The sequence below is a fragment of the Antechinus flavipes genome, chromosome 1 (genome assembly GCF_016432865.1).
Source record: "Antechinus flavipes isolate AdamAnt ecotype Samford, QLD, Australia chromosome 1, AdamAnt_v2, whole genome shotgun sequence".
In the NCBI taxonomy this organism is placed as follows: domain Eukaryota; kingdom Metazoa; phylum Chordata; class Mammalia; order Dasyuromorphia; family Dasyuridae; genus Antechinus; species Antechinus flavipes.
Window position 1 is genome coordinate 680,225,728 of NC_067398.1, and position 281,319 is coordinate 680,507,046.

The 281,319-nt window shown below is 45.0% G+C and overlaps 14 protein-coding genes and 2 long non-coding RNA genes across 30 annotated transcripts; 6 read left to right on the forward strand and 10 right to left on the reverse strand.

Moving 5' to 3' along the window:
• Positions 1–509: 509 nt before the first annotated feature.
• Positions 510–13,133, forward strand: FCER2 (Fc epsilon receptor II). Of its 3 annotated transcripts, XM_051972516.1 has the most exons (12): positions 510–1,121; positions 3,632–3,748; positions 3,941–3,997; positions 4,441–4,503; positions 5,457–5,519; positions 5,719–5,781; positions 6,487–6,549; positions 6,721–6,810; positions 7,166–7,228; positions 8,018–8,169; positions 8,491–8,597; positions 9,247–13,133. In XM_051972516.1, exons 1-12 carry the CDS (start codon positions 1,049–1,051, stop codon positions 9,386–9,388), a joined length of 1,053 nt encoding a protein of 350 aa, XP_051828476.1. In that variant the 5' UTR covers positions 510–1,048; the 3' UTR covers positions 9,389–13,133. The 3 variants fall into 3 exon arrangements, with proteins under 3 accessions (XP_051828476.1, XP_051828478.1, XP_051828477.1); XM_051972518.1 differs by lacking the exon at positions 5,457–5,519; XM_051972517.1 differs by lacking the exon at positions 7,166–7,228 and having other exon boundaries at positions 1,029–1,121.
• A 684-nt stretch (positions 13,134–13,817) lies between these two features.
• On the reverse strand, positions 13,818–17,760 carry TRAPPC5 (trafficking protein particle complex subunit 5). 2 transcript variants are annotated; one of them, XM_051972520.1, is made up of 2 exons: positions 17,645–17,760; positions 13,818–15,404 (listed from the first exon to the last, which is right to left on the reverse strand). In XM_051972520.1, exon 2 carries the CDS (start codon positions 15,379–15,381, stop codon positions 14,815–14,817), a length of 567 nt encoding a protein of 188 aa, XP_051828480.1. In that variant the 5' UTR covers positions 15,382–15,404; positions 17,645–17,760; the 3' UTR covers positions 13,818–14,814. The 2 variants fall into 2 exon arrangements, with proteins under 2 accessions (XP_051828480.1, XP_051828479.1); XM_051972519.1 differs by lacking the exon at positions 17,645–17,760 and adding an exon at positions 17,220–17,327.
• A 23,485-nt stretch (positions 17,761–41,245) lies between these two features.
• Positions 41,246–49,070, reverse strand: MCEMP1 (mast cell expressed membrane protein 1). The gene is made up of 7 exons (XM_051969772.1): positions 48,986–49,070; positions 47,754–47,861; positions 44,624–44,755; positions 44,036–44,086; positions 42,603–42,716; positions 42,270–42,344; positions 41,246–42,164 (listed from the first exon to the last, which is right to left on the reverse strand). The coding sequence occupies exons 1-7, from the start codon at positions 49,062–49,064 to the stop codon at positions 42,133–42,135; spliced, it is 591 nt and encodes a 196-aa protein (XP_051825732.1). The 5' UTR covers positions 49,065–49,070; the 3' UTR covers positions 41,246–42,132.
• A 9,646-nt stretch (positions 49,071–58,716) lies between these two features.
• On the reverse strand, positions 58,717–63,872 carry RETN (resistin). 2 transcript variants are annotated; one of them, XM_051969785.1, is made up of 4 exons: positions 63,772–63,872; positions 59,556–59,687; positions 59,131–59,208; positions 58,717–58,959 (listed from the first exon to the last, which is right to left on the reverse strand). In XM_051969785.1, exons 1-4 carry the CDS (start codon positions 63,782–63,784, stop codon positions 58,829–58,831), a joined length of 354 nt encoding a protein of 117 aa, XP_051825745.1. In that variant the 5' UTR covers positions 63,785–63,872; the 3' UTR covers positions 58,717–58,828. The 2 variants fall into 2 exon arrangements, with proteins under 2 accessions (XP_051825745.1, XP_051825755.1); XM_051969795.1 differs by having other exon boundaries at positions 58,941–59,036.
• An 11,862-nt stretch (positions 63,873–75,734) lies between these two features.
• STXBP2 (syntaxin binding protein 2) lies at positions 75,735–84,219 on the reverse strand. The gene is made up of 19 exons (XM_051972534.1): positions 84,157–84,219; positions 82,917–82,966; positions 82,343–82,424; positions 82,037–82,113; positions 81,864–81,942; positions 81,650–81,753; positions 81,388–81,536; positions 80,484–80,568; positions 80,259–80,389; positions 80,040–80,147; positions 79,661–79,718; positions 79,121–79,186; positions 78,452–78,532; positions 78,012–78,150; positions 77,771–77,880; positions 77,322–77,417; positions 76,939–77,024; positions 76,645–76,805; positions 75,735–76,495 (listed from the first exon to the last, which is right to left on the reverse strand). The coding sequence occupies exons 1-19, from the start codon at positions 84,191–84,193 to the stop codon at positions 76,410–76,412; spliced, it is 1,785 nt and encodes a 594-aa protein (XP_051828494.1). The 5' UTR covers positions 84,194–84,219; the 3' UTR covers positions 75,735–76,409.
• A 104-nt stretch (positions 84,220–84,323) lies between these two features.
• On the forward strand, positions 84,324–90,683 carry PCP2 (Purkinje cell protein 2). Of its 2 annotated transcripts, XM_051972538.1 has the most exons (6): positions 84,324–84,469; positions 86,912–87,038; positions 87,112–87,264; positions 89,124–89,238; positions 89,552–89,694; positions 90,490–90,683. In XM_051972538.1, the coding sequence occupies exons 2-6, from the start codon at positions 87,027–87,029 to the stop codon at positions 90,607–90,609; spliced, it is 543 nt and encodes a 180-aa protein (XP_051828498.1). In that variant the 5' UTR covers positions 84,324–84,469; positions 86,912–87,026; the 3' UTR covers positions 90,610–90,683. The 2 variants fall into 2 exon arrangements, with proteins under 2 accessions (XP_051828498.1, XP_051828497.1); XM_051972537.1 differs by lacking the exons at positions 84,324–84,469; positions 86,912–87,038; positions 87,112–87,264 and adding an exon at positions 88,267–88,422.
• A 1-nt stretch (position 90,684) lies between these two features.
• LOC127545334 (protein PET100 homolog, mitochondrial) lies at positions 90,685–101,518 on the reverse strand. Its single transcript, XM_051972539.1, has 4 exons — positions 101,413–101,518; positions 92,178–92,264; positions 91,577–91,609; positions 90,685–91,147 (listed from the first exon to the last, which is right to left on the reverse strand). Exons 1-4 carry the CDS (start codon positions 101,482–101,484, stop codon positions 91,070–91,072), a joined length of 270 nt encoding a protein of 89 aa, XP_051828499.1. The 5' UTR covers positions 101,485–101,518; the 3' UTR covers positions 90,685–91,069.
• On the forward strand, positions 101,497–112,355 carry XAB2 (XPA binding protein 2). The gene is made up of 19 exons (XM_051972532.1): positions 101,497–101,826; positions 104,349–104,497; positions 104,626–104,749; positions 104,836–105,033; positions 105,217–105,351; positions 105,816–105,980; positions 107,140–107,284; positions 107,906–108,057; positions 108,300–108,419; positions 108,526–108,657; positions 108,758–108,889; positions 109,424–109,537; positions 110,266–110,428; positions 110,567–110,757; positions 111,367–111,489; positions 111,592–111,763; positions 111,851–111,980; positions 112,074–112,180; positions 112,259–112,355. The coding sequence occupies exons 1-19, from the start codon at positions 101,512–101,514 to the stop codon at positions 112,318–112,320; spliced, it is 2,829 nt and encodes a 942-aa protein (XP_051828492.1). The 5' UTR covers positions 101,497–101,511; the 3' UTR covers positions 112,321–112,355.
• A 1,347-nt stretch (positions 112,356–113,702) lies between these two features.
• CAMSAP3 (calmodulin regulated spectrin associated protein family member 3) lies at positions 113,703–135,270 on the reverse strand. Of its 4 annotated transcripts, XM_051972528.1 has the most exons (19): positions 135,024–135,270; positions 126,323–126,576; positions 126,102–126,224; positions 125,903–125,989; positions 125,682–125,714; positions 125,014–125,061; positions 124,573–124,711; positions 123,877–124,016; positions 123,225–123,318; positions 122,768–122,822; positions 122,509–122,582; positions 122,326–122,395; positions 120,197–121,757; positions 119,978–120,117; positions 118,708–118,964; positions 118,514–118,613; positions 115,282–115,394; positions 114,828–114,946; positions 113,703–114,669 (listed from the first exon to the last, which is right to left on the reverse strand). In XM_051972528.1, exons 1-19 carry the CDS (start codon positions 135,169–135,171, stop codon positions 114,367–114,369), a joined length of 3,858 nt encoding a protein of 1,285 aa, XP_051828488.1. In that variant the 5' UTR covers positions 135,172–135,270; the 3' UTR covers positions 113,703–114,366. The 4 variants fall into 4 exon arrangements, with proteins under 4 accessions (XP_051828488.1, XP_051828489.1, XP_051828490.1 ...); XM_051972529.1 differs by lacking the exon at positions 125,682–125,714; XM_051972530.1 differs by lacking the exon at positions 125,014–125,061.
• A 707-nt stretch (positions 135,271–135,977) lies between these two features.
• LOC127545337 (uncharacterized) lies at positions 135,978–146,298 on the forward strand. The gene is made up of 2 exons (XR_007949638.1): positions 135,978–137,106; positions 140,453–146,298. It is a non-coding gene; the product is annotated as an uncharacterized LOC127545337 (long non-coding RNA).
• A 691-nt stretch (positions 146,299–146,989) lies between these two features.
• Positions 146,990–192,052, reverse strand: PNPLA6 (patatin like phospholipase domain containing 6). 6 transcript variants are annotated; one of them, XM_051972526.1, is made up of 37 exons: positions 191,807–192,052; positions 183,843–183,939; positions 183,660–183,728; positions 182,933–183,020; positions 182,691–182,773; positions 182,447–182,544; positions 182,213–182,353; positions 181,987–182,146; positions 181,709–181,789; positions 181,498–181,626; positions 181,326–181,406; positions 181,060–181,222; positions 180,668–180,754; positions 180,477–180,586; positions 180,149–180,316; positions 179,988–180,065; positions 171,071–171,276; positions 170,833–170,964; positions 170,414–170,537; positions 170,061–170,174; positions 169,754–169,829; positions 155,464–155,604; positions 155,287–155,350; positions 155,030–155,198; positions 154,754–154,936; positions 154,502–154,620; positions 154,256–154,412; positions 153,618–153,734; positions 150,368–150,437; positions 149,295–149,411; positions 149,083–149,199; positions 148,316–148,464; positions 148,086–148,238; positions 147,851–147,970; positions 147,645–147,741; positions 147,439–147,548; positions 146,990–147,294 (listed from the first exon to the last, which is right to left on the reverse strand). In XM_051972526.1, exons 2-37 carry the CDS (start codon positions 183,882–183,884, stop codon positions 147,223–147,225), a joined length of 4,185 nt encoding a protein of 1,394 aa, XP_051828486.1. In that variant the 5' UTR covers positions 183,885–183,939; positions 191,807–192,052; the 3' UTR covers positions 146,990–147,222. The 6 variants fall into 6 exon arrangements, with proteins under 6 accessions (XP_051828486.1, XP_051828482.1, XP_051828481.1 ...); XM_051972522.1 differs by lacking the exon at positions 191,807–192,052 and having other exon boundaries at positions 180,149–180,304; positions 183,843–184,323; XM_051972521.1 differs by lacking the exon at positions 191,807–192,052 and having other exon boundaries at positions 183,843–184,322.
• Positions 192,053–192,155: 103 nt separating this feature from the next.
• Positions 192,156–206,635, reverse strand: MCOLN1 (mucolipin TRP cation channel 1). Of its 2 annotated transcripts, none has more exons than XM_051972536.1 (14): positions 206,500–206,635; positions 198,880–199,079; positions 198,340–198,507; positions 198,045–198,210; positions 197,154–197,259; positions 196,728–196,824; positions 195,463–195,562; positions 195,212–195,318; positions 194,876–195,025; positions 193,993–194,094; positions 193,605–193,727; positions 193,087–193,293; positions 192,559–192,692; positions 192,156–192,464 (listed from the first exon to the last, which is right to left on the reverse strand). In XM_051972536.1, exons 1-14 carry the CDS (start codon positions 206,528–206,530, stop codon positions 192,428–192,430), a joined length of 1,728 nt encoding a protein of 575 aa, XP_051828496.1. In that variant the 5' UTR covers positions 206,531–206,635; the 3' UTR covers positions 192,156–192,427. The 2 variants fall into 2 exon arrangements, with proteins under 2 accessions (XP_051828496.1, XP_051828495.1); XM_051972535.1 differs by having other exon boundaries at positions 192,559–192,695; positions 206,500–206,631.
• A 1,145-nt stretch (positions 206,636–207,780) lies between these two features.
• ZNF358 (zinc finger protein 358) lies at positions 207,781–211,287 on the reverse strand. Its single transcript, XM_051972533.1, has 3 exons — positions 211,016–211,287; positions 210,418–210,547; positions 207,781–209,992 (listed from the first exon to the last, which is right to left on the reverse strand). Exons 2-3 carry the CDS (start codon positions 210,509–210,511, stop codon positions 208,020–208,022), a joined length of 2,067 nt encoding a protein of 688 aa, XP_051828493.1. The 5' UTR covers positions 210,512–210,547; positions 211,016–211,287; the 3' UTR covers positions 207,781–208,019.
• A 1,365-nt stretch (positions 211,288–212,652) lies between these two features.
• Positions 212,653–232,679, forward strand: LOC127545336 (uncharacterized). The gene is made up of 3 exons (XR_007949637.1): positions 212,653–212,874; positions 213,581–213,635; positions 232,589–232,679. It is a non-coding gene; the product is annotated as an uncharacterized LOC127545336 (long non-coding RNA).
• Positions 227,274–240,735, reverse strand: TEX45 (testis expressed 45). The gene is made up of 9 exons (XM_051972541.1): positions 240,646–240,735; positions 236,951–237,565; positions 235,840–235,943; positions 235,644–235,744; positions 232,617–232,732; positions 232,306–232,421; positions 228,252–228,441; positions 227,968–228,050; positions 227,274–227,631 (listed from the first exon to the last, which is right to left on the reverse strand). Exons 2-9 carry the CDS (start codon positions 237,495–237,497, stop codon positions 227,446–227,448), a joined length of 1,443 nt encoding a protein of 480 aa, XP_051828501.1. The 5' UTR covers positions 237,498–237,565; positions 240,646–240,735; the 3' UTR covers positions 227,274–227,445.
• A 9,051-nt stretch (positions 240,736–249,786) lies between these two features.
• Positions 249,787–266,572, forward strand: PEX11G (peroxisomal biogenesis factor 11 gamma). The gene is made up of 5 exons (XM_051972542.1): positions 249,787–249,884; positions 252,496–252,684; positions 260,435–260,613; positions 261,736–261,795; positions 265,205–266,572. The coding sequence occupies exons 1-5, from the start codon at positions 249,825–249,827 to the stop codon at positions 265,434–265,436; spliced, it is 720 nt and encodes a 239-aa protein (XP_051828502.1). The 5' UTR covers positions 249,787–249,824; the 3' UTR covers positions 265,437–266,572.
• Positions 266,573–281,319: the final 14,747 nt, after the last annotated feature.

The window sequence follows — 281,319 nt, forward strand, 5'->3', positions numbered from 1 at the left end:
AAGGTAAGAAGGGGACAGGTAATGAAGACTTTTAAAAGTCAAACAGACCGTAGCAGCTCTTTTTGTGGCAACAAAGACTTGGAAAAGGATTGGGGAATGGCTGAACAAGTTGTGGTATATGAAGGTAATAGAATATTATTGTTCTATAGAAAATGATGAACAAGTTGATTCTTAGAAAGGCCTGGAAAGATTTCCGTGAACTGAGCGAAACAAGCATAACCAGGAATACACTGTGCACAGTAACAGCAAAAATATGCAATGATCCACTATGAAAGACATGGTTCTTTTCAGTGGTTCAGTGATCCAAAACAATCCCAATAGACTTTGGACAGAAAACGTCATTTACATCCAGAAAAAGAACTAAGGAGACTGAAATCAACACGTTATGTTTGTTTTTGTTTTTTAATTTTTCCCATGGTGTTTCCCTTTTGCTCTGATTTTTCTCTCCCAACATAATTCATAAAACAATATGTATTAAAAATAAATTAAAAAATAAAAATAAGTGAAAGAGAAGATCCTGGGAATAACACAGAGCCAATGGAGTTGATTGAATTTGGGAAGAGGGGTCCATGGTCCGTCTTAACCCTTCTACTCTTAACTAAGAATCTCATTCCCCTCCAGAGAAATGGATCACTACTGCAGGCTCTTTGGCAAGTGCTAGAGGACTCCTCTTGGGGAGATTATGGAAGGGAAACTAAGCAATCTCACTACCACTTCTGCAAGATGCTAGCACTGATTAGTGTCTCTAGTACCCTTGGCCCTAACAGCAACAGACACAGGAAGAACTGGGAAGCCCAAATATTTTTAGGGATGGCTGTTCTGTGCCTGAACATGATGAGAAGGAAAGGAGCAGGAAGGTCACTCAGAGGACCTTGAGTTTTCTCCTTTTTTTTTCAAATCCTGGGGATTTCTAGGAAAGGGTGAGAGTAGGAGGAAGAGGAGAAGGAAGAAAAAAGCCTTGTGCTGGCTTTCCGAGCAAAGGCCCCGCCCTCCCTCCGCCTAGTTATCCCACCCACTACAAAACTGGGCTGAACCCTTCAGAGCTCTGATGGAGCCCGAGGCCAAGTGGAACGGCTACTCAGACCAAGTGGAAATCAGGAGGATGTCCCCAAGAAGTCAGGGTGAGGGCATGTGGAGCTGGTGGGGAGGGGATACAGGACCGGAGGGACTGGGAGGACTGGGGATGACCCAAAACTAGCTTTGCTGAACCTCCTGCCTGCCTTCTTCCCCCCAGTGAACCCCAAACTCTTGGCATTCAGGGGCTTTTGAGGGCCTGGTGGCTGCCAGAGTATGAGGTAACTGAGCCCCGGAGGATGGCATCCTTCCAAGACTCATTTTCCCTGAGCAGGCTATCTGAGCCTAAGTCAGACCTTCCCTTTCTATTCTTGGGTGACTCAGAGGACTGTATATTTAGACCTACTTCACTCTACAGATGAGTTAAACTGAGGCTCAGGAAAGTTAAGTGATTTGCCCAAAGAGAAGAGCTAGCATTTGAGCAGAATTCAAAACCAGGTCTTTCTCTATTGTAATTCTATATGTTATACTAATAGTAATCAGGAAGAGAACAAGAGAAGAGAAAAGAGAGAATCCCAGCCCTTCTCTGGAACTCATTTTATTCGCATTTAAAGTGAGAGGTTTTTATCAGAAAAATCACTAAAGCTCTAATCCCTAGGATTCTACAAGAGCAAAGGCACTCCAGACATGGAGAGTTAAGAGAAGGAGAGGAGAGTTTAGCATATGGAAAGAGAGGGAAACCTGCTTTTAATGTTTGGGTTGGGATTATGGAAAGACAGGGAAATGAGACCCTGAGATAATAGATTTGGGGACCAAAAAAACTTTAGAGATCATCTAGTCTAATAGATTCATTTTACAGATGAGTAAACTGAGACCCATAGAGACGAAGAATCTAAATGGTATACATTTATATAGCCCATTGAGATTTGAAGCCCTTGATAAATATCATCTTATTTGATTCTCACAATTCTGTGAAGTCGGTTTTATTATTATTATTCTCATTTTATAGATTAAACAGCTGAGGCAGAGAAAGAGAAAGTGACTAACCCAGGATCACACCTTGGAAAGATGCAAGGGCAGGATCTGAACCTACTGACTCCTATCACTCTAAGCCACCTAACTAGCACAAGGTCATAGGGATAATAAGTAATAGTGTAGACAGCAGAGACAGGCACACAGGCTAATGGAGAAAGAAGGACTTTAGAGGATATGGAAAGATGCAGAGTGTGAGGCTGTAGCTGAGCTTGTGTATGAGCAGAGGATGAGAAGGGTGCATGCTTGCAATTCTTGCTGGTCAGGAGGCTGAGGATGGTGAACAGCTTGAGCTTAGGAGCTCTGAGCTACGGTGGGCCGGGCTCTCAGGGGTCTAGATAGGATGAGCCCCTGGCAGCAAAGGGCCCCCAACTGCTTAAGGAGGATCAAAGAGGCTCGAGTCAGGAATCAAAGCTCCCATGATGCTCAATAATGGGGTGAGATTCATGAGTGGTCACTGCACGTCCAGCTTGGGGGAGGTGGGAAAGACCATTTCCCTTCCCTATAAAAATATATATATTTGTAAGTATGTATGTATATATGTGTGTATTTATGTGTATGTACATATAGACATGCGCATATAAACACATTTTTATCTACATGGTAGCAGAAATATGATAGGGGAACTAGATATAGATGATTAGATAGACATAAATAGTAGAGTCACTGATAGATGTAGAGAGATGAGGATGGGGAGATTCAGATATGGGAGATGGAGGCAAAGACAGATCCAGGAAATGGAGAACAGAGCTCTTCAGAACCTCCTCTGAGCCAGCACCTAAGGGAACCAACAATAAGCACCTCTCAGACTCCTACGGCCCCGCTGACAGGGTGATCCAGTAGACGCAGGGGTCCTCAAACTATGGCCCGCTGGCCAGATGCAGCAGCTGAGGACGTTTATCCCCCTCCCCAGGGGTATGAAGTTTCTTTATTTAAAGGCCCACAAAACAAAGTTTTTGTTTTTACTATAGTCCGGCCCTCCAACAGTCTGAGGGACAGTGAACTGGCCCCCTATTTTAAAAGTTTGAGGACCCCTGCAGTAGAGTATGGCATGTGAGACGGCAGCGGTGGTGGTTGTTGTTCAGTCATAACTGGGTTCTTTGAAACCCGGGACCATGGCCCAACAGGCCCTTCTAGAACAAGTTCCTTGCTTTCATGACGTGATCTATTTCTCCACCATCCCCTTTTCCTTTTGCCTTCATCCTTTCCTAACATCTGTGTCTTTTCCAATGGAGTCGGAGCATTAGCCTGACAGATTTAATACTTGTAGGAGCTAGTGACTTTCTTTGCCCAAAAACCGTATTTGTTTTTTTGTTTCTCTATCATCAAGGCCTAACCTAGTGCCTGGCCCCAGGGTAGGATGCTTGATGAATTGAATTCTGTCGTGAAGGAATCCCTCTATCGGCCCTCCCTGACCACCTGGGCTTACTCAGGGTCCCTTCACCTGCTAAGGAGCTCTGGGAGGAGAGAGGTCCCACGAAGGAGGCCCAGGGCCAGACTAAGTCGCAGGACGCAGCCAGAACCTAACTTCCCCGTCTGGCCGCTCCTTCACCTTTTCCTCTTCTCTTCTTCCTCTGGCTCCCAGGATTCACTAAGCTGCCAGGCCAGAAGACCTGTGGGAAGAGTATGCTTCTCCTTATCTTTGTGCTGCTGATCTCCATGGCCCTGTGGGGAACGCTCCTCTTCTTGTTCCTAACCCGGTGTAAGAATCGTTCCACTCCTCCTCCCTCATACAGGGCTTCTGGCCCCTGCTTCTTACTCCAGAACCTGTCTTCAAATCATTCACCTGAAAACCCAATGAAAGGACTGGGGGGCCGGGAGAGGGGGGAAAATGGGGAGCCAGGGGAAGGGGAGGTGGAAAAGATTAACACCCATATTGCCTTGATTCCTCTAGACAAAGAGATAACCCAGGATTTGGAGATGCTTCGGAAGTCCTGTGTGCCTCACAATGGTACGTAAGTCACCCAATGAGACCCTAAGATGTGTTATATCCCTCTCAGCCCTGAACCCGAAGATCCCAACTCCCCAACAGCCTCACCCCAGTGACTCTTTTGTCCCCAACACCCCCACCTCCCAGAAATGAAGCACAGAACTGATGCACTGGGCAGATGAGGAGCCTGTGGCCCCTGGGGAGGAATGTGGCTATATCACTACCTAGCGGTGACTTGAGTCTCTGACCACTTCAATTCTGGGGGCTTCTCCTGTTCCCTTACACATGATTGTAGAATCCAGAGTATCTCTGTGAGCTATTTATCCTGCAATAATTCCTGATCCCTCAAAGCCACGCCCCTATCCCGGGACCACCGAAGGACTTCTTAAATAGGTCCCCCCACCCCTTGTCTTCTGGAATGACTCCTGGCCCACCCTGTGGCCTTTTCCTCTCTCTCCTCTCAGACTCTGGGACTGTGACTATCATCAAGCAGCTACAGGTGGATCAATGGGACTTCAAAAATAATGGTGAGTCTCAGGCTGGGTGTAGCTGAGGTCATTCTGGAGGGTTTATGGAAGAACTGGGAGACAGATCCGGGTTAACATGAAGGCCAGGAGGCTAATAATATGAACACCAGGCTGAGGAGATGGCCCGTGGGAGCTGGCAGGAGAGTAACTGGGTGACCATCAGGAAATCCCTTCCCCTCATATGACAAAGACATACCAGCCGCTGGGAGACAGTGGGATACGACTCCACCACTCCATTTGCCATACTGCCAAGAAGACCTGGGAGGAGGGGCCAGAATCCCTCCCCTTCTCTACTCAAAAAAAGCCCCGTCTATGGATCAACAGTGTGATTCGACAGAAAAATAATGAATGTTCTTAAATTGCACTGAGCGAGCTCTAGTGTCCAGAGTCGGTGGTGGAGACAATGTCCCACGGTGCTCTCTTGGTCAGAGCTCACCCATGTGATGCTCTATTATGGGAACCACCATTTGGGAAAAACTCTGACTGTCCTGGAAATTGTCTCAGAGAGCAGCAAGGATAGTGAAGGGCCTGAGGATGTCAAACTAAGATCCCAACTAAGGATGGTGAAAAGAAGAGGGAATTTGAGCTGTCTTCAAACAAAGTTGTCAAATAGAGAAGAGACTTATTCTGCTTGACCCCAGAAGCTATAGTGAAAGTAGAAATTACAAAGAGGCAAATTTAGACTCAATGTGAAGAAAATCTCCTAACAAATATGGTTGTCCCAAACTTAAATGGCCTTCCCTTAGAAGCCCTCCAGAGGTCTTCCACCAGAGCTGAGATGATCACTTTTTGGAGCTGTCATAGAGCTGGCAGCTGGTTTCTGTTCAAGTAAAGAGATGGGTTGTAGGTCCCTTTCAAATCCCAGCCCTGGGTGGGAACTAGTACTGCAGACCTTCTGCTCTGGAGGTAGCATCCATGCCCAAGACCAATCTTGTTCTCCCTTTCCCTTAAAGTCTCTCAGCTCTCCAACACCCTGAACAAACTCCAAGAAGACCAGACAACCATGAAATCTAAAGGTGAGAAAGCTCCATGATGGGTGCCTGTAACTAGGGGGAAAGTATGATGAATCTCTACCTTCCTTGGTAACAAAGGCAAACAGCTCAACTTTCCCCAAGACTCCTTGATCATTCCTTTACACCTCTGGGCCCCAAAGCCTTCTGCTCTGGAGGCAGCATCCATTCCCAAGACCAATCTTGTTCTCCCTTTCCCTTGAAGCCTCTCAGCTCTCCAACACCCTGAACAAACTCCAGGAAGACCAAACAACCATGAAATCTAAAGGTGAGAAAGCTCCATGATGGGTGCCTGTAACCGGGGGGAAAGTATGATGAATCTTTACCTTCCTTGGTAACAAAGTCAAACAGCTCAACTTTCCCCAAGTCTCCTTGATCATGCTTTTATGCCTCTGGCCCCGAAGCCCGGCACCAACCTCTGAGTTGATTCAGTCTCTCAATGGGTTGGGGCAAAGGTGTAGAATGGCAGAGATCCAGAGCCGTTAACTCTGGAGAAGGGCTGACCATGAGTTAATCTAGAGAAATGTGTTTAGGAGTTCACCTGTGGTGGCCCCCAAGCTCCACAGAGGATCACAGGGCAAGGAACTGGGGACTGGGAAACTTGGAGGCCATCTGCCCAGAAGGATTAGTTTGTCCCTACAAAGTGATTCTGTTCTTCAAAAGTCAATTTTCTAAGATCTTGAAGAATAAGACAGCCTTAAAATCTCAGGGCTTAGAGACATGTGGGATGTCAACTAGGAGAAGGGATAATATGGTGGGCCAGGAGAATACAGAGGATGAAGAGCAAAGGATGTGAGAATTGAAGGCCTTAAAGAACATAAGATTGGGAGAGGGAGCCCTTAGAGATGGGGTGTGTGAGGGGAGGTCGTCTTGAGGGATATGAGGGACGGAAGTTGTAAGAAGGGTTGGTTTTGTGGGTTATGCCTTTGCCTAAGATGGACGATTCTCCCTTCTTTCCATCCCTCCACCCCAGGTACTCAGTTGTCTGACCAACTGGACAGACTTGAAAAAGACAGCACAGCCTTCAAATCGCAGGGTGAGAAGGTGGGAATAGAGGAGGAGGGTTGTGGGGTCCAGGCTTGTGGGAATATAAGGAACTGAAGAAAGGGAACTGAAAAAAGTGAGGGAGGAAGAGTGGAGACTTGGCCCCAAAAGACATCAGTCCTAAAGGCTGCTCTCCCGTCCCCAATGTCCCTAATATCCACAGTGCTGAATGAGAAGAATGATGCCAATCAAGCTCGGGAGAAACTGCAGGAAGAGATCCAGAAGCTCTGGATGGAATTCCATAAGGCGGATGGTGAGAGGGTGAGGGGCAAGGGTGGGGCCTCCTCCACTTCACCCACTCCGTCCCTCCTCTTCCTCCTTTCTTCAGAGCTGAATTCTCAGGCCCAACAGCCTCCCCTTCCCCTCTGACCTCTCTGGACTTACCTACAGATTTTCTGTGTTTTGTCTGCCTTCCTTCCTCATTTCCACATTCAGAGAGCCCAGTTTCCGCCCTGCTCCCCTTGGGCAGGACCACCTGGACAGCCCCTGCCCAAACTCCCTCACGTGTAGCGCTTAGTGTTGTCGGTAGCCATGATGGTCGCAGTTGGTGGTAGTGATGGCAATGCCTGGGACAGACAGTTCTTCCCTCTTCTCCCTCCCCCCCATAGCTTCTCAGCCTTCCCCACGACTGGACAGCCTTGAAGAAGACCCCACAGCCAGGCCAACCCAGGGTGAGGACTCAGGCTGATGGCGTTAGAGGCGTTCGTGGCCGTGACAGTTGGAGATAAGGATGGTGTGGGGTTCAGAGACATGGGGGGAGTGCTAGGGATGCTGGAGGTGCTGCTCGTGATGGCGGTCGTGGTAGAGAATGAAAGGGCTGAGAAAATGGCAGAGATGGTTGTGATGTCGGTGATGATGGCGCTGCGTGGTGGCGATGAGCACAGGGAGAGTGGCGAAGGTGCTGGACAGCGATGGTCCTGATTGTTGGTGGTGGAAAGGGAACAGGAACTAGCATTTCTATAGCAGAGACCTGATCTAAGCTCTAGATCCTCTTGGCAATCCTGGGAGTTGGGTCCTATTGCCCCATTTTACAGTTGAGGCAAACAGAGTTTGTGACTTACCCAGAGTATGAGTAAGTGTCTGAGACTGGATTGGACCTCGACCCCAGATCCAGCTCTCTCCCCACTGCCTGCAGAAGTGGCGGTGGTGGAGGTGATAGAGACAATGGCGGCGGTGGCCGTGACTGCGATGGTGGAGGTGATGTTCAGTGGCAAGGATGATGGAGATGGTGTGGGCATAAAGGTGATAGTGAGCCTGGGGATGGCAGCCGCAGGGACGCTGTTAATGGCGCTCGCCAGCGGGCTGCGAGTGACACCGGTGATGTCTTCCAAGGCCCTTTCCCATCCGACTCTGTGCTTGTCTCCTTATCTCACAAGAAAAACCCCTGCAGGCGGCCATGAGTGGCTGCTGGGCCCGTCCTAGGCCCTGACCCCTCTGCTCGCCTCTTTCTCTTCCTAAAGGCTCTGTCTGCACAAACTGCCCGGAAGGCTGGCAATTCTTCCAGAAGAAATGCTACTTTTTTGGGAAGGAGTCCAAGACGTGGTCCCAGGCCAAGTTTGCCTGCATCAACCTTCAGGGCCGGCTGGTCAGCATCAAAAGCAGAGAGGAGCAGGTGGGGCATCCCCCAAGGGGGTCTGAGCTGAGCTGAGAGTGACCGAGGTCCCTAGGTGGATTCCTCCTAGAATATAGGGAGTTTTCGTAGGGACTAAGGGCTAGCTCCAGGAAGAGGCTCTGGCTCTGGGGATGCTTTCCTCCCTTTCCAAGGAGTTGGACTGAGGGGTTAGGATGAAATGGCTCTACTTGGGGGAAAAGGCTGAGTCTGTAAAAGAGATGTCTGATGGCCCAGGTGGTGATGGAGCCTAAGGGAGACAAGGCTGGGAACCAGAGATCTTGGTCCTTGGGGGCTCTAACCAATTGCTTGACCTTCCCTCAGTCCTTCCTAACCAAGAACGCCAATAACAAAGGTTGTTGGATTGGCCTCCGAGACCTGGACATAGAGGGCGAGTTCCAATGGATGGATGGGAGTCCCCTGAACTACACGTGAGTTGGGGGAAGATCCAAGGAGATGGAATGAAGTGGGAGCCCAAAGCCAAGTTTGTAGGACAATTACAGTTCTTTCTCTCTCTCTCTCTCTCTCTCTCTCTCTCTCTCTCTCTCAATCTCTATCTCTGTCTCTCCCTCTCTCCCTCTCCCTCCCTCCTTCCTTCTCTCCCTCCCTCCACTCTTTCCCTCCTTCTCTCCTTCCCTCCTTCTCTGTCTGTCTCTCTCCATCCCTCTTTCTCCCTTCCTCCTTTTCTCTCTCTCTCTCTCTCTGTCTCTCTCTTTCTCTCTCCCTTCTCTCAATCTCTGTCTCTTTTTCTCTGTCTCTCCTTCCCTCCTTCCTTCCCTCCCCACCTTCTTCCCCCTTCTTTCCCTCCCTCTCTCCTTCCCTCCTTCTCTCTCTGTCCGTCTCTCTTCATCCCTCTCTCTCCTTTCCGCCTTTTCTCTTTCTCTCTCTTTCCCTGTTTCTCTCTGTCTCTCTCTTTCTCTCTCTCTCCCTTCTCTCAATCTCTGTCTCTTTTTCTCTGTCTCTGTCTCTCCCTCCCCCCTTTGTCCCACCCTTTTTCCCTCCCTCTCTCCTTCCCTCCTTCTCTTTTTGTCTCTGTCTCCACCTATCTATCTCTTACTCTGGAAATTACCTGCTTTTCAGAAACTGGAGCCCAGGGGAGCCCAACAACCAGGGTCAGGGGGAGGACTGCGTGGCGATGCGTCCCTTCAATGGCAAATGGAATGATGCCTACTGCCGGGGATACCAGGATAGCTGGATCTGCGAGAAGCTGGCTACATGCTGACCACTGACCATGGCCCAAAGCCTACGACCTAAGGCTAGCACTCAGCTTTAGCCCTGACATGGCAGGGTCAAAAGGTTTTTTTATTTCTCATCAAGAAGGATCAGGGAGGAATTCCCCTCCTAACCCTGGACCTAAAACTTTGTCCCTGATCCTGCATCCATCCTATCCCAGTTTCTGGCCCTCCCATTCCCATGGCTCTCTCACCCTCCTCCAGGACTCCTAATCCTGGACTAGGACCCAAACCCTCCCCCCCACTCCAGGGTCCAGACCCTTCCTGAGCTGGGAGGGAAGGACAACTCTCCTCTGAGCCCTCACTTTTCCTGAGACTAAAGGAAAGGCCAGACCTCCAGTGCCAATCTTCCCTAAACTCTCCATCCTCCATCCCAGGATGTCCAGACGCTCACACTCTTATTTGCTGCCTCACCCACCAAAGAGTCTTGGATAGAGTTTCCAAGATATGGCAGGGAAGGTTGATTTTGTCCTGGTTCCTCCCCTCCTCCCACTCTGCATCAATGAGTCAAAGAATGGAGCCAGCCTCACACTGTTTGCTCAAGAGAGGAACTGTGTTCACAGGCTAGATCAACCACAGCCCACCACTACCAGGAAAACTGGAGTTTTTCCTCAGCAACCAGAAGCCTCCTGGGTTTTCTCACTATCTCTGGTCCTGACCTGGTCCAGGATCAGTCTTAGGTCCAAAAGCAGCCACCCTATTTATAGAGAGCACTAAGGCTTCTAGCCTAGCTTATGGCACACTAAGGGTCTAGGACTGCACACTCACCTGAGCCACAGCCAGATCTAGTTCTCTGAGAGGCCACATTCCACCTTCCCTTTGCCCATCCCACCAGACCTCATTCCTCGAGTCTCCCTATCATTCCCCCTCCCTCAGTTTCATTCCTAAGCACACAAAAGGCTGAAGGTGCTCTGAGAGAATCATCAAATCCTGGTCCCTAGTGTCTCCAGAAAGCTTGAAAGAACAAAATATATAGCTAGGGCAGTCGGTTATCTGCCTCCCATAGGATCTGGAAATGAATGGGTCCTTAAAGATCATTTGGTTCAGTCTCCTCATCTTACATTTGGAGAAAATGTGGTCCAGAGATAAGGGATCTGCCTCAAGTCAGTAGTAAGTGGCAGAGCTGAGATTTGGGCCCAGTTCTTCTGACCCCAAATCCAAGGCTCTCTTCCCAGATCCCCCGCTGCTGTCTGTCCATGTCTTCCCTTCCCCAAACTCACACCTCTTTAGCTCGCTAGCCAGGGCAGCCTGCCATGGCCCACCAGAGCCTTGCTGGACAAGGCTCTTTCCTTCTCTGACTCTATTTGCTCCTGTATACAAAAGACAAGCTGGCCAGGCTTCTAAAGGCCCTTCTGGTTCTCAATCCTGTAATCCAGTGCTCACTGAAAGAATAGTGACAGCATCCCTGGGAACTTTCCCAAGACTGCTCATATAAGAACTATTTTGCCCTCCCCCGCGAGCCTTTGAACTCCCATGACCACTTTCCCAGACTTGTTTTTCCCCAAATCATGTTTCCTGACATCCTCTCTCCCCATTCCCAGTACAAGCTAGAAACTCCTATCTGCAACTGCTGGCAACAAAAGCCTCCTGCTATTTTATCCCGAATTCTCAGCTCATTTTTTACACGAATGTTCATCAAGAATATCCTTTGTGGAGAAACACTCAGGACTGGGATTTCATTAACAGGGCTTAGCTCCCTCACTCCTCAGGCCCCCAGCTGCCCAGACTCATAAGGAGAATAAGAGCTGTCAAAAAGGACCACGAACTGATTGAACTACTAATGGAGGAACTTTTCAAACTGCCCATGTTCATACTGATGCAGAGGGATCTTCCCCACAGGCACAAGAGCCAAATCCTCAGCTTGGAAGTACCATTCATTCTCCTGTTCCCCATTCCTTCTTCAAGGTGGTTCCCTGGCATGAGCCCTTGGACTCTGGGAGCAAGAGGCACCAAGGAAGGGGGAGAGGGCACTAACCATGAATGACTGCTTGGGTCATTCAACCATGCTCATGGAAATAAAGCCATTAACTATTGTCATAGTCATACTAACACTAGAAGGGGCTGAGATCAGCAAATCCAAATCTCTCATTTTGGAAAGAGAGAAAATGAGGCTTGAAAGGTCCCCAGGCCATGAAATAGCCTAGTGACAGAGCCTAGGTTAGACATCCCAGGTCTAACCACCATGTTGCCAACTGACTTGCTGTATGAGGATGTGTTCCTTCTCTAGGATTCAGTTTCCCATGTGGGAATTGGACTAGATCTCAGAGAGAAAGGTATACAAAAATATTTAATTATAGGAATAATTTTTATGGTAGCAAAAAGTTGGAAAAAAGTAGGTGTCCATTAACTAAGATATGGCTGAACAAATCATGATATGTGAATGCAACTGATTATTTTTATGCCAGAAGGAATGAAAATGAAGAATTTGGTAAAAATCTGAAAAGACTTGTATGAAATGATTCAGTGAAAAGAGAAGAGAACTAAAACAATAAAACTGTAAATAATTATGTAAAGGAAAAATGATCAAAAGCATCAGAACGCTGTATCCCAAGAATCTGTTCTCACCCTGATCACCCTCTTCTTTCTCACTACCTACTATCTAAATTATCTCATCACTTCCAATGAATCCTATTATCTACATGCACATGGCTCCCAAATCTATTAAATTCTCACTTATCTCCTGAGCTCCAATCCTAACCATCAAACCTTAATGAAGCATCACAATCTCAAACACAGTAAGTCTTAAACAGAACTCATCTTTCCCCCTAAGCCCATTCATCTCTTCTAATTCCCATCCTTCTGTCCAGGGCCCCAGAACAATTCCAAGTAGACAGTCTCACAAATGGAAGTTATTCTCAGTTCTTCTCATCCACACATTTACTCAATTACCAAGTCTTGTTGATCCTACTTAAGTAACATCCTTCACATCCGAATCCTTTTCTCCATTCAAAGCCTCACTCAGGCCCTCATTACTTTTCTCAATTACTGCAATAGCTTTCTTGGCCTCCCTGCCTCAAGTCTCTTGCTACTCTTTCAAACAGTTCATCTGCCTAATAGCAGACAAGAGAATAAACCCTAAAGCATAGATTTGATGTCACTCACTGCCTTGCTTTTACAGACCCCTTTACTTTACAGAGCCTTACAATCTACCTCCAAAATCTCTTTTCAGACTGGGTTTTCATTATGCCCTCTCACACACTACATTCCTGTAAAACTGGCCCGCTGATATCCCAACTCCATGTCCTTGCCTTTTTACAAATAGCCTAGATCTGGGATTCTTAAACTTTTCCCACTTGTCTTAAGAAATTTTTATTACTCCACTTGTAAAATTATATAATGGAAGTATACAGATCAAACATTTACTGACCATCATAATTTCACAACTACTAGTTTAAGAAGCTGTGATCTAGACCACTTTGTCCATACCTCCACCTCTTAAAATTGTTAGATCCTTTAAGGCTCTACTCCAGTGTACCACCTTTAAGAGGTCTTTCCAGATTCACCCAGTTGTTTAGGTGCTCCCCACTCAAAAAAGTTGCCTTGTATTTTCGCATGTTTTGTATTTAATTGTCTGTTTATGTTTCTTCCATTCCAACCCTCCCCACTCCATCCCAAGATGACTGTAAGCTTCTTGAAGGCAAAGGTTACTCCTTGCTTGTCTTTCTGCCACTTTTATCAGTGCCTGGCACACACACCCAAAAAACATAATAAATGTTTAATGCTTATTTAACTGAACTGAATTGAATCACCTTGTTAACCAGGAAATTTAAACTCCAAAGGACTAATAGTGAAATACCCCTCTCTTGTGGTGAACTATCGGGACAGAATGAGCCATGAATTGTCAGACATAGCCAATGTGTTGATTTGTTTTGATTACTTAAATTTCTCTGTTACATGGAAGACTTATATTGCTGGGTGGGGAAGGTTCCTTAAGAAACTAATTTTGGAGTTTACTGGTATCTTGGTATTTATTTATTAGCATTATTGTATTTCAAGTCCCTTCCAGTTCTGAGTTTTTCAAGTGACAATTGAAGTCTTTAATCCAGACCTGTCCTTTTCATTAAACATAAGCAGTTTGGAAAATTAAGCATCAACAGAATGATAATGAGTCACAGGATTTAAAGTCAGAAAGGACCTCAGAAATCATCTAATTCATTTCTTTCATTTTAATGAATAAAGTGAGGTCCAGAGAAGAAAGGGATATGTCCAAATTCATAAAGATAGAAAATGGCAGAGGGAAGATTCAAACATAGAATTCCCATCCACAGGACCCATGACCACCAGGAATCTGGGCTTGGACTCTATCCCTGAGCTTTTGGACTCGAGAACCCAGAGAAGGGCAAGAAAAGATAGGAGCCACAGAAGGTATGCTAAGCTCCACTTTGTATGAGGTGACCAAAGAAAGAAAAGGACAACAGATTATCTCCAGGAACACTTATCTTTAATGAACATCACACTGTTTCTAGCAGCAATTCACTGTCCTCAGAGCCCCAAAAGAAATTACGAGGACTAAACTATCAACCAAGACTCAGATAGGGGAGGGGGAAAGGGACAGGAACCAAGAAAGAAGAGAGGAATCCTGGGGCAAGAGAGGGATTAAACATTTGCCCATAATTCTTCTCTAGAACTGGGATGGAAATCCAAACTTTCTGCCTTGAATTGTACAATAGCTACTAAAAGGTCAGGTTTGGGACTGATTGAAGGTACTGTTCCTACTCAAGCAGGAGTAGATACCACCAGGACAGCTCAGTTTGTGGTCCCCCGCCAGTGTGTCATTGGAAAGAACTATGTGGGATCCCACTCCCACCCACCAGAAATCAGATATGGAGCCATGGGGTCCTCTAGCAGTTGTCCCCTAGCAGTTGCTTCTAAAGTAGAGATGAGGGTCTAGGCAAGAGGACTGCCTAATTTCTTCAAGGGAAATCACTTCTCCTCCTTGACTAGTCTCATTGACTTGATTTCCCCCTCAACTGACAATGTACAGAAGCCCCTACACTGAGTTCCCCAAGGAAACAGGCAGAGAAGAATTAAGGATTAAGAAAACCCAGGGTGATAGAAAGTGGACCTCCCTTCTTCCCACCCCAACTCATCCCCATACCATCCAGGAGATGACACAGAAAAAAATAAAAAAAGGTCAAACCCAGACTGGGGAGATTAGCCTGATCAAGCCTAGAGGAACCTGAGCCCCTTGTCCCTGAGCACACCAGGGAATACACTCCCTGACACCAGACACTGCAGACAAGGATTAGTGACTGAATGCAAAGTCAAGAGCCAGAAGGGATAAGGGTTCACATCGTGAGGGAGTGGGGAGACTAGGGAGGCTGTTCATCTGGCAATGCAAACAATCCAGGAGTACAAAGGACAATGGCTCAAAGGTACAAAGAAAGGCCTGGCCTTCGCATTCTCTAGTCCGTCCTCAGCGACCATCCAGGGCTCGGTCCCGGGCAATGACAGCCTCGTCGAACTTGATCATGAGGGTGGTCCCCTTGTGCCAGTGGGCAGTGACCTTGGCAGGGAAGCCACTGTGGGTGAGCACAGCTTCCACTACACCTGCTGTGAAGCTGGCACAGTTGAGAGTGCTGTTCTCTTTGGGCACAGAGATGTACGTGTTGATGAGTGGTTCGCGCTCAATGATGTAGTAGGTCTTGTCATCATCGTTGGCTTGTTCCAACTTGTCTGCCTCCTTGCCAAAGAGAGCCCGCCACACTGCCCCCTTGACAAAGAGCAGCGCACCCAGGACCCGGGTCTCCCGTCGGCCGCCCTTCTCCCGAGTGGCCAGGCCATCCAGCACTCGCGCGCCCACCTGCTGACCCAGCTCTGCCAGCCGTGCCTGCAGCTCTGCCACGGAGTACACGCGGTTCTGGCAATACTGAACCAGCTCCGAGAACAGCAGGGAGAAGGCACTCAGGCTCACCTCCGTCTTGGGCCTCACTAGGGACCGCTCCAGGATGGCCGACTTCCCCCTCGTGAATCTTGCATCCATGGCCTCAGGGTGGTAGGAACAACCTGGGGGAGAGCAATAAGGTAAGAGAGAGAGCCATGAGCTGGGAGTCAGCTGTCTGTGCTCCAGGCCCAGCTCTACTATTAACATCCTACGTGACCAGGAACAAGCCCCTTTCACAGAATCATAGACCAGAGGGCATCTAGTCCAACCCGTCCCTGAGCAAGGCTCCCCAGGATATCATGTTTGGCCAAGGTCATCTGGCTTCTACTCAAGATCTACACGTGAAGAGTTTATTAACTTCCAAAGAGAGCCAATCACTTCTGGACAGCTTTCATTATTAGGAATTTTTTTCTTACACTGACTTCAAATCCACCTGAGACTTCCACCTGAGCTCTGGGGCCAAAAAGAACATGAGACGAATGCACAGCGGACCAGTTCATCTGAGCAACATTTCCAAATTGGCTCTGCTGCCCTACCCAGCCTTGGACTGAGAAGTAAATACCAGAGAATGACATGGGGCAAGAAGTGAAATGATGACCCAAGATCACACACCTATTACTGGAGGCCAGATCTGAACAAGGCTGGTCTTCCTGGACTTAATCCTGGCTCTCCACCCCCCATCTCATGCTGCCTCCTTTTATGTTCAAAGTCAGGTATTCCACCGAGCCCAAGGCCTGTCTTTTCCAGGCCAAACGTGCCCAGCTCCTTCCTCTAGGGCACTCACTCCCTTGGTCTCCAGACATGCTCCCACTACAAGCACTTATATCAGTATGAGATCCTTAAGAGGATGAGAAATACAATCAAATAGGGTCACCTTGGGGGACTAGCCACACGGACTAGCTTTGGTCAACTTGCCAACATCTTTCCTAAAAGGTGGCCCCAAATACTGGGGATACAATATCACAGATATGGACTGACTAGAACAAAACTACCTCTTTTTTATCTTTGTATCTCTGCCCTATCAACCTATGAGAGCATAGGATGTGAAGTCAGGAAAACTTGATATCAAATCCTGCCTCAGACAATTGCTAGCAACTGAGCCGAGAGGGAACAACTTGACTTTGTCTCAATTTTCTCATCAGTCTAACAGGGGAAAACCCAGTGCCACCTCCCCAGAGTTGTATAGAGATCAAAGGATACACCATTATGTAAAGGTCCTTGTAAAATTCCATAAATCTAGCTATTAAACTTCGATCGATTTCCAAGGATTATTGTAAAGAAAGCACTTCATAAATCGCAATTCACTTTTGACCATCATGGTATGGAGATGCTTCTGAATGCTCAAAAACTTTACCCACAGAAAGCAGGAGCTCTGGCAAGTCCACAATGTCCAGCTCTAGCCCGACAGGCCTGCAGCTGGGGCTAGGGATAGGGGACTACTGTAGGTCTGCAGTCCAACCCCAAACTAGCGAAATGCCAAGAGGTTCAGAGAATGGCTTTTCTTCCAGCCTCAAAGACCTGATCTCCCTTACAAGTCAGACCAGTTCAAATTCAATCACAAATCCTTTAAGACCCAATAAAAACTATTAATAATAACTATCATTTAAGGTTTGCACGATGCTTTGCAAGGTTTTATTTCATTTGCTCTTCCCAAGAACCCTGGGAGGGAGGTATCCTCTTCCTATCCCCATTTTACAGATGAGGAAACCGAGGCACAAAAGATTTAATACATGTCTGAGACGGGATTTGAACCCTCAACTTCCTGATTCCGAATTGGAAGGTTGCTGGAAAGTCAGTGCATCCCCTGATTCTCAGAGTCTGGGAGATCCTGGCTCATTCATCTCTATCCTCCAAACCACCCCCGCTCCGCAAAGGTCCCAGATTCAAACGGTAACCCGCCACCGCCTTCCTGGGGGACCTTGGGAAAGTCCTTTCACCTTGCTGGGCCTCATTTTCTGCACCTGTAAAATAAGGGGAGGTGGGCTCCATGACGCTTCCAGCTCTGAGGCGAAGGCCCCAGGAAGGCGGACCTCTGCGGGGCCCACCCCCAACGGCCGGGCCCGGACACGGGCACGACCCCCCCCACGCGCCCAGCCCCTCCCCCGCGCCCCGTGCGCCTTCCGAGACGCCGCCGAGAACGCGATCCCGAGAGGGGCTCGGAGATCCCCGAGGGAGGAGCCTTCCGAAGGCGGAGGCCCGGAGACGGCAGCTGCTGCCCCGAGCAGCGCCGCACGGCCCGGGCGGGAGCCCCGAGGTCTCGGCCTTCCGACACCCCGGCTCCCGGCCCGAGGAAACCCCGCAGGACTTCGCAGGGAGACGGGGCCGGTGGAGACAGGCGGGCCGGGGGCTTGAGGAGACTCACCGAACCCTTCAAAGCCGCAGCCGAAGGCAGAGCCTCTTTACGGCGGCCGTAAAAGCCTGCGGAGAGCGCAAGCGCAGACAGAGCTGTCAGCTCCTGCCTAGAGCCGAGTGAAGAGGCGGGGCTCAGCAAGAATTACCCTGACAGGAGGGCGCAGGCGCAGAAAAGAGGAGCCGTCTCAGAGGGAGCTGTCCTGACTGGAGAACGCAGGCGTGAGGGGGCGGGGCGAGCATCTAGTGACGTCTCTTCCCAAGATCCTTGTTCTGTACCTAGGAGCGAGCCCCGAAGTCCTTGGAGCATCTTAAACTTTTTCCGCTCCTGACCCCTTGTGGTCCGAAAAATTTTTACATCACCCCGGATAAATAGATATAGAAAATAGATGTACAAATCAAACATTTACTGATAATAAATCATAAGTTTATATAAAACAGTCCTTAAGCAGACACATAATTTTACCACTTATTAAAGAGGAAAGCAAATGTGCATAAAGTAAAATAGACAAGAGATTTTTTAAAAGGGAAAAGGACCCACAAGTGCAAAACCGGAACCCGAGGGGAGGCCCATCGGTTGGGGAATGGCTGGATAGGTTATGGTTTATGGATGTTCTGGAACATAAGCTTCTAGGGGAGACAACAACAATTTAAGGTCCCCCGACCTTAGAGTATTCCTGTTCTAACAATGTCAATGATTCTAAATCAGGGATCCTCAAACTCCGGCCCGCGGGCCAGATGCGGCGGCTGAGGGCGCTTATCCCCCTCCCCCAGGGCTAGGAAGTTTCTTTATTTAAAGGCCCACAAAACAAAGGTTTTGTTTTTACTGTAGTCCGGCCTCCAACAGTCTGAGGAACAGTGAGCTGGCCCCCTGTTTAAAAAGTTTAGATATCTAAATCTTCTGGCTTTGGAATCTGTGATCCCCAGGTCTCCCTTTCCCCTCCCCCCAACCTTGGAGGACTATTATTCTGGCAACTTGTTCATGATTGTAAAAGTTGTCTGGCCTAGAAATATAATAATATTTAACGAAGATATATTAGTGATCCTGAGACCCTCTAACCGTGGAATAGTACGGTTCTGACAGTCGTGTCTAAAAATCGTGACAGTCTAAAATCTTCTGGCTTTGGGATAGTCCTAAATCTGCTGGTCAGTAATAGTCAAATTCCTGCGACCACTCCTCAGTCAATCTCTAGGCCATAAAATTAGCATATCTAGCATATCAATAACATGAAGAAGTAGACAAATGTGTCTCCTTGCTTCTGGCTCTTCCCTAAAAATTCCTTTTGGAATTTAGCCCCTTTCAATTGGCATTACAATTACAATACATTTTGTACCTTGACTTGGATAGGGGTTCAAGCCTGCACATTTTTTTGAGACATCTGGAGACCTCTGTCTGCAACCTCCAACCTTCTGGGGTCCCTCCCCAACCTCAACAAAAATAATGACATATTATTGTTGTGTTAAAAAAAAATCAACAGCATGATTCAGAAAGGCCTACAGACATCACTTGGAATGATGCTAAGTAAAGTGAGTAGAACCAGGAGAACAATGTACGCAGCAACAGCAAGATTATGTGATGATCAACTAAAATGTATTTGGCTCTTTTCAACCATGAGGTGATTCAGGCCAATTCCAATAGATTTGTGATGGAAAGAGCCATATCAGAGAAAGGCCTATAGGGACTGAATGGGGGCCATAACATAGAATTTTCACCTTTTTTCTTGTTGTTTGCCTGCATTTTTTTTCTCATTTTTTTAACTTTTTGATCTGATTTTTCTTGTGCAGCACGATAATTGTATAAATATGTACAGAAAAATTGCAAATGTTAACATATATTGGATTACTTACTGTCCAGGGGAGGATATGGGGAGAAGAGAGAGAGGGAGAAAAAATTGGAACACAAGGTTTTGCAAGGGTGAATGTTGAAAACTATGCATAAATTTGGAACTGGGCTCAAAAAGTTATGAAACTGTGCATATCCTTTGATCCAGCAATGTTTCTACTGGGCTTATACCCAAAAGAGATACTAAAGAAGGGAAAGGAACCCACATGTGCAAAAGTGTTTGTGGCAACCCTGTTTGTAGTGGCTAGAAACTGGAAAATGAATGGATGCCCATCAATTGGAGAATGGCTGAGTAAATTGTGGTATATGAATGTTATGGAATATTATTGTTCTATAAGAAATGACCAGCAGGATGATTTCAGAAGCACCTGGAGAGACTTAACATGAACTGATGCTGAGTGAAATGAGTAGAACCAGGAGATCATTACACATGGCAACAAGATTATATGATGATCAATTCTGATGGATGTGGGTCTCTTCAACAATGAGATGATTGAGGCCAGTTCCAATGATCTTGTGATGAAGAGAGCCATCAACACCCAGAGAGAGGACTGTGGGAATGAAGTGTGAATCACAACATAGCATTCTCACTCTTTTTGATGTTGTTCACTTATATTTTGTTTTCTTACTCATTTTCTTTCCTTTTTGATCTAATTTTTCTTGTACAGCAAGAGAATTGTATAAATATGTTTACACATATCAGATTTAACATGTATTGTAACATGTATAATATATATTGGATTGCTTGCCATCTGGGAAGGGTGTGGGGGGAAGGAGGGAAAAATCTGAAACACAAGGCTATGCAAGGATCAATGTTGTCTAATTATCCGTGCATCTGTTTTGAAAATAAAAAGTTTTATAAAAAAAAAAAAAGAAAAGAAAAAATTATCCATGCATATGTTTTGAAAATAAAAAGCTTTAAGAAAAAAAAATCAAGAAATAAAAAAGAAAACTATGCATATATTTTGAAAATAAAAAGCATTAAAATAAAAATTTAAAAAGAAACTTTATTCAAAGCCAAAATAAAATACTGCCTTAATTGTATGACTAAAAATAAATGAATAAAATAAAATAAGATGTATGTCCTTGTTTATTTTTACATAAATAATTAAATCTTGGCAGGTATTTGATGTCTTTTTTAAAGCTTAAAAAGGTTTGGTTTACGAAACTGAGGTACATAAACATAAAAGGACCATAAGATCATAGATGTAAAGCTATCTATGCTTTCTTCTGGGCCTCAGTTTTCTACTCCATAAAATCTTGACAATAAAATTGATGTTACTTACTTCCTGGAATTGTTGTGAAGAAAGCAATTTATTATCTTCAGTGCCCAGAAATGGGACTTGCACACAGTTACAACTTAATGTTTAGGGCTTTAAAAAAACAACACACACACACACACACACACACACACACACACATACACACATGTTTATGTGTGTATGTATGTATATGTATATCTTCCAGCAACTATTATTGATAACAATTATTGATAACCTGTGCAGGTATTCCCTAGTAATATATAAAATCCTTGAGAGTAGATACTATTTTTTTTTTTTGGCTGAGGCAATTGGGGTTAAATGACTTGCCTAGGGTCACATAGTTAGGAAGTGTTAGGTGTCTGAGACCAGATTTGAACTCAGATATTCCTGACCTAACTCAGTTTCAATTGATCAATGATGGACAGAAGCAGCTATACCCAAAAAAGAACACTGGGAAATGAAAGTAAACTATTTGCATTTTTGTTTTTCTTCCTGGGTTATTTTTAACCTTGTGAATCCGATTCTCCCTGTGCAACAAGAGAACTGTTCAGTTCTGCAAACATATATTGTATCTAGGATATACTGCAACATATTTAACATATATAGGACTTCTTGCCATCTAGGGGAGAGAGTGGAGGGAGGGAGGGGAAAAATTGGAACAGAAGTCAGTGCAAGGGATAATATTGTAAAAAAATTACCCTGGCATGGGTTCTGTCAATAAAAAGGTATTATAAAAAAAGAAACAGGTATGCACAAACCCATCAGTATGGGAGGTATTACACAAGCACATAGCAATAACGCAGAGGCTATTAGGGATTATTCTCCCCACAACCAGTGCAGGCTCAATGTGGTGCAACAAACATGAATTGTACATAGAAGTAATGATATAACAAACAATATAAATCAACATGATGCTGTAAAAGATTTCCAGAAGTCCTAGAAGGAGGGTATGTAAACAACAGTCACACATACGCCTTCTTTAGCAGCCAAGATATAGTCCAAAACCAATCTATTGTCCATTGCTTCACATGTTGGGGAATCCAATGATCCCCACAAGTTTTTGAAGTCCTGCAACAGTCTTTTTATGTGTTAGGAAATCCAATGATTCCAGCAGATTTTGAAGTCTTATCATTTCTCAGAAAATCCATTGATTCCTGAGGATTTTCAAGTCCTACAACAATCTTATCATGTCTCAGAGAATCCAATGATTCCTGAAGGTTTTCAAGTCCCATAACCATCTTATCATGTCTCAGAGAATCCAATGATTCCTGAGGGTTTTCAAGTCCTACAACAATCTTATCATGTCTCAGAGAATCCAATGATTCCTGAAGGTTTTCAAGTCCCATAACAATCTTATCATGTCTCAGAAAATCCAATGATTCCTGAGCATTTTGAAGTCCCACAACAATCTTATCATGTCTCAGAGAATCCAATGATTACTGAGGGTTTTGAAATCTAACAATTTTTGATGTCCATGAGTCAATCGCCATAACTGCCACACTCTTTCAGTGGTGGGCACAGTCAGCAATGGAACCATCTGATGTTTCTTGGGTCTTCTCCTTTGTTTCAAGGGTCTGCTCTGACTCTCTGCAATGGACGAATGCAAAGCGAATACAGCTTGTTGGCATCCATCTGATTCTTTCTCCACTTGTGGAGATAAAAGCAAACCCTCTCCCCCAAGCAGTTAGCCTATCTGGTCCCTTCCATTCACCACTTTCTGGATCTCTCCACATCACTATCTAAAGATAGTGGAGCTGCTCACACTGGACACTGCCCTTCTGGCTGCCAGAGCTAGTGCATCTTTGTCAAAAATCAAGAAGTTAATAGTATAAAGGGTTAGATTTAGAAGTTCTCTAGGTTACCTGTGGCTCCCCCTTTCTTTTGTTTTTGGAGGAGTGTCTTAATGTCTTTGTTTCTCCTCTCTACTATTGTCTGTCCTTGAGGATTAAAAGGTATGCCAGTGATGTGTAAAATCTTATATTGTGCACAAAAGTGTGCAAAAACTTTAGAAGTATATGCGGGTCCATTGTCTGTTTTTATGGCTTGTGGCACACCCATAACTGCAAATGCTTGTATGAGGAATTCAGTGACCACTCAGGCTGTCTCTTTTGCTGCTGGTATTGCAAAAGTGAATCCTGAAAAGGTGTCTACCACAACATGGATAAAAGACAGACGACCAAAAGATTTATAAGTCACATCCATTTGCCAGATTTCATTGAGTCTCAAAACACGAGGGTTCTTCCCTGGAGGCAGTGTAGGAGCATGGAAAGGAAAGCAAGCTGTACAGACTTTTACTATGCTCCTAGCTTCCTCTCGTGTTATTCCAAATTGTAAATGTAAAGCTCGAGCAGCCTGATGATATTTAGGCTGGGCTGCTGTTGAAGGCCTGCCTGCATTCTCATCGGTTCCTATTTAGTGGAAAACTGATACACCAGTGTGGGTAGAACAGTGGCCCTTAGGTAGCAATAAAATTCAGGCCTTAGTAGATATAGTACAGGAGCAACTTGACCAAGGACACTTACAACCTTGTCTAAGTCCTTGGACTGCCTGAAATAAAGGAGTATTAGCCAACAAAGTTAGAAGGCTATCTGACTTTGAATTACCATCAAAAATGGGACCTGGAAGTCCACTATGAGAGTGGATATGCAAAATATAAATCTTACCTGGATGCTTTCTCACTTGCTCTTGAAGTTTCTTAAAGAGCTGATATATATTAGAGGATGCAAATTTTATTTGGGCTGTGGCAATTCTTTGTACTACACCTACTGAATAGGCCGAATCAGATATTATATTTATATCTCCTGGATAATAAGAGCTAGAATAATTGCATACAATTCATTCTGCTGAGTAGATTGAAAAGAAGTTTGAACTACTCTATTTATATTTAAGTCACAAGAGTATACAGCACAAATATTATGTTTGGATACATCTGTAAAGATAGTTGGTCCTTTAAGAGGAACTTTAGAAACTTTTTCTTCAAGAATCCATTGCCAATTATATAATGATCTGGTTATCTTTAATGGAGACCCATGTGTAAAATTTGGAGCCATGGCCAATAAAATTTGCCACTCTGAGATGGTTTCACAGCACACATTAATTTGTGTATTGGTATAAAAGGTGTATATCTTGTCAGGCCTTATCCCAGATAATTGTACTGCTCATTTAAAGGCCTTTAATAAAATTCTAGCCACAAGCACTGGGTAAAGAATAAGGCTTTGTTCTAGTTGTGCTGGAAGGTTCACCCACTCTATCACACTGTCTCCTTGATGAAGGACTGCTGTGGGTGCATCTTGTGTAGCAAAAACTGATATTTCCAAGGGTTTTTGAGTGATTTTTTCAAACACATTGGATAAAGCCAGTTCCACTTCTCTCAAAGCCTCTTGAGCTTCTTTTGTAAGCTGACATGGTGAATTTAAAGTGCTGTCTCCCCTTAAAATGTCATACAATGGTTGCAATTTATAGGTAATCAAGCCTAACACTGGTCGCATCCATTGGATATCTCCTATCAATTTCTGAAAGTCATTTAAGGTGTTTAGCTTCTCTTTTCTTAAGGACAGTTTTTGTACTGTGAGCACCTTAGGATATACTTCATATCCTAAATATTGAAAAGGAGCATGTCTTTGAATTTTTTCTGGAGCTATATGCAATTTGTAGTTCCTTAGTGTTTCTATGGTCTTTTGTAGACATGCTTCTAACATTTGTTCCTCAGTGCACATCCCAATATATCATGCATGTAATGTAATAACATTACTTTTGGAAATGCTTTTCTTACTGCAGTAAGAGCAGCAGCAACATACCTTTGGCACTGTTTTTCATTTCCTGTGGCAAAATTGTCCATTCATATCTTTTATAAGGCTCAGCTAAGTTAATGCTGGGCACTGAAAAGGCAAATCTTTTCATATCCTCCTTATCTAGAGAGATAGAATAGAAACAATCCTTAATGTCTATAACCCAAAGAGGCCATTCTCTGGCAACTGAGTAGGAGATGGAAGTCCAGGTTAAAGAGTTCCCATAGTTTCCATCTGTTCATTTACCTTTCTTAAATCAGTCAACATCTTACATTTTCCAGATTTCTTTTTTACAACAAATACTGGGGAATTCCAAGGACTTAGAGAAGGTTGTAAGTGTCCTTGGTCAAGTTGCTCCTGTACTATATCTACTAAGGCCTGAATTTTATTGCTACCTAAGGGCCACTATTCTATCCACACTGGTGTATCAGTTTTCCACTAAATAGGAACTGATGAGAATGCAGGCAGGCCTTCAACAGCAGCCCTGCCTAAAAAACCAAGATACTCATTTTTAATCCTAATTGTTGTAAAATGTCTCTTCCCCACAGATTGATGGGGATTTTTTCAACCATAAAAGGAGGAAAAACTCCTATTTCACCTTCAAAAATCCATCTCAAAGGGGTAGCACTAACTTCAACTGCTATTGATCCTCCTACGCTAGATATGCAGGTGTCTGCCTTAATCTCTGGCCAGTGACTGGCCCAGCTGGCACCTCTAATGACTGTACGATCTGCACCTGTGTCTACCAATCCTTCTAATGGTATGCCATTTATATAGATAGTGAGCATAAGTCGGTCAGCTGTCACAGCTGCAGTCCAGTATATTCCTGGATTTTGTTGCTTGGAGTCAGAATCTGGGCAGCTATCACCAGATTACTTATTAGAAGTCTGTATCAGTAAACTTCTCCTGGTTGATAAGTCACACATTGTCTACCTGTATTAGTGACTGGGATATTATCTACACATTCCCCAGTTTCCCACATCAGTCCCAGGCAGGGTTGAAGCTGCCTTGTGAGAGTGAAAATCACCACGCCCTTCACCATGCCCTTCAACTTCACTTGAATCCTCATGCCCTCTGGTGATATTGCCTTTAATCTGTCCTTTGTCTTCCTCTTTTTCCTCACACTTCCTCATCTGACTGTTCTTAAAACTTTTCTTTTTTCTATAACTTGCAGGATTCTTTAAGGCCAATTGTATTATGTTGTATATATAGAATGCTTCCTTGGAAATTGAACCAGGACCTTTATCATTGTAGTATTCACATAGTTGATCTCCTACTAATTCCAATTATCTGGCCCAATATCTTCTTCCTTTAAGAACCAAGGGGACGTGCCTTCTATTGTACCCAAGAGTCTAGTGATCTGCTCCCAAGTTACAATTAAACCTTGTCCCTTGATCAACTTAAGTATGCTTTCTATAGTGCCTCCTCAGGGAGGGGATGGGGAGTGGGGCTGGGGATGGCAGAGAATTTTTTCCTAATATCTGCCCCATTTCAGCTAGAAAAGGTTACTAGTGTAGCCCTTAACAAAGTAAGTTCCCTGTTTCTCTATTAAAACACTTACCCTATTTCCTGATCACCAGAGACTTCTTCAGTGAAATTAGGGTCTTTGATTCACACGTTGGGCACCAAATGTGAAGACTGAGTTAGCATCCTGGATACCTTAGAATCAGCTGGAGTCAGGATAAGCAAAAGTCCTTAGTCTTTATTCTTGGTCTTTAGGGGTAGAAGTGAAAGGAATGGACACAGGATCTCCACGACCTCCTTCTTCCTTGTCTACTGCCAAAGTGACTCTGGCTTGTCTTACTCTACGCCTAATTCTTCCCACAATTCTCTGTATACACCAAAAGATTGAACCAGTACAGAATAGTGCTGGGAAAGGCCATTTTCCAAGCATATGCTAATAGAGTATTGTCCAATCGCTAAACAGCCTTAAATGCTCAGTTGTCCAATCTCAGTGTATCAGTTCAGAGTTTTAGCCCTTTACAACCCTTCATCCTGTTTGCTTCAGTTACCTCATCTATGAAATGAGCTGGAGAAGGAAATGACAAATCCTTCTTGTACCTTTGTCAAGGTACAATCCCAAATGGGTCACAAAGAGTTGGACATGACTAAAATGACTCAACAAAAATAGTGCTTAGTATAATGGCTAGCACATAGTAGGTGCTCAATAAATACTTATTGATTTGTTAATTTGACACAGATTGCAACCCATCTATGACATAGCAGATAATCTTTATGAGTTTCTGTGCCCCCTAAATTTATGACTTGATGGCTAATCAAATTATTTGATGGCCACTCTAAACCTAAAACTAAATCCACTTAGTTTTGGGATGCATATAGGCATCCATTCTTTTAAATCTTTCTAATTTGGTAAAAAGTCTGCCTGCAAGAACTGAAGGTTACTTCTATGTCAACACTAAGACTTAACTGAATGATTAAGAAATATATAAATATCTTTGTGTGCTTATCTGCATACATGTAACCTAAAATTTTTAACAAAGAACAAGAAATACTCACATTTCTGTCTATGATTTCATGTTTCCTTGAACCTACAATGACTTTAAATGAGTTCTTTTAGGACAGCCTAAGGATCTGAAGAAAGCTATCTCAAAGCAGGAAATGAGCAAAAGCAATATTTTTGGCATCCCAGTAGTACAGGAATGCTAATGTTGCCTCCAGCAATTATGTAAGAAAAGCATTAAGTTAAAGATTAAAATAAGTCACATGTACTCTGGAAAGATTTCAGTATGAAAAGTCTTGAATCCTTTAGTCTAGTACATTATTAATATTTGTTAAGTATTTGCTTTTTTTGCTGAGACAATTGGGAACTCTGGAAAGATTTCAGTATGAAATACTGAGTGAAATACAGTATGAAATACGCAGAAATAGTTGGTAAAATAGAAAAACTTGAATCTGCTGTGATGTCTCACCAAAAAAAACAAGACAGGACAATTGACTGGGAACAAAATGCAGAGAAGTAAAGAACAGCCTGGGAGAAAAGAAGCAAAAAGCAATAACATTGAAAGAATATAGCTCTCTATTCAAGCTAAACACTGATCTTCAAGAAAAGTGAGAAGAAACTACCTAAGGATTATAGCTCTCTCAGAAGAACATAAGGAGAAAAAATGGACATCATAAAGCAAGAAACAATACAGGAAAACTTTCCAAAACTTCTGAACATGAAAATTGAAAATTAATTGGAAGAATGAATAGATCACCTCTCCCACCTTCCCCCCCCAAAAAAAAATAAAACAAGGCTGCAAACTCCCAAAATACATAGTCGTTAAAGTTAACAATTCAATTCAGAAACAACAAATCTGTAAACAACCAAGAAAAAGACAAATATAAAGAACAGAAAATTTGAATAACACAAGACAATTCTGCACCTACCAAAAATGTAAGAAAATAGAATCATGTGTTAAGAACAATAGAACTCATGATTCAATCCAAGATGACCTACCCTGCAAATCTGAGTTTACTCTTAAATGCAAAAAGATGGATGGTAATAAAAAAAAAAGGCACTTGAAACAATCTTAGAGGGAAAAAAAGAACTAAAGAAATTTGCCTTTTGAACACCCAAGAAAACATGAAGAAAGGCAGGAAGAGCAAATTAATGAAGTAGCATGGATAGCAACAGTATCTGGGTGACAATAGAGAAAGAAGAGACTTCTTTCTAACTTTATACAAGGAGATGGAGATGAAGGCAGAAATAAGGTAGAGAGAATGATGAAGAGGCAGACCTGGGACATTATGGACAGAACCTTGCAATAGTTCACCTACAGGTGAGTCAATGTTTTTTGTGAGACTACTTTACAAAAAGGAAGAATTCATGGAAATTGGGGGGAGGGGGAGAATATGATAGAGGGGAATCTATGATATGCCTTGGGCAAATGAAGAGCTAGCAATGAGAGGAAAGTAATACCTGTCTTCTCCCATGAAGAGAAGAGCCTACAGAGCAATAAGTGAGGAAGAAGGGGAAATGATGAAATGGGGAGTTTTGATGTTGGTAGAGATTAACTGATAAATCTCTCTTGGGTGAAGAAAGACACATAAACGGAGACAGAGACCTGTCCTAGATGTTGTCTGCAGGGATTTGGTGTTTGAAGAGATCACTCATCCAGTCTCAGAAAGGAGTGGAGTTGGAACTCCTGAGGGCACATTGGAGAGCCAGGCAGGAACTCAGCAAAGAGTTATAGAGGAAAATAAGAAAGGAAGGAGATAGGGGAAGATAGGGGTAATGGTGGGCTGCATAATCAGAAATGTGGGGAGAAGGGTCCTGCCAGGGGGCAATGTCTTTTCTATCACCAGCAGAATTGCCATTTTTCTGGGAGTGAGATACAATGTAAAAGGAGAATTCAGGGAACAAACTCTATAAGTCAGTGGCAGAAACTGAATAGAGGGGAGAGCTCAGAATGGATCCCTCAGAAGTATTAATTCCATGAGGAATGTAGAGAATCAAGAAAGATTAGATGAGTATAAAGGAATCACAAACCAGTGAATGAAGGTATAGACTAGACGAAAGAGAGATTCTCCCTGGAAATGAGGGCAAAAAAAAAAAAAAAAATGAAATTGTAAAAACTAAAGAAATTGATTTAAAGGAAAAGAGAAGAAGAATGAATAGACTTGATGAAAGAATTTTTTTTAAGAGAGGAAGAATTAAATAAGCAGATAAAAGTCAGGAAAGAAAAAGAAATTAATAAGCAGGGGCAACTAGGTGGCGCAGCAGATAAGAGCACCAGTCCTGAAGTCAGAAGGACCTGAGTTCAAATCTAAACTCAGATATTTAACACATCTGTGTGATCTTGGGCAAATCACATAATCCTAATTGCCTCAGGAAAGAGAGAGAAAGAAGCGGGAAGAGGGGAGAGGAGGGAGGAGAGGCAAGGAGGAAGAGAGGGAAAGAAAAAGACTATATACATAGTAATCAAACAGACATGTTATTGGGTTTACAGATGAAGGGGAGGAAATCATAACTTTAAAAAATACCAATTAAAGATAAATATAGGAAAGTATAAACCCAACTCACAACTTTAAATGTGAATAGATTAAATAGTGCAGTAAAGTGACAGATTGGATAAGAATATAAAACTTTACAATATGTTGCTTTCAAAAAATACATTAAAAAAAAAGATGTATACAAAATAAAACTGAGGGATTGGAGAAAATTTTATTATGTATCAAGTGAATACAAAAAGACAGGAAGTGCAATCAGGCTATCTAACAAATCAAAAACAAATACTCAAAAAATAAAAAAGATAAACAAGTAAACTATTAAAGAAATCATAGACAGCAAGCCAATATTAGTAATAAGTTTATATGCTCCAAATGCCTTAGTATCCAAATTCATAAAGGAAATAGTAAAGGAGTTATAAAAAGACATAGACAGTAAATGATAGAACACTTTTTACCCTTACTCAGTTTTAAATAAGTCTAATAGAAAGAAAAATAAGTCTAACAGAAAGAAAAAAAGACAATTTAGAAATGAACAAATTAGAGAAAGTAGAACTTATGTTTTACTCTAAATGGGACTACAAAAGAATATATGTATTCTCAGCACCACATGGAACTTTTATAAAAACTGACCATGTATTAGACCACAGAAACATTGCAAACAAGTGTAAACTTGTAGAAATGGTAAATATATTTTTAATAGACTGTGACACAATATATCATTGGTTCAAAAACCACAAATAAAAGATACAAATCCAAAGGGAGACTTAACAATGAAGTTCTAAATAATGAGTGGGTCAGAGAACAAATCACAGAAATAATTAATAAGCATAATAAAGATGATAAAAATAATGTATTAAAATTTCTGGAATATAGCTAAATTAGCTCTCAGGGGCAAAATCCCCTTTTTTGTTGTAAGAAGTTTGTTTATTTTTAATACACATTGCTTTATGGATCGTGTTAGGAGAGAAAAATTAAAGCAAAGGGGAAAAACCATGGGAGAAATTAAAAAAAAAAAAAAAAACAGGAAAAAGAAATGAACATAGCATGTGTTGTTTTACATTCAGTCTTCTTAGTTTGTTTTCTGGATACAGATGGAATTTCCCATCCAAAGTCTATTGGGATTGCTTTGAATCACTTAACTATTAAAAAGAACCATGCCTTTCATAGTTGATCATCATCCATTCTTGTTGTTATTGTGTACAATGTATTTCTGGTTCTGCTTGTTTCACTCAGCATCAGTTCATACTGAGGGAGAAAGACTGGAAATAGGGAGAGTAGTCCAATTGAGAAGTGATAGTGGTCTATATTAAGGTAATGATAATGTGAGTGGAGAGAAAGGAATGGACTTGAAAATGATGGGGAGATAAATCTTCAGAATTTTGCAGCTAATTGAATGTAAGGGTTAAGGGAAGATAGAGTCAAAAATGTCTCCAAGATTGACTTTAATTCTTTTTATCGAGGTAATGTTGCACCCAAGGATGGTAGTTCTCTGTAGTTATCTGGCACTGTGTTCTACCTTTGTATTTACATGTATAAAAGTGACAGATGTTTGAAGCCATGGGGTTGAATGAAGTTGCTAAAAGAGTTTAGAAAGAGAAATGGAGAAAAACAAGTATAACTTTATAATACCAACAAAGAAATGTGTGAAGACTTTTCTAATACTACATGCCCCCCCTTACAGAACTGACCCCTGAAATTACTTTGTAACCCTTGGTTCCTTCTTTGTATCATGTGGCTAAACTGTAGCCCACGTGAAACCTACAGAAAGGTATACTGATACTGTGTTACCAAAAGGAGGAAATGTCATGTCTACGATGGCCACAAGATGGCTCTCTACTTTAGCCACCATGTCAGAATCATGTTGGGAACATGTGTGGGATTACCATCCTAAAGTACTGCATTATCTCTACTGGCCACCAGAGGACTCAACCTACAGATACCAAACTTCTCCCTTTTCACTTTAGAGCGCTGTCTTCAAGTGTTTACTATAATCTGATCACAAGGTTTATTGAACATAATAAAAGTATAAGGAAATTTCGACACACAGTCCTACATGTAACCATCTATCTCTGGGTATCATCTAAACTTCCTTCTTGCCCTCTCAGCTTTGGGGAGTTAGCATGTGAAATTCTGGGATATCTTGCAACTACAACTCATGTTAAAAAAAAAAAAAAAAAAAGGAAGGGACATATGTGTTGAGCCACATCTCTAAATTATAGGCTATAACAGGAGAAAGCAGAGAAAGGACAATGAAAAAGATTTGTCTTCTCTACCGACTCATCAATTCAAAAAGATTCACAATAGCCATGAATAAGAGAGCCTTCAAATCCCTTACTGCTAATCTCTGGAAATTTCTATCATAGATCAATAGATTTTTCCTCAAAGAGCTTATATTCTAATCAGGTAAAAGGAGTGAAAAAGGGAAGGGATGTGCACTTGTTGGCATAGTGTTGACGTGCAGAAAGTAAGAAGCAAAGTTAGGAATAAAATGAAAGTTGGCCAGCCTGGATCCCTTCACAAAATGGAGGCCCAGGATGAACTCACCAATAGGAAAAAGAAGCCTTTTGTGGTACAGGGATGTTCTTAGGTGAGAAGGCCACAAAGGTAGTCGAATGTTCCAGGGTGAGGATGCTCCAGGCAGTGAAGAATGTTCCAAGGTGAAATTGTGGCTGAGACATGATGACATAGTTTGCAAAGTCAGAAGCAGAAGGAGAAGAGAAATGAAAGCTGACCAAACTGCCTTCCCCCTTGAAGGTCCTACTCTTTGAAATAATGTTAATAATCAGATAAAAAATTACAGGAACAATACTCAGTGAGGAGTGGGGAAGAGAGATGTTTCCATTTGCATGGTCTCTTGTATTTTTCCTTTGCATTGTTATTATAGTCATTGTATATATTGTTATCCTGTTTCTGCTTTCTTAACTCTGCATCAGTTCACCTAAGTCCACAGTCTTCTCTGAATTCATCATATTCTTAATTTCTTATAGTGCAGTAATATCCCATTACATTCATATACCATAATTTGTTTAGTCAGTCCCCAACTGATCTACTTTGTTTCTACTTCTTTGTTACAATCACAAGTGCTGCTGTAAATATTTTTATTATTCTACCATTTCATTGGTCCAGGGGAGCAGGTTCACGCATTTCTATTAATAGTACCCCAGCTCTGGGAGAGGGAAGTTGAAGGAAATTTCCTAATTCCACTGATTTTGACCACCTTGGGGTATATGCCTGGAAGTGGTATCTCTGAATCATTGAGTATGAACACTTTTGTCACCTTTTTAGCATAATTCCAAATTGCTTTCCAGAATATTAGTCTATTTCACTTTTCCCAACCATACTTTGGCAGAACCTTTCCCTCTTTAAAACTTAATGCAAATTGTATTGGTGTATTCAACTTTCCAGCTTTTCAATTTTGACTAATTTTTTAACATTGGCTGTTTTAAGTCTAGACAATCAGCAAAACAATAAATCAAGCTCTGATTTGTTCTCAGGTATAAATACTCATATTTAAAAAAAATTACCAATAAGTTCTCCTGAGTCAGTTTGAATTCCTAAGGGGAAGGATCTTTGTTCTACACACACACACACACACACACACACACACACACACACACGCACACACACTACTTTTTTCTGATGCTATTGTTAATATATTCAAATGTTTAAAAACTAACATTTATGTAAGCCATTCAAATTTCTACAGCATCCTATATATGTTACTACAACTTGACCTGATTTGTCTTTACTATAATATTCCTCCCCAAAATTCTTCCTATTTTGAAGCCATCCAGGGCCATGATATATATATGTATGACTTAGGTAACCTTTATTAGTACAAATCTTTCCATTTTTTTTATAACTATGAATTCATCATTTCCTATACCAGAGCATTATTCCAAACATACTGTTTGGTTATTTTAAGTAGTCTAAAACAATATTAATATAGCTGACATATAGTGTAGTTAGGAGCTTTTATTCTAATGGAGGCGACAAGCATATTTTAAAATATATATAGCCAAAATATAAAGTGTATGTGTAAATGAAAAGTAATTAAATAGAGTGTAATTTTGGAAGAAAGGCACAAGCATTTGGGGGATAAGAAAAGGCTTTATGGAGAAGATGTTTCCCTTCAAGGAAGAAAAGTTTTTTATGAACCAGAAGTGAGGAGAGAGAGCATATCAGGCATTGACTCCGGCTCTGGGTTGGGAAAGGGAGCATTCATTGTATGTGAGGAACACAGAGAAAGCTGGTTTAGCTGGATCCCAGAATGTGGAAGAGGGAGCAATGTTCAATGAGGCAAGAAAGATAGATTGAGACAAGGTTGTAAAATGCTTTAAAGGCTAATTGGAGGCATTTTTATCACACAATAGCTTGTTGGAATACACAGGTGCCACCTGACAGTGGCTGCCGGAGCTCCAACCCAGAATGGATCTCCTCTTGTAAGAGGGTGATACAAGGAGACGAAGGCAGTGGCTGTTCTCTGACTGAGAGGCCATTGCGTTGTCTGACCTCTCTCCTCTTCCCTCTGCCTCCAATTTATCTCATTCCTAGTCTGCAACACCTATGGATCATAACATCTGAAGGAGCTGCAGGGCAACCTTTGCTGACTTCTCAGTACTCTAGGCCGAAGCTTCTTAAACTGTGTGTTGACATCTCATATGATTTCACATAACTCAATGTGGAGGTTACAAATTTGATACCCTATCTTCAAGGAGTTTACGTACTAGTTGGGGAATACATGCACACAATAACATGTATTGTTATTAATGATAGTAGTTGATATTTATATAGAGTTTTAAGATTTGCAAATCCCTAAACATCAGGTCTTCACTGAATATAAATGCTACTACTGAGCATTGTGGATACATTGAGAGAGAAATATTGTGGTGTGAGAGAAAAAAATATGACTCAAGAGTCAGAGAGCTGTGTTCAAATTCTATCTCTGCTACTTGTTAGAATAACATTTAACTTACTTAGAACTGTTTAATTATCTGCAAAATAAAGCAATAAGGTGTTGGACCAAATGGTCTCTGAGATTCACTACTATCACTGCTACTACTATTAATAATGATAATATCAGCCAGAGTTCATATTTCAAGAAGAAATGAAATTTGTAAAGCACTTCTTTCACAATTGTCTGGGAAAATAGATAGTATAAATATTTATTATATATAAATAGTATAAATTATTTTACAGAGAAGAAAACTGAAATTCAGAAAGAGGTCTGTGTCTAGATAGGTCTATATCTATGATCCTATAATCCTTTGACAGTCCTATGCCTCAATTTCCTCATCTACAAAATAAGAACGGCTATCCTGGACAACCTCCTTCTTTACATTGAATAATTATAACAAAAACTCAAAGATAAAATGCAATGTATAAAGTGTTTTCTTCCCAACAGTACTTGGAAATAGGTAAAATAAATTTTATTATCAGCATTCATGGATAAATTAAAGCCCCATCCAGTCTTTAATATAAGAAAAATGCCTTATGCTACAGCCACTGAGTCTCAATAAAGAACACCACATGCTGCAGACCGCCTTTAAAAAAAAACAAACAGGTTTTACAGAGAAGGAAACTGAGGCCCAGAAAGAAGTATATGTGTGTACACATATATGTGACATACATATACCTATATGTGTGTGTATTTATGTGTGTGTGTGGAGAGACGGGGGCGGGAAGAGGGAGAGAGGAGAGAGAGAAAAATGGAGACAGTGAGATCCACAATGTTGTGGATAATGAGCCAGAGAAAGAGAAGTTAGACAGGAAACCAGGATAAAACAGTATCAAAAAACGCCAGAAGAAGCCAATGAACAATATAGTTAAATGACACAGAAGGTTAGAAAAGTTGGGGGTGGGAGAAAAGGTCATCAGAGTCAGTTGTTAGGGATCACTGATAACATTTGGAGAGATTGGTTTCAGATGATGATGAGGTCAGAGGCTAAATTGCAAAGATTTGAGGATTGAGAGGAGAGGAAATGGAGTGTGCAGATAGCTCTTTCAGGGACTTTGGCCAAGAGGGAAAAGAGAGATATAGGATAAGAATTTGAGGGGAATGACAAAATGGGTGGAATTTGTTTTGTTTTTTAAGAAAGAGGAGAGTTGGGCATGTTTAAAGAGTAATGAATAGATAGGAAGAGGTTGAAGTTGGGGGTGATGGGAGATAGATTGAGAAAGAGCCAGAGAGGGAGAGGAGAGCAGATAGAGCAGTGGAGCTTCCCTCTTAGCCATGCAACAGTGGCCAGGGTGGTGAAATCAAGAGCACAGCCCCCCCAATACTTCTCTGCTAGTCCAAGCTTTGCCAGAATTTTCATAAGAGAAAAGTGGAAGAAGAACTAAAGTAAATAAAGCCTTTCTTGGCCCTACACCACAATGGAGGATCAAAAGGGGGCGGGGGACAGGGAGAGTTGGCAAGCCCATGAATGGAATGTTGATCTGATCAAAACAAATTAAAATCCAATTCCAGTGAGGTCAAAGAAAACTCTAGTTTGTCATCATCTCCCCCTCCTATTTCTTCAGGGTATTTGTTGAGGAAACATCTTGCTTTGAAACTTACTCAACCCACATATGATGAAAAATGCTATCAACTTCCAAAGAAGAAACTGATGATATCTAAATCTGCAGATTTAAACAGACTTTCTCTTTACATTTTTCTTTTCTTTTCTTTTCTTTCTTTTTTTTTTTTTTACTATTTTTTCCTGGGTTTTTTTGTTTTGTTTTGTTTTGTTTTTTTGGTCTGTGTTTTCTTTCATAACATGACTAATGTGGAAATATGTTTTACATGACTATACAAGTATAGCCTATAGCAATTATCTTTCCAATGAGTAGGAGAGGAAAGGAGGGAGGGAGAAAATTTGGAACTCAAAAAAATTTTTAAAGAATATTACAAGTTGTTTTTACATGTAATCAGTGGCAAAAATAAAATAAAATATAAATCACAAAAAAGAAACTTACCCAATCCTTTTCATTTCTGCTACCTCTCAGACTGACTGAAAGTAAGAATGGCAAAAAAGGGAACCAACACAAACTTCACAATACCACATATTGCAATTTACAAGTCTTGGTTTTACTCTTGGTTTTTATGATGCCTGATTATGTTAATAAATCACATGGCTGTTAGCAATGAGCTGTCAAATTGCATATAATGTCAGATTCAGGTGATGTTAAGATAAGGGGCAAATAAGTAGTGCCATGAAAAGACTACCTAGTCTGGTGTCCAGAGGCCTGGAGTTCAGAAGTTCAGGTGAGTTCACATCCTGTATAAGATACTACTCTGGGTAAATCATTTAACTTCTGTCTGACTCAGTTTCCTCATCTGTAAAATAGAGATAATAACTTATCTGGCAGGATTGTCTTAAAGATCAAACAAGGTCATATAAAGTGCTTCCCAAAGCTCAAAGTACTATACAAATATCAACAGTTATTATATATATATTGGTTAGTTTTGCTGAGTTGTATTCCCCCTCTTATTTTTTTATTCTTTGTTACAAAGGATGGTTTGCTGGGGAGGGGAGGACAGAGGGATATAGTCAGAGAAGAAAATGCTATAAAACCAAATGATATCAATAAAATTCCTTTTTTTTAAGGAAAAAACTTAATTGCTTGGTTTTATGAATGAAAAGGCATTTTAATTAATACTTGATAAGGAAGATTTTGTATGCATGATAACTATGGGGCATATTCCAGAACATAAGAGCTAGATTTCTGGTGGACCTGGTTCTGGAGAAAAAGGCAATGAGTTGGGGAGCAAGGTACAGATGGATAGCCACAGTGCCATCTGATGGAGGAACGTGTACTACACACCATTTTCCTCAACTTAACTAAATGGTATTTAATAGTGGAAAGAAAGAAAGAGAGAGAGAGAGAGAGAGAGAGAGAGAGAGAGAGAGAGAGAGAGAGAGAGAGAGAAAGAGAGAGAGAGAGAGAGAGAGAGAGAGAGAGAGAGAGAGAGAGAGAGAGAGAAAGGAATTCATTGTCTCCATCAGTCTCTCCTTATAAGCTGAAAGGGCACAGTCCTCTGGGTTTTTCCTATTAAAAAATAGGGTTTTTACCCCATGCATTCATACACACACACACACACACACACACACACACACACACACACACACACACACACAAATACATCCTTTAGAATGTCATGTACTTAAAGGCTTACCACATTTCATTCTTTTTATCTATATTGCTAATACCTACTGTAGGCCCGACACATAGTAGTTGCCTAAAAAATATTAATTGATCAATTCTTTCAAATGTCATTGTCATTTCTTTCTGGATGGCCTTAGGCAAGGACTTAAAATGCAGGAGGAATTGCCTACAGAGGGAATTGCCAAATGGCCAGTGAAGGATTAGACTGCTTTTCCAAGGGGCCTGAAGGGCACCATGCGGGAGAGGAACATTTGATTTAGACCTAGGGATAGTGCACATGAAATTCTATCACAAGGAGATTCTGGATGGGAGTCACTGCCTATTACATGGAAGCAGGAAACAGTCCCCTTGTCTCAGTGGCATCTGTGATTTGAGGCAACCAAATTTCCGGGGAAGCAAAGGCTGCCTGGACACATGGAAAACTCAAATTCCTCCCAAGATGCAATCTGAGTAGGAACTTTTCAGTGTGAATTTTTGGTGCTACAGACTTTGGGGAAAGTATGGGGATAGAGGGAGAATTTACAACATTGACCTGCACTCCCTCAAGACAATTTCCAAGCTCTAGGATTTGAACATCAGTATGGAAGTGACCCCTTAGGAGTCAAAATGAAGTTAATACTGAAAAGGTGAAACCAAACATTTTGCCAATTTATGACTATTATATTGAGAGGGAATGGCCCTTAGTCCTTCTCAGGACAGTGTTGTGAGGAATAGTTATTCCCTTGGTGAAAGTGAAATTTCAAGTTGAGTTGGGAATCCAGACAAGTGATGGGTTTCAGCTGTATCTTTTTGTTCCATTTAATACCACTTTGGGAAAGTGGTCTCATCTATCTTGAAATTCCAAATAATGCAGATCTCAAGCTATTCATCCCACGCCAACCCATTGTGGAAATTGACAAAGGTCTCTGCACCCTTTAGAAATATTAAGGAAAAATTTTTTTTCTCAATGATGATCTCTTTAGCTCCCACGACTCAACTATCATCTCTATGCAGATGAATCTCAGATTTATTTATTCAGCTTCAAACTCTTGCTGAACCCTAGTCTTTGATCTCCCACCATTTATTGGCCATCTCAAATTGTATGTCTCATAAATTAAAAAACGACTCAGTAGATACAAATCTGAACTCATCTTTCCCTCTAAACTCTCCCCCTTCTTAAATTTCCAACTATTGTAGAACTTATCGACATTCTCCCAGTCACCTGGGCTGTCAACCTAAGTATCTTCCTCAACTTTTCATTCTCTTGCCCTCCTCCATTCAATCTTTTGCAAAGGCTTGTTTATTTTGCTTTTCTAGCATCTCTTAGAAGCCCCCTTCTCTCCTCTGACATTGATGCTAGCCTGGAGTTGTTGTTTAGTCATTTCAATAGTGTCCAATCCTTCCTGACCCCATTTGGGGCTTTTTTTGCCCCCCCCCAAAAAAACAACCTGAAATAGTTTGTCATTTCCCTTTTCCAGCTCATTTTTACAGATGAGGAAACAGAGGTAGACAGGATTAAGTTAGTTGCCCAAGATCATGCAATTAGTAAGTGTCTAAGGTAAGATTTGAATTCAGAAGATGAGTTTTCCTTGACTCCAGGCCCAGTGCTCTGTGTACTCTGGGATCACCTAACTGTCCTGTTTGACTTTTAAGATCCCCAGTATTTGACTCCTTCCTGCTTTTCCAGTCTTCTCACTCATCACACCACCACCACAATTCACCACCTGCAATTCGGTGACACTGGCCTTTGTCAAGGGTTTGTTGGAGCCAGCCCACAGCTGATGGTTAAATTTTCAGTATGAATGTTTACACCTCAAAAATTAGCAAACCCCTACACATCAGGACTTGATCTATCATTTTGTTGATTGTCCAAACTTAAGAAAGTGATGGAAAAAAAGTTACTAAAACATATTAAACATAAAAATGCGCCATAGATACATTTTTTTTCAGAGAGCTGGTTGTTAAACATTTGCCAGCATCCTACTTGCTTCTCCTCGCTGCTTCTTATACCAAACATTCCATCTCCTGATTCCAGACAGATTCATGTACTATCTCCCATCCCAGAACTCTCTCCTTCCTCATTTCTTGCTCTTCCTTCTCTATCCTCAAGTCTCACATAAAATCCCAACTTTTACAAGAAACCTTTCCTGATTCCCCTTAATGTCAATGTCTTTCCTCTGTTGATTATCTCCAATTGTTCTAGCTATATTTTGTTTGTACTTAGTTGTTCACGTGTTGTCTCCCTCATTAAGCTGTAGTTCCTTGAAAGAATTATCAAAGAACTGAGATTGAGTGTAAATCAGCAAGTGCTATGTTCACTTCTTTTTCTGTTTTTTTTTTCTCTCTCCCATGCTTTTCCCCTTTTGCTCTGATTTTTCTCTCCCAATATGAATCATAAAGCAATGTGTATTAAAAATAAATTTTATAATTTTTTTTAAAAGAATGGATTGTTTTTCAGTCATGTTTGACTCTTCATGATCCTTTTGGGGAATTTTCTTGGCAAAAATAGTAGAGTGACTTGCCAATTCCTTTTCTGGTTTATTTTACAGATGAGGAAACTGAGGCAAATGAGGTATGTAACTTGCCCAGAGTCACATGGATAGTAAATGTTTGAAGCCCGAATTTGAATTCAGGCCTTCCTGATTCCACACTAGCTACTTTCTCCAATGCACCTCCTAGATGCTTAATAAGTGCTTGTTGACTGCCTGAATGACTGAAGCCTTTGGATTGATCTGAATGAGAAATACCCTCAGTCTTTCATTCCAAAATCAAGATTCAACTAAATTCCTGTTTCCTCTTACTAAAGACCTTACTAAAGACCCCACAATCTTTGAGGAAATCTCATAAAAAATTCAGGAAGGAACACTCACCTTACTTTTGATAGGGTTAGGGTGTGACAAGAAGGACAAAGGGCCCTAAATTAACCCTCTTAAAAGCCTCTTTTCCCATCCCTTAACCCAAAATAGAGCAATGATATGACAAAGAGAAGTATACCAAATGTTAAGAGAAAGGAATTGAGGGTTTATACTGTCTTTTCTCTGTGCAAACCTCTATGCTAAACCTTTAACAAATATTATCTCATTTGATTTTATCTCATTTGATTCTCACAACCCTGTGAAATAAGTGCTTTTATTATCCCCATTTTAGAACTGTGGAAACTGAGGCACAGTTGGGTAATATAATAGACAGACCATTAACCCTAGAGTCAGGAGGACTCAAGCTTCAGACATTTATATATCCTTGCTGTATATCCTTGAGCAAAAAAAAAAAAAACCTACCTCAGTTTACCCAACTGTAAAATAGGAATCACAATGGTTATTGTCTTTTCAAAGCAGACCAAAATGGCATCACTCTGTTAGAATCGAGTTACAGTGCATCTGATCAGCCATAATCAGATTATGCTGATATCATATCAGATTGTGCATCTGATTATGGCTGATCAGACCAATATGATCAGAATGTTCTGGTGGCTGAGTGGTTGAGGCAATGAACTGCTAATTCATTATGCTTTGCACATGTGTGTTCAAATCCTATCCTCCTTGGAGGAATCACAATAGCATCCATCACACAGCATAAAGCATTTAGTACAGCAACTGGAATATAGTAGGTACTCAACAAATGCTTATTATTATCTTGTTCCTTCATCAGTTCAACCAACATCTTGGAGACTTTAAAGAAGATATACCTGTGGCTATCCATCTGTCCATCCCATCTTCTCTTCTTGAGGACATCATTTAAACCTGGTCTCCTTCAGAGTTCCTCACTGGTTATATGTTACAGGTTGTTCACACCTACAAAGTGCCCCTCCATTATCCTCTATGTCATTTATCCCGTTAGCAAATAGCCCGTAATCTGTCATGTGTGTGTTGTCCATTTGCAGTAATAGAGTTTCTTCACCAAGGAATTCTCTCCACCAATGAAATCAAAAGTTCAGACCAAAAATAAAATATCATAAATTAATGATTTTACATTTTAAAATGTAAACTGTATACAGACATCTACATCAAGCTTAGCCACTGAGGGAATATTACTGGGAAGTAAAGATAGCATAAAAACGAAAGATAGAAATAAAAAAATTTTAAAGAAAAGACAATAATTCAAATTAAGTCCTTGGGAAATACTGACCCCACTGACCTCCTAGAGGCCTGGACATTGATATTCATCTTTCTATCTTTTCTTCCTCCAGTATGTACCTAACAGCTGTATCACCTTATACCTGGAGGTGTCTCTGCCCTATTCTTGTACACACTCATCCCCTTTTGTAAATCCCAGACACAGAAAGACAAGACCTGATATAATTATACACATCAAGGCATGTGCACTCATAGACCTAAACTTGGGAGAGCACACACTAAGAGAAGAGGGAGTGATATCCAGAGTGATTTTTCTTTTTCTTTGAGAACCTTAAAGCATGTTACATTCTATTCACAAATGCAGAAACACACCCAGCTCATAGGAAGGACACAAAGACCCTCCCAAAGCTTCTCCCAAAGGTGTAGTCTTCCAGATGATAAGTTGGTCTCCTTTTCTAGCCAGTTGAATTATGTTTGGGACTTGGTCCTGGGAAGGAGGGAGACACAAGATCAGAAAGGATCCCCATTATATGCCCCTGAGAATCATGTCTTGCACCTCCCTTCCCCTATAAAGGATTTCTGCCCACTGAACCTGATTTTTGAGCCTCTTCCAGTTTTTCTAGTTGCTTTTTCAAATAATTCAATGTATCCTTACTGCTCGACAGGTCTGTAAAAAAAAGAAGAAGAAGGTAATAGAGAAAAGACCCTAGATACAGCCTATAGAGTTACCGCTCCCAAAGCTGTGTATCCCAGAGATATACCTTTCCCAGAGATGTCTCCCCCAGACACCCATCACCCTAGACAAGACTCTCCTTCTCCTCTAATTTCTGGGGCTCCTTATCTCTCTCCACATCAGAACAGAGCAGTCCCACCCTCCCCCACCCTCACAGCCACCCAGCACTGGGTGCTAAGGAATAGCAGATACCTCTTAAAATTCGTCTCATTATTATGTTATAGATGTTTGTGGTGTTCTTTATTTCAGTGATCTGAGTCTTCAGTTGCTGAGCATTATCCTGCTCCTTCTGGAGCCTGCTAGAGACTGGGAGATCCAGAAAGAGATATTCATTCATTCAAAAAATATTTATTAAGTCCCTACTAAGTGGTAGGCACTAAGCTAGCCAATGAGGATATAAAGACCAAAATAAACAATCCCCACCCTCAAGGGACTTACATTCTAACTAGAGAAGGCAACATGTATAGATAATTAAATGTGAAATATATAAAGATCAAATGAGAATATAAAGACCAAAACAGACAATCCCTACCCTCAAGAAGTTTATATTCTAACTGGAGAAGGCAAATGTACACAAAGATCAGATGAGAAACTATGTAAAATATTTTGGAAATCAAATTGTTCTGGTTAAATTTCCAAATTGATAATGAACCAAATTGTTCATTAGCAATATTTATTTCACAGTTGTATACAGTAGACATCCTTGTACCTTTTTGTTACAATATACATGTTCATTTCCATATTATATAATATTTAATAAATATGGGAGTACATCCCAGGCATTTGTCTTTGAGAGTTGAGCTCTTGATCCCTATGAAGTGAGCAGGAATCTCCATCAGTATGGATTCATTTGTATTTAGCAATGACAGTATTGCACAGGGATGAGAAGTAGAAATAGGATCCTAGGCAGTTACATTAAAGTATAGCCATGTGTGTTATTAGATCAGCCTCTATGACTGGTAGTTTTAGTAAATTGGATTCAGTTTTTGAACCATCCAAAATACTTCATGTGTGCATGTAGTTGACATGACTTAATTGAATTGTGGTCATTTTAAAAAGGTAAAGTAAAGCTATTGAATGGCTTAAGCCTTCAGGCCTATCATTCTTGCCACTTTGTGGAAAGGGATTGTTTTGGGTTTTTTTTTTTTTGGGGGGGGGTATTTTTTTAAAATTGGTTTACTGCCAGAATTTTGAATGTTCTATTTGTTAAATATAAGTAAAGTTTTCAATGTTAATGGCTAGGATTTTTCCAATGGAGTGTTGTTTGGATTTGGATTTACAGAGAAATGCATTTTTTACAAAAATTTTCAAAAATCAAATGTTCCACATAAATGTTACTATTTTTATGAAGAATAAGAGAAAAAAAAAGAGAGAGGGAAACTATATATATAGAGAGAGAGACAGAGACAGAGATATAGAAAAGGAGAGACAAAAAGAAAATCTTTTTAGAAAAAGGAAAGCCAAGAGGGAAAGAGGAAAAGTGTTGAATTGACCTTTCCCCTCTCTTTCTCAGGTACCCAGAGTTTGGATCCTGACCCTCTACTCAGATCTAATTTTTTCCCCACAGTCCCTGTGCCTTTCCTAGTGGCCTCAGGAGGTCCCCCTGCTCAACTCTTCCACCTCACCATTCCACAGTTCATTCTTCATACTCCTCAGGTTCATGGAAAATTCAGAACCTGGGAAGAAGAGAAAGGAGAAGGTAAGTCTGTGATTCAGCCTGGAACTGCTTAGGGGAAGAGATAAAGGAATAAAATAGTGAGATAGGGAAATAATGATAGAGAGATAGGGATAGAAAGATAAAAGTACAGAGACAGAGAGAGAAAAAAATTAGCAACAGAATGAGAAAGACAGTGAGAGAGAGACAAAAAGAGAGAAAAAGACAAACACAGAGAGAGAGAGACAGAGACAGAGATAGAAAGGACAGTCAGAAAGAAAAGGAAGACAAGAATAAGAGAGGGTGATAATAGAAGGGCTGGAGGCTGTGGGCAGAGGCTAACACTAAGGGCAGTGGTTAGGTTCTGCGAAAAGGTATGAGATAAGATCGAGTAAGTGCCACATGAGGTCCAAATAGGATGGTGATGGTCTAGACTGGAAGAAATGATGGAACTGAGAGGGTGCCAGACCCAGGTACCCAGGCAGATATAGGGATGTGGGTCCATGACCCTCCCTCTCCACTTCCCCCTTTACCACCCTCTCCCTCATCTCACACTCACTTTTCACCACTAACAGAGACAAGGAGACAATGCACAGCAGGAAAGCCAGGCCCAGGAGGAGGTAAATTCCCAGGAGAGACTTTTGCACTGAGGAATGTCTTGAAGAATTGCTTGGAGCTGAAGCAGCAGGGGCTGAGGATGAGAGAGACCTGATTGAGTGACCCCTGGGCCCAACAGGTGAACAACAAGCCAGGAGAGAATATTCCAGCCTATCTCCTGAGCAGGAACTGCTTAGGAAAGACCAGAGGGGAAGGAAAGGAAGAAAGGATGCTTTCTTCTCATCTCCAGACTTGGAACCCCTTCCCCGCCCCCTCTTCATGCATAACAAAGGAGAAACTGGTGAAATTCTAAGGAGAAAAGGTCTGGGTCTTGCCATCCTTGTCCTCCCAGTGACCATCTAGACATCAATTGCTGGAGCTGAGAACCAGCTGGTTGATAGGATACTCAAGGCTATACAAAGAAACCAGGAAGAAAGGTACGCCATATTTTTAAAAAACATTATTAAATTTTATTTTTAATTTATGGAATAAAATAAGCATTTCTGTGATATGGTACAATTTTTAAAAAAGATGGCTAAATGAAACTACAAATCTATTATGCATAACTTGCTATTCCTTCCAAATATCCAACAAAACTGTCATGTAAATTTCTTTTTTCTTACTCCCTGCCCTAGATATGGCTACCATCAGACACAAATAGGTGCATATATGGGTATGTATTATGCGTGCATGTGTGTATATGTATATATGTATGTTTGTGTATATGTATATATATAATTATTCTATACATATTTCTATTATCAGTAGGGAACTTCTTGAAGGGGACTTCTTTAAGATGGTCTTAAGGAGTTATGAGTTATCCCTCAATAAATAAGCTCCTTAAGGACAGGAATTTTCATTTTTTTATATTTGTATCACCACTGCCTAGCAGAGTCCTGGCACATAATTATTTATTTGTTTGTTTGTTTGTTTGTTTCGCCAAGGCAATTGAGGTTAAATAACTTGCCCAGGGTCACACAGCTAGGAAATGTTAAATATCTGAGACCAGATTTGAATTCAGATCCTCCTGACTTCAGGGCTGGTGCTCTACCCACTGCACCACCTAGCTGCCCCAGGTACTTATTTATTAATAATTTTTATTTATTTTTTGTTTTATATGTGTATAAATATATAACATATATTATAAATATAATAATTGTTATTATTAATAAATACTTAATATATGCTTATTGACTACATTTATTGAGTAAATGTGCCCTCTAATTTTGGAACCACTTTCCCCTTAACTTTGTACATACAGCCTTTGAGGCAAAGATTTGTACCAATTATTTCTACCAGCAACATATAGATAGTAAAATATGGTTTCCTAAAAGACCAGTACATCTGGTTGATTAATTGATATCATGTCTGGAAGCACACTGGAGGGGCTTGTGAGCTATAACACTCGAAAAATGTATCCCCATTCCCTCAGGGCTGACCTAAAGAGGCCCAAGGGAATATAACGAGACTTTGTGACCAAGTCAATGGAAATAGGAGTTGGGATAGTTGCCTCAAAGTAATATGTTGCACACTTAAACATTCATTGAATGAATGAATGAATCTCCTAACAGTTCTACCCATGGACTCTACCCTTCAACAAACTTGGTTTTCTTGGTTTACCTGACCAGAACATACACATTATCTATTTACCTTTCATCATACTAGTCTCCAAGAGGCCCTGAATGACCTTCTCCTCCCTCTTCATCTATTGGAGTCTTACTCATTGTCTAGCCTTCAAACTCAGGAGTAACCTCCTCTTAGAAGCCTTCCCCTGACATTCCCAACCCTAGTTGGAAAGGATCTCTCCTTCCTCAGTTTCCCCCCAGCTTTTCCTGGACTTCTCGATCAGTTCAAGGAGAAGGGCCTGTCTAGCTTAGGAAAAGAGAAGATTTTGGAGGCCATGTTAGCTACATCAAAGGGTGGAAAGGACTGTGTCATGAGGGATGAGATTTACTCTGCTTGGGAGAAAGAAAGCTTGAAGCTATAAAAGGTGAATTCAGGAAAAACTCCCTAAGACAAAACACTAGATTAAACAAGGAATCATAGGAAATAAGTAGATGAGAAGGACATTCACTTGAGGTTTTGAAGCCAAATATCACTGATCTCTTGCCTAGAATGTTGCTAATGGTTATCATTTCAGCTGTGAATTGGACCAGAAAGTCCTTCCCACTCTGCGCCTCCAAGATTCCAATCCTCTGCAATCACAAGAACTTTTTCCACCCTACTTTAATGCTTAAAATGTTTTCTTCACCTAAATCCTATGAAGTTAGTGGTCCAGGTGTTACTTTCCCCACTTAAATGAAAGAGACTAAAACACAGAGAGGATAAGTGGGTGACTCGTGGTCGCGTATCTTCTGTCAAAGCCTGTGTTCAAATCCAGATTTCTCCTGACTTTGTCTAAGTGGCATTTTCCCCTATACAATCGCTACTTTCAGACGCTTTCCTTAGGTAAGTTGGATGAAATAGGCATAAAACAAACCCTCAACTTAACCTCCCTTTGAGCAAAAATCCCAGAGTATCTTAGGGCCACTGACTGTAGGGAAAAGAGAGAATCAGGGTAAGGCCAGACTAAATAGAAATTCACCAGAGGAGGAAACCATCTGATAGTTTCCTATGAGACATACTAGGCTAAAATCAGTTCTGAGCCCAAATCCTCCCACATCAGGCCTTTCCACATCATCCCTCCCCCCAGCAGCTAGTGCCCTTGATTCCAGAAATAATGTTTGTGTTATTTTCACCTGCTAATTTGTTGAGCACCTACTTACTATGTGCTATTACCTGATTTTGATCCTGGGATCGCAAAAAAAAAAAAAAAAAAAAAAATACTCCCTGACTTCAAAGAACTTACATTCTATTGGGGAAATAACATGTGTACATATTCATAAATACCAAACATATATGAAGTCTATATCTATGTTTCCTTCCCTCCAGTAAATATAAGGTCCTTGAGAGTAGGGATTATTTTATTTTTGCCTATCACCCTAACTAGTGTTGTCCCTCCCATGATGCCCCATCCCTCCTTAACTGAGCCTGAGTGTGGGACCAGCAGGGTTGTGGGAGAAGTGAGACAAGGGGCAAGGAATATTCCTTACCCCACTGGGTGGACACTGATTGTTGCTTCAGAGGATCATTATTGTTCTTTGTGGTCACCGAGATGTTTTCATATTCAGGTTCATTGTCTTCTTTAAATCTATGGGCACCTGGAGGGACCAAACAACGGTTTTAGAGGTTCAAAGAACCAAGGCATCCTGTTTCTCAGGGCCAGGCTCCCTTCCCTTGAAGAGCCTGAGCATCCCACCAAGATTCAGAAACATCATTGATGAAGCATCCTGGCTGACACAGAAGTGCCGGACTCATGTTATAGAACAACATATGTTATCAAAGTCAACAAGTGAGTTTGCTTTGCTTGACTATGTATATTTGTTGTGAGGATCTGGTTTTCTTTTTCTTTTTTCAAACTAAAGATGGTGGAGTTGGAAGGAAGGCTAGCAACAGAGTCACTAAAAAGGAAGAGGAAAAGTACTTCATTGAAACAGTTTTTTAAATGCACCAAAAAAAGAAGAAGAAGAAGAAGAAGAAAAAGAAGAAGAAGAAAGCCCAGAAGAAAATATAGACAAGCAGGACAGTTTTGAAAGTTACATGTTGATTTCATTATATATTTAAAAGAAAAAGCAAGAAGTATCTAAGGGAAGTTTTGGGTTTCATGAACAATCCTCTTTTTTTCTGTTCTATTTTTTTATATAGAAATGTTTTTTTTAAGGGACAGCTAGATGGCACAATGGTTAGAGCACCAGCCCTGAAATCAGGAGGAGCTGAGTTCAAATCTGGCCTCAGATACTTAATACTGTCTAGCTATGTGACCCTGGACAAGTTACTTAACCCCAATAGCCTCAGGGGGAAAAAAATGTCCATTTTATTTGGTGTTTTATTTAAGTTCAGAATACATAAGTAAACATTTTTTAAAGGAACACAGTCATTATGACTTATAGAACTGTCCATTCACTGTCCCCATCAACCTCAAATCTCTCCTTCTGTCCAAAATGCCTTCTTTCTGGCATTCTGGAGCCCCATGTTACTCCCAAGTCCCAGAAGAAACAAATCAGATGAAAGCAGACTAAAGAATCTCTAGGTACCTGCATGTAGCCAATAGAGGTATATGGAGAAGGTAGAGATAAATGGATACACCCTTAGCATGGCAAGGGCCCAGATTGCAGGCCTTTATTTTCCCTTGCCTCTCTCTTTAGAATCACAACCTCCAAGGAGACATTCCCTGGTCCTCACCACCACCACCACCATTACCCCTACTTTTACCCATTGGTGCTACCTGCTGGGGGATCATTCTTCTTGGCCCTCTTCTTGGGGGACAACCCTTGATTTATATAAATATCCTCAGTCCCTTCCATGGTCCTGGCAACAATTGATCTTCCTTGTTATGTGGGACTCCACTCTCCCCACCCACACACCCTCACAGGAGATGGTGTCAGAGGATGGATGGAGCAATCATTCAGGATATCTACTGGGTAGAAGTAGAAAAAGAAAGAGGAAGAGCTTAGACTCTTGGGACCAAAAAGAAGCCACAGAGGCTTCTCTACCTGAACAGGAGACCTTCTATGACATCTCTGACAATTCAGTCTGCAAACACTAATGCCCAACTTCTTAAACAATCCCTTATGGGGTCTTGTAACTGAACGTGGGAGTCACAAAATTTCAATTTATTATCAGTAAATAATAAATAAATCAGTAAATTTGATTTGTAGACCTATTTTATATACCTATATATCTGGGGTCACATAAAATTTTTTTTGGCAAAAAGGGGTCACAAGTCACTACTTTCCAAAGCATCCATTCCACTTAGCAGCAACTTTAATGGCTAGAAAGTTATTAACCCACTACCACTTTTCTCCATTGTTCCTGGATCTGCCCTCTGGGGCCAAGCACAGTAAATCCTATATTCCCAAGGCATCATATCATACAGAGCTAGAAATTCTCTAATAGTCAATCGTCTCATTTTACAGATGAGAAAACTGAGTCCTATAAGAGGAAAAAACTAATTCAAAGTACTACAAACACAAGAACCTTCAAATATTTGAAGAGAACTATCATATTCCCTTAAGTATTTCTTGTCTTAACTATACATCCTTGATATTGTCAGTAATCTACAGATAGCCTGGTCTCCAGGCCCATCATCATCCTGTAGCTTTCCTCCATTTGTCAAAGTCCTTCCTAAAACATGGCTCTCAAAAGTGAACATAATCCAACAGTCATTAACATTCATTAAGCACCTATTCTGTGTCAGATACCATACTAAGTGCTGAGGATAAAAAGAAAAGAAAGGGTAGTTCCTGTCCTTGAAGATAATAATAGCATCTGTCTTCTAGGGCCTATTCCTTCTAGCACTAATAAACTCCCACCTACTCATACCATTCTCATCTCACTGATCATGAGTTCTTGTCATGATACAAACCCCATTCCCACTCCCTTATTCCCATCCTCCTCAACTTTACAGCATCCCTGAAAGATAGATGCTATTATTACCCCCATTTCATATATGGGGAAACTAAAACAGGCAAAAGTTTTTACCCAGGGTCACATAGCTAGTAAGTTTCTGAATTGGGATTTGAAGTCATGTCTTCCTGAGTCAAGATCCACCATTCTATCCTTTGCTTTGTCTAGCTGACTCACTACCATTTCTACTACAGATGAAATAGTATGTTACCACTTATTGATAAAGAGATAATGAACTTGGTGCAGAATAAGACATATTCCTTTTGGATATGGCCAATATAAGAATTTCTTTTTCTTATCTGAGAATACCTATTTATCGTAAGGATCATTTTTTTTCTTTTTTCTTTTTTTTCAGTGGGGAGAGTGGGCAGGATAAGAAGGAGAAAAAAATAGGTCTTTGTTCATTAAGAAAAATGTTTAACTTATCTATTGAAAACTAGGGGCAAGCTAAAGCTCCTTACATGAGGGAACCAAGACCCTTTTTCTTATTAAATGGTTGATTGTTATCCTTTGTTCTTGAAGAGGACCCAAACGACATCACTACGTAAGAATCAAAGTAGTGTGTCTGATATGGCTGAGCAGACCAGGACAAGCCAGGAATGCTCTGCCACACATCAGACACAAATAGTCCCTTTGAAAATTTTGAGTGGATTCTCTAACTTTGCACATCTCATGTTTCTCTTAGCTAATTCAATTCCATTTTACTCATAGAGCACAGCATCTTCTCTGATGAGGGCACACCATGCGAGGTGGTCCTGTGCCATTGTCTCCCAAGTCACACAATCAATTCTAAAGTTCTTAAGAGAGACCTTGAGAATGTCCTTGTATTGCTTTTTCTAACCACCCTGTGAGCACTTGCCCTGTGTGAGCTCTCCATAAAATAGTCTTTTTGGCAAGCGTACATTTGGCATTCAAAAATTGGCCAGAGTTGCACTCTCCGCAGTAGAATTTGAATGCTTGGCAGTTTAGTTTGAGAAAGAATCTTATCAGCCAAGTGATCTTCGGAATTTTCCCAAGACAATTCAAATGGAAGTGATTCAGTTTCCCAGCACTGTGCTAGTATGCTGTCCAGGTTTCGCAAGCACACAACAATGAAGTCAACATAATGGCTCTGTAGACCTTCAGTTTAATAGTCAGTGGAAAATCTCTCCTCTCCCACACTTACTAAGTAAGGAAATGGATACACTCAAGATTTACAAAATAAGTAGAAGGTAACCTCACAGGAGAAAGCTCTAGCATCAAGGCAGACTGGGAAAGTCTTCCGCAGAGCAGCTGACCCTTGAAGAAAAATAGGAGCAATCCCAATGAAATTAGTCGATGCAAAGATAAGGAGGTGCAAGGTGGACATGGTCCATGTATGAATTTGTTTTACTTGCTATAACTATTTGTTATCAGGGAGGAAGACATGTATTTAGAGGGGTGACAGAATTATAGGAGAGCAGTAGTTGATTAGTGATAAGTATCAGTGACACATAAGAACATACTTTTAAAAAGGCTTAAAGTTACAAGCAGACAGACAAGGAAGGCAATGTGCTGTTATTACTGTAATTACTGTTATTACTATATTCATTAAAAAACAAAGCCGTATATAAGAGAAGCAGGTGTCATACACAACCCTTTTCTTGTTCTTTTTTTGATTTGTTTGTTTTGCTGAGGCAATTAGGATTAAGTGACTTTCATAGGGTCACACAGCTGGGAAGTGTTAATTTGAATTCAGGTCCTCCTGACTTCAAGCCTGGTGCTCTATCCACTGTGCCATCTAGCTACCTCTCTTCTTGTTCTTTATATGCAGAGATATTCATTATTTGTTGATGAAAAGAAACAAATTTAAATCATATTTGGGTAAATTCTTTGGATCTATGCTGAGAAAGACTGATATTATTAGTGGCAAATGAGCAAAAAGAGTTACAATGGAGGTGGACATGATCCCTGACCATTCCTCATAGGGAGTCTTAGAGAAAGAGACTTCTATGTCCTGCTTTCTGGAAAGAGAAGGGAAAGAACTAGGTCTATCTATCCTTTTAAAAGCTACTGAGGAAAAACTCTTCATGGCTCAGCTAAAGAAGAGAATTGCTTCACCATCTCAAAGCCCCAGGTTCTTTAAATGTTGAACCAAAATGTATGTTGTCCACCAGAAATGGGGTTAGGTTAATTGCATATCCAATTTGTTGATCTGCTCTTTCTCTCCTTTATTGATGTGGTAGAAATATGAATTTTCCTCTAGGTACTGTTTGCTTACTATAAACTTTGATATATTGTCTCATTGATGGCTTGTTAGATATCCTTTTACAAGATAGGGTTATTTAATTATTCTATTTTCTCTTCTAATCTTCTGGGCAGTTTATTTTTTGGTAAATATTCATTTAGTTAATTGTCAGATTTATTGAAATATGATTGCATAAAATAGTTCCTAACAATCCCTTAATTTCATGGGCAATGGTGGTAAATTTGCTCTTTTCATTTTTGATACTGGTGATTTGCTTTTCTTCTGTCTTTTTAAAAAATCAAATTAACTAATGGCTTAATCTAGTTTTTTAAAATAAAACCAGCTTTAATTTTATTTATTAGTTCAATGGTTTTCTTAGTTTCCGTTTTATTAAATTCTCTTTTGATCTTCAGAGTTGCCAATTTAGTGTTTAACTGGGGATTTTTTACTTGTTATTTTCTGTTTTCTTTTGGTTACATATTGATCTGTTCATTCTCTATTTTGTTTATATAAGCATTTAGAGATACAAATTCTCCCTGAAGCACTGTTTTAGCTACATCCCATGAATTTTGGTATGTTGTCTCATTGTCATTGTCTTTAATGAAAGTATTGATTGTTCTTATGATTTGGTTTTTGACCTATTTATTCTTTAGAATTACATTACTTAGTTTCCAATTAATTTTAATCTGTTTCCATGGCTCTTTATTAAATATAATTTTGTTTGTGATTTATGCATTTATTTATATTAATTATACATTATGATCTTAAAAGGATGAATTTAATATTTATGCTTTCTGCCTTTGGTTATAAAAATTGTATGTACTAATACATGATCAAATATTCTTTAGGTGCCATGTACCATCAAGAAAAAAGTATATTCCTTTCTATTCACATTCAATTTTCTATCATATTTAGCTTTTCTAAAAATCTATTCATCCCTTTAACTTCTTTCTTATTTTTTTTGGTGGGGGGGTTAAATTAATCTAGTTCTGAGGGGAAAGCTGAAGTCCATCACTAGGATAGTTTTATTGTCTATTTCCTCTTGTAACTCATTTAATCTTTCCTTTAAGAATTTGAATGCCATAGTATTTGATGTATATATTCAGTATCAATATTACCTCATTTTTATGGTACCTTTTTAACGAAATATAGTTTCCCTGTTTATCACTTTTAATTAGATCTGTTTTTGCTTTTGCTTGTCTGAGATCATGATTGCTACCCTGCTTTTTTTTTTTTAACTTGAGTCGAAACAATAGAATCTTCCTCAGTCTTTTGCCTTTACTCTGTGTGGGGGGTGGGGGTGGAGGGAGGTGTGGAAGGGGGGGTGTTTTAAATATGTTTCTTGTAAACACAATGTATGTGTTTCTGTTTTATGGGTGAGTTCAAAGCATTCATATTCACAGTTATGATTATTGTGCAGTTCCCTTCAACCTACTTTCCCCTCCACTCTATTTATCTCTCTCTCTTTTCACCTTGTTCCTTCTCAAAACTATTTTGCTTCTGACTACTACCTCCCCCAAATTTCCTTCCCTTTTCTAAATCCTCCCTTCTCTTGCCCCATTCTCCCCTATTACTTGTAGGGTAAGAAAGATTTCCATGCCCAAGCGAATATTTATCCTCTTTGAGCCAGTCCTGGTGGAAGTAAGGATCAAACATTACCCACCACCATTCTACTATTGCCCCCTCCACTGTAAAAGCTATTTTGTGCTTGTTTTTTCTTCAGCATTTTTGTGCCTCTTTTACAGAGCTATTAATCCTCTTTTAATAATTTTCTTGCATAGCATTCACTTCTTTCCTCAACTTTTCATCTACACACTCTTCTTTGACTTTTAGTAATTTTTTTCTGCTGTTTTTCAAAAATTTCTTTAGTTCTTCTAGGAATTCTTCTTGGGTTCATATACAGTTTAAGCTTTACTTATAGACATTTTCAGGTCATTGACTTCTTCTGGATAAAGGATTTATCCTGGAACTTTCCTGTCACCATAGCAACTTTTTCTGGCCAGATTGGGTTGGTTTTTTTTTTTTTTTTTGGTTCATTTTCCAGCCTATTTCTTGACTTAGACTTTATATTAAAGTTAAGCTCTGCCCACCTGGAGATTGGGGGTGGGGCAAGAGAATGGGGTATGAGTAGCCTAAGCTTCTGTGATTTGTTTGGTTTTTTGTATTTATGTTGCTTTCATAGCTTGGTCTGGGAACCTATAAGTTTTTATTTTTCCAATGCAGCATAGTCTGAGGAGAAATCTGGCTATTGCCCTCCTGGTCTGAACTCTGCTCTATACATGTTGGGACCCTGTTCCCTCATAACTTCAACCTTCCTGGAACTGTGGCCTGGAACTGGGTAACAGAGTTGCCTGATAGCACTTAATCCTGTAACCAGTGTTAATACAGGGGTCCCCTGGGATCTCTTTCTGAACAAGTGTTAATTCCTTCACCATCCCTAGGCACTTGTCTGTTCGATATCCAAAAGCCACATCAAGTCTGCAGATTTCTCTGTATCTCTCTGTGTCTCTCTGTCTCTGTCTCTCTCTCTGTCTCTGTGTCTCTCCCTCCTTCCCTCTCCCTCTCCCTCCCCCCTTCCCTCCACCCCTCTCTCTCTTTCTTTGAACTGCCCTGGGCTAGGAAAATATTCACTCTGACTTTGTCATGGCTTCCCCACTCAAATTCACTTTGACATTTTCTGTATCATGCTGCTTCCCTCTCTTTTCATTCTATCTTCTAGGACCCGATCCTTTTACTTGCCTGTTCCTATTCTGTCCTTAATTCATATGTCCTGGATCCTTCTATCCCTGGTCTCAATAAATTCAATCTTTATTTTTTGGGACCCTGCACTTCTGTTTCCCACTGACTCATACTTTATCCTTTATCCCACCTTCACCAGCTGCCCTGCCCTTAACTTCTCTCTTCCTCACTCTGTGTAGGCATTATGCCTATCCTCCCATGCTGGAGTGTTCAATGATTTAGGTTAGGGAAGTGGGATTGGAGTTGAGGGGCTGATGACTCCTGAGTTTTTATTGGTCTTGTGGGTCATGAAGGAAGAAGCCATACAAGGAGTGAAGTCAAACCTGCAGGGGCAGGAAATTGCACCCAATCCCAGATATCCAATCCCCCCTTCCATCCTCTCCCCTCTTTAACTTCAGCACCAGGGACAGCATAGAATGGGGAGGAAAGTCTAGGAAAGTATTTTAATTCTGTGTGTAGAAATGTGAAGCATATAGAAATAGGTTTCTAGTTTCTGTGCATATGAATATACACATACGTATGTGCACATGTAGAGTGAGTAATATGTAATCTGTGTGTATATGACTCTTGGCAACACAGTGTGTGCCTATTATTGTGCCTTCCCTCTGCCATCTCTTTGCCTCAGTCATCTGATTGGGTGATAACACAGAGAACAAACCAGGGAAAGTATGACTATCATCCAGAGACATGGAAGAGCCATCCAAGCTTGGACCTTGACCCAAGGTACAGATCTTTACTCAGGGCACAGATCTTTTGGTCCCCCCAATCCATCAGTGGTCCTAAGAGAACTCATCTCCCTTTGGGAAATAGGGGAAAGGGCAGAGAAATTCCATCCAAAAGGAGGGGTGAGCAGGGCCTTAACTAATTAAGTGCTGAAGATGCTGGAGGTCAGGCACTCCAAGGAAAGGAGAAAACTTTTATTGAAACTAGGGAGAGACTAATAACACCGAGACCATTCAAAACTAGGACACTAAGGCTCCTTGACATTGGACATTTGGACACCAAGGCTGGAAGATTCCCTATGATTCTGGAGAACTTTCCAGGGCTGGAGGCTTCAGGGTTAGAGTGGGAGGTCCACTTATGGAGCCCAGGATGATGGGGTACAGCAGTGTAGGAAAAGCAAAGTTGCTGAGAGAGAGAAGAATCATCATAGTCAAGAGTGAATTATCTGAAATGATTCAGGGCAATTCCAATAGACTTGTGATGGAAGAAGCCAATTACATCCAGAGGAAGAAATATGGAGACTGAACGTAGGTCAAAACATAGGATTTTTCATCTTTTTGTTGTTGTTTGCTTGGTTTTTTTTTCTTTCTCATGTTTTTTTTCTGATCGGATTTTTCTTGCACAGCATGATGAATATGGAAATATATTTAGAAGAATTGCACATGTTTAACCTATATCAGATTGTTTGTCATCTAGGGCAGGGAAAGGGGAGAGAGACAAAAATTTGGAACACATGATTTTGCAAAGGTGAATGTTGGAAACTATTTTTGCCAGTATTTAGAAAAAGAAAATACTATTTTTTTTTAAAGAGTGATTTGTCATATGGACTGAGTGGCTGAGACTAGGACTGATTCCATCAGAAGTTCTTCCTTTCCTTCATCATCTGCTCTATCTTATGCTCCTTCACAAGACCTGGATGTCCAACCCCCATCTTTCCTGTGCACACAAGCCAGGCATCCATCCTCAAGTCTGATACCTGACACAAGCTGATCAACTTACACATGAACTGTCCAATTGGACAGGAAACAAAGTGAACACAAAGTTGCAGAAACATAGCTTTGGCGATAGTCAAGTTCCCTAGTGGGTGTGAGCCAAGGGGAACAAAAGAGTTTCAAATAACCCTGAACTGAGTTCAGTTTCCATATTTTCTTCTGCATGAGTTCATAGACAGCTCCCTATCCCCACCCTCTCTGGGATCCATAACCCCAGCTAGAAAGTCCTCTTGTGAAGATGGAAGAAGGAGGAAACAATTGTTCCTGGAGTACTCCCAGACAAACTTCTACCTGTCAAGGTAGAAGACCCAGGGATCCAGGTTCAGACTTTACCTCCCAGTTCCTTCAATATCCTAGCATGGGGAAAGGGATCTGTATGTGCCAAAGTGTTTGTGGCAGCCCTGTTTGTAGTGGCTAGAAACTGGAAAATGAATGGATGCCCATCAATTGGAGAATGGTTGAGTAAATTGTGGTATATGAACGTTATGGAATATTATTGTTCTATAAGGAATGACCAGCAGGATGAATACAGAGAGGACTGGCAAGACTTACATGAACTGATGCTAAGGGAAATGAGCAGAACCAGGAGATCATTATATACCTCAACAATGATACTGTTTGAGGATGTATTCTCATGGAAGTGGAGCTCTTCGATAAAGAGAGCTAATTCTATTTCAATTGATCAAAGATGGACAGAAGCAGCTACACCCAAAGAAAGAACACTGGGAAATGAATATAAACTGCTTGCATTTTTGTTCTTCTTCCCGGGTTATTTATACCTTCTGAATTCAATTCTCCCTGTGCAACAAGAAAACTGTTCGGTTCTGCACATGTATATTGTATCTAGGATATACTGTAACCTGTTCAACATGTAAAGGACTGCTTGCCATCTGGGAGAGGGGGTGGAGGGAGGGAGGGGAAAAATCGGAACAGAAGTGAATGCAAGGATGTTTCTATTGGGCTTATACCCCAAAGAGATACTAAAAAAGGGAAAAGGACCTGTATGTGCCAAAATGTTGGTAGCAGCCCTGTTTGTAGTGGCTAGAAACTGGAAAATGAATGGATGCCCATCAATTGGAGAATGGCTGGGTAAATTGTGGTATATGAATGTTATGGAATATTATTGCTCTGTAAGGAATGACCAGCAGGATGAATACAGAGAGGCTTGGAGAGACCTACATGGACTGATGCTAAGTGAGATGAGCAGAACCAGGAGATCATTATACACTTCGACAACGATATTGTATGAGGATGTATTCTGATGGAAGTGGATTTCTCTGACAAAGAGACTTAACTGAGTTTCATTGGATAAATGATGGACAGAAACAGCTACACCCAAAGAAGGAATATTGGGAAATGAATGTGAACTATTTGATTTTTGATTTTCTTCCCAAGTTATTTTTACCTTCTGAATCCAATTCTCCCTGTGCAGCGGGAGAACTGTTCGGTTCTGCAAATATGTATTGTATCTAGGATATACTGCAACATATTTAACATATATAGGACTGCTTGCCATCTTGGGGGGGGGGGAGGAGGGAGGGAGGGGAAAAAGCGAAACATAAGTGATTGCAAGGGATAATGCTGTGTAAAAATTATCCTGGCATGGATTCTGTCAATACAAAGTTATTATTAAATAAAATTAAATTAAAAAAAAAAAAAAAAGAAGTGAATGCAAGGGATAATGCTGTAAAAAATTACCCTGGCATGGGTTCTATCAATTAAAAGTTATTTTAAAAAATATCCTAGCATGACAGATGCTCCCCATTAGCAGTGCCTGAAATTCTGGGACCTCCCTAGTTAGGGCCAACAGAAACATTAAGTTATAGAGGGAGAGGGCTGAGCAGAAATTTGGGCAGACCCCGTCCTGACCCTAAATAATCACTCTGGACACTCTGTCCACATGCCACATTTATTTAACTCTTCAGCTTTGACTCCTGGGAGCAGGTCAGACTCAAGAAGGAGTTGGTGGGAAGAAAGCAAGGGAAGAATCTGTCTTGGCTCATCAGTTCCCAAGCCTGCAGCAGCGGGCACTAGTCCAGTCCATTCCAGCACATTGACAGTGACAAGTGGTGGTCCCACGAACATCCCAGGAGCCACACGCTGAGCCACATGAACAGCCCGTGACAATGGAATCTAAGAAGAAGAGAGTCTGAAGCTTGGACTCTGGAGTCCTGGGTAGGGAGGAAAACTGAAGTTTTGATACCACGGTCCTGGAGGAGAAGGAAACTGGGTCGAGATGCCAGATGACTGGGGGTTAAAGGGGGCAGAGGGAGCTGGGGCTAGAATATTAGATTCCAAACTCACCTGAGGGGCAGGTGGCTAGAGCACCCCGAGAAGTCACACTGGAGCAGATCAGTTGAAGCTTTTGAAGGGTGGCCAGCACTGAACCATTACAAAGAAGAACAAGATTGTAAGATTCCTGTCCAGCCTTCTCCTGCACCAAGATGATTCCCCTTTGGTGCCAGCCAGGGAGCTCCCAAACCTTCCCATGTCTATGGTTAGGTCTCCTCTTCTTCCCATTGGAACCTACTCCAATGGGCTCTGAGTCCAGTGGTCAGAGGAAGAATGAGCAGGCAGATCCTGACAGGTCAGGCAAAGTGATAGGGTCTAGTTCAGCTTAGTTTGGGATTAGATTTGGGGTAAGGGGCCAGGGGCGGGTCAAGAAGGAGGTCTGGGATCTGGGATGAGGGTCAAGGTTGGAGTTTATCCACATCCAGGGGCTATGGTACCATAGGAACTGGCCTGCTCCTCGATCTTCTTGTTTAAGAGATCATCTAGGGGACATCCTAAGACCAGCTGCCCAGGAAGGATGAGGAAGATGAGGAAGAGGCAGAAGGAGGCAGTCATCATCCCACTGGCTCCTGGAGAGAAGAGAAATTTGGAATCAGCCATCCCAATGAAAACAAGGAGGTTTGGCCCTCACTAGATTTAGGACAAGGGGCTGGGACATCAGGGTTTTTTCTATAAAAGTCAACATAACAGCTTCCAGAGATGGGGCCTTGGAGTTTGGGCAGGGGAAGAGTGGAGGGCAAGAGAAGTAGAAGGAGGAATATCTCTCACCTTTGAGCAGAGTGGAGAAGGTGTTGATGATGGTCTGCCAGACTCTGAGATGACAGGCCCTCCAAGTCCCAGTGCACCCTCCTCCCCCTTCTCTTCCCCACCCTCAACCTCTCCCCACCCTTCTCCATCTCCCCAAAGAAGAAATGCTGACTGTGGTTTCCGGTCTTGGGCAAGTGAGCCTTCCAATTCTGGCTCTAGGCCTTTGGTTTCCCAATAGCACAGACCCCCGAGGCTGGGGGGAGGGCAGAGCTTGGTTGGATAGAGAGACTGGAGTAGAGTGTCTCCCTGGGGCAGGGAGTGCTTTTGGATCCCAGGAGAGCACCCAGTGCCCTAAGATCTCTCCCCCTCTGGCAAATGACTCTACCTGAAATCCTACCATCAATATGAATCATCTGGGCAAATAAGCCATCAGTCACTTAAACAACTTTCTTTCCCTTGTGGGAGGGCTGAATCTCAGTCAGTTGTTTCTTCTCTTCAATCTATATGAGGCAGGGTCAGCACCTGCCTCAGGGATGGAAGCTGAGAACTTGGAAGAGAGAGGGTGGAGGGTATGAAAGGGCTAGGGAGTTTGGGAGCAATCAGGGGCCTGAGGAAAGGAATGTGAGATTGATCTGCCCCACCTTTGGGATGCCCTAACTCTACATCTTTAGTACTCTGACACCCCCCACCCCAGCCACCTGCCCACCCACTCACACACCCTGTGATCCACACAAATCAGTATTCACACTCTTTCTGCCCTCTACACACTATTTCACTCACACACTTAATAGGACCTGGAATTACTAAAACCTCAGTTCAAATCCAATCTCAAACACTTACTAGCTGTGTGAGCCTGGGCAAGTCACTTCACCCTGTTTGCCTCAGTTTCCCCATCTGTAAAATGAGGTAGAGAAGGAAATGGCACAACACTTCAACATCTCTGCCAAGAAAATCCCATGGAAAGTACCAGCCGCAAGGTCACAAAGTCAGCCACAATTAAACAACAATCAATAACCAAACAAGCAGTTAGTAAGCCAGGCACTGTGCTACAGACAGAGGATCATGGATCAGAGCTGGAAGGACCTAAGAAGTCATCTACCCCAAGCCCCTCATTTTACAGAAGAAAAAACTGAGATAAGAGGCTTGCCCTAGATAATAAGTATCAAAAGCACAATTTGATCCCAGGTCCTCTTGGCTCCAAAGTCAACTCTTTCTACGGAACTTCACTGCCCTCAGGAAGCTTATATTCGATAGGAGGAAAGCATGGGACACATTCCCAGATCAGTAAAGGGCAGATAGATATTGGGATAGGGACTAGACCGGTGGGTCCTCCCAGATAAAGCAACTCTCTCCACCAATACAGGTCAGCGTTTCCTTGCAATTTATAATTTATAATCTTGAGCAATTCTCAAACTCGTTGGTCTCAGGCCTCCTTTACACTCTGAAATCGTTAAACACTATCTCCTGCCCCTACCAAGAACTTTTGTTAATGTGGGTTACTTCTAGCAATATTTATAGTATTAGAAATTAAAATATCGGTATTATTAATGTGAGTGGCTAAGAAGGAAAATAAGAGCTAGAAGAATCACAAGTCAGGCTGTTTGCTACTAACAAACAGGCACAAAAGTATGTGGCTCCCCTGACCTACAGCTTCAGCAGGAAACAAAAGTGCCCAGTGGTTTGGTTATGCAATGGGATGTGGACCCCAGTGGAAAGTTCAGACTTCTTGGATTTTTGCCCTTTGATCTAATTGTTGTTGCTGGACAGATTCACGGAGACTGGGAGGAAAGTCTTTTGTTTTATTTTGTTCAGTCATTTTTTAATTGTGTTCACCTCTTCATGAACCCCATTGGGATTTTCTTGATAAAGATAGTTGGAGAAATTAGCCATTTTTTTCTCCAGCGCATTTTACAGATGAGGAAACTGAGGCAAATAGGGTGACTTGCCCAAGGTCACATAGATAGTAAGTATCTGAGACAGGATTTGAATTTAAGAAGATGAGTCTTCCTGACTCCGGGGCTGGTGTTCTATGCACTGTGGCACCATCTAGCAACCCCAGGAAAATCTCAGAGGCAATCAATCCATGGGTAGTCTGCACTATCACTCCCCCTTAACAAACAAGGACACTGTGGTTGGTAAAATTCATTAATCTTAAATACCTGAGTTAGATGAAGTTTGCTAACTTTGCTCTTTTAACCTAAACAAGTCAGTTGTTGGGTACATAAAAACTTCCAGTATATTCAGAGGTCAATCAGTAATTAAACATGGAATCCTTTCTGTAGTCCTTGGACCCAAATGGCTCTGGAGGAGAGGGGCTGATGATTCTGTACAGCCTTCCCTCACTTAAATTCAACCCATTTTCAAGTCCTTACATCTCCCTGATATTATGGTCCTCTTCAAGAACAAAGGACAAACAACAAAGGAATTAATAATAGGCCATTTCTCAAAATTATGAAAATAGTTTTAAATTCATGCACCTCCAGAAATAGTCTTGGAACTCCTTAGGGGTTCCTGACCATCCTTGGAGAACTGCTGTCAAGGAGTTGCCTAGAACTATGAGAGGTCAATAATACCACTAGGGTTGCACAGCCAGCTTCACAGCAAAAGAGAGACTTGAATCCAGAGCTTCTAGGAACCATTTCTTACCTAATCTGAAATACTAATTGGTCTTTGCCTCAGTCAAACCTTAACAGATCTCCCACTGCATCCAGGCCCATCTCCAGTCATCCTGATCGACATCTGGCCTCTGAACCCAGATAGCTTTGGAGGGGAAATTGAGGCAGATAACCTTACACCGCCTTCCCTCACTTAAATCCAATCTACTTTCATTCCAGATGTCAATTTGAAAATGAAGGTCAAAAACAACAATTCCTCAGAGGTTATCACATAAGAAGGTGCTCAAGAAATGATTGTTGATTGAACAACTGATTGATTTGAATGTACTGGGGAAAGTCACAAAGGCCCTTTTAAGAAGATGGTACCTGAACTTAAAAGGTACTAGGGGTTCCAATATTTGAAGGCAAGGAGTTCATTCCAGGCAAGGGGCACAACCTGTGCAAAGATATAGAAGCAGGAGACAAAGATCGTGACAGCAAATTGGACCATTTGGCTGCAGTATAGAGTATACAAGGGGTAGTAATGTGTAACCCTCTTAGAGAAGTTGGAGTCAAATTACAGAGAGCTTTAAATACCAAACAGAAAAGTTTGCGCTTTATCCTGAAGCTACTGATGCTTCTGGAGCACCACAGTGACATGTTCAGATCTGGGCTTTTAGAATATCATTTTGTGATGTGATATATGTATGATATGTGATATGAATGTAATGGAATATTTTTGAAGTGATGAGCAGGTGGATTTCAGAAAAAACCTGGAAAGACTTCGATGAACTGATGCTGAATAAAATGAGTAGAACCAGGAGAACAGTGTGCAGAGCAACAGCAACATTGTACCTAATAAGAGCAACATAGTGTGATGATCAACTATGGTAGACTTGGCTTTTCTCAGCAATAAAATGATCCAAGAGAATTCCAAAAGATTCAAGATGGAAAATACTGACCACATCCAGAATCTGCCTGTAGATCAAAGCATACTATTTTCACTTTTTTGTTCTTGTTTTTTCTTTCTCATGGTTTTTCCCTTCTGTCCTAATTTTTCTTTTACATCCTGATTAATGTGGAAATATATATAACATGATTGCATATGTATAATAATATTTATATAATTACGTGCTGTCTTGGGGAGGAAAGAGAGAAAAAACTGAAACTCAAAATCTTATAAAAGTGAATGTTGATGGTGGAGAGGAGGCACACAGCTATGTAAGCTCCATGTTTTTCTCTCAGAATCCATTCCATTAAAAGCCTCTGAATTAATGCTTGACTGAAAAAAAAAAAACCCACAAATAGTTACCAAGAGAAGCCATCCTTGAGATTCGCCAGGAAAGGTCTGTTTTTGCTCGAGGGTGGGGACGATTTTAGATCGGGCGGCAGGCTGCAGGCAGGCAGGCAGGCAGGCAGGCAGGCAGTGAGAGCACGGAAGGCAGCTCACAACCTAGCAGAGCGGAGAGGGGGTGGGGCATGATCTCAGCCGTCTCTGCGGGGAGAGCTTTGCTACAGGATTGGATACTTTGCCCTGGCAGCAAGCCAGCAGCCCAGCAGAGAAGCTAAAAACACCTGTGGGGTGAAGAATACAACCCGGAACAACAGGTGTGGACCTGGCCACACCTCCCCCACAGTGACTCAGCATGCTCTGGGATCTCAGAGCGCAGGCGCAGTACAGTCCTGCTAGTGCCTCGCTGCTGCCCCCGCAATCTGTAGAGGAAGCCCGGTAACACCACCTAGGCCCCCTCTCCCCCCCCAAAGAAAGCAGACTCCATTCAGGGTTTTTTTCTTTTCTTTCTTTGCTAGTTTGTCTTTGATTCTTTGACAAAATGAGCAAAAAATTGAAGAGGACTTTAACCCTTGACAGCTTCTATACAGAAAGAGAGCAGACTCTAAATCCTGAGGAGACTAAAAACAAACAGTCCCCAGGTGAATCCCCAAAGGAGGAGATCATCTGTTCCTCAGCACAGATGAACCTCATAGAAGTAATTAAAAAGACTCTCACAAGAGAGCTAGAAGAAAAATGGGGAAAGGAGAGGGAGGCTTGGCAAGAGAGGCTGGAGAAGTCATCCCACTCACTTAAAGAGAGAGTGGATAAAGAAATAAAATCCTTGAAAAATAGGATTAGTGAACTGGAAACAGAAAACAGCTCTCTAAAAAACAAAATTGGCAAAATGGAAAAAAATTCCATAGAACAAAAGAACTCAATTGGACAAGTACAAAAAGATTTTTTAAAAGTGAGTGAAGAAAATACTTCATTGAAAATCAGGGTCGAACAAATGGAATTGAATGACTCGAGGAGACAAGAAGAATCAGTCAAGCAAATCCAAAAAAATCAAACAATGGAAAAGAATGTGAAATACCTTCTGGGGAAGACAACAGACCTGGAAAACAGATCCAGGAGAGACAATCTGAGAATCATTGGACTCTCAGAAAAGCATGATGAAAAAAAGAGCCTGGACACTATTTTCCAGGAAATTATCAAAGAGAACTCCCCAGAAGTTATAGAAACAGAGAGTAAAATAAACATTGAAAGAATTCATCGATCCCCTACTGAAAGGGATCCTAAAATCAAAACACCAAGGAATATAGTGGCCAAATGCCAGAACCCTCAGACGAAGGAAAAAATATTGCAAGCGGCTAGAAAAACCCAATTCAAGCATCAAGGAGCCACAATAAGGATCACCCAGGATCTAGCAGCATCCACATTAAAGGATCGAAGGGCCTGGAATATGATATTCCAAAAGGCTAAAGAACTTGGTATGCAACCAAAAATAACTTACCCAGCTAGAATGAGCATCTTTTTCCAGGGAAGAAGATGGACATTCAATGAAGTAAGCGAATTTCACCTATTTTTGATGAAAAAGCCAGAACTTAACAAAAAGTTTGATCTACAAATATAGAACTCAAGAGAAATCTAAAAAGGTAAAGATTAACTTTAAATAAATAAGGATAAAGGGAACTATATTTTGGCTATAAAGATGTATAAAGAATACATGAATACCTTGTTCTAGAAACTAGATGTGGAAAGGGCATTGTACCAGAAAAAGGGTAAAGTTGGGGTACTACATCTCATGAAGAGGCAAAGGAAACCTATTATATCTGAGACAAAGAATGGAGGGGGATGAATATAGTGGGTATCTTACTGCCTTCAGAATTGACTTTAAGAGAAAAATTTTAGACATATTCAATCTATGGTGAAACTTCTCCCACCTCATTGAAAAGTGAGAAGGGAAAAGTGAAAAGGGAAGGAATAAGCTAAGTGGAGGGGAATATGGAAACTGGGAGGGAAAGGGGTAAAATAGGGGGAGGAACTCTAAGGCGGGGGGAGGGATACTAAAAAGGGAGGGCTGTGAGAAGTAAGTGGTGCTCACAAGCTTAATACTGGGAAGGGGGGAAGGGGGAAAGGAAGGAGAAAAGCATAAACCGGGGTTAACAAGATGGCAAGTAATACAGAATTGGTCATTTTAACTATAAATGTGAACGGGGTAAACTCCCCCATAAAGAGGAAGCAGTTAGCAGAATGGATTAAAAGCCAGAATCCTACAATATGTTGTTTACAGGAAACACACTTGAAGCAGGAGGATACATGCAGGTTATAGGTAAAAGGTTGGAGCAAAATCTACTATGCTTCAGGTGAAGTCAAAAAAGCAGGGGTAGCCATCCTGATCTCAGATCAAGCTAAAGCAAAAATCGATCTAATTAAAAGAGATAAGGAAGGGCACTATATCTTGCTAAAGCGTAGCATGGATAATGAAGCAATATCTATATTAAACATATATGCACCAAGTGGTGTAGCATCTAAATTCTTAAAAGAGAAATTAAGAGAGCTGCAAGAAGAAATAGACAGCAAAACTATAATAGTGGGAGATCTCAACCTTGCCCTCTCAGAATTAGATAAATCAAACCACAAAATAAATAAGAAAGAAGTCAAAGAGGTAAATAGAATACTAGAAAAATTAGATATGATAGATCTCTGGAGAAAATGTAATGGAGACAGAAAGGAGTACACTTTCTTTTCAGCAGTTCATGGAACCTATACAAAAATTGACCATATATTAGGACATAAAAACCTCAAATTCAAATGCAGTAAGGCAGAAATAGTAAATGCATCCTTTTCAGACCACGATGCAATGAAAATTACATTCAACAAAAAACCAGGGGGAAGTAGACCAATAAATAATTGGAAACTAAATAATCTCATACTAAAGAATGATTGGGTGAAACAGCAAATCATAGACATAATTAATAACTTCACACAAGAAAACGATAATAATGAGACATCATACCAAAATATATGAGATGCAGCCAAAGCGGTAATAAGGGGAAATTTCATATCTCTAGAGGCCTATTTGTATAAAATAGAGAAAGAGAAGGTCAATGAATTGGGCTTGCAACTAAAAATGCTAGAAAAGGAACAAATTAAAAACCCCCAGTCAAACACTAAACTTGAAATTCTAAAAATAAAAGGAGAGATCTATAAAATTGAAAGTAAAAAAAAAAAACTATTGAATTAATTAATAAAACTAAGAGTTGGTTCTATGAAAAAACCAACAAAATAGACAAACCCTTAGTAAATCTGATTTAAAAAAGGAAAGAGGAAAATCAAATTGTTAGTCTTAAAAATGAAAAGGGAGAACTCGCCACTAACGAAGAGGAAATTAGAACAATAATTAGGAGTTACTTTGCCCAACTTTATGCCAATAAATTCGACAACTTAAATGAAATAGAAGAATACCTCCAAAAATATAGCTTGCCCAAACTAACAGAGGAAGAAGTAAATATCCTAAACAGTCCCATCTCAGAAAAAGAAATAGAACAAACTATCAATCAACTCCCTAAGAAAAAATCCCCAGGACCAGATGGATTTACATGTGAATTCTATCAAACATTTAAATAACAATTAACTCCAATGCTAAATAAACTATTTGAAAAAATAGGGATTGAAGGAGTGCTACCAAACTCCTTTTATGATGCAGACATGGTACTGATACCTAAACCAGGTAGGCTGAAAACAAAGAAAGAAAATTATAGACCAATCTCCCTAATGAATATTGATGCTAAAATCTTAAATAAAATATTAGCAAAAAGATTACAGAAAATCATCCCCAGAATAATACACTATGACCAAGTAGGATTTATACCAGGAATGCAGGGCTGGTTCAATATTAGGAAAACTATTAGCATAATTGAGTATATCAATAACCAAACAACCAAAAACCATATGATCATCTCAATAGATGCAGAAAAAGCATTTGATAAAATCCAACATCCATTCCTAACACTTCCTAACCAAAAAAAAAAAAAAAAAAAAAAACACTTGAGAGCATAGTAATAAATGGACTTTTCCTTAAAATAGTCAGGAGCATATATTTAAAACCTTCAGTAAGCATCATATGCAATGGGGAAAAACTGGAACTTTTCCCAGTAAGATCTGGAGTGAAGCAAGGTTGCCCATTATCACCATTATTATTCAATATTGTATTAGAAACACTAGCCTCTGCAATAAGAATCGGGAAAGAGATTAAAGGCATTAGAGTAGGCAGTGAGGAAACCAAACTATCACTCTTTGCAGATGATATGATGGTATACCTAGAGAACCCCAGAGATTCTACTAAAAAGCTATTAGAAATAATTCATAATTTTAGCAAAGTAGCAGGATACAAAATAAATCCCCATAAATCCTCAGCATTTTTATACACCACCAACAAAATCCAAGAGCAAGAGATACAAAGAGAAATTCCATTCAGAGTAACTGTTCATAACATAAAATATTTGGGAATCTACCTACCAAAGGAAAGTCAGGAATTATATGAGCAAAATTACAAAAAAGTTTCCACACAAATAAAGTCAGACTTAAATAATTGGGAAAATATTAAGTGCTCTTGGATAGGCCGAGCGAATATAATAAAGATGACAATACTCCCTAACTAATCTATTTATTTAGTGCTATACCAGTTAGACTTCCAAGAAAATATTTTAATGATCTAGAAAAAATAACAACAAAATTCATATGGAATAATAAAAAGTCGAGAATCTCAAGGGAATTAATGAAAAAAAAAATCAAATGAAGGTGGTCTAGCTGTACCTGATCTAAAATTATATTATAAAGCAGCAGTCACCAAAACCATTTGGTATTGGCTAAGAAATAGATTAGTTGATCAGTGGAAAAGGTTAGGTTCACAAGACAGAATAGTCAACTATAGCAATCTAGTGTTTGACAAACCCAAAGATCCTAACTTTTGGGATAAGAATTCATTATTTGATAAAAACTGCTGGGATAACTGGAAATTAGTATGGCAGAAATTAGGCATGGACCCACACTTAACACCATATACCAAGATAAGATCGAAATGGGTCCATGACTTAGGCATAAAGAATGAGATTATAAATAAATTAGAGGAACATAGGATAGTTTATCTCTCAGACTTGTGGAGGAAAAAGAAATTTGTGACCAAAGATGAACTAGAGACCATTACTGATCACAAAATAGAAAATTTTGATTAGATCAAATTAAAAAGTCTTTGTACAAACAAAACTAATGCAAACAAGATTAGAAGGGAAGCAACAAACTGGGAAAACATCTTTACAGTTAAAGGTTCTGATAAAGGCCTCATTTCCAAAATATATAGAGAACTGACCCTAATTTATAAGAAATCAAGCCATTCTCCAATTGATAAATGGTCAAAGGATATGAACAGACAATTTTCAGATGATGAAATTGAAACTATTACTACTCATATGAAAGAGTGTTCCAAATCACTATTGATCAGAGAAATGCAAATTAAGACAACTCTGAGATACCATTACACACCTGTCAGATTGGCTAAGATGACAGGAAAAAATAATGATGAATGTTGGAGGGGATGCGGGAAAACTGGGACACTGATGCATTGTTGGTGGAGTTGTGAACGAATCCAACCATTCTGGAGAGCAATCTGGAATTATGCCCAAAAAGTTATCAAACTGTGCATACCCTTTGATCCAGCAGTGTTACTACTGGGCTTATACCCCAAAGAGATACTAAAGAAGGGAAAGGGACCTGTATGTGCCAAAATGTTTGTGGCAGCCCTGTTTGTAGTGGCTAGAAACTGGAAAATGAATGGATGAATGCCCATCAATTGGAGAATGGCTGGGTAAATTGTGGTATATGAATTATTATGGAATATTATTGTTCTGTAAGGAATGACCAGCAGGATGAATACAGAGAGGCTTGGAGAGACTTACATGAACTGATGTTAAGTGAAATGAACAGAACCAGGAGATCATTATACACTTCAACAATGATATTGTATGAGGATGTATTCTGATGGAAATGGATTTCTTTGACAAAGAGACCTAAATGAGTTTCAATTGATCGATGATGGACAGAAGCAGCTACACCCAAAGAAAGAACACTGGGAAACGAACATGAACTGTTTGCATTTTTATTTTTCTTCCCAGGTTATTTATACCTTCTGAATCCAATTCTCCCTGTGCAATAAGAGAACTGTTCGGTTCTGCACACATATATTGGATCTAGGATATACTGTGACATATCTAACATATATAGGACTGTTTGCCATCTAGGGGAGGGGGTGGAAGGAGGGAGGAGAAAAATCGGAACAGAAGCGAGTGCAAGGGATAATGTAAAAAAAAATTACCCTGGCATGGATTCTGTCAATATAAAGTTATTATTAAATAAAATAAAATAAAATAAAAAAATTAAAAAGTGAATGTTAAAATGTCTTTATTATGTAATTGAAAAAGAAAATGAAGTAGGGGGGAAGAATGTCACTTTAGCAGCTGTATGTAGAATGAATTGAGGAAAGGAGAAACTGGAGGCAAGGAAAACAATTAGGAGGCTACTGAACAACCCAGGAGGAAAATATTAAAGATCTGGCCCAGCGTGGCAACTGTGTGAGTGGAAAGGCAGGGACAAGTCCCAGAAATGTTGAGGAGATAGAATAGACAAGACACAGAAATGGATTGGATAGAGAGGGTGAGGGAGCATGAAGATAATTCCATTTTAGTATCTCTCATTTTGTCCCATTCCTGAAATAATCTTCCCCACCCTGGTTTTCAAACATCCAGACATCCTCTCCATCTCTGAAAGTCCATTTCAGGCCATGTCTCCTTCAGGGTGGGGCCTATCCCTTCCTCCCATAGTCTCTGAGCACTATGCATCCCTCTTCTGCCATTACTGTGCTCCATTTATCATGAAAGCTGTCTAATTGGAGTTCTTCCTACCGAGCTCAAAAGGTTTTTGATATAATCCCATTGCTGGACTGTGTATCTCCTGGCTGAGGGTCACTCTCTCTTCAGAGCATGGCTTCAGGGAGGGGATTTAAATGTTTTTGGTTTTGATCTGTTTTTTTTTTCTTTGGTTTGGTTTGGCTTCTGGTCATAGCACCTCTCAGATATCAGCTACCAAACCAAAGCTTGTATTTGTTTTAATATCATATTGTACATCTATATTATATATTTCCAGCAGGTAAGTCACCCCAGTAAAAGCTGAGATCCTTGAAATTCAGGCAGCTGGTGGTAGAGAGCTGAGTACGCTCAGACAATTACTATTTGTGACCTTGTGCAAATCACTTAATCTGCCTCAGTATCCTCAACTGTAAGATAGAGATAATAATAGTGTCTACCTCGAAGGATGGTTATGAAAAGCATAATACCTATAATATAGTAGGTGCTTATTAAATGTTTATTCCCTTCCCTTCCTTTGAAAAGTTAAGAAGAATTAAAGCTTCCATTTTAATTATACTTTAATGTAAACAGTTTCCCTCAAAATGACCTCTAGAAGGTAGTAACAAGTTGTACTGGGTTTCAAGGCAATGGCTCTTCCCTGCTTTAGCCATTAATCCACAAACTAGCAGCTTTGCCCGATCTCCTGCACTGCTAGAACCTACCCTCTGAGATTACCTCCAATTTGCTCTACATAAATCCTGTTTGTACACAGCATGTAGTCTCTCTCATTAGACTGAAGGCTCTTTAAAGGAAGGGGCTTGCTTTTTTGTTAATTCCTTTGTAGCCTTACTGCTTAGCACAGTACCTGGCAAATAGCAGGGAGTTAGCAGTGCTTCTTGATCCTTTTCCTACAGATCATTTCTCAATCTTCTTTGCTAGTTCATCATTTATCTCCTACCCCTTAAGAATGGTTGTCTCCCAAAAACAGTACCTGAAACCTCTTCTTTCCTTTCTTATGAACTAAGGGTTTTGATCTCTATGTGTGAATGCATGGAGGGAATATGTAGCTCACCTGTCTAACAGGAGGGGTGCGTAGAAGGAAAACGGATGCTTTGATTGCAGGCAGTTGAGGAAGCTGTTCTTGCTTTAAGATGCAATGACTTCTCTCCACATCCCACTCCCCTCACCTTGGCCCAGATTCCTCCTCACTTAATATAGAGTTTTCAAAATATTAATGACTCACTTGTCTATAACAGATCATAAAATTATCACAACTTTGGTTACCATCTCCCTCATCCACTACTCCAATAAATTCTAACACAGTTGAGCTTCCTCCCTCATTCCATATGACTTTCCAGAAAACATAGTTTTGCTCTATTTTTGCCATATGGGACAGAAAGAATGTAAAAGAGGTTATTGAGACTCCCCAGTGACTACTTTCTGCTCAGATAAAAGGGTGAGGAATCTGTCCCCTGTAATAGTGGAGGTAACCATTCACACATTTTATCTTCCCAAGGAAATGAACTGATGCTTCCAAAAGGCTTTGGCAGAAGACAACCCTTCATCGCCCACTCCCAGTATGCCGTCACGAAGTGGTGGATCTTTCAAAAACTTGGCTGGCTCAGAGGCAATTCAGAAAGGTCACTTTCAGGAGACATCTTGATCGTCCCAGAATCCCTGCTCACTGACTGGGCAATCTGCACTTCTATGGCAAGTTAGGGCCCTGATGGCCATGCCCCCCTAAGTGACGTGGGTCAAATTGGTTGTTTAGTTGTTGTCCTTCATTCTCGGAGAAGACACATGACATTACTGTGTTAGAGCCAAGTTAGTTTGTCCAACTGCGGCTGATCTGACCAATACATGCCTGGAAGGCTCTGCCACAGGTTGGCAGTGTGATTGCAGAGGAGGGGATGGATCTATGTAGTGAAGAGGGAATCAAAAGGACTTAGCAGCTGACTGCAGCCCAGCCAGTGAAGCAGAAGTGAAAATGACCCTTCTCAAGTCCCCTGGAGGAGTTCAGTACAAGGGAATAACAATTAGTGTTTATGGAAACCGAGGTTTGCAAAGCACTTTATGTGTGTCGGTCCATTTGATCCTCATAGCAGCCTGTGGAGTAAATTATGATGCCCATTTTACTGATGAAAATAATAGTGAGACTTGCCCAGGGTCACAGTTAGCAGCTGACTGCATCTGGTTAGTGAGAGAAGTGAAAATGCCCCTGTGACATGTCCTCTCAAGTCCCCACAGTACAAGGGAATAACAATTAGCCTTTATAGAAAGCACCAAGCACTTTATGTGTGTCGGTCCATTTGATCCTTATAGCAGTCCTGTGAAGTAGATTATGATGATGCCCATTTTACAGATGAAAATAACAGTGAATATTGCCCAGGGTCACAGTTAAGTCTCGGAGGTCTTCCCGTTTTCTCTATCCATTGCCCCACAGAGGAGAGTCATAGGATTCTTCCACGCACAATGGAAGCACACGCTTTCCTAATGAGGAGTATGGGCTTTCCTCTCTTGGGCATTTCATCGGCTCATGAGTTCAACTAGCATCTCCATGTAGGTGTCTCCCAAGACCCTTGGAATCAGCTCTAAAATCTACCCCGAGAAGTCTAACATTTCTGAATGCCTACTGGACTCCTTCAGGGATTCTGAAACTCAGCTTGTGCAAAACTGATGTCATCATCTTCCCCTCAAACTAGCCCTTCTCCTCAACTTCCCTGTTCCTTCTGAGGGCACCACCCTGCCTCCAGTCCCCAGTTTCCTTCACCTCATCCCTTTCTCTACACTCACAAAGCCCCAGCCTTAGCTCAGACCCTCATCCCCTTTCCCCTGACAATTGTATTAATTTCTTAAGGGTCTTTTGCCTCCAGTCACTCCCCTACTTCAACTGATCTTTTCCCAAATGACAAAGCAATGCTCTTAAGGTGCAAAACTAAGGCAATGCCATTCCCCTGGTGGGAAGGGTTAGGAATTGGGAAAGGCTTAAAAAAAAATGGGGTGAAGGACTATGGATGTCAAATAAGTTGGACCCTGTCAGTGTGCTGGTTAGTGGTTGGTTTGGCTGAAGTAATTTTTTTTCTTGGTTATTGGCTAGATGGTAGATGAGTTCTGGGCTGGTGTGTGAGGAAAACCCGAGTTTGAAACCAGCCTCAGACACTTACCAGCTGTATGACCCTAGCCAAGTCACTTAACCTGTCTGCCTCTGCTTCCCCCACTATAAAATGGAGGTAATACTAGCCCCTCTTTCCCAGAGATGTTTGTGAGAATCAAATGAGATCATAAATCGTAAGGCACTTTGCAAACTCTTAAGATGCTACATATGCTATTATTATAATAGTTCTGGGTAGGGAAGGGGGAGAAGAATACGCAGGGGACTGAAGATTACAAAACAAAAGGTACCAATTTCTCAAGTGTTCTAGACTTGGGGTATATCTGAGTACGGGAGCACGAGGGAAAGCGCCATTCCGGATGTTTTCAGATTCTAAGGGTCCGACACCCGGGGAAGGCAGGATCACCATGGTTAGTAGGCCCTCAGAGCCGAACTTCAGCTGCCCCGGACCATTCCCCACATACCCAAGCACCAGCCCTTGCTGCTGGCCCCTCCTATCTTTGCCCCATGATTGACTTTTTCCCACTGGTCACTTCTACCTCCTTGGTGAGCCATCACCATCATTCCTAAGTCTAGGTCAAACCTTAGAAAACCTGCCAGCTCCCCTTCCTTCCCCCTAAAGAACACCTTCAGTTGACCTTCTAACACAAGCTCAATTGGGGAAGGTGGTGGTATCCGGACAGTGAGGACAGTCTGCCCCAAAGGGGAAGGAAGGTGTGGGGGAAGGGAGAAACAGCTGCAGAGAGGAAGTAAGCACCATCTGGGAGCTTCCAATTTTAACTAATAAAGTTTTGTGGTCGGTCGGTTTTGTTGTTGTCTCCAACTCCAGTTTTCTTGGCAGAGATGCTGGGGAGGTTTGACATTTCCTTCAACTCGTTTTACAGACGGGGAAACTGAGGCAAACAGGATGAAGTGACTTATCCAAAGTCACACAACTAGCGAGGGGCTGAGGCTAGATTTGAACCCAGGAGGAGGAATCTGGCTCCAGGCCTGGTGCTCTCTCCACTATAGCACCACCTAGTCGTCCGATAAACTTTGCCAATAACTAAATTCACTTATTTGCGGCAGATGACCAAGTACAGTCAATGCCTTCCAAGTCTTGGCATTCTGGGGCAAACCACCTCCATCCTTGGGCCAAAACTTCCTTGTGGGTTATCCCCATCTTCATCACCACCCCTCACTCCCTGAACGCTGGCTTCCATTCTCCCAGCAGGCAACAGTCCTCACGGCCAAACCCAGGGCCCTATTCTCAGTCTGTTCTCCCTGACCCTCCTCTAGTTTTTGTAGTTAGTTGAATTTCCTCCTACCTCTGACCTCATTGCCATCCCCCAGGCTCAATTCTGACTCTTCCCTCTCCTACGCTTCCCCCACCACTACTAGGACCCATCTCCTTTTCTCAGTCCCACTCTCCTGGTCCTTCCCATCACCTTTCACCTTTCATGGTCTCCCTCCACCAGCTCTGCCCTTCTCCACGCAGAATGAGTGCCCTCTCCTTGGAGCCAAAGGAGCCTCTCTAATGCTTAGAGAAGATGTCTTAGGACATGGTCACCCCCAGGACTACACATCCACAACTAGCCTCAGAGGGCACTCAGCCCGACCCTTTCATTGCACAGTTGAGGAAACATCACCCAAGACGGGAAAATGAAGAGGGTAAGGACCATCTTGCTCTTAATCCTTATAAGCTGGAGCAAGTTAGCAAAGACTAAGCTTAATAACTATCAGGGAGGTAGTGAGTGTATCCACTGCTTAAATTAGATTGATTGAGTACATGCCTTATCCTTGCCCCCAGTGGATGGATGGGACCAAGGGGTTGCTGTGAACCTGGGCACAAGGGAAGGGAAAGCCCGGCGGCACACGAGACTTCAGGAGTGATGTCTTTTCCATGTCCCAGGTCCCTCTGGGAGTCAGTCTGGTGAAGCTTATGAACCCTTCCCTTCTCAGAACCGGGTTTTTAAATGCATAAAACAAAATACAGAGGAGGAAACCAATTATATTGAAATAAAGATGTAATTTTTTCTTCCCACTGAAGTCCACAGAGATCCTGAAAATCTATCCACAGACCCCAGGTGAAGAGCCCCTAATCTAGGGGAAAGTCCCTTACTTTCTTTATAAGGAGCCCTCAGATGCCCAAAAGAGGGAGAGCAGTGGCCAACACCACCATTCATCCAGGAGCTCATCGCCACCCGCCCAGAGAGCCGTCTTCCACTTCCATGTCTTCCCCCTCCAATCAAACCTTCATGTCACGGCCAGTGCCATCTTCGCTATGGACATGATTAGAAAAGGAAGCGGGCCAGCCCAGCAGTAAGACTGAGGGATGGCGGAGAGACATCAGAGCGTGGGGCTGGTACCTACAGGATGTGAGAGCTCGAGGAAGGCCGTCAGGTGGACACTGCCCCCAATGGGGCGGACAGGGACAAGCGCCGCACGGGCCAAGAAGGAGCCGCCGGGCTGGGATCCATCCTCACAAGGCATCAAAGAAGGTACACATCAGTCCCCTCACTTCTGCGCTCCAATGGTGAAGGCTCCCTGAGGTCAGGGCTGCTAGGAGGGTCTGGACGCAGGAAGAAGGTGACCCAGAGAGGGGGTGAGGTGAGATCGAGGATCGATGGGATTTTATTGCCTGTTGGGTGCAGGGGAGGGGAATGCATCAAGCTGCTCCGGCCTCAAGGCATGGGGTGGTCCTCCAGCTTCTGGTCCAGATTCTTGAGGTCATCCAGGAACTGGGTGGGAGTGAGGATGTGCGAAGAGCCTATCAGGCACAGAAAGGTTAGCTGGAGTTTCCGCCTTCCAAGAGTTGGGCAGCAGTTGTCCCAGACCCCTTCCCTCAGGGGTCCAGGAGTCCTGCCCCCACCCCCACCTCCTCCAGGGCCTCTGGCCCCCAAACTAGCCCCAACTCACCAATGAGCACCTCCCACTTTCCCTCGGTGGCCCGGGTCACCTCATAGGCTGCCCGCATCTCAGACATTGCCACGCCCCCCAGTATGTAAACCAGGAGTCGAGGCCCGGCCCGGGAAGATTCCACCGAAGATTTGTTCTTGTGCCAGTGACCAAAGCGGGCGCTGAAGAGGACAGGAAGTGCACTGAATCCCGGGAGGACCAAGGCCTTGCCCTCCCCCAGCCCCAGGTGGTTCTTAAGAACTCCGAGCTGGCTGATGGCAAAGGGCAGCTCCCCCCACCCCACCCCCACCCCACCTGACGGCAGTCTGGGAGCTGGCAGCAGGGGCTGGGTCAGACACAAAGGGCCACAGTTTCCGGTCCAGCTTGTCCTCCACGGCATCCTGGGGAGGGAGCACACACAGGCTCAGTGTCCTTCATCACCCCGCCTCCTCCGGGGGGCCTCCCAGGGATCATGGATCAGATGCCAGGATAATGCCCGTAATGAGGGATTTGCCATTAAGCCTCGCTGTGGCTTAAGGGGGCGGGCGAGGGGGATGAGAGGGGTGTGGGCGTTGCGGGGGAGCTCTGGGAAAGATCAGAGAAGGGAAATAGGGAAGCAGGAGGCCAGAGCTTACGGAGACTGGGGGAGGCCGGGAGGTGACTAATGATCATCACAGGATTATTGCCCTCCCTCTCACCTCCATCACGTCCTTGATGACGGGTGTCCAGCGGGACAGCTGGTAGGTCGGCTCCAACCTCTCCTTTCGCTCCCCTCGGGTAGAGACCCCGGAGGCCTGGAGCAGGGGATGGAGGGGAGGGGGTCATGGACAGGGTGGGGGGAGGGGGGCACCTGCCCAAGCAGCAAAGCAGTCCAGGCTAGAAAGAAGAATAGACAGAAAAAGAGACACAGAAAGACAGAGGCTGAGCCCAGAGACAGAACAGAGGAAAGGGGAGAAATGGGAGAGGCTGCAGCTTCAAGAATACGGGACCAAGCCAAGAATTTGTCTTCCTCCCTGGGGACAGTGAAGCTCCCCACCACCACGTCTTCCAGGGTCTGACACCTCCTCCACAACTGCCTCACTCACGCCAAGGGCCAGCTCCATGCCAGGGGCAACAATGACTGCTACCATCCCTCCTGGCCCCATACCGTGGCGATGGTGACCGTGGTCCCTAGCAGCTCCAGGTTCCGGATGAGGTTGCTATACGCCTGCACGTTGGCATGTTGGATGAGCTTAGCCAGATTCTCCTCGGTTACTCCTGGGGATACATATGCATGGGGGTCCATGTTTAGATACACGACATGTCCCTGGGTACCCCGAGAAGAAGAGATCAGGGGATGGTGGGAAAGGGCAATGACCAAAGCTCTACCCCACCATGCATGTTCATACCATTCCGTAGCAAGATATAGAGTAGGAGGATACGGATCTTATCATACGGAGGGACCCCCGTGTCCAACAGCACAGGAACAATGAGCTTCATGGCATCTTTAATCTTCTCCCCTTCTGCATCTGTGCCCAAAGCCAGATCCTGGGGAGCCAGGGTAGAGGCAAGAGCTCAGCCACCACAATGGGGCCCACATGGCCCAGGAGCCCCAAGATCTCTCCCTCCACTGAGTCTGGTCCCACTGGAACCCTGAGCCCCTGCCCCTCTATTGAACCTGGCCCTCTCGGAGCTCTGAGCTCCTGCTCCTTCACTGAGCCCCTGCCCCTCCACTGAACCTGGCTCCCCTTGCAGCTCTGAGCTCCTGCTCCTTCACTGAGCCCAGCCCCCTGGCACCCTGAGCCCCAGGTCCTTAGGTGCCAACCCCCAAGAACTGAGGGCCCTCAACCTGCTCGACGCTGCAGAGCCTCTCCACGGTGCCCTTGAAGTGCTTCATGCAGTCATCAGCCAAGTTCAAGTGTGTTGAGTACTAGGAACCAAACATCAAGTGTCCTGGCGGGAGCTGAAATAACCCGGACCCTCCTTCCCCAGTTAGGCTGCTTCCTCTCCACGCCCTAAGATCCCACTCTGCTGCCTTCACGTTCTCCCGATGAAACGTGCCATCTTCCACCACCATCCCTTTGCAGGACCATCTCTTATGTTTAATTTGCTCTCCCTCCTCACCTTTGCCTACCCGCTTCCCACCTGGCATCCTTCAAGACTTGGTTCAAACCACCTCTGGGAGGAAGTTGGGCCAAGTTTCCCTCTCAGATTACCTCCCATCTCCTCCACAGATCTTGTCTGAATGGCGTTGTTTACAAGCTGTCTCTCCAACTATGACCTCCTTGAGAACAAGGACTATGTTTTGCCTTTCACACTACCCCTAGCACTTAGCATTCAGTAAGAGCTTAATAAATGTTTGCTGCATGACTCGGAGCCAGTAGAGCCAGTAAAAGCCTGATCCAGACCCCAGGGGGGAAGCTGGCAAGAAGGCGGGGTACCTGGCCCCTCTACTCAATTGGTGCCTCAGGACAGTCCCCAAAGTCCACCCAGCCAGTGGGCCTTGGGCTCCCCTCACCTTGTTCAGTTCCTTCTGATACTGGGGCATCTTTTTCAAGATGTGGGAGAGATCTTTGATATTGGCCTTGGAAGGAAAGGGACAAGACAACAGTGGGATTTAGGCCCTCCAATCAGCCCCTTCTCCCCAAAATGCTAAAACATCACCCCAATGTCCTAAGCCTAGTTACTCAACTCAGTCCCATTCCCCATCCCACTTCTGAGGCCCATCTCATCCAAAATGCTCCCACCTCCAACGTTCTAGATCTGGGCTCCCTCCAGCCAGTCCTAGATCCCCAACCTAGACCCCAAGGCTCGCCCACTCAAATTCACCCCAACCACCATCACTCAAAGTCCCTTCTATACCCCAAGATCTGCTCCACAATCCTGCACCCACTACTTTCGCTCCAGCAGAGCTGAACCCTTACCAACCCAAATGCTTTCCTAACACCACTACTCAAGGGATTCACCTCATCGTGGAGTCCCAAACTCACTTTTTCCTCCCCACAGGTCTGTTCTCTTCCACTCAACCTGGCCCCAGACAAACAGGAGGCCCTCTCACCTTATCTGTAGTCAGCCTCTTGCTCTCACAGAAGGTCTTCAGCAGCTCTGTGACCTTCCTACAGATGTCAAAGAGGATATTGAGGACATAATATGGGAACAAGCACAATAGGGGCTGGGCTGATTGGCTTGGCACATAGGGATTGGGAAAGGTGGGCATAAAGGGAAGGGGTTTGCAGATTTAAAGGTGGAAGGAATCGTATGAGTCCAGTCTAACCCCCTTGTTTTGCAAATGGGGAAACTGAGGCCCAGTCACATACACAATAGACTAGAGCTAGGGAAAGTATGAATGCAGCTCTTCTCCCTACCTCTTGCCACCTTCCAAATAGGGAGGTCAGCCTGGATTTGATCCAAGGCCCTCTCCCCCTAAGGGGACCTACCTGGACACATCTGCAATGTGCATGTGCCTCAATTCCACCCACAACTCATCATCCTCATCCAGCAGCACAGACTTCTCCCGGGCCTCACTCAGACCTGTGGTCTCATACCTGGAAGGACAGGACACAATGCTCCTACACACAGAATGGTCTGGAGGATGGGCCTAGTTCTCCCCTATATACCTCGCCCAAAGGTGGCCACTGCCATTCCCACATTCACACCTGTAGGTATCCTGCTGGATGTCCAGAAGGTCATAGGCCATGGCCTGGAAAGTGAGCTCATGCAGCAAAGGAGACACAGGGTCTGAGCCCCGGTCCACAATCAGGAGCTGAGAGCGCATCTTCTCAGGGCCCTGGAGACAGACACAGCAAGAGGGGGAGAGCTGAGCCCAAGAAAGGTACCACCCCTGCCCCCACCCGCATCCCCCTACTCAGGCTGGCTCTCACCTCCCCCAGACTGGGATTGTCTGCTTTGAAGGCATTGAGCTTGGCAAGGACAGCATGGGCAAGCTGGGCTGTGTCCTCAGACCCCCTGTGAAAAGGTCAAGGGTACTGGAATAAATTTATGCCATAAGAAATGACCACAAAGAGTTTACAAGGAAACTGAGGAGAACAGAAAAATCTGTAAACTGGTACAGAGTGAAAAGTACAGTCCCAGAAAACAATTTATACAATGACAGTGACATTAGAAAGACATGCAACTTTGAAAGATCTGAGAACTCTGGTCAATACCAATGACCAACCACAAGTCCTGAGGGCTGAAGATAAATGCCATTCACTTCCTGCCAGAGGAAATAGACTTAAAGTGCAGAAGAAGACATACATTTAAAAATGGCCAGTGTGGGAATTTGTGTTGCTAGACTGGGAATGTTTAGTATGAGGATTTTCTTTTTAATTGTTCATTGCGGGTGGAAGATATTAAATAATAAATGCTTGCAGAAATAAATACATTTAAAAAAAAAAGAAAATGTAGGAGATACAGGTAGGGGAGAGGGAGGAACTGGAGGCCCCCCAAACTGTTCTAACACTATAAGTTGGACTAACAAGGGCCTAAGCTTGTGGTCTGCTCTACAAAGTATGTTTGTTCTGACTGGGAAAGATGGGGGTAAGGGATCAGAGGCAGGATCAGGGACTGGGGCAGAAGGGAAAGGACTCCAGTGGGGCACCATAGTACAGGACAGTAGATGATGACAGGAGAGTGGGGGGTGAGGCAGGAAATGAAGGAAAAGGTTGAAAGGAAAAAATTAGGAGACAAGAAAAGCAGCCTAGGGACTTCCAGAAGGAGGGGAGGTCCGTGGGGCAGAGGGACAGGGAAAGGGCAGGGTCCGGGGGCAGCAAAGGGAAGTCACACCTTCGGTAGCGAATAGCAGGGTACTCGTGCAGAGTGGCGCAGAGAGTGGCGATCTGCTGGGCCAACCTCTCCAGCTGCTGGATCCTTGTGTTAGCCCGGAAGGGGCAGTACAAGTTGTAAGTACTATGGGCCGCATCCAGGGAAAACACCTAGGAGGGTGAAGGCTAAAGTTGTAGAGTCTGGGGGACATCCTGACTGAAGTAACCCTGACCTTCCTTCCCCACTCAATCCTTATCGCCATCATCCCAGGGCTGGGCCCCACCTGGGACTCGTAGGGAAGGAAAGCCAAATGAATCTCCTTCAGTGTCTTCACCGCCTTGGCCAGCCTCGATCGGCCCAATTCGAGGAAAAGGGGCTCAGGACACGCTGGGTGGGGAGGAAAGTGGACAAGGAGAGTCACAGCAGGACTCCTGCTCCGGCCCCTAGAACGCATTCCCCTGTCTCCTCCCCCCAAAGCCCGCGACCCTGTCACTCACTGTCTGTGAAGAAGATGTGGGCCGCTTTGTAGGTAAAGGTAGGGGTTCCCCGGAAGTCATTGATCAGAGCCTGGACAGACTGGGAGAAACGGCACAGTCACTCCCTCCGGCCCCAACCAGAGGCAGGAGAGAAAGTTCTCAGCCTGAGGACTTTCCAGCCCAATGGCCTTTACCTTCTCACACGGGCTCAACAGGTAAATGGCTTCCAAGCTGGGGATGGGTTCCCTGCGCTTGTTAATGTCCTCCACAACTGGACATCCATTCATGGCACCACACCGAGCGAAGTAACAGGAGAGGGAACACAACAACATGGCAGACTGTGGGGAGGTCCCGGGGACAGGCAGCTGCCCAGCACCCCCCACCCTGCCAGCAGGAGCCAGAGGAGAGCCAGGCCCCAGGCCCGCGGGGATGCAGACGGAGTCATTCCCTTGGTGAGTCACGGGACGCGCTGCCCAGCAAGGTGGGGGCCCCATACTCACTGGTGATGCCCTCCGCCAAAATGTCAGACATCTTACAGCAGGAGGACAGGATCCGCATGCTGGGGCGGTCCATGACGAGGACCTACGGTACAGAGCTGTAACTAGGATAATGTCGCCGGGGGGGCCCCCACGGGCCTCTGCCCTTTGTACCCCCCGAAGGGGTGGCAGGGGAAAGGAGGACCCAGGAGAGAGGAAGGTGCCCGGTCAGTGAAAGTTAGGGAAGCGGGGGGCAGCAGATCACCCCCGCCCTGGGGGTAGCATTCTGAGGACCACCCCGTCTGAATCTGACTGAAGTAACCCTGGCCCTGCCCTTCCTTCCTGAATCTGACCCAAGTACCAAGATTTCCAATTGTGACTGCTACCCTCAGTTCCAGGAACAGCAGCCCCTCGATGACCAGGACCTTTGACCTTTCTGCTCGCCCATCCCAAGGGGCGGAGCTCCCGCCATTCTCCCCTTGGCTCCTCTTAAGCCCCCTCTGAAGGTCCTGTCCAAGAAGTCTCCCCTAGGCGACCTAGAGCAAGAGCTTCTAAAGCTCCCCGGGGAATCCAGATATCCTGGCTCCCAGGACCCTACCTTCCATTCTCCATTCTTCTTGACACTTCGAATAACTCCGCTCAGAATCTCTGCAAGGGGAGAGGAGGGTAAGAAAGGCTGGCTGAGGACCAGCCTCTTTCCAAGAGGGCCAGGCTCAACAAGTACCGTGACCCCCAGCGCCTGGGCTGTCCTAGATCTCTTATCCTGCCGCTTGCAGCTAGAAGGCTGGGAGCCCAAGTCCGCTCCGGCTGAGCCAGGGCTCCCACCGAGTCCCTCGACATTAACCCCCCCCCCCTTCTGGAGCCCCTGTGGAAACGGGCTGAGAATCAAAAGCCCCAGATTCAAATTCCAGCCGAGGCTCCGAATTCAGTCTAACTTTGCGCAAGAACCTGCCCCTCCGCGAGCCTCAATTGGGCGAAACGGCACAATCTAGAAAGGCCACCGAGGGACGGTCACTGCCAAGGCCGGGCCAAGCCAGGGTCAGAGAGGGCCTCATCACCGCCTCCTTATCACCGCCGAAGGAAACAGCTGGGCCCAAACCATCTCGGCCAAGGGTGGGAAACCACGGGACCAAACTCCCCCTTCCCCCTCCGACTGACCAGGGGTGGGGCCCAGTTTCTGCTTCCGGCTACCACTCCCTCCATTGAGGATCCCAAAGCGCTTCCAGCTCACCCAAAGTGAAATAAGGGCGTGCGGGTTAGGGGCGGAGGACACCGAGGCGGCCCTCCGGACCTTCCCCGGGGATCCATCACCCAGGCTTCTCGCTCCCTGAAAACGCCCTGCCTAGAGACCCAGGAATCCGGAGCCCCCCACTAAGTGTCCCGAGCGTCTGGATTCCTCCCCTCCCCAAGGGTTCGGGCGTCTCTGTCTCAGCCCCGCGCCGGGCAGGCCCCCGAGCCTGGTCTCTCAAACCCCTCATTCATTCCATAAGCATTTATTAAGTGCCTATTATTTACGAGCCTCCCATCCCCCTCCCAGGAGACCCAGGCCCTCTCTCCCCCGTGGCTTTTCTGTAGCCTCCTCCCCTAGGGGCCGAAACGCCCCGACACCGAGCCCCGCCCTCCGGGGACCCGGGAATCCGAACTCGTCGGGTTTCCAAGAGCCCCCCTCTTCCAGGGGAGCCAGGGCTGGGTGCCCACCTAATTCCTCTCCCAAGTTTCCAGCCACTCTCCTTCTGGGAGCAGGTGTCCGAGCTCCCAGCCACCCCTCCCCCTTCCCAAGGACCCAGGTGTCTCGGCCCTCGGTCCCACTCCCCAATAGGATAAGGGGTACTACTCACTCTCCCCCACCACCGCCTTCAGCCCCGAGGGCGCCATCTTCCCCCTGGGGCCACCGCTTCCGGGTCTGGCCCAGGAGGGGCGGGGTCTCTACTCGCGTCAGGACAGGAGGCCACGCCCCTTTCCACCTGGCGTGGGCCCCTTCCCTCACCTGGCCACGCCCCAATCACCTGACCCAGCTCCCTAGCTCCCCACCCCGAGTCACTTTCTTCTCCCGGAGTCTGTTTCGCGAAGGTGGAAAGATGGGAAAGGTCTGTTTGGCGTCGGCAGCACTCGTGCCCGTTATAACGAACTCCCGATAATAGTTTCCCAAAGGTAATAAAATGTGGGGATGACAATAGCACCCAGCTGCGAGGGTGTGTAGTCGGAAAGCACTTTGCAAACCTCAAAGCGCTCTCTAGGACCAGTGTTGTTGTTAATGACAAAATTACACAAAAAGACGTTCGACGTGGCTCACCCGGCCACAAGTCACAAAGTCACCTAATAATATCTCCTCTATAGAGAGCGTGAAAGTTTGCGAACGCTGTTGTCGCTACTGGGTTAGAAAAGATCAGTGATCAGTTCTGACGGACGCCGCTCTTTTCAACAATGAGGTGATTCAGGCCAGTTCCCATGGTCTTGTGATGGAGAGAGCCGCCTGCCCCAGAGAGAGACTGTGGGGGCTGAGCGTGGACCACAACACAGCATTCTCCCTTCTTTTGTTGCTGTTTGCTTGCTTTTTGTTTTCTTTCTCTTTTTCCCTTTTTGATCTGATTTTTCTTGTGCAGCAAGATAGTTGTGAAAATATGTATAGAAGAATTGCACCTGTTTAACATATTGGATTACTTGCTCAAGGGGGAGGGGATGAGAGAAACGGAGGGGGGAAATTTGGAACACAAGGTTTTGCAAGGTGAATATGAGAATCATCTATGCGTGTGTTTTAAAAATAAAAAGCTTTAATAAAAAATTTTTAAAAATAAAAGATCAGAGATTTACCTATGGGTCATATAACACAAACGGTATCAATCCGATTAATTAGGTCTCTTCTTCCCCCCTCTCTGCTTCCCTTCCTTCCCTCCTTTCTTCTTCCCCCCTCTCTGCTTCCCTTCCTTCCCTCCTTTCTTCTTCCCCCCTCTCTGCTTCCCTTCCTTCCCTCTTTTCTTCTTCCCTCCTTTTTTCTTCCCTCCTTTCCTTTCTTCCTTTTCTTCCTTTCTTCCTCCTTCCTACCTTTTTTTTTCTTTCTTTCTTCCCACTCTCCTTCCTTCCTTCTTTTCTTGCTGATTTCATTGATGTATGTAGATCTGCCTCTTGAAACCCCTATGAGTACTACTTAAAAGTTCATTATTCTTATAGTCAAAGAACACGTAGTGCAATGAAAGGCGAAGGGATTTGTCCAGAGTCACACAGCCAGGATTCAGCTGAGGTAGGACTGGAATCCATATCCTCCTGCCACTAACTCTGTCTCCACTGTGCCAGTGCAACAATTACTGTGCCTGTCTCTCCCACACAGTCACACAAACCCCCTACTGCCAGACCTAATCCTACTATTGATTTAAAGACATTAGGAGACTCGCCCAAGACCATACAGTAGGTGAGCGTCAGGTGTGGAAGGCAAACCTAGCTCTTTCTAACTCTAACTCCGCTATTATAACCATTACATTACACTGCCTCTTTAAAAAAAGTTTTTTTCAATTAACAAATTGATTTCTTCTCCTTCCAACCACCACCCCTTTCCCACAGGGAAAAACAAACAAACAAAACCCTTGTAACAAATATGCAGTCAAGCACAACAAATTCCTGTATTTGCCGGGTCCAAAAACTTGTTCTCATTCTGCCCCCTGAGTCAATCACCTCTCTGTTAGGAAGCAGATAGCGTGCTTCATCAAGGCTACTGCCTCGTGAGCTGTCTCAAGGACAGACACAGTGGCACAGTTCTGCATTCACTAGTGTATGCTCACACGGCCAAAGGACACAGGGATGCATTTATCTCACACACAGATAAGCCCCCTGCCACTCTCTGGGGCTGATTCCTCCTCTCTAAAATGAGGTGATTGAACTAGATATTCAGCTTCTTCCCAACCTCTGACACACATACAGAAAAACAGCCACGCATTCTAACCCCCTTACAGGGAGGGCCCCGGAACCCCCTCTGTCCCAAGAAGGGATCAGTGTGGTCAAAACCCCAGGCACCTCCCATGGAGTCACCTGAAGAAGGGGGAGGTAGAGGGATTTGTCACCCAGGAGAATGTAGGTATTCGGGAACAATTATGTATCATTCTCCATCCCAAGACTGTGTGAAAAATGATGCAGAAAATAAAGGGCTCATGACACTGCTCTCCCCTAACATCACCTCCAACACTCTTAAGACAGCATTCACGATCTGCTTCTGCTATGGAAGGATCTGACCCAAGACCTTACACACACACACACACACACACACCCCAGTTCTGAATGGGGGATTCAGGAAATAGAATTTTGAAGACTTCAGTTTGAGGAGCTGGAAAAGCTTGGGGGGCTGGCAGTTTGGGGAAATGAGGGATGGAGATCTTGGGTACCTCCAGCTCCTGCTCCTCCCCTAGCCAGGTTGTTGTGGTAACTACTCCAAAGCTTGGACCCAAAGGCTATGCAGAGCTGGTAATAAGGCCCTTGTGGGTATATAAGGAGGTAAAGACCCCTCTAGGGAGGAGAATAATCTCATTCCCTAAGGAAGCATTACCAAGGAGACTGAGTCAACCAATACCAGTCTGACCAGAAAGGTCCCTCTGTATCTTTGGACAGGTGGACAGAAGAGAAAGGAGACATTGGTTAGGGGTGGTGAGAGTGGAAAGTCAAGGGAAGATGCCCTGATGCTCAAAGGTCTTCATACAGCAGGAAAAGGCTTTTTGTGGGAAGGATGCATTCCCAGGTAAAAGTTAGGAGGGCTGGGACTGGGACTGGAGTAAAGTGAGGAGCAAATCTCCAATTCCTCTCTCCTACAGAGAGGCTCTGAGCACCGCCCACGAGGCCACGGGCTCCGTCTTCTCCATGCCATCTCCCGCTTGGCCTCCCCCTATGCAGCCTTGCCCCCCAGGTGTCTGGGAGACCCTACCTTGAGCCTTCAGTACACCTGCTCCCAGACTCCGCTATCCCAGGTGAGAGCTGCTAGGGCAGAGTATAGATCCTATGACTCTGGGGTATATGACACAGGTGAGTTTAGGAAAAGGACTACAGGTCAAAAAATGTAGAAATCATGTGTTGAGGGAGAGAGAGCCAGGGCCCAGGGAGTGAGGTAAAGTTGGGGGGAGGAGGAGGAGGCCTAGGCATCTCACCCCCAATCAGCACCTAGTGTAGTTCCACAAAAACAATTATCTGGATGATCTTTATGGGGCTTAGTCTGGGTGGGAGCAGATGGAGAGGGGGGGACTCCCAGATGGAGTCTAGGATTTGGGGCTTGGTGGAGGATCGTGGGTGTTCCCCCACCCTTTAAAAGTCCTACTCCAGATGCCAAGAGCAACAGTGGGAGCTGGAATCAGGCATCTGCAGTGAGTCTAGGGGCAGAACTCCAGAAGAAGGGGAACACAAGAGGGGGAGCAAGGGGTCTAGTAAGGGATTACCTAGGGATCCAGACTGATGGCTGATCTGGAAGAGAAAAAGGAAGAAGAAGCAGATTCAAGTGCTCCCAGTGAGGTAATAGGGGACCCATTCTGGTCAGGAGGGTCTGGGGGATTAGTAGCAGCCCAGGAAGCGAAGACATTGGAGCAGCTCCTCCATTTTACCACCCCACCTAGTGCTCCCTTGTGATCTCCATGTCCTGCTAGGTCTCAGATCGCCCGATTGTACCAACACGACTCTAATTAGCAGGTATCTCATTAGCAAGGCCAGTGTCTCCAAAGGCTTAGAGCCAAAAAGGAGGCCAATGACCCAGTTTCCAGTTTGAGGGGGAGGGAGGAGGATGGAAAGGGATACCTGGGTGCAAGACCCTAGTTAAGGTGAGAAGGCCGCAAAGTCATGGGGAAGGGGGGGTCAGTGGCAATCCAGAAGCTAGGGGAGGGGGAGGTTGTGACTCTCCCAAGGGAGTAACTTGTTCCCAAACATCTACTTCAGCCTCTGATCTAGGCCACTGGAGTTGGCACTAACAGATGCCTCTCCCCAGAGCCAGCTGCAGCCACATGGCTGTAGCCAGAACTATCCTGATTCGGGGGTCCCTAGGGGCAGAAGTGGGAGTGGGGACAGTGCAGGAAGGCAAGCCATTTATATCATTCACATCGCATTCTTATGCCAGAGACCAGACAGTGCAGCTTCAGACCATGGTAAGATGGGCAGGGGGTCACCCATCATCGCTAGGGTAAGGAAGGGAAAGGGGTTTTCTTTTTTCTTTATGGAGGTGGGGACAAAAAGGTTATTTGTGCCCTTCCCCACAGAACTGGGAGAAAACTAGTGACCTAGGCTTGGGAAAGGAATGAAGAACAGCAATCCAGATCACGGAGAAGGGGCTCAGGGGTGGGCCAAGACTTGGGGAGCGTGGTGGGTGCGCTGGAGGTGGCCTGAGACCATCCTCACTTGGGGTGGAGGGGAGGTAGAGGAAATAAGCCAAGGGGAAGAGAAGACTCCCCTGTTCTCATGGGGAAGGGGAGGATTTACAAGAACTGTCAGCTCCATTTCTCCATTTGATCCCAGGTAATTTCGAAAGTCAAGAGGTTTGGCAAGAGTGTGTGTGTGGAAGTGGGGTGGCTGTGGGGAGAAGCCTAAAGAGGAGGGAGTATGAAATAAAAAGTCTGGATGAAGTAGGTCCATTTGCAATCAGGAAGACCTAGGATCAAATTGTGACTGACTCTACTATGACCTGAGATGTCACTTAACCCTTGAGTTTCTTTATCTGAAAAATGAGGCAGTTGAACCCAATGGTCTGTAAGATCCCTTCTAGAACTGGATCTAGGATCCCTAGTGGAGAGAGGCTCTTAGGATTAGAGGATGATAGTACTAGGGCTAACTCCAGAAATCAATAACTCAGGCAGGGACCCCGGAAGAGGATGGATTCTTCAACCTGCTAACCCATGTCCAGGGTGGTCGGATGGAGGAGCAGCGCTGCTCTCTGCAGATTGAACCAGGCCAGGGGCCTCCCAACAGTGAGTGAACCTAGAAGGGTGAATGTCTATATATATCAGGTGAACCTGGATGAATGCAGATTATCTGCGTTCATTCCGTGAATGAGTGTACATTTGTATAACTACGCCCAGAAAGCCCTCTTGTAATTAGAATCAGGTTCTTGGGTCTCCTGTTTCCTGCAGGACTAGGCTTTTGGTCATCTTCCCAGACATTCCCAGCCCACCCCCAGGAATTTATCTTCCCAGATTCCCTCCACAGCTGGCCCCAACATCCTCCAGAGTGCTCAAGCCTCCCCTCAGCATCTATTCTGTCCTTTTCATCTTCTTCCCCCAGAGAACAGTCATAGCCCCAGTCCTGCGGCTCCTCCGGAGATGGACAATCTGATAGACATGCTGGCCCACACCCAGGGACGTCGTATGGATGACCAACGTGTCAGCATCAACTACCTGCCTGGCTTCCAGTCTGGGGCCCCTAAGGTACAGGGCTACACCGTGAGATTGGGAAAGGAAAGCAGGTCCTTGAGTCAGCAGGAGTAAAGCTGGGAAACAGATTGCTCAAGTTCTAAAGAATGTGTTTAGCAATTTAGCAAAACTCTGAGAAGAAAGGATGGGAAAGGTTGTTTGGTTTTCCGGTTTGATTTTTTATTTTTGGGGGGTGGGGAAAAAGGGGCTGCTCCACTTCCTTTAATCCACCTCTTGTTAATCTCTGGTCTCCCTCCTCTTAAGCCTAAGCTTTCCAGTCTCACAAAAGTTAGATTCTCTAGGAACAGAACCCAGGTATCCTGGACATCGTATCTCCGAGACCCCAAGAATCAAGATATTCCCCCCAACCGCATTCATTAGCTTTTCCTTCAGGCCCCACATCCTTTAACCCTCCCTTCCATGAAGTCATCAGTCAATTCCCAACATGCCAAGATAACCTCATTGGCTTTGCTGGGGGGTTTTCTTGGGTTCAGAAGATCCAGAAGTGTAAGAAAAAGGCCTCAGGTAGACAAAATAGAAAAGTCCTGTTTCTAGGGAAGAAGGCTCCTGTTTATTTCTGCCTTTACTGAAAGTAGGCCAGGAGAGAAGTAGACCTGGGAGGCAGGATGTCAGGGCTCGGTCCCGATCTGAATATGTAACCTTGGATAAGTCCACATCTCTCTGAAGGCTTCAATTTCCCAAGGTGTATATTGAGGAGATCAGACTTTCTATGGCTCCCTGTCAGATCGGCCACGTCTCTGCTTTCCCGAAGAACATTTCTTAAACTGGTCCTTCTTCCTGTCCCCACAGGATGGTGTGGAGCAAGGAACAGGGAATCGAAGCCACAATCCCCTGTTGGTTCCTCAAGACCCCTCTGCCCTCAGCTTCCGAAGGAACAGCAGTCCCCATCCACAAACTACTGGCCCCTGAGGGTTTGGGACTGACTTGGTTTTCACACTCAACCAGTCCTTCGGCACCAAATAAAAGGCTTGCACATAAACTGAGTGAGGGGTCAAACTGAGTTGTTATTGTCATTAGATTAAGGAATTGGGGTAGAAGAATATAAGGTTTTCTCTCAATTCTCCTTGGATGGTTATCCTGATGACTCTTAGCTAAAGCCCTGAAAGACAAGAACCAAAGTGGGGAAGGGTACAGGGTTAATGTGTGTTTGGGTGATGATGGGCGGTGGACTATTTCTCAAGGCCACAAGCTTCTACAGGTACAGTGGAGCCAGGGACTGAGGAGGGGATAGGCACCTCCAGAGTTTCTCATCAGAAGACAGAGATGAAAGGAGCCCCCTTGTAAGAGGCCCACCTCCCAACTTCTACTGTGCAGCATCCAGACTGTGGGGGGAAGGATGGGGCACTTCGATTTCCAGATAAAGCCCAGGTCACTGCTGGGCAGTCCGGAGTAGCCTCTCCTCACGCTGTTTCCGCATTCGCTCTTTAAAATCTTCTAGCTCCCGGCGCTAACATGAGTCAGAAAAGAATGTCAGAAGAGAATGCAGTTATTATCCTGCCCCACAATCCCCAGAAGCCAGCCCCGCTCCAATGGAGAATACATGGTGGGAGGGGAAGGAAAGAGTGAGGTACATGTGAGAGAAGAACCCCCAGCCAATTCCCTCCAATCTCCATAGGCTTCCCCACTGGGCTGCGCTCCTTCCTGGGCTACGGCCTCCTACACCCAGAATCTGTCTCTCACCTATTCCTTCCTGAGGAGTCTCTAGTTTTTCCTAAGTCCACAACAGGAGTTTGAGCCAAGGAGTTCTTACCTGAAACTAGGCTTTCACCTACCCTGAGTGAGAGCTGAGAGAGACACCAAAGATACTTCCACCTGCCATCCCAACTCAACCATTCCACACACACACACATATGATGGGGAAAATTTGAGGATTCACCTGGTCTTCTCGCTCCGGAGGGAAGATCTCCCGCTGCAGAAAGAGAAGAAATCACTGAAGGAGAGGGAGAAGACCAAAACAGTCATGACATTCCCCACCTCTACCCCAGCAAGGCCAGGAGAATAGGAAGAACAGTGTCCTCTTCTAGGAAAAAGAGACCTCTCGAGACCTCTGACCTTTCTCCATATTACCTCCAGTCCTTACTGCTACTTAGAAGAATGTGGTGGAGGGTGTGAGGGTAGTTCAGTTGGTAGTATTGAAAATAGTGAAAATAAAAATGTTAGGATTTTTCCCATCCAAATAGCAGAGCTAGAAGGAACCTCAGGCACCATGAAGTCCAGCCCTCCCACTGTAAAAAGTAGCAAGAGTTGGCAGCCACACAGTAAGTCAATAGCAGAGCTAGCAAAAGAAGCTGATTGTCCAGATTCCAAGTCGAAGGGTATGTCAATGCCCCATTAGGTAAAATCATCATTTGGGAAAGCACAGCAAGCCTGACTTCTGAGGCCATAGTGTGGAAAACAGGTTATGTTCTCCTCCCAGTGGGTCCCCACTTTGTTGCCAAGAACGCATCAGGCCCCTCCATCCTGAGCCCCTCATATACCTTGCGCTGAACAACATATTCCTCAAAATAATCAGCTTGGTTGGAGACCCAGAACATGGCCACTGGGAAGGTAAGGTACAGCACCATCTATAAAGGAACAAAGAATTAAGGTCATGTCTCTCCCCCTCCCTCTACTCCCTTTCCTCCCCAACCCCCCATCCCCACTTCAAAGTCAAATTTCTTTTAAAAAGTCATCTAGAGAAGACTTTTAGTCAAACAAAAATGAAATTTTAAAAAAATAATAATCATCACCAATAGAGAATAATTGTTTTGGATTTGTCTCTAACTAGGAAGCATGCAGCTAGCTTAGATATCGTTTCTCAAGATTAATGAACAACTGCATATAAAACAATTCTCACTTTGTAGAATTTCAGATTGAAACATGGATTTTCCTATTTGGGAAAGTAAAATTTTAAGTATCCATTTTTCATTTTAGAAATCAATTTGGAAAAAGAAAAAAGAGAAATCAGTTTGCTACATTACTTTCCATATATAATTGAAAATTTCTTTAGTCTTTTAAAGCCATGTTGGACTATGATTGTGAAATCTCTTTTTCTTACTGATTTTAAAAAAATAACTTCAGCCACAAATGTATTTTGAGGAATAAAAAACATACTTTGGAATATACCCATGCTGAATTCCTCCAAGTCTTTACCATCTCTCCTTGCATCTTTTCCTGCAACTGCCAGGGCCCTTTCCCTCTCTAATTATCCTTGTATAAGCTGTATTCATACTACCACCCCACTAAGAGAAAATAAATTTGAGGGCAGGGACAGTTTTTGTCTTTCTACCCCCCAGTACTTTACTCAGAGCCAAGCAAATAACAGGTATCTCACGTTTGGTGAAGTGAACCCCAGTGCAATCCAGTGTTGAACCCTATTACCCTCCTGAATTGCTCTCTCCATCATTACCAATGAACTTCTGTTCTGACAAATCCCATGGAATTTTCTTGATCCCTTTCTTCCTTCTCAAAGTGGTGTTTCTGATATTATACACCACGGGGTCTTAACCATTCTGTATCACAATCCCTTCTGTTGTCTGGTGACACCTATGAAGCCCTTCTCAAAACAATGTATTTAAATCATTGAAGGAAATGAACATAGTGAAAATAAAAATGTTAAGATTTTTTCCATCCAAATTTACCAATCCCCTCAAGCCTACCCAGGACCCTAGTCTTGGCTGCATAGGGATCATAGGAGATCCTATCTCTAGAACTGGAAGGCTTCAGAGACCATTTGGCTCAACCTCCTTTGTTTTACAGATGGGGAAATTGAAGCCCAGCACGGATGGGTCAATTCTATACCACCTAGGTTCTCTTGCCTCTTCACTGACTATTCTTTCTCTTCACTTTTCACAAACTCTTAACATAGCTACTTCTGGGAATCTGTCCTGGGCTTTCTTCTTTTCTCCTCAGGCAATCTCATTCACCTCCAAGACTTCAACTACTTACCCTATGCATATGACCCCCAAATCTGCAACTAGCTCTCACCTTCCCAAGGCCTCCTCCTCTACAATCCATCCTCTACACAGTTACCAGATTCATATTCCTAAAACATAGGAAATGAACCCAGAGAGAGTGAATGATTTGCCTACACAGCTAGTGAGGCTAGATTTGAATCCAAATCTGCCTATGTCTGATTCTAGTTCTCTAACCATTATACCACATTGTTTCAGAATCAATAGCCACTGAAATCCCCAAACTGAAGAAGTATCAGTGGCTTCCCATTGCCTCTGAGATAAAATCTTAACTTCTGTAGAGCACTTAAAGCTCTCTCCAATTTGGCTCTACTCTCTTCTTTCAAATTTCTATATTATAATATTTTACATTATTCCCTCTTACTTTACTCTCCAGTCATAGTGACCTAGTTGATGTGAATGAAATTCTGTATCCTCCATTCACACCTCTCATGCCTGGCATGCTCTGCCTTGTCTCCTCTGCACATCAGCACCCCAATTTTCCTTTAGAGCTTGGATCAAGCACTACTACCTCCAGAACTTTCTGATTTCCTCCAATTGTTAGTGCTTCCCATTATTACTTTGTAATTCCTTACCTATCCTACCTCCCCAGGAAACTGTTATATCCTTGAGAGACAAGCACTGGATTGTTTTTCTATCCAGCACCTAGCATAGTGCCCAGCATGTACATAGTAGATATTTACTAAATGCTTATAGAATTGAATTTCTGATTCCCTTCTTTCCCTACCTCTAAACTATCCTTTACTATACTTTCAGAATAACCTTCTTTATGAACAGGTTTCTGCTCATGTCACTTGATTCAAAGATCTTCAGTACCTCTTTGGAGGCTACCAAGTTCAAACTAATGAGGTTTAGAATACGGGATTCCCGGTCAGGGAACCAAAAGATGAGATTAGGGTTCCTGGTGGTCAGGGAGTTAAATGATGAGGTTGGTGGCAGATTCGGGGGTCAGGGAACCAAATGAAGAGGTTTGGGTCCCCTGAATCCCCTTAGGATTCGGCACAAGGTAGGGAGTTGTGGGAACCACCTTTTGGCAGCGCAGAGATCCTTTGTAAAGGAATTTACGAACCAGAAAAGCTGGACTGGTAAAAAGAAGTTAATTATGGGCATTGGGAAGTCAGCCTTTGCTATGTATGAATAGAAAGACTGAATTCCTTAGTGGCAAGGTCCTGGCAGAGAAACAGAGAATTTCTAGTAAAGAAATCCCAACAGAGAGGTATAAAGTCTTGTTAAGGAAATAGGTAAGAAAGATAAAGAAAGGGTAACACTGAATGAGAACATCTTTTCAGCAGGCAGAGGCTGCTGCTATGCCAGGGTGAGGTTCCTTGGCATGTTAGGTCCTCTGCAAGGACTGAACTCCAAGTTGCTGTTTTTATGAGGAAATCTGAGACAGAAATTTCAATAGAATGAGATTCCCTCAATGCTGTCACTGCCCCCAGGCCTAGAAGAGACTACTTACTGAGAGTGATTTTGAGCCAACAATAGGGGTGGATAGAAATCTAGATGTCCAGCTAAATGAAATTACTTCAACTAGTCCCACCAAGATAAACCACTTTATCTTGGTTCCCTGGGGCGGGTCTCACAGAGGCAGGGTTCAAGGAGAATTTCTCCTTAAAGGAGTTTTCAGAGAGTTTCAGAATCCCCCCTTCAGTTTCAGGTTCCCCTCGTCAAAACTATTTTGCTTGACAAGGAAGATCCTCTCCAATCTTGGGTCACTCTGCTTTTCCAATCTTATCTTATTTACTTCCTTTCAGACAAATTGGATTATTCAAAATTAAGAATCTTGAGTTTAACAGGAATCTCAGAACAAATCCAGCTCAACTCATACCTTAACAGGACTCCTCCCTATAACATCCCCCAACAAGTTCAAAAAGACACTTTTCACCAAGAGAACAAAACCTGAAAATTTTAATTTACTAAGCAAGCACTTCAATTCTTGAGGAAATTATAAAATATAACAGTGAAAGGGTGATTAGGAAACATCCAGAAATTTCCAGGAGTGGAGCCATGATAGCAGAGTACAGTCAGGAAACTGCTCAAGCTCTCCCAGTTTCCCTCAAAAATCACATGAAATCGAATCTCTGAACAGTTTGGTGGAATGAAACCACTCTACAATTCAAGAACGATCAGTATCACTGTGGTAAAAAAAATAGATTCTGGGTAAGCCAGTGAGAGGGTCTGAATCACAGCAAATCAGCAACTAAATTCCTCATTCCTAGCTCAGTAGAGGAACAAATCAGTGAGGCAGCTTCCAGTCTCAGCTCAGAAGACAAACTCTGGGAAACCAGGATGTCTCCTGCAAACACAAGGGGTTCCTTGTGTTCAAAGACAAGACTCAGAAATGCACAAGAAGAAACTTGTGACAGCGCCCTCTTTAGCCCAGGAGCAGAGTTCAACCATAAAAGTTTAAAAAAAAAAAAAAAGGAAATACCAAAAGAAAAGGAAAGAAAATAAGCAAGAAACAGAAAAGAATCTTGACCATAGAAAGCTACAATGGGGACAGGACAGACCAAAACACAAACTCAGATGAGGGCAGAATGCCTGCTGGTGTTTTTGTTCCTTCTTTAAAATATATAATATGATGGTTCTCTCTGGGAGAGAGCAGGTTTCTCGGGGAGGTTTTCTGGAGGCAGCCTTAGTTTTGGTTAAAGAGTAATAATCACCCAAAATGCAGCCAGCTGGTAAAAATGCAAACATTTATTTTCCCCTTCCAAAACAGCCCAGTTAGTTGAGCCCTATCTCTCTGCTTGGTTCTAAGAGTTCTTGCAGCTTTGTCCTTTGCTTCTGCCTCTGCTTTCTTCAACCTCCAATTCAGCTCCAAGTTGAATCTGTCTTGCCTCCGAGAGAGGGTTTCTGGCTCTCAATCTCCCAGAGTGCTCTGTGTCTGCACCAGAGTGCTCCTCTCCAAACTAATTCAGCTGAGCTCCCTTGACAGGGTTCATATATGACTCTTCTGAGAGAATGGGATTATAGATTTTCTCCCAGAGTGCTCTCTGGCCCTAAGAGCTTCAAGGGTGGTGTGAATTCACAAAGTTTGTGTACTTTGTGAATCTCCCATACTTGTGAACTCCAATGAGTACTTAAATATTTCTTGCTTATATGAGCTCTCTAAAGGTGTGAACACAAGCATTGTATCAATTAGTTCTACTTAGTACCTTGTTTCAGGTTCTGGCCCAAAACATCTCCTTGTAAGATTAGATCAATGATACTGAACCATGCTAAATTAGATAATTATTGTCTCTATCAACTCTAATGACTTAATAATTTGTAAAGATTCCAATAAATGTCCACAGAGGAAATCTCAAAGAGTGATATGAATTGGTTTCAAGTCCAAAAAGGCTACTTAAAAGTGCTCATGAAAGACTTTAAAAGGCAATAATAAATGTAGAAGAAAAAAATGAGAAAGGAAATGAGAAGTATGCATGAGAGAGACAACAGCTTGAAAAAAAAAAAAAGAAAAAAATTGTCTGAAGAAAATAACTCCTTAAAACAATAGAATTAGCCAAATGGAAAAAGATACACAAAAGCTAATTGAAGAAAACAACATATTAAAAACTAGAACCAGGACAATGGAAGCTCATGAGTGTGAGGCATCAAGAATAAGTCAAACTAAAAAAGAATGAAAAAATGAAAGAAAATGTGAAATACTTCATTGAAAAAAATAAATCTAGAAAAGAAAATTTAAAGATTATTGGCCTATTTGAAAGCCATGACCAAAAAAAGAGCCTAGATAACATTCTACAAGAAATCATTAAGGAAAATTGCCCCAATATTCTAGAAATAGAGGGGGAAATACTGATTGAAAGAATCCCTCTATCACTTTCAGGAAAAGATCCTTCCTTGAGAAACCATGAAACATCTAGAAAAGAAACATTGAGTCAGTTTAGCTTCATCAAAGACAGGCCATGCAAGACTAACTTTATTTCCTTTTCTGAAAGGGTTACGAATAGCTTAAACTGAAGATACAGTTTCCTTGCATCTTAACAAATATTTGATGAAGTATCTTATTCTATTCTTATGGAAAACATAGGAAGGCATAGACTCCAATATAATTTATTATTATTTAGTCATTTCTGACTTCTTACAAACCCATCCAGCTCATTTTACAGAGGAGGAAACACAGGCAAATAGTTAAGTGACTTGTCTCAGCAAATTGAGTGGATGCCCATCATTTGGGAAATAGTTGAGTAAGTTGCAGTATTGGAATGTAATGGAATGTTATTGGTCTATGCGCAGGGGTCCTCAAACTACGGCCCGCGGGCCAGATGCAGCAGCTGAGGATAATTATCCCCCTCCCCCAGGGCTATGAAGTTTCTTTATTTAAAGGCCCACAAAACAAAGGTTTTGTTTTTACTATAGTCCAGCCCTCCAACAGTCTGAGGGACAGTGAACTGGCCCCCTATTTAAAAAGTTTGAGGATCCCTGGTCTATAGAAATGATGAGCAGGGTGATTTCAGAAAAGCCTGGAAAGATTTACATGAACTGATGCTGAGTGAAGTGACCAGAACCAAGAATACACTGTATAGAGTAACAACAAAATTATGTGATGATCAACTATAATAGACACAGTTCTTTTCAACAACACAGTAATTCCAGTAAACTTGTGATGGAAAGGGCCATCTACATCCAGAGAGAATACTATGGAGACTGAAGGGAATAGGAATATAATATTTTCACCTTGTTATTGTCTGTTTGCTTGTTTTTTTTTTCCTTTCTCATGGTTTCCCATTTGATCTGATTTTTTTTAATTTAAATTTTTTATTATAGCTTTTTATTTATAAGACATATGCATGGGTAATTTTTCAGCATTGACCCTTGCAAAACCTTCTATTCCAACTTTCCCCTCCTTTCCTCCACACCCTCCCCCAGATGGCAGGTAGACCAATACATGTTAAATATGTTAAAGTATATGTTAAATACAATATATGTATACATATCCATAGTTATTTTGCTGCACAAGAAAAATTGGATTTAGAAATAAGTCAAATTAACCTGAGAAGGAAAACAAAAATGCAAGCAGACAAAAACAGTGGAATTGGAAATACTATGTTGTGGTTAACACTCCTTTCTTAGAGTTCTTTTGCTAGGTGTAGCTGGTTCTCTTCACTATTAAACTAATGGAACTGATTTGGTTCATCTCATAGTTGAAGAGAGCCACGTCCATCACATCATATAGTAGTGTTGTTGAATTATATAATGATCTCCTGGTCCTGCTTATTTCACTCAGCATCAGTTCATGTAAGTCTCTCCAGGACTTTCTGAAATCATCCTGCTGGTCATTTCTTATCAAACAATAATATTTCATAACATGCATATACCACAATTTATTCAGACATTCTCCAATTGATGGGCATCCATTCAATTTCCAGTTTTTAGCCACTACAAAAAGGGCTGCCACAAACATTTTTGCACATACAGATCCCTTTCCCTTCTTTAAGATCTCTTTGGGATATAAGCCCAGTAGTAACACTGCTGTTCATCTGATTTTTCTTGCACAATATGACAAATATGGAAATATATTTTTTTAATTGCATATATTTAACTTATATCATATCACTTGTCTTGAGAGGGAGAAGAAAAAGGAGGGAGAAAAATTTGGAACACAAAGTTTCAAAAAAAAAAAAAGAAAAAAAAGAAAGAAAAACAAATGAAAATACAGATCATATATCACTTTCCAAAAAAAGAAGTAGTAGTTAATTGTCCCAGGTCACAAAGTTAGTATATGTCTGAAATCAGATTTGAACTCAAGAAAAGGAATCTTTTTGACTTTAAGCCCAATGATATATCCATTTCAACACCTAACTGTCCTGTATCACAATTACATATTTTTAAAACTAGTTGAAAGACCAAAGTCAAAGAGGAATGTCATTAGGGTTTCAGTGTCAATAAACAGGTCTTCAGTGAAGTGGCCCGAGTGGCCCAAAGATCTATGTTCCACTCTTAGCATTTTTAGTTAAATATTTGGATAAAGGCTGAATAGACAGCATGCTTATCAAGTTTGTAGATGACAAAGAATATGAATAGACAATTTTCAGATGATGACATTGAAACTATCTTCACTCATATGAAAGAGTTTTCCAAATCACTATTGATCAGAGAAATGCAAATTAAGACAACTTTGAGATACCACTACATACCTGTCAGATTGGCTAGAATGACAGCGAAAGATAATGATGAATGTTGGAGGGGATGCGGGAAAACGGGGACACTGATGCATTGTTGGTGGAGTTGTGAAAGAACCCAACCATTCTGGAGAGCAATCTGGAATTATGCCCAAAAAGTTATCAAACTGTGCACACCCTTTGATCCAGCAGTGTTTCTCCTGGGCTTATACCCCAAAGAGATACTAAAGAAGGGAAAGGGACCTGTATGTGCATGAATGTTTGTGGCAGCCCTGTTTGTAGTGGCTAGAAACTGGAAATTGAATGGATGCCCATCAAGTGGAGAATGGCTGGGTAAATTGTGGTATATGAATGTTATGGAATATTATTGTTCTATAAGGAATGACCAGCAGGATGAATACAGAGAGGCTTGGAGAGACTTACATGAACTGATGCTGAGGGAAATGAGCAGAACCAGGAGATCATTATATACCTCAACAATGATACTGTAGGAGGATGTATTCTGATGGAAGTGGATTTCTTTGACAAAGAGAAGATCTAACTCAGTTTCAATTGATGAATGATAGACAGAAGTAGCTAAACCCAAAGAAAGAACACTGGGAAATGAATGTAAACTGTTTTCATGTTTGTTTTTTTTCTTCCCAGGCTATTTTTATTTTCTGAATCCAAGTCTTCCTGTGCAACAAGAGAACTGTTCGGTTCTGCACACATATATTGTATCTAGGATATACTGTGACCTATTTAACATGTAAAGGACTGCTTGCCATCTAGGGGAGGGGGTGGAGGGAGGGAGGGGAAAAATCGGAACAGAAGCGAGTGCAAGGGATAATGTTGTAAAAAATTACCCATGCATATGTACTGTCAATAAAAAGTTATAATTATTAAAAAAAAAGTTTGTAGATGACATAGAACTAAGAATTAGATAAGAAGAATTAATATACTGTAAGAACACCGAGCTAAACCTGAAAAGATGAAATTCAATATGGACAAATGCAAAATCTTAGATTTGGGTTTAAAAAATCAACTTCAAAAGCATAGGATGAAGGGAGTCAAGGCTCAATTGAAGTTTGAGGAGGAAAAAATCTGAAAGTTTTTAGTAAACTCAATATAAGGTAGTCATTGAGTGGTAGGGGGGAAAAAAACAACTAATGGGATTCTGGGGAAAAAGTCAAGAGAATTAGGAAGGTGACAGAAAGTGTGGAACAAGGACAGAAAGTTATGTTTGGAGTTGGATTCCAGTTCAGCCTTTAATATAGGTTAGCTGAGTAACCCTGGGCAAAGCATTAAATCTGTACTTGTTTTAAGCGATCCTCTGTGAGTACAAGTTAAAGAGAAGGTTCTGACCAGCACCGAGAGGAGTCCTCCTGGGGGCTCTCTATCCCTACGAAGTCACGGATCCAGAACAATCTTCTATAGCACCCCACAATAAGGCTCTATAGCAAAAAACGCTGCCTGACCACGACGCAGAGAGGGGTAAGGGAGGGGGCGGTCAATAGCTCTCGAGACTAAAAGTCTGCGGGTAGCTGGTGAAGGGGATTCTTATTCAGCCTCTAGATTCCATTTCCAAAGCTCCTTCCCACTCCCGACACAGGCCCCGGGAAAAACAATTGCACCCGCCCCAGGCCCCAAGCACTGACCCGAAAAACCTCCAGCTTCACCCCCATCCTGTCGGGTCCGACGGCTGCTTCCGCCAGTCTCTGAAACCACATCCGCCCAAAGCCAAACTCCGCAGCAAGATGTGTGATCATTGGTTAGAACCCAAGGCTGGATGCTGGAGCCTATTGGCCCTAGAGGTCCAAAGCGGAAGCAAGAGGAGGTGGTGTCCCGCCTCTTCTCCTAGTCCAGAGCAGGCGGAAGTTGTTTTGAGGAAGGGCACGGAAGTGGGTTGCAGCTGGCCAATGAGGAACAGCGCTAGGACGGATGGAGGCGGGATCACAGTGTTAAGGCTAGTGACTACAGCCCGGGAAGAAGCGGGGATGCCCGAGATCGGGGATGCAGTCCCAGCTGAGGCAAAGCTGAAGACTAGACCTGAGAGACCCGACCTCTTCTTCGTGAGTACGAGCGGGAGGAGCGCACAGACGCTGTGTGCTCCACGAGGCGGCGGGCGGGCTCGGAAACCTAGGATGGGGAGCCAGCCCGACGGAGGCAAGGAGTGCGCAGGCGCGGCTCCGGGAGCCTAGGCGAGAGTGCGAGCGCGTGAAAAAGCCTCCGCTAACCTGGGAATGGGCGAGGTGGAGGCTTCTATCATCTGGGCGCTTTTCTCTGGTGCATTTCTTGAGACAAAGCGGAGCGGGGCTCAGGGTGAACCCTAGGAAACCACTGTAACTTCTTGAGCGAAGCCGAGAAAAAGATCAGGACCTTAAAGAGCTCCCCAGGTGCTGAGATCTGCTCAGAAATCCCCAGTAAACCGCAGACTCTTTTGCGTGGTATTCCAGGCTTGCCACAATGTAGCCTCTTTCCAAATGTGTTATTCCCCTCTTGAGACACAGGGCTGCCAACTGGATCCTGTTCTTCCTGTCTCCGGTGCCCCCTTCTTCACCTGTTGAATTTCTGGCTTACCTCTTAAAGCCCAGCCCGTCCGTCCTCTCCTCCGGGAAACGTTCCTAGATCTCCCGCTGAGTCAGTTAAACCTTTTCAGACTTCACCCAGCCTCGTGCCCCCTCTGCTGCACTTAGTCAGACTACGCGGTTTTCTGCAATGATGCCTTTTTCTTAAACTAAACTACAGAAGGGCTGGGACAAAGTCTTATCATGGCAACGTCTCTTTGGGCATGGGGAAAAATTTTAAGAAAAAAGATTCTATTGTTCCTCTGCTTGGATCCAGGAGGTAGAAGCGAGGAATGGAAATTTAATAGAAGTGGATCTAGATTTGTTGTTAGGAAAAGCATAAAGTTAGTGCTGTCCCACAAGATTCTAGATTCCTCATCATTGGACATCTTCAAGCTGAGGCAGCATTTCCACTTTGGGGGATAGAGCTGAGAGTGGAGTCAGGATGATCACTCTCAGACAATACCTCCGGGCAAGGCACTTAATTACTATTTGCCTCAGTTTCCTCATCTGTAAAAATGGGGGTGATAATAGCACCAACTTCCCAATTGTTATCAGAATGAAATGAGATAATAATTGCAAAGTACTTAGTACAGTGCCCGGCATATGTGAATGTTAGCTGTAATCGTTAAGCACTTAGTATAGTGTCTGGCACACTATAAGTAAATTATGTGAATCTTAACTATTTTAATTATTAAAGTACTTAGTACAGTATCTGACACATAGTATGTGCTATGTGAATGTTAGCTAATGTTATTAAAGCACATAACATAGTAAACTCTTTGTAAATATTATTATTATAATAAATATGTAGACTGAATGCCCTTTGAGGTCCATTCAGGTCTAAGATTCTGTAATTACTTAAGCTCTATATCAGTGCCTTGTGAAATACTTTGCTGTAAAGGTATTTACTAAATATGGAGTGAATTGAGTTGGATCAGAACTGGCTGTAGAATGCAAGCCCTTGACAGTCTGGCAGAATGATGAGGGTTGGAGAGATGGGAGCCAAAGAGAAGACTATTGCTATGATGAGTGAGGATAGAGAGAAAAGAGGATGTTTCTTTTCTTTCTTTTTTTTTTTAAACAGGGAAAAATTGTTCTTTTTTTTCTTTTTTTTAATATAACTTTTTATTGACAGTACATATGCCTGGGTAATTTTTTACAACATTATCCCTTACACTCTCTTCTGTTCCGATTTTTCCCCTCCCTCCCTTCACCCCCTCCTCCAGATGGCAAACAGTCCTATACATGTTAAATATGTTATAGTATATCCTAGATACATTATATGTGCACAGAACCATACAGTTCTCTTGTTGCACAAGAAGAGTTGAATTCAGAAGGTAAAAATAACCTAGGAAGAAAAACAAAAATATAAGTAGTCAAGAGGATGTTTCTAAGGAACTCTGAGCCAGATGCAGAGACTAGATAACATGGGGAAATAAGGTAATGGAGGATTTAGAATTGGAAGATTATTTTATTAGACCACCAAACCCGGCAGGAACCCTACAGCAACATCTGTCCCATCAAAGACATAGACGGACAGTCTCAGAATTAGAAGAGACTTCAGTGGCTAATACAACCTATACCCAAACAAGAATTCCTTCTACATCAAGCTTAATAGGTGATCACCTTGCCATTTCATGAAGGCTTCAAAAAAGGGGGAACCCACTACCTCCAGGGTATCTCATTCTGCTTTGAGATAATTCCAGGTATTAGAAAATTTTTCCTATGAAACCTAAAACTACCTAAATATGTTACTTTTGCCAGTAACCTGCAAGCTGGGTGCTTGCACAGAGAGGGGATGGGAATTTAGTGATTAAACTGAAAAGGTCCTTGGAGCGGGAAGCCCAGAAATGAAGTGATTTGCTCAGCATCACGCAGTAAGTGTAGATGATGGGATTGTCAACCTGGTCAACCTGATTCCAAACGCAGGACTTGTCTCAGTGAAATCCCTTATTGCTGGGGTGAGTATTGGAATGAAAGAGGCCTGACTTAGTAGAGATACTCTGGCCTTTTGTCTTCCTTAGGAAGAGGAAGATTTGCAGTATGAGGAGGAAATCCTTCGCAATCCTTTCTCCGTCAAGTGTTGGTTTCGGTATATCGAGTTCAAGCAGAGCGCATCGCAGGCTGTGCTCAATCTGCTCTATGAGCGAGCCCTCAAGGAGCTTCCTGGGAGGTAAGGGACCCTCCAGCTTTCCAGCCTCCCCTCCTTCCCCTTCCCCCACAGGGTACTTCAGTATAGGAAGGTGGAACTGGGGCAAGGAAAAGTGAAAGGCTCTGATGGTGTTCCCTCTCGTCACCCAGTTACAAGCTTTGGTATCACTACCTGAAAGCCCGCCGGGCCCAGGTGAAGCGTCGCTGTGTGACTGACCCTGCCTATGAGGATGTCAACAACTGCCATGAGCGGGCTTTGGTCTTCATGCACAAGGTGAGTCCTCGGGACCAGGGGGCAGAAGGAGTCTGGGCCTGGAGAGAGGGGAATGTGAGGGGACCTCTGCCTTCTCCCTGCTCCAGATGCCGCGTCTGTGGTTGGATTACTGCCAGTTCTTGATGGAGCAAGGTCGTATTACTCGGACCCGGCGCACTTTTGACCGTGCTCTGAGAGCTCTGCCCATCACTCAGCACTCGCGCATCTGGCCCCTCTATCTTCGATTTGTACGTTCCCACCCTCTGCCTGAGACTGCAGTGCGTGTGTACCGCCGCTTCCTCAAGGTGAGCCAGGCAGGGGAGTGGGTGGCCGATCATGCTGCTGTATGATTTCCTGTCCTGTGCCCTCTGACCCCCAAAACCCAATGAAATGAGCCCCGGAGAAGGAGAGGACAAGGACATCGTGAGGCAGGGGGTAGGGGCGACACAGCAAAACACTGACCATTTTCTTTTTTGGGGTGTCCCCAGCTGAGCCCCGAGAGTGCTGAGGAATATATCGAGTATCTACGATCCATTGACCGGCTGGACGAGGCAGCTCAGCGCCTGGCAACCGTGGTCAATGACGAACGATTTGTGTCCAAGGAAGGAAAGTCCAACTACCAGGTCAGGCTCCCCTGCCCAGCCCCCGGCCCCCTTCAGAGCTCCCAGGAGGCCCCGAAGACCCAAACTTGCCCTCCCCACACAGATGCTTACACGGCCACACAGGCACACACGCTCATGGCATTGCTGAGATCCAGAGCAGGCAAGGACTTGGCAGGTCATCAGTTTCAACCCCTCACTTTGCAGATGAGGAAAATGAGGCCCCCAGAAGAGAAGAGGCTGTCTGCGATCACCTAGGTAATAAGTAGCAGGACCAGGCTTCGGGTCCCGGAGCTCCTGGGACTCCAGACCTGGAGAGCTTGTAAGGACAAGCTCTTACACCTTGCCGCCTTCTTGGCTATCACAGTCCCGTACGCTGACTCATAAACCTCATGCACTCACACTCACACTCACACACACACCCCTCCCAAGCTCCACGCAAGGGCCCACGGAGCTGTGGGCTGAGCCTTTCTCCCTCTTCTCTCCAGCTGTGGCATGAACTGTGTGACCTGATCTCCCAAAATCCTGACAAAGTGCAGTCCTTAAATGTGGGCGCCATCATCCGAGGGGGTCTCACGCGCTTCACTGACCAGCTCGGCAAGCTCTGGTGCTCCCTGGCTGACTACTACATCCGAAGTGGACACTTTGAGAAGGTACCGGCCTGGGCCTGGGGTGGGACTGAGCTAGAACTCATGAACCCTGTCCAAATTATCTGAAGTCTGACCTTGTCCCTCTTCCCTCAAGAACCTTCAGTAACAATAATGATAGCTGACATTAGGTAAGCACCTACTGTGTGCCAAACACTTAGTATTATCTCAATTGATCCTCATTATCAATCCTGGCAGGAATGGGCTCTTATTATCCCCATTTTACAGGTGAAGAAACTGAGGCAAAGAGTTAATGATAGGACTTATCCAGGGTAGACATGTCAGCTAGGTAGTATCTGAGGCCAGATGTATACTAGTCCTTTTTTTGCTTGTTTCTTTTTTTTTTTCTTTTTTCTTTTTCTTTACTTATTTATTTTTATTAAAGCTTTTTGTTTTCAAAACACATACATGGACAATTCTTCAATGTTGACCCTTGCAAAACCTTGTATTCAAATGTTTCCCCTTTCCCCTCTCCTAGATGGCAAGTAGTCCAATATATGTTAAGCCCAGTGTTCTGGGCACTATAAGCGCCTGACACCAGTATCCCCTGTGATGCTGCTGTTGTCTGCCCTTGACATCCCATTTCCCATTTCTTGCCTTGCCCAGAGCTCTCTTCCCCGTGCCTGGGGTCTCCCCCCTCCTGGCTTCTTTTCAGGAGGGTTCCTGGACCACCTTCCAGGGGAGGCCTTTCCTGGCCCCATTGGTTAGTGTTCTTTCCCTTCTATGCCTCCAGTGATCATGAAGGCTCTTGTCTGTTTCTATGTTATATCTGTCTCTTCCAGTAAAATGTTAGCTTTTTGAGGACATGATTTGTTTTTTTTTTTTTTTTTTTTTTTGTGCCATGAACACTATAGGCACTTAATAAATGCTGATTAGATAGGATAGTATGTTTTAATTAATTTTTCCAGTTATCAAACATTTATTTAACTCTCAAGTTTTATGTGGTATTTCCTTCACAAAAGTCCTAGGAGTTCTATAGGAGCAAATTTTAATCCTTTTGTACAGATGTAGAAGGCGATGTTCTCAGGATAATAGAATATATCAGTATTAGAAGCAGGGCTCTTTACAGTCACTTTCTGGTTTCTAACACTGGGCACTGCCCAAGATGGACACAAGACATCCAAGGGGGAGCCAGAATATGTTCCTGATGCTCTCTGTCTCTCAGGCCCGTGACGTGTATGAGGAAGCAATCCAGACAGTGATGACCGTACGAGACTTTACCCAGGTGTTTGACAGCTATGCCCAGTTTGAGGAGAGCATGATTGCAGCCAAGATGGAGACAACTTCTGAGCTGGGGCGAGAGGAAGAAGGTGAGGGGAGGGAGGGGGTGGGATAGAGATAGAGCCAGAAGAACCAAGCCATGTGGAATGTGGTCTAGAGGGTGGACACCTCAGAGACACCAGGCCCTGCAGCATGGAGGGTGGGCACCTCAGAGGGACCAGGCCCTGCAGGCTGGAGGGTGGGCACCTCAGAGGGACCAGGCCCTGCAGGCTGGAGGGTGGGCACCTCAGAGGGACCAGACCCTGCAGCGTGGATGGTGGACACCTCAGAGGCGCTAGACCCTGCAGGCTGGAGGGTGGGCACCTCAGAGGGACCAGACCCTGCAGGCTGGAGGGTGGGCACCTCAGAGGGACCAGACCCTGCAGCGTGGATGGTGGACACCTCAGAGGCGCTAGACCCTGCAGGCTGGAGGGTGGGCACCTCAGAGGGACCAAGCCATGCAGGCTGGAGGGTGGGCATTTCAGAGGTGCCAGGCCCTGCAGGCTGGAAGGTAGGCACCTCAGAGGGACCAGGCCCTGCTGGCTGGAGGGTGAGCACCTCAGAGGGGCTGTCATGCCAGCTGAAGGGCAAATACCTCTAGAGTATTTGGAGGCCACTTGGAGGGTTCTCTTTTATCCCCTGGCCCATTGGTGCTGCTGTTTTTGCCTCAGATGACGTGGACCTGGAGCTACGTTTGGCGCGCTTTGAGCAGCTTATCAGCCGCCGGCCCCTCCTCCTCAACAGTGTCCTGCTACGCCAGAACCCACACCATGTGCATGAGTGGCACAAGCGAGTGGCCCTGCATCAGGGCCGACCCAGAGAGGTGAGGACCCTTCCAGACCCAGAGCCCCTTCCCTTCCTCCGCTCCCTCTGCCCATCCTGACCGCCGTTCCCACACAGAGATCCCTACCTTTTCCCCGCCCCCGTCCCCTGAAGCATCCTTCTGAACTCGGAGCCTCTCTCCTCCCCATCCCACCTCCTGCCCATCCTGCCCCAGCATCCCCAGCCGCCTCATTCCACACAAGCCCATGCGAGCAGCCAAGGCCTCCCTTCTGCCTCCTCCAGGTCATCAACACATACACTGAGGCCGTACAGACCGTGGATCCCTTCAAGGCCACAGGCAAACCCCACACACTGTGGGTCGCCTTTGCCAAGTTCTATGAGGATAACGGGCAGCTGGATGATGTGAGCTGGAGGGGAGGGGAACGTGGGGGAAGCCGGGAGACTGTGGGAGGTTGTTGGTGGATCTGGTTCCATCTGAAGCCCCAGGTGACTCTTCTTGCCTGCCCAGGCCCGCACCATCCTGGAGAAAGCCACCAAGGTGAACTTCAAACAGGTGGAGGATTTGGCCAGTGTCTGGTGTGAGTACGGCGAGATGGAGCTCAGGCACGACAACTATGACCAGGCCCTGCGGCTGCTGCGGGTGAGTGGCTGTCATGGGGAAGGGCCCGAGGGTAGGGCAGGCAGGAGCTCACCTTTGGGGGGTTGTGGTGACCCCAGGTGTGTTTTCTTTTCCCCTGCAGAAGGCGACTGCCCTGCCTGCCCGCCGGGCCGAGTACTTTGACGGTTCTGAGCCTGTGCAGAATCGGGTCTACAAGTCCTTGAAGGTGTGGTCTATGCTGGCTGACCTGGAGGAGAGTCTGGGCACCTTCCAGGTGAGTGCTCCCCAGGGAACCTTCAAAAACACCTTGGCACAGCTCCAAAGGCGCGCCCTTCCTCCCCCAGGTGGCTTCCCAAAGCCTTTCCTGAGTCCTGGTCAGTAACGACCTTTAGTCGCCTCGTTCACCCTTCTGGAGCACTTGTTCCCCAGAAGGGAGAGGTGATCTGGGCACCCAGGGTGCGGCACAGGGCCCCGGCCCCCAAAAGCTGGGCCATGATCTCTGTTAGCACCCTCGCTCCTGGCCCCACCCCACCTAGACTGCAAAGGCACAGGTGACACCATCCCCCAATCTCTCCCAGTTCAAGCATGGCTGTCACCCAGTGGGCTCTTAATGACCATTAGGTCATGGATTAAGCAGCCACGTGCACTGGTCCCAAGGGAGGTCAAGTCAATCCCAGACTGTCCCTGCTGGGGGCACACACCCAGAGCACCGTGTCCCCACGTGGGAAGAGCAGAGGAGGGGTCTGAGTCAGGGGAGATGGTGTCCCCCCCGCCATGTGCCCCATTTGTGTCCCATCCCTGTCCACAGTCCACCAAGGCCGTGTACGAGCGGATCCTGGATCTGCGCATTGCCACCCCCCAGATCGTCATCAATTATGCCATGTTCCTGGAGGAGCACAGTTACTTTGAAGAGAGCTTCAAGGTGAGTGAGGAGAGCTGCCATTTCTGGGCCAGTTTACAAAGGGCTTCCCTCGCAGGGAAGATGCAGGGCCAAGCAGTTCCTGCTCAAGCCGCACTAGCTTCACTTGAGGAAGCGGTTTGCTCAGGGCCTTCCCGGGGGCCAGCGCAGTGCCAGGCTCTGGGGGAGGGAAGTGTCACCATCCTGGAGAATCCCTCCAGGGACATGGTAGCGATCCACATGTGATGGCTGTCATGGGGGAGTCAGATTGTACGCTTCCCTTTGGTCCCAGAGGCAGAAGGAGGAGCGATGGGAGGCCTGAGAGAAGCACAGATTTCCTGGCAATTAGGGCTGTGTGGTAAAGGCCTCCCCAGAGGTCTTCCAGGAAAGGCAGGGGTGTAGCAGAAGGGGACGTCCTGCCTTGGGGGGGGCTTAAATGAGATGGATGCTAAGGTTTCGGAGATTGCATGAGACAGGAGAAATATTGTGCTGCCCGTTTTACAGATGAGAAAGCAGAGGCAGATTAGCACAGAATTTGGTATCAAAAGAGCCTGGGTTTGAATGGAGGCCCTCGCCGACCTTTAGTGCCTTGGAGACCCCGGACAACTTCTGGCCTCTTCCTTCAGGGTGGGATGAGCAAATAACTAGAAAACTGGGCTTGGCTCCGGCTCCGGGATCTCAGCCCCAGACTTCTGTCACGTGGATGCAGGCGCGTTCTCGGGGCAAGCTTCATGTCTCCCCTTCCTTTCCAGGCCTACGAGCGGGGTATCTCACTTTTTAAGTGGCCCAATGTGTCGGACATCTGGAGCACATACCTGACCAAGTTTATTGCTCGTTATGGAGGCCGCAAGCTGGAGCGGGCCCGGGACCTGTTCGAACAAGCGCTGGATGGCTGCCCCCCCAAATACGCCAAAAGTGAGGGGCCATGAGGGAGGGGAGGCCCCAGTGGAGATGGGCGGGCCCTGTGTGTCTGGGAAGAAAGGGATTCAGGGTAGGCTCAGCGCGTGCTTTCTGAGCAGCTCCAGGCCCTGACGTTCTTCTCCCACATCTCAGCTCTCTACCTGTTGTATGCCCGGCTGGAGGAAGAGTGGGGGCTGGCCCGCCATGCCATGGCAGTGTACGAGCGGGCCACCCGCGCCGTGGAGCCCTCCCAGCAGCACGAAATGTTCAACATCTACATCAAACGCGCCGCCGAGATCTATGGGGTCACCCACACCCGCAGCATCTACCAGAAAGCCATCGAGGTGCCAGGACGGGTGGGGCTGGGAGTCAGGGTCGGCAGTGGGATAGGGCATAGAGCCAGGAGAAAGCCACGTCAGGGCCTTGCCCTTCCACCGTCTTGGGTTTCTTTCCTCGGACGCCTCCAGCCTTCTCTGCTTTCCCAGTTTTCCCACCTTGAGCCTTGAAACACATGCTCTCTAAGATCTCATCTGGTGATTCACCAACCCTGCCTTTTCCCCGGCCCACTCCGCCCAGTGCTTGGAGCCCCCCCTCTTCTCTCTGTGCCCAGCCCCGCTGCCAAGCATTGGCCCGCTTCCTGGGGTCAGACCCCTCTCAGTCTAGCCACAAGTTAGGGGGACCTGCACACCCCCAGGAGCTGGAGATGGAAGGAGGAGTAAAAAGCAGTAGAACCCAGGGCTGGAGACTGGGCCTCTGTGCTCACTGGCGGCCCCCGCTGGGAGGTGGGCTGAGGATGAAGACGTCGTAGCCGGCATCCTCGGCAGGAAGAGATGGGGCTCTTCCGGTCATCCTGGGGGCGCTAGAGTGACTGAGGAGGCTGCCTTCGGGGTATCTGCCTGGGGGGGCACAGTGGCCCAGCCCCCTCACGCCCCACTCTCTCCTCGGGGTTTCAGGTGTTGTCGGACGAGCACGCACGAGAAATGTGTCTTCGCTTTGCTGATATGGAGTGTAAACTGGGGGAGATCGACCGGGCCCGGGCCATCTACAGCTTCTGCTCACAGATCTGCGATCCTCGGGTAGGGGGCCTGAGGCTCAGGAGGGGCGGGGGCAGGGGCAGGGGCGAGCATCCTGGGCTGGCGGGGCCCCCTGACCGCCTCCCCTGTGCTGCCCACCCGCAGACGACAGGAACGTTCTGGCAGACGTGGAAGGACTTCGAGATCCGGCACGGGAACGAGGACACCATCCGTGAGATGCTCCGGATCCGGCGCAGCGTCCAGGCCACGTACAACACACAGGTCAACTTCATGGCCTCCCAGATGCTGAAGGTGTACAGCAACGCCACAGGCACCGGTGAGCCGCAGCCCCTCAGGCCAGCCCGCGTCCCTCGGCGGCCCCTCGCCGCCAGTGCCGGGGCCTGACCCTCCTCTCTCCCCCCAGTGTCCGACCTCGCCCCTGGACAGAGCGGGATGGACGACATGAAGCTGCTGGAGCACCGGGCCGAGCAGCTGGCGGCCGAGGCGGAGCGGGACCAGCCCTCGCGCTCCCAGGGCAAGATCCTCTTTGTCAGGTGGGCCCCAGAGTCTGGGAGGCGGGCAGGGTCGGGCCTGGGACTGCGGGCCTTGGGCGGGGCCGGGACTGAGGGCCAGCTTCCTTTCCCCAGGAGTGACGCCTCCCGCTCGGAGCTGGCCGAACTGGCCCAGCAGGCCAACCCTGAGGAGATTGAGATAGGGGAGGAGGAAGAGGAAGAGGAGGACCTGCAGCCCAATGGTGAGTGGGGGGGCCCCCAGCACGCCAGCCCTGGCCCTGGTTGGGACGGCTCCTCACCTCCCCCCTTCCTTTCCCCAGAGGTGTCGCTGGAGCAGCAGAGCGTGCCGTCCACCGTCTTTGGGAGCCTCAAGGAAGACTGATGCCGATCACCCACAATAAATTCTTTATGTTTGTACTTCTCTCAGCCGCGGGTTTTATGCAAACACATGTGAACACACCCAGTTCTGGCTTTCTGGGGAGGGGTCGGTACGGCACGGTCACCTGCCCAGCTGGGGCATGCTGGGAGTCACCACCCCACGTGGCAGTGCCCGCTGGCCCAGGGCCCGGGCTCACCTCCTCCTACGTAGCAGAACGGCGGCCAAAGTACTCGGCCCAACCCCCCACCTTGTAGAGCTGGTTCCTGGCCCTGAGCCCCGGGGAGCAGGAAGCAGACCGGCACCCCCGCTCCCGACACTCCCCCTTGGGCCAGTGCCCGAGCACACTGTGTACGATAGAGCCGGGCCATCTGCCCCACGAGAAATGGGGCCTCCTTGGGGGGCCAGACCAGGAGCTTCACTTGACCATAACCACCCACTTCAGCTGCCCTGAGGGTCAACCCAGGCTGATTCGGCCCTAGCCAAGCTTCGCTCCCTCCTCTGGCCTATTGTGCTAATCTCTTTAATCTCCACTCGCGCCTTCCCAATCCTTCCTGTGTAACAGGCACCTCAGTTCTGGTCATCTAAGTGTGCCATGGCTGGTACCGGATTACGTTCTGATCCCCCTGGCATTCGGGGCTCCTTGGCCGTAACCTAGCTCCACATTCTCATATTCAGGACGTCTCCACAAGGCATTTCTTGCACAGCCGGCCCCTTCTCCTCAGAGGCTCCATCACTTATCGATGGGAATTACGTCTTACAGGGCAGACCCCCAGCTGAAGGGGAGAGGGCTGGGCGGGAGGTGTCCCGGCTCAGAGACGGCTGCCACACTGGCTGACGGCACCTGAAAGTAACTTCTGCTTAGAGGAAAATTGAGTAAGAATTATCCTCTGGGTTCAGAAAGTCAATAGCAAAAACAGGAGGGGGGGTGTGGCTCATGAGAGTCCATGTAAAGAAGATCCAGGAGCTTTAGGGGACTGCAAGGGCAACATGAATTGGGACCCGTAACGGAGGCTGGGTTAAGAGAGCTGGCATCCAGAACCAGCGAGGTGACGGGGCCACTGCCCGTCAGAAGTGAATGGTGGCCCAGGCTTAGATGGCACCATGTTGGTTCTCTTAAGCCCTGGAAGGACTGACACTTGAAGAGACTTTCTTGCCTTGATCGGCCTCGGAAGAGCCAGGAGGAGCAAGTCTGGCTCGGAAAGAGAAATAAGCCGCCACGGAAATATGAGCAGTTCCCATAACTGGAGGTCTTGGGGTGGAGGCTGGAGGGATGTCTCTTTAGGGACTGCTCGGGATGCTTCTGAACAAGGGAGCCCTGAGCCTACCTTCCTTCCCTCCCTCAGCTTCCAATCACCCCATCCTTGAGAAGGAAGAGGTCAAGAACATCTCTTTAAATTATTTTATTCAAGGTAGAGAGGACAGACAGGGGCAGGGGGTGGTTGAGCTGAGCCCTGAGTCCCTGAAGCTCCCAGCTTCCCCCTCCCCACAGCAGGACACGACACAGAGATGAAGAAGCTCCCTCCAGAATCTTCCAGGGAAGAAAAGGACCTGGAGAGATGGGGAGCAAGAAAACCACCCCCCCAATATCCCCTCCAAAAAAAAAAAAAAAAGTAGAATGCAGATCCAGGCTCCTTTGGAATCCTACCCTGGCTCAGGCCAGAATTTATAAGTTGGTTTTCCAAAGGCTTGGAGACTGGGAGCCCCACAACATTGGGGACCAAAATCTGTCCAGGCAAGAGGTGGCTGGGAGGGAGGGGGAGGAGGGAACAGAGAGACATTGCCTCCAAGAGGCACCGGGGTAGAAGAAACATGCAGTTGGGGAGAGGATTGAGGAGAGCCCAGGGCAAGAGGAATCCAAGATCCCCTTCCTGCCCACTGTCTCCTAACCAGGTAGGGGAGAAGGGGCCAGGCTGGGAGAGGGGGGTACAAAGCACCCCCCTTCTCCCCCAGCAGGGGGCCTCCCCCTCCCTCTCGGGAGCCACCCTTGGGGACAGAAGGCCCCCAGCTGGCTTGGGGCAGAGTCCAGGCCTCAGACAGGAAACGTCTGGGCTATTTAGGGGTGCTGGGCTTCTTTGGGGTACTGGGCTTCTTGGTCTGCCAGAAGTGGCCCTGGATGGTGATGGCATCCACGCTCATGGACATGGTCTTGGCGGGAATCTGCGTGAAACGTTTCCGGTCCGAGTTGTACTTGTAGATCCCCTCGACCATGGACTTGGTGATGGTGCGGGGGCCGTAGCCGGCCAGCCGGGACATCTCCTCCGTCTCCCCAGAGAAGGTGTACAGTGCTCGGAACTGGCAGCTCGAGTCCCGGAAGAGGATCAGGAAATGGTTGGCTTTGCTCTTCTCGATTTCCTGGGAGCGGATAATTGGTTAGGGCGAGGGTGACGGTGGGGGAGGCGAGGGAACAGGGGCCCAATCCCCGGGAGAACGGGGACCTTGGGGGGGGCTGGGCTTGGAGCAGAACGGAGGGGGATTTCTACCAGGATCCCAAGGGCCCAGCCCGGCCTCACCTCCAGGATACGGTTCTTGTGAGATTCGTTGACCTTGCCAGCCAGGCAGCAGTGGGCCAACGCGTTGTGGATGATGTACTTGTTGGACTTGGCACTGGGCTCCTTGTACAGCTTGGGACCTGCGGCAGGGGAGGGCAGGAAGTTAGAGCACGAGCTGCTGCTCGGTCTCACCCCAGAAAGCCTAAAAGCCTGGGAGCAGCTGGCGTAACTGCCTGACGGTGTCCGTACCCTCATTCTGCAGTGAATAAACTCAGCTCAACGGAAATATGTTCCAAGGACCGTGCTTGTACAACCTAGATTCGACCGGGAGCGGGGAGCGAAGGGGAAACCATGTGGAACTCTCAATCTTACAAAAATGGATGTCAAAAGTAAACTGAGTTCAGAGAAGGCTCCAAATCGAGATGCAAAGCCATGTATCCTGATTCTGGGGATCTGCTGCTTTTTCCCACTATACCTGTGTATTCTGGGACAGAGGCTGGTGATGAAGCAGTACTCCCATTTTCCCAATCCCGATCACGGTTACCCAACAGGCGACTGGGGGACATGAGGCCCGATGGAGAAGGAGCCCTGGAAGGAAAGGGATGTAACTGTCAGTGGGGAAGAAAGTCCTTCAGTCGCCTCTTACTCCTGGGGAGTAAGTCCCTTCTCTAGTCTCCTTGATTCCCTCAATCTCCGATTTAGAAGGAACCCTCAAGATCAGTTTGTCCAACTACCCATTTTATGGATAATCCCTAACTATCATATTTTCAACGAGTCTTCATTCAACTTTGCTTAAAGACCTTTTAATGGAAATCCCTGGATAGCTGGGAAGTTCTTAGTTACATTAAACCTAAATTTGCCTCTCAGCAACTTCCACCCTTTGCATGTAGCTTTTCCCATAAGTTTTTTCCCCCCCTCTGGGCTAAACACCCCTAGCTTTTTCAAATGATCCAATTCACCAAACAAACATTCATTAATTGCCTAGTTCATGCCAGACAATAGATGCCAAGAGTACGTGCACATCTCTCCACTTCTCGTAGGCCCTCCAAGTTGACATCAATGCATTAATCACTACCTTTTGCACCTGGAAATTCAACTGCTGTGAACAGTGTTAACTATACTATTATCCAGCACACTGTTTCCAATTGGTCCTCAAGAATGACATCAAATATTTTGCTGAAATCCAAGTTCAATGAGGCAATCACATTTTCCTATCTATCAGTATGGTCAAAGAAAATGGGCGGCCAGCCAGCATGACTTGTTCTTGACAAGCCCAAGTTGATTCCTAGTGATTGGCACTTCTGCTTCTAAATACTCATAAATCATCCCTTTAATGACATTCTAGAATTTTGCAAGTTTGCCCCAATTGTAATGGCACACAAGACTAATACAGAGAATAACTGGTTAAAAACAAACAAAAATTATATATCACTAACAAAACCCAACAGTTAGTTACACAGAGAAATTCCATTTAAAGTAACTACTGATTATATAAAATATTTAGGAATCTATCTGCCAAGGGAAAATCAGAAACTTTATGAGCAAAACTACAAAACACTTTCCACACAAATTAAGTCTGATCTAACCAACTGAAAAAATATTAAATGCTCTTGGATTGGGCGAGCAAATATAATAAAGATGACAATACTAAACTAATCTATTTATTTAGCGCTACATCAGACTCCCAAAAAACTACTTTGATGACCTAGAAAAAATAACAACAAAGTTCATATGGAAAAACAAAAGGTCAAGAATTTCAAGGGAATTAATGGAAAAAAAAAATCAAATGAAGGTGGCCTAGCTGTACCAGATCTAAAATTATATTATAAAGCAGCAGTTACTAAAACCATCTGGTATTGGCTAAGAAATAAACTAGTTGATCAATGGAATAGTTTAGGTTCAAAGGACAAAACAGCCAATAACTTTAATAATCTAGTGTTTGACAAACCCAAAGACCCCAGTTTTTGGGATAAGAACGCATAATTTGACAAAAATTGCTGGGAAAATTGGAAATTAGTATGGCAGAAACTAGGCATTGACCCACACTTAACACCGTACACCAAGATAAGGTCAAAATGGGTTCATGATCTAGGCATAAAGAATGAGTCATAAATAAATTGAAAGTGCATAGGATAGTTTACCTCTCAGACCTGTGGAAGAGGGAGGAATTTATGACCAAAGAAGAACTAGAGATCACTATTGACCACAAAATAGAAAATTTTGATTATATCAAATTGAAAAGTTTTTGTACAAACAAAACAATTGCAGACAAGATTAGAAGGGAAACAATAAACTGGGAAAACATTTTTTACAATCAAAGGTTCTGATAAAGGCCTCATTTCCAAAATATATAGAGAATTGACTCTAATTTATAAGAAATCAAACCATTCTCCAATTGATAAATGGTCAAAGGATATGAACAGACAATTCTCAGATGAAGAAATTGAAACTATTTATAGACATATGAAAATATGGTCCAAATCATTATTAATCAGAGAAATGCAAATTAAGACAACTCTGAGATACCACTACACACCTGTCAGATTGGCTAGAATGACAGGGAAAGATAATGTGGAATGTTGGAGGGGATGTGGGAAAACAGGGACACTGATACATTGTTGGTGGAATTGTGAACACATCCAGCCATTCTGGAGAACAATTTGGAATTATGCTCAAAAAGTTATCAAGCTGTGCATACCCTTTGATCCAGCAGTGTTTCTACTGGGCTTATACCCCAAAGAGATACTAAAGAAGAGAAAGGGACCTGTATGTGTCACAATGTTTGTGGCAGCCCTGTTTGTAGTGGCTAGAAGCTGGAAAATGAATGGATGCCCATCAATTGGAGAATGGCTGGGTAAATTGTGGTATATGAATGTTATGGAATATTATTGTTCTGTAAGGAATGACCAGCAGGATGAATACAGAGAGGCTTGGAGAGACTTACATGAACTGATGCTAAGTGAAATGAGCAGAACCAGGAGATCATTATATACCTCAACAACGATACTATTTGAGGATGTATTCTGATGGAAGTGGATCTCTTCGATAAAGAGAGCCTTAATTGATCAAAGATGGACAGAAACAGCTACATCCAGAGAAAGAACACTGGGAAATGAATATAAACTGCTTGCATTTTTGTTTTTCTTCCCGGGTTATTTATACCTTCTGAATTCAATTCTCCCTGTGCAACAAGAGAACTGTTCGGTTCTGCACACATATATTGTATCTAGGATATACTGTAACCTATTTAACATGTAAAGGACTGCTTGCCATCTGGGGGAGGAGGTAGAGGGAGGGAGGGGAAAAATTGGAACAGAAATGAGTGCAAGGAATAATGCTGTAAAAAATTACCCTGGCATGGGTTCTGTCAATAAAAAGTTATTTAAAAAACAAAACAAAACAAAACAAAAAACTCCAGTGTGAGTTTAGTTTGCCCAAGGTTGAACTCAAGACTGGTATAGAGAATAATTGATTAAATAAACATATAAATAAACATATTCCAATGTGAGTTTAGCTTGCCCAAGGTTGAACGTTTTATGTCCATAAGGATGGTATATTTGAGAAAGTTCTAAGCTAATCCAACCAGTGAAGAGACTACCCACCTGTACGGGAAGATACACAGTCACATTTGAAGTATACATACTGACAGACACACTGACATACAGGCTTAGATTGGGTAGGTTTTGGGGGGAGGTGTGTAAATTTACCTGGATGTGGGCCTTTTTACCCCAAGGTTGTTGGAAGAATCGTTGGCCACAGTGGAAAGGGACAGGGTGGACTGAGAGTACACTTTACTAAGTCGGGATCCTGGTAGGGAGAAATAGAAACTAAGACTTTCGGTCCTATTTTTTCTCTTGGCAACTCCCACCATCACCACCGGCTCCATCGTGCTCCTCCTTACCCAAGAGACCTCGGGGACTGCGGCCCAGGGCCGAATCATCACAGCAGCCGGATCGAGGTCGAGGGGGCCGACGGGCACCCCCTCTTCCAGGCCCACCCCCCATCCCTCGAGGTCGTAGTACTTTTTCCAGGTCATCCATCAACTTGAGTTGTGCCCGTCTCTCATATTCTTGTCGTGTAAAGTCCCCTCTCCGGGATGGGCCCTCCTCTTCCAGGCTGGCCCCGGCTCCAACTCGGGCCCTCTCTTCCTGGGCCAACCTGAGGGAAAACATAAAGAGGCCCAGAGCAGAAAGTGAGAGGTGGAGATAAAGAACAGACCTGTCTTTGGAGTGCTTTGGAAGTGACCAGAGTGTGTGTCAAATGATTTTAATTTGAAAAATTTGACACAGGAAATTTGTATCATGTCCCCTTTGAGGAGCAGCTGAGCTAATATTAGGCAAGATTGCGGGCAAAGCACTCTTAAATCCACAAAGAGGCTTCCAGATTGGCTGCATGGGATGGGCCAATGAGCTTCCTCCCAGGAAGGCCCCGCCCCAACTGATCTGACAGAGCCTGGGGATGATTAGAGGCCCATAAGATTAAAGCTGAAAGGGCCATACAGTAGGAAAGGCCCTCAGGGCCCATTTATCTAGCTCAGAGCTTCTTAAACTTTTCCCACTCTTCACCCGAGAAATTTTTATGTGACCCTGAGATATAGGTATATAAAATAAGTTTGAAAAGCAAAAACTTACTGATTGATAACCCGAGAAATAGTTATGTGACCCCTAGTATATAGGTATATCAAATATGTATACAAAACAAACATTTACTGATAACGAATCATATTCTGCAACCCCCCACATTCAGTTACAAGACTCCATAGAAGGTCGTGAACTACAGTTTAAGAAGTGGGGATCTAGGAGGCAGCTGGGTGGTGCAGTGGATAGAGCCCCAGCCCTGAAGTCAGGAGGACCTGAGTTCAAATCTGGCCTTAGACACTTAACATTTCCTGGATGTGTGACCCTCAGCAAGTCAGTTAACCCCAATTGCCTCAAAAAAAAAAAAAAAAAAAAGAAGAAGAAGAAGCGGGGATCTAGCTTATGCCAGCCAATGGTAACGAGAACAGCATTTATACAGCACCTACTCCGTGCTAAGCACTTTACATCGTCTCAGACGAGCTTCGGAGGCAGGTGCTCTCATGATCCCCATTTTATCAGCGAGGAAATCGAGGCAGACAAAGGTCTGGCCGAGGGTCACACGGACTAGGCCACAGGCCTAGGAGCCAGGCTCACCTCGCCGCCTCCTCCTTTTTCTGCTCCTTCTCCACCTCGAGCCACTGCTTCCGCCTCCGCGCCTCATCTGCCCGCCGCTGCTGCCGCTCCAGCAGGCTGGCCCGCTTCTGGGCCATCTCATCTTCTGGCTTCTCTTCGTCCTGTAGGAGACATCCGGCCCTCTTTCCATGCGCTCTTACGCGGCCCAGACATCGCCCCCCGGGGTCCCCGCCACCTCACCTTGTAGAAGAAACCCACTCCAGTCCGGGGCTCGCCGTTCACGGCCTCCTCCAGAGAGTCTTCCCCTCCGGGGGGGCTCCCGTCTCCGTCACTGTCCAGGCTCCCCAGGGGGATCTCGATGAGGCCGGGCCGGCCGGAGGGGGTGGCGGCCCCTGCCAGGGGCTCCGCAGGTGCCTCTCCCGGCTTGGGTCCGGGCTCAGGCTCCGGCTTCGAGGGGCCAGGGCCAGGCTGATCCTCGTCAAAGAGGATAGACGAACGGGTCTGGACGGGGACCTGGGACGGGGAGAACTTGCGCAGGTGGGGGAGCGTGTCCACATCGTGCGGGGGGGTCAGTACCCGAGTCAAGGGGGCCAGCCGAAGCTCTGCGGGCCGGGCGTGTTTGGGGCTCCGGGGAGCCGGGGTGGGAGCGGGGACCGAGGCTCGGCGCGGGGGAGGCTGGGGCGATCGGGGGGGTGGGGCGCGGCGGGCAGGGGCTGGGGAGGGAGCCCGCGGCCCGGCAGGGCCGGGGATGATCCAGGCAGCGGCGGGGGGCCCCGGCCCGGGGTGCTCGGGCTCCCGCAGGAGCCGCTGCTGTTGGTCCGTGAGCCGCTGCATGTCCCGCTGCAAAGAGCTCAGGGCCGCGCTCAGCTTGCTGACCGCCCGGTTATAGTCCCCCAGGCCCTCCTCCGAAAGCCGGCCGGCTCCCACCTCCGGAGAAAAGGTCACCGTCTTGGGCCTTTCGGAGGGCTCTCCTCGGCCCTCCCCGGCTGGCCTCTCCCCGGGGCCGGAGCCCGGGGTCCCTTCGGCCGCCGGCGTGCCAGAGCCACCGTCCGCATCCACGCCATCGCCGTCGTTCTCGCTGCCGGCCTCTCGCCGCTGCACCTGCAGGAAGGCGCTCTTGCCCAGCCGCTGCCGGTGCTTGGCAAAGATGGCCTCGATGCGCCGTTTCTGAGCCTCGATGGCGCGCCGTTTCTCCTCCAGCCTCGCGCCCAGCTCGCTCATCTCTGAGCTCAGGGCCTCGGGAGGGGCCTCGGGAGGGCCCCCCGCCCCAGCCTCCTCCCCGGCCCGGCCCTCCGGCTTCACCAGCTGCTTCTTCCTCTCAGCAAAGCTGGTCATGCGCACTTCGGAGTGGGTGGGAGTTGCTGGGGAGCCCTCGGGCGGGACGGGCTTAGAGGCCTCTCCAGGCGGGTAGGATGAAGCCAAGGGCGGCTTGGAGGCCTTCGAGCCCCCCTCCGGGTGAGGGTAGTAAGCAGGAGGCTTTGAGGTCTCGGAGGGGTACGATGAAGACAGAGTGGGTTTGGAGGGTCCCTCGGGGGAATGGAGATAGAAGCCGCCATCAGCAGCCCCATCCGGGAGCAGGCGGGGCTCAGCACTATGGATGATCTGCAGGGCTTCTTCTATGGTGGGGAGGTCCCCAGGCTCCGGGGCTGGCTCTGGGGGAGGCTGCGACGCTGAAACCCTTGGGGGGCCCAGGCTGTCGGAACTGGCAGAGCGTAACAGCACTGGGTCCCCCATGACCACGTCCACGTCGCTGTCCAGGCCAAAGGGAGTGCTGAAGGATACAGCCTGGGACAGGGGGCGGCTGGGGGGGCCAGACGGGGGCTAAGACTCCGGCCTTGAACCCCTGGCCCACCCCACGGCCCCCCAGTCACTCCCTCTCCAATGTTTGGCTCTGGCCCTTGGCCAGGGGACCTCCCCCCAACAGTGCTCATGGAGGCTCTCGTTTCTCTGCAGGAGGCCCGGGGCCTACCCCGGCCCTTTGAGTGCTGGGGCACCCCAGACTGACCAAGGAAAGGGCGTTAAACATTGTTTGACCCCCCGAAAAGTCAGCATAGCTCAAGCTGGGGGGAGCCCACAAGCACTATACTCGGGGGACTTCCCAAAAGGCCCGTTACTCATAAGATTAGTCTGGCCAGCGCACAGACTGCTGGGAAATGAGTCACTCCCGAGGGACCCGGCAGGCCGGCAGGAAGCTGTGGCCCGCTTCACTGACCACTCTAGAGAGCAAAGGACCAAGGGGCTAACGCACCTCAGGCACCTGCCTCTGTTCCCCCAGCCCTCGCCCTTCCGGCCCCCCCGGGCCCCCCGCAGTCTCAGCCACACCCTCGCCCCCTCCCTTGCCCCCAAGTCCCTTTGTTCTGACTGCTCACCTGAGTTGCCGGTTCCATGCCTTCCCAAAAGCTTCTATGTGGGTCATGGAGGGAGAGGACTGTAAGGAACCTGTGGGGAGTCAGAGGTCAGCTCCAGCCACCTCACTGGAGGGACAGTGCGGGAGGAACAGGGGGCCAGAAGGCAGGGGGACCCTCTCCTCCCACCCCCACCTAGCTCCTCACCTGATGACCTACGGAGAGGGGACTGTGGCCCCCCTGGAGACAGAAGTGGGTGCCGGAAATTGAAAACAGGGGAGCTGCAGGTAGGAAGGAAACACGATCAACCCACCTGCTGCCCCCTGCCCCCCGAGTCCCCAAATTCAGAGCAACAGGACCTAGGGCCTCTGTCCCAAGCCTCCAAGGAGAATCCAGTGTCTGAGGGAAGGGGGATAGAGCAGGAGGGAGACAAATCTAGGGGACCTGGGAGAGGAGGCGACCGTACCTGGCTCCGTTGCCGCTCGGTGGAGTAGAGGCTTCGCTGACCCCAGGAGAGGAACCTGAGGCAGAGAAGGAGGGAATAAGGGGCCCAGCCCCAGCCTCAATCCCGGTCCCTCTCTAGGGAATGTTCCCACACAGTTCACTTTCCCTGTTTGGATCCCTCAGCTCCCTGACCTCTCCTCGCCCAACAACAACAGCATTTACCTAGTACTCAAGGACTTGCAAAGTACCAACAATCCTGAGAAGTAGGAGCCATAATTCTCCCCATTTTACAGACGGGGAAACTGAGGCAAAGAGCTTCAATAACTTGCCCAGGCAGGGGTCATACAGCTAGGAAGTATCTGAGATAGGATTTGAATTCAGGCCTTCCCGACTCCGAATCCAATGCAGCAACATCCCAGCAGCTCTTGAGACTCGCCCCTCACACTAATCCACTATCCCCATCCCGGCTCCAGCCTCACCTCGCCCATCCGGCAGCTCCTTGGGCCTCACAAAGTCTGGCTTCAGCACCTCAAAGCACAGGAACAGCTCAGCTAGCAGCACGGCCACGTTAGTCTGGAGACAAGGGGGGCAAAGAGTTAAAATTTGGAAGGGGCCTTCGCGGCCCACCAGCCGGTCCACAACACCCCAGCAAGCCCCCAATCAGGCCTGACGGGAGAAACTCCCGCGGCGGGGAGCTCACTACCTCCCAAGGCAATCCAACCCACTGAAGGGCAGCTCTGGCTCTTGCCAAGTTTTTCCATCTGAACCTTAATGTGCCCCTCTACAATCTCCTCCCTTTCTTCCCAGTTCTGCCTCCCAGGGCCAACATAACGAGATCAAGGCCTTTCGAGCCTTCACAGCGCTTTTCCCGCTCCCACTCCCAGCAGCCACCTCTCCTCTACGACAAATAGCCCCCGTCCCATCCACGTCCTGTGACATGGTCTCCATGCGAAGTGCCTCTTGGGACGGGGCCGGGCTGAGAGGGAAAAGCCCGCTGCGAGGGGAGGGGTCCTGGTGCTGCTCCGGCCATCCCTTTGTGGATCCCCCGGGGAGCCAGAAATCCTCATCCCTCTTCCCCTGGTCCCAGCTTGGCCTTCAGGGCTCCGGTGGGGTCCCGGACACCAGGGTCACCTTGAGGAGGGGCGGCACATACAGCAAGTCCTCCAGAGCCAGGGGGCAGCCCCCCGGCAAGCGGGCAGCACAGAAGTCCTGGACTAGCTGCAAATTGTACAGACTGTCGGCCACAGACATGGTGTCCTTCAGGCACACATCTGTAGAGAGAGGGGAAGGAGCCGCTGATTTCCAGGGAGCGGGCCCTAGTTGGAGAGCTAACTTCCGCCCCCGTGCCCCGCTCCTGCCAGAGTGCCCGCGATTTGCCCACGGTTATTTCTCTCCGTCTCGAGGCCACGGATGAGCCATTTCCCTTGTCTCTCCTGCACTACGCCTGGCAGGCAGCAGGCCCTTGTTTTCTTCGTGATTTCAGTCACACCTGATCCCTCCTGACCCTGTGATTTGGGGTTTTCTTGGCAGAGATCCAGGAGCGGTCACCATTTCCTTCTCAGCTCATTTTACAGAGGGGGAAACTGAGGCAGAGTAAGTGACTTGCCCGGGATCCCACAGCCAGTAACTGAACAAATCTGTGAATTTGGAGTGTTCCTAACTCCATGCCCAACGCTCTATCCACTGTGTGCTCTAGCTGCCCCAAGGAGGTGCTTAATAAATTCTCATTGCTTGGTTAGGTGGGGACGTTGATGCCGGAAGCTGCCGAGTCCTGCCTGGACCCCCCCCCAATCCTGAGTCCAAGGTTAGGGACCCTTGCCCACTTACCCTCAAGCCTCAGCAGCTGGGGGCAGTAGCAGTGGATGATGGCAGCTAGGGCGGCTCCGCTGGCCAAGTCCTGGAGACCCGACACCACGGGGAAACAGGGGGCCCTGCGGGCCACGGCCCGGTCCTTTCGGTACCGGATCTGTGGGGCAAAAGCCAGAGGTCAGAGGGCAGCGGTCACGGAGCCACCGGAGGTGGAGAGCATGCAGCCGGTGCAGGGAGGCCGGGTGCGTGAGTCCTTGAGGCTACGGGGGAGAGGGAGCAACATGCAGCAGAAAGGGGCACCGAGCGGCCCCTGGAGCGAGAAGGAGCGAGCGCGGAGCAGGAGGGGCCCTCAAGCTCTGGACAGCTGGCGGGAGCCGGCCCAGCCCGGCCTGGTGGGGCACGAGAGCGGTGACAGGGGGAGCAGAAAGCAGGGAGGACGGAGGTTTGGAGATACGTTACCACAGGGGGTTTGCTCCCTGACTCCTTCAAACAGAAGGCAACGGCGTGCTGAGGGGGCGGAGAGGAGGGGGCGTCAGCGCGGGGGCCGCAGCGGGACACAGGCTCCAGGCCGGGGGGAGACCCTGACCTCACCCTGTCTGCAGAGGGCTCCCCCTCCCCCAGCCAGTCCCACCCCCGGGACATCCCTGGGCGCTCAGACCACCAGTCACACCCTGGAGGGAGCCCTACTCCTAGTCTGCCTTGGGGCTTTCTGGCGCCTCTCCCCCTCTTCTCTGGGGTTCCCTCAGCGCCGGCTGCGACCTCAGAGAGGTAAGAGGCTTGTCCCCCGGTCAGCCCTGAGCCGTTCGCAAGGTCTGGGCCTCAGTGAGACCTGCTGACCCCCCGGCTCTGGCACCTTGGGGTGGCCCGGAGGGAGCCCAGGAGAAGCAGGCAGGGCAGCGAGAGCATGCAGCAGGACACCTCCCCGGGGGCCCTCAGGACTGCGGAGGCCAACGTGAGCAGAGGATCTGAGACCCCCGGCTTCTTTCTGGGGGGATGAACTCCCAGCTCTCCCTGCCCGGCCCTCCCAGAGCACGTCCCCCTTCCCCTTCCCCAGGGCCGCAGATCCTCGGCTCACGGATCAGGGTGGAGGGACAGAGTGGAGCTGGGGGCCAGGAGCACCCACTTACGGGAACGAGCTTCCAGTACCAGCGGGTGGGGCACTGAGGTGCAGAGGGCAGAGAGAGGAAGAGGAGGCGGCAGCGCGGGGGGCAGAGACAGAGAGATACAGAGAAAGTCACACCCAGCTCGGCCCGGCCCAGCCCTCCCCCCGAGGAGGAGGCACGGGGACAGCCTGGCCCCGGGAGGCGGGGTTCGGTCCCCGGGGCCCACCCCACCTGCCAGGTCTCACCGAGGGCTGGGCAGCGCTGTCCGCTGGGGGCACAGGGGTTCTCTGGGCCGCCTCCCGCTCGGTCAGCTCCTGTAGTCGCCGCATGGTCTGGGGGGGGCGAGAAAGGTCACTGAGGAGGAGCCATCTCCTTTCTGGCTGGGGTCACCCCAATCATTCCAGCAGTCCCCCTGACCCAGCTCCCACGGCCTCCGCTGCCTACCGAGTCCACCCAGAGAAGGAGCTTGTGCTCCCAGCTGCCCGGAGCCGCAGGGACGGGCAGGGAGGCGGTCCACTCTGAGGCGAAGGCCGTCATGAGGGCATCGATCACAGCCAAGTGGGCACCCTACAGAAAAAAAAGCCACGGGGGCGTCAGGAAGAGCGGCCGTTGCCCCCCTCCCAGCAGCCCACGGGAGACGGCAAGGGGAGCGCTCGGAGCCTCACCATCAGAATGGGCTGATGCCGCAGGTCGGCCTCCCGCACGGGCCGATCGGGCAGGGTCGGGGTCAGACCCCGCCGGGCCAGCAGCGTCAAGAGGGCGGCGGGACCGGGCGGGGCCTCCAGCTTGGGCAGTGCCAGCCGCCAGGCCCGGCAATACAGCTCGGCCGAGAGAAGCAGCCGCGTCACCGGAGGCTTCACGTGCTCCTGGGCGTACTGGTCCGTGTAGAACGGCTCCCACAGCTCCGAAGGCACGTGCTCTGCGGGAGAGACACAATCCGTGACCGTGGCCCTGACCCAGAGCCGCCTGCCGGCCCCTCCTACACACCGGCCTCCTCCGAGGCTCCCAGAACTTCCTGAAGGAGGGAGCCCGAGGTGAGCCTTCCCAGGAAGGGGACTGGAGCTTCAAGGCCTGCCGGTCAAGTCTAGGTGTGGCCGGAGCATTCGGGGCAGGGAGCACGGACAGGTTTCCCCACACCGACCGAGGTCTCACTCCTTTGGTATCTGGGCCAAACCCAAGTCAGGCTGCTGAAGCTGCCCTGGGCTGGGAAGGGGGAAGTGGGCTGTGGCCTTGCACGGAGAAGTCAGGAAGAACAAAAGGTAGAGCCTGAGGTTAAGGGGCTGTGGCAATCATTAATAACCTGGCAGAAGTGGATGAGATCCGGATTCAAGAGGCGGCTGGGACTGGGGGGTGGGGAGGAGAGAAAGCCCTGGCACTAAAGCTCTGCTCCCTCAGAGCTTCTTCAGCTGTGAGCCCGACCCCTCATGGGATGTCCTAAGTGAATGCGGGGCCCATGCATATGTTTTGAAAATAAAAAAAGCTTTAAAAGAGAAAAAAAAAAAAGGAAATGCAGGGGTTATGAAATTATAATGTTTGATCTGTATATTTATTTTATAATCTATATACACAAGGGCATGTGAAAATTTCTCAGGTGAAAAGGAGAGCCTAAGGAAACCAGTTGCCTTCCTGGGCCCCAGTTTACCTCCCTATTATGAGAATCAAATGAGATCCCAGCTCCCTACTGTTCCTTATACACTGTTTCAAAGTCTGAATTTGAATCCGTCTTACCCACTGGACTCGGTATTAGGAGCTCTCCCCTCAGATACTCACTAACCGGGTAACCCTGAGTAAGTCACTTACCTGTGTCTACCTCAGTTTCCTCATCTGTAAAATTAATAATAGCACCTATCTCCCAGAGCTGTTGTGAGGATCAAATGTGTACTTATTCTCGCCCACTATTGTTCCTATTAATATTATTATTCCTGGCGAGAGAAAAAACCCAAACTCTTCAAAGCTTTATTTATACAGCCTCCAATCATCTTACTCTTCCCGGCTTAGCGGCTTCATTTACTCTTGCTGTCTGTCCTTATGGAAGGGAATCTCAGCTTCAACAGTCATTCACTGATAAAACCTGGATACTGGGGAGTGTTAGATTTGGAATTGGGGTGATCTGGGTTCAAATCCAGTCTGACCCTTATAAGTATCAGTTTCTTCTGTAAAAACAGGGGTAGAAATCACCTTCCTCACAAAGTTAGGCTGTGTGAACTCAAAGAAGTCCCCTGGCCTTCACTCCATCTCTGTCTGCCTCATTTGCCTCATCTATAAAATAGAGCCTCAAGAAGTTATTGGGAAGGATATGGAAGGAATGGAAAGTCCGATAAAAATTCGAATTATCATTCATAGAGCAAACGTTGATTGTACACGTGCAGGGGACTTCCCTCAGAGCTGAGGAAGACACAGGGGTTTGGATAAGAAATGGTTCCAGTCTTCATGTAGCTCCAAGGACTGGGATGGGGAGCAACTTGAGGCAGGAAGACCCTCCTGTCAGCATGAGAGGATGGGGACCTGCACCAGAACAGCGGTAGTCAGGGAGAGAGATAGAAGAGATGTGACAGAAACCAAAGGGACACAATTCGGCGAGAGATCGGATGTAGGGGGCTGGACAAAGTATGAGCCGAGGACGATGACTGAAAAGGTGTTTAGAGATCGAATATAGAGGCTGGACAAAGTATGGAGCCGAAGTGGACAAAGTACAGAGCTGAGGATGATGCTCGAAAAGATAATGTTTAGGAGGGGCTAATGAGTTCAGTTTTAGATGTCTACCGAAGACCCAGTTCAACCATGTCATCCCCATCCTCGATAAACTCCAGGAGCCCCTTAAACGGCCTCCAGGATCAAATATAAAAGCTCTGATTGGCTTTTAAAGCCCTTAATCATCTGAAGCTCCCCAATCTTTCCAGTCTTCTCATGTCTCATACCATATGCCTCCTCCCCCAGCCCCTGCCACGTTCTCTTTGATCAGTGACACTGACTTCCTTGCTCTAGTCTTACAAGATGTTCTGTCTCTCAAATCTCTGGCTATCCCCCATGCTTTGGATTCACTCCCTCCTTATCTCCACCTCCTGGGCTTCCTCCAACCCCCAGCTAAAATCCCACCTTCCACAGGAAGCCTTTCCCACCAGTACTCCTTTAAGCCTAGCGCCTTCACCCGCAGATTATCACCAATCGCAGATAGCACCAGTGCTGTCTGGAGTTTCTCTTGGTGTAACTGCTTGCATGCTGTCACTCCCCTATCTGCCTTTCTTTGTATCCTTAGGGCCCTGCACAGAGTAGGTGCTTAATAAATGTCTGTTGACTTATTCTATATTCCAGATAAACAGGACAGGATGATTCCCGCCCTGCACATACTACAATAAATAATAGTACTTTAAAATTCATAAAGCCCTTTCCATATGTTATCTCACTTGATCCTTACAACAACCCTCGGAGATAAGTGCAATTATTATTCTTATTTTCAGATGAGGAAACTGAGGCAAAGAGAGAGTAAATGACTTTTCTAGGATCACACAGCTAGTAAGTATGTGAGGCATGTTTTGAACGCAGATCTTGCTGGTTGCACATCCAATCCTGTATGGCACAACAACCCTCGGAGGTAGGTGCCATTATTATCCCCATTTTCAGATGAGGAAACTGAGGCAAAGAGAGAGTAAATGACTTTTCTAGGCTCATATAGCTAGCAAGTATCTGAAACACATTTTGAATGCAGGTCTTGCTGGCTCCACATCCAACCCTGTATCATCCTCAATGCTTTTAAGAATTCGTTCAAATTGTCTCCTTTGCCAAGGACATCGCCTCCCCTGCCCTGCTCATCTACACCTGCTGAAACCCCACTACTGGTCCTTCAAGGTCCCACTCTGATGCTATCTCTTTCCCATAACTATTCCAGATTCCCCCTAAGTCAGGAGGCCTCCCTCTTCTGACCTCAAGGCAGCTACATGGTGCAGTGGGTAGAACATTGGCCTTAGAGTCAGGAGGACTTGAGTTCAAGTCTAACCTCAGACAAGTAACCCTAGCTATGTGACCTTGGACAAGTCACTTAACCTCAAATGCCTACCCCAAATGATACCTCCTCTGACCTCAATTAAATTCAACAAACTTTTATTGTTTACTATGGACACTGAGGACAGGAAGATCAAATGAAAAAAAAAAAAAAAAAAAAAACAGGTCCTGGCTACAAGGAGCTTATGTTCTATCAAAGGGGGAAAAACAAACACAGATGTTTGAAACTTACTTTTCTTTCCCCTAAACTTTTCCGCTATCCAGGAAGTCACCATCCTCTCAGACTCCAGGCTGTTAACCCCGGTATCATCCAGGATCCCTCACTCTTCCTCACCCTCCATGGCCAATCTGTCATCTCATCTTCCCGATAACTCATACACACTCCCCTCTCTCCTCTGACACTCTCACCAGCCAGATAATGGTCTTAGGCACCTCCAAAATAAACAACTGCAGGAGCCTGCTGGCTCCTCTCCCTGCCTGGAGTATCTCTCCATTCCTGTTCTTCCTCCACTGGGCTATCAAATTGGTTTCCATCAAGCGTATGTAGATGGTATCATTCTCCACCCGCCTTCCCAATAAGGTCCGGTGGCTCCCTGTTACACCTGGGATCAAACGTAAAACCTCCTGACATTTAACATCCTTCACAACCTGACCCCTTCATAATTTTCCAATCTTCCTACATTTTCCTCTCTTCCAAGACCTTCAGAACCTTGAGTCCTCACTGCTTCTGTGGGGCAACTCCCATCTTTCTAATCTGTTCCTTTTCACTGACAATTCCCTTTGTCTGAAATACTCACCTCCCAGCTTCCTTTCAGACAGATTAAGTCCCACCTTTTGCATCACAAAAAAATCAAGCATGACTGAATGGACTGAACAACAACAGGAACAAAGCAGGGAGATTCAGGGCTCTAGGAAAATCCAAGGAGGGAGAGAACTTTTCAGCTGGGATGGGGTAGAGGTTTGAGGAAGGGGTGACCCTTAAGCTAGGTTTTCTAGGACTTCAAGAGGCAGAAATAAAGATGGAGGATATTCCAGGCACATCGGAATAAAAGGAGAATTGAGATGAGATTGAGGAACTGTAGCAGCAGTCCAATTTGGCAGAGACCCAGAATACACGTAGGGAAATAGTATGAAATACAAGAAAGGGAGATTAGAGTCAGTTGTGGAGAACATTAAATACCAGTCCTGTCCCCTTGGTCCCCCAAGTGCCTTCCCCTTTATGATACTTGCTTTTACTCTGCCATCTTGGCTCCACTCCCCTTTCTATGATACTTCCAATCTATTCTGTAGATAGCTTGCATGTCTACGGTTAGTTACATGTTATCCTCCCCATTACATTGGGAGCTCCTCGAGGGAAGGCACTGTTTTTCCCTTTCTTGAGTTTAATATGATACTGTCCCTAATACACAATAGGTACTCCTAAAATGCTTGTTGACTTGGCGTATTGACCTGATTGATTCCAGCATGAATTAGACATTCACCTGTGTCTCCTAACCCCTGTAATGATGGCTAGCTTTATATGGCCCTTTAAGGTTTGCAAACCGCTTTACAAATATTATTTCATTTGAGCCTCAACAACAATCCTGGGAAATAGGTTTTATTATCATCCCCCGTGTTACAGATGGGGAAACAGATGCAGGTTAAATGATTTGCACAGGTTCACACAGTTACTGAGTGACTGAGGCTGGATTTAAACTCTGAGAACAGGTATTGAGTTTCACCCACACGTCCCCAATATCTGGCTATGTGCTGAGCACATAGTAGGTGCTTAATATACATCTGTTGATGGAAGCAAGTACACAGAGCATTTTCATGGACACCAAAGAGCTCCCCAAATTCAATTCAAATTTTTTAAAAGCACCTATTCTGGGAGCTTTATACTTGGTGCTAGAGATACACAACCGTGGTCTCAGCCTTAAGGCTACATGCTCCTCAGGAGAATGAATTGCTGAAAGAGAGGAGTGAGCTGAAAACAGTACTGCAGTTTATATATCAAGGTCTGAACCCGGTTTCTCTAAGCCCCCATTTCCTCAAATCTAAAATGGAAGAAAATGCCTGTCATTTCTGCTTTCCAAGCTTGTTCTGAGACACATGTGAAAGTTGTTTGTCAAAGGTTTTGGAAACTTTAAGGTGTATTCTTAAGATAGAGATAGGGCAGCCAGGGGTGGAGTCAGGAAAGCTCATCTTTCTGAATTCAAATCTGGCCTCAGACACTTACTAGCTGGATAACACTAAACAAATCACTCAACTTTGCCTCAGTTTCCTCATCTGCCACATGAGCTGGAGAAGGAAATGACAAACCACTCCAGTGTCTTTGTCAAGAAAACCCCAAAGGGCATCATAAAAAGTCAGATATGACTGAATTGACCAAACAACAACAACAACAGAAACAAAGTAGGGAGATTCGAGAGAGGGCTCTAGGAAAATCAAAGGAGGGAGAGAACTTTTCAGCTGGGATGGGGTAGAGGTTTGAGAAAGGGGTGACAATTAAGTTAGGTTTTATAAGACTTCAAGAGGAAGAGATAAAGATGAAGTGTATCCCAGGCACATGGAAATAAAAAGAGAGTGAGATGAGATTAAGGAACTGCTAGCAGCAGTCCAATTTGGCAGAGACTCAGAATACACATAGGGGAAAAGTATGAAATACAAGAAAGGTAAATTGGAGCCAGATTGTGAAGAACCTTAAATATCAGGGAAAGAAATGTATGTTTTATTTGAAGGTAATAGGGAACCTATGAGGATTGGGGAGCACAAGAGTGATATGATAAGCTTTGTACTTATGGAAAGATTACTTTGGCACTTGTGTGGAGTAAAGATGGCAGAAGGGCAAGACTAGAAGCAGAAAGACCAATCAGGCTTTGATGACATTCTCTTTCCTCCCACCCCCTATCATTAATAGTAAGGAGACCCACCCATAAGCCATATTTTGGAAACTAACTGCAGGGGTAGAGGAAAGGAAAAAGTTAAGAATAATCCTAAAGTTTAGAAGATGGGTTCTGGATACATATTGCCAGCATCAGAAATAGTAAATTAAGAGAATAGTGTCCTTTGAGGCATGTTGAGACTGAGATCTCTCAACAATCTCTTGGACAATCTAGTAGGAATGGCCTGGAAGAGACTGGAAATTAGGGTTAGGAATCTCATAAGTGGGGAAAACAGCTGGAGGCGCAAATTTGGGATCACTGAAAGCAGAGAAGTGATCAATAAAGCTAATTTCAAGGACAGATTAGACAGGTGCTATCTGGAGAAGAGGGAAGTGGAAAGAGACAGGCTAAGAAAAAACCTCTAGGAATCCACAGATTATGATGCTTAGAGATAAGTAGGAGAGAGGGTACATCAGATTGAGTTAGCAGGGAGCACTAAGGTATGAGGACAAAGATTTGCAAAGCCCTTTCCATGCATTATCTCATTCAATCTTCAGACCAATTCTGGAAGGTAAGAACTAGAGGTATAATTACTCCTCCCCCTTTTACAGAGGAGGAAACTGAGGTTCAGAGAAGCTACGTGAATTGCCCAACATCACACAGTGTCAAAGGCAGGACTGAAATCCTTATTTCTCCTGGCTCAGCAGCTCCCAGGGCCGGCATAGATTCCAGTCACTGCTGTTTCTGTTTCCAAAGATCATGAGAACCCAGGTTTCCTTGCCCACCCATCTCTGACCCCCTGCCCATACAGTCTCTGGAGATAGTGCAAATTTACAAACTCAAAATGCACTATGTGTTTTCTGTCATTTGATCCTGAGAACAATGTGAACTCGAATCCAGATCTCTTGCCTCCTACCTCACTGTAGCTACTTCATAACCAGGGAGTTTCCCTTAAGTTGCTATGTCTCAGAACTCCCACAGAATCATAGATTGTCTGAGAGAAGTTCTGGAGTCTAACTCCTCATCCTACAAAGACAGAGAGGGGAGGTCAGTTAGGGACCGATCCAAGGTCACACAGCAAATTAGTGACATGAGCTGAATTAAACCCCAGACCCTCTGACTTTCATTTCTGGGCCATCTCAGATTAGGAGGTTCTCCTCATTCCTTTGAACAAAGTAGACTTGGCTAAAGGTCAGATAACCAGGAAAGAATCCAATCTAGGAGCCAAGATTCCTGGGTCCCTGTAAAGTGCTTCCTCTTCCTTTGAAAAGGACCTGGGCAGGGAAAGGGGCAAAGGGATTTATGGGTAAACAAGCTGTGGAGGGAGAACAGGATACAAGGGCTGGGATTTCATCCCTTCCCTTCGGCTGAGTGTGTCCCTCTCCCAAACACCCACAGAACAGGTTGGTCTAGCCTGGGGCAGCTCCTTGGGTAGGTGGGGGGGGAGAGATATCCCTTAGCTTTGAAGGGAAGGATGATGCATTTGATCACTGCTTCTGTCTTCCATCCATGGAGCTCTTAAAGGCCCAGTTTTAATTAACCCAGGTCACCTCCCCTCGGAGGCAGCCATGAGGAGGTGAGGATATTCGGCTCCCAACTCCACCCTCGGAGGGGAGGGTATTCCCAGGGGCAACTGAGGCCGGGGAGGAGCTAAGGCTTCAGCTAAGGAAAGCAGGCCTGCCTTTGGAGAGGCTGGGGGCAGCTAAGTGACTGAGGAAGGAGTTGGGTCCCATGTGGGTCAGTGTGGTGACATGGAAGGCTAGGCCCCCGGCTCATTAAGGAAGGGTACCAACTCCAGTCCTTGCTAGGCCACCTGACTGAGGACATTCTCATACTAGGGGCCAGTGAGCCCCCCATCAGATTTAAATAAAAGGGGGACAAGATGGGAACGGCCCACCGTAAGGCAGGAACCTTGACCTCAGTCTTGCCGGGCTATGGCCTGGATATGGCTTGGGGAAGGGTGGGGTTCGCCTGGGTGAAGTGGGAAGGGGTACTCAGACACCTAGAATACTAGGTGCTGTGGCTGGGATTCTAAGGCAGCTAGGTCCTGGGGAAGGAGGCAGGGGCTCCAATACCTGGATCTTAGGAGGGTGGATGGCCGGTCCCTTCCATCCCAACCCCTCCCTGGCCCCAGCTCTAGCAGCAGGCGGGGGAGGCAAAGTCCAAGCAGATAGAGAGCGAGCCGGGGGAGGGGACGCGGCCTGGGACAGGGAAGGGAGAGGAGAACGACGAAGAAACGGAGGAGGCCCCGAGCCCCCGGGAACCCAGGAGTCCCCTGCCCTTCCCCCCCCCGCGAGCAGAGGCGGCGGCCAGAGCGCACAAAGCGGGCGGCGGCGGCGGCTGGGAGCCCGCGGCCGCCCCGCAGCCCCCTCCCCAGGCCGGCCATTGTTCCCCGGGGGCCCCGGCCTTTCCCCGCGGGGTCCGGAACCCGAGCCCCGCCCCCCGCACCTGCCGCGCCCCGGCCCCGGCCCCGCAACCCCCCGGCCCCGGCGGCCCGCGCTACCTGCGCCCCCGAAGGCGGCCCGCAGCACCCAGGCCAGGCTGGCGGCAGTCTTGGCCCGCGGGAAGTCGTACTGATCCAGTGGCTTGATCTCGGGCACTAGAAAGGTTTTCCGCAGCGGCCCGGGGCCGGCGGGCGCCGCCTCCACCATGACGGCGCCGGGGATGCGCTGTCTGGTGTGGCCGGCCCAAGCCGGACCGGCCCTGGCTCTCCTCTGTTGGGCTAGCACCGGGCCCGGCCGCCGCTGCCACCCTAGCCGCCGCTGCTGCCGCCGCCGCCGCAGCTGCCGGGCTCCGGCTCCAGGTGCAGCAGCGTCCCCCTACAACCCTCCCCTTCTCCGCCCCGCCGCGGCCGCCGCCGCCCCGCCCCGGGGGCCGGACCTCAGGTATGCCCCGCCCCCCGCCCGCGCCCTCTCCCGGACCCGGGCGGCCGAGCCCCCTCTTTCCAGATCTCGGAGAGACCTCGGCCGCCGGATATAGGTGCCGAGCTCGGAGACCGACGCGGGGCGCGGAGGCTTCCCGGGTGTTCCAGTCGGTGTCTGATGGGGGGGCGTGTCTAAGAGGGGAATCCTCTGGGTCTCCCCTCGTCTTGGGGTGCAATGTAGCGGTGGCGGAGAGAGGGGGTGTGTATAAGGGGTGGTGCTTCCTGGACACCCCCAGAGGCACCGCCTTCCTCCCCCGTCCCTTCCCCTCCCCCCCACCCCGCGGCGGTTTAGCCCCAGACAGACAGACAGACAGGCCTCCATTGTGCAGCTTCTGGGCGCACCTGAACTCTCCACACAAAGAAGGCCTGTCTGTCCGCTGGGTCTGCGCCCGGCCGCCTGCTCGTGGGTGGGTGCGCGGCAGGCGGGCAGGTGGGGATGGGAATCGGGGTGTGTTGGGGCTTGCGTTGTTCCAGCGCGCGGATGTGTCTGTGCCGGGAGGCGGGCGTGGACACATGAGACCCGGGCGTGGGTTTATATGTGTTCACATGAGAAGGGTGTATGACTGGCTCAGTGTGCATCGGGAAGGGAGACATGTGTATGTGTGTGCATAGGAGAGGTGTGTCTATACGTAGGGGAGGGGACCTGGGTTGTAGCTCTGTGTATGGAAGATGTGTTTGTGTATCAATAGAACGCTTGATCCCAAGGGATCTGAGAGAAGTCCAGAGACCTGGTTTCTAGTCCAGCTTTGATTCTAACTTGCCCGGTGACCTTGGGCAAGTCCATTCCCGGTGCCCCGTACTTCACCTATAAAGCGAGAAATTTGGACTCCAGGATTCTGATTCGGTTTGCCAGGCAAATCCATGGTGAATTGTACTATGAGGAGCTAAATGGAGTTAAGTCTACCTGTCGGTGTATATACTGGAGCCAGGAACTTAACATGTGGCTGCCAGTAGTCACACCTATGTGCTCATTTTTCACGTGATGACCAACAATGATTCCATGACCTTTTCAGCAGCAAAGGACAAACTGGTATTAGAGCACCAGTACATGTACGGACATAGCATCTCACAGAGCTACAGATTTCTATATCCCCACGTGTGTAACATGGGGGGATACATGGACACATAGATTCAGAGGCTCCAGGCTCAAGTGTAGAGGCAGCCTAGACAGCTACTGGATTCAATCCCTTATGAGCTAGGGAGATCTCAAACTAGTTGGGAGCCCAGTGGAGACAGACTTGGGGAGGGGAGTAGAAAAGCCTGCCTTAAAGAAGGGCTTTAGGAATAGCAGAGTCCAAGGACCCATTCCCGGCCCCAGGTGGCTCTGCCTTTCTGGCTCCCAAGAACCTAGAGATGGCACTCTAGTTATCCCTAGAGGCAGTCTAATATGGTGGATAAAATGCTGGTAAAGTTCAGAATGCCAGGGTTCGAGTACCTAGAAACAGTATGACATAGTGGAAGTTGTCGGACTTTCAATCCAAAAGACCTGATTTGTATTTCAGCTCACTTGTTAACTTTGTGACTGTGAATAAATCATTTAATCTCTCTTGACCTCAGTGCCATATCTACCCAATGAAGAGATTGGACTAGATTGCCTCCAAGTCCTTCCAACTCTAGAACTGTTATGAACAAAAGAAAAGCAAGATGGCATCTTCTCTCTTAGGTGAGGGCTAGAACATCCGTGTCTGTCTCCTTGTCCCCCCAGTCTCCCTCTCTTCCTATTCAATGCTGACATTAGTGACTACAAATTGGCAGTTGGATCTTGTGAATAAAGCTGAGGGAACAGGACTGAGTGCGGGAGAGGAGAGTGTTCTTATGTGAAAGAGAAAAGGACCTAAGTGCTTACCCCCCACCCTGGAACTGCTCCCTCATCCAGGACCAAGCACTTAGCCCTCCCTCCAACCCCCACACTAACCTGACTGGTATACCCAGCCCAGAACTAGCTGCATGGCAGGGCAGCTGGGTGCCTCCTGCTGGGGTTCCACCCATGATGCCCAGTTAATTGAAGCCCCAACCCTCCCCCGGGGGCTTGTTCCCTGGGACAGGGCAGGCCCCACAGGCCTGGGCAGCTCCCCCAGACAGCCTGGCTCCCCCAGCTCCTTTGGGGTGTGGGGAGGGGGGACCCAGGGAGCTAAGCCCTAATTGACCTCCTTGTAGATATTATTTTTCTCCCTCAGGACCCAGGTCCCCAGATCGTCAGTCTTTCCAAACTTCTTTCCCTCACCAGAGTGCCTAAGGCCCCTTCCCCTTCTTGTATATCATTCTCCCCTAAATAAAACCCATGGCACCCTAGAGCCTGGGATTGACGATGGAGAATTTCCAGGTGTAATTAAATGGATGTTGATTAACCAGTCCCAGTTATTAAAGACTGAGACCCAGCTACCAGCATTTGGGAGGGCCTCTGGGGTCTCAGGAGAACTTTAGAGTTGTGGGTAGTGGTGGAAAGATCACTGCACTTAGGGGCAGAAGATCTGAGTTTAATTCTATTTCTGCCACCAACTATCCATCCTAATTATGGGCAAGTCTATCCTGTGCCTCAGTTTTTTCATCTGTAAAATGGGGACAATAAACATTTCTGCCTGCCCCAGAAGAATGCTGTCAGGATCAAATGAAATAATCTGTGAAAATGTTCTGTAATAATATGAGCATTATGCAAATTTGTAATAATACAGATTCTTAGACAATGGGAAAATAGTGAATTTGGAGTAGGGGGCACAGGCTTCTCTTCCTCAACACTACTTTAAAGGGAGAGCTTAAGAGAGAGGTTTCCATCTCCCCACTAGCAGCACTATTCCCAACAAGGATTTCAAAAGTGTTGGGGGTGGGGGTGGGGTTCCTACCTTAGCCCCCACAATCCATTTCCCAAAGGGATTTGGAGGGGAAAGCCTCTACTTCCCCCTCCCAACATCATTCCCAAGGGGGATTTGGAGGGGGCCCTCCACCTTCCCCCAAAGCCATTCCCACCATTCTGGACCACAGCCCAGTTAAGCGGATTAGTTAGTCCTCAGGATTCCAGTCTGGCCTTAGAAATTACTGCTCTGATCCATGTTCCCAGAATTCCTCTGGTCTTTAATGGGTTCTGTCCCTCCCACTGAGGCTATAGCCTTCCCTGACCTATCGAAAAGACATGGAACAGACAGGGGGGAGGGGGAGCATGGCTCAGGAGAGGGGAGAAGAGCTGGCTGGCTGTCCTTCAGCAAGTCTTTTACTTCTCAATTAATCAAATTCTCATGATGGTGGTTCTAAAATCTCTCTTTCCTGAAATCTCCAACTTTACCCTCTTTGCCCCATCAGGAAACTGAACTGCCTACAATACAAAGAAGGTTGGTCATCTGTCCTGAGTTTCTTTTCCTACACATGGAAGTCTTCCCATGTTTTTGCCATCCCTTCCTGCTTCCTTCTTGTCCCTAAGGAAAAAATATCCATCCCTTCTAATGTTGAGGACTAACTGCCATCCTTCTACTTGTGCCTATGATCCAGCATTCTCAGAGATATTTTTTCCAGCATCTTTAATCTCTCCCTCCCTTCTGGCTTCTCTTCAGCCTATCAATATGTTGGGTCTCTCCTAGCTTAAAAGAAAAATAAAATCTTCCCTCCATCACTCTACTTCCATCTGAATTAGCCTATGTCGGCTTATTTCGTGTGCTACTGGATGGCTTTCATGATCTCCTTTTTCTTTCATGATCTCCCTCCTCTACCCCTCCCCCCAAGTATATACTCATCTGTTTACATGAAGAATATAATCTCCTTGAGGGCAGGGAATGTCTTCTGAGTCTTTCTATCTCCAGTGCTTGGCACATAGTTGTCATTCAATGCCTCCCAAATTGGCTTGAATTTCCTAATTGTTAGAAAGTAGAAGTGTGTACTTCTGAAATCCTTAGAAATCTGGGATCTGTTTCCATCAAAATGGTCCCAGTAGATTTTTCAATCTTTTATCTGTCCTCACATTCCTTGACTCTACCATTATTGCCTTATTCTTCCCCCTCCCACTTTTTTTTTTTTTTTTAGAAACACTACACTGTCCTGGTTCTCTTTTCCTCACTCAAATGTGGGAATCCCCCAGTGGTCACCACTCTTGATTCCAGAATCATATTCTTGGAGGGGGACTCTTAATAGTCATCTAGGTCAGCTTTTCATCTAATTCAGGAATCCCCTCCACAATATCCAACCTCTGCTTGAACAGTGGCAGTAAAACGGGAACTTATTCCCTAGAAGAATAGCCTAGTCCATTATTAGACAGCTGTTTTTTTAATATTAATGTCTGCCCCACATAGAATTCCTGTCCATTAGTCCTTAATTTCCCTCTCCTGTCTTTCAATCTGTCACATCGTTCCTGAAATGTAGTGACAAAAACTACAGAGTGTTCCCTATGTGGTCCCACAGTGACATCGAAAAGGAATGCCTTCCCAACCTAATTGAATTGACTTTTCTTGATGTCATGTCATCAGCTCATACTATGCTTACATCCCAGTGATAGCCCCTTATCCTTTTGACATGAACTATATTTTCTCTACATCTCCTTCCCCCCTCCCAACTTGTGTGATTTCATCCTGTTATAACTGTCTCATCATTCCAGCCTGTCAATAATGATAAGAGCTCACATTATATAAAGCCTTTTAAGGTCTGCAAAGGGCTTTCCTCCTGGATCTGTGAGCTTGTCAGTATGGGTATCCTCTCACTTGATGCAGATTGAAATTCATCTATTCTCTCTAAGCTTACGGAAATCTCATACGTGACCGCCCCTAAATCTGACACAGGGCATCTGCCACCATATGAGAGGCCTCCCTTCAATTTTCCTGATACCTCAAGAGTGCCAATGTGATATGGGGGCTATCAGCTACCTTTCAGTCTTGTAGTCCCTCTTTTAAGAATGAGAGTGGAGATTGAAGGCATTAAAATATCTCTGGATCTCTGCCCATGTGAAAATCTGAAGACATCCTAGACAGAGCACTGGATTCAGAATCACAATTCATGACTTTAATTCCTAATTTTGTCTTTTATTATTATAGATCATGAGACTCTGAGCAAGCCACAACTTTGCATCATCTGAAAATCTGAAGGCATCCTGGACAAGTGCACTGGATTCAGAATCACAATTCCTGACTTTAATTCCTGACTTTGTCCTTTATTATTACAGATACAGATTATATGACTCTGGGCAAGTCATATTTTTGGGAGAGCTTCAGATATTTGTGTCTAAAATGGAAGAACTAAACAAGATCGCCTCTAAAGATTCTTTCCAAAATTTCTGATCATATGATGGAAGGGACATTAGGGGCCATCTACACTTTCCCATAAACTGAATATGAGCCTTCTCCCATTTTCCTTTTAATCTCTAAATCTGGATCCTGGATCCATAGCAAGCCTCAGACTGATACAATGCTTAAAGGAGAAACCCATCACAATGTTTAGGGATATCCAATTTTGTTCATTTCTACTTGACTCTTGGTTAAAGTCCAGATAACCTTATAAAGCAGATATTGATGTCCCTTTTGGATACAGGATTGTGGGCCAGGAATGACTTTTTTGTCTGGATGCCTTTCCCTATTTCATTTTTCCTGAACCTAGATTGTGCGGAATATCTATGGAAAGAGCTTTGAGAGTTTCTAAAGGGAGGGCTTATCCTGTCCAGGGAAAGCATCAAATCCTGAGCACTAAATTACCAGGGAAGCTACTCCATAGGTAGTTTGCCTGTCGTTAATATACATTAATGTTACAGTGGGAAAAAGTGCTGGATTTGATCAAAGTCCGTGGGTCTGATTCTTGCCTCTGCCAAATACTATTTGTATAAGCCAAGGCAAGATAGGTAAGCTCCTAGAGCCTCAGTTTCCTCATCTGTAAATTGAAAGGGATAGTTTAGGTGACCCCCAAGACCCCTGTTAGCTTTATAACTATGATTGAACATTGAAAAAAACAGAGCCACAGGAAAATAGTGGTAACATACTATCAGAGCCCTACTTCTATGAGGGTTAACACTAATTCACTAGGCAATACTCCTTGAAACCTATTCAACCCACTGATATTCTCAATAACCATGTACATCCAACTTTGATACTTTCTATTCATCCACAAGGATACTATGAAACAGCCAAATGCTTCCTAAAAAACCAAATGCTAGTCTACTTCGTTCTCCAGCTCTCCCAAGCTAGTATCTATCAAAAAAGGAAATTAGATCAGTTGCACGATGTGGTCCAAATGAATCTGTGCTGGCTCCTAATGATCATTGCTTGCCTTAACGAGGTTATCAAATGTGTACTGCACTGCCTACAATAGACAGAAGCCATCTTCTTTCCTCCTTCTGAATATCAATATGACTATGAAATGGAGGCCCATCTCTAATCTTCTGGTGATTCTCCCATTCACAATTCCAATTTTACTGGCAATGGCTCAGCAATCACATCAGCAGATTTTTGGATTTTAAAGCAGCTAAGAGCTCTCACAACCATCTCCCTTATCTAGGACTTTAATTCCTGGTTTACTGTGTTTGTCTTACTCTTCTCAGTCTGAGATAAGTCTCCTAGTTAGAAAAGATGGAAGAACAATAGAATCCTTAGCTTCCTTCCAGGTTTAATTCAAATGTCAGCTCCTACCCAGTCTTCTCTGCTTCTAAACGTTGGTGCTCTCTCCTTATGCAAAAATAATCTGTTTATTTTTTTCTATTTACAGGTTGTAAACTTCTGGAGAATGTAACCTTTTTTGAGAATAGTGATTGTTTTTCATCATTTTTGCATGAGAACATCATGAATTTAGACCTCAGAGACTCTCTAGTCCAACCTCTTCATTTTACAAACGAGTAAACTGAGGCACAGAAGTGACTTGCCCAGTCATATGGATAATAATGCACATAGTAACCATATAAATGCTTAAGTCACTTAAATGTTTGTCTCAGTTTCCTCAACTGTAAAATGGAGGGTATTGTGAGAAGTTAAAGAATTTAGCCCACTGCCTGGTACCCAGTAGATGTCTAATAAAAGCTTATTTCCTTTTTTCATCTATTGAATTCTAGATGCTGCTAAGCTGGAGGAGGTCCCTTATACTAAAGAAATCATAACTTCCCTTCTATTCCTTCAGTTCAATTCAGCTAAATAGTTGATTGTCCTCTTTCACTTGTTAACATTAGGCCATCGCTCCAAGAAGTGGCTTTTATTTCCTTATTGCTCCCACCACGATTCTTGGTGTGTTCAGCAATAAGCTTCCACCCATCTTCATGACAGTATTTGTATAGAAATGCTCCAGACTTTTGTGTTCTCCTCAGTTACCTGTGCTCACTTCTATCCCTTGTACATACTGGTTTAAAGTTAACAAGAACTCCCAGAAGAGCCCCATTAATGTCTTTAGATCATTCTCTTTTCTTTTTCGCAGAATTGTTGACACAATCCTGTGTCAACAGAATTTCATTCTTGGAGAACATCCCATCCCTCCTCTTCTGTGTGTACTCCAAAAGTGACATCACCTGTTTTCTTGAACCTCACCTGCATTCGCTCCACTGCATTTCTCCCAGTAGGTTTGTAAATTTCCACATGGGTGTCAATCCTGATATACAGTACTATTCCAAAGCACCCTCAGTTAAATGTTTCTTCCTAATAACGTACCCCCGTTTCACCATACTCCAGACTAATGAGTCCATTCCATCAAGATTTGGGGATACTGATAAAATTATTTATATTTTACAATATTTTTTATTATATTTTGTGCTAAATCTCTTTTCCATTAAAGTTCTCCCTCTGGTACCTGGTCAAGAAGTAGGAATGCCAATTCCTGAAGGCTGGGGTCATGCTCCACAAGTTTTAATAGTTCCTACCAAGATAAAAATGCCTTCAGTCTTAGCTATTCTCACCAAGACAATTCCAAGGGATTTATGATGAAAAGACGCTATCTGCCGCCAGACAAAGATCTGATGGACTATGTGAATGCAGATTGAAGCAGACTTTTTTAACCTTTTTTTTCCCCCTTTTGGTCTAGGTTCCCTTTTGCAACATGATTAATATGAAAATATTCTGCATGACTATATGCATATAGACACATACATTTATGCCATATAGATCACACACACACACACAGAGCTATCTCCATATTTCTATCTAGACATAATCAGGCAGATAATGGCATCTTTTGACCAAGGTAACCCATGAAATGATTTTCCAAGGTACAGTGGGTTATGAGAGATGGATGACGGTAGCGTTCATGCTGATTAAATCATCAATCTTTTGATATGTGGAATCTTCCTAACTAGAATCCTTAAGAAGATATACATAAGCCTTGTTCTCAACTCTCTGAATTATTTCCCCGTAAGGCGCCTTGTCCATTTCCAATTTTCTTCCCATGCCCCATCTAGTATCCTTCACAGGAATCATACTTTTACCTGAATATTGACAAGTTTCCAGCCAAACACATTCTTAGATAGGAAGAGCCCATCATTCGAGTACCCCAAGCCATATCCAGAAAATCTAATTTGCCACCACACACACATCTGCTCATTCGTTTATATGTGTGTGTATGCGCATGCATGTGTGTGTATGTATTCATACATATTATTTGCCATCACATATAGACAATATTGATATGAAGAGGTAGATAGATAATCTCCAGTGCTTCAATTCCTGTGTCTTTCTTTTCCTTCCAAAGTCCCAACTTTTACCTGGTAGAAGAGAAATTCTACAAATGTTTTTAAAAATATTTTGATTTCTTGTCTGGGACTTTAAAGTCCCTAAAGATACATTCCAGAGAAAGAACAAAGAGCCCTCTGGAGGGGCGGAACTGGGTTGGGGGGGGAGTGATTTAGCCTGAAGCAAACTCAGGGGAGAGGCCTGCTATTCCACGTCTGAAGGAACGTCATGTGAAAGAAGATAAGATTGGCTGTAGAGGGCACAGCTAGAGCACCAGGTAGAAGTCATTAGGGGGAAGGGAAAGCTCCTTAAGGTGACCGTAAGAGGCAGCGTGTTCCTCACAGGTCTTCAAAGTATGATGACCATTTGTGAGCATGCTGTAAAGAGAATTCTTGCCCAGGGATGATATGGCCCTTCCCACTTCAACTTGCTATGGGGCCCCTGGACTGTGAGGGACAAGGGCTGGCCAGCCAAGGAGGAAGGACACCTAGGTCCTAGCAGGTGGAACTGGGCTAGACCAGCCAGGCAAAACCTGCTAGATCATCCCACTCCCCTCTGACCTGGGTTTCCTGTGGCCTCTCCCTGGCTCCCCTTTCTTCGACTGTCTCTCCAGTCTTTCCTCATTCTCTCAATTCCTAAGCATTTCTGCAGGGTGCTACCCTCAGGCTTCTTTATTTCTCTCTCAACACTTTCTCCCTCAGTGATTTCATCCACTCTCATGGCTTCAACTATCACTCCTACCCAGATGCTGGCCAAATCTGTCTCACTCACCCTACTTCTCTGCCCTCTGTTCTGCCTGACAGACACGGGGGCATCCCCTGATACAACAGATGCAGCAGGTTCAAAACCACATTTACCCTCCATGATAAACGTGGTCACTTCCCTCTTTATTCTGTTTATTGCACCATCCTCTTGGCTACCCAGACCTGAAACTTCAGGGCTCGAGCCCTCCTTTCTCACTTCCCACAATCAAGCTTTTGCCAAGTCCACTGATTCTATCTCTGCAGTATCTTTTCCATCCTTCCTCTCCATTCCCACGGCCCCCACCCTAATTCAGAATCTCCTTACCTCTCCCCTGGACTATTACAATAGACTCACCTGGTCTCCCTGACTCCATTCTCCCTGCTCAGGCCCATCCTTCACACTGATGCCAGAATAATCTTCCTATTAACGCACAGGCTTAATTACGTCTTGCCTGTAATAACAGCAAGAACACACATTTCCATGGCGCTTTGTAGCTTACAAAGGGCTTTCTGCACAACAGTGCTGGAGCGTGATAATGAATCATGTTCTTCCCTCATTTTACAGGTGAGGAAACAGAGGCACAATGAGTTTGAGTAACTTGCCCAGGGTCCCACACTCACTCAAAGCCGAGTCTCTGCTTTCTAGGTCCAGCCTCTTCCAGTACTACAGAGTCTCTTGAACAAGACTCTCATTTGGGAACACTGCAGATGACCCGTGCCATTTTAAAAAATGAGCCAGGATGCATGAGTGTGGCAAGTGAGGAACTCCTTCTACCAAAGTGGGAAGGCAAGCATTTATTAAAAACCTACTCTGACCCAGGCACAGAAATTCAACATAAAGACAAGACAAGGAAGATGTACATGAAGGTCAGCACCTTGTCTACAAATTAACTGTCTTAGCTGCCTGGCATTCTCGAGGACAAGCGACCTGCAGAGCCATCATATGCCCGGGACCCCAATCTGGCCGGCTCTCTGGCTACTGTGCCAACCTGCCTCTCACCATGTGAATTAAGTTCTATTATTCTGATTTTTTTCCCTAAACGATGGAAAGCGTCTCATCGACCGCCTAACTTTCCTTGCCTGTCTTGCTCAGGGGGATGAGGGAGATAGATAGTGATTAGATTGTAGAAGAATGTGGGCAGAAAGCCCCCAAGCCAGCTGCTTCTATCAGGAGGCTTCCTGATTGGCTAAGTGGCTCCAGAGCTGGGCCTGGATGTTGCAGTTCAGGTGGGTGAATCCCCACTTGGAGTGTGGAATATCTGGGGGTGGCAAACACCGTTCTCTGAAAGGCGACCAGAGAATCCAGGTTTAGAGAAAACCAGAGATTACACTAGGCTTGGAGAACTTGAGCTAGATAGAATAGATAGGAAAGTTTCGGGCACCACCCAGGCTGGAAGTAGGTCATTTTCCTTGATGTACATTCCTCATCACCCTGTGCCAGTGTCTTCTTTCTGAATCTGTATATTGGCTAACGCCCCTTGTAAGTAAATCTTCACAAGAAACAAACATGTCCCTGGTGTACATGTGTACAGAGAAGGGTGGGTATTACAAGGGGTGGGAACTAGACTAGGACCCCCCACTGTAGGGGTAGCGGCAGGAGAAAGGGGAACGTTAACAGGTTAACTAGACAAGGAGCAGAGGGGCCCGGGCCCAAGAAGACAGGCTTGGCTCACCCACTCTGACTCCCTGAAGCTGCAGCCTCCTCCCTCTCCTCACCAAGCTTGGCGCCCCCGACCCTGCCACACCACTCCCAGCTCCTCTGCCCAGCAAAGCCTTTTTCCCTCTCTGGAGGCTTCCTCAGGCCCCGGGGGCCTGCAGGGAGCACTCTCGGTCATTCTTGTTGATGTGGCCTTCTGAATTTGGGTATTTACGACCCGCTGGCCCCCACAGGTAACCCTAGAAATGATCGGGAGAAAGGAAAGGCCCTCAGCAGGCCTTGCTGGGCTGGGGTCCCCACCCTCTCTTCCCCTGCCTCGGTCCCGTCTCCACACCCAGCCGCCGTGCTCCCCGGAACAGGATCTGGGCTCCCGTCTGTGCCCCAAACCCTAGCCTGCGAGAACAGGGGCCATGGGCAGCTCAGTGGTGAAGCGTGGCCCCCTTGTGGCCACTTGGTGAGTAGCCGCCCAGAGCCTGCCTGAAAAGGGCTTCGGGGAAGACTCCACAGTCCGGGGTCCAGGAGGCAACAACAAGCAGAGAGGAAGCTGTGAGCATTTATTTGGGGGGAGGGGGAGGACAGGGATCAATTCAGTGCAGGCCCCCCCGCCCCGCCCCAGGGCAGCTCAGTCCAGTGCCAGGTCCAGTGTAAGTGCTGAGGAGTGGGGGGTTAGGGCTATTGCTTGGGGAGCCACCCCCACCCTTCCCTCCGCTGGGGCCCAGTTGGTCCTGGAGTCACTCCCAAGATGGGAGGATGGGATCCTCCCCAGAGAGGGCTCAGGCCTCCGCGGGAGAGCCAGGGGGGTCCTGGGGGCGGCCCCTCCGGTGCCGTAGACTCTTCTCTTCATCCTGTAACAGCAACAGCCTCGTGTGGGTCTTGGCCATGGCCAGCCCATGACAGAGGCTGGGACAGGGCAGAGGGGAGACAGCGAGGGCCGGGAATCAGGAGAGCTCAAGGGGAAACAGGAGGAAAACAGCGGCCGTTTTACTCACAGTCTCAAAGGTGCTGTTGGGAGTCCCCCCTCCAGGGGAGCCCCCTTCATCTCGGGCGCCGTCAGGCCCGCCATCCTCCTCGTACTCTGTCAGACAGTCCGATTCCTCGCCTGGGATTCAGGAGAGAGTCCCGGGCTGAGTGGGTCACCTCCACCGCTAGTCCTGCCCCCAGCCCGAGGCCCCGGCCTCCGCTCCCCCTCCCTCACCGTCGGCGTAGCTGTCAGACACGTAGCTTTTGGTCGGCTCGATCCGGGACACGATCTCTGCTAAGTCAGTAAAGCCAGCGCTGGGGCAGGTCAGCACCTGAGAAGCACCAGGGGAGGCCGGGCGTCTGTGGTGGGGGGCGGGGAGCCACCACGGCCCTCAATGGGGGTGTGGGGGCGGGGGGAGTGGGGAGAGGTCGGCGACTCACGTCGGTGGTGCGCCGACTCTCGTTGAGGTCAGCCGAACGCCTGTCCCTCAGCATCTTCTCGATGATGTCCCCGCGGCTCCAGCCCCCAAACACCACTTTCCCATGCTGGTAACCCACATCCTGCGGGGCCAAGAGGCAGGGGCTCAAGCGGAGATCTCCCCCCAGCCCTTCCTCCAAGGGGACTCCACCCCCAGCCTCGACCCCCTCCTCGGTCCCATCCCCCTCCCATACTCACATAGATCTGGTCAAACTTGCCAAAGTCCATGGTTTTGAAGCAGTCTATGGGCGGGCGCAGATACTCACAGTAGGAGCTCGATTTCACTATCTCTAGCTGCCGCACACAGGACACGTAGGCCAGGCGGGACTGGATCTCGGCCATGTCCGGCACCTACAAGGGAGCGGGCAGCCCTGAGCCCCGCCCGCGAGAGCCTCTGTCCCCGCGCTCCGGGTCGGGGGCTCCCTCACCTTGACCTTCTCGGCCCAGGGGTTGAGCCGTTTCCAGAGCAGCCACCAGCCCGACAGACTGTCCCCATAGTTGCTGAGGTCAGTCTCATCCTGACTGCCCACGTCAATGGCTATCACCGTCTTAGCCCCCATGTTCCGGGCGATATCAGCTGTGGGGCAGAGAAGGGCGGTCAGCCAGGATAACGGGGCTGGAGGGAGGGCAAAGGGGCCGCCACAGCGCAGGCCTCGGGAGGAGCACGCGGCGTTTCCAAGGGCGCCCTCTGGTGCAGCCTCCGGGCCCCCCCACGGCACATCCTGCCGGTGGCCGGGCCCCTCGGTCCCCGGGAGGGGCTGCCCAAGGCCACAGGACAGGCAGGGAAGGAGCCCCTTCCCTCCCACGCCACTGGCACAGGAGGGGGAAGAGAGGCAGAGACGGAAGGGCCCCAGGGCAGCGGCTCGCCGCCCCCGGGCAGCTCTCTGGGAGGCTTTCCTGCCACTCTGTGTGCCTGTACCCAGATCTTCAGGACCCAAAAGGGGGCGAGCTGGAGCGCCTGCGCTTGAGGGGGGAAAGGGGCAGCAGGAGGCCGGTCGGGACAGGGGAAAGAGACAGTGTGGGAACAAGAGGGCCCAGCCCCAGGGGCCGGGAGGGGCAGAGGGGTCACCAAGCCTGGTCCAGAACTGCTGGAGCTGCGGACCGAAGCCAGGGGACGCACCCGTGCCCATGTCCGCACATGCTCACTTACGCCTGCCGGCGCTGCCCTGCACCCACCCCGGGCCCAGCCACTTGCCTGGCAGGTTGTTGATGTAGCCGCCGTCCATGAGCAGGTGGCCGTCCTTCGGGTCACAGAGTGGGGGCAGGTAGCCCGAGAGCGTCATGCTCGCCCGGACGTACCGCCACAGAGACCCTGCCCAGGGAGGGGGGACACCACGTCAGGCCCCCCACCCCAAGGGCCCCCCCTCACCTGAGGGGGAGCCAGGAGCAGAGCCCCCCGGTGCTGACCTGGGACATTGTTAACATAGCACCCATCCACCAGGTGGTGCCCATCCGAGGGGTCACACAGGGGGGGCAGGTACGGGGTGTAGGAAGAGCTGGCCCGGACGTACCGCCACACGCTGCCTGCGGGGGACAGAGTGGGAGGGGAATGTGAGAGGATAGGGGGACAGAGGTGGGGGAGGCGACAGAGTGGGGCAGGGTGTGGGGGAGAAAGGAGGACTGGGGAAGGGATGGAGGGCACTGGACCTAGGCACATGCGGCCTTCAGAGAAGGGCAGACCATGAGGGGCAGAGCACAAAGATGGGGACAGCAGGAAGCACTGGACTAGATGTCCCCACACACCCCTTTCAAGGGGACAGAGAGGAACAGGAGCATGGGGGGGGAAGTGGCCAGGGGCCTGGCAGGGATGCTATCAGATAAATGGAAAAGATTAGGGGAAGAAGGGCCCAGGGACCGGAGCAGAGATATAAGAATCAAGAGTAGTACTGCGCTATGGGGGGATGGGAGAAGTGAGGAAGGAGGAAGAGGAGAAGAGGGCACGCTTTTCATCCCGGGGGAATTGGGGACCTTTGGTGGGAGCCCCATGTCTGCTCCCAGCTCAGGGCCTGTGCGTCCAAACCATCCAGAGGGTCCCTGGAGGGTTAGCAGGTTATCAGGTTAGAGGTTAGAGATCAAAGGGGCTGGGGAGCCCTGGACAGGACCCCAAGGCAAACAGGCAGCTCAGCTGTTAACAATGTCCCAGATGGCTCAGCCCCGGCTTCCCCTGCACCCAAGCCCCCATCCTCCATGGCCCTTTAAAGCTGAAAATCATCACTTCCCCAACCCTCATCACCCCGATCCCCTCCCTGAGAATCCACTCCAAGAGAAGCAGTCCAGCCCTCCTCCACAAGTTATCCCAGGGGGAGGGAACGGGCCCAGGGACAGCACCAAGGTTACCGCCAAAGGGTTAGTACGTGAGTGTTCCATCTGAGCAGGACCAGGCCCCGACACCCTCCCTGCTCCCCACTTCCTCGGCGGCCAATTCCCCTGAAGGGGAGTGCGGACATGGGCCCTAGGAAAGAGGATCTGGGAGGGCCTACCGTCCTTGTGCACACGCATGGCCGAGGCTGTGATATCTGTGGTCACGTTGAAGTAGGGCAGCCACAGATCCTGGGAGGAGAGAGACAGGGATTAGTGGGCAAAGATGGTGGACAAAGCGAGGGCAACGGCAACCAGGGGTCTGATGGGAATGCCATTAAAACCTCACTTTTCTCTTGGTAGGCATTACACCTACAGATTTGAAGAAGCATTATAATGATAGCTAACTACAGAGCACATTAAGGTTCAAAGCATTATAATAGCTAACTACATAGCACATCAGGGTTCAAAAACACTTTACATATATTATCTCACATTTGATGTTCATAATAACAGTATCTTAAGAAGGAGTCTCTTCCTCTCTCTCCCTGTGTCCTCAGGAATTTAACTCCAAGGATAAAACTTACACCTTTGGAAGTACATTTAGTCTCAGAAGGGAAAAGGGAAAGAGTAATAAGGGAAAGGTACAAGAAAGGGGAAGGGACACACATAAGAACGACCGTCTTTCTACACTTGCTGTCTCCTCGGTCCTTAGAAAATAAGCTTCCTGTGGGGAGATCGATTGGTTCTTTGTACTTCTAGCCCTAGATAGAGTCTGACATATAAATGCTTATAGATTGATTGATGGATGGATGGATGGATGGGTTGATGTGGAAAAGCTATCAGTCTCCAAGGGGTCCTTAACCTCCTTTGCGTCTTGACTACTCTGAACCATCAGTTTGAAGAAGCCTGAAGATCTCTTTTCAGAATCACGTTCTCAAATGCATAAAATAAAATACACAGGATTACAAAGGAAACCAATTATATAAAAAGACAGCTATCAAAATTTTTTTTTAAAAAAAACATGTTCACAGATTCCAGGTTAAGAATCCCTATTCTAATTAATGAATTTTTGGTAGAATTTTGAACTGCTCCAGTCATTCTGGAGACCAAAGGACTAGAAAACTATACATGACCTTTGACTTAGCAATACTATCACTAGGTCTGTATCGCAAAGAGATCAAAGAAAAGGGAAAAACACCTGTCTGGACAAACATATCTATAGCAGCTTTTTTTTTTTTTTTTGTGATGGCAAAGAAGTGAAAATTGAAGGAATACTCATTAATTGGGGAATGGCTGAACAAGTTGTAATATGTGATGGTGATGGAACACTATTGTGGTATAGGAAATGACAAGCAGGATGCTTTCAGAAAAATCTGGGAAGATTTATGTAAACTAATGCAAGATGAAGTGAGCAGAATTAGGAGAGCACCAGTTCACAGTAACAGCAATAATGGAACAATGATCAACTGTGAAGGACTTTTATGTTCCGGTCAAGACAATGACGTTAGGCAATTTCAAAGGAACCAGGATGAAAAAAATGCTATCCACCTCCAGAATGACTACCTATGAAGTCTGACTGTAGACTGAAGAATACTTTTTAAAAATTGTTCTTGTTTTTGTATGTATGTGCATTTTCTTTTGAAATTTGGCTAATATGAAAATACATTTTCTTCAAATCAGTTCCAAATGATCAGTGATGAACAGAACCAGCTACACCCAGCATAAGAACACTGGGAAATGAGTGTGGACCACAACATAACATCTGCACTCTTTCTGTTGTTGTTTGCTTGCATTTTTGTTTTTCTTCCCAGGTTATTTTTTACCTTCTTTCTAAATCTGATTTTTCTTATGTATAAATATGTATACATATATTGTATTTAACATATACTTTAACATATTTAACATGTATGGAACTACCTGCCATCTGGGGGGGGGGGTGGAGGGAAGGAGAGGAAAAGTTGTAACAGAAGTTTTTGCAAGGATCAATATTTAAAAATTACCCATGCATATATTTTGTCAATAAAAAACTATAATAAAAAAAAGAAAAAGAAAATATATTTCCCATGAGTTCACACATATTGCTTGCCTTCTCACTGGATAAGGTAGAGGCAGGAGGAAGGAAGAGAATCTGGAACTCAAAATTTAAAAAAAAGTCAATGTCAAAATTTTTTTATATGTATCTGGGAAATATTTAATGAAATAAATAAAAATATATTTAAGAAAAAGAAAAAACACCACCTCTAGTCTAAGCCGAATGGGCATGACCGGGGAGAGATTGTCACCTCTGAAGCTTGGGAGGTGTTAGACAGGAAGTGGGCAAAGTGTAAGAGATGAGAGCCTCAAGACAAGAAATAGCAGAGATGCTAAAAAGGAACCTGGAGAAGAGGAAGGGAGAGGAGGGGAGGTGCAGGGGGAGACTTCCAATTTCAGGGAAGAGAGGATGTCTATTCTCCTTTATATGGGTGGGAATATTCATGGGGGAAAGGCTAAAATGGCAGTTGGGGCACAGGAACTGGTCTGGTCTGACAGGTAGGGCAGCTACAGGGCACATATGGGGAAAACTGAGTGAGAGCTCCTGCCACGAGCGAGATCACAGCATGGAGTCTGAGTGTAAAAATGAGGCTGCACTGAAGAGAATAGAGGTAACTGCCACAAACTGGAACCTGCCAGAGAAGGGGCGGCGGCGGCAGAGTGAAGCCCAGAGGGTCTGAAGCGGGAGGACTGATCCCAGGAGCCCAGGGAGGACACACCTGACATTCTCAGGAAGGCTCATGTGCCCATGCCCTCCAGGTAACCCAGACTCATCTGTGGGGGATGTGTCTGCTCCTCTGGGAATCAGGTGGGAGGCTCAGAAATCTGAGCAGCAATCCCAGGCTAATTACGGCATCACCTTCAGCCCATGCCCAAAGCCCCAGGGCATGAGGTTTGGCAGGGCGAAGGAAGCAAGGCCCGATAGGAAGGTCATGGCCACAGGGTCATGGGGGGCCCAGGAGAGCCAGACCAGACAGAACAAGGGTAGGATAGGAAGGGGACAATGGGAGCCCGGCCAGGGCCTGCCCAGGAAGACTTTTCCCATTGGGTAAAAAGGCTCCGATCCAATCCCTTGGAGCTGTGGGTCTGACAGGCAGGGCCAGGCCCCGCTCCCCTCAGGCCTCCCACAAACTCTGCTGAGCGGAGGCCATTTGCCACGGCCTCTGTCTCAGAGAGAGAAAAGCAAAAACAGGGAGTGCGGCCCTTGCGGCCGTGGTACAGTGGGACGGGAGAGCTCCAACATGGAGCCAAATGCCCGAGGCGTGGCCAAAGGAAGCAGGTGAGGAAGCCAGCAGGGCAAAGCTGTCAGAGCTGGGGAGGGCGAGAACAGGAGAGAGGTCTGGGGATCAGGAAGAGGAGCGCTGGAAGGGCAGGGTCCTGTAAGGAAGGAGGAGGCACCTCAATCTGCCTGTCCTGGAAAACGCGGTGGATGCTTCGGTTGAAAGCAGAGCCTGAGAACATGGAGGTAACAGGGTACGTGAGGTCCAGCACCGGCTCAAACACTGATGTCATGCTCTGTGGGAGACGTGGAGAGAAGGTCAGGGAGCTTCATGCTAGGGAGCATAGGAGCTACCAAGATTCACAGGGAGATGCTCAGGGGGTTTGAAGGGGTTTGAGGGGGCCACAGAGGGCCACTGAGGTTTACTGGTGGAGAGGGGAAACCGAAGGACCTGAGATACTCACAAAGGGCCACTGAGAGGTCTAAGGGGGGCACAGGGGGCCACTGAGGTTTACTGGTGGAGAGGGGAAACCGAGGGACCTGAGACATTCACAAAGGGCCACTGAGAGGTCTAAGGGGGGCACAGGGGGCCACTGAGGTTTACTGGTGGAGAGGGGAAACCGAGGGACCTGAGACATTCACAAAGGGCCACTGAGAGGTCTAAGGGGGGCACAGGGGGCCACTGAGGTTTACTGGAGAGGACCAAGGGACCTGAAGCACTCATGAGGGGCCACTGAGGTTTTTAACAGGCCTGAGGGGCTCAGAGGGATCTCAAGCCCGGGGGCAGCCGGGGCTGGGGGGAAGGGCCTGGGAGTACCTTGGCCCATTCACGAGCACGCTGCTTAGTACGACTTGCACTGCGTTCTTCCGCGTAAAGGGCCCCGATGAAGGAACCAATGGATGTGCCGCCCACCATATCCACAGGCACACCAGCCTCCTCCAGAGCTTTCAGCACCCCGATATGGGAGCAGCCCCTGGGGGCCAAGGTTGATGGTCAGCCCCCGGTCAGAAGCTGGCCTCTCCTTAGTTCCTTCCCCCCTCCCCGCTGCCTGTCATCCTTTACCTGGCCCCGCCCCCTCCCAGGACGAGGGCAATGGTGTTCCCGGTCAGCACCCGTGCCAAGCGGGAGAAGTCGCTGTGGCGGTCAGCCCGGCGGGAGAAGACCTTCTCGTAGAGCTCTCGCTGGGGAAGCAAGGGGAGAAGGCACACTTGGTGGGGGTGGCAGGGAGTCTGGGCAGCCAGAGCCCTGCTCTGGGCACCGCTCCTCCGCGCCGTGTGCTTGCCTGCCCTCCCTCCCCCCCAGCCCCAACGGTACCAGCTTGGCAGGGCTGCGACGGGAAAAGAGACGGCGTGGGCAGCGCAGGTGCAAGTGGCCTGAGCACCAGCTGCGCATGTTGAGCCACTCCACTGTGCGGGTGGGCCCGGGACCCTCCTCCCGGTGCAGCAGGACCAGCTGCTTCAGGGCCCTCACAGCCGTGCTCTCCAACCTCTGCTCCAGCTGTGCAAGGAGCAGAAAGGAGACCCAGGTCAGAACAGAGCCATGGGGCCAAAGGTCAGGGTCCTTTGGACCGGAGAGGGCAGGGGTCAGGACCTGGCCAAGTGTGGGCTCCTGGTCCCCCAGGCCCACGATGAGGATGCAGTCAGCTTGGCGCAGGCAGCGCACAGTCCAGGGGGTCAGCGAGCCATCTGTCTGGTAGAGCACGATGCGATGCGTGTCCTCCTGCTGGGCCAGCCAACCGGACAACCGGAACTCCTGGATGCTATAAGAGGCTTGAAGCATTAAGTGCCAGCGCTGGCAAAGGACCCTGCCCCTACTTCCTCCTGCCCCCTCCATCCGGGGACTCCCACCTGTCCAGGGCTGAAGCCCCAAGTCGGGCCCGGATGATGTCGCTGTTGAGGAGCAGAGTTGGGCCTGGGGGAACAAGGGAGGCATTTTAAGGGACACCCCCTGTAACCCTGCATCCCACCCGGCTTCCTTCCACAGGCCCCCTCCCCAGACCACGGCGCCCCCTCTTCCACACTGACCAATGGCTCTCAGGGCATGCTGCAGCTCCAGAGTGAAGGCCACCATGGGCACCTCTGCACAGACCGGCAGCACAGCCACTGTCGCGAGGTTACTGGCTGGGTTGGTAAGTTCCGAAGGAGGCGGCACACCAAGGCCTGAACCTGGGGAGAGACCAGGATGTATCCTGACCATCCACATCCTCTCCCAAGTAATCCCTCCACTCTCAGCCCCATCCCTACATCCCTCGCATGGCCTTGGAGCCCTCCCCGTCCTTCCAATCCTCTGCCTGGACTCGAGACTCCTCCTTCTTGAAGGCAGGACAGGTGCCCCTGTGATCCTGGCTGTGAGGCTGAAAGCACCTCAAAGTCCCAAAACCCACAACAATAAAATTCAAGATGAAAACATCAAGCCAAAGTAGATAGGAAGAGAGGGAAGACAGCAAAGGGCTCTGGATAGAAATCTAGGAAGTAGCAGTCATCTGGAGCAGATGCATGAGAAGTGGGTCCCCTATTTCCACAGTGAGAAATGGGGGGCGGGGCATCACAGTCCCAAAATGCCATAAAGAAGCCTCAAGGAGGAAACTAAAAGTTAGAGAAAGATCAGAGATTTAGAGGTAGCAGGGGCTTTGGCAGCCATCTAGCACAAATCCCACATTTTACAGATGAAGAAACAGGCCCCAAGAAGATGTCTTGCCAAGATTGCTCAGCTAATAAAGTGGCAGAGCTGAGACTGGACCTTGTGAGGATTAAAACTGTCCTACCTACAATAAAAGAGATGGGCAAAGCAATCCCTACAGCCCCATGCTCTAAATCAGTTTTTTCTTCAGCACTGCCTTTGTCCAAAGATGTCCTGGGAAAAGGGGATCCCTCTCTGTGGCCCCTTCTCTTCAGAGAGTAAAACCTGTGATCTGGAACGTTGCTTATCCAGCTGCCTGGAAAGCAGACAAGCTGCTAAAGCAGCAGCAAGTGATGTCTGGCCCAAATCCCCAGAGATGCCCAAATCCACCAGGCTGGTGGGAAGAAACAAGGAGAAATAAGGTAAGGGTCTGGGGAGTCCTGAAGAGAGATGCAAGGACTGCAGCAGCATTCACCCCCAGACCCAAGCAAGGCAAGGACTCAAACCAGAAACAGCAGGAGGGGCCAAGTCTAGTTGAAGAAAGAGCAGGCGGCCACCTTAGATGCCCAGGGACTCTTGGAGAGAGAGTAATTATCCTTTCATTCCTTCCTTTCTCTGGGCTTGTGTTTTCTCATTAACAAAATGAGAAGGTTGGACTAGGCCGGTTCCACTGACTACCCCTCTTCATGACAAGGGTGTTCCAGGAGCACAGAAAGAGAACATGGGGGATTCATTAGCAGAAGCTGTGGAACGTATGATCAGAAAGACAGTGAAACTCATGTTCATGGGAACTTGAGGCTCCCCTAAAATAGGACAAGATGGTATCTTGGGGTAGTCCTGGTGAGTGTGGGAACTAACAAACCCAGCCTTATGAGAAGGAGCTTTGTTAGGAGGGTACGGCCTTCTTTACTGCTAAGCCTTTGGTCCAAAGCTCATACAAAGGTGGTCAGGATGCTGGTGTCAAGTCCTGGGAAGACTCAGTCAGAGCCAATTGAAAGGTAATGTGCTGCACTAGAGACAGGAAGACCCGAGTTCAAAATCTCCCTGAGACTAGCAGTAAGAAAGGGACACTGGTCAGCAAAATGAGCACCCTCACAGTAGTGAGAAGGATTAACTGACATGATTTATGTAGCACTTTTAAGATTTATAAAGTGCTTCCCATCTAAATCAGTTAAACAAGTGATAAGACTGGAAAGTCACAACCATACTGACTTGGGCCAGAAGTTGCCCCTAAATCACCCATATGGTTCTATTAGAATCCCATTATCAGGAGCAACCAAAGGTAAAGAAGGGATCTTTCTAGGTCTCTTTCAGTCACCGTAAAGTGGAGATAAGAATAAATTAACAACCTAGCATATCATAAAGGGTAGAGTTATGATCCTGACAGCAGACCATGTCTACTCTGTGAAAGCCAAGTTAAGGTCTAAGTGTGCAAATGCTCAGCAATGAGGAGCTGTCCACCAGAGGTGGAATTCTTTGGCCCAGGTGACCCAAAAAAACAGAAAATCACAAAATGTTCCTCAGGTCTGGGCTGCCCCTATCAACTATCCAGTGATGATAACAGAGGGGCACAAAGTGTGAGGGACAGGTTTTAGACCTTCAATCACCATTAACTTAATCATATCCCAAACAGATGTTTGCCCATTGAGTCAACATGCTATTGGAGGAACTGAATGACGTCAATATTGACTTTATGGCATAAACTGAAACCAGAAAATAGGGGCAAAGTTCAGCTTAAAGCAAGAAGGGTTCACAAGTCCTTCTGAGAGAGAGAGAAATTAAAGAATTTGGGGAAGTTGTTTTTGTCACAGACCCAAAAGGAACAAGAAAGAAACATCACTGTAGGGGCCATGGTATGACCTCACCTTGCAGTGCTTGGGATGAGCACAAGTCAAAAAGCCCATCAGGAAGAAAAGAACAGTTTGTACAAGGAGGACATGGGTGGAGCAGCTCTCTCTACCTCAGGGAAGTCCTTCTAAACTAATAAAACACATCTTTGTCCTCTTTGGGGGAGGAGGATTGGGAGGGACAAGGAGGAAACCATGGGTGTGGAATTTGTCGTCAGATGTGGATGTTTGGTCAGCAAGCATTGCTTAACTGTTTTTCTTTCCTACTAGGGAAGGTTCAAGGGGGAAGAGAGAGTATATAAGAGAATTACTGTAATGTAAAAAAAAAATCTCCATTATCATCTATTTTTTCCAGTGGGGTGAAGAGAGTCCTCCAAATTAAATCAACATGGAAGCATGGATCTAAAGGTGGAAGAGATCACATCTGTTATCTACTTCCTCATCTTTCAGAAAAGCAAACTGAGGCTCAGCAATATATATCAAAAAACAAGTGATTTCAGTGCAAGAGTGGGTATAGCGAAAGATGGTGAAAAATATTCAAAAAATAATCATCTTGCTTCTGCATAAAGCCTTCTAAAGAGGGAAGCCCATTCAACTTTTCTATAGCTCTGCTTGAATAAAATTGAAGATTTCAACTGAATGTGCACCCAGCCTCGTGCTTTCATAGTTTTTTTTTATTAATTTAAAAAAATGGTGAGAGCTTTGCCAATTAGTGCCAATGCTGTCCAGTCTGAGTCTTGTTGCTATTGAATTTGTCATCCTTTACTTGTATGAACTGACCCAGAGTAAAGTGAGAGGAACCAGAAGTAAGAACCATATCACAAAGGCAAAAAACAGCTCTGAAAGACTCGCTAAAGCCCTGTTTGTAGTGGCTAGAAGCTGGAAAATGAATGGATACCCGTTAATTGGAGAATGGTTGGGTAAATTGTGGTATATGAATGTTATGGAATATTATTGTTCTGTAAGGAATGACCAGCAGGATGAATACAGAGAGGACTGGCGAGACTTACATGAACTGATGCTAAGTGAAATGAGCAGAACCAGGAGATCATTATATACCTCAACAACGATACTGTTTGAGGATGTATTCTGATGGAAGTGGATCTCTTCGATAAAGAGAGCTAATTCAGTTTCAATTGATCAAAGATGGACAGAAGCAGCTACACCCAGAGAAAGAACACTGGGAAATGAATATAAACTGCTTGCATTTTTGTTTTTCTTCCTGGGTTATTTATACCTTCTGAATCCAATTCTCCCTGTGCAACAAGAAAACTGTTCGGTTCTGCACATATATATATTGTGTCTAGGATATACTGTAACCTATTCAACATGTAAAGAACTGCTTGCCATCTGGGGAGGGGGTGGAGGGAGGGAGGGGAAAAATCGGAACAGAAGTGAGTGTAAGGAATAATGCTGTAAAAAATTACCCTAGCATGTGTTCTATCAATAAAAAGTTATTTAAAAAAAAAAAAAAAGAAAAAAAAAGAAAGACTCACCAAAGCTGATCAATGCAAAGACCAACCATATCTCCAGAGGACAGAGAATGAAGCATATTACCTCTGCCTCCTGATGAGAAGATGGGCATTTCCAAGGCCATCCTCCACAAAGCCATCAATGGATCTTCCTAAAGTCTGAATCAATAAGCTCCAGTGGGGCTCCCCATCACCTCCAAGAGCAAATATCAAACCCTGTTTGGCATTCGAAGCCCTTCACAACCTGACTCCTTTTTACCTTTCGGTTCTCTTATACCTTACTCCCCTGCAGAGATGTAATGATCCAGTGAGCCTCTGGCTGGTCCTTGAGGAAGATTCTCCATTTTCCAGCTCTAGGCAATTTCACCCCCATACTGGCCCCCATACTTGGAAATCTCTCCCTCCTCACTTCTGTCTCCTAGTGGTCCCTGACTTCCTTCAAGTCTCAGCCAAAATCTCATTTTCTACAAGAAGCCTTTCCCAATTCCTCTAATGTTTATGTCCTCCCCCACTAATTATGTCCAATTTATCCTGCACAGATTTTCTTTTTACATAGCTTTTTGCACGGTGTCTTCTCCATTAGATGATGCGTTCCTTTAGAGAGGGGACTGTCTTTTGCCTTTCTCTATATCCCCAGAGCTTGGTCCAATGTCTGGCACATGGTAGGCACTTAATATTCACTGACTGACTGCTGACGATCTGCTTCATTTAAGTCATTGTGGGGATCCCACAAAGTGGTTGGAGCATCACATCTGTAGTTCACACACCAATGATAACAATTAGCTCTACTTCCATGGATCACCAGCCCAATGTTCTCCACCATGTTTCTCCTCTCTGGCTCTTCCTGAATGTCCTTACCTAGGTTATACTCCTGCTACATTGTGTTACTGCCTTCTTTTTTGCTTTTCTCCACACCCACTCACTGAAATGCTATCCCCATTCAAAATCTTTATCAAAAGCTCTTTCCTCTCCAATGTCCCTTTTGATCACCCCAGAATTCCTTCCATTCCTTTTTAAAAAAATCATATAGCATTGACCACATCCTGCCAATAATGTCAATTACTCGTGCATGAGGCTTCTCTCCTTTATCTGATCATTAACCTTTTAAAGGAAGGACCATGACTCATCCTCACCCTTAATAGCTCCTAACATATGGCCCTGTATGAGGTAGGTACACGACAAAATGGTGAATTAATGAATGGCTTATGTTTATTTTAACCTAATTTTAAATGTATTGTAGAGGGGAAAACCTATAAATAAAGCATCTATAAATGTGATTCAGAGAGTTCTTGTCTCTCCATGTGGAAAAAGGAACCAAGAGACATTCCCTAATAGACAAGCTATAGATAATGGTCAAAAAGTCCCTAAAGAAAAAATACAAACTATTAAGCTACCATTTGAAAAGCTGCTTCATATCACTAAGAATAAATTACCCAGAAGCAAAGCCTCACATAGCACGCTCTCTCTGGGGCTTAGATGTGCTCTCATATCACTTCCCTGGCAGACAAACCATCCGGTCTGGGAATAAACAGTTGTGTTTGATTGAAAAAACAGAGTCAGAGCTGAGATAGGCCAGGACAGTCTGGGGGACTGAAAAAAGAAGATATGCGGGAAGTCCAGAATATGAAGGGAAAAGAATACTTCTGCACTAGTATCATCCCAAAGGAGCAAATCCCAAAGACTAAAAGCCTACAAGTCACAAGAATAAAAAGGAATCTTAGACTTCTCGTGTTGGAACCCTCATTTTATAAAGGGGTAAACTGAATTTTAGATAGAGGAGACTTACTCAAGTTAGAAGCAGCAAGAAGCAGAATTTGAACTCAGCTGCTTGACCATCTCAGAGCCGTTGGATCTATGCCCTCCAAAGCCTGCTAAGCCTCGTCCTGGCCGTGCCCGGGCAATGTCCAAGGAAAGGATGGACAGTTTGAGAAGAAGCTGGCAAGGGTGCGTTCAAAAGGACTAGATACAAAACATGGGCCCTATGATGCCTGGGAGTGTGAGATCTACTCTGGGGAACTTCCGGCCAACACAAATTTCAGGAAAGGGAGAAGCAGGGGAGCAGAGAGGAGCCCTCAGCAGGGCACAAAACAACACTTTCTATGTCATAGGACCAAAGACTTGGGAAGTTCCTCTGGTGTAATCCCCTTCATTTTACAGAGGAGGCAACTGAGGCCCAGAGCGGCAAAGTGGCTTGCCCAGGAGAGACAGCAAGGAAAGCTCTGAAGCAATGTTCAGAATAGATTTCCTGACTCTAGGGCTCTACCTACTACACTATCTGGCTGTTTAGGACATTCTGCCAACTCTCAGACAAGTACACACTGTTAAAAATACAAAAAAGATATACACCATATGGTAAAGTACCTAGATTTTTGAAAAAGTTAAATGAGTTAGAGAAGGAAATAGACAATAAAACTATACTTTTCTCTCTCATATCTAGATAAATCTAATCAAAAGATAAACAAGAAAGAAGTTAAGGAGATGAATAAAATTTTGGACAACTTAGACATGATAGGTTTCTAGAGAAAAGTGAATGGGAATAGAAAGGTATATACTTTTTTCTTAGCAGTACATGGCACTACCATATATATTATATAGCAAATACATACATATATATCATTATATATTTAATAATGCTACAGTAACTATAAAATAGTATTAGGACATAAAAATGTCACAACCAAATGCAGAAAAGCAGAAATATTAAATGTATCCTTTTCAGATTATGATACTATAAAATTATATTGAATAACAGGTAATGGAAAGATAGATTAAACATTGAATGGAAACTAAATAATGTAATTCTAAAAAATAAAGTGGATCAAAGAACAAATCACAGAAACAATCGATAACTTACTAAAGAAAATGACAACAATAAGACAAGATGCCAAAATTTATAGGCAGCCAAGCTAGTATTAGGAGAAAATTTAGATTTCTAATTGTTTACATCAATTAAAGAGGGAAAGAACAGATCAAAGAACTGGGAGTGCAACTAAAATAACTAGATTTACATCCAAGGACTTTGATAAAGGCTTCATTTCTAAAATATAAAGACTCACATTTATAAGAATACAAGCTATTGTCCAATTGATAAATGGTCAAAGGATATGAACAGACAATTTTCTGATAAAGAAATTAAATCCATTTTCTAATCATATGAAAAAAATGCTCTAAATCATTATTGATCAGAGAAATACAAATTAAGACAACTCTGAGGTACCACTACACAACTCTCAGTTTGGCTAAGATAACAGGAAAAGATAATGATAAATGCTGGAGGGGATGTAAGAAAATTGAGACACTAATATATTGTTGGTGGAGCTGCAAATTGATCCAACCATTCTGGAGAGCAATTTGGAACTATGCCCAAAGGGTTATCTAACTGTGCATACCCTTTGATCTACCAGTATCACTACTGAGTCTGTATCCCAAAGAGCATTAAAAAGGAAAAAGGACCCACATATGCAAAAACATTTTTGTGGTGGCAAGGAACTGGAAATTAACTGGATATCCATCATTGGGGAATGGCAGAATAAATTATGGTATATGTATGTTATGGAATGTTATTATTCTATAAGAAATGATCAGCAGGATGATTTCAGAGAGGCCTGGAGAGATTTATATGAATTGATGCTAAGTGAAGTGAGTAGAAACAAGAGAACACTGTACACAGCAACAAGATGATGTGATAATCCACCCTGATGGACTTGGCTCTTTTCAACAATGAGGTGATTTGGGCCAATTCCAATAGACTTGTGAAGGAGAGAGCCATCTGCAACCAGATAAAGAACTATGGGGACTGAATGTGTATCACAACATAGTATGTTCACCTTTTTTGCTGTTATTTGTTTGCTTTTCTCATTTGTTTTCCTTTTTGATCGTATTTTTCCTATGCAGCATGATAAATATGTAAATATGTATATATAAACTGCACATGTTTAATATATATTGGATTACCTGTGGTCTAGGGGAGGGAGTGAAGGGGAAGGAAGGGAGAAAATTTTGAAACGCAGGGTTCTGCAAGGATGAATGTGGAAAACTATTTCTATCGTATTTTGAAAATAAAAGGCTATTATTTTAAAAATAATAAACTAGAAAAGGAACAAATGAAAAATCCTCAATTAAACACCAAATTGGAAATCCTGAAAAATCAACGTACTAAAAGAAAATCACTAATAAAAACAAAAATAAAATGCTTAAAGATAAGCCATTAGTTAATTTGATTTTTAAAAAAGAAAAGAAAACCAAATTACTAATATCAAAAATGAAAAGGATGAATTAACCACCAATGAAGAGGAAATTAAAATTAATCAAATAAATCAAACTATTGGGGGCTATTCTGCCCAATTATATGGCAATAAATTTGATAATCTAAATGAAACAGATAAATTATGAAGATAAATGGAAGAAATAGAATACGTAATTAACCCAATCTCAGAAAAAGAAATTGATCAAGCCATCAATGAACTTCCTAAGAAAAAATCCCCAGGGTCAAATGGATTCATAAGCTAGTTCTACCAAGCATTAAAAGAACAATTAATCCCAATACTATATAAACTACTTGGGAAAATAGGTAAAGAAGGAGTCCTACTAAATCCCTTTTACATCATAAATATGGTGTAGATATCTAAACCAGGAAGAATCAAAATAGAAAAAGAAAATTATAGACCAATTCCCCTAAGGAATATTGTTGCAAAAATTGGAATTAAATACTATAAAGGAGATTACAGCAATATATCATAATTATCATACACTTTGATAAGGTGGGCTTTTATAGAAGGAACAGAGGGCTGGTTTAGTATTAGGAAAACAATCAGCATAATTGATGATATCAACAACAAAACCAACAGAAATCATAAGACTATCTCAATAGGTGCAGAAAAAGCCTTTGACAAAATATTACACTCATTCCTATGAAAAACACTAGTGAGTACAGGAGCTTAACCTTAAAATGACAAGCAATATTTAGCTAAAACTATTAGCAGGTATTATCTGTAACGCAGATAAGCCAGAAACCTTTCCAAAACAATCAGAGGTGAAGTAAGGATACTTATTATCATCTTATTATTCAATATCGTACTAGAAATATGTTAGTTACAGCAATAAGACAAGAAAAAGAAAGTAAAGGAATTAAAACAGGCAATGAGGAAACAAAACTATCACTCTTTGCAAATGGTATGTTATATTTTGAAAATCCTAGATAATCAATTAAAAACTAGTTGAAATAATTAACAATAGCAAAGTAACAGGATATAAAGTTAGCCCACATAAATCATCATCATTTCTTTCTATTACCAACAAAATCCAGCAGTAAGAGATAGGAAGAGAAATTTCATTTAAAATAATTTAGACAGGGAAGCTAGGTAGTATAATGGATAGGGCACTGGCCCTTAAGTCGGAAGGACCTGAGTCCAAATCTGGCTTCAGACACTTGATATTTATTTACTAGCTGTATGACCCTAGGCAAGTCACTTAACCCTGATTGCCTCAACAAAAAAACAAACAAAAAAAAAAACAGTAGACAGTATGAAATACTTAGAAGTCTATCTGCCACAACAAACCCAGAAATTATATGAATATAATTACAGAATATTTTTTACATAGTCACCTTTAAACAATTAGAAAAATAACTGTTCATGGGTAGGCTGAGCGAATGTAATAAACATTACAATTCTACATAAATTAATCTATTTACTTAGCATTATACCAATATAACTACCAAAAATCATCTTATAGAGCTAGAAAAAATAATAACAAACTTCATCTGAAAGAACAAAAGGCCAAGTATATCAAGGCATTCAATGAAAAAAAAATATGAAAGAATAATGTCTAGTTGCTCCAGATCTAGAACTGTATTATAAAGTGATAATTATCAAAACAATCTGGTATTGGCTATGAAATAGTCATTGATCAGCAGGAGATTAGGTATACATTATATTACATTAAATGACCATAGTAATCTAGTATATGATAAACCCAATTGATAAATGGTTAAAGGATATAAATAGGCAGTTTTCAGATAAAAAAATCAAACCAGGGAGGATTCTGGGAAGATGATGGAGTAGAATGGTAAATTTCAAGCTCTCCAAATTTCCCCCACAACCTCAGGACCAACACAGACTGGTGAAAAATCAATAAGAGTTGGGGCAAGACAGGAGTCTTCTGGCACAACCCAAGAAGAATCAAAGAAAGACCCCGGGCTGGAGATTAACCCATATGAGGTGCAAACACCTCCAAACTGGCTCTGCAGAAACACCCAGTGGGGACCCTTGGGACTAGCTGGGTTTGACTGAGCCTCAGTCCCAAATCATAGAAACTTGCACCTCCCAGATGGCTGGAATTGGGTGTCTGAGTCCAGGAAGACAGAGGGGGATTAGGAACTCCAGCCCCGGCTGGGCTGCTGAGACACGGTCCTATAACCGAAGTAACCAGCACATCGAGAATGCAGAAGAAGTGGGGCAGGGACACTACTGACTGTGAAGGGAACTTTTGATTTGGGGCTCCAAGTCAGAGGGGAGAGCTGGAGTGAAGCTAGGGTCATCCACCCCATAATTAGAGGTGCTTATACTAATATTTAAAAAAAAAATTAACCGGCAAAGAAGAAAGAAGCCTACAGACACTTACTATGGGAATAGGAAGATTCATCTTCAGTGGATACAGAAATAAAATAAACTTCTACCCCAAAGAGTAATATTAAATGGCTACTTGCCCAGAGAAAATTTATAGAAGAACTCAAAAAAGAATGTAAAAATCAAATGAGAGACAATGAGAAAAAAACTAAATAAAATAAAATAAAAACCATCCAAGAAAAACAAAAAGATTATGAGGAAAAAAGTTAACCAAGTAGAAAAGGAGATGCAGTCTTTTTTTTTTTTTTTTTTGATGCAGTCTTAAAGATGAAAATAATTCTTGGAAAATTAGAATTGGGTAAGGGGAAGCCAGTGAAGCTATAAGAGACCAAAAAATAACAAAGCAGAATATAAAGAATGAAAAAATAGGAATAGAATGTAAAACAGCTTATAGGAAAAACAACATATCTAGCAAACAGATCAAGAAGAGAAAATATAAAAATAATTGAATTGTCTGAAAGTTGTGACCAAAGAATCTTGCAAATAATGCAAAAAATAATCCAAGAAAATTGTCCTGGTGATAGAACATGAGGGGAAAGTAAAAAACAGAAAAAAAAAAAATCCACCAATCACCACCTCAAAGAGATCCTTTGTGGAAAACACATAAGAATATTATTGCCAAATTTTGAAACTCCCCAGAAAAAAGAGAAAAATTTTGCAAGAAATAAAAAAAAATTTTTTTAATATGCTGGAGCTACAATTACATTTGTACAGTACTTATTGGTAGTCACAATAAAAGACTGCAGGTCCTGGAATCATATGTACTGGCAATCAAAAGAACTAGGCCTGCAGCCAAAAATATCATTTCCAGCAAAATTATGCATAATATTGAATGAAAAAAAAATGGACATAATATAAGCTTGAAGATTTTCAGAACTTTTTTTCAAAACTGACCTTAATAGAAAATTTAACATGTAAGAACAAATCTCAAAAATCAATTTCAAGGAACTTAACATGGATAAATTGCTTGTTTTTAACATGGAAATGAAATACATACAATATATTTAAACTTGACACCAATAATGGGGTAGCTCAAAAGAAAGATTGGAACAGAGTTAAGGTAAAAATAGTAATTATGTTATACAATCATACATACAAATAAGTAATTATGTTGCACAAATGAGGAAGAATAGACACTGAGGCATTAGAAGGCGGAGGAGGGCTCCTAGTTCTGAAACCCTACTCACATTGGCAATGGGTTAAATAGACAACACTACATACGTACCATGAAAGGCATAGCACCCTCTAAAATCTACAAAGAAGTAAGGGGGAAGAATGGGCGGAGGGAGAACCAAAGGATGGAGGAAGAAGACAAGGGAGGGATCTATGGGTGGGGGAGGTTAAGTAATGCCAAGGCAAGTTAAGGAGCAGAATTAAAGCAGTCAGCAGGTATAGGGGAGAAGAGAAATACAGATACTCTACAACAATAATATAATAAATATAATGTAATATAATATAATAAAAGTAGGGCTAGTAATCATTGCTGTTAGATAAGGTCAAACTTAAAGATTTAATCAAGAGAGAAATGTACATTATATATCAATCATATTAATATTATTTTAGATGCATGCTCATATATGGGTAAATATGTGTGTATATGTATCTGAGTATACATAGATATGTATGTATATATGAACATATTTGTGCTTAACTACAGCCTGCTTGGGGAAAGTGAGGAGGCTAAGGGGAAAAAAAGAATAAAGTAAAAAAAGTGCACAACAGAGAACAAAAGAACAAGCTACAAGGAAGCAAAGAAAAAATGGATACTCATGAATATAATATCTTTTACTATTATATGTCCTTTCTTAAACTGATTTTTTATTGTTATATTTTTCAATCCTCCTTGATGTTCTGACACATGTTGTTTAAAATATGAAGAAATCAAACCTATCTACAATTGTATTAAAAATGTTCTAAATTACTACTGATTAGAACAATGCTTAAAACAACTCTGAGGTATCATCTCACAATTATCAGATTGGAAAATGATGTCTGTTGGAGGGGATGTGGGAAAACTAGAACACAAATGCAATGTTAGTAGAGCTGTGAACTGATCCAACCACTCTTGAAAGCAATTTGGAATCATGCCCAAAGAGCTATAAAACCATACATACTCTTTGATCCAGTAACAGCACTAATAAGTTTATCTCCAAAGAGATCAGTGAAAAGGGGGAAAAGATTTATACATAAAAAATATTTACAGAAACCCTTTTTGTGGTGGCTAAGAATTGGATATCAAGGGGATATTCATCAACTTAGGGATGGCTAAACAAGTTGTGCTACATGACTTTGATGGAAGATTATTATGCTGTAAGAAATGACAAGCAGGATGATTTCAGAAAAACCTGGAAAGGCATACAGGAACTGATACAAAGTTAAGTGAACAGAATCAGGAGAACAGTGTACAAAGTAACAGAAACATTATTCGATGAAGAATTGTAAATGATTTAGTAATACAATGATCCAAGACAATTGCAAAGAATTAATGATGAAACACACACTTCCAGGGAAAGAACTGATCTTGTCTAAATACAGACTGAAGCATGCCATGTTTCACTTTCTTTCACTTTTTAAATATGAATCTTGTATAAAATGACTAATGTGAAAATGTTTTACGTAATTGTATATATATGTGTGTGTGTGTGTATAATCTATGTCTTGACTGCTTACTGTCTCAGGGAAGGGGAAGGGAGGGATAGAATTTGGAATTCAAAAGTCTAAAAACAAATGTTAAAAAGTTTTTTAAACATATAATTGAGAGAATATATATATATAAAACTTTTTTTTAAATACAGAAGAAGCCACCCTTGCTAGAAAAGACATGTCCCTTCTTCCCAGACCGGAACCTAAGCTTACTTAGGAGACCTTGTTACTTGTTCAGTACTTTCAGTCATGACACTACAAGATCTCTTCAAGAGCCTGTTTGAAGTTTTCTTGGCAGAGATACTGGCATGATTTACCATTTCCTTCTCCAGTTCATTTTACAGATGGGGAAACTGAGACAAAACAGGGTAAAATGACTTGCTCAGGTCTACCCAGCCAGGAAGCGTCTGAGCTGGATTTGAACTCAGGAAGTTGAGTCTTCCTGACTCTATCTACTGCATCACCCAGCTGCCCGCCTAATCTAGAAGCCTGCCTCGGCCCCTTCAGTGGAAGTCTTCAAGACGAGGTAAGACCAGCCAGAGCTGTAGGCCATGCCTGTGGTCAGGGATGGACTGGCCTAGGAAGAGCTCCCCAAGAGCTCAGGGGCAATGGGAAGGATAGAGGAAGAGAGGGAGTCCCCTCAGAGAGGGCAAGACTGGGGGACAGGGAAGGGTGGCAGGCCAGGCTGACGTGGCCACTGAGAGCTGGGAAAGGGGACGCTGCTGGGGCCGTGCTCCCTGACACTAAAAGGCATCAGAGTGGCCTTTGGGAAGGAATTCTGTGCCACTGCAATTTTTCTTTTTGGTCTGGTCCCTGCTGTCCCATCCCATCCCAAACATGGCAATCAGGACCTGCTCCAGGGGAGGAACAAAGAGCCCTGAGAGAGATAGGTCCTTCCCAGCAACAGGCAGCAAGTGAGCCAGGCCTAGAACCAAGAGAGGCAGAGAAGGGGGACTATAGGAAAGGAGGGGCTGCCTGATAGGTCTGAAGGAGGGAAGCAACAAGCAGGAACCAGAGGGGGCCAAGCAGGGTTCCTGGGACTCAGACGTTGAGCCTCACACTGTTCTCCAATCCTCCTCCTCTGTGCCGACGCATCCCAGCCCTTACCTGGAAAAGGTCCCTGCAGCTGCTGCAGATTCCCAAGGATTTTCTGGCTCAGGAGGTGGATCAGCCGGGTCACAACCTGTGAGTTGCAAACCAGAGATCACACCAGGCAAGAGAATGCCCAAGTCCCCATCCACACTGACTTTGGCCATCACCTGAGAGGATGCCTGGAGCCCAGATCCCCTGAGAAGTGCCTGGAAGCCCGGTTCTCCACCACATAACTAAGACCCCAACAGTCCCAGCCTCCACCCTGAAGAAGCATTGGAATGACCCCTCCCTTACCCTTGGTCCCTCCCTAGAGCTCCCATACCTGTGGGTACCTCCTCTTAATATGGCTCAGAGTCCCCTCGGGCAACTTGGCAAGCTCCGTGTCCCGCACTGCATGAACTGTTGTGGCCCGGGGCTGCCGGGTCAGTGCTTCCACCTAAGTCCAACCAGGACAGGGCAGTAAGCAGCCTGCTCCCCAATGGACACAAGGACAGAGGACCCATAGGGAGGCCACTAGCATCAGGGCCCAAGCATTAGCAAGGGAAGAGGAAAGCTAAGCCGGGAAGTTAAAGCCGGAGGAAGCACTGGGACAGGGCGGGAATTCAGGATGGGAAGCAGGGGACATAACCAGAGCCAGGATTAGGAAGGGCTGGGTCCTGGATAGAGGTAGCTCACCACCCCGATAAGATCCCCTCGGCCATATTCCCCGACCAATTCCTTCTTGCCACTGCCCCTCTGGATGACAGAGCGCAGGCGCCCATTGAGTACAATGTAGGTACAGTCTGAGCGATCACCCTGTCTGGAGTATAGGGACACAGGTGGGGAAGATCAGAAAGTGCCTGGTTTTCCCCCAGAGAACTTCAATGATAAAGCCAGGGTGGGACTGGGAAAACCAAGGCCCCAGGAATTCATGAAGGGAAAAAGGATACCCAAAAATCCATCAATCACAAGGACCTTCAGCAACTAGAACCTGGGAGATTCAGGTTGAAGGATTCCAGGGTTTAGGGTGTCTAATGAGAGGAAATACAGATGGGAAATGGGATCTAGGGCAAGAGGAATTTAGGTTTAAGGTTCCAGGGTTAAGGCTCTGTTACCTGTAGAGGGCACGGCCAGCTTCCACTGAGGTCCAGTCAATTGCAAAGTCCATCTGGCGTACAAATGGGGACATGCGAGCAGCCACGGTGTGGGCAGCGCTCAGGACCACACTTGGCTGCTCCCGCATGATCCTGGGACGGGAAGAGGAAACAGGATGGCATGGAGACCCTGTTGTCCCCTCCCCGCCTCCCCCAAACACCCCAGTCCTGCTTGGCCAGCCGGGGTGTCCATACGCACTCATAGAAGCCCGACTTGGAAATGCGCAGGAAAGTACAGTCCCGCTGCGCCCGCAGGGTGAAGATGAGCGGCTCCCCTGTCAGCACGGCCAGCTGCCCCACCAGCTCTCCAGGCTGGGCTACAAACAGACACACGTCCTCCGCCTTGTCAATCATGCGCTGGTACACGTGCAAACAGCCCCAGAGCACAAAGTGCAGGCTGGCATCCTAGGGCAGGGCCGGAGGGGGAAAAAGAAGGGCAAGGTTGGAAAGATGCCTCCCTTTAGGGGGATAACTTCAAGCATGACTGACAGGCCCTCCAGTGGGAGCCACCGGCCACTGACCTAAACACTTGGAAATGGGGGTACAACTGCGTGGGAGAGAAGACCTACGAGGCAGCAGGCTGTGGATCTGAAGTCGGGGGCTCAGGCCCAAATCCCAGGTCTCCTAGAACAAATTCCTTCATCTTTCTGGGCCTCCATTTCCTCAATTGCAAATGAGAGGATTGGACTGGACGATGTCTCTTCCAATTCTAATTTTTTTCTAAAATTTTAAAATTCTAAAACTTTGCTCTTGAGATCCTGTCAAGTCTGACAAAACATCAGCTAATAGGAAAAGATGAGCACCAGGAAGATATCAGGTCTAGAACAGAAAGGATCCATCTTTCTGAAGGGGGAACAAGGACAGGTGAGAAGCTAGAAGTAAACCAGATCTCCTGGTGAGAAACAAGGCCTCTTCTAGAAACTGGAAAATGAATGGATGCCCATCAATTGGAGAATGGCTGGGTAAATTGTGGTATATGAATGTTATGGAATATTATTGTTCTGTAAGAAATGACCAGCAGGATGAATACAGAGAGGACTGGTGAGACTTACATGAACTAAGTGAAATGAGCAGAACCAGGAGATCATTATACACTTCAACAACGATATTGTATGAGGACATATTTTGATGGAAGTGGATTTCTTTGACAAAGAGACCTAACTGAGTTTCAATTGATAAATGACGGACAAAAGCAGCTACACCCAAAGAAAGAACACTGGGAAACGAATGTGAACTATTGTAATGGGCTGAGGCTTGAGTTGATGCACTGAGGTCCCAAGCACATGAGGCTAAATAGTAATTGGACCATACTCTATTAATAGATAAGCTTGGAGAGAGAATGGCCCCCACCCACTCTTTGTGCAAGTCCTGATGTGTTGTATAGGAAATGACGATTTTGGTGGGTGGAGGCAGGGGAGTGGAGAAGGAAGGGGAGGGGAGACCTTTGGGACGGCCATTGCCTCAGTTGCCGACACAGTTGCCTCCATGGTTGCCTCGGCTCGCGTCGCTCTCTCTTAGCTGGCTTCCTGTCGCAACTGCCTATATTTGCTATCGCAATCTTTCTTGCCTATATTTGCTATAGCAATCTTTATTCACCTCTTTGCTTCAATAAATATTGAAGATTTTCCCCTTAACCTGAATTCCTGACTCCGGCTGACTTTAAATACGCGGTCATTACATTTGGCGCCCAACGTGGGGCCCAAGGACCCTACTTTCACTGAAGAAGTCTCCAGTGACCAGGAACTTAGGTGAGTATAAGACAAACAGGGAACTTATTTTCTTAAAGACTAAAGCAGTAACTTTTTGGCTGAAATGGGACAGATCCTAGGTAAAGATTCTCCATCCCCCACCCCCCACTGAGCCATCTCCTCCCCTTCCTTCTCCACTCCCCTGCCTCCACCCACCAAAATCGTCATTTCCTATACAACACATCAGGACTTGCACAAAGAGTGGGTGGGGGCCATTCTCTCTCCAAGCTTATCTATTAATAGAGTATGGTCCAATTACTATTTAGCCTCATGTGCTTGGGACCTCAGTGCATCAACTCAAGCCTCAGCCCATTACAAACTATCTGCATTTTTGTTTTTCTTCCCGGGTTATTTATACCTTCTGAATCCAATTCTCCCTATGCAACAAGAGAACTGTTCAGTTCTGCAAACATATATTGTATCTAGGATATACTGTAACATATCCAACATATAAAGGACTGCTTGCCATCTAGGGGAGGGGGCAGAGGGAGGGAGGGAGGGAAAAAAAAATTGGAACAGAAACGAATGTCAATATAAAGTAATTATTAAATAAAAATTAAATTTAAAAAAAAAAAAAGAGAAACAAGGCCTCTTGATGGAGCCACTTGAAGCTGGGTCTGGGCACCTTCCTGCTGACAGAGCAAGAAGTCAGAAGGAAGAAGAGAATTAGTCCTAAGAACTGGAATATGAGTAAGAATAAATTTTTTTAAAGACCCAGAAAAAAGGAACCAGGACATAGAATGGAACCATGTTTGCACCAGAAAGCACAGATAGTATACAGCAAGGTTTTGGTGAGGTAAGAAAAATAACGTGAAATAATACACATTTACAAAAACACCTCTCATATATGACTTCATCTGAACTTCACAGCACCATAAAGAGGCATTATTATGCCCCTTTTAATGATGTAGAAACTGAGGCTGAGAGCCTAGTCATACAACTAATAAGTGTCCAAGACAGATTCAAATTTAGATTTTCCTGACTCCAAGCCGGTATTCCATCCCCTTTGACATCTAGCTGCCAGAGGAAGTCCAGTGAGAGGTGACTGAGTCTCCTTCAAAATCAGTAAAGGCAGCCCCAACACACAGGACCAGAGAACACCAGGGTCCCTCAAAGGGGAGAGGGGAAAGAGTGTTAGGTCAAAAGCTAATTCAACCATTTGCTGTCTATGGGATCTTAGCTAGCTCTTCAAGCTCCCCAGCTGCAACAACTGTAAAAGGAAGAGGAAGAGGGGCAGCCAGGTGGTTCAATGGATAGAGCACCAGCCCTGAAGTCAGGAGGAACTGAGTTCAAATCCAGCCTCAGACACTTAACGCTTCCTAGCTGTGTGACCCTGGGCAAGTCACTTAACCCCAATTGCCTCAGCGGGGTAAAAAAGAATAAATAAGACGAAGGGGATGAACTGAAGAATCTCTCCCATCTATAGCCTTAAATCAAATGATCTGAAGGTGAAAACAGAGGCCTAGGGAAGACCAAGAGGGCTGAAAGCAGGGGAAGGCCTGGGCCTGGAGGTCTGGGGCTGCTTCTAAGGGCCAGAGCCAGGTACTGAGAGGCCTTGGCCATGACTGGGCTAGAGCTAAGGGCTAACAGAGGCTGAGGGGGTCAGCTGGGGCCCAAGGCTCCCCAGGAGGGAAACAGAATTCCATGCTTGACCCTCAGTGACATTTCCTCTGCTGGTGACACCCGTGCCCACAGTTTATGCTGAGGGCCTCTGAAACCCCAGCAAGGCTCCCTGGAGGGCTTCAGCACTGTGGAAGGAACAGGGGCCTGCTTCTGATTCTTCTTGGCAGGAGAGAGAGCATAGATGCCCGCAGCCTGGACTCACTAGAACCGCAAGCTGTTCATTCTATTGCAGGACAGCTCTATTGTTGGGAAACCAATTCTCATGTGAAAGGCAGAATGGCGTCAAGAAAGAACACAAGACATGGAGCCGGGAATGACCCGGCTTTGAACCCTAGCAGGGTGACAGGGGCAGCTCAATTAACTCCTCTAACTCTATTTCCTCATTAATAAAATAGGCCTACCTCACAGAATTGTGAGGATTAAATAAGATAGCATACTGAGGTTTGCAAACCTAAAAGCACTATTAAAAAATAACTACTATTGTTAATTTTTTAATTTAACAGAGATCTGTCTTCTACCCTCGATCCCAAGTGATGCAGAATAAATTTAATTCTCTTACATGGAGACCCTTTAGATAAGCGAAGACTGCTCCGGTCTTCAAAACCAATATAGTCTTCTCATCCCTGGGCCAAAGCTTTGAATCCACTTCCCACATCCTCACTACCCTGTTTGTCAATAATGCCTTTCTTAAAATGAGGTTCCCAAATTGAATGGATGCCCCCTAGTTGGGGAATTCTGACTGAATAAGTTATGGTATATGAATGTAAGGGAATATTATTGTTTTATAAGAAATGACAAGCAGGCTGATTTCAGAAAAATCTGGAAAGACTTACACAAACTGATGCTAGATGAAGTGAACAAAATCAAGAGAACACTGTACACAGCAACAATATTATTTGATGATCAAGTGCAATGGACATGGTTCTTTTCAACAAAGAGGTGATTCAAGGCAATTCCAACAGACTTGTGATAGAAAATGTCATCCACATCCAGAGAGAGAACTATGGAGACTGAATGTGGATCACAGCATAGTACTTTTACCATATCTGTAATTGGTTGTTTGCTTGGCTTCTTTCCTTTCTTGTATTTTTTTTCTCTTTTGATCTAAGTTTTCTTGAACAGCATGATAAATGTGGAAATATATTTAGAATTGCACTTGTTTAACCTATAGTGGATTGCTTTTTATCTTGGGGAGGGAGAAAGGGAAGAGGTAAAGGAGAAAAATCTGGCAGATTTTGTCAAAGGTTTTGTAAAGGTAAATGTTGAAAACTATTTTTGGGGAAAAATTTTGGAAATTTATTTGGAAAAATAAAACATAAAAAGGAAAAAAGGGGGAAAAAATAAAATGGGGTTTCCAGAATGTAATTCAATACCCAAACTATGACATGAGCAGGGCAGAGTTTAAGATCATCACCACACTTTTTTGAGATCTCTGACTCTTGCATAAATGAAGCCTAAAATCACATTAGCTTTTTGGCTGTCAGATTATGGTAGATTGATGCCCCACTAAAAGTCTTAGATCAAGAATAAAACAAAAGTCCTAGATATTTTTCATATGAATGGACCAAGTCTCTCCTAGCTTATGTTTAGATGATCAATTAGGCAAAATTGACCTTTTTTGACCAATAAAAAAGACTTTATATTAATCCTTACTCAAAAGGAGAAAGGCAAGGCAGGGGGTGAGATCAGACATGAATGTGAAGGACAAAAGCGTCTGGTACACTATCATCCCTGGGGTCATGAAGACAGGACGGAACAACAAATTCAATTTCACTTGACTAGACTCTGATTGGCAATCTGCTCTGCCGGGTCAGTGGTCAAGCTCCCAATCTTGTCATCTAATGAAATAATGAGCTACATCTCTGTAGAATTCTCCAGTTTTTAAAGTTTTAAGTTTTAAACTTTACATGCCCTTCTGCACATCAAGTTCAAAATCACATTTGCCAGGAGCATTCTACATAACAGTAACCTGCTTCTATAGATAAAGGGACTGAGGAAAAGATTGTCATTCTTCCACAATCACAGAGAGAATACGTGTCAGAAGCAGGATCGGAACTCAGATCTCCCTAGCTCCAAGCCTGGCATTCTACTCATTCTCTATCCCTGCTAATCCCCTCACAAGGACTGCATCTAAATCATCAATAAATATGTTCCAAGGGCCTGGGAGAGAGTCCTGTGGCCACCACTAGGGACTTCACTCTCGACTGGCATTCTTTGGTCCAGTAATTCAACAACCTTCAAACATTCTCCTGGCCACAGCTACCCATTTAGTGCACAAGCGTATCATGGGAAATGTTATAAAATTTCCCACTGTCGCATAAATAAGTGAATGAGGCCAACATAAATACGTGAATAAGACTCTACCTGTTTAGTAACTCAGCCCAAAGGGGGAAATGAGGTTAGTGTGACATAACTGGCTCTGGATGAACCCAGGATGACTCTCGGAGATCACATCCTATAAGTTTAATGACCCATCTCAGAATTAGTCCTGCAAATCAAAGCTCATTGGCTAGTAGTTTCTGGAACCCACCTCTTTCCCTCCAGGACACTCCTAATAGGAGAGGCCCAAACCAGTTCATCCTGATAAAGTGAGTCCATGTCCACTAAGCAGAGCCACAAGTATCCCACAACCACCATCTATCAAACGGCCAAGAAAGCAGAACCAGCCCAGCTCTGGCACGTTCTCAACCACTACTGTCCCCATAGAGACAAGAAGCCTAGAAGGACTGCAGACATTTCTCTAATCTTGCCTGATCTTATCTAGCCCCAATCTCAGTCCAAGAAAAGTTACAGAAGAACAGGAGACCAGCAATTTCACAACTGGAATGCTCAGAGAAACTTTGTGAACTGAGAAATTCCTTGCCTTTGGGATCAGGGATCCTTCTTCCATTCAGGCGCAGTGTATGAATATCTATCTGTCTGTCTGTCTGTTTTGTCTCCTTTCATATCAAACACTGGCATCAGTGTCTCATCTTGACCACTGAGAGGGAGCTGGCAAAACTGCATACTTGGGAAGGCTGCATAACCTTGAGCCCAGCAGTACCACCACCAAATCTAGACTCGAAAGTGCCAAAAGAAACAGGAAAAGGGCCCATACGTGCCGAGATATTGATAGTAGTTTTTTCAATGGCAAAGAACTAGAAAGTAAGGTTGTTCATCTGGGAAATGGCTGAACAAGATATGGTACATGAATAGGATAGAATTCTATCGTGTCATAAGAAATGATGAAGGAGATGATTCCAGAGGCCTGGGAAGACCAGAATAAATTGACAAAGAATGAAGGGAGAAGAACCAGGAGGATAATTTTCACAATAACAACAGTCAAGCCAAACATCTCTGAAAGACTTAAGAACTTTGATCGAAACAATGACCTTCTGGGTTTCTGGAGGACACAATGAAAAATGTTATTCACCTCCTAACAAGTGCACAGACTCTAGGTGCAGAACAAGACATGCATTTGTGGACACAGCCAATGTGGAACCTGAGCTGTCTTTCTTTCTTTTTCAGTGGAGAAGGAGAAAAAGTGAATTTTTCTTGAATGCAAGAGAGACTGCAGAGGCAGTGGTCCCAGAGCAGGCCAATGAGACTGTCTTCCTGGCAAGATTCTCCCTGTTACTGATCCTAAGGATTGACAAGTGGACATAAAGCTGGTGCTTCCAAAAATGAGAGATCTATGGGCCTCGCATCCCCTTACCAGGTTTTTCTGTGCTTTCTACTTACAATATCGTTTTTCTTAATAGGGAAGAGTTCAATTCATTCTGCATTTATTACTGTTGACCAGCTAGCCTCAGCAAAAAGATCTTCTATTTTTTTACTTTTATTGCTCTTACAGCACATAAATAAGCCCTCCATTTACTGAAAAGTTGAGTTCATTCAGCCTGACAATCTTATAGGATTCCCCTTCCAAGGCCTATTTGGCTTTGAATATGTGCCCTCACTTGCTTCATTTTAAAATCAACCTCTGCAGAGAGCTCTTGGAAAAAACACTGCTCCCTTGAGATGCTCATTTCTCCCTATCCTTTCCCATCAGAATAATTCACGATTAGGTCATTAGAATTTTATTTTTGAGACTTCTGGGCCCTGTGGGTAGCCTTTGCTTTCAGAGTTTCAGACCATGAGACCTCTCTTTACTCTGACCTTTCTGAAATCCATCTGCCTCGTCTCCAGGGGACCCACAAGACTACATCCCACACTTCCCTCCTCCTATCTAATATGAACTCTATATTGGTGGGGTTGCTGCTTTCTAAGGTTCCTGTCACTTCACCAACTCTCCCCATTGTGGGTCCCCCCAATCAAGAACAATACCTCCCATCATCGCTTCCTCTGAACATGGCAGGAAGACAATATAAGAATCAATCAACAGTTTTGCTTTCAAGAGAAAGGACCTGTTCAGGTCTGCGTGCCGTTAATGCCCCTGTCAGTCATGCTTCTAAGCAGCTGTACTGAGAGCTCTTCATGCCGAGAGCATCAAGCCCTAGAAACACTGCTTTTCTTCGGGAGGTCTGTTATCATTCAGAAGAAAGAACTCAGCCTAACTCTCCACACAAGAAAACCCAGATGGACAAAGACAGAATGCCCACTGTTAGAGATTGCAAGATTATGAGGATGCAAAACCCAGAGAGCAGACCTAACGGGGACTAGACCTTGGCAGCTGCGGAACGGAGCCCAGAAGAGAACTGGAGGGAAATTGTTTAGTGGTTTAAAAGGCTTCAAGCTTCTCTATGTAATAAAGCCCCATCTTTTAACATCAATATTCTTCTTTCAACGATGCTTGACAGTCGAGTCATGAAATGAATACTAACCTCTGTGGAATGAAAGGGTCACCAAAGATCAGAGAGAATAATGGGGCTGCTGAGCACAAATAGGGAGCAGGATATTACCAAAGAACCCCACAGAGGGAGCAATAGAAAGGATGTTGTCAGAAAGATGTCTGGCTGAAGAGGAAGAAGGCTAGTCAGAGTTTAAAAGATGGATAATTCTGCATCTTATTGCTTCCCTGGGATCCATGGGAGATCTAGATGAGGTATTCTAACCAGGAGTCTGTGAATCTGAGTTTTTTAAATATTCTGATTACTGTTATTTCATTCACATTTGGTTTCCCTTACAATCCTCTGTGTCTTGTGCTGAAGAGCATCATTCTGAGAAAAAGGGGAAGAAGTCCTGATCTGGAGGAAGGATGCTTAATGGACCCTCCATTGGCCCTCCCACATCCCCAAGGACTGTGTCCGGATGGCGCACCCACACCGCCCAGCTCCCTGAGCCAAGCCATCAAAGGCAGCAAAGCAGGAAGATCTCAGGCCTTTCTCTCCCCTGGTCCAAGAGCCCGGACCCTCCTCCAGTGCCACTCTCCATTATGACCTTCTGTTTGTTTCACTTTTCTGTGGTTTCCCAGGAAGAATTAGTCACGACTTGTTAGGGTCTATGGGAAGTTTTCCTGATGACGTAGGAAGACAAACTGCTGAATCCCAAGTGGTTGGCAGTGTCTGGGTGGTGGCTAACCAGCACCAGGGCCAGCACAGGGCATGGGGGAGGGGATCAGGGACCCTCGGAGATGATGAGTGGGAACCACTGAGAACATGGGCGCAAGGCTGAAGCTGGGATGTGCTACCTTGGCTATTGTCTTTCTAACCCCTTTGGGGAGGCGAGCTCAGCTATCTGGGCCTGAGGAGCTGAAGCCCGCCGCAGAGCTCACCGAGGCACAGGCCCGTGCCAGGAGGGAAGGAGGCAGGACAGGCTAGGGCTCACCTGGTCACCCTGGCGGGCGATGACCGTGCCCGCCTTTGCATGGTGCAGCAGCACGCGGCTGTTCAGCAGCGTGGGGTCCTGGAAACAGCGAAGGACAAGAAGGCTCTCAGGAGGGGCCCCAGCCTTCCACAACCCCCGCCTCTCCCCCGCTCCCTGCCTACCTCAATCTTCATCAGCTTCACCAGCTCCCGCTTGGCCGCCTCAATGATGCTACTGGTCTGGCGGCCTTGGTAGGGCCCGAAGGGGCAGTCCCCCCCGGCTGACTCATCCTCGCAGAAGCTGTACTCACAGGCCCCCGCCGGCTGTTCCCGAGGCTCCTGAGACATCAACTGGGTGGAACCAGGAAGTCAGGGAGCCCCCAGCTCAGACCCCTCCTCCCCTGACCACCTTCCACATGCGCGGCCTCAGTCAGGCGCCCAAGGAGCCCGCCAGGAGTTTAACGCCTCAGTGGGCTTGGGGGTGTGGAACAAAGAGGGGGCAGGGCCTCACCCGGGGCGTACTGGGAAGGGGGCTCCCCGAGCTCTCTTCCTGCAGGGACACAGAAATTCGGCCTCGCTCATAGGCCATGTCAAAGTCGGAGCGCGGCCCCCGCTGCAGCCCTGGAAAGGGATGGAAGAAGGGAAGCCTTGGGGTCGGTGCCCCATCTCACTCCAGATCTTTCCCTCTTTCTTGACCCTTACCAGAGATGTCCACAGGCATGGAGATGCACCGGCTCAGCAGGGGAGCGGGAGGGGGCTCCAGAGAGGTTGGGGGCTTCACAGGATCCCCTGGAGAGGGAAGGAGGCACACTCAACCTTGATGGTGCCTCCTCTCCAAGTCCACCACCTGGGTCTGGGGAACCGGGGGGCCAAGACAAATGGAAGGCTCTAAAAGGAGCAGGTAGGGCAAGGGCTATCGAGACAAACTCCTTCCAGCTTGGGACACAGGCTGCCACCGACCCCAGCTGTTACTGTGGGGGAGCAAGGGGATGGGAGGACCTGGAAATCCAGTCGGAAAGGCCAAGGTGGGGACAGGAGGCTACGGCGGGCACACAAGATATCCCAAGGGCCCAACAGGAATTCAGGCAAGGAACCTGGGGGACCAGGAAGGGGGGCTCCAGTAGGGTCCAGGGGTCGGGCAAGAGGATCCCGTGCTTCTTCAGCAGTAGAGGCATTGATGACACGTTTGGGACCCCTAACGGGGCTGGTTCGGGTTGGGAGGCCAGGGCTCGGGAACAGGCGCAGCGGCTGCATCTCCTGAACAGAGCGGGCGAGGGTATGGCGAAGCGGTCCTTTCCAGAACAAGCCCTGCCCCAGCTCAGCCCATCCGCCACAGCCCCTCCCGTCCCCCCCCACTCACGTGGCTGAAGAGCTCATTGGTCAGGCCCAGGTAGTTGTGAAGGGCCAAGAATGTCACTCGCTGCAGGCGCACCATGATGATCTGAAGGTGAGCACAGAACCAGGGTCAGGGCCCTTGGAGAAGAGGGGTCAGGAAGCTGGAGGAGGGGCCCGTGGGGAGAGGGGGGACCAACCTGCACAACTCTCACAAGGCTCTCGGGGTACTTCGCAAAGACGGCAGAGAAGGCTTCGACTGGCAGCCGCAACACCGTGGAGTCCCGGGCAGCGCGGGCAGAGACCGTCCTGTACGGACGCTGGTGCCCCTGAAGGGGCAATGCCATGGAGTCAGGGAGCCGGGCACACCCTCTGGTCCAGCCGCCTTCCCCTGCAGCCTCCAGAACTCACCGTGATGACATCCAGGATGCTGAGGAGGCTGTTGACACTGTCCCCAGGGAAGACCTCCTTCACCACACACTCCTTCCCATCCTGGAAAACGGCAGCAGCTAGCCTCCGAAGGCCAGCACTTGGCCCCCGCACCCCCACCAGCAGGTGTCTGACATCCAGCCCCTTCCTTCCACGGTCCCCACCACGGGCTCCCTTACTGCCCTTGTCTCCCGGTCACCTCCCCCCTCTGGCCTGATGCTGCTTGGCCCCCAGCCAGCCCTCTGACCAGGCCTGCTCACAGGGCCCGGGAGGCAGAGCTCCAGCTGCCCGTCCTGGACCACGTAGATGCTGGCGTCGGGCTGGCCTGGCCGGAACACGTAGTCGCCCTGGCTCAGCCGCTGGAACACCATGTGGCGACAGAGCTCCAAGAAGAGCGGCTTCTCAAAGTGGCCGAGCACTCTGCGGGGGGGAGAGGGCGTCAGGACCAGCCCACGCCGGCTCCGCCGCCCCCCGCTCCCCACTCACCGAACGTTCTTGAGCATGTAGAGCACCTCGGAGGGCAGGTGTGAATTGGCCACGTCAAACTCGGTGAGGTCGGCCTCCAGCACCGCGGGGGGAGGCTCTTTTCGCTGCAGGGTTGGCGTCTCTTTCTGGATCCGGAGGATCCTAGGGGTGCGGGCATTATGTGTTGGGGGGGACAGACCAAGACAGCCCGCCTCCCCTGGGAATCCTGGATTGGGCCGGGAGGGGAGTCCTTACTTCTTGGCAATGTTCAACATCTTGAGTTTCTTCTTCATTCGGGGCCGGGAGGCTGTGGAGATCGTGGTGTCCACCAGGGAGGAGGTCGACTGGGAAACCTGGAGCAGGGAAGGGGCCCATCAGCAGGCCCTCCCACCAGGCACACCAGCAGGCAGGGAGGAAGGCGGGGGGAGAAGGGGGGGGGAGAGACGAGAGGGCAGCGAGTGGACTTTGGGAAACCGACGCGCCAAGGGAGGGGCCGAACCTTGCGCATGATCTTGCGTCCATAGAACAGGACCTTGTCCCTCTTGCGGAATCGATACTTGGGAGTCTCCTGGGCCTGGACCTCTAGCAAGTACAAGCACAGGCCCCAGTGAGCCCACGGCTCAGCCCACACCCTCTCCAGGCTCTAGCTTCCGGCCCCCGGCCCACATCCCGCCAGAAGCCAGCACGTTCTCCCCCAGAGATGACCACAAAGGGCCCACAGAACCCGTTAGGCAGCCTCACTCTTTGTCCGCAGCCTCCGAACCAGCACAAGGATGAGGGTGGCCATGAGCAGCACAACGGCCCCGACACCAATCATCATCCCCATCACCTGCGATGAAAAACACCGAATGCCCAGTCACACACGAGCCTAGGACCTCTGCCCCGCGAGAACCCCTCCCTCCTCCCTGTTGTCCACACCGTGCTCTTCCCCTTGAATATTCTCTCTCTGGTACCTACTGAAATCGCAGCTGGGCCTCAAGGCTCCCTGTCCAAGGCCCTTCCCTGAGCGGCCGAGCCCCCGAGGAGCTTCAGCACCCGCCCCCCCACGTGGCACTCGGCGTGGCTGCCCCGCATCTCGCCCCCTTCCTACAGCCTGCGGGCTCGCGCAGGGCTGGCGCCTCGCTGCTCTCTCTGGATCCCCCCCTAAAATCACTGAACTTCTGTCCATCTCTCCTACAGTCCCGCTGGCTGAGGGTCACCCCAAAGGAGGCTCTGGGAAGCCTGACTGGCAGAACAAGAACATCAGGGACCTCATTTCCCTTCCACGGACGGGGATGAAGATGTTTTTTAAGGGCCCTTTCAGCTCTGTCCTTCTGGCAATTTGATTCCAGGTCTTCAAATTCTCACCAGCAAAGCCAGACTAAACCAAGTCCGGCATGCTGGGAGTTGAAGTTCCTACTAATGCCAGATGGGGGCAGTGCACCTTGGGAGTCGGGACCACTGATGCCCTCAAAGCTGCCAGACTCACCAGGCTGGTCTGCAGTGGGTCCTCCACTAGCAGCTTGATGTTGGGTAGCATGTCCGTCAGGGCGGCATCCTGGAGGGCAGAGGAGGGACAGCTTCTGGGGGGACGACCCGAGCCTCTTCCCCTCCCAGGACGGGAACAATAAACGCCTGGCCCTCATCCCCCCAAGTCCCCCAGGCCACCTACCTGCGGTGGGGGCTGGGGCAGCTCGGACTCACTCTGGCCCATGTCTGCCGCTGGCTCCGGGGCTGCCTCGGAGGTCCGGCTGTGGCCCTGTGGGGCCCTGGGGGGCCAGGGAACAGGACAGGTGAGGTGGTGGAAGCTGGGGCTGGCCCCCCAGGGCTGCCCTAAGCCCCGACACATAGCCAGAGAAGCGGCCGCAGGGGGTGCGGTTGGGAAGGGAGAGGACAAAGGCCAGGGCAAGGTAAGGAAAGGGTGGGGCTGCCCAGAAGCAACATGAGCCAGCACCCTGCTTCTCAGCGGCAACGCGAGGCTCCCCACACTCCTCCCATAACTTCACGGGTCTTAGCCGCTAAGGGCCGACTCCCAATCACCCTCAAGGACAGCCCCCTCTCCCTCTTCTGGAACACAGGACAATGGAGGGAGCCCTGGTACCCAACCCCCCAGGACCGCTCCTTCCAGACATCCACAGCTCTCAGGTCCCAAGAGGAACACAGCAACAGAAGATGAGACCGCCACAGAGCTGAAGTAAGAAGTCACTTCCTCCTGGCCCCACACCCTCGGGCAGCCCTGGAAAATCCCCAGAGCCCAGGGCTTCACAGAAATGTGGGGGAAAATTCCACCGGGGCCAGAACCCCAACTGCCCAAAGAGCAGTCGCCACAGGAGTCGCAGGCATCCAATCCTGGCTAGTCATGAGAAAATCCAGGGGAGAGGAAGCCTCTGCCCAACCCCCAACTCTTAGAGGGTTCCCTCCCTTTCCCCTCCCCCTTGTCAGAAGACATCCCAAGCAAACTACTGGGGGTGACTGGAATATTACTGGAAACACTGGGAAATTACTGACAGACACTAAGATGGAAATAGGGTCACGATGGATCTTGGAGACATTGGACTATGATAGGGAAACAGGTGGGCATCACTGGGGCTACTGGGGCTACTGGGGCCAAGTGGAATGTCTGTGAAGAACACCAGAAGGTGATTATTGAAGGACAAAATTTAAGAGTCATAATAGCTAGAATTTCTACAGCAATTTAAGATTAGCAAAGGACTTTAAATGTATTAACTTATTTGATTGATCTTCACAACTCTGAAGCAGATACTATCATTATTCTCAATTATTCCCATTTTACAGATGAGGAAATTGAAATGAAGGGAGGCACACAGCTAGGAAGTATCTGAGCTAGGACTCCAACAGGTCTTCCGGAATCCAAGTCCACATTCTTTCTACAGTGCTACCTGCCTGATTACTTATTCAAAAGAAAAATTAAAAACCAGATCAAAAGAGCTGTTGAAATAGCGATCTATTTAAAGAAGATGAACTCAGTGTGAGGAAATTCATGAGACAAAATGGGGAAATGCGGTAAAGAATAGCTGGGTGAAGATCAAAGGAGATAAGAAAGCGGTATTGTCACAGGCTCCCACTGCCCAGGAACTCAGGAAACATGTCACAGATGGGCCCCAGAGATGATATAATGATGGCGCAGAACAGGGGATGGAAATCACCCTCATACATTGCCCTCTTGGCCAAAAGCAGAGCAACTGACAAATTCTTGACCTGTCCTGATGATAATTTCATTCTTCAAAAAGAAAAGCAATCAAAAGGAGGAATTGCAATAATGGCTCTGACTGACCTAACAAGATGAACCAGTTACTAAACAAGCAACAGACCTGTTCTATCTTGCACTTTAAGACTAAGAAGAAAAAGGGGGATAAAGTCAAATATGCAGCTCAGGCTTAGAGGCAGCGGCTTTCCAAAAGTCCAGAGAACAAGCAGGTTCTTAGGGCCTAAAGTGCTCCAAGGGAAGCTAGCTTGAAAGAAATGGGGAGCAATGAAGAATGAGGTTTCTATGAGGCAAGCACAGATGATTCCTGTCTAAAGGAAACTGAGGCAAGGGGACATGGAACTAAGACATGAACCCACTTAGAAGATGGAAACGCAAGCAGGTAGAAGAGGCTGAGAAGGGAATCTGTGGGGAAGGCTTGAGTTCAGAGGAAGCTAAGGCTGTAGATGAATGCTAAGGATAACAAAAGGGTGATTACAGATCACAGAGGAAATGCTCTCTGGACCTGAAGGAAAAAACACAAGGGTTGAGTTGAAAGTCAGTATTAGTCCCAAGATGTTAAGACAGTTAACCACCTGGCCTTGATGAATTAGGGTTGCAAACAAAGTACAGATGAAATGCAGCCCAAGAAGCGATGAACCTCATTAAGACACATCTCATGACTGAAGCCAGTTCCAATGATCTTGTGATGAAGAGAGCCATCTACGCGCAGAGAGGACTGTGGGAACTGAGTGTGGATCACAACATAGCATTCTCACTCTTTTTGTTGTTCGCTTGCATTTTTTGTTCATTTTTTCCTTTTTTGATCTGACTTTTCTCATGCAGCACAATAAGTATAGAAATATGTATAGAAGAATTGCTACATGTTTAACATATATTGGTTTACTTGACATTTAGGGGAGGGGATAGGAAGAAAGGGGAAAATTTAGAATACAAGGTTTTGCAAGGGTCAACATTGAAAAAATATCCATGCATGTTTTGAAAATAAAAAGCTTTAATAAAAAATTTAAAAATACAATAAATGTTTACCCTAATTAAAGAAAAAATACATGGGGGGAAAAGATATCTCAAAGATCACAAAGAACAGGAGAAACACCAGGCAGATGAACCAATTTTTAATAAAGGGAAGAAGGTGGAAGATGCAAACTAAGGAACTTTGAGTTCGGTTTCAAATCTAGGCAAAATTCTATAATGTATTATCAGAGGGGTGATTTGTGAGCATTTGGGGGGCAGGGGAAGTCAGAATCATCAAGAACTAGCATGGTTTCATCCGGAACAAGCCAAGCCTGACTAAGCTCCCTTTACTCTCTGACATGGTTAATACACTGAGATAAGGGACATGTTGAAATATCTGATTATCAAGCAGTAAACCAGCCAGTAAAAAGCTATTGTGCTGTTTTCTTGGACATGGAGTGACTTTGAGGAAAGAAGCTGGATGCAATTAAAACTACTGTAATGGCAGGACCCAATTTTTTGATGTCAATTTGAAGCAGGAAGGGGAAGGTTCCATTGAGTGCCCCACAGATATGTGCAGAGCTCTGCAATATTCAGTGCCTTAGATGAAAGCATAGAAGGCAGGCTTAGAAAATCTGTAGATTACACAAAGCTAAAACCCTGAATAACAGACAGGATCCAAAAAGATCTCATTAGACTAGAACAATGGGTAGAGTCTAGTAATGAGGAGTTTAATGCAGATAAACAAAATCCTAAGTTTAGGGGGTTAGGAAAAAAAACAACAACAAAAAGAAGCTTCCAAAAATGGGATGATGGGACATGGAGGAATGAGGGGTGGAGAATAGTTAGAGAACAGACATTGTAAACAAGATCTGGGAATATTATTGGCCTGCACATTCCAAATTCTTTAAAAGAGATTTGGCAGCAAAAGCTAAGTAATCTTAAGCGACAGTGAGGGAGACAGTGTCCCTGAGAATCAAAGTGATGATCTGGTCATGAGCTGGGAGTATTATGTTCAGTTAAGGTGCTACATCTCAGTAAGGATTTTTGATAAACTAGATCGAGATTGGGGACAGAGGTGTGTGTGTGTGTGTGTGTGTGTGTGTGTGTGTGTGTGTGACCAGAACAGTGACAAGACTGGAGAGCATGCCATATGAAGACTGACAAAAGTAAGGATGAATATTGAGTCTAGAAAGCAAAATCTTGGGGAACAAGACAGCTGTGCTTTTTAAAGAGCAGCTGTGGAAGGCGGGTGGAAACAGGAAGAAGTGAACAAGGGGAAGGTTTCAAATAAAGACTAGTGTAAATGAAAGTGAATGAAGTAAACAAATAAGGCCTTTCTGGGCGTCTGTGCCTTCTGGCTTTCTTCAAGTGCCACTTTATGAGACTTTCTGACCTGCCTCATCCTAGTTTCTTCACTCTACTGGTTATGTCCAGTATATCTGTCTAGATTGTTTGTACATAGTTGTTTACTCACTTTCCCCCCGTTAGACTGGGAACTGCTTCTGGCACACAGACATTTAATAAATTTTTATCGATTAACTACCATCAGAGTGGTCAAAAAGGAGAGCCTACTTTGGTAAAGAGTAGATTCTCCTTCACTGGAGGTCAGGTCAAGAAGAGGCTTTTTGTCCATCTGTCAAAGGTTTCAGAGGGAATTCTTGTCCAGATACCAGTTGGACTGGAGGGCTTTGGAAAGTCAACAAGAGGATTCTGTAAAAGGGGTGGGGAAAATACAGGACTAAAAGGGACTAAAGGTGCTTAAGAGACCAAGGGGAGTCAGGGGGTTAAGGGGATGGATAGAAAGGGAGTTGGAGGGAGGGATATAAGCCAATGAAAATAAGGGTTATGAGTCTTGCGGAGCTGGAAGACTAAGAATCTAAGAAGAATTCTGAAGACAGAGAGGGCTGAAGAGATAGAAGGGACTATGATGAGAACTGAAGCAATAAGAGCACCCTGAGATCCATCCAGAGATGGAAGCAACCTGTTTCTAGAGATCAGACCAGAGGTCATGTAATCTAAGATGCTCCCAGATAAAAATCTCTTCTGTATCATCCATTCTGACCATCCCTAGCCTGGATCTCCGACCCTTGTTTGTTGCCTGAATGCACTCTTCTGCTTTTTCTTCTTATTTTACATAATTTGTTAGTGATTTTACCTTTTCAATTTGACCATCTCTAACCAGACAAATCCCAAATCTACTACATATTTTGTCCTGATCATTTGTTTGAATGGAGGTCACCCATGATCAGTTACCTGCTGGACATTTCCACTGGATGTTCTGTAAAAATCTCAGACCAACCATGTCTAGAACAGAGCCCATTAGCTCCATCCACCCCAACCTCCAGATACCCCTAATTCACCTCCCTCTCTTCAAGCATCCAAGTTCACAATCAGAATCATCTTAGAGTCCTATCAGTTGCCATGTCCTATTGATTCTGCTTCCATAAGCTTTCTCAAGTTCACACCAACTACCTCTGTGAGTTGGAGGAAGAGCTGCCCTGGAGGACTCAGATGGAAGTAGCCAGTTGAACAACACAAGCTTCTTTTCTTCTTCCCCTTCCCTTCCCTCTGTCCACATAGGGTATCATGCTCTTACCAGTGGATGCTCTACCCAAAGGGGTGTAAATTTTGATTGCTAAAAACTCAAAAGATACCTAGGGGGTTATAGGCTAGGACCATGCCTTAAACCCAAATCCCTCTGGTTCTCATTAATTGGCCAACGGTAGGTACCAGGTCACTGTTTGGGCCCTGATTGGCTCAAGTTGAATGTAAACAGCAGTCATTTCCATTTTGGCCAGAAATCTAGGTCCTCTTCCAGACAGTTATATTTTTTCTTTCTTTCTTTTTGATAATTCTCTGCCTCATTTCTTACATAGTCTTCTTACCTTACCTAGCATCGATTAGACATTGCCTAAGTCAAACTGAAACATGGGGCAGCTAGGTGGCACAGTGGATGGAGCACCAGCCCTGAAGTCAGGAGGACCTGAGTTCAAATCTGACCTCAGACCCTTAACACTTCCTAGCTGTGTGACCCTGGGCAAGTCACTTAACCCCAACTGCCTCAGAAAGAAAAAAAAAAAAAAACCCTTTTAAACATGTTAAAGACATTAGCTTAAAAAGGACAAGGTCTTTGCATTGGGGATCACCTCAAATTATTCTGATCTATATCTGGCCATTGGACCAGATAGCTCTGGAGGAGAAAGTGAGGCAGGTGACCTTGGCTAGCTTCCCTGACATCACATCATGGCATCACCTCCCTGATGTCCAAACAATTTTCTGTTCACATAGCATTTTGTAGGGTTGAAGAGGGCTGCAGGAAGGAGGGGGAGACCAAAAATGGCTCTTAGGTGACACACAAGATAACTTGGGAAAGTAAAAGTACCTCCCTTACCCCCTTATCTTTGAGTACCTCAAGCAACCCCACCCAGATGAACCCTATTTTCTTGGCCACTGAATAAATAGGCACATGTAATTTCAGACCATTGTCAGAGGCTTCAAAAGATACTGGAGGGATGGGTTAATGTCCAAGTATCAAGAAGACATGAGATCAGATATTCCCTCTGACACAAGTTGGCTGTCACTTAATTCCTAATTGTCCCATAGAATTTTCAAAATTCTCTTATAAATTGCAAACCAGGCCAATCCTGGTAGAGGAATTTCCTCACCAAAAGTTCTCTATGTGTTCCCTATGTCAATTATATCACAGATTCAATTTGGAAGAAAAATGTGGAAGATGAAATGCCACAGAACCAGCAAAGGATGAATGTCTCAACTCAAGGGGAAAAAAGAGAGAGAAAAGGATAGTTTCCCAAATGTAAGCCTGAGGGTTAGACAATGACTCAAGAGCAAATTCTAGAATATATCATTAGCAAAGAAGGTGGTGATCACAAAGAGCCATCATGGCTTCATCAGGAACAGGATAAGTTAGAACAACCTCATTTCCCCTTCTGAAGTGGTTACTAGAGATTGGTAGGCTGGGAAACTGCCCTTTACCTAAATATTTGCAAAGCATTTCATAAAGACTCTCAATCTGTAGTGAGCAAAAAGAGAGAGGTGTGGACTAAATGACAGCACGATTAAGTAGACTTAGAGCAGATGAAAGGCCTTAACTGGAGAGTAGTCCTTAATGGCAGGTCTTCATTTTTCAGCATCATCTGCTAGCTTTCAAGATTTGACAATAGGGGCAGCTAAGGTGGTGTGATGGACGGAGCACAGCCAAATCTGACCTTCGATCTTTGACCCTTATTAGCAGTGTGACACTGGTCAAGTACTTACCCCCAACTACCTCATTAAAAAAAAAAAAAAAAGGACAATAACCCCGAGACTGGAAGGGGTAAGTGAGGGAGAACTAACGCAATAGATAGACACCCATCAGGATTTTGGGGAAATCTTGCCAAGCTAGAACCTCGGGCCAAATATAATACGAAGCTCGACAGGAAGAAATGTAAAGTCTTATGCCGAAGCTCAAACAACCCGACGCTGCAAATACAAAGCAGGAGAAGCCCGGCCCCACCGGAGCCTGTGCGAAAAAGATGGGCTGCTCTGGTGGCCAATGGTTGCTGAGGTGTGAGCCAGAGCGAGGGGCCGCGCTGCCCGGTAAGATGCTCCAGGGCGTTCTACGGGCGAGGTTCAGGACTCCGAGCAGCGGGAGGAGGGGAGCCAGGATGGCAGCGCAGAGGCCGGCTCGGACCCTGGCACCTCGGAGGAGTCGCTTCCCGGCGGCCCAAGGTCCTGCCTAGCCCGGCCTCCCCCGGGCCAGCCAAACTGGGGCCCTGCCTCGGTAGTGACGCCCAACCCCCAACGCTCGGTGCCCCCCTGCTGCCTGCGGCTCGAAAGACACAGCCCGCTCCCGGGGCAGGGAGCTCCGGGCCCGCACACGCTGCGGCTCATCTGCCTCGGGGGCAGCCGGCGAGGCTCGGAGAAGGGAAGCCCCGGCAGGATCCCGGGTTGGCCCCAAGGCCACGGGAAAACCGCAAAGGGGTCGGGGCGCACTCCCCACCCAGGAGGGGTCCCTCGCTGGATGGCAGCAAACAGGAATAGGGGGCGCTAAGTGGGCCCAGAGCTTCCCTCCCCGCGCTGACACACACACGGGAGGGCCCCTCCCCATCTCCCCCGAGTCGGGTCTTCTCCACTCGCCGCCAGATGCTCCTGCCCTCGGGAAAGCACCGGGTGCTTGGTGGTGCCGGGAGGAGGGGGCGTCTGGACTGTTTGTTGGACTGCGCATCCCCAGCATCGGGCATACAGTAAGAGCCTCATAGATGTTTCGGTTGGATTCAATCGACTCAGGGGAACGGAGAAAATTAGGAACAAGGAGGGGAGGGGGGCAGGGACATTATAGGACCAGAAGGGACGAGACGGAGGCGGAGAGGGGGGACGACTTCGGGGATCACCCCAGTCCGCCCGCTTGTCACTAACACCGCCCCGGGATCACGCGCCGGGGGCCCAGGACTCACCAGGGCCCGCAGCCGCCTCAGCTCCGCGGCGCCGCCGCCGCCGCCAGTCCCTCCACCACCACCGCAGCAGTGCGGCCCCTTTAAATTACGATTCACGGCGCACCGTGATGATCTCATATTTCCGTCCCCGCCCTTTCTCGGCCACCGTACCCCACGATTTGCTGTGGAATACCTCCAAGTTTAAAATGGCTGCCGAGACTCTTGTTTTGTTTTAGCCGCCCAGGGCATGGGCTCCTCTCCACCCCTCCAACATTAAGGCCACCACCTCCCTTCACCCTCAATAGAGAGGATACCCGAAACTCATCTCCGCCCCTGCCACGACGCAGACTCAGAAACCAGACATGGCGGGTACACCGTGTTCATTCTTTATTGTTCCCCCGCACCCCCTCGTCCTGCTACAAAAAGGCCCGGGCCCGGCCCGTTCCGGCCCCATCGCCCCACCCCACCCCTCACTCCCAGCCGAGAGGGCCGGACCAGCAGCCGCGCTGGGGCCGAAGTCCCGCTGCGGCTCCAGAGTCACTTCCTAAAAGCAAACCCTAAAACCATAAATAAGGCGCTCAAAGCGTCCAGTCCACTCCCATGAGGGGCTAAAAACTTCTCCTCGCGTAACTTGTCCGCCGGTCAGTTCACAAGCAAGGAGTTTTCCTGTGAAGGTTCCCTGGGAAGGAGCAGAAAGACATGGGTGGGAGGTGGGGAAGGCGAGCTCCCCGGGGCATCCCCCACGGCCCGCCCAGACCCCCGGGTCGGAGTACCTGGAGCAGCAACAGCATAGAAGGCTGCAGGCGGAGCCGCTGCCTCGCCGGAACTTGCCGGAGGTGGGGCTGTCCTGACACTGGGCGATGTAGGCCTGGAGCTGGCTGCCCTGAGCCTCGCCCTCCGACTGGTGCTGCTGCAACAAGCAGGAAGGGCTGCTGTGAGGGGGTGGCCACAACGTGGGCAGAGGGTGGGCAGCTGGAGCACATGCACGTGTATGTGCTGGGGTGGGGGAGGGGGCAGCTGCACATTCCAGCGTAGAGAATGGGATGTTTGGGCCTAAAGGGCTGTGCCCCTGCAGCAGATTGGCTGCCCCAGTGTGCCTGCAGGGCCTGAGCCATAACCAAGCACAAGTCATCCGGAGGTGTCCCATAAAGCTCTATGGATAAGTATGGGATGTGGGTTTGTGAGATGCAGCGCCCGCCGGGGCCTCCACGTTCCAGAGGCTGAAGGAACCAGGATGGAGGGAGGGAGGGGCCCAGGGCTGAGGCAGGCCAGGGACAAGCACATTTTCGACTGGGCCTTACCTTGATGGTCTCATAGGAGCCAGTGATGAGAGCAATGAAGAGGCTGAGAACCATGTAAATGAAGAGGCTGATGAAGGAGTAGAGATAGAGCTGGGAGAAAAGCCAGACCAGGCCACTGTGAGCTTGCATGGCAGCAAAAGTCACAAACATGTCATCCCCATTGATGAGTGAGAACAGGCACTCTGACACCATAGAGAGGGAACGAAACTGGAAGAGAGCAAAGAGCAATCAGGGTGAAAGAAAACCACTGAGACTAGGGGGAAGGAAGGGGAAAATGGGGAAAAGAAACAGAACCAGGGAAGAGAGCCACAATTAGAGAAGCTTAAAGGGCCCTCTCCTCTCCCAACAGCTGATCCCAATTGTTCCATTTCTCCTCCCTTACATCCTCTACCAAAGTCCTCCCTTAACTGGTCATTCTGGACCCCAAGGCAGCCTGAGAAGCAGAGTGGCCACCCAAAAAGCCCCTTCCCCAGGAAAGGGCCTGGCCCTCCTTCCCCTGCTGATGTCCTAATGAGCACCTTCATGTGGTACGGTCCCAATACTATCCAGCCACAGAAACAATAGCCCAGGTAGATGACTGCCACACAACAGCAGAAACGCATGACGCTGGGCAGAGCCACTCGAAGCGTGGCAATGAGGATCTGGAAGAGACCACAGTGGCCATCAAGGCTTCCGCAAGAGCTGGCCAGCCAGCCCTTCCCTCTCCCCCATCTCCCATGTGAGGGCAGGCAGGGGGGCCCACAGTCACAGCCCTCGCAGCCAGGGCACCAGAGTTTGGGCTCCCATCTCTCTCTTGCCCCAAGATAGGGAAGGGTTGGTTGCTGGCCTGGCTTCAAATCACACCCCCTCCCCAAGGGGCGGGGCAGGAGCCAAGGCTGTGAATAATGGGAAGGGGTCTGGGCTCACATTGTATTTCTGAAAGAAGGTAAGGTACCGGATGACGCCAACCCAGACCAGCAGAGTGGAGGTGCCCAGTAGGATGCTGCAGACATCATAGCTGGCCAAGTTCTGGGGGCACAGGGAGCTCCATCAGCTCTAGGGGGTACATGGCCCCCACCTGATACAATGGCCTCCTCAACTGTCCCCTTGCATATTGACCCCCATTCTGTGCCATGTGAGCAGATGCATGTGTGTGTGCACCTACTTGTGGACTTGGAGACAAAAGAGCAGTCAGATGGGAAAGGGGGCAGTGCCCAGGGTGGGGACAGCCAAGGAACCTGGAGGATGATCAGGATGACTACTGGCCCCAGAGGATACATACAGACACAGGAGAGAGAAGGGGCAGGGGAGGGGAGAGGGCACCCAGCAGACACCAGAGGGACACTGACTCACAAGCTTGGCAACCAAGGAGAAAGTAGGATGACAAAGATAAGGTACAGTTTTTAGAGAACAGGAACAATAAAGATCTCTTGGGGACATAAGCCTAGCTGGGAAAAGGGGACAGACTGTGGGCTCTATGGTGATCCTACCTTGAAATGTCTCCAGGAATCTGGATCCCACAAAAGGAAAAGGGAGGCCTTTTTTACCCAGACCATGGCCTCTTCCAGGCTTGTCATGGTTCTAATGAAGGTCATGTGGAGCAGGAATAGGGGTCCCTTTGGGAATGCATCATATTCCCCACTCCCTTATCCCTTCTAGAAGTGGGGGGGGGGGGCAAACTTCTGTCTCCCCTTTTCCCTACACGACCTCCCATACCCCAAGGAGCCACTCCTCCTTCTGCTCTCCCCTCCCCCCAGCAAGGGGACCTGCCTGACTTCTTGGGACTGGGAGGCCGTGTCCCCCAGCCCACCTTGGCCTCAATGCCAATCTTCATGATAGTGCCAGATATGGTGAGGATGTCACTGGCTACAAGAAGGATGTACCAGCCATTCACAAACTCCAGCCGTTCCCACAGGCTCAAGGCATGGCCCTGGCGGCGACGCAGGAAATGGGCAAATTCCTGAGAAATGAGGAAAAATGCTTCAAAATGCCCACCCAATGCCCCAGATTCACTTCCTTCTTCCCAGTAATCCTTGCTTTGGGAGGCAATTCCAAGACTATGAATGATGGGAGGGTGGCCCCAAGACCTTGAGTAACAGAAGACAGTGATTAGGGAGAAGGAAGAGAGGGTGACCCTAAATCTCACAGTTTGCAGCAGGAAACCACGCAGCAGGGAACGGGCACAGAGCAGGAAGGACAGGGCGCAGGTCAGAATCACTACCACATCGAAGAAGAGGCGGAACCGGTTGTCTCCTGGAGAAAATATGTTGTTTTGTGGGAGGCAAGAAAGGGGAGACCAAGGCTCTGAACAAGAAAGGGACAAAGGCAGAGAGAGCAGAAGGTCCCAATGGTAGAGAAGTTGAAGGGACAAGCCTGAGACTACGGTCAGGGTCTTACCGTGCCCAAAGACGCTGGGATGTTTGCATTCCTGAATGTGGGCACTGGTCTCTAAGCGAATAGGGACTCGCCCACTGTGGGCTTTGTTGTCAAATGTAATCTGGAGATAAAGCAGAATGTCACTGATGATAAATGTGAGTGGTGCTGAAAAACAGGGGGAAGACCTGCTGAAACTAGTTAAGGATGAAGCAGAATGATAGTCATAATCTCAACAGCCAACAGTTACGAGGGCTTACTGTGTGCCCGGGGCTGTGCTGGCGCTTTACAATTATCTCCTTTGATCCTTACAACAACTCTGGAAGGAAGTGCTCTTTATCAACCCCATTCTTCAACTGAGGAAACTGAGGCAAACAAGTCAATTAAGTGACTTGCCCAAAGGATCTGGGCCCACATCTAAACTTGGGTTTTCCTAATCCTAGCCCCAATGGCCCTTCGCTGCCTATATACACGGATGATAAATGGATCAATGAAAAGGACAATAAAGCTGACCAGGAGACAAGCCAGTGAGCTGCCTCCACCTTCATCACCCAGGCACGAGGGGGAGGGTCTTCATCACTCCACCTCAGGACTCCCAGCCTCAGCACAAGGGCAAGTGCTCTCATCACAGGGTAGCCTGACACAGACTTGTGAGGCGGCAGTGAAAGCATCAGTGACCCCCTTCTAAAGAGAAAGAGGAGGTTCCAAAGGCTCAACTTCCTGCCTCCCTGCTCCAGGGTCCAGAGGGATGCTGCACAAACCCTGGTCAGACTGAGAACCACCACGGTCAGCTTCCTAGCCCTTCCCTCCAGTCTGGGGTCTGTGAAGGCAGTCACAGGATGCAGGAGCAGGTCTGCAAGGGCCCTCACACTTTACAGAGAAAGCAATGAGGGAGGCTTAGAGAAAGAAGGAGTTGGCCCAGAGTCACAGCTATCACACAGCTATGAAGGAGCAGAGCCTAAAAACTCCAAATCCAGTCCTTCCCTAACTCTGCTGCTTCCAAGTTCCAGCACCTTTCTGAACCAGGATGATCTCTTCACTCTCCTTGCAGCCCACCAAGCTCCCGCTGTATTGTCTCCCTGACCTTACTCTATCCTACTACTCGTCCCCCACCTTCAATGCCGACCTCTACCGGGCCCACTCTGGCCCACCTGTGGCTCCAGAACCAAGGACAATTCATCACTAACTCACAACTCGGCAGCCTCCCACCCTCCAGGACTTAAGGGCCCCAACACAAGGCCAGCACAGAGAAGGCGCTGCCTCCCTCCTGCCTTCAAGCCCGAGCTCACCAGGACAGTGAAGGTGTAACAGTCCGGGATTTCGTTGTTGATAATGGTCTGCAGGTTGATAGTCTTGAGCTGGAAGCGGATGGTGACATTGATGAGCCTGAGTGGTGGAGGGGAGAAGACGGAATGAAGGGGACGGGACAGGAGAAGCACCAGTTGCCTTTGGGAAAGCCCAGCAGGCCCTGCTTCTCCAGGGCAGTGAGGAGCGGTCAGGACGGCTCTGCCGACCCTGCCACTGTGGCTTCCTGACCCACCCCTGAGGAAGTCCATCTGCAGCTGGAGTCAGTACATGCCTCCCTTCCTCCAAAATCCCTTGTTGGAGGGGGTTGGGGGCAGCAGATGAAGACAACCAATAGGCCCATTTCACAGACCCACAGAAAAAAGGAGCAGAACCTGCAAAGGGGGGAGCAGAAATCGGGAGGCAATTACTTGTGAAACTTGAGAGTGAAGTTCTTGTAGCTACTGCCCTGGGCCAGAAGGGAGTCCTCATCTGGGGGCTGAGGATAGCGCTCGGCAGGGTCCACCCTGACACAATCTGGAAAGATAGGATGGGCATCGTGGAGGCTCTCTGCCCTGGCCCCTTACCTCCAAGGGAAGGGGCAGGCAGTCTCTCCATGAGAGGCTCCACAACTGGTACTTCAAGTCTCCAGGCCTCCAAAGCCCAGCACTGACTAGCCAGCAATTCAGGCCCCTGTGTGCTAAGTGCTCCGGGGCATTGGTTCTGAGAATCAGAGGACCAAAATAATATGGTTGCCGTGGGGGGAAAAAAAAACACTGAATTTGAGGTTACAGGCCTTAGGTTCAAGTTCCAGCTCTGCTATTTATAGCTGGGTTACCCTGGGGAGTAGCTCGACCCATCTCTCTCCCTTTCTACAAAATGGGGACCCTCATGCTTGTACTTCCTCTCTCACAGGACTGTGGGGAGCAAAGTGCCTCACAGTACTTCGGAGATGAAAGCTATCAGGATTACAAGTAGAGAAATGGATTCCAAACACTAAAGAGATCAAGCTGAGTGCCAAGAATGGAGAAAACCTTTGTGAAAAGATTCAAGAGACCCCGAGAGCCCTTTAATTTTTGTCACAATGGATCCTTTTATCTTTACTTGTCTTTGGTCATGGGGAGGTAGAGAAATGTTTTCATGGCCAAAGGCTTTAAGGAAAGGAGGGGAAAATCCAGGAGAGTAAAATAATAGGTGAACCTTGGAGGGGATGGGACTAGGCATTGGGAGGAGGCTCTAGGGGGCATTCCTGAAAGATCCCCACTTCAGTCTCAGCCCTTCTCCTTCCCTCTACCCTTCATATCCATATCCCCCATACTAACCGGTGATCACCATCGGATCGATGTCAAAGGTATCATTGGCAGGATCGATGTGCCCATGACGATAATATTGTTGGCACAATGCCAGAGCCGAGCCGTTGGCCTCAGGGCCGCCTCCACCTGGCACATAGGCATATCTGCCCAGGGACTGCTCAGGGATCCGCAAGTACTGGCAGGTGGCAGACAGTTGGCAGGGGTAGGAAGGAAAGGAGTCATTACCCCTCCACCATGAGCTGTCACTATCCCTAAAATCCCCAATCCTGGATTTATTTCCCACCACATCTCTGTATCCTCATACCTGATCCACAGCAAAGATGATGGACTGGTTGAGGTCGGCCTGAGTATAGACAGCATAGCTATCATCAGCTCCATCTGCATAATTCTTGAGGAAGAGATGTTTGAAAGCTACTGTGTTCTCCTCTCGAAACATCACCACAATCTGGTTACTGAGCCCAAACAGGATGAGCTGCCAAGGAGGGAGGCAAAGAAGAGGTGCCGGGGTGACGCTGAGGTAGAGCTGCCCCCACTTGCTGTGGCTCTGACTTTACTTCCAAGTCTCAAAGGAAAACATCCATCCCAAAGACAATTACATTTCCTTTTTAGTCTGGGATGAAAATGGCATGGGGGGAGAGGCAAGGGAAGGAGAGAAAGAAGTCTCCTCACACATAAGAGAAGACGAGCCCTGGGAGAAGGGTAAGATGGGGTGCCCACAATCTGAAAACAAGGGTTTCACCAGGGCTAAGAGTGGGGTAAAAGTGCAGTTTTCCATCTTTCTCTTCCCCATACTTCGAGTGTTTCCCTTATTCCCCCATTACCCTCAGGTAGCCCCCAGGGGCACCTGGATGGTGACGATGAGGATCTTGGCAACCTGCAGCATCAGCTTGAAGGGCTTTCGACCCTTGGCCCGGAACTTGTCACAGGGGCTCATAAAGAAATATTTGAGACGCCGGCGCAGATCTTCCTCCTCGCTGACAGGCAGAGACTCTCCTTGGGACCCATAGCCAGGACCTGAGCTGGGACTAAGCAATGGTGCTCGCTCTAGGGTTGGAGGGAAAGGGCCCTTAGAAACTGACTCCACATTCCCCAATTGATAAGTGGTCAAAAGATACTTTTTAAGGGAAGAAATCAAAGCTACCAATAACTACATGAAAAAATGTTCTAAGTTACTAATAATTTTTTTAAAATGCAAATTTACAGAACTCCCAGGTTCTACCTTATATCCATTCAGCTGGGCAAAGTTAACAAAAAAAAAAAAGAAAAAGAAAAGAAAAATGACAAATGTTGGAGGGATTGTGGGAAAATAGGATATCAGTCCATTTATCAAATCCAAATTAGTTAATTTAAAGTTATTAAATGTAAGAATATCCTGCAACCCAGTAAAACCAGTACTGGGATTATAGCCCATAAAGATCAAAGAAAAAGACCTATGTGTACAAAAGTATTTTTATTTGAGTGGCAAAAAAGGGGGAAACTGAAAGGGTACCCAGAAACTGAGGAACAGCTAGACAGATCATGTTCTACGAATTTGGTGGAATAATATCATGCTGTAAGAAATGATGAAGGGGATTCTATCAAAGAAATCAAAAATGACCTGTATAAACTGATGCAGAACTAAGAAAGCAATTTATTCAATAATGGCATTACTGTAAGATAAACAACTTTAAAAGAATGCTGATCAATACAATAACCAATAACAATTCCAGAGGACTCATAAAATAGACCATTCACCTCCTGAAAAAGGTTACAATGAAGACTGAAACATACAGTAGGGACATGGCCAAGGGCGGGCAGGGCTGGGAAGGAGAGAGGGGGAATTTATTTTCTTTCACTGTGCATTTGCATAAATTGTTAATATTTCTTTCATTGTCAACAGGGGAAGGGGAGAGGGAAGAAGTTGATTTTTCACTGATTGAAATTAAAACAAACAAACAATAAAACAAAAAAAGCCAGCCCTGGCATTAAGAGTTATTGCTGATGATCAGCTTCACAGAAAAGAAGCTCAGACTTTCAGTCTGGGACAACCCAGCCCATCTGAATTCCCTCAGCATCCTTTTCATAAGCACCATAAGAGAAAGAACCTCCTCCTTCTCCAGTCCAGGAAACCCCTGAATGCTTCTCATTATATTTACCTTCCCCAAGTCTGTTCTCTCATCTATAAAAATGAAGGAATCAGACCGAACCATGTTTGTGATCCCTCCCACCCCTTACACTAGGATCAATTATTAGAGAAGCCAAGAAAGCCAGCAGGTCATATCTTTGGCACTTAACTCTGGCCTGGCCAGAGTCCCCCTCCTGCTAAGTAATAAATAAGCACATTTCCACTGTGCTTTAAGATTTGGAAATCATTTTTCCTCAGAACTGAGTTTAAAAATGCAAGCATTGAGGCAGCTAAGTGGCGCAGTGGAGCACCAGCCCTGAAGTCAGGAGGACCTGAGTTCAAATTTGACCTCAGACACTTAACACTTCCTAGCTGTGTGATCCTGAGCAAGTTACTTAACCCCAGTTGCCTCAGAAAAAAACAAAAAACAAAAAAAACCAAGAATTATCCCCATTTCATAGATAAACTGACACTTTAAAAGGTTACATAATTGTCTGTCGATCTTACAACAAATAATTTCATTAATTCCAATGTTTTCAACCTCTCCAGTCTGGAGCTACACAGGTAGATAAGGCATCAGCTGGCAAGAACTCCCAGGGAGCATGGAAACTACTGCTGGAAATCAATGTCCTTCCTAAAAATTATCCCTTTCATTTATCAGGCCTTCTTCTCAATAACAAATTCCTAAAAAGGGTCTTTTTACTCATTGCCTCTACTCCCTCACCAGCCACACAGTCAATAAACATTTATTAAGTACTTACTATGTGCCAAACACCACACTAAGCATGGAGATACAAGGGAAGATGGTCCTTGCTCTTGGAGCTCAGGTGATCGGATCTCTGACACTGTCTCATAAATGAAACTCTTCTCAAAAAAGCTGTCAAGAATCCACCTGTTAAGTCTGATCGTCTCTCCTCCAGCTCTTATTCCTTTGATCTTCCCTCAGTTTCTTCCCCCCAGGACAAGATAGGGCAGAACAGTGACAAGAGTTTCTTCAATGGTCTCCCAGCTTCCAGGCTCCCCCCTTCTCCCAAGGCTTTTGACACGATTGCTAAATAAGACTTTTTAACGCATAACCCTGAACTCACTGCTCCTGCTACTATAATGAGACTAAAACAGATCCCTTTATTCAGCAATTTTTCACAGTACAGAACCATGCTGCCTTTTGGTTGGGTGTTCCATGGAGTTGGACACACCTGAAATAAGATTTCACCATCACTTGTGGCTGAGGAAAAATCCACGAGAAAGTGGCACTGGAGCTGAACTCAGAGGGGAACCATGGAGTCTAAGGGGCAGAACAGTGTACCCTGGACCTAGCAGACACAAGTTCAAAGACAGTCAACTTATGCAGCCCAGGCTGGCTAGATCACAGGGTCCCGGAAGGGAAGGAATGGGCAATAAGGCCAGAAAGAGAGCCTGAGTGGAAACATGGGCTTAAAATGCCAACAGAGGAGCAAGCATTTTATTGCGTGCCAGTACCTCTGCAAAGGCTCCGAGGCGAGAGACAGATGCGAGCACGGGAAACACCAGGAGGTGGCTCAGCTGGCTCCTCCAGTTCAGTAAGAAAGCTAAGGCCATAGGAAAGGTGATGAGAGGCTGATCAAGAGGTCACCTTGGGAGAGAAGGGGAGAGTGTCTTTACCCCAAAGGTGTCTGCCAAAGATCTCATATATAAGGAACTTCTAAAATATAAGAAGAAAATAAAATATAAGAAAAATATCACCAAATGATAAACAACACTCAGAAGATACAATGGATAGAGTGCTGAGCCTAGAACCAGTAAGACCCAAGTTCAAATGTGGCCTTAGATACTTTCAAGCCAAGTCACTTAACCTCTGTTTGCCTCAGTTTCCTCATCTGTAAAATAGGGGATAATAACAACACCCTCCTTAAGGGATTGTTGAGAAGATCCAATAAGATATTATATGTAAAGATCTTTGCGAAACATAAGAGTGACATATACATCTACTCTATTATTATTAGTTGAAGGAAATGCATCAGCAATTCTTGAAGAAATGCAAGCTGTCTACAGTCATGAGAAAAACTGCTTCAAATCATTAATTATTAGAGAAATGCAAGTTAAAACAACTCAAGTTTCAGTTCATGCCCATTAGATTGATAAAGTGTATATAAAGGGAAGAGGCTTCATAAAAAAGAGGCAGTAAAACATTGTTGGTGCAGTTATGATTGCTTGGGAGAGCAATCTGGAACTATCAAAATAGGGGTGCCCTTCCAATTACAACTACATACTCCCCTTACATCCTAAGGAGATCAAAAGATGAAAGTTCTGCATGTCCAAAAATATTTACAGCAGCTCTTTTCATAGTGGCAAAGAACTGGAAATCAAACAGGTATCCATCAATGGAGGAATGGTCAAACAAGTTAGGGTAGAATGTAACAGACTACGCTGTAAGAAAAGATGAAAAAAACTATTTCAAAAAAACCTGGAAGACCTGTATGAACTGAGTCAAAGTGAAGTGAGCAGAATCAGGACAATAATTTATACTATGACATTTTGTAATTGAACAATTTTGAGAGACCTGAGTACGCGGATGAATGAAATAACAAGCTATGATCTCAAAGGACCAATGAAGAATGCTACTTTTGGACACGGCCAACGTACACTTGACTGTGTATATTTGATATAAGGGTTTCAGTTTTGTTTTGAGGTTTCCACCCACCCAGTGGCATATGAGGAAAAAGGGTAAGGTAAATGCTTGATGATTTAAAAAAATTAAGAAAAAGATTTCAAAATTGATTAAATATTGGAGATGAAGAGAGTGAAAAATGGAGGATGATCCCAAGATTTCAGACCTCAGTGACTAAAAGAGTGGGGTATCCTCAACAGAAATGGAGAAAATTGGAGGAAGGGTAGATGTAGGAAAGCTTAATGAATTATTATCTTGAACATGATGAATTTTGAGATGCCTTTTGGATTTCCAGTCAGAGATATCTAATAGTAGGTATAGGAGAGAGATTATATCTAGATATATAGATCTGAAGGTCCACTATATATATATATATATATATATATATGTATATATACACATATATATATATATACACACACACACACATACATACATACATACATATACATAATAAATCTAAGATTGCCAAGAAAAAATGTCAAAGACAAAACCTCAAAAGACCTTCCTATAACTGTTTGTTATTTGTGAAAATAAGCCTTCCTCCCTTTTTCCAGGGATAGCATATTATACATGTAAAACAATGCAGAAGGGCTGGTTTTGTTAAACTGCATTTTACGGGGTTTTTTTTCATTCCTTATTTCAAGAAAGGCCTCAATGAGTATCAAAAAACGGATGGATATATTTAGAATTAAGGTGATGTAAAAACAAAAGACATCAATTTAAAATGTAAAAGGATTAACTAAACAAATAGAACCAGGAGAACAGTGTCTCAAAAACCTAGGGAGAATATTTAGAAAGAGGCAATGGTCTACAGTATGAATGTGAAGTGCTGCTGAAGGTCAAGAAGAGTGAGGACTGAGAAATGGATTTTGCAATTAAGAAATAGAATGGATTGAGAAGTGAGGAGGAAATAAAGAAAAGAAGTATGGTGATTTTTTTTTAAGATTCTGAATAGGAAAAGAATGAACTATAGAATAGCTTTGAAGGAGCACAATGCAGTCAACTGGAAAGTTTTTAAAGGTGGGAAGATCTGGGTATGTTTGTAGACAGCTCCAAAGAAACTAATAGTGAGACAAAGAGGAATTGCCTTAAGGATCCAGCAGGCATTGGGAGAAAAGCTAAAAACAAGAATTGTAGGATTGACCTTAGCAAAAATAAATACTTTTTCATCAGTCTGAAGCAGAGGAGAGAATGGGGGACAATACTGAGGTGTCCAAAAGAGATTTCCAAGTTGGAGTTAGTCAAGCTGAAGACAAGGTCCTCTCTACCTACAGGAAGGGAGCAAGAAGAGGAGAGAACAGACACTTTGGCACTTTCCAGATTTACTTCATATTCCTCCCCTTTCCAAATGACATTCCAGTTAAACCAGCTTCCCAACTGTTCCCAAACTCAGCATTCTGTCCCTAACATCTGGGTTTTTTTGCACAAGCCGTCCTAACAAGACTCTCCAATTCTACCTAAGCCCCTTAGAACCTTTCACTTAAAAGAATTTAAAAAGCGGCACATCTTTGAAAAGAAGTCTTTCCTGATTTCCTCAGCTGTTAGGAATCTCTCCCTTCATAGTTGGCTCTTAATACTTGACTGTTGACCTGCTTTGAACAAACTCTCCTCCCTTTCAACACAGCTTTCTCCTCTCTCTTGGACCTCCCAGTTTGAACAATCCTCATTCCTCTGAATTGGTTAACCAAACTCCCACACTTTTAAGCAGGGGTGTCTCCCCAAGTATTTTGTCCTGAGCTATTTGATCTTTACTTTCAACCTTGGTGTTCTCATCTGTTCTCATGAACTCAATTAACACCTCTCCATAATGACTCCCAAATTTCTAAATCCAGTGCTTTCTTCTCAACTGCCAACTGAATAATTCAGCCTGGACTTCCTGTTGGCAATTCAAACTCAGCATGTCTAAAGCTGAAATTCTATTTCCCCCTAAATTCACCCTTATCCCCAACTTCCTTATTTCTTTGGATGACATTACTGTCCTTTTAAACCTGCTGCTTCAAAACCTTGAAATCATAGGTGAAAGAGAAAGTTTTCCTTTTCTCCACTCACAATCAGTTGCAAAATACTGTTAAATTCCTCCCGCCCCTCATCTACATTCAGCCAGCATCATCAGCTTAATTCAGAATAACTTAACCTAGATTTTTTTTTTGATTCATCTGCTTCTTTCAAATCTCTCCACTTTACAATCCATCGTTCTCAGTAGCCAAAATAATCTTCCTAAGGTACAAATTGGACCATGTCATTCCTTTGCTCAGGAGGAAATTTCAGCAGCTCCCTCTAGGACAAGAGTTCTGAGTATGGGGTCCACAGATCCCAACACCTGTGAATAAATTTCAAAAAATCTGCAACTTTCTTTTTACTCGTCTCAAACTGAAATGTAGCATTTCCTTCAATAATTTAAAAACCTTCTGGAATGGATGCTTTAGGTTTCATCAGTCTGCCAAAAGGGGTCTATAAAACAAAATAGATTATGAAGCTGCGCTCTGTAGTTTTGTCCCAACCTCCCTGCAAAGCCTTATTTTATATTACTCTCCTTAAAGATTCCACATTCAAGCAGTCAGACCACAAGCCTTTTCCCACCTACCGATATCTGCAGGGATCCTCCCTCCACCCCAGACAGGCAATCTTCACCTCAGTTTTTCAAGACCCTTATTTTCCTTTGAGGATCAGTGCAGGCGTTACCCACTCCTTATAGCTTTTCCTGACCCATTTCGTTTGAAGTGTTGTCTTCCTTTCCAAACTTTCCTACCTTGCTTTGCCGGGATCTCTTCTCGGACCCTGCCATTCTTGGTATTGTGTTATACCCCCTTTTCTCGGTTCCTGCCAAGCCATTCTTCCTCAAGAATGTAACTCAGTTTAGGAGAGGGACAGTACTTTGTTGTCATATGGGAGCGAGGACTTGGGACCCGCAGACTTGGTTTCTGAGGTACCCTGGCTATGTGACCCTGTCCAAGTCTTCGCTTATCCGCGCTTGACTTTCTCAATGTTCACAGAATGTTCCTCTAGCGAGGTTTAGGAGGCTGTCTTACATGTGCCGGGGTGGCTGGGCGACAATCCCAAACAACTCCGACTAGGACGGCTTTGGGTTTCTACTACTCTGTACTAGGCAGGACATCCGGAGAGGAACAGACAACTCGGAAACTAACCCCGAGGATGCAGCGCCCGGGGAAGCGGGGGCGCGAGTTCAAATCCTACCTCTGATCCGCAGAAGTTGGCCTTCCCTTTCCTGCCCCATCTCCCCGCACCCCTTAAGTCCCGTGGCCGGCCCGGTTCGGGGCCTCCGCACAAGCTGGGCCCAGGCCCGGCTCCCTTCAGGTCTCGGCCAGAATCCCAGCTCCTCCCCTGCGGGATGATCCGGTCCACGGCCGCTCGGACACGGTAGTACATATGTGACTGGCCCCATCAGACTAGCGGCCCCTTGAGGGCAGGGCCAATCTTTGGCCTCTCGGTATTCCCGGCACCTAGCCCGGTATGTGATTGGCACACAGTAGGCACTGCATAAGTGCAACCTGGCTTGGCTAGGGGGGATCCTCCCGGACTGCAGCCCAGCAAGACCCCGCGACCTCCTCTGGGCCGAATCCGGACTCGTACCCCGAGCCGGCTGAGTGGAGCGGGAGCAGCTCGGATGCCTCCGAGTCCGGGGCCCAGCGCCAAGAGCTTGAGGCTTCGGGGGCTCCTGACACCCTCGGCCTGGCTCCCGTGCCCCTTACCTGAGCCGCTACGACCCGCGGGGTCCGCCATGCCGGGCCTGCCGGGCCTGCTGGGCCGGGCGAGAACCGCACAGCTGAGACTAGAGGATTCCCGGTTTCGGTCGCAGCTACAGGCGCGGCTTCAAACCCGCCGCGTCAGCTGACCCAAGCCCCGCCTCCAGCACGCGATGCGGAAACCCATGCGGCTAGCCCGATGACGCTCACCTACCCCGCCCCTTCCGCCTACAAAGCGGAAGTGTCGAGGGAGGCCTGGCACGTGACGCAGGCGGGCCTCTCCCGCGTGACCGAGAGAGGCGGGGCTGCCCCGCGCCCTTGTCCCGGAGGCTGACGAGATGGAGGTCGTTCCTTCTTCGGCTTTCTCCGCCCGTGTGCGCGTGTACGTCCCTACGTGCACGTCTCTCGATCTGGGGCCCTCCACGTGTCTGCACAAGGGAACGCGTGTGCTTCTAGCCCCGGGCCCACGTGTGGCCGTGCGTCCAAGCAGGGCTGGTCCGGATTCGCTTCCGTCCGTATTCCCCGTGGGCCGCAGAACCGCGTCCGGTTTACACGTTCACAGCTTTACACACACGTGTGCCATGAGTTTGCCCGCCGTTCTGTACAGGCGGTGCTGGCCGGCCCGTCAGCGTAGGACCAGTGGATCCCGTGCCTAGGTTGTGTGCATAGGGGCCTTAAGTCTCTCGTGGCCAACCCCCTCCCCTTTTTTAGGAACCTGCTGCTCGGAGGGTAGGGCATCCTTAGCTCTCCAGACTGACTCCAAACCTCTGGAGTCACCAGTGAGCTCGGGGAGATGGGAGAAAGGAGCAGAGAATAAGTGGGGCAGGGAAGAGTATCATGGGCTTTGTCCCTTCCCGGGACTGCACTTCTAAGATCCTATCAGCACCCCCATCCTCCGTGCACAAAGGCAAATAGCACTGGCCAAGCCAATGGCTGCAATCTGCCCCAAAGATCATCTCCCAAAATGGAAAGGGCCATCTTTCCCAGTTGCACCTCTAGGGCCCCAGGCTCCAAGGCACAGTTAGTTCAAAGGCACCACATTAATTTAGCTGAGAGTCAGTTCCAGCCTCCAGGGTTGAAGCCGAGTCTTCTTTGATGGGAGGGACTTTCCCACCCCGAGACAGAGAACAGAGATAAAGGAAGAGTGGGGGGGGGGGAAGCAGAAAGACAGGAAAGGGACAGTCAGACCCAGAAAAGAAAAAAAGAAAGAGAAAAAGGCAGAGAAAAACTAGGAAGCAAAAACAGGCAGAGACACAAGCAGAGACAGCGCATCTGGACACAGCCACAACAAGGACCCACAAGACATCAGTGGGAGGATTTTACTAACACCATGAGCCTCGGACAGTACATGCCTCGACCCCATTGCCAGATTCCCCTCCCACCCCAGACCCAAACTTCCCCAACTACAGCCCTCAGGCTCCCTGTCCCACCCCCCCACCCACCCTTCCCCAATCCTGCCCTCACCCCTCAGGCCCTAGCGCTGCCTCTTCCCCTTGTCCCCAGCTGGGCCCCTAAGCGAGGGAACTTCAGTTATTTCCATTATCTCCATCATCGCCATCGCTATTGCCACTGCCATCACCATCACCACCATCATACTTGCCACCTTCATAGGTGGCATCGTCATCGAACTCCTCAGCACAGTCCCCACCTCCAAAGGTGGCATCGTCATCGAATTCCTCACCATAGTCCCCACCTCCAAAGGTGGCATCGTCATCAAATTCGTCACCATAGTCCCCACCTCCAAAGGTGGTATCATCATTGAATCCGTCACCATAGTCACCACCACCATAGTCATCTTCATTGTCCTCATCACCATAGTTAGCACCTCTAAAGGTGGCATCCTCATCGAATTCTTCACCATAGTCTCCGCCACCATAGTCATCTTCATGGTCCTCAGCAGCAGGAGCCCGGGTGGAGGGGGCCCCCGCAGAGGTCTCCCGGAGTCCCTCCTTGTCACCCTCGTGGATGCCCTTGTAGACATCACCCTGGACTCGCTCATAGACTTCATCTCCATCACCCCCGTAGACACCGTCCTGGGCATCTTTCTTCATCTCCTCTGGGATGCCTTCATAGGCGTCATTCTGGGCGCTCTTATACACGTCATCTCGGCCACCTTGGAAGACATTATCCTGGGCATTTTCATGGACCCCCTCCTGCATTTCCTCGTAGGTATCATCATGGACCACCTCATAGACTTCATTTTGGACACTCTCATAGATGTTTCCCTGAGTACTCTCCTGGATGTCCTTGTAGATATTCTCCTGAAGGGCTTCCAAGTCAGCCACTTGTCTGCCCTCAAAAACATGATTCTGCATCCCCTCATAGATGCCTCCCTGGACACCATCATAGATGCCGCTCTGGGCACCCTCGTGGACCCGCCGATGCTTGGTGAGGCTGGAGGCCTGGCCAAATCCCTTGCCACAGATTCGGCAGCGGTAGGGACGCTCGCCAGAGTGCACGTGGAGGTGCTGCAGGAGGGCAGAACTCTGGCCAAAGGCCTTGGAGCAGTGAGGGCAGGCGTAAGGCCGCTCACCGGTGTGCGTGCGGAGGTGGTGCTGCAAGTTGGAGCTCTGGCCAAAGGCCTTGGAACAATGTGGGCAGCGATAGGGACGCTCGGCTGTGTGTGTGCGTTGGTGCTGTAAGAGGGCCGAACTCTGCCCAAAAGCCTTGCCACACTGGGGACAGGAATAGGGCCTCTCACCTGTATGTGTACGCAGGTGTTTGAGCAGGCCAGAGCCCTGCCCGAAACCCTTGCCACAGACTGGACACTTGTGCGGGCGGGCACCACCATGGGTGCGTAGGTGCTGGGCTAGCAGTGAGCCATGGCTGAAAGCCTTGCCACATCGTGGGCACAAGTGTGGTTTTTCACCACTGTGGCTGCTTCGGTGCTTCAGCAGTGTGGAACGCCAGCCAAAGGCCTTGCCACAAGCACTGCATTGGTAGGGGCGAGCACCAGTGTGTGTGCCACGGTGCTGGGCCAGCGTGGCTCCATGGCTGAAAGACTTGCCGCAGTCAGGGCATCGATATGGCTTCTCCCCGCTGTGTGTACGACGATGCTGGCTCAGCCCTGAGCTCCGCCGGAAGGACCGCCCACAGTCCGGGCAGTGGAAAGGCCTAGGTGGGCTGGGTGGCCGAGGGGCACTGGCACCAACACTGATGCCAGAGCCTGCTGCCCCAGGAACTAGGTTTGCCAGACCTGGGGTACCTTCAAACCCAGAGCTTAAGTTGCTGTCCTGGTCTGGGAGACCAGACTGAGTAGAGGTAGGGGCACCATCTGGGTCAGAGAGGGCTTTGGGGGAATAGGTAAAGCCCTTGAGACCCTCAGGACCAGGACTAGTGCTGGGGCTGGCAGGTGAAGGAGCACCCTCTGGAGTGGGGAAGCGGCCCTCAGGGGTGGGGGTCCTGTCTGGGCCAGGGAAGGGGCCTTCAGGGCTGGGAGTATTGTCCAGAGATCCCTCTGGACTGGGGGCTCTATCTGGGACTGGACTGTCCACCACATCTGTGGGAAGAAGAGAAAGGATAATCAGGAGCTGGGGAATTGTGATAGAATGTTTCTTACTCTTAGAAGGGACTCTTCCCCAGGGAGTTGGAATCGCAGATTTCCTGCCTTCTTCCCCCAGTGGCCTAACTTTTCGATTACAAGAGTTACGATCACAAGAGTTCAAGTTAGGAGGCATCTCGAGATGATCCTGCCTGATCCCTTCATTTTAAAAATGGGGAAATTGAGGCTAGATAGGCAGGGACTTACTCAAGGTCACTCTTTCAGGCTTAGAATTTCAAGCCGGCCCCTCTGAGCCCAAAGCCCCAGTTCGGGCTGCCCCCCACTCACTAGATGCCTCGGCTCTCCTCTCTCCTCCTTCCTTCCTCCCTTCGTCCCTCTCCTAGCAGAGCTGGTGGTTCCTGGCAAGCCATCCCGGCTCTTACCTGCAAAGGGGCTTAAGACGCAGCTGTCTTCTTTGTCGCTGTCCAGGGTCTCCCGGGGGGCTCGGCCCCGCCGCTTCACTTCTCCTCTCTCCATCCGAGTGCACACCCCACCAGCCTGGAGGACACAGCTCTGGCCAAGAAAGGAAAGCGGGGCTCATGGGGGAGGAGAGCTCCGCAAACATCCACCCAGGTCCCCGAGGCAATCGGTGGGGCGCTCCCTTCCAGGCGGGGGTCTGAAGCTAGCCCGGCCTGAGGCTCCAAGCACCCTACTCCCCTCCCAGGGCCTCAGTTTCCCCCCCCCCCCCCTTCAAGAAAGAGAACTGGCTTCAAGGCCCGGAGGTGCTGGAGACGAACTGGGCCCGTCCGGGGAGTATCCCTCCTCGCCAACCACCAACGGGAAGCCCCAGGACGGAATGGGAGATGGGGGGGGGGGGGAGAAGGTGAGAGAAGCCGCTGCTCCCGCGCCCCGCGCCCCCCGCCCCCGCCCAGATTTTGGTAGAGGAAGCGGCGGACTCGAGGCCTGAGGGCCCGGCTCCTGCCCTTCCCCGGCCCCTCGTTCCCCAGCCCCTCGTCCCCCAATCTTGGGATTAAGACTCACCACAGCCCCGCTTCCAGGGCTCCGGCCTCTGCCGCCCGCCCGCCCCGCCAGCCGCCCGGCGCCTCCCGCCGCCCTGAGTCCGAGCCCGAGCCTGAGCCGAGCGGGAGCTGCTGGGACTTGTAGTCCGCCTGCCCGGCCGCTCCACTCGGCCGTCCGTCGGTCCGCGGGTCTGGGGGCGGGGCTGGCTCCGGCAGGGTCACCCCGACCGACAGCCCGTCCGAGCGAGCGCGGGCGCGGGCGGCGCCGGCGCTCCAGACTCCGCGGCCCCTGCCCCTCCTCCTCCTCCTCCTCCTCCTCCTCCACCTCCTCCTCGGCCGCCTCCCCCCGCGCTGGCCCCTGGCCCCCGCCCCGCCCTGCGCCTCGCCGTCCCCTCCCCGCCCCCGCGCCGTCCCCTCCCTCCCTGACCCCCCCGAGGCGCCCTCCCCGCCACCCGCGCGGACCCCGGCGCCAGCCCCCCCCCCAGCGGCGTCCCCTCCCCACGTGGTGCCTCCCCCCCCCCCCCCCCCCCGCGCCGAGTCCTCCGCTTCCCCGGCACTGGCCCCCTCCCGCCCCACTCGGTCCCCTCCCTCCCCCGATCCTCCCAGCCAGTCCTGGCCCCCTCCCGGCACCTCCCCCCTGCGCAACCCCCCCCCCACCCCTCCCCCGCCTCCTTCCGACGCCGCCCACCGGTCCTGGGGCCCCTTGTGGGGGAGGGGCTGCTCCCCAGCTCTGGCGAATGTGGGAATAGGAGCCGTTTCCTAGAGCGGTTCGACTTCTTTGTCCTGCCCGACCTCGCTGAGGCCAAGAGCCGCCCCCCCCCCCTCCCGGCCCCACCGGGCTCCCGCGCCCGGACCTCCCCTAAGGGCAAAGGAGAGGCGCCCCCTCCCCCAGCCGCGCTCGGGCCGTTCTCTCCCTCCTCCAGAGAAACACACAGACCGATCCTCTTCCTCCCCCCACCCCCCTCCCTGTCTTCAGCGGTCAGTGCCTACAGTGGCCGAGGGCCAAGGCGCGGCGTTCCTGGAGCACTCAGACGCCGCTGCGGCTGGGCCGCCTCTGCTGTGCTCCAGGGCCAGACATTTCCTCTAGACAGGCCTAGAAAGTCCTTCCTAACTGCAGGTGCGAGGCTACGGGGTCAGGGGGGGCACAACGGCGGCCACGGACTCGGAGGAGTCCCAAGCCCAGACCCCCGGCCAGGCCTCGACTTCTCCCTACGTCCCCAGCCCGCTCTAGTCCAAGAGAGGCCCCCGCGGAAGCGGATCATCTCTTCTGGTTCCTCAATTCCCCCGCCAGCGGAACTCGCTCCTCCTGCTTCTCCTTCTCCCTGTAGCCCTCCCAGGCGCCTCGACGTCCCCCGATTTCTTTCCTCCTCCCACCCAGCTTGCTACAAAGTGGCTTGTCTTTCCGGCAGATGCCAGTAGCCCATGCCGTCTGCAGGCTGTGTGTCAGCCTGGGGCCTAAGCTAGGAATTGGGAGCAGGAGGACTAGCACTTTACAACTTTTTATAAAGAAGTGGTGGCTAAGAGCCTGTGAGACAACTTTGCAACCACAAAACTCAATTAGAAGATTATAGTTACAGTGTCCTATATCTCCAATCCCTCAATCACTTAAGCGGTGGAAGCACAATCAGCCCCCTGTCTGTACCTTACAGAAAGCTCCAGGCATTTCCAACCTGACTGGGAGACATTGTTTTCAGTTCTATCCATCTCTGGGGACTGTCCCCGTGGACATCCTTGCCTCTGATCCAGGCCCCTTGCTTTCTTCTGGATTTACAATTCTTCAGAGTCAAGTTGTGTAGAGCACGGAGTTCCTTCTTTAGTTCCGGTATCCACGGGGTTTTCGTCAGCACTAGCCCCAGAAGGCATACATGAAAGTCACATAGGGTGAGTGGATTCTGAGATGCATTATTAGAAGGAAAGCCTCTATCAGGGGCATCCAAGATCCTTTAAAGAACTTAATACCTAAAAATACAAATTAGCCCTGAAGTCTCTTCCATTTGCTTTTACTGTGACAGTATCCTAGAATGGGGTGCTGAATATTACAGTTTTTAAATGTTCAGAGCAATCTTGGGCAATTCTTTGTGACCCCATTTGGGGTTTCATTGGCAAAGAAACTTGAGTTTTCTCTCATTCCCTTCCCCAGTTCATTTTACAACTAAGGAGACTGAGGCAAACAGGGTTAAGTGAATTGCCTAAAGTCACACACCTAATAAATGTCTGAGTTCACATTTGAACTCAGGAAGATGAGTCTGCCCAATGTAGGCCAGCACTCTATCCACTGTGCTACATTGCTGCCCTTTAGACATTCTACAAACAAGAAATTCATTATTGCTGTTCTGAATGTGAATAAGGACCAGCAAACTGAAGAAACTTACCAGTAAATACACACACATAGCTAAATTTATATAGGATTTTAAGGTTTAAAAAATATTTTACATGTTAGTCATATGATATAATCAAAGATTTAATGGAGTAAGAAAAAAAGAAATATTTGTTAAATTCCTACTATGTGCTAAACATTTTTTGCTAATATTATTATTGATTCTCACAAGTTTGTAAGGTAGATGCTATTATTATGTCCATTTTACAGTTGAGAAAACTGAGGAAGACAGAGGTTAAGTGACCTGTTCAGGATCCCACAGCTGGTAAGTATCTGCAACTGGATTTGTATTTAGGTTTTTGTGACTCCAAGCCCAGCATTCAATCACTTCGGGGCAATAATAAATACAATTTCATGGGAAATTGAGTCATCTTGCCTTGGTAGGGGAGGTGGGAAGGGGTTCATATTAAGACAAGGCAGAAGGACCACATTGAACAGTTGCAGATTGAGGACCAATCAGGAAGGAAGGGGGAAGTAGAGGCATTCTGTGGAGAACTTAGGATCTTTCAAAATCAAGCCTGCATGAAGATAGACTTAGGGAAAAGATAGTGAAAAATATTTTGGATAATGTGATTGGAGACTAAGAAATGAAAGCCTTGTACATTATTCTGAATCTTCAAACCATATACTTCGAGAAGACTAGAAAAGGCCTTTTTCTTTTTCATTCATGTCCTACTTTTTGTGAGCCCATTTGGGATTTTCTTGGCAAATATTCCAAAATGGCCTCCCATTTCCTTCTTCACCCCATTTTACAGGTGTGGAAACTGAAGCAGAATCAAGTGATTTGTCCATGGTCACACAGCCTAGTGAATGTTTGAGGCTGGTTTTGAACTCAGGAAGATTCATCTTCCTGACTCTAAACTTGGCATTCTTCTATCTTGTTGTGAGAAAAGAGCCTAATTATGGAGAATATTACACAGTACAATGGAAGGGAAAGGAAGGAAGGAAGGAGAGACAGAGAGAGAGAAAGAGAAAGAGAGAGAGAAAAAGGAGAGAGAGAGAGAGAGAGAGAGAGAGAGAGAGAGAGAGAGAGAGAGAGAGAGAGAGAGAAGAGAGAGAAAGAGAGAGAGAAGGAGGAAATTGGTAAACTTAAACGAAGAGAAAAGCATACTAATGAGATAGTTATTTCCTGATTAGGTTGTCTGTCAGCATGGACTGACTTGTTCTCTGGGTGATTGTGGGCAAGTCATTTAACCTATCTGGGTCTCAATTTCTTCATCTGTATAGTGACAGTTGAACCAGATGAGTTCTCTTCTGCATAAAGGTCAATAATCAATTAAAATAAAGGTCAAATAAAGTAAAACTAATGTCAAATTAAAATAAATTTGAAAAGGCATATATGCATTATTATTTCAAACAAGTATATAAAAACAAGCCCTTTTCTAAGAAATGGAAAATGGATGAAATCAAAGATACTGATTTTCATCATAGACATTTAAAAAAAAATTTAACCAAAGTAAATCAGTCACCACAACAAGGAGGCTAAATAGCTCAGAAACTAAAGTACAAATTCAATAGCAAAATATTATAGGGGTACAGGGTATGAGAAAGATTATGAGCACTATTGTCTCACAAAACAGGAAAGCAGTAGAAGGGAAAATATATGTACTAAGTTTGGTGATGCATTTTTTTAGTTTAGTGTAGAAAGACAAGTATATTTTTAAAACATTTTTTATTAAAAAATTTGAGTTTCAAATTCTGTCCCTCTCTCCCTCTCTTTCCTCCCCTCTTCCTGAGATGCTAACCAATCAAGATATAGATTATCCACGTACAATTATACAAAACATTTCCATTTTAGGCATTTTGTACAAGAAGATAAAAAAAAAGTGAAAAATAGCATGCTTCAATCTGTATTCAGTCAATATCAGTCCTTTCTCTGAAAGCAGATAGTATGCATTGTGATTAGTCCTCTGGGATTGTCTTGGATCATTATATTGCTGAGAATATTTACGTCATTCATACTTTTCCATCAAACAAATTGCTGATACTATGTACAACTTTACCCTGGTTCTGCTCACTTCACTTTGCATCAGTTAATATAAGTCTTTTTAGATTTTCCTGAAATTATCGTGCTTGTCATTTCTTATAGCGCAATATCCCATAGCTTGTTGCCCCAATTGATAGGCATCCCTTTGATTTCCAATTCTTAACCACCACCAAAAGAGTTATTATAAATATTTTTGTACAAATAGGTCCCTCCCTTTTTTTTGTGTACCTTTGGGATATAATCCTAGCAGTGCTCTTCAGAATGGTTGGAGCAGTTCACAACTCCACCAACAATGTATTAATGTTTAAGTTTTCCCAGCTCCCTCTAACATCCAACATTTTCCTTTTGTGTCTTATTACCCAATCCCCCTTCAATACAACTTTCAAAAACATTTTAAAATATGGTGGTTTCATTGTCACCCATGATAAGAGTGCCATGAAACTTCTATAAGCTTTTTTGTATTTCCCATTTATTATCTTTCTAGTTTAATCTAGAAATATATTTGACAAAATAAAACTATAACTTTGCAAATGATATGTTATATTTAGAAAATATTAGAGAATCAACTAAGAGAACTATTTGAAATTATTTTTAGCAAAGTTGCAGGATACAAAATAAACTCATATAAATTATCAGCATTTCTATATGTTACCAACAAAGTCCAGCATCAAGAGATAGAGAGAAATCTAATTAAAATAAATATAAATAATATGAAATACTTGGAAGGTTACTCATCAAAAGAAATACAAGAACTGTATGAACATAAGTATTAAATATTTCTAATACAAAGCGAGATCTAAACAAGTGGAATAACATTAATTGCTTTTGCATAGGCAGAGCCAATACAATAAAAAAAAAAGGACAATTCTACTTAATCTACTTATTTACTGAATTTTTACAAATCTAAAAAATTAAATAGGAATCATTGGGAATTTTAGAAGTTGAAGGATGCTGTCTATCTCCTGACAAAGAAGAGATAAAAGAAGACATACATTTTTGGACAAGACTAATGTGAGAATTGATTTTGCTTGTTTATGCATATTTTGAAGGTGGTGTTTTTGTTTTTCAATTGGGAAGCTATCACTAGTTTGTGAAAAAATTAAAAGTCATTGAAGCATTTTTTTTTACTGTTCAGAAGGACAGAAGAATAAGCAGAGTTTTGAAAATTGTATATTGAATTTATTATATGCTTATGAAGCAAGCTATCCTAAAAAAATATTTGCAGTTTGGTATAAAATCCTTTCTGTGTTCTAATTTGTAGGGGAAAATAATTCATTTTGTTTTTTGTTAAATTCAGATTTTTAAAAAAAATTGTATAGGAATGTTGATTTGTTTTAAGATTGAAGCCAGTACTGTTATTTAAGAGAGAGCTAGGTCTGACTGAGTTCTTCGTTGGACACTTACTGACTGACTCTGGGCAAATCTTAACTCTTTAAATGACTTAACCCCTCCGTGTCTTTGACAATTCTTTAACACTACAAGTTGTAGTTACCAATATGTACAGAGAGTCCCCCCAAACCAGTGACATTACAAGTCTGGAATAGCCACAATAAAAAGAAAAAACCTCCACCTGATTCCCCATAGTACTCCAAAAAGAAATTTTAAATGGCACAAAAGAAAATTAAGTCAAGAAACCAAATTAACAAGTATTAAGTGCCTTACTATGGACCAATCACTATGCTGAAAAAGTTAACTGAACACATCTAAATACATGTAGACAATATGATTTTAAAAACACTCAAGGGATCAATTCTCTTTTTAAAAACTTTTTATTCATTTTGAAATTAAATACATAAAGACAAAAAGAGAACATTTCCATATATACAAAACAACATAAAAAATTCAGTTCAAAATGATTAATTTTCATTTCAGACTGTTCATTTTTTAAAAAAATAAATAAGTACTATACTTCATTTTCTTTATTAAAATTTTTTTAGTTTTCAACATACATAAAGAGATAGTTTTCAACATTTCAACATTCACCTTTGCAAATGTGTTCCAATTTTTTCCCCTCCCTTCCCACTGCTGCCCTCCCTTAGACAGAAAGTAATCTAATATAGATTATCTTTATCATACCACATTTATCATGCTGCACAAGAAAAATCAGATCAAAAGAAAAATGAGAAAAAAAAACAAACTAACAAAAGATGAAAATAACATGTGATCCACATTTAGTCTTCATAGCCCTTTTTCTGGATCAGATGGCTCTTTCCATCACAAGTCTTTTGGAATTGCCTTGAATCACCTCATTTAATATATAATTTTCAAAGCTAATTTTCCTGTGCTTCCTTCTAAGTTTTCTTTTGTCCTCTCCTATGCACTTTGTTTTTCTTCCTCTAGCCCCATCCTGCTCTAAAAAAGGCTACCATTAAATACAAATATTTATTTTTTATTATTACTATTATTTTTATTATTAAAGGGCAGATGCTTGATTACATAGAATATAAAAATAGGAGCAATGGCTGAAAATCACAGTGAGGCAAATTGGCGTAAGGATTTATTGATTCTCTTTTTCTGAATAAGCATTTATTAAAAGTCTGCTGTATCCTAATCATTATATTAGGTGCTAGGGTTTCAAACACTAGAATGGAGTAGTCTTACAATGAGTTTAAGTTTACTTTCTACTGAAGCAAAAGTAGTTAAGGGAGGGGGAGGATCCTGGGAAATTGCAGAGTAGATTGGTAAATTTCAAATTCTCCAGATTTCCCCCACAAATAAAACAAAGAGCCTCTAAGCAAACATAGACTGGTGAAAAACCAAGAAGATTTGGGTCAAAACTGGGGACCTCCAGGTATAACCCCAGAAGATCTGAAGAAAGACGGGAGTAACCCATGTGAAGTGCAAATACCTCTGGACCAGCTCCTCCGAAACATCCAGTGGGGAGCCCTGGGGTGACCTGGGTATCGCTGGAACCTTAGCAAGAACCACAGAAACTTTCACCTCCTGGACTGTTTGTGGAATTGGAGTATGAGTTCAGAAAGGTTAAGGGAATTTTTGTTAAGTGGGAATGCCAGGCCTAGCTGACCTTCAGAAACTGAACCCTGGGTGAGAAGTAACTAGCATCCATGAGTGCAGAAGCAGTAGGGGTAAGGATGCTGCTGACTGCAGGCACTTGCTGGAGGGTAGAGCTCTTGGTTTGGGATTCCAGGTCAGAGGGAAGAACTCAAGTGAAGCTAGAGGCATCATCCTCCCACACCACTATTAGAGGTGTTTACACTAATAATACCTCTTTTAAAAAATGAACTGGGTGGCAGCTAGGTGGCACAGTGGAAAAGAGCACCAGCCCTGAAGACAAGATGACTTGAATTCAAATCTAGCCTCAGACACTTAACACTTCCTAGCTATATGAGCCTGGGCAAGTCACTTAACTCCAGTTGCCTCAGGGGAAAAAATGAACTGGCAAAGAAGAAAGAATCCCACCATAGAAATGGGAACAGGGAAGACTATGGGAACAGGGAAGACTGGGGTTCATCTTCAGAGGAGGATACTGAAGTTTTAAAAAAAAAAAAAAACTGTTTCTGTTCCAGAGTCACATGAAACGGCTTGCTGCTCAAAGAAAATTTATAGAACTCAAAAAAGAATTAAAAAATCAAATGAGGAAAACTAAAAAAATAAAAATAAAAACAAACATCTAAGAAAACAAGAGTATGAAAAAAAATCAACTAGAAAAGGAGATACAGAATCTCAAAGATGAAAATAACTCTTTGAACTACAAAACACAACATACAAATAAAAGTTAGATCTAAACAATTGGAAAAATATTAAGTGCTCTTGGGTAGGTCAAGTGAATATAATAATGACAATACTACCTAAACTAATCTATTTATTTAGTGCTATACCAATCAGACTCCCAAGAAACTTATTTTAATGACCTAGAAAAAATAACAAAATTCATCTGGAAGAACAAAAAAGGTCAAGAATTTCAAGGGAACTAATAAAAAAAAAATGAAGGTGGTCTAGCTGTACCTCATCTAAAACTATATTTTAAAGCAGTGGTCACCAAAACCATTTGGTATTGGCTAAGAAATAAGACTAGTTGATTAGTGGAATAGTTTAGGTTCCCAAAACAAAATAGTCAATAGCTATAGCTATCTAGTGTTTGATAAACCCAAAGACCCCAACTTTTGGGATAAGAATGCACTATTTGACAAAAACTGCTGGGAAAATTGGAAATTAGTATGGCAGAAACTAGGCATTGACCCATACTTAACACTGAACACCACAATAAGATCAAAATGAGTTCATGATCTAGGCATAAAGAATGAGATTACAAATTAGAAGAACATAGGATAGTTTACCTCTCAGACCTGTGGAAGAGGAAGGAATTTGTGGTCAAAGAACAAGTAGAGATCATTATTAATCACAAAATAAAAATTTTTGATTATATCAAGTTAAAAAGGTTTTGTACAAACAAAATTAATGCAGATAAGATTAGAAGGGAAGCAATAAACTGGGAAAACATCTTTACAGTTAAAGGTTCTGATAAAGGCCTCAGTTCCAAAAATAGAATTGACTCAAATTTATAAGAAATCAAGCCATTCTCCAATTGATAAATGGTCAAAGGATATGAACAGACAATTTTCAGATGATGAAATTGAAACTATTTCTACCTATATGAAAAGTTGTTCCAAATCATTATTGATCAGAGAAATGCAAATTAAGACAACTCTGAGATACCACTAAACACCTCTCAAATTGGCTAAGATGACAGGAAAAGATAATGACAAATATTGGAGGGGATGTGGGGAAACTGGGACACTGATGCATTGTTGGTGGAATTGTGAATGGATCCAACCATTCTGGAGCTCAGTTTGGAACTATACTCAAAAAGTTGTCAAACTGTGCATACCCTTTGATACAGCAGTGTTACTACTGAGCTTTTATCCCAAAGAGATACTAAAGAAGGGAAAGGGACCTGTATGTGCCAAAATGTTTGTGGCAGCCCTGTTTGTAATGTCCAGAAATTGGAAATTGAATGGATGCCCATCAATTGGAGAATGGCTGAGTAAATTGTGGTATATGAATGTTATGGAATATTATTGTTTTGTAAGAAATGACCAGCAGGATGAATACAAAGAGGCTTGGAGAAACTTACATGAATTGATGCTAAGTCAAATGAGCAGAATCAGGAAATCATTGTATACTTCAACAACAATATTATATGAGGATTAATTCTGATGGAAGTGGCTATCTTCAACAATGAGAGGATCCAAATCAGTTCCAATTGATCAGTAATGAACTACCGCTACACCCAGCAAAAGAACACTAGGAAATGAGTGTGGACCGCAACATAGCATTTACACTCTTTCTGTTATTGTTTGCTTGAATTTTTGTTTTTCTTCCCAGGTTACCTTTATCTTCTTTCTAAATACGATTTTTCTTGTGCAGTAAAGACAACTGTATAAATATGTATACATATATTGTATTTAACATATACTTTAACATATTTAACATGTATGGGACTACCTGCCATCTACGGGAGGGGGTGGAGGGAAGGAGGGGAAAAGTTGGAACAGAAGTTTTTGCAAGAGTCAATGTTGAAACATTACCCATGCATATGTTTTGTCAATAAAAAGCTATAATAAAAAAAAAGAAAAAGAAAATGACTCTGAAAATTAGAGGCAAAATTAGGGCAAAGGGAAGTCAGTGAAGCTATGAGAAACCAAGAAATAACAAGACAGATGTTAAGGAATGAAAAAAATAGAACAGAATTTGAAACATAAAAACAAATTTGGAGAATAGATCAAGAAGAAAAAATACATGAATAATTGGACTGCTTAAAAGTTGAGACCAAAAGAAAAAAAAAGACTCGACACAATAATGCAAGAAATAATCCAAGAAAATTGTCCTGCAGTGAAAAAATGTGAGGGGAAAGTAGAAATAGAAAAAATCTACTGATCACCACCTCAAAGAAATCCTTTGTAGAAAAACACAGGAATATTATTGCCAAATTTCAAAACTCCTATATCAAAGGGAAAATTTTTCAAGAAATAAGAAAAAAACAATTCAAATACGCTGGAGCTATAATTAGAATTGTACAGAACTTGGCAGCAAACACAATAAAAGACCAAAAGTCCTGGAATCATATCTCCCGACAATCAAAAAAAATTGACCTAGTTCCAATGAATTGCCTTGTGATGGCATCTGCACCCAGAGAGAGGACTGTGGAAACTGAGTATGCATTACATCGTATTTTCACTTTTTTGTTGTTGTTTGCTTGCTTTTTGTTTTCTCATTTTTTTTTCCTTATTGATCTCATTCTTTTTATGTAGCATGATAATTGTGGAAATATGTATAGAAGAATTGCACATATTTAACATATATTGGATTACTTGCTGTGGGGTGGGGGAGAGCAGGGGAGGGAAAAGGAGGGGAAAAAATTTGGAACACAAAGTTTTGCAAGGATGAATGTTGAAAACTATTCATATATTTTGAAAATAAAAAGCTTTTAAAATTAATGAATAAATAAATTTTAGGAATGATTTAAAAAAAAAAACTAGGCCTACGACCAAAAATATCATACTCAGCAAAATTATAATACTGAATGACAAAAAAAAAATGGATATTTGCAGATTTTCAGGACTTTCTAGCAACCAAACCTGAACTTAATGGAAAATTTAATGTATAAGAGTCAATATCAAAGATCAATTTCAACATGGACAGTTTTTTTTTGAAATGTATACCATATGTTTAAGGTTGACATCAACAATAGGGTAGCTCAAAAGAAAGATTGGGGCAGAGTTAAGGTAAAAATAGTGATCTTGTTATACAAATGAGGTACAGAGGAAAAATAGACACAGAGGCATTAGAGGTGGGAGGAGGTTCATAGTTCTCAAGACCTACTCAGATCAGGAATCGATTCAACAGGCAACATTACATATATGCCATGAAGAGTATAGCGTCCTCCAGAATATTTGTTTTTTTCTCACAGGTTTTCAAAATATATGAAAAGAAATAAGAAGAGAGGAATGGGAAGATGGAGAAACAAAGGATAGGGGAAGAAAAGGGAGGGATCCTTGGGTGAAGAGAGATTAAGTAATAGCAAGGCAAATTAAAGAACAGAACTAAAGCAAAGAGTCAGTAGGCATTGGAAAGATATGTGTATGTGTAAGTCGAAAGAGAGGAGGATGGTGTGTGTGTGTGTGTGTGTAGATCTACATTATGTATACAAAAGTATATTCTTATCTATAACCTGCTTGGGAGTGGGGGATGAAAGGGGAAAAAAATTAAAAGGATGCACAGCAGAGAACAAAACAATTTACAAGGAAGTAACAAAAAAATGGACACTCATGAATATAATTTCATAGGTACTAGTATATACTTTGTTGAACTGGTAATTTGTTGTTATATATTTTGAATCTTCCCTGATGTTCTGTGGGACATGGGACAAAAATAGTTAAAGAATAAGTTATTATGTTTATGAACATGTGCATATAATGTATATATACATGCATGCATATACCTATATATGTCCATAAATACATGGTAAAACAACATAATTTGGGGTGAGATGAGGGCATTATCAACTCAAGATATCAAGAAAGGTCACCCAGAGATAGGGCCACTTGCCTTGAGTCTTCAAGGAATGAAGGATTCTAAAATGAGAATATGAGAAGTGAAAGGGTTCTGGACATGGGGACAACCGGTGTGAAAGCACAGATGACACAAATGTTTATATATATATGTAAAACCCTACTATACATTTTTCTAATTATCACTTCTTTCTCTAGAAAGGGACAGCATCCTCCTTCATAGGTTCTTTGTAGTTGATTTGAGTATTTACAGTACTCAGATACGTCACATACTGACTTAGAAACAAATTAATATTATCTATTGTATTTTTATTGATTTTTTAATTAAACATTTACATTTACATTTAAATCTGGCTCTCTACTCTAGCAGCTCACAGGGCCTATGTTATGATAAACAATATTTTCTTTTTTTTTTAATTAAAGCTTTTTGTTTTCAAAACATATGCATGGATAATTTTACAACATTGACTCTTGCAAAACATTTTGTTCCAAATTTTCCCCTCTTTCCCCCCACTCCCTCCCTTAGCTGGCAGGTAATCCAATACATGTTAAATATGTTAAAATATATGTTAAATCCAATATATGTATACATATTTATACAGTTATCTTACTGCCCAAGAAAAATCAGCTCAAGAAGGAAGAAAAAAAACTGAAAAAGAAAACAAAATGCAAGCAAAACGGATAATTTTTCAACATTGATCTTGAGTTCAAAATTTTCCCCTCCTTCCCTTCACCCCCTCTTCTAGGTGACAAGCAATCCAATATATGTTATACATGTTAAATTTTTTATTAAATCCAATATATGTAAACCTATTTATACAATAATCTTGATGCACAAGAAAAATCAGATCCAAAAGGAAAGAAAATGAATAAGACGACAAAATGCAAGTGAACAACAACAAAAAGAGTAAGAATATTATGTTGTGATCTACACTCAGTTCCTACAATCTTCTTTCTGGGTGTAGATGGCTCTCTTCATCACAAGACCATTGAGACTAGCCTCAATCATCTCAGAGTTGGAAAGAGTTACATCCAATAGAATTGATCATCATATAATCTTGCTGTTGCTATGTACAACGATCTCCTGGTTCTCTTCATTTCTCTTTGCATTAGCTCCTGTAAGTCTCTCCAGGCTTCTCTCAAATCATCCTGCTGATTGTTTCTTATAGAACAATAATATTCCATTACACTCATATACCATAACTTATTCAGTCATTCTCCAACTGATGGGCATCTACTCAGTTTCCAGTTTCTAGCCACTGCAAAAAGTGCTGCCACAAACAGTTTTGCACATGTGGGTCCCTTTCCCTCCTTTACTATCTCTTTGGGATATAAGCCCAATAGGAACACTGCTGGATCAAAGGGTATGCACAGCATAGGATGAACAATATTTCCTTAGTTCTATTCAGTTCCCTTTTCATTATTTTAACCAGCTCATCGTTTTAGTAGCACAGTAGTATTCTATCACAATTATATGCCACAACTTGGTTAGCCATTTCCCAATTGACAGGCATCCCTTCAAATTCCAGTTTTTTGTCACCACAAAGAGAGCAACTATGAATATTTTAAAACATGTGGCTTTTCTTTTTTCCCTAATCACCTTGGGAAATGAACTAAATAGTGGTATTGCTGAGTCAGAGAAAATACATATTTTTCTAACTATGCATAATTCCAGATTGCTCTCCAAAATGGTTGGATCAGTTCACAGTTCCACCAACAGTGAATTAGTGTCCCAGTTTTTCCACATCCTCTCCAATATGTTCCTTTTCCCTTCTATTATTTTAGCCAATCTGATAGGTGAAAGACAATTATCTTTGGTATGAAGGAAAGGCCAAAAAATTTTATGCAGATTTTCCAGATTACTAGGGTGTTGTTTCCCTAAAACCCACAATCTGGAAGGGATAACTATAATTGTTAACATTTATGTAACTTAATATGTGACGGATACTATGTTAAGTGATTTGCGATTTTGACTCACATTTGATCTTCACAATCATTCTGGGAGGCGAGTCATCTTACTAGCCCTATTTTACAGATCAGGAAACTGAAGCAAAGCAATTAAGGAACTTGTCCAGATCACACAGCTTTTTGAGGCTGGATTTAATTCAAGTCTTGTTGACTCCAAGCCCCCTGAGCTCTATCCAAATTTTTTACCTAGCTGCCTATGTTAAGTCAGACACAATATATGCAAACACATATCCAGTCAGGATGTTTGCTACTGTTAATAATTATACCAAATGCAAATGAAAGAGGGATCCTCTAGAGACTGGAGATTCTCTAGTTTCAATATAAAGATTACATGCTAGCAGTGGTATTGGATTATCTGAATGGACTCCACAGCCACTCTAAAGAGATCAGTCCAGCTGTCTACAAAGGACAAGCATATCATCCGGATTGCTCCATTGAGTTATATGGTCTGTCCATCCTAGATGCAAGAAACAAATAATTAAGGAGGTCTCGGAATGAAGAAGAAGAGCACCTTGGATCACAGAGATAAAGCTAGAAAGAAATCTTGAAGGCCATGGAATACAATACTCTTATTTTAAAGATGAGGAACAGAAACCCAGAAATGTTAAATAATTTGCCCAATACGATAAGCCAGATCATGTTGGGAAAATGGAACTCAGTTCTTTCAGAGTCACTGTTCATCATTAATATTAATATTCTTCTCCTGATCTCATATGGCTTCAAATTGTGGAACAACTTCAGCTCAGAACAGTCAAAATTGTGAGTCACTGATATAGCAATGAATCAGAGCCCTGCTCATCCAATTCCTTCATCTTATACAGAACTAAATGAACTTTCAATAGGTCAAATGACTTACTGAAGTCCATCCAAGTAGGAAATCCTGCAAGACAGGATTTGAACACAGGTCTTCTGACTCCAGGAGTCCCTGCTGATTCTTGTCCTTATATGCCTTTATGCTGCCTCTAATAATTCAGTCTCAATAGTGCCAGTGAGCTGACTATACCAGACGATGGTATTAAGTGAAGGGTGGTATAAAAAAACAATCCTGAAGAGATAGGAGGGTCTTATAATGAATGAGGTCAAGCTATGATATACTATCATGCTCCACTATTGCACCAAGGTACACAGAATGCTAAGAAATACAGAAGAAGGCTTTCAGTACATTAAGGAGGTATTCTGTGAAGGATTTAGAGAAGAACACAGACAAACATTGCCCAAGATGAGATTGCCTAGTTGGGTTGCAAGCTGCAACAGAGAGAATGTGAATGCTAATGAGAGCATACATTTATTGAAGTATTCCAAGAGCTCTCCCAATTCTGACATTCATTGTTCTAAGGGTCTTTCCAGATATGACATCCTGTGTCCTAAGGGCCTTCCAGCTCTAACATCCTGGGTTCTAAGAGCCCTCCCAGCTCTGACATTCTGTATCCTAAGGGCCCTCCCAGCTCTGACATCCTGGATTCTAAGGGCCTTCCCAGCTTTGACATCCTATGTTCTAGTGACTTTCCCAATCCAGACATCCTATATTCTAAGGGCCATCCCAGCTCTGACATCTTGGGTTCTAAAGGCCCTCTTAGATCTGACAATCTTTGTTTTAAGGACCTATCCAGATATGACATATCATGTTTTTAATGCTGCCTTGAGCTTGCTGTCTTGTGACCTTCTCCATCAGCCTATGAGCTCCCCAGGATTGTCCTATTTCCCTTCTCCAATTCCTGTTAATACAACCTAAGACACTGCAAGGGTGTCTCACAAGACAGCCTCTATCTAGCTCAGCTCCTCTTACAGTTAGCCAGCCATCCTTACTCCTACTAGAATCACTGACCATGAGCTCTTTCATAGCTCAAAGTTTCTTGAGCTCAATCTCCTTTCAGGTCAGAGAGACTATCTTCCACAGATTCCTTGACAGTAATTGGCTCAGCCTCTCTGGGGATACCTCCAGTGGCAGACAATTCTTAGTGATTCCTTTATTTGGTGCCAAAATAGTGCCTCTCTGTTTTCCCCCAATATGTCCATTTCATCCCTCTGAAGAAGTCACCCAAGTCTCATCCTCTTTTCAATTGCTCCAAGGCAGTTTATGTCCTCCCTGTGTCTTTTCTCCTCATTCCAATTTCCTATAACATTGCCCCACAGAACTGTCCCCCCCCATCATTCTAGTCACCCTTTTTCAGATCCACTCGAGTTTATCAACATTCTTCCTAAAAGATGGCCACACTGGCACCTGGCCTTGGGCCTCCTATTCACTGAGATTGCCAGCAATGCTTTAGGAATTACTGGGTGTGAAGAGATAGGCAGAAGGGAGCTGATGCTCTCATTTAAACCAGAATTCTCAGAAACTCAGCATGGCAGCTTGCAGGAGGGAGTTCCCAAGGTTGCCCCTTCCTCTGTCATTAACTATATACTCAGATTACAACTCTTCAAATTAGAGAAAACTTTATTTTCCTTTTGCTCTAAGAGGGAGGCCACAGTCTGTGACTGGGCGAGGCAAGATTTGTGACAAGGAAGGGACAGTTGTCTGTAATGGACTAATGGTAGATAGAATCTGTGATAAGCAGGGAGGATGCCCACAGAGGCAGGACTGGCACTCCTTATCCGGGGATCACCATGCTTCTGCCCGACCAGTGCTTCTGGAGCAAGCCCAGTTTCACATTGCTCTCCTGGCAGCTGACCCCTGGCCTCATACATGGGCCAATGTATTTGAAAGGGTAGCTGTCTTTGTATTCGGTGGAAAATTCCTGGTCCTGCGTAGGAGGCAGGATGTGGGTATCTCCAGTCTAAGGAAACATAGAAAGATCCCCGTGTGATATCAAGGATTCCCCATCACCTCTTCAGGCAGTCCTTCTAACTAGACACAACCAGAGGAGTCATCAGCCTCATCTGTGGCCACTGTGAAGTCTGTCCAGGGCAGTATTGGGAATTGGGGCCAAAGAGGTCCTAGGGACCAAACTTGTGAATGGAGAAAGGGGAGGAAGCAGGTGATTGTGATTTAAGGTTCCCCCCCCCCAGTCCACCTCTCAGACTTGGTAATAGATGGGAGTAAATTGTCCTAAGTAGGGATTAAGGAGACAATCTGCCTTTCCTTCCTCTCCCCAAGGCCCTGGGACTGTTACCTTTTGCTTTATCTCTTTAGACATTAGATTCTTCTTGAAAGAATGAAGCCCAAATGCTCCTGAGGATGTCAGGAAGTCCATCTCTGTGGGGAAGAATTAATGGTGAAAGTGGGGCTTGAAAACCAGGAGATAGGGGACAGACCAGAGATCAGGGGCAAGGAGACCCAGAGGCCTGAAGGGGCTGACAAGAGACTAGTCAGCCTATATTATATCCTCAAGCCCTAGCCTGAGCAGAAACACCAAGCCCCTCAACCAAAGCGGGCCCGTTGCCACAGCTGGCTCACCGTTGGTACCCATCTTGATGTGACTTTTCAGGAAGGTATGACTTCTGGTTGACTTTGACGAAGGTTTTTGGGGGTATAAGTAAGTCTTCTGGTGTGTAGTGACCATGTACTGAGCCTGGGGAATTATATCCCCAAAAATCACATGACTTTTTCCTTCTCTCACTCGCTCTATGGGATATTTAGGCTTCACCTAGGAGGGAGCACAATGGAAAATGAACCTCAAGTGTTGAGAAGATTCAGGACTGGCCTTTTTAGAAGGTAGGGCACATTTGGGGCAGCTGCAAGAAGAAAAAAAATCAGTCAGCCAAAGGAAGGCTTGGAATGCTAGGTTAACCATTTCAGGAACTAAATAACTGGCTAAGAAAATGATATCTGAGGGGCTCTGGAATCCATGGAACCTGAGTTCAAATCTTGCTTCAGACACTTATTAGCTGTGTCTAGGGAAGTTACTTAACCCTAATTGCCAAGAAAGAAAGAAAATGGTATTTGGAAAAAATCTAATTTTTTTTTAAAGCAATGTGGTATATAAGAAAGAGCGTGACTTCTACAATTAGAGGTCATGGATTCAAATGTATCCTCTACAGGCTCACTAACTGGATGAGCCCTCACTAACTGGCTGAGGTGGCCCGCTGGCAAACATTAAACAACAGAATCTATGGGGGAGAAAGGGAGGAATGGGCTTCTAACACACTTGTAAATTTAATCTGTGATATTACCATTTTCTCCAATGCTTTCTTAAATCTAAAACATGAACAAAATAACAAATCAAGCTCTGATTTGTAGCATTTCCTATTTCCTTTGTTATAAAGGGTGGCTCATTCTCCAATTACTAAATGGTCAAGGGATATGAACAGACAATTCTTAGATGAAGAAATTAAAACCATTTCTAGTCATATGAAAAAATGCTCCAAATCACTATTGAGCAGAGAGGTGCAAAATAAGACAACTCTGAAGTACCACTACACACTCTCAGATCGGCTAGAATGACAGGAAAAGATAATGACAAATGTTGGAGGAGATGTGGGAAAATTGGTGTATTGATACATTGTTGCTAGGGTTGTGAACTGATCCAGCCATTCTGGAGAGCAATTTGGAACTGTGTCCAAAAGGTTATTACACTGTGCATACCCTCCATCCAGAGGTGTTTCTCTAGGCCTGTATCCCAAAGAGATCTTAAAACAAGGAAAAGTACCCACATGTACAAAAATACAGTGGCAAGGAACTGGAAACTGAGTGGCTGTAATCAGTTGGAGAATGGCTGAATAAGTTATGGTATATGAATGTTATGGAATATTACTGTTCTGTAAGAAACAATCAATAGGATGATTTCAAAAGGCCTGGAGAGACTTACAGGAACTGATGCTGAGTGAAATGAGTAGAGTTAAGAGAACAATATTCACAGCAATAATGAGATGATGCCACGATTCAATTGTGGTGGACTTGATTTTTTTCAATGAGATGATTCAAGCCAATTCCAATAGACTTGTGATGGAGAAAGCCATCCACATATAAAGGAGAGGACTGTAGTGGATCACTACATAGTTTTTTCACCTTTTTTGTTGCTTTTTGCTTACTTTATTGTTTTCTTTCTCATTTTCCCCTTTTGATCTGATTTTTCTTGTGCAGCATCTTAAGTGTAGAAATATGTATAAAAGAATTGCACATGTTTAACCGATACTGGATTATTTGCTGTTTAGGGGAGGAGATGAGGGAAGGGAGGGAGAAAAATTTGGAACACAAGGTTTTTGCAAGAGTCAATGTTGATTCAATTGATAAATGACGGACAAAAGCAGCTACACCCAAAGAAAGAACACTGGGAAACGAATGTGAACTATCTGCATTTTTGTTTTTCTTCCCGGGTTATTTATACCTTCTGAACCCAATTCTCCCTATGCAACAAGAGAACTGTTCAGTTCTGCAAACATATATTGTATCTAGGATATACTGCAACATATCCAACATATAAAGGACTGCTTGCCTTAGGGGAGGGGGTGGAGGGAGGGAGGGGGAAAAAAAATCGGAACAGAAACGAGTGTCAATATAAAGTAATTATTAAATAAAAAATTTAAAAAAATTTAAAAAAAGAGTCAATGTTGAAACTATTTTTGGATATATTTTGAAAATAAGTTATTTTTTTAAAAATTAAAAGATGATTCTCTGGTTGAGGGAAGAGGGAGAGGAAAAGGATACAAGGATAAATCTAAGTAACATGGAAATGGGAGATAGCAATAAGAATCTATGTTTTAAAAAAAAGCTGAAATTAAAAACTATGTACATGTATACTTCCAAATGTAGTAGTGAGAGAAAAAGAAAGAGGGAGGGAGGGAAAGAATGAAGGAAGGAAGGAAGGGAGAGAGGGAGAGAGGGAGGAAAAGATAGCAATATCAAGAATCAGAATTTCATAAGAGAAGTGTGGTCAATATCTAGGAAGGCTCCTAGTAGTAAAATTACTAACAGCCTCCAAAACAGATATAATGCAAAGAATACTAACCTCAAGAAATTGACAACTCCCCCTGGCCTTCAGCCCTCAAGGGAGGGGGTCAACTAGAAAATCTCTAAGGTTCTCTTTAAAATTCTGCCTTAGGATTTGTTTACTAGCTTTGTGATCCTGGGTAATTCACTTCACTTATGTTTGCCTCAGTTTTTGCAACTATAAAATGGGAATTATACTAGCATCTATCTCTCAGAATTGTTGAAAGGATTAAAGGAGATAACATTTGTAAAGCTTTATATAAATTCTAGCTATTATTGTGATCTTGTGGGTTCTTTATTTCCTCCCATCCCCTTAGTGGTAGTGATCTACCACTAAGAACTCTGAGAACCAGAAGTCAGCTAGATGTCCCAAGGATGGCCCCTTCCTGCTCCTTCTCAGGCACAGAAACTGGAAAAAGAAAGATTTTCCTCTTCCTCCAAAGCCCTGGACAGGACTTTTCCCCAGATGCCAAGGTCAGAAATTACAACAGAGTGGTTAGAAAGATGAGGAGGGAGGCAAGCAGCTTTACGAACTCTTCTGGTTCTCCTCCTATCTCTCTTGACTGCACCTTCTCTGTCTCCTTTGCAAGATCCTCCTCCATATGATTCCCTCTTACTGGTGGTGTCCTTCAGGCTCTCTCCTAGGCCCTCTCCTCTTCCCTCTATACTTCACTTGGTGATGTGATCAGCCCCATGGATTTACTGACCATCTCTAACCTGATGATTCTCAAATCCAGCCTCAACGTCTCCGCTGACCTCCAGTCTCACATCTCTAACTTCCTTTCAGACATCTCAAACTGAATGATGTCCAGTTTCCAGACCAGAACTCATTTTCTTTCTGCATTCTCACCCCCTCCTACCTTCACTAATGGTGTCAAGGGTACCAGAATCCTCCCAACCTTGGAGTCCTCCTGGGACACACTCTCTGATCTGGTGGCACTGGCCTTCTCGCTCTTCCATAAACAAGATTTTCTCTCAGCTCTGGGCATTTTCTCTGGCTCTCCCCATGCCTGAAATATTCCTCTGCTCTGACTACTGGCCTTCCTGGCTTCCTTTAAGTCCCAACTAGAATCAAACTTTCTATGGGAAGCTTTCCCCAAACCCTTTTAATTCTAGCACCTTCCCCCAATTAATTACTTTCTATTTATCTTGTATAGTTGTTTGCATGTGCCTACCCCTATTAGACTGTAAGCTCATTGTGGGCAGGGACTGTCTTTTGCTACTTTTTGTGTCTCCAGTATTTAGGATAGTGCCCTGAATTTAGTAGGTACTTAATAAATGTTTACTGATTGGTTGATCGTAGATAGAGAGTCCTGGATTGGGAATGGGTAGACAAGTGTTGTTCTTCCATCTTTGCCACTCACTCATTGTGACTTTGCACAATTCTCTTCCCTGTTTGGGCCTCTGTTTCCCTATATATAACAAGAGAAGAAAGTGATCTGCCCTGCACCCTCTCCTCCCATCCCCATGTAAGCAACTGTACATTGAGAAGGTGATTAGAGAGGTACTTTAAAAAGTAACGTTTGTCCCCCCAAAATGCTTCAGAAGAATGGCATCCCCAGTGTGTGTGTGGGGAACTGACCCAGGTAAAGGCGTGGTGGTGATTGGTGAAGTTGCTTATTTCCCGGCATCTTTCAGGATCTCTGTCTCCCCTCATTATTACTGAATCTTTTTTAGCTGAGTACTTGAAGATGGGCTCTAGATAGAGGAAACATATGTGGGTCCAGCCATCCCATCCATCGTCATCTTCCCACCAGCCTCCTCCAGCCAATAGGACTATATTCCTCCTCCCTTTTCTATCCCAGCCTGTTGAAATCCTATCCATCCTGTCCCTAGTCCTGACTCTCTGTCCTTCTTTGCCCTAGAGTTACCCCAGATGCTGCCCCTGCCTACCATTGGTCTCCACAGAAGCCATGATCTTGTAACCTGGGAGATAAGCACGGGTTTGGCCATCACCAGGCTGGATGTTCACCTGTAAAATATTGGCTGCAGCCTCTTTCTTGTTATATCTGCCATGGAGAAATAGAGGAAGAAAAAAGGGCAAATCCCTCTGGACCAGGCATGGTATTTGAAATATTTGAGTCCCCTCTGGAGTTCTAGGTCCCACTATGTATCTACTGGCCCAATTCACTTCCCAAATTAGGTCTATACTTTCAACTGCCTCCAGCCATCCTGTGGTGGAATGGATAGCACTGAAATCAGGAAGACTGAAGGAGGGGACAGAGGCGAGGAGTGGGAGTGGGCTTATATCCCACCTCAGACATTCCCTCCCTGTCTCTCTCTCTCTCTCTCCCTCCTTCCCTCTTTCCCTCTCCCTATTTCTCTCAAATGTCTCCAATTTTTAAAAAATCCTTCACTGAACCTTTCCTTTCCTTCATGTTGTTATCTTCTGTCTTCCATTTCTTAGTCAAACGTCTTGAAAAATTTGTCAATACCCACAGACTCCACTTCCTCTTCTCTTATTCCTTTTCAAAATTAGCATATTTTTAGCCATACAATTTATTTTTTTTTCCTTTTTTCTTTTAGAATATAGATACTTTGCAAGCATTTATTATCTCTTCCTCCCATGGCACCCCACCACAATTGAACAATAAAAAGAAAGCCTTCATAACAAATATGTGTAGTCCAAATGTATGTCTCATTCTACATTTTAAATCATTTTATCTCTAGCAGAAGGTGAGTGCCACCTTGTTCACTCTCAATCCTTTCCCTTTGCAATCTGAATTCTAACTCCATCACTCAAAACTGAAATTGCTCTCTCCATAGTTACCAATGATTTCTAAATTGTCATTTCTGCTGGTCTTTTCTCATTACTCATGCTTCTCTACCTTTCTTTTGTCTTAGGTACTGTCTGGCCACTTCTTCCCCTGGAGACTCTTTCTTCTCCTATACAGATTTTTGTGATAATCTTTCCCAGTTTCCATTTTGTGTGACTTCTCATTCTCTTTTCCCATCAATCATAAGATATATCCTAACCATGGATTTCCCCAGGGCTCTTCCTTAAGCCTTCTTTTCTGCTTCTCTACACTCTTTCTCTAGGTAGCCTCACCATCTCCCATATATTTGACTATTATCTTTATAGAAATGGCTCCCAGATCTATATGTCCTGCCTCAGTCTCTCCCTTGAGCTTTTATCCTTCATCACCAAATGACTATTGGACATCCTAGACTCAATACATGCAGAACTGGATTTATCATCTTTTTCTACAGACACTCCTCTTTTCCAAGCTTCTCTATTTCTGCTGAAGGCACCATCATCCTTCCAGTTTCCCGAGTTAATAATTTTGTCATTATCCTAAATTCTTTCCTCTTTCTCACTTAACATATTGAAGCAATTTCCAAACCCTGCTCTTTTTACCTACATAGCCATCTCTCCTTTCTGACCCCTTGTCCTTACTCACTCAGCTAGCACCCTAGTTAAGGCCCTTATCCCTTTTCACCCAGATTTTTCGCAACATCATTCTATCTGATCTCTCACTTGCAGGTGCATCTATACACTAAAGCCAAAGTGATCTTCCCTAAAGAGAAATTTGACTGTGTCTCTCCCCTACTCAATTCTGGTGACTTCTAGTCAAATAAACACTCCTCTATTTGTTTTTTAAAGCTGTGAAAACAGCCTCAGCTCCACCTATCTTCCCAACCTCATTGACCATTACTTCTTCTCTGACCATGTTCTTCATAAACCCTAAACCTACCTGTCTATACCTTTCATGGCTATCCTTCCTGTCTGGAATCATTCCTCACCTCTGGCTCATAGACTTCTTTTTTTCTTTCAGATGCTGCTGAGCCACTATTTTCTGCATGAAACCTTTCCTAATCCCAGTTACTAGAGTCCTCCCTCCCTTCCAAGCTCCCCCATATTTATTTTTCTTGTGACACTCTTTTTACTTTTTCTACATATACTTATATATCTACTTCCTGCCTTCCCCCATTAAAATGTAAACTCCTAAAGAGCACAGATTTTCATTCTTTCCAGATCAGCTCCTAGCACAAGCCTGCCACATAATGGGCACATTATACATTTCTTGTTTAACTGAGTGATAAACATTTCCCAAGAGATCCGAGAGAAATAATCCTGTGTGATGTGAGGGATGAAGAACAAGAAGAGGAAATAAGTAGGAGAAAAAGAAAGAGGAGAGAAGATAAAGGAAAAAAATAATGAGGGAAAAGAAGGAAGGAGGAGAAGAAAGAAAAGAAAGAGTGGAAGAAGAAAGAAGAAAAGGAGATACATGGAAGGAGGAAAAAAGGAGAGAAAAAGAAAGAGAAGGAGGACAAACGAATTGAAAGAAAGGGAGGAAAGTACAAGAGAGGAGTGGGAAGGGGAGAAAGAAGAAAGAGGGGAAAGGGAAGGAGCAGAGGAAGGGGAAGGGAAGAGGAAAGAAAGAGAAGAGGTAGAAGAGACAAAGTATTGGGGGAAAAGAATAAATAGGAGAGGAGGGAAGGGAAAAAGAAAAGGAAGAAAAAGAAGAAAAATTCAGAAAGGGAGGAGAGAAAGGAAGAATGATGCTTGGGAGAAAGGGAGGAAAACTAGCAAAGAAAAGTGGATTTGAGGTCTCTGCCAAATATTTGTATGTTTGAGGAAGAGATGGTCATATCTCTGCAGCTCTGGGATCCCTTCTAGCACAAGTTTATAATGGTGGAATTAGGCACTGGCTTGGGGCACAAAGGGCCAGCAGCTTTGTAAGAGCATACTTGGGGGACAGTTTCACTGGTTATCAGCAAGGGATACCAGAGACTCTTCCCTGTCTAAAGTCATGGATTTTCTCAGGACTGATGTAGGGCCGTACTCCTAGACATAATCATGCTATGCTGTTTCTGTAAATGGGGCCTATAACAGAAGTCTGAGACTAGATTGCCAAATTACCTGGTAAGTTTCATCCCTGAATTTGGGGCCACCTCCCAACAGGATCTTGGCCATACCTGTAGTGGGGCAGGTCCTGAAGAGGATAGGACTTCTTCTGCTCTGATTGGATTCCCTGGAAGCCAATTCTGCGGTCTCCTAACTGCAGGATGGACTTCAGCTGCAGACAGAAGGGACCAGTCAGTGGGAGTGATGAGGCCTGAGAGAACGTACTATTTACTTCTCATCACTGTCCTTGATGAGACCAAGGTTTACCTCCTCACACATGTGGGCCGGGGAAGAAGATCTCCCTTGGAATTCCTTTTGATAGGAGCTTTCTGGATGAGATTCCGTAATCCACTTCAGAGGGGAGGTTCCTCCTAGTAACAATACAGGGGAAAGGAGATGGGGAAGAAGAGAGACAGAGGCAGGAGGGATCAGAGAATCAGGAAAAAGATGAGGTCAGAGTGAGAGATGGAGATCCCGAATCAGAAAGAGAGAAGATCAAAGCAAGAAGGCAGGGCAGAGAGAATAGAAAGCAAGAGAAAAGAAGCAAAGAAAAAGGAAAAAAATAGAAATCAAGGGAGACACAAAGACAGAGACAGAGCAGAAGAAAGAGAGGAAGAAAAAAACAGAAGAAGAGACAAATGCAGGAGGGAGAGAGGTAGTTAGAGAAGTATAAGTAAGAAAGAGAAGTATAAGAAAAAGGGTATAAAGAAGGAAGGAGAGAGAAAGAATGACCAAGAGCCAGAAATAGAAACAGAAGGTCCAGGATAAAGAGAAAAGAGGAAGATGGAGAGAATATGGCCAGGGATAAAGACATACAGAGACATCATCTGTCTTCTTCCATGATCACAGCAAAACTGAGAGCAAAGGAGGATGGGGATTATTAGCTTCATTTTTGCAGAAGGGACATTGCAACATTGAGAAGGATAAGGACTCACCCAAATTCACTGAACAAGACAGTGACAGAGTGGGACAAAATTTTCCTGACTCCCGGACCCAGTCTTTTTCCACTAAAGGAGGGGAGGTCAGGACAGGTCGTAGGGAGCAGAACTAAAGTGAATCTGCCCAGCTTAGGTTCTGGTGAAGGCTGAATCCTCATCTCCTGAACTGATAACTGAGAAAAAGGTTTAGGAAGTCATATGTGGTGGGATCTCCAGGGAGAGGAAAGTCCTTCAGCTTTACTACCTATTGCCTCCTCCTGATCTTCCTGGGATCTAGGGAGGAGGCCAAGTGGAACAAGGTGGATAGGAAGGTGAGAAACTGAGACTAGGGGCCCAATAAGGGCAAAGTGGTAACTAAAATCCATGTAAGGACGGGCCATGAATAGGGCTAGGGTCCAGGGCTTAGAGCTAGGGCAGAATTAAGGTGACCCCCCCCTCACCGAAGTGTAGGGAAGGAACTCGGGGTTGGGGGATCAAGTGCTTGGCCACGAAGACCTCGCGATTGTGAGACAGAGGGATGCCCAACTTGTCCCTGTCTCCAGTGGGGAAGCTGTCTTTATCAAACAGCTTGCGGGATTCCTTGTGACAAATGTAGGTCTCAGCTTCTGGAGCGGTGTATTCCTTTTGGAAAATGGTCTTGAAGACGTTGATTCGGGGGTCCCCGTGCATCTTCAGGCTGCTGGTTAGGCTCATCTGGTTGATGTTTGATGGTGTGATGTTTATGTCATGAACAGGAAAGTTTACATGCATCCTATTGCCAAACTCATCGATGTTTTCCAAGTCCTGATGTAAGAGCCTCTTGCTAGACTTTGGCAAGAAGGGAGCAGCTGCATGGAAGCCCCAGTGGGGAGGGAACAAACTCCTAAAAGTCGTCTCCATACAACCCTCCTGCAGGCGGGTGTCTGCCCCAATTTTGAAGTGGGAGGACTTGAGGAATTCATCTCTGGGGAGAGGAGCAGGGAGGAGATGGGGGGGGCTCTCAGCCATCCTGGTCTCACAGAATCAGGAAAAAAATTTGGGCTCAGGTCAGATTTCAAGGGCTATATACAACTGTCCTGCCAATGGAAGGAGAGGATAATGGTTAGCAGTGTTGGATTTCTCTTATTTATTTAGTCACTCATTCATTGAACACACATTTATTAAAGGACACTTTTGTAAAAGAGGAGGAACAGTATTTACACAGCTCTTACTACTTGCCAGTATTTTCCAACTATTTCTCACCCTTTTCAGCTTTCTTTTATGTTTTCCTCATTAAAAGTTAAGTTCTTTAAGATCAGACAATCTTTCTTTCTACTCAGGTTTGAGTGCTCAGCTCTTAGGCCAGAACTTGGCACATAGCTGACCCATGAGAAATACTTGTTGATATTCACTAAAGGCTACTGGTGCAAAGAGTTCTGGGGGAAATACAAAGTCTAGATAAGGCTTTGTCCCTGTCCTCAAAAAACTTACAGTTTAGTGGGGAAAATGGTACCAACTGGTAACTATAATACCCAATATGACATAAAGGCAATACAGAAGCATCAAATTCTGGGTAAGGGCTGAGGGGGGAAGGCCTTGAATGATTCAGAATCCAGGTCAAGTCAGCCCCATTTCTCTGCTATCCTATCTTGTGGTTGGGACTGGGGGAGAGGGGGAGAGGGAAGAGAGGGAAGAGAGGAGGGAGGAAGCTTGAATCAAGCAGTATTGACAAATAGGCTTTTGGGACTGGTGAAGTCTGAAGGGACTTAGGACACTAAAATCCTAAAGTATTCTCTATCCACACCCTAGAGGAGTGGGAAAGTCCTGTAGAGTCTGGCAATTTGGGGCTAATGAACTTTAATTTGTTTTGAATAATTGTTTGTTGAATTTATTTGAACAGAGCTAAAATGCAAGAGTTAATGGAGCAACTAGATAACTGCAGTGGATAGAGCTCCAGGAATAGGGTCAAGAAGACTCATCTTCCTGAGTTCAAATCTAGCCTCAGGCACTTACTAGCCAAGCAAATCAGGTAGTCTCAGTGACTCAGTTTCTTCATGTGTAAAATGAGCTGAAGAAGGAAATGACATACCACTCCAGTATCTTTGCCAAGAACCCCACAAATGGGATCTAAACAACAACAACCCAGGAGTCAGTAATTAGTCACTGTATGAAGTTGTATGAAGTAATTAGCCAAAGGATAGAGACCTTTACTTCAAGCCCAGCAAAAGAATCATGATAGAGTCTGGATGGAATGTCAAAGGTCAAGTAGAGTTACCCTGACCAGGAATCCCCTCTACCTTATTCTTGACAAAAGGGCATCCAGCTGCTATTTCTTCCTTTAATACAAGGCTTCAAGCACCACTTTTTGCAGGAAGCCGCTTCCAAATCCCCCCTCTCCTTCCCCATCTGCTAGTGTCTTCCTCCTCACACTACTTTATAATGAACTACTCTGTATACATTTGCATGTGTTAGCTTTATGTTTATGCTGCATATATATATGTATATGTATATATATTGTGTTTTCCATTAGACAATAAGATCTTTGTAAGTATTGTTTCGTTCTTTGCCTGCCTTCCCCAGAACCTGTTACAGGGCCTGTCATATAATAGAACCTCAATACTTGTTGATTGATTATTGATTGAAAACTTCCTGTGATGGAACATTTAACTCCTCCAAAGGAAACCTATTCCATTTAGGAATAATATAGGGAAATTTGGTCCCTACCTGGAGCTTAACAACTCATCTGTGTACCTCTAGATAGTAACTCCCTCCCACCATTTAGTCAATTTAATTGGTCTTAACCATTTTGGATATTGTTTATTAGAGGCATCATGACATGTAGTAGGAAGAGCTGGATGCTGTGGGCTCTGCCCACACACAGCCTGTGAGACCCATCCCGAGTTAAGGACCTAGGAAATATCTCTAAGACTAAATTTCAAGAAAGCAGCCTGCTTAATAGAGAGAAATTCCTTCTCTGGGAGTTTCCTGTAGGAAGGAAATCACAGGTAGAATCCCAATATGTATTCTTTTTTTACATCATGAATTACAAAATCAATTTGAGGACAAATTACTTGCCTTGGGCACCACATATTCTACTTCTAGTTTTGCTGATCTCGCTTCTTTGAGACATTCCACATTGTTAATGTCCTTCCTAAGACTTGATTCTAGAATAGTTCTATCTCCCTGGTGGCCTACTTGACCATTTAAAGGTCTCTATCCCCTCCAGAGGGAATGTAAATAAAGCAAGAGGCCTTCTGTATCCTAACCCTATGTAGCCTCTGGCTCTCCTAAATGCAATTTTACTAAGACTGCATTAAGAAAGAGGGCCAAAGAGTTGGGAAGAGATGGGATACATTCAGATGTGGGAATCACATTTTAGAAAGACATTTCCTAATGTCTGGCAAAGATATAGGCAAGTGAGAGTGGGAAGGGGCAGAAACCAAAATAGTGGAGAGTCCACACAATAGAAGACTGAAGGAACTAGGGATGCTTAGGTTGGGAAAGAGAAGATAAAAAGAGAACCTGATAGCTGTCTCAAGAATTTCAAGGAAGAGAAATTAGGCTAATTCTGTTGGATCCCTTAGGAATAAACTGGGAGCAAAGTAAATGGAATTTAGGCCTGAAGTCCTAAGAATTGAAGCTATCTACTGGAGAAGTTGATTAGGCAATGCCAGAAGGATGTGTATTCGTCTTCCCCCAAGGTCTTCCCTTAAAGACTGACCTGCCTCTTATCTGGCATATGGCTGAGCAGTTTTTTGTTTGGGTGTGGGAAGAAACAGCTTGCCTTTTAGCTCAGAAATTCTGTGACCTTGGTGGGGTCAGGAATTTTGTGGTTTAGAATTTCAGAAAGCCAGAACTTTAGGTCTCTTAGACCAGTGGTGTCCAGCTCAAAGAGAAACAGATCTCGGCAGGTCACATTCTGACTTAGAAAATCACAAGTTAACATTATCTATGTTGTATTATATTTTATTGATTTTTTTAATTATACATTTCCCAATTACATTTTAACCTGGATCTGTACTCTTACAGTCCAGAGGGCTTGTTTAACAACTCTGTCCAAGATTATTCTAGTTTCATTTTACAAAGAAGGTTTTAAGTCCAGTCTTGCTGGGCCTGAGACCCTGTCCTGAGCCCCGTCCCTGGAAACCTCCTCCCTTTCCAAAGGCCAACCACTCACTTCTCCTTCCAACACGGTTTCAGAGCCTGGAGGATAACAGGCTCCAGGATCCCACCAACACATTTGTGACCCCCTCCCATCTACTACCCACCCTGCCACCTCCCTCTTCCTCTACCAGACTCCACCATATCACAATGGATCCTTGGCAACCCTCAATTGCACCATGAGGGAACCCAGGAACACTACTACATTATTGGTGGAATTGTGAACTGATATAACCATCCTAGAGAGCAATTTGGAACTATGCCCAAAGGGCTATCAAATTGTGCATATCCTTTGATCTCTATTGGGTCTGTATCCCAAGGAGATCATTAAAAAGGGAAAAGAACCCACATGTGCAAAAATGTTTTTAGCAGCCCTTTTTGTAATGGCAAGGAAGTAGAAACTGAGTGGATGCCCATCAGGTGGAGAATGACTGAATAAGTTATGGTACATGGATGTTATAGAATATTATTGTTCTGTAAGAAATGATGAGCAGGCTGATTTTAGAAAAGCTTGGAAAGACTTACATGAACTGATGCTAAGTGAGGTGAATAGAACCAAGAGAACATTGTGCACAACAACAAGATTATGTGACGATCAATTGTAATAATAGCTTTTTATTTTTCAAAATATATGCAAAGATAGTTTCCAGCTCCATTCTTGCAAAACTTTGTGTTCCTTATTTTTCTCCCTCTCTCCCTTCCCTTTCCCCTCCACTAGACAGCAAATAGTCTAATATAGATTAAACATGCAATTCTCCTAAACATCTTTTCATATATATCATGCTGTGCAAGAAAGATCACATCAAAAGGGGAAAAATGAGGGAAAAAAAAGACAAACAACAGCAGCAACAAAGATGAAAATATTATGCTGTGATCCACATTCAGTCTCCATAGTTCTCTCTCTAGATGCAGATGCTTCTCTCCATCATAAATCTACTGGAATTGCCTTGAATCACCTCATTGTTGAAAAGAGCCAAGTCTATCACTGTTAACCATGACATGTGTGGAAATATGTTTTTGAAAACTATCTTTGTATGTATTTGGAAAAATAAAAAGATATTATTTTTAAAAAGGAAGGAAGGAAGGAAGGACGGAAGGAAGGGAGGGAGGAAGAAAGGGAGGGAGAGAGAGAAGGAAGGAGAGAGGAAAGAAGAGAGGGAAGGAGAGAGGGAGGGAGGAAAGAGAGAGAGAACCCAGAGCTAGAAATAGTTCAAGACTCTGTCCCAGCCTTCCTTCAGGCTCAGAATGCCTTTCAATTCTGAGTTTCCATGTTCCTCTGGAAAATGTGGGAAATAACACCTTCTCCCAACCCCCATCTCCCAGTTCTGTGAAATGTACCTTGTAAAGCTGTCAAGTACCTTTGGATTCGATTAATGGTATTGCCGAGTGCCAGATATGGAAAGAGCCCTGGACTTCGACTCAAAAGCAATTCAATCACCAGGTAATTTTTTTTTTTTTTACCGGAGGCAAGAGATAACCTTTTCTGGCTCATACAGCTATGCTCTTGATTCTGTCTCTCTCATGGATTCAAACAATAAAATTGTTCTTCCTGTTTCATCTCTCTCCACTCTCCATTCTGGACCAAACTCCATGCAGCTGCCAAAATGATTTTTCCTGAAGCATGCATCTGCCTATGATGTTACCCTTCTAACTCAATAAACCCTAGTGGTTCACTCTTACCTCCCAGGAATGACCAGGAACAAATATAAAGTTCTTTTTTGACATTTTAATCTCTTTATCAAAAAAAAAAAAAAAAGGAAATTAAATCTCTTCTTAACCAGGCCTCCTTTCACTCATCCAATCTTCTTTCAATTTGCTTCTTTCCAAAACTCTACAATCCAGCACACTGGCCCACTTCCTAAGGTTAAGTGACTTGCCCGGGGTCATACAACTAGTTGTCTTGAGGTTGGATCTGAACTCAGTCTTCCTGAGTCTAGGCTCAGACTCTGTCCATAGTGTCACTAAATACTTCCTCTGAAGCAGCTACACCCAAAGAAAGAACACTGGGAGATGAATATAAACTGCTTGCATTTTTGTTTTTCTTCCCAGATTATTTCTACCTTCTGAATCCAATTCTCCCTGTGCAACAAGAAAACTGTTCGGTTCTGCACACATATATTGTATCTAGGATATGCTGTAACCTATTTAACATGTAAAGGACTGCTTGCCATCTGGAGGAGGGAGTGGAGGGAGGGAGGGAGGGGAAAAATCGGAACAGAAGTGAGTGCAAGGGATAATGCTGTAAAAAATTACCTTGGCATGGATTCTGTCAATAAAAAGTTTTTTAAAAAGTAAATATCCATTTATAAATAAATAAATACTTCATCTGAGCATTTAGGAAGCTGGTTTATATTATCTTTAAAGTCCCTTCCTATTAAAGTCAATAAACATTTACCAAGTGCCTACTATGCCTTAACTGAATATAACTCTGGCACTAGAGTCAATCAAATGTGGCCTTAAGTTACTTAGCCTCTGTTTCCCCCAGTTTTCTCTTCTGTAAAAGAAGGATAATATTGCCTACAACACAAGGATATTGTGGGAACCAAATGAGATGGTATTTTTTAAAAACTTTGCAAACTTTGAAGGGCTATTATGAGACCCTGCTTTGAGATCTCTCTAACAAAACTGCTGTTTTACTCTCCATAACTCATTTGAGATTTTCTTAGCAAAGATACTGGAATGGTTTGCCATTTCCTTCTCCAGCTCATTTTACAGATGAGGAAACTGAGACAGTCAAGGTTAAGTGACTTATTCAGGATCACACAACTAATGTCTTAGATTGAATTTGAACTCAAGTCTCTCTAAGTCCTGGCCTGGCATTCTGTCCACTGTACAACCTCACTGCCGTAAAAAAACTAGACTAGAGTTGTTGAAAATGGATTTACCTTGCCCAAGATATAGTAGTAGTTGGGACGTTGACAGAATTCCTGCAGAAGTACATGGGAATAACAAATACAAGCTTGTACAGAGCCTGAAACAAGAGTTCCCAAGAATGGACTCCTCCAGGGTTAGGGTTTACCTCCTGGATAAGCCCCCAGGATTCAACTTGAGTTCCCAAACTCAAGTTCAAAGAGTTCCCCAAATTCAAATGTTCGGACACTGACCTCCTAGAGAATGGGGAGGATGCCTAGATGCAGCAAGCATAGGCTTCAGAGAAAATGAAGAACATAAGCCACAGAATTCTTATACAGCATCTGAAAGAATGCTGGGTTTGGAGTTCCAGTCCTGACTGTTCCACTATTTGAACTTGGGGAAATCACCTTAACTTCTCTGGGCCTCAGTTTCCCTCATTTGGAAAATAAAGAGCCTGGACCAGCTCAGCATGAAAGCCTCTTCCCACTCAAAGTTTTTGCTCCAATAAATTATTCAGCCAGTACAAATGAATCCAAGGTAAAAGAGAAAGGTTGTTAACAGCACCCCAAGGGTGTTTTCCTCAGAAGGAGGGGGTACATAATGAACTCTTTGAGTGCTTTATAAAGTTTCTATGTTTGTTCGTGGACTCCTGTGCCTCCTTGGGGTCTTATTCATTTCCTGAAGGGTGAACTAACTCATCTGTAAAATGAGCTGGAGAAGGAAATGGGCAAACCACTCTGGTGTCTCTGCCAAGAAAACCCCAAACGGGGTCACAAAGAGTCGGACGCGACTGAAAAACTTCTGGGAAAAAAAAATGACTTTCCAAAGCCCATACTATATACTGAAGTACCTATCAGAGAGTTGAGGGCTTTGTTGCCTATATTTGGGGAAACCTAGAATTATATCTAAGCTTTATTTAAAGGATTTTCCCTGAAGTGAAAATCTAGAATTAAGAAACCAGGATATCTAAACTTGATTTTGGAAATCTGCCCTGGTATGGAAAGCAATGAGCCAAAAATGGCCTGGTCTAAGAGCCCAGACTGGACCCCAGGCAGGATTTATACAAGCAAGGTTAAGTATGGAAGAGGTCTTTCTTCCAGTATGGAAATCTACCTCTAAAGTTTCACACTTGGCCTTGTTCTGGATACCCAGTGACCCTTTAACATCCCACTGAGGATAACTGATCGAACCACAGCTGAGTCAGCCAGAGAGCCAGAATATCCTAGCAGTCCCTGTTGGGAAAGAAGCCGTCAGAGAAACCTGGGGCCCCTAGAAAGGGGAAACCTGGGGCTCCCGAGATAACAACTGGTACTCTTTCCAGTGGAAGCAACAACCTACAGATCGATTGAGCTAGAGGGAGAAAGGGACAAATTACCTGGAAGATCAGAGAGCACCAGTTTTTCAATCCTGTCTTTGCCTAGCCTATCTGTATGAACTTGGACAAATCACTAACTGTTGGGATGCCTTGCTTTCTTCACCTATAAAATATTCAGCTCAGACCAGATGACCCCTAACATTCCTTGCAGTTTTAGGTTTATGATCCAAGGCTGGAGCAGAGAAAATATCCCAATTTTTAAAAAGCAGAAGGGGAAAAGAATTTTCAAACCAGCTATCTCTGTGATAATCTGTTCTAAAATTTTTCCAGGAATTCAAGTCAAGCTCCCTTGTCTATTGTGTGTAAACTCTGTTCCCTTCCCTGGTTTTTTTTTTATCTTTTCTTCCTTCCTTCCTTCCTTCCTTCCTTCCTTCCTTCCTTCCTTCCTTCCTTCCTTCCTTCCTTCCTTCCTTCCTTCCTTCCTTCCTTCTTTCCTTCCTTCTTTCCTTCCTTCCTTCCTTCCTTCCTTCCTTCCTTCCTTCCTCCTTCCTTCCTTCCTTCCTTCCTTCTTTCTTTCCTTCCTTCCTTCCTTCCTCCTTTCTTTCCTTCCTTCCTTCCTCTTTTCCTTTCTTTCTTTCTTTTCTGGAAAATTGGGGCAAGTATAAGATGGAGGAGGCCTAGATTCAACAGCAGTTTGTCTGAAATAGGCCTTTGAGTAAACTGCAAACTCCAGATGAGTCAGTGGTCAGTCAGTCAGCCAGAAAAGCTAATTCCATCTTGGGAGGCATTAAGCTGAGCGCTGCTTCAAGAAATAAGGAGTTGATAAACCCTTCATAATCTGGATCCTCCTCCCCCACATTTCTAGGTTTCTTATGCCTTATGCTCCTCCTCCACTTACCCCACTTCCCCTTCCACCCAGTAACAATGGTCTCTGTCATTCTTCACACAAGACGCCAGCAATTTTCCTCTGCTATTTTCCAGGCCCTAAATGTTCTCCCTTTCTATCTCTGCTTCCAGGCTTCCTTTAAGTCCCAGCTAAAATCCCACATTCTATAGGAAGCCTTTCTCTATTCCTCTTAATCCTTTTTTAAAAAAATTATTCCTTTTTTATTATTTCTCTTAGTCCTAGTATATTTCCTCTGTTGGTTATTTCCAATAGATTCTGACTATATTTTTTGTACATATTATTTTGTTTATTGTCTCCCCTTCCTCACTAGACCAAGAGCTTGTTGAGGCAAATAACTGTCTTTTTACCTTTCTTTACATCTCTGGTTCTTAGCACAGTGGCTGGCGCATAGTAGATGCTTAATAAATGTTTATTGACTGACTGGCTGATAAACCTTCTGTGTCCTGTCTTACTTAGATGACATCTGAATTCAGTTCTGGAAAACATATTTGATTACTGATAAGCTGGAGAATGTCAGAGGAAAGAGTAGCCAGAAGGTCAAAGGACCGGAGCCCTCAAATCCACTGAAAGAACCAATTCTGTTCAGCCTGGAAAAGAGAAAGATTCAGGGGAGACAGGACAACATTCTTGAAATGTTTGAAGGGTTGTCATATGAAAAGATTAGATTGGTTCTGCTTGGTCCCAGAGGACACAGGAACAAATTGATAGAAGTTGTAAAGAGACAAAATTAGAATTGTCCTCAGGAAAAAGTCCAGAGCACTCAAAACTATGCTAAAATAGAAGAGGTTGTCCCTCAGTCTCTCACTCACAGCTCACACTTTGCCAAATGCCAATATCTCCCCCTCACCAAGTGCTGAATAGAAATGGGTGAAGTCATACAAATGTCAATTACATATAGACTTCTCTATTTGCAACTAGGTTCTCATTGCAGCAAAGCAATCCTTTTACAATTTCACTATTGGTCTTCTATACCACTCCACAATTCCTTTTCCAACCTTTCTCTTCTTTTTTTTTTTTTTTATAATAACTTTTTATTGACAGAACCCATGGCAGGGTAATTTTTTACAACATTATTCCTTGCACTCACTTCTGTTCTGATTTTTCCCCTCCCTCCCTCCACCCCCTCCCCCAGATGGCAAGCAGTCCTATATATGTTAAATATGTTGCCGTATATCCTAGATACAATATATGTGTGCAGAACCGAACAGTTCTCTTGTTGCACAGGTAGAATTGGATTCAGAAGGTATAAATAACCCGGGAAGAAAAACAAAAATGCAAGCAATTTATATTTATTTCCTAGTGTTCTTTCTTTGGTGTAGCTACTTCTGTCCATCATTGATCAATTGAAACTGAATTAGCTCTCTTTATCAAAAAGCTCCACTTCCATCAGAATACATCCTCAAACAGTATTGTTGTTGAGGTATATAATGATCTCCTGGTTCTGTTCATTTCACTCAGCATTAGTTCATGTAAGTCTCTCCAAGCCTCTCTGTATTCATCCTGCTGGTCATTCCTTACAGAACAATAATATTCCACAATGTTCATATACCACAATTTACCCAACTATTCTCCAATTGATGGGCATCCATTCAATGTCCAGTTTCTAGCCACTACAAACAGGGCTGCCACAAACATTTTGGCACAGACAGGTCCCTTTTCTTCCTTTAGTATTTCTTTGGGATATAAGCCCAGAAGTAACACTGCTGGATCAAAGGGTATATACAGTTTGATAACTTTTTCAACCTTTCTCTTCTTTTCCTTAAATGTTCCAAGATTTCTGAGATGTGCTAGTAAATGTTTAACAGCTGGTGCTCTTGGGGAAAATATGTCACTTTTAATTTGATTTTGCATTATTAATATTCAATCCATTACTTTTTTAAGTGTATAGCCAATTCACAAAACAAATCAAACCCTGACTTGTAACTGTTAGGCTGAAATTTTAACAATCTCTTCCAAACTAGTTGGAGCTGGTCTTCAGCATACTTTTCTCTATTGCAATCTCTTTTAAGAATTTCCATAATTTCTACAATGCTTACCCCCTCTTCCTAATGCCAAAACTATTTCCTCCTTTAATCTAATATCTGATGAAGAGCTGGACCTTGATCTTTGTTTCTTTCCCATCTTCTCTAGCAGATTGCTCCACTTTAACTATCCACTTCTAATTTTCAGTCCCTCTCTCTACTAGTTCTTGCTCTGCAACTCACAAAACATGCCTAGTCTCTCTCACCTTACAAACAAAACAAAACAAAAACCTTCAATCATCTCAGCAGATTCTGTCATCCTTTCTTGATATTCTCTTATTTCCTTCCTTCCTTTCCCAGATAAACAACCTGAAAAAATTATCTACACTCAGGGCACCCACTTCCTCACCTCTCATTCTCACTCAACTGAAACTGCTCTCTCCAAAGTAGTCCTATCTAATGGCCTTTACTCAGTCCTCATCCTTCTTGACCTCTCTGCTGCATTTGGTTCTGCTGCCTTCACTGTCTTTCTGGATACTTTTCTCTGGGTTTTTGTAACCCTTCTCCTGGTTCTCTAGTCATCTTTGCTGGACCATTATCCATGTCAAGCTTAATAACCCAGGGTGAATCCCAAATCTGATCTGGGAAGTCTCTGCTCTCTCCTACTTTTTCACTTGGTGACCTCATTAGCTCCCCTGGGTTCAACTGTAATCTATGTGGATGATAATAATACTAGTTAGCATTTACATATCACTTTAAGATTTACAAAGCACTTTACACATGTTATCTCATTTTACCTTTACAACAATCCTGTGAGGGAGGTATTATTAGTATCCTCATTTTGCCAGTAACAGAACAGATGCAAACGGGGTTAAGGGACTTATTCAGCTACTGAAGACTGGATTTGAACTCAGGACTTCCTGATTTCAGGACCAGCTTTCTATCCATGGCACCACCCAGCTGTATGACCTTGGCCAAACCACTTCCCTTTTTTGGGCCTTAGTTCTCTCAGCTGTCAAACAAAAAGGTTTGGACAAGACGAGACTTCTAAGCCCTTCCAGCTTTCCAACCTCAAATCCTTTGAGCCATAAAATGCTGATAATACCTTTTATTCAGAGTTGGAATCTACGACGAGATAATAATGTATCCAAAGTGCTTGGTAAACTTAAAATGGCTTCCTAAATTTCAGCTCTCTTGACACTTCAGTTTGCCCCAGCAGACCCCAGCAATTCCTCCCGTTGCCGAGCAGGAAACTCTTTAAGAGGCCCACAGCTACCCAGCCACAGGCCCCTCCCCTGGGTTTCCAGTCTCATTTCATGTTACTTCTCTAATTACCCTCTCAGTTTCAGCCAAACAAGGTTACCATCTGTTCTCTCTCTTGTCTGCATCTTAGCAAAGGCTGACATTTAAATGCACCTCTGTCTGGAATGTTTTCTCTCCTCATCTCTCTGCCTCTTAATGATTAGTCCTAGTTTCTGACATCTCCTACCCAAGGCTTTTCCTCAAGTTCCCAGTTGTTAGTTGCAGCTTCTTCTTGAAATTAAATTGCATTAATTTAGTCTAATTCCCCCAGGAGAATCTCCCTGAAATCAGGGGCTGTTTGCATCCCAGGAGTCTGACACAGTGCCTTGAACAAGGACACATTGAGTGAATATCTGTTAGTATCCATGATATTCATGAGTAAATATTTGTTGAAATGAATCAAAGTGAATTCAAAGGGAGGCACTTGTCATGTGGAAGAAATGATAATAACGACGGCCTGCACTAGCACACCCTTGCTACCTTGTTCTAAACCCTGGGAGGTAGGGGCTATCGTTCCCATTTTACAGATGAGGTCCAGGAGCTTGTTCCTTTCTGGGCCCCTTTTCCTCGTCTGTAATATGAGGAAGCTAGCTGGAAACTGGCCTACAGGAGCTCCAAAGTCCTTTCTTCCCTGCCCATCCCCCTCGTCTTGAAATCTACAGGATGGAAATCTAAACATGAAGTTAAGATAGAGCGGCTCAGGTTAGAGCGAGCCAGAAAACTCCTCGGGGCGGGGATTTATGAATGGCCCGAAAGCCCCGCCCCTCGCGCGCGAGCACGCTCCACTTTCCCTCTCCGAGTGCCCGCCCCCTCGCTCCGCGTGCTGACATCACATCAGCCAGCCCGGAAGTGTTGCCATGGCGGCCCTGAGCGGCCTGGTGTCTTCGCTGGAGTCCTATAGAGGCCGGGACCGCTTGGTGAGGCCCAGGGCGGGCTGGGACCGGACCTCAGAGGCGGGGCCGCGGGCTCCCCGCTGTGTTCTCTTCCTCCACATGCCTGGGCGTCAGCCCGGCCCTACTGGGGCTGGTGTCCCGACCCGGGTTCTGTGGGCCGGCTGGCCCTGCAGGCCCGTTCTGAGGAAGCCCCTCGGTAGAAAGAATGGAGGCCTCCTCGCGTTTCTGCCCCTAAGGCCTCTGGGAACAGAGAAGACGTGGGTTCTGACGTCCCCACTCCCAAACCTTTGCCCCTCAGGCTCTGAACACCGTTCTCCCGCCCTTTCCCCCCTTCCCCTCCCCCCCCCCCCCCCCCGCCTCGAGGCCTCAGTTTCCCCTTCTTGTCTTTGAGTGGTAGGACAATTAAAATGTGAAAATCCCCCCTCTCCCTCACAGCGGGGATAACTGGGATAGCAGAAAGCGCCCAGGACTGGGAGCTGAGAGACGTTGGCAAATTCTTAAGAAGCCCAGCTGGCTGCCCATGGCTCTTAAGCACTGGGATGCAAACAAAAGTTTAGGGCTATCCTCGGAGTCCTGGTCTGTGGCAAAATCATCGCCTCTTCTTCTCCTATAAAATGTTGTTGGGCTACATAGGTTTTTAAAAAATATATATTTTGATGACCATTTCAATTTGACTGATTTCTTTTGTATTTGGATGGTTTTAAAAATTCATTCACAAACGTTATTCTTCAACAGACTGTCAGAGAGACTCAAGACATGACAGAAAAGGATGAGGGCCCTGGACTAGATGAAATCTAGACTTTTCCAGTTCTAGGTTTAGGGATCACAGGCTTAGAATTGGAAAGAACCTTGGAGGCCATTTGATTCAAGCTCATTTTGTAGATGAAGTAGAGGAGACCCAGAGAAGTAAGTGACCTCAAACTCACTATGATATTTTAAATGGGGAATTCAGAGGTTGACTCTAGAACCTCTAGATCCAATGTCAGCCTGATTTCTATTGTACCAAACCGCATTGTCCAAAAAATCCTAGCTCTGCCATTCAGTATTTCAGTGACGTTGAATTAAATCACTTCTCTGGGTCTCAATTTCCTCATCTGTAAAATGAATGGGTATGAAGAGATTATTTCTAACATCCTTTTGAACTCTAAAACTTAAAAGTCCACATCAGTATGACTAGACAAGTTTAAATTTTCTTGTGGCTCTACAAATCAATAGATACTACATATCTGCATATTTATCTGTATTATATAAATTCTGCATTTGAGACTGGAACTCGGCCTTCCTGATTCTGAACCTCTCTATCATACTATATGGTTTGAGGAAACCACTTAATTTTTCAGTTCCTTAGGCAATTCTCCAAAATTTTTAAGTTGCAGAGGTGATGCAGACCCACACTAATAGAGCCTCCTTATTTGGGAGTTTCCTACACCCATGAAATCATAAGTCTAGTCTGCCCCTGCCCCTGGTAGGTGCAGAGCCTGTACTCCAAGGCATTTGTGGGAACAAAGATAAGACCCAGGCTGCTGCTTTCATAGAACTCACCCTCTAATAGGTGATCAGGCCATGACCAAAACTCTAAAAACTCTTTTTTCTCTAAAAGATCAAAATTACGTGTTCCAAAATTAATGGGTATTGAATTATGTTTTTAAATTTAAAAACTGATAGCTTTCTCTTCAGAATAAGGTTGACTAGAATTTATGTTTCCTGGCTCCTTAGCCAGGGCTCTGACCTTCATAAAGTGCTGTCTACATTGTGCTACTTATTATAAAATGTTTGCTGTTAACTTAAAATTTTAGCAAAGGCTACTCTTACCAATTTTCTGTAATTCTGTAACAGTAGGGGAGAGAAAAAAAGACTGATACTATAAGCAAAAGTAACAAGTATAAATCATTGCAATAAAGTATAAATCATTTTGGAGAATTGTGTTATGCATTTGAGTGACTAATATATTTACTAGTCAAGAGAATGCTAGAATATTACTGTATGTTGCCTAAGGAAGTTCCCATTATTCATTTTTGAGGGTGATATGCTATACAGATTGCTACAAAGTGCTTTTTGTTTGTTTCTCAACTCCCTTTTTTATCCCACCCATCTTTCAGATAAGTAAGCATACAGATATTCTCTGGTTTACACTTATCAAGTAACATTGAATTAATTCTTCTCCTGGGGCTTGGTTTCAAATTCATATCTCTAGTGCTTCCCAGGCTACCTGAGTCACATGTTCCACTTTCTGGTAACACATGAGTATGGAACTATGTTGCTTTCACTTCAAAATAGTTCTACCATTTTGAACTTCTATTTTTCAAATTTAATCCATTAGTTCAGTTTTGTCACCTATTAGGAATACCAGCTAGGTTTTAACCCTAAATGAATTTTCAACATCTTATGGTAATACTATCTACTTAGCAAAATATGAGCTGCCCAGCACTATGGTAGCCACTCTAGCTGGATGGAAATGAAATACCAAATAAGAAATGGCTTTTGTTGTCTGGTTGGCAACAAAAGACCAACATATATTATGGAGCTGAAAACCAAGATAGTTGCTAAAAGTCATGGTTGGCTACTACAGATAAATTGATGCAATCATAAATCAATGCCCCACTTTCTCATGCTTGCTGCTTCTGCTTTGCTACAGATTAGGACTTTGAGCTATGGCTGTCAGCTGATTGGTGGATTTCTGACTGAGCAGTCTTCCGTCAAGTCTGAAATAGGAAAGAGGCTTCTGGGAATATCTGCACAGCTCAGCCACTGCAGGACCGTCTTGCGGTTGTTTGATGACCTGGCCATGCTTGCATACAGTAGGCAGTATGGGCTGGGTGCTAAGGTAACCACACCAGGATTGTTCCATAGATATATGAAGATATATGATGTTTCAGTTTGGCTTAATCAGAAGATTCTCATCTTAAAAAAAAAAAAAAAAGCTGCTTAAAACCACTATTGGTTCTTACAAGAGCTTATAATGTTGCTTGTGCCTTTGGGAGAGGGGTAAACATAAGGGTAAGGAAACAAGTGGATTATGATTAAAGGATTCCCCTTTGGGCCCTTGGAGGGATCTTTTTAGTGGTAAATTATTTACTGTGAAGGCCTATAATGTCTGAGATCACTTCCAGCTTTAAATCCTAAGAACCTGTAGGATTCAGCATGGAAGTCTGACACTACCACGTGTCTCTGGGCAAGTGACTTCTCATTGAACCTCAGCTATCTTATATATAAAATGAAGGGGCTGGACAAGATGATTTTTGAGAGTCCTTCCAACCCTAAATCATTTATTACCTGGTAGGAATGGTGAGCCCTATGTTGATGACTGTAGGGAGTACAGAAAACTATGAGATATGAATTCACATTTTATTAGCTATTACAGTCTAGTTAGACAAAGAAGCTTACATTCCAACGGGTATATTGGACCAGTTAGACACAGAAAAATATAACGAAGATGACTTCTCAGGTGCCAATTTGAGTTTCATAATCTTATACTTTCTCAGATTCTGCCTTGGTACAGTTTTAAGCCCCATTACCATTTTGGTCATCCTCCCATGGACTTGTTCCAACTTGGTAATGTCTCATCTAAAATAATTTATTGGCATATTTGTTTTTATATCATAGACATTTTTGGATATACCATCTCACTTGACTCTTCTAGTCCTCCCATGTAACAATAAAAAGATCAGTGACCAGGGCTAACCAACTTGGTGACCACATCTGTGTATATAACATTCCACACATACTCACATCTACCTTTCTCTAGAACAAAATTGATCATTATGACTAGTCTGTATATGGCATTCTTCCTCACTGGACTTCCTAAAATGTAACTCATTCACTCATTTCCAGTTTGCCCTGTTTTTCATAGTTACAGTTAGCTAATAAGCAGAGAGCTCTATAGAGTAGCTCCATAAAGAATTGCCTCTAGTTAATAGGCAATACATTTGCATCTTAAGGGATTTTAGGAAGCAATTATTTGCCTTGTATATATTTTTAAAGATAAGAATATAAAGAACTAAAAAAGATAGTCAGTAGCAGGATCTTTCAGGAAACCTGGCCCTTTCTTAGAGGTTATATCCTGGGGAGGGGTGATTGACATTTGATGTCCTCTTCAAACTCAAGAATTCAATTTAGCAAACATTTATTAAATTCTTGATATATGCAAAACAGTGAAGCTTGGAAGTTATAGAACTGGTCTTCAAGTCAGGAAAACCTGAATTTAGATCTTATCACTGACTCTGCTTTGTGATTTTGGGCAAGTCACTTGACTTAGTGTCCTAGACATTTTTAAGCCTATACTCTGTAGAGAGATACAGGTGCCAACTTGTATTGGAAGAGGGATTTTTCTTGAGAGAACTCCCTATAGCCATGTCAAAGGTCCAGCCCTTAGCCCTATCCCTATATGCCAGATAGCAGAAATTCAAAGATAGCAAGTGACAGTCTTTGCATACAAAGAGCATATCCATGGCTCCATATGAGTGAATGCAGGGAGAGAGAGTTTCAAAACTGAGGGAAGAGAAAGCTTTTTTTCCCTTTAAATAGTATTTTTCCAAATACATATAAAGATAGTTTCAACATTTATTTTTGTAAGATTTTGTATTTAAGTTCTTTTTTCTTTCTCTCCTTTACCTCCCTCCTCCCCAAAATAGCAAGCAATCTCATATAGGTTAAACATGTATAATCATTTTAAACATTTTCATATTTGTCATATTTCCCCAAAAGGGGGGAAAAACACAAAAAGGAAAAAGCAAACAAAAAAAGGTAGAAATGCCAGGTTTTGATCCACATTCAGTCTCCATGGTTTTCTTTCTGAATGCGGATGACATTTTCCATCCCAAATGATGAGAAAACTTTCAACAAGGGGTTTCACTAAGGAGTTGGCAACCAAGCTAAGTCTTGAAGAAAAGGCAGACACTGAAAGGAAATGGGAAGAGTGAGGGCATCATAGGCCATGAGGATGACTCGTGTGACTCCAGTGACATGCCAAACTCAGGAAGAACTGGAAGATCAACTTGGGCCAGGCTATCAAGAGTGTGTGTGTGTGTGTGTGTATGTGTGTGTGTGTGTAAAAGACCGGGAGATGTGTGTGGAGAAAGAAATAAGAGAGGCTCATGAGATGATCCTAGCCATATGGGACAGGGAACCCCCAAAGGTTTTCTGATAGAAGAGTGAGAGGATCGGCATGAATTGAAGACAGGAAAGTCAGTTATAAGCTGGTGAAATAGCACAAGTAAGAAATGCAATAGGGCTTGGGCTAGAGTGGTAGAAGTACAGTATAGATGCATAAAAGGTGACAGTGTCTGCTCATATTGAGTGCCAAATAAATTCTAGCTGATTGGCAGAGAGGAGAAATCATGTTAGAATCAACAGGATCTGCAACTGATTAGATTTTGGGGGTGAAGGCAAAGGAAGATCATGGGACAAGGAGAATGATAAAAATGTCAGCATTAAAAATAGGGAAATTGAGTGAATGGTCAGGCAAAGGGGAGAAAATGAATTCATTTTGGACATGTAGACCTAGAGAGGCCATAAGTAGACCCAGGTAGAGAGGTTTATCAGAATATTTGGAGGTGTAAGATTGAATTGAGCAGCAAAACAGAGCTATCTATGTAGATTTGGGAATTGTTTTCTAAGGGTTTATAATTGAAACTATGGGAGTGAATGAGATAACCAGCACAGAGGAAAGAGAAAGGAGAAAAAAGAGCCTATTAAAAGCACTGGAGAATCTCTAGTTTAGGAAGTTGAAGGAAAAGGGTGATCTGTGAAGGAGCAGGCAGACAGGAGGAAGAGAACAGGAGAAAGTGGCTGGGCATTTGAGAGCCTGAGCTACAATCCTAGCCCTGGTCACTTCCCTCATGGGCAAGACAAATTATTTCCTTTCTCTAAGACTTCAGTAAAAGGTGGTATTGGACTAGATGGCCTCTGAGGTTCCCTCTAGTTCTATACCCATGATCCTTTGAATTGACTAAAAAGAATGCACCCAGAATGATGGGGCTATGGGAATGTGGGATGTTTCATTTGGGCAGAGGATGATTGAAAAAAGGCTCTGAGATTTACTCGGGAAGTCACTAGTATATGGAAAACATTGAGAATTAGGTGAAAAAGGTGACTAAAAATATCCATTTCCTTTGACCTACAGCTGCACTGCTAGACATTAGGCATCCCAAGGGTGTCAAAGACAGAAAATCTCTCATAGACCAAAAGAATCAATCATAGCAGCACTTTTGAGATAGCAGAGACGTGGAAAGCATAAGAGGCAGAGGGTTAAGTGGAAGTGGTCATTAGGTGGCCCCTGGCTTCAAAGTCAGCAAGACCTGGGTTCCTCGTTCATCCCCAAAGCACATGGACTTTGGAGCTAGACATGTCATCTTGGGCCCAAGCAGTTCTCTAAGATCACTTCTAACCTTCAGTCCATGAACTTATTCATATCTGAAAACTGAATTTCAATAGCATTGTTTTCCTTGTCGTCTTATGTATTTTATTTAAAACATTTTAAAAACATGATTCTGAGAAACGGGTTATCTATATAATGCCAAATGGGTCCAAGCCACAAAAGGATTCAGAATCTTAAGAATTCCTACCCTAAGACTAACCCTGGCCATAGGGAGGGAGGGATCTACCCTGATAGAAGTGATTCCTCACCAGTGTTTACTAATGAAATATAGAACTGATTTTAAAAACCTCACCTGGAAACTATAGATGCCCCTTGATGGGGGAATTGCTAAATTTACTGTGGTACATTAAACATGTAATGGATTATTACTGAGCTATAAGAAATGTTAGATATAGAGGATTCAAAGAAGCTTGGAAAAACCTAGGTAGTGATGCAGAGGAAAGTGGTAACAGGAAAACAAGGAGGAGCCTAAGAAAGAGAAAGTGAGAACTGTAATTATGACAAAGCTGGGCTCCTGGAGGAGAGTTGGGAAAATGGGCTGCAAGTGTGGGATATTGCTTACAACGTCAACCAAGGCTGGTTAGTGGATTGGCTTTGCTCATGTGGTTTTCTTTTCTCCATGCTTTTAAAATCTGTTTTACAGAAGATGGTTCACTGAGTAGGAGGTGGCAATGAATATGATGTAAAAACAAAAATTAGCAGTAAGAATAAGGTTTTTGAAATAGTGAGAGATAATGGTGACTTTTGAGAGAGCAGTTTCAATCAAGTCAGTTTGGAAGTGATTTAGCTATGAACGAAAGAGGAGGAAGTGAAGGCAACAATGGGTGTAGATTTTTTTTTTCTAGGAGTTTAGCCATGAAAGGGAAGGGAAGATAATGGAGGATAGTTTGAGGAGGTGGAAAGATGACAGGAGCATTTTTGTTTTAAGGATGGAGAGACCTGATCTGATTCTTCTCTAGGGAGTTGATTTATACTGATAAACTGGAGAGGGACTGAGCAGTCACCAAACATTTATTAATCAAAGTTCTATAATACAACAAATATTTGTTTAGCATCTGCTTATTTACAGGGCACTATGCCAGTTGCTTAGATTTTAATCTAGTGGAGAAATAAAGATGTAAACATAGATAACTTTTAAACAACATTATATTATATTGTTTATGTATTAGAAACACACAAGTAAAGTGCTAAGACTTCATGGAATAAATGGCTTTGAGTTGGTTTTTTGGAGAATGGGTTCGAGTCCAACAGTTAAAAATGGGGAAAGGACACCCTCTAGGCCAAGGGTTTAACTTGGGGTCTATGAACTTAAAAAAAAAAGATGTTTGTTAAATATATTTCTTTAGTGTACCTTTTTTTTGGGGGGGGACGGTAATTCTGTGCTTTGGATTTTTTTTTTTTTTTTTTTGCTGGATTGAGAATTTTAATAATAGCTTTCTATTTTCAAAATACATGCAAATACATTCAACATTCACCCTTGCAAATTTTTCTCTCTCCCTTCCTCCCACCCCCCTCCTCTATACTGCAAGCAATCCAGTATAGGTTAAACATGTGTATTTCTTCCAAACACATTTATCATGCTGAAAGATGATCTTTTGATCTGAAAAATCAAATCAAAAGGGGAAAAAAATGAGGGGGGAAAAAAAGCAAGCAAACAAAAACAAAAAGGATAAAAGTACTATGTTGTGATCCACACTCAGTCCCCACTGTATGATTTTCTCTATCACAAGTCTATTGGAATTGATCTGAATCACCTCATTGTTGAAAAGAGCCAAGTCCATCACAGTTGATTATCATATAATCTTGTTGCTGTGTATAGTATTCTCTTTGTTCTACTTATTTCACTTAGCATCAATTCATTTAAGTCTCTCCAGGCCTTTCTGAAATCATCCTGCTGATTGTTTCTTATAGAACAATTATATTTCATAACATTCATTTACCATAACCTATTCAGCCTTTCTCTAACTGATGGACATCCACTCAGTTCCCAGTTCCTTGCCATTACAAAAAGAGCTGCCACAAACATTTTTTCTGCTGTGAATTTTTACTGTATTTAGAAATAGTATTTTGAAAAGAGGTCCACAGGCTTCACCAGACTGTCGAAAGGATCTATAAAACAAACAAAAAAAAGGTTGTCTCCTTGCTTTAGGCAAAGAGAACAGTATAAACCAAAGGTACATGAGCAGGAATACAAGGAGGGCCAGAGAATAGACCAGTTTTGTTTGGCAGGTAACAGCAGGAGAAGTCAGGAAATGTAGGATGACGCCAGAGTGTGGAAAATCTTGAATGACATAGTTGGGAGAGAGCAGGAAGTCACAGGGTTTTTCGGCACAAAAGTGACCTAATCAGGTCTTCTGTGTTGGTTAGAAGGAAGCCCTTTTTGCAAATGGTACCCATCCCCTCCCTTTCCCTTTTGAAGAATGACATTTTCATTAAGGTAAGTCCATAATCTCCCAGTTGTTATAGATTAGTTACCCCTGTGGTCCCTCCTAGCCTTAGATCCTGTATACAACAATGAAGTCACAAGGGCTGTGCCTCCTAAGACAACTGGTCACAATTATCTGCTTGGTACTGTTCCTACTGGTAAGGCCATCTTGGATTTTTAAAATCAGTAGGTGCTTGATGTATATGGAATCAGAGCAGAGTGCCTTGCATGTTTTCAGGGAAATTTCTTGAAGCTTTCTACTTTTGTAGGAGAATTTTTTTTCTAAACAATTGATAGTGGCCACTTGGATCTTAAATGTACTCTGGACAGTATCAGAGATGCTTTGACCTCCCTTTTCTAGACTACATGCAGATCTCATAACCCTAAAGTACCATTCCCTGGGACAAGTCACTACAGTTGAATAAAAACTACTTTCCAAGCATTCTTTCCCAAAGACAGCCGAGAAGACAGGCTGGTCCTCCTGGTTGCATTTTGGAGACTGGCATTCCGAATAGATCATAGTTTGTTAGTTCCTCCTACCCCCAAACAATATTGCCCCATATTACAGCATGGGAAAGGAGATCACAAGCCGTTGTAGTGGATGTTTTACAGTATCATCAACAATCCAGTCCTACACCATTTCTTAGCTCAGTGGGTTAGGATGGGGGACGGAGGTGATTTCTCCTGCCACTTGTTAATATTCCATATGTAAGGTGGATTCTCTTTAAAAGGAGGGCATTTTCCAACCTTTTCAGATCTAGGGTGCCTCCATCCCCTGACCACAGAAGACAGCACAGGCTAAATGCCGAACGAGTGGGAAAGCCCGTGGGTAGTCCAGGAGTTCAGAGGAGGAAGTCATCCCTGCGGCCTGATGTGGTAGAAAGGTGGAGGCCGGATTCAGGGAGTCTTCAAGATATGCCCTGGGTTTAGAGGAGTGAAGAGGAGGCCTTTGATGTGGCAAAGTGCTTCCTGTCTTTCCTCACAACCAACCAGTTGCCGATTCTGTCCATTTTACTTACACAAACCTTCCTTTCTTTTCCCAGGGTTGCCACCCCTCATTTAGGCTCTTTTGGGGTCTGTTAAGTCAGAGAGTGTAAACGGCCTAGCTGGAGCAGGGGACTCGTAAAGGGGGCCAGGAGGAGAGAGGCCAAAAGCTAGGGTGGGGTGAACACTGCTTTTGCTTCAGCCTGAGGGCTGTGCTCGGCACCAAGGAGACACAGAGGGAGGGAGGAAGCCTCCACAGCACCACTGCTCTGAAACATGGTGTTTGTGCAGAAATTATTCCTGTGGGAGAATTAGCTGCAGCTGCAGGACATAGCAAAAGCCAGCTGTTGTCTTCATAACGCCACGCTTTGTTTCTATTGTCAGAAAGACTGGATGCTTTTGCTTTTTTGCCTGAGCAGTTTGGCCCGGAGAATTGGCAGGGAAGAGAGGGGAGGGAAAGAGCACTGCCTGGTGAAGTCACTGAGTTAACTACAGTGTGCCAGGGAGGTTAGAAAACACACTTTTGACCAATGGCCTCCCACCCCTTGCCCTTCCTTCCTCTCTTTCCTCCCTTCTCTCCTTCCCTTTCTTCTCATCTTTTCCCCTCTTTCCTCCCCCTCCTCCCCTCTCTTCCTTTCTCATCTTTCCTCTTTCCTCTCCTTCCCTCCCTTCTCCTCTATTTTTTCCTTCCCTTCCTCTCTTTGACTTCCTTCTCATCTTCTCCCCTCTTTCCTCTCCCTCCTCTGCCCTTCCCCTCTTCCCACTCCTTCCATCTGTGTGCCTCTGTAGGAGGAAGATGCTATCATCCGCTGGCTGTCTGTCATCAGTAACCTTGCTGATCAGCTCTATTACCCTTGTGAGCACGTTGCCTGGGCTGCTGATGCTAAGATTATTCACATCAACTCTACAAAGTGGTGGATACTAAGCACAGCCCTTTGGGGCCTTTCACTTCTCCTAGGAACTCTACGGTGAGTGCAAAGAGTGGATTATTTGCCTGCTCCAATTCGAGTTAATCTCCAAGAGGAAACATGTGACTTTAGTTCAGAGATTTCTCTAATGGCTCCACCAAACAAAGAAACACTTGAGCTGACAGCCCAAGTGGATGAGGCCGCTGGTGACATACGAGCTGTGTGAATTAAGAAACCTTCTTTCTATTGGTCAAGGATGTCCAGGTGCCTGGAGCCAGGCACCGTCATCTGAGCAGGGCTTTTGCTGCAGCCTTCTTCTTAGCCTGCTCCTTAGGGAGTTTGAGCGTCCTTGGCCTTCTTTTCTCTATTCATGACGAAATCAGACCTTTCCCTCTCTGACCCCAGGAAAGAGAAATAATTCCAGAGAAGCTGGCTGCTTTGCTTGTTTCTAAGGGAGATAAGCTCCTGCAGAAAAATCTCGTGTCCTGCTATATTCTTAGCAAAAATGCCTAAACAAGACTATCAGTGTTTATTTGTGAGTTGAATTCATCTGAAAGCTTCAATATCCAAAGGTCTTCAAAGCAGAATTTTCCTTGTAAATCATTTTATGTTTACAGAAATGTTAAATGCACTTTAAAATTGCTTGCTAAAACTAATGAGGATAAAAAGAAATTTTCCTTTTCTAGAATACTAGTAATCACCTTGTTTCAATAATTAGCCATTTAGAAAAGACTTTATAAAGTGTTATTAAAAGTGTCTTTATTTTAATCCTGGTGTAATTGTTAGTGAATCACCTTGTTTGTTGGGGGCACAGTCTCCTTGTTCCTCCCAAAAGGCCATTACACTAAAAGGACAAAGAAATGACTACATAAAGAAAATCAGAAGAGTTTCTCAAGAACAGTTCCTGTCTTCAGCAGCAAAGCAAATATGAAAATAACAACTACTCTGCTTTGTGAGATATGCCAGTGGAGACTTTCGGTTGCAGGTTTTGCCCATAGTCTTACTTAATATACTTAATACCAGTGTGACTTTAGGCAAGTCACTTCTATTCAGATGATCTTTGCCTTTGGAAGGTTTTAGATCTAAATCCTCCAGTCTTTCCTACTTCTCTGAGAATTAAACATGGAAGCCACTCACCCATCATATTTTTTTGTTCCTGATACATTTTTCTGGTCTTTTCAGATCTCTGAAAATTATACTGAATCTGAGAAGAAAATTGAGAAATCCTGAAGGAAAATCTAGGTATGATTTCATTCCCTTTCCTATTCTTTCTCTCATAAGAAAAAGAAAATGCTCTTCAGTTACATCAATTAATTTTCATTTCAAGTAGGAAGAACCATAAGAGGAGTGGCAGATCAGGCTAGTTATCTGAAAGAGAAATTGATAGAATTGCTGTTCTTGTCGTCATTTCATAATGAGAAGGAATAGTAATTTCTGAACTCAGTCATATTCTTGTCAAATGTTTACCAGTAGATCTGGGGTGGGGGAAGTATACATGATATACTTTTAAGTTTAATATGCATTAATGTTTTTCCTTCATCTAAATGTAGACCAACCATAAATCCAGCCTTGATGTATAGCATTTGCCAGTTTCTGAGTTATACATGCTCTCTGAACATTTAACAGTCAGCTGAAGAGCTAGTTTAAGCTGACTCCAGCATATCCCTGCCTGAATCTAAGATTATGGCCCATAGGGGCATAATTGTCACCTTGATAGAGATTACAGGACATCAGATATATAAGGAATTTTAGAGGCCATCTAAGCCAGGGGCTCTTAACCTTTTCTGTGTCCTAAACCTCTCAGGCAATTAGTCTGATAAAGCAGATGAAGTCTTTCTCAGAATCAGGTTTTTAAATGCACAAAATAAAATACATAGGATTACAAAGGAAACTGAATATGCTGAAATGCAGCTATCAAAATATTCTTTCAAAAAGTTCATGGGCCCCAGGCTAAGAACACTTTTGGCAGAAAGGAAAACTGAGGCTCAGAAAGGGGAAGGGAACAGCTGGGCCCAGGTGGGAAGCCCAGATTGATCACTCTTACACCTGCGGGAATAAAGCTCAGCCCTCTTTGCAGCACCGTGGCAGGACTTGGCCCACACAGCCTATGCACAGGGTTCTGCACTGGGGTCCTCAGATTTTAGTCTTTACTATAAGGGCCCACAGCAGGGGACCTGATTCCCCCAAGCCCTAAAATAGGGTGGAGGTATTTGCAGGGCTGTTGGTAGCAAAGTGCTTTATCACCTTAAAGTGCTATAGAAATGTTAGTGTTATCCTTACTGAATATGAGAGCAGATACAATAATGACTATACTGAAGAAGTAACTCATTTATATATCAAGGATCTGTGATATCATCGGAGTGAGAACTGCCTCCACTGAAACAGATTGTCATCCATGAGTAACTTGGTAAAAGAAGCCCCTTCTTTGGGTTCACATGTCCATGGCCCAGGTTCAGGTCTTGTGCACCCCTCACAGGGACTGTGGCAGAGCCCTCCTCCCTGGGCTCCAGTCTCCAGATGTCACCTGTTTAAACTGCAAATGTCCAGGTCTGACTAGGTCACTCCCTTGTTCCGGAAGCTGCAGTGGTCCCTGTAGATTCTAAGGTAAAACACAAGCCTCACTGATCTCTTGAGGCCCTTTTATGATCTGCCTCAAATCTACTTTGACAAGTTCTTTGATGATACTCTCATTTACATACTTGGGTGCTGGCCACTGGCTTTTTGGTTCTTCCTTGTACATGAGATTCCACCATTTCCATATCTTTGCCCAGGCCATCCTTGGTCCCTGGCATGTGTGCCCGCTATTAACCTCTGCCTGGTAGAATCCCTGACTTTTTATAAAGCTCAGCTCAAGGACTGTCTCCTACAAAAAGCCTCTCCTGACCCTTCCTGAAGTGACTTTGTATCTCTTTGTTTATAAACATGCTGTTTCTTATCCCTTGCCCCCTAGAGTGGAAGTCAGCTAGCATCTTTAGGTCAGGGATAGGATAAAGTCTGATACATAATTGATGCTTAATAAATGCTGGTTGAATTAATCAATTGCATGTTGAATAAGGCGCAGAAAGTTGCTGTAGACCTGAGAAGTGATGCGACTTACCTAGGGTCACTCAGCTAGCCAGTGTCCAGTGTGGATCTGAAGCAGAGGCCTCCTAACTCCCAAGTATTTGGCTACCCTACAATCATACTTGAGATTCATGTATACAGTTTTTCACAGAGTTTACAAAGTAATTGTCTCATAATTACCCTGTGAGGTTGATAGGAAAATATTCCCTTTACAGTCTCTGATAGCGCTAGTGTTAGGCTTCGGCAAGTTCTCCTGACTCCAAGTTTAGAGCTCTCTCCATAATGACTGTGCCATCTCTCCAGCTGGTCATTGGAAAGGCTTAATTTTCTTGACTAAAAAAGTCCAGAATCACCTTAGAAAGAGAAAGAATTGCGTATCAGAAAACTCAGATCCTAAGTCAGACTGTCTTAACTAATTTGCTGTGTCAATTTGGGGAAATCTGTTAATTTGTCTGTGCCTCAGTTTCCTTATCCATAAAACAGAGGAAGTAATAAATGCCTCAGCCTCCTGATAATAGCATTATGGCAACTGAAATAGATAACTCTTGGCAAAAGACTGTGAAGAGTTAAAAGCCTTATATAAATATAAGGTATGATATTGTCTCAAGAGACAGTTGGGCTCCTATCTCTAGGACCCTCAAGTGGCAAATGCTTCCTTCACAATAGCCCCATGAGAAAGAAGAAAGTTGGAAGTGTGTGAAAGTACATCCCTAAGTATGTGACATAGGGTTGCTGCGCCAACAGAGAACCTCCCCATGTCCCACCCCCAGCTCTTGGGCTAATATTTTGCTTTTCATCACCCTGCCTTCCTACAGGATCCCTTCCCAGAACAGAAGCATTTTCTGTTTTGGCTGCCTCACACTTGTTTACATCTCTCTTCAGCCCTTAATATGAGTGGTTTGCAGAGCTGGCCTAGACCTTGGAGAGAGGTCAGATTAACACGATTGTGGGCCGCATTAAGGATGACTTATCTCCCTCTGTAGCCTGCTTTAATCGGGCCACATGGAGTACAGTGGTCAGTTCTGGGAGCCATGTTTTAGGAAGGATTTTAATAAGCTGCAGTATCCAAAGGAGGATCCGGAAATGCCTTGTGAAGATCAGCTCAAAGAATCGGAGACATAGAGCCTAGAGAAGAGAAGGTTTAGAGGGGAGACAGTAACTGACTTTTAATACTTGGAAAGACTCTTATATGTGTAGGTATGTTCCTTCTAGTCCCAGAAGACAAGTCCTGAAGCAATGAAAAGAAGCTGCCTACTGGCCAATTGAGTCTGGGTCTCAAGAAAAGCTTCCTAATCATTAAGCGTGATCCAAAAAGTAGACTTGGCAGCTTTTGGAGGTAGTGAGGGAGGTGAAGTTTCAAACAACCACTAGATAACTCCTGCTAGAGTGTCATTTTTGGAGTCTGGTTTGAATTAGACATCCATTGAGGAGGTCCTTTCCAATTTAGAAATCTTGGGTTTCTGTGACTCTCTCTTTTATGTCAACAATGACAACGTTAACAATATAGTTAACAATACTATATTAGACATGACTCTTCTAGAATAAACAACTAAGCATTTAATATGTTTTCTTTTTCTGTCTTCTACAGTAAATCTTTTAGAAGAGAAAAGAAAATGATTGAAATTCAGGTGAAGTCGGAAATATTAACCCTTCTTAGCAATTTGGCTGATCTAGCCAATGCCATCCACTGGCTGCCTCAAGGATTCCTCTGGGCAGGACGATTTCCTCCATGGCTGGTGGGTCTCATGGGCACTGTGTCCTCTCTCATCAGTATGTACCAAGCATCTGGGCTTCACTCTGAAAAGTCTGATGACTCTTGACATCGATGATTGGTTTGAGAAACACTCAAATGAGACTGAAAATTCTTGGGATCATAGGTTGTTGGGATCAAAGCAGGGCTTTTAATTGCTCAAAATAATAAGATGACTGGGAAACTTAAGAAAGAGAGCCAAAAATTGCTACTCCTGATCTGGGTTGGATTAATTTAAAGGAATAAGACCCAATGGAGGCACATGAGCTGAGAGCTTCTTCAAATAGGACAAAGATAAATGTCTTTTGGCCTCTAGTTATGCAAAACTTCAGCATTGTCATAGTGGATTCAAAGGGATTGTTCTGGCACTGCCACCTATGGAAAGAACCTTGCTTTTCCATAGTCCAGAGAGAGGTAAAGTTGGGAACCTGGCTGAGCAGGCTCTGGCAGCCTCAGCTCTCTGGCTATTCCTTCCCCTCAAATCACAAAACAGCAGGCTTTTTGTGGGTGAGGAATTGTGGAATTGCTAGTATTTGTGAGCAAAGGCTAGGATTTCCCAGCTGTCTAGGACTTGATCTACAGAGAGACCAAAACCACCTTCCTCAGATATGTTTAAGTTCTATACCTAAGCAAGCCCTAACGGGGATTTAGCTTGATGAATGGTTGGGCTATTCTGCAGGCTATGGGCTTCTCAGGAACCAGCCAACATTAGTAACTAATTGGCTCCTTTCACCTCACCTTCCATCTGTTTTTTAAATAATAGCATGTTAGGAAGGAGGATTTCTTTTAGCTTGGCTGACAAAAAGTCTCTTCTCACTTTTGTTAGACAACAGGAAATGTTTCTTTTGCTGACATTTGAAAAGCAGAGAGATCTAGCAGAAAGAATGCTGGGCCTGGGAGCCAGGAGTCTTGGGTTCCTATGAGGGCTTGGTCAATTCCTCAAGCCTCTCTGGGCCTGTTTCCTAGCCTATAATAATATTTGCTCTGCCTTCTTCCACAGATAGAACAAAGATCAAATGAGATATCTAAAACACCATACAATCATGAGGCAATATTATCCTTGGAGTCTAAAAGCAAATCAACTAGATTTTGTTTTTGAAAATAAGTTTTAAAAATATTATGTGCTAATGACAAATGAAAGTTTGCTTGGATAATCAGGAATCATCTGATATGTATCTAATAATAAAATGGAAGGTAGAAGATCAAGATTTGGCTGGCCTCCTCCTGTGGTCTGCCGTTACATGCTACTGTTTACACACAAAGATGCTGATCCATCATCCACAGCACATACATGCAACAAGCAATTCATTAATTCTCTTCATTAATTAATTTTTAAGTGCCACCCATGAGCTCAAGGATTCAAAGGCAAAAATGAAAACACCTTCTCCTATATGTGACTGGAGCTGGAGTAGAGAGCAAGATATATAAGACAAAAAGTGTAAACTACTGAAGGCATGTACAGTCTTGCAGGGGAGGGAAAACACAATAAACCTAATTCTACTGACAGTGATGCATGCCCAAGAGCAGGGCCAAGTGAGCTGAAGTCAGATGAGGGTTAGAACAGCACTGACTGGAAGGATTAAAGAAAGCATCATAGAGGAGATTGTGTCTGAGATAGGCCTTGAAGAATGGATAAAATGGCAAGAGAAAGAAATGGAAGAGCATGGCATTTGGGCTTAGAGGATCCTAGATCGAAGTTCTGCCACTTATAGCTATGTGACTTAATAACCATCAGTCCTCATTGCTTGAGAGAATCATGCTTACATTGCCTCTTTCATGATTTATCCAATTTAATTAGCAATTAAGTGCCTAGTGTGTGCCAAACATTGTGCCAAGTGCTAAAGATACAAAGAAAGGCAAAAAACAGTCTCTACTTCTAAAAAGCTCATTCTGAAGAGAAGACAATGGGTATATAATTAGGCACATGCAGGGTACATGGAAGGTCATCTGAAAGGGCAAGACACTAGCCTCTGGGAAGGGGCTGGAGGGGAGAAAAGAGACACCAGGAAAAGCTGCCTGCAGAAGGTAGCAAAGCTTTGAGCTAACCAGGAAGCAATGCAGGAAAACTAAAGAAATGAGGGGTCAGAGCATTCCAGAAATGAGATGTAGCCTATGCAAAAGCACACAAGACAAGGATTCACTGAGAGCGTACTAAGTGCTAGGGATAAAAAGGAAGGCAAAAAGGTGGTCCCTGTTCTCAAAAAGCTCACAAGTCTAAAAGGGGAGACAATATACCACCAACCATGGACATACATGATACACACAGTATGTGGATGGCCCAGGTCTCTGGATTGTAGGAAATGGAGATGGGAGGAAGAGGAAGAAGATTGAAAAGTTGTAAAGAGCAGCTAAGTGATCCAGTAGATAGACCACAGCCCAGGAGTCAGAAGGATCTGAGCTCAAATCTAGTCTCTGACACTAGCTGTGTAACCCTGATTTCCCTTTCCTCATTCCCAAAGAAAAAAACTATAAAGAGCTTTACTTGCCAACAGAGGAATTTGTATTTGAATCTAGAAGAAATAGGAAACCACTAGAGCTCAGTGAGCAAAGAATGTCACTGTCAAACCTTCATTTCAGGAAAATCCTTTTGATAGCTGAGCAGAGGATGAATTGGGATGAGAAAGACTTAGAGGCAGAAGATTGCCTTATCCAGGTGAAAGATAAGGACCTAATTGGGGCCCTAATTCAGGGCTGTGATGGTATGAAGGTAGAGAAAGGTATACAAAACGTATTCTGAAGGTAGGTCTGGATATGTGTGGTGATTAGTTGGGGGGGCGGGTACCAGACCCGAGATACCTGGTGGAATGTGGTGCCCTTAAGAGTAGATTTTGGAAGGATGAAGTTTAAGAATTAAGATTTCTGTTTTGCACATATTGCCTTTAAGATGTCTATATTTTGTTTGGAATATTTTGTGTGAAACATGGGGAGATGCATGACTAGCTGAGTTGAGAGACTAAAATAGACTTCATTTATATATATGACATAGAGATAACTTAACCCATAGAAATTAATGAGCTCTCAAGTAGGGTGATAATAGAATGAGAAGAGAAGAAGCCCAGCACTGAGCCTTGGGGTGTATACTCAAGGTCAGTGGAGACTAAGAACAGAGACAAGAACTAGTAGTCTCATGAAAACCTAGAGAGAAGAAAATACGCAGGAGAACACGACAGGCTGTGTCAAATGTTACTGAGAAGTCACAGAGGATGAGGCCTGGGGAAAGAATTAAGAAACCATTGTTAACTTTGGAGAGGGCAGTTTCAGTTGAATGAAGTCGGAAGCCAGATTTGCAGGGAGATTAGAAAACGGGAGAGGAAGTGGAGGCACCCGTTGTAAACAGCTTTCTCAAAGAATTTAGCTACATCGGGAAAGAAATATGTAGCTGGCTAGGGTGGTTGGATCACAGGATCTTTTAAGGAGAAATGACCATATTTTTAGATGCTAAGGAAGGAGCCACTAGATAGGGAGAGTGTGAAGATAAGTGAATGAGATTGGGAATAATAGTGGGGACAATTTTCTGGAGAAGACAGGAGGGGATAAGATCAAGGATATACATAGAAGGATTTGCTTTAGTCAGAACAAGCGTCTCTTAATCTGAAACTGTTATGAAGGAGAAAAATAGTGGTGAAAGATGTGTGAGTAAAATGAAATGAGAAGGGGAGAAGTTTTTATGTTTTTATAGGAATTTTTATTTATATAGGAAGTATGAGGTCCTCGAGAGAAAAAGTTTTAGGGAGGAAATGAAGTGAGAGCAAAGATTTTGAACAACTGCTATGGAGAGATTTGTGAATTACCTTGCTGCAATAAGGACTCAGTTGATCAATTTGGACTCAACCCAGTTAGCATGGTTTCATGGTTTTCTTCAGATAGTTAATATATGTATGTGTACATGTGTATGTGAGAGAGAGAAAGAGAGAGAGAGAAAGGGAGGAAAGGAGGGAGGGAGGGAGGGAGGGAAGGAATATTGGATAGGAGAGCACTAATAGCTGAGACCACTAGGAAAAGCTTTATGTTGGAGATAGCTCTTGAGCTTGCCTTAGAGGAACCTGGAGATTCCAAAAGACTGAAGTAAGAAGAAGAGAGTGTTCTATGTATGGAAATAGGGAAAAGGCAAAGACACCAGTTTGGTTGAACATAGAATGTGTGTGAGTGGTTGGAGGGGATACCATGAAACCATACCATGAAAGCATGATTGCAGTCAGATTGTAAAGGGCTTTAAATGCTAAGCAGACGAGTTTAAGGCAAGAAGGAACTATAGAAAGTATTTAGCAGCTGGATGGAGGCTCACTTAGCCAAGCTAGGTAAGAAGCTCTTTTTAAAAAAAGATTACTGTTGTAGTCCCAAAGGTCTGAATTAGTGATTGTCAACAAGCATTTATTTCACCCACCACAACCAGGTGCTGTGCTGTGGTCAGTGAGTGGAAAAATGAGTGAAGGGAACAACAGGTTTTGGGGGTAGAATCAGTTAACTACTGATTGGATAAGGGGTTGAAGAGCCAAGGATGCCCCTAAGGTTATGAATGTGAATGACCAGAAAGATAATAGTGCTTTGGACAGAAGTAGGAAGATTAGGAAGAGGGGAAGATTCTGTTTTGGATATATTGTGTTTAAGATGCAGATGGGACATCTAGAAGATGTCCAACTGGCATTCAGTGATAGGTAACTAGCTCAGGAAAGAGAAGATGGGCTCGATGAATAGATAGGGAGATCATCTTCACAGAGATGACAATTGAAACCATGGGAACTAAAGATATTACCAAGTCTAGAATACAAGACTGGACAGGGTTGTTTTGAGGAAAACTTTTAGTGCCATGAAATGTGAACTGTCATCTTTCCTATGTAGGATCTTAGAGCTGGAAGAGATTTTAGAGGTTATCTCATCCACCTATCTTATTTTGTGGATAAGGCTACCAAGTACAAGATCTGTTTGAAATGACATGCCCAAAGGTTACCTATATAGGAAGAGGAAATCTGGGATTAAACCCCAGTCACTTGACAAGAGATCCAGAAAATGGTGCTGATATTCATAAGATAAAGGGATACTCTCCACTCTTATGGAGATGATAGTATTAAGAAATAAAATGATACATCTCCAGTCTTCAACTTTCTTCTGAGTTCCAGACATGGATGTATCATATTTTTAAATAGTTTTTTTTATTTTTCAAAATACATGCAAAGATAGTTTTCAACATTCACCCTTGCAAAACCTTGTGTTTCTAGTTTTTCTCCCTCCCTCTCCATGCTGCCCTCCCCTAGACAGCAGGTAATCCAATATAGGTTAAACATGTGCAATTCTTCTAAACATATTTCCACATTTATCATGCTGCACAAGAAAAATCAGATCAAAAAGGAAAAAAAAAAAAACCTCTCATATCCTTACAAAATGTCTCCTCCAGTATCTTCCACTGGCATATCAAACACAACTTGTTAAAAGCTGAGTTCATTAATATTTGAAAAGTTAGAGATTATTTTTGAATGTTTCCTTAACATCATATCTCATATCCAATCTTATTACCAAACTCTTGTTGCCTTCTCTAACTTTACAGCCACTATATACAGATTGTTCTTTCAGATCTTCCCCTCTCGAATCTATACTTCACATTGTTGCCAAAATATTTCTTATACTGAAATCTAACTGTGCTACTTTTTTTGCTTCTCGAGTAAAATCCAAACTGCTCTGCCTGGCATTTAAGGCCCTCTCTTTCACAACCTGGTCTCATTCTACCTTTTCAGTCTTATTTTAGCCCCTCAGTTCATTCTATACTCCAGCCAAAATGTTAGACAATTCCCAAAACTCTCCTGTCTCTGGCTATTTTCTAGACCTGGAATGCCCTCCCCTCACATTCCTCTGCTTACTGAATTCTTGTCCTTTAAAGCTCAAGACACTGCCTACCCTGGCTGAGTCCTTTAGTATGGAACGTTCATCTTTGCCTTAATGTATTCAGCATGTATCAATGTGGATTAGAGTCATTTGTATTTTTGTTTTGTCCACTTATCAGCCTCAAGGCTCCATAGAAATAGACTTAATGTCTTATCTACGTTTTATCCTACCCTAAGGCAAGGCTTTCAGGAGTATACTTAATAAACGTTTGCTAGTTTTGTAGCCGACTGGGTGATGGATGGAACAAGGTCACTGAAGGGACAGCAGAGGGTGGAGTGGGATCAGGGCACAGGTCAAGCGGTGAATCCTAGTTGAGCATTACTTCGTTGCCCAACAAAAATAGAAATACTGCATATAAATGATCTAAAAAAGGATCGGGTACAAAACAAAAACGGTGCGGTATTTTTTAGTGGGTTACAATTCTCTCTGCGATTTTTGTAGAGTGCAACAACATTGAAGCATTAAAAGGCTGCTTCTATGGCAGACTGCTCGAAAGGAGGCCGTGTCCCCCAAAAATTGACACGTTGCCCCTAGTCTGCCTTGGCCGGCCCCCGTCCACAGCACCGTGTCTAGAAGGCACCAGGAAGCTTATCCTAGTCTTGGTGCCCATTTGAAGAGCTGTCACGTGAGGGGGAGATCCTAGTCTTGTTTTGTTTGGCCCCAAGGGGAGAAGCCAAAGGATGTAAATGCCAGAGACTGATAATGAGGCTCCTTTTCGAGAAACACACCAAACAGCCAGAACCAGTCCCATATTGCAGTGGGCTGCCTTGAAGTGGGGGAGAGGGAGTTGGTTCCACTTCATTAAAGCTTTGGAAGGAGCCTGGACGTTCACGACCCCTGAAAATGACCAGCCTCTAGGGGCCCCGGAGCAACGGAACGAGAAGTAGTCTGAACTACATTTCCCAGAATCTCCTGCAAGCTCTAAAAAGCTCCATTTTCAGGATTCGCCATGGGGAGGGGATCGGTCTCGACCCCAAGGAATCAGCCTGCGCCCCACTTCTCTGATCTTGTTTCCTCTATCAGAGATGGTAGGGTTAGCCTTGCTGGACCCGCAGAGGCCCTTTCAGCCACAGCGCTAAGGTCGCCATACTTGGAAGCCGAGAATCGTCCCTTCCCCCGCCCCCAGAACAGAAGGAACTAGTAGACGATAGAATCTAGTGTCGGGTATCTTGCCCCGGGATGTTATTTTATCTTCCGCTAGAGTTTCCCTCGGCTTCCTAAAAAGGCGTAGGCCTGGTCTGGGTGGAGAAAGAAGGTTGCCATGGAGACACATCTCATAAACGGGCCCTGGCGTATCAGAGAGTAGGCACACTACCTCCCCACCCCCATCTCAGCAGAGTCGCAGAGGATGCCGGGAACGGTGATCACAGGGCACTTTCTGCGCCGGCGCACGCCAGCCCAGCATCTGGCACGACTGGCCCCCGCATGTCTGTGACCCTGTGAAGGGCTAACCCCACATTTGAGCCTTCGGAACTCACGTTGGCTATTTTGACCCAGGAAGGCTAGGCTCTAGTTTGTGGATCTAAGCTGCGGGGAGGAGGGGGGGAGGAGGAAGGGCGGGAGAGGGAGGAGGGAAGGGGAATGGTGCTTTAAGGGGGGGGGGGGTGTAACAGCGAGCTGGAAGGGAGGAGGGGTGAGACCACGAGGAACAAGAAGGAAGGGCTAAGGGGCGGGGCCCCAGTCTGGGAAAGCGGGTATACAAGTATTAAGTGTTTACTGTGTAACTTGGTACACAAAGAAAGGCGGGAGCATCGTCTTATGTTTTCAAGCACCTTGTATTCTCGGGGGAGAATGTCCTAACGACCCTACGGGAAAGGCACATTAAATGGAAAGGAGGGAGATGCAATCCAGGTTGAGGAGAGCTCCCCAGGGCTATTGTAGTGGGGAGCCCCAAAGAAGATCCGGGGCTCATTGGCCGTAGGCTGCTGGCACTTGTTAGGCAAGGCCCCCCAAGAGTGGTCCTAGAGAGACCTGGCAAACGTGGGGAGTGGGTAGCAGAGGAGGAATCGAAGAGAAACCCCACCCCGAGGGGGGGTATCTGGCCTAGCCTGAAGTACTGGCGATTGGAGGGGCAAATCCATCCCTTCCCCCTCCTCGGACCTCTCAGCTGGTGGTTTTGGGCCTTTTCTCACCTCCTCCTACATTGACCTCTTTTATCTTTCTCTCTGACTGCTCTTAACTCTCTCCCTATCTGCTGGCTCCTTCCCTGTGATTTACTGCCAATACGCAGTCTGGCTTCTGCCCTCCCCAGAGCCGAAGGGGGATTTTTTAATTGCCAGGTCCAATGGCTTGTCCTCATTCCTCATCCTTCCTGACTTCTCTTGTCATCCCTGACTTTTTCCTTTCTAGGTTTTGGTGACCTTGCCCTCTCCTGGCACTCTTACCTGACTGCCCCTTTTCAGTCTCCCATGAAATGTCCCTATCAGGGGCGTGCACATCCACTCATAGGGACTCTGTCCTGGGCTTTCTGCCCTTTATGAACTGGAGCACTAGAAAATATCGTTGTGTCCATGAGTTTCATTATATCAATGAGATGATTCCCAGATCTACATATGGAGGAAAACTTCTCCCCTGAGCACCAGAGTCATAGTAATTTTTGCATAGATAGAACTGGATAATCATAGATGTCTGAAATTCGACTTGCCTAAACCAGAATTCACTATTCCCCTTATCCCTGCCCCATCCCTCCAAAAAATCCTCCTTTCTTTCAAAATTACCTTTTCAGGGCACTACCATCCTCAGACTTGCCACCTCTCACTCACCCCATCCCTTACTGATCTTGGAGAAGTACCTGGGGTGGGGAATATAATGAAAGGGTGGAATGCTAAGGGTTTTGTGGAAATGATAGGAAGGTGACCGGAAGGTGATAAGAAAGTTAAGTGAGGGAAGGCTGGTATCTCAGATCTGTGAGGGGAGGGGGGTGGAGAGGAAGGTCCTGGGTTAAAAATTTCAAACCCCGCCCTCCTGTTTATAGGAGAAACTCCCAGAAAAGTAATCTCCTCCTACAATTCAATTGAAGATCCTAACCTGGGATATGGTGACCACCCTCTATTGGAAGGTCCCCAGCTCTGGGCCAAGAAGACCCAATAAAATCGAAAGTTGTGTGCCCAGACCGTTGCAAAAATCCTAACAGGATTTTGCCCACTGAGAAAGATATTTCTCAGCATAATAAACCCATTCTTGCCACAAATCTCGAACCTATATTCATTGGGGTTTGCGAATTCTTTCTCAAATCCTGCTGACGGCCAGGGGATCCCATTGCTGTCAGGGGGTCTCTCAACCCTCATTTCTCACACCTCAACAAGAGGAGTTGGTTCTTGCCCTGAACATAGAAGGAATGGCAGAATTCTGAAGAAATCCAAGGCTAGGGAAGTTGAATTTTGTACTTAGTTCATGTAAAAGTGGAGCTAGATTATGGAGGGCCATCAGTAACAGGTGAGGAATTTATATTGAGACTTAGGGTGGAGATCTGCTGCACCTTTGCTCCCTTGACCTCTGTCTTCATAGAGAGTTTGGAGGGTTTTACTCAGGTGACATTTGTAGCCTGATCTGTCTTGAGAGCTACAAGGTGCTTAAAACAGCTACTAAGTGTTAACCTCCACAGAAAAAGATACTGTGCTTTGTTCTGAAAACACAAAAATAAGTTCCTGTCCTCCAGGAACTACTACATTCTATTGAAGATATACTATATCAGTCGATCAACAATCAGTTATTCAACAATGTGGCAATCAACAAGCAATTTATTATGCTGCTACAAAAAGAGCTGCTACAAACATTTTTTGCACATGTGGGTCTCTTTCTCTCCTTTATGATCTCTTTGGAATACAGACCCAGTAGTGACACTGCTGGATCAAAGAGTGTGCTGTTTAATAACCCTTTGGACATAGTTCTAAATTGCTCTCCAGAATGGTTGGATCAGTTTTATAACTCCACCAATAATGTATTAGAAACAAGATGGTCCCAACCTTCTAAGAGGTTACCTTTTGCTGGGAACACACCATGCTAATTGATGAGTAGGCAAAAGAAATATAATCTCAATCAACACAAAGTTACTTTTTTTAATTTTTTATTAAAGCTTTTTATTTACAAAACATATGCATGAGGAGCCCAGTTTTCCCACTTCCCTTCCAACATTTTCCTTGCTACTACAAAAACATTTTTTTGTATTAACTCCCTCAGAGGGAAAAAGAGGGGGATAGTAAGGAAAATTCTGGAGATATTTTTTAAAAAAGATTTCAGTAAAATTTCTTTTTAAAAATGCATGAAAATTGATGGGAGAAAATGAGATGAGTTTTCAAAATGCAAATGATAAAGAAGAGATCACTCATGGCTGGAATATTCTCCCCTCTAACTACTGATTTCCTTGGCTTCTTGTAAATCCTGTTATCCTGTCTTTTAATAGAAACCTTCCCTAACTCCTCTTAATTTTAGTGTCTTCCAGCAATTATTTCCTATTGTGTGTTATGGCAAGTCCTAATTCAAAATAATTACTCAGACATTTCTCAAAGTGAAAAACAGAAGCTTTATTGCAGTCTGCTCACTGTCTTCTCCAAAGAGAGGAGTCCGATTTCACAGAAGTTAGGGGTGATTATATAGTCATAAACCACAAGAATCCATGACCTTCTCCCCTTATCCAGTTAATTTTCACTATCTTGCTCAATGTTTGCTCAAGTATAGAAGTAGCATGGGTTTGCTAAATTCTAGTCAGGCTGATATAGTTGACTTATTGAAGATGTGTTTACCTAAATTGATGGTGGTCAGTTTTATAAGGTTTACAAATGCTTACTTGAGCTAGTATGAACATTCTTTTATAAGGTTTGTACAAAGAATTTCATTTTCCAAACCCATCAGACCTTCATAAACTAAATTTAGGTTATAGGTTCAATTTATCTTAGTTAATAATTTTATGAGAAACCAAATAATCTCTCATAATAAGGAGATTTATTTAGTGGTAATCCATTAAGCCAGAAGAGTTAGAAGGTTTCTAGAATAACCAAAGAGATTTAGTTTACCTCAGGCTTCCTCAATCAACAAATAGAGATAGCTAGTTTGGAGACTTCTTGAATATCTCCAAGCCATTAAATAATGTCATGTTTTTCTCTAAGCAATTAAGTAGAGGTCCAGGAGGTTATCTCAGGTATTTCTGCTAGAAAAGCAAGTCTTTTCCTCTTCTTCCCAGAGCCTTAATGATTAACAGATCCTTGGTGCTGTCTTGGATTTCTCGAAGTAGTTATTCAGAGAATTCTTCAGTTTCCCATTTCACCCAAATTTATCCTGTATATATCTTGATCTGCATTGTTTTCTCCCCCATCAGATTATAAACTTCCTGAGGGCAGGCCCTGTCTTTTGTCTCTTTAAGTATCCCCAGTGCTTGATCCCCAGTGCTTGACACAGTACTCAGCCCATAATGGGTGCTTAATAAATGTTTGTTGTCATTTTTTGTCCTTCATTCTCAAAAATGAGCATGACACCAGGGAAGTAATGCCATGTCATGTAAGTGAATTGGATTTAAATGAGGGAGGGCTGTGCAAATTTACCTGCCTCACTTTCCCCTCCATAACCATCTGGGCCCAGTAGCCAGATATAGATCAGGACCACTGGAAATGGCCCTGGATGCAATGGGAAATCTTGGCCTTTTTAAGCTAAGGTCTACAAATTCTTTTGAGACAACTTGTGACAACGGCCTTATATCCCAAGATGTTTTGGGGGTCCACTACCAAACCCCAATATTTAGATGAACTATACAGTATATAAATATATTTTGTATATACAATATATTTGGGGGGTTCAGGGCTTCTGTACCCCCATACCCTATCAAAAGGGCAAGGGCTTCCTGATATCTTTGGAACCAAGGAAAAAAAATTTTCCTCCTTGTTCCAAGGAGAAAGGATAGATTTCTTTCCCTCCTCTCAAGATTACATATTTTTTCCAGGTATCTTTGACCCAAGTCAAAGATTGTCCCCAAAAGGCCTGGTACAATCAAGTGAAAATTTTTGGTCTTCTCGCAGGGAGAGCAACAATGACATTGTCATATGAGCTTAGATCAACCTACTGACCTGTCTCCTCCATCTCTCCTGGGAGCTTGTGCAAGGCTCCTTTATTCTACCCTCTGGTCTTCCTTGAAAATCCTTTTTTTTTTTTTTTCCTGAGGAAAAAGGAGCAAGAATTGGATTCTGGAATAGCTTTATCCCTTTCACAGATGCTTATTTTCCATTTCTTTTTCCACAAAGAAGAGTTCTCATTTTGAAAATTATACAAATGGAATCAAAGGAATGTATCATGAATGCCAGAGAAAGGAGCCTCCAAAACTACATCTGTCTAGGTCTATAGATGAGAAATGGTTATAGCAAACCAAAAAACCCAGCCAACTTGTCATCAGTATGTAAGCTACCAGATCAGCTAGGTGGCTCAGTGGAGAGTGTGCCAGGCTTGGAGTCAGAAAGACTCCTCTTCTGGAGATAATTTCTAGGTCTGTGATCCTGAGGGAGTCTTAAGTGTATGCTACAGAGTTTTGCTTTTGATCCCATTTTATTTGAGTTAAAGGCAGAGATGGCAAGCTTATCAATCATACAGATGAAACAAAATTAGAAGAGAAAGCTAATTTGTTGGATGGAAATCCAAAAAGATCTCAACATTATTTAAAAATCTTTGTCTGGTATCTTTTTAGATAACAGGAGGATGCTAGCACAATGGTCCTCGTTTAATACAGTAAAATTTAATAGCATAAAATCCTTCACTTCGATTAAAGGAGACCAATTATACAACTACAAAATTCAAAAGTTATAGTTAAAACAGTCTACACAAAAGCAAACTGGGCATTTTAGTACACCTCCAGATGAACATTTATTCTTTGGGTCAATTCATTGAATCAGCTTATTGGATTGTCAGTTAGTTCACATCTTTCTGTCTTGTCCATAAGGAAGGATAATAGATGAGGCCTTGTTAAATGCTTTGCTGGAATTTGAATATAACATCAGTATTTCCAGGAGACACTAATAAGTACCCTGTCAAAAAAGGAAGTGATCAATACTCCTTCAAGTAATTACTGCTTCCCTTTCTAAAGTGTTCACAGACCATCCATTTAATAATCCTTTCTTGAATTTTGTCAATTAATCAAGTTCTTAGGATCTTGTGATCATAGAGTTTGGGCCCCAGAGATCGCCCAACTCAACAATGTCATTTTACAGGAGAAACTGAGGCTCAAAGAAGCAGGTAACCCCCCAAGGCCTCATGGAAGTCAGTGGCAGAACTGGGATTGAATCCCAGGCCTCTAATTATTGTTTTCAGCGTACCTTGCTGCTATCAACCTGCAATTTGCAAAATTCAACAGTTCCTTGAAAATCAGAATGAGTTTTGCCCCCTCAGGAATATATTCTTTCTCTTTCTCATCATAGCTGCCTTTGGTCCTGCTCTCAAATATGCACAGGTCTCTTCAATTCTTCCAATCTGGCTCTTGCATTATATTACCTTAAGGAAAATTGCTCTTAAAAGTCAGAACTGAACAGTTTGTTGCTTCGTCCAAAGGATTTTTCTCATTCTTTGTATTCCTTAAACTCCTCTGCCTTATTTGAAGGCATTGACCATTCCATCTGGAATCTGTCCCTTTGTCACTAGCCTTTTTCTCTTTTAATTCCTTTGATTGCTTCTTCTGTTTCTTTTCCTGTCTCATCTTTCTTCTCCTAGCCATTCAACTGTGGCCAATGCATCAATTGTCCCTTAGAGCATTCATCTCTCTCTGCCCTTTTTCTCTCTGTATTCACTCAAAAAAAGCCAGTCCTTTCAGAGGGCTTTTGCTATTCCTTTACTGAGGGATTGGTGACATCAAGAAGGGTTTAGGGAAGCAATGTCTGACAGGCCCTAGGGTTTATAATGTATGTAGGATTTGAGGAACCACAGTCTAATGAACTGATTAAAAAATAGACCTTTTGATATGTGAAGTGTAACTGTGATTTATAAACAAAGTGGCTGGAATTGGAGATTTCTGAGTAGCATAGGGAGGAGAAGAAATTGTGGTTCCAGGAAGATTAAGCAGGTAGCCTTGTGCAAGCTAAATTGGAAAGAGTAGCAGGGAGCCTACAGGAAGGAAAGCAATTAAGAACCTTTTGAAATAGCTAATGAGGGCCTAAATTCTGATTCCAGCCTGTTCCACTAATCTCTGCTTATCCTGGGATAGTTCCTCTCATCCCTATTACCTTAGCTTAGACTATGGCTCTGCTGACCTCTTCTTCACCACTCTTAAGGGCCTTTCCTCACTCTCTGTGTTCAGTGTTCTTCCCATATTTACTTCGGAGTAAGAATATATGACAGCTCTTAGAGCCATTTATTCCTTGTATCTCAATTCCTCCTACCTGATTATTCATTGACCCAGAATTCACTTTGAACAATTTTTTTTTTACTTCTTTTAGATATGAATAGATCCTTAATATTGGTTTCTTTGAATGTAAGCTCTCCTCTGCTTTTAAGTCAGGAGTTCTTTTTTTTTTTTAATTAAAGTTTTTTATTTTGAAAACATATGCATGAATAATTTTTCTTTTTTCTTTTCTTTCTTTCTTTTCTTTTTTTTTTTTTTTTTTTTGCCAAGGCAATTGGAGTTAAGTGACTTGCCCAGAGTTACACACGGCTAGACAATGGTAAGGGTCTGAGAACAAATTTGAACTCAGGTCCTCCTGACTTCAGGGCTAGTGCTCTATCTACTGCACCACCTAGCTGCCCCGGGATAATTTTTCTACATTGATCTTTGCAAAAAAAAAATTTCCCCTCCCCACTACCTCCTCCCTTAGATGGTATGTAATCCAATATAAAATATGTTAAATATATGTTAAATGCAATACATACATATATATATACACATATTTATATAATTATCTTGCTGCACAAGAAAAATCAGATCAAAAAGGGGGGAAATGAGAAAGAAAATAAAATGCAAGCAAATAACAAAAAGAGTGAAAATGCTATGTTGTAGTCCACATTCAGGTCTCTCTGATTGTAGATAGCTCTCTTCATCACAAGATCATTGGGACTGGCCTCAAACATCTCATTGTTGGAAAAGAGTCACATCTGTCAGAATTGATCATCATGTAGTCTTGTTGCTGTGTACAATGATCTCCTGGTTCTGCCCCTTCACTCAGCATTAGTTCATGTAATCTCTCCAGGACTCTAAAATCATCCTGCTGATTGTTTCTTATAGAACAAGCATATTCCATAACATGCATATGCCATAACTTTTTCAGCCATTCTCCAACTGAAGGGCATCCACTCAGTTTCCAGTTTCTTGCCACTACAAAAAGGACTGCCATAAATGTTTTTGCATATGTGGATCTCTTTCCCTCCTTTAAGTAAATCAGGAGTTCTTAATATTTTCTAGTCCTGAATTTAGCTCATTTTTTCTTCTTCCTTATGGGAATTTCATTTCTTTGTAAATGTCAAGGTAGCAAAGAAAGCGATAACTCTTCCAAACATAACTAGACTGAATTCTAGTCAAGAAATCATTTACTGTGATTTTTTTTCCAAGACCAGGTCAGAAAAGAGAGACAGACAAAGTGAATCATGGTTAGGAAATCCACAAAATCACTTGCAACAGTTTGTCCAGGAGCAAACTATAATGCAGGGAAAGGCAAGAAGAGGTCCCACATTCACACAAAGGGACCTAAATTTGTGAAGAATGTAGAAAAATAGAATTCAATTTATTACGCAGTTTCAGATCAAAAATAAAGGGTAGACTGAAGAAGAAACGTGTGTTTTAGGGATCTTCTTCCAAGGTGAGGAGTTGTTTAGATTCTAGCAGTGTCTCAAGTAAGGAGCAAATTCAGAAGTTAGCAACATCTGTGTAGACCTGATCCCAGGAGCAGAGTAAGGTCTTTCAATTACATATGCCACCTTACTCTGAAGTCTGCAGAGAAATAACAAGGACAGGTGTCTGAGACCAAAGGGAATACTAAAGTTCTGTCACTCTGAGCCATCAGAACTAAAAAAAAAATTTCAATACTATTTTACTTTCCAAATACAAGTAAAGATAGTTTTCAATATTCATTTTTGTGAGACTTTGTGTTCCAAATTTTTCTCTCTCCCTTACTTCT

Bases quoted from the DNA above. Each gene is read 5' to 3' on its own strand.
- FCER2 (XM_051972516.1), top strand. From the start codon at position 1,049: ATGGAGCCCGAGGCCAAGTGGAACGGCTACTCAGACCAAGTGGAAATC. The intron at 1,122-3,631 runs GTGAGGGCATGT...TCTGGCTCCCAG, and splicing joins GATGTCCCCAAGAAGTCAGG to GATTCACTAAGCTGCCAGGC. The intron at 3,998-4,440 runs GTACGTAAGTCA...CTCTCCTCTCAG, and splicing joins GTCCTGTGTGCCTCACAATG to ACTCTGGGACTGTGACTATC.
- TRAPPC5 (XM_051972519.1), bottom strand. From the start codon at position 17,271: ATGGAGCCCACCTCCCCTTATTTTACAGGTGCAGAAAATGAGGCCCAG. The intron at 15,405-17,219 runs GTGAAAGGACTT...GCTCTCCCCCAG, and splicing joins AGAAAATGAGGCCCAGCAAG to GTTGTTCCTACCACCCTGAG.
- MCEMP1 (XM_051969772.1), bottom strand. From the start codon at position 49,064: ATGGAAGGGACTGAGGATATTTATATAAATCAAGGGTTGTCCCCCAAG. The intron at 44,756-47,753 runs GTAAGGAATATT...TCTCATCCTCAG, and splicing joins ATCAGTGTCCACCCAGTGGG to CCCCTGCTGCTTCAGCTCCA. The intron at 42,165-42,269 runs GTTCAGTGGGCA...CCTCCTTCCCAG, and splicing joins GGAAGAGGCTCAAAAATCAG to GACCAAGTCCCAAACATAAT.
- RETN (XM_051969785.1), bottom strand. The intron at 59,209-59,555 runs GTACCATAGCCC...GTAATGGTTCAG, and splicing joins GGAGCAGGCCAGTTCCTATG to TGCTGGCCACCCTTCAAAAG. The intron at 58,960-59,130 runs GTGAGTTTGGAA...TCTTCTTCTTAG, and splicing joins TCTAGCCACCTGCCCCTCAG to ATTCCATTGTCACGGGCTGT.
- STXBP2 (XM_051972534.1), bottom strand. From the start codon at position 84,193: ATGGCGCCCTCGGGGCTGAAGGCGGTGGTGGGGGAGA. The intron at 81,537-81,649 runs GTGGGGCCCAGC...TCACCCTCCTAG, and splicing joins TCCTTCCCTACGAGTCCCAG to GTGTTTTCCCTGGATGCGGC. The intron at 77,881-78,011 runs GTATGAACATGC...ATGTATCCCCAG, and splicing joins CTATATCTTGCTACGGAATG to GAGTAACCGAGGAGAATCTG.
- PCP2 (XM_051972538.1), top strand. The intron at 89,239-89,551 runs GTGAGTGAACCT...TTCTTCCCCCAG, and splicing joins AGGCCAGGGGCCTCCCAACA to AGAACAGTCATAGCCCCAGT. The intron at 89,695-90,489 runs GTACAGGGCTAC...CTGTCCCCACAG, and splicing joins TCCAGTCTGGGGCCCCTAAG to GATGGTGTGGAGCAAGGAAC.
- LOC127545334 (XM_051972539.1), bottom strand. From the start codon at position 101,484: ATGTGGTTTCAGAGACTGGCGGAAGCAGCCGTCGGACCCGACAGGATG. The intron at 92,265-101,412 runs GTCAGTGCTTGG...GTTCCTTTATAG, and splicing joins TGAAGCTGGAGGTTTTTCGG to ATGGTGCTGTACCTTACCTT. The intron at 91,610-92,177 runs GTATATGAGGGG...CTCTTTCTGCAG, and splicing joins AATATGTTGTTCAGCGCAAG to CGGGAGATCTTCCCTCCGGA.
- XAB2 (XM_051972532.1), top strand. From the start codon at position 101,512: ATGTGTGATCATTGGTTAGAACCCAAGGCTGGATGCTGGAGCCTATTG. The intron at 105,034-105,216 runs GTGAGCCAGGCA...GGGTGTCCCCAG, and splicing joins TGTACCGCCGCTTCCTCAAG to CTGAGCCCCGAGAGTGCTGA. The intron at 110,758-111,366 runs GTGCCAGGACGG...TCGGGGTTTCAG, and splicing joins TCTACCAGAAAGCCATCGAG to GTGTTGTCGGACGAGCACGC.
- CAMSAP3 (XM_051972528.1), bottom strand. From the start codon at position 135,171: ATGGTGGAGGCGGCGCCCGCCGGCCCCGGGCCGCTGCGGAAAACCTTT. The intron at 125,990-126,101 runs GTAGGCAGCGGA...CGCCCCCCCCAG, and splicing joins TCCTTCTCTGGGTGGACTCG to ACCATGCGGCGACTACAGGA. The intron at 120,118-120,196 runs GTGAGGTGGCGG...TGTCTCCTACAG, and splicing joins GAGTGGGTTTCTTCTACAAG to GACGAAGAGAAGCCAGAAGA.
- PNPLA6 (XM_051972521.1), bottom strand. From the start codon at position 184,019: ATGTGTCGGGGCTTAGGGCAGCCCTGGGGGGCCAGCCCCAGCTTCCAC. The intron at 155,605-169,753 runs GTAAGGGCTGGG...GTCTCTCCCCAG, and splicing joins GCTGCAGGGACCTTTTCCAG to GTTCAGGCCTTGGTGTGCCG. The intron at 155,199-155,286 runs GTGGGAGTCCCC...AGCCTCTTATAG, and splicing joins GGGGCTTCAGCCCTGGACAG to CATCCAGGAGTTCCGGTTGT.
- MCOLN1 (XM_051972535.1), bottom strand. From the start codon at position 206,530: ATGGCGGACCCCGCGGGTCGTAGCGGCTCAG. The intron at 195,319-195,462 runs GTAAGACCCTGA...TATTTTCTCCAG, and splicing joins TCCCAGCGTCTTTGGGCACG to GAGACAACCGGTTCCGCCTC. The intron at 193,728-193,992 runs GTGAGCCCAGAC...GGTCTCTTCCAG, and splicing joins CCTTCTTTCAGAAATACAAT to ATCCTCATTGCCACGCTTCG.
- ZNF358 (XM_051972533.1), bottom strand. From the start codon at position 210,511: ATGGAGAGAGGAGAAGTGAAGCGGCGGGGCCGAGCCCCCCGGGAGACC. The intron at 209,993-210,417 runs GTAAGAGCCGGG...TTCTTCCCACAG, and splicing joins CGTCTTAAGCCCCTTTGCAG to ATGTGGTGGACAGTCCAGTC.
- TEX45 (XM_051972541.1), bottom strand. From the start codon at position 237,497: ATGGCTGAGAGCCCCCCCCATCTCCTCCCTGCTCCTCTCCCCAGAGAT. The intron at 228,051-228,251 runs GTGAGCCAGCTG...TCTTCCCCACAG, and splicing joins CATCAAGATGGGTACCAACG to AGATGGACTTCCTGACATCC. The intron at 227,632-227,967 runs GTAACAGTCCCA...ATGTTTCCTTAG, and splicing joins CTAAAGAGATAAAGCAAAAG to ACTGGAGATACCCACATCCT.
- PEX11G (XM_051972542.1), top strand. From the start codon at position 249,825: ATGGCGGCCCTGAGCGGCCTGGTGTCTTCGCTGGAGTCCTATAGAGGC. The intron at 249,885-252,495 runs GTGAGGCCCAGG...GCTTTGCTACAG, and splicing joins ATAGAGGCCGGGACCGCTTG to ATTAGGACTTTGAGCTATGG. The intron at 261,796-265,204 runs GTATGATTTCAT...TGTCTTCTACAG, and splicing joins AATCCTGAAGGAAAATCTAG to TAAATCTTTTAGAAGAGAAA.